The 285,027-nt window shown below is 42.2% G+C and overlaps 16 protein-coding genes and 1 long non-coding RNA gene across 38 annotated transcripts; 8 read left to right on the forward strand and 9 right to left on the reverse strand.

Moving 5' to 3' along the window:
* Positions 1 to 4,249: 4,249 nt before the first annotated feature.
* On the reverse strand, positions 4,250 to 7,188 carry LOC123729272 (spindle assembly checkpoint kinase-like). Its single transcript, XM_045703674.1, has 4 exons — positions 6,966 to 7,188; positions 6,638 to 6,776; positions 5,848 to 5,955; positions 4,250 to 5,683 (listed from the first exon to the last, which is right to left on the reverse strand). Exons 1-4 carry the CDS (start codon positions 7,109 to 7,111, stop codon positions 5,195 to 5,197), a joined length of 882 nt encoding a protein of 293 aa, XP_045559630.1. The 5' UTR covers positions 7,112 to 7,188; the 3' UTR covers positions 4,250 to 5,194.
* A 12,958-nt stretch (positions 7,189 to 20,146) lies between these two features.
* Positions 20,147 to 26,326, reverse strand: LOC106582531 (spindle assembly checkpoint kinase). The gene is made up of 5 exons (XM_014165717.2): positions 26,238 to 26,326; positions 22,866 to 23,011; positions 22,538 to 22,676; positions 21,747 to 21,854; positions 20,147 to 21,582 (listed from the first exon to the last, which is right to left on the reverse strand). The coding sequence occupies exons 2-5, from the start codon at positions 23,009 to 23,011 to the stop codon at positions 20,713 to 20,715; spliced, it is 1,263 nt and encodes a 420-aa protein (XP_014021192.1). The 5' UTR covers positions 26,238 to 26,326; the 3' UTR covers positions 20,147 to 20,712.
* An 8,128-nt stretch (positions 26,327 to 34,454) lies between these two features.
* Positions 34,455 to 54,637, reverse strand: LOC106582523 (dual specificity testis-specific protein kinase 1). Of its 2 annotated transcripts, none has more exons than XM_014165711.2 (5): positions 54,542 to 54,599; positions 50,224 to 50,369; positions 36,689 to 36,827; positions 36,384 to 36,491; positions 34,455 to 36,212 (listed from the first exon to the last, which is right to left on the reverse strand). In XM_014165711.2, the coding sequence occupies exons 2-5, from the start codon at positions 50,367 to 50,369 to the stop codon at positions 35,220 to 35,222; spliced, it is 1,386 nt and encodes a 461-aa protein (XP_014021186.1). In that variant the 5' UTR covers positions 54,542 to 54,599; the 3' UTR covers positions 34,455 to 35,219. The 2 variants fall into 2 exon arrangements, with proteins under 2 accessions (XP_014021186.1, XP_014021176.1); XM_014165701.2 differs by having other exon boundaries at positions 34,456 to 36,212; positions 54,536 to 54,637.
* A 12,250-nt stretch (positions 54,638 to 66,887) lies between these two features.
* LOC123729277 (piggyBac transposable element-derived protein 4-like) lies at positions 66,888 to 68,397 on the forward strand. Its single transcript, XM_045703681.1, has 2 exons — positions 66,888 to 67,854; positions 67,997 to 68,397. Exons 1-2 carry the CDS (start codon positions 66,900 to 66,902, stop codon positions 68,314 to 68,316), a joined length of 1,275 nt encoding a protein of 424 aa, XP_045559637.1. The 5' UTR covers positions 66,888 to 66,899; the 3' UTR covers positions 68,317 to 68,397.
* Positions 68,398 to 86,101: 17,704 nt separating this feature from the next.
* Positions 86,102 to 92,728, forward strand: LOC106567746 (uncharacterized). Of its 3 annotated transcripts, none has more exons than XM_014137407.2 (10): positions 86,102 to 86,239; positions 87,326 to 87,356; positions 87,469 to 88,190; positions 89,008 to 89,055; positions 89,551 to 89,820; positions 90,047 to 90,082; positions 90,187 to 90,243; positions 91,875 to 91,944; positions 92,179 to 92,237; positions 92,318 to 92,728. In XM_014137407.2, the coding sequence occupies exons 3-10, from the start codon at positions 87,944 to 87,946 to the stop codon at positions 92,335 to 92,337; spliced, it is 807 nt and encodes a 268-aa protein (XP_013992882.2). In that variant the 5' UTR covers positions 86,102 to 86,239; positions 87,326 to 87,356; positions 87,469 to 87,943; the 3' UTR covers positions 92,338 to 92,728. The 3 variants fall into 3 exon arrangements, with proteins under 3 accessions (XP_013992882.2, XP_045559706.1, XP_045559716.1); XM_045703750.1 differs by having other exon boundaries at positions 92,179 to 92,230; XM_045703760.1 differs by lacking the exon at positions 87,469 to 88,190.
* Positions 92,729 to 97,612: 4,884 nt separating this feature from the next.
* On the forward strand, positions 97,613 to 113,445 carry LOC106582499 (lipolysis-stimulated lipoprotein receptor). 2 transcript variants are annotated; one of them, XM_045703736.1, is made up of 10 exons: positions 97,613 to 97,635; positions 104,358 to 104,687; positions 104,870 to 104,989; positions 106,741 to 106,887; positions 108,955 to 109,158; positions 109,360 to 109,419; positions 109,748 to 109,876; positions 110,283 to 110,619; positions 110,752 to 111,226; positions 112,467 to 113,445. In XM_045703736.1, the coding sequence occupies exons 2-10, from the start codon at positions 104,366 to 104,368 to the stop codon at positions 112,500 to 112,502; spliced, it is 1,830 nt and encodes a 609-aa protein (XP_045559692.1). In that variant the 5' UTR covers positions 97,613 to 97,635; positions 104,358 to 104,365; the 3' UTR covers positions 112,503 to 113,445. The 2 variants fall into 2 exon arrangements, with proteins under 2 accessions (XP_045559692.1, XP_014021146.1); XM_014165671.2 differs by lacking the exon at positions 97,613 to 97,635 and adding an exon at positions 102,962 to 103,236.
* Positions 113,446 to 114,214: 769 nt separating this feature from the next.
* LOC106582469 (myelin-associated glycoprotein) lies at positions 114,215 to 137,971 on the forward strand. 7 transcript variants are annotated; one of them, XM_045703696.1, is made up of 13 exons: positions 114,215 to 114,516; positions 126,167 to 126,308; positions 127,365 to 127,510; positions 127,781 to 127,856; positions 128,445 to 128,813; positions 129,087 to 129,383; positions 129,827 to 130,084; positions 132,169 to 132,429; positions 132,749 to 133,051; positions 133,337 to 133,436; positions 134,107 to 134,209; positions 134,584 to 134,637; positions 135,355 to 137,971. In XM_045703696.1, exons 4-13 carry the CDS (start codon positions 127,811 to 127,813, stop codon positions 135,514 to 135,516), a joined length of 1,953 nt encoding a protein of 650 aa, XP_045559652.1. In that variant the 5' UTR covers positions 114,215 to 114,516; positions 126,167 to 126,308; positions 127,365 to 127,510; positions 127,781 to 127,810; the 3' UTR covers positions 135,517 to 137,971. The 7 variants fall into 7 exon arrangements, with proteins under 7 accessions (XP_045559652.1, XP_014021101.1, XP_045559663.1 ...); XM_014165626.2 differs by having other exon boundaries at positions 126,167 to 126,301; XM_045703698.1 differs by lacking the exon at positions 114,215 to 114,516 and adding an exon at positions 119,648 to 119,791.
* Positions 137,972 to 138,507: 536 nt separating this feature from the next.
* LOC106582493 (sialic acid-binding Ig-like lectin 5) lies at positions 138,508 to 194,082 on the forward strand. 2 transcript variants are annotated; one of them, XM_045703723.1, is made up of 11 exons: positions 138,508 to 138,644; positions 139,214 to 139,280; positions 142,093 to 142,182; positions 148,456 to 148,607; positions 190,573 to 190,950; positions 191,197 to 191,517; positions 191,764 to 192,021; positions 192,143 to 192,436; positions 192,612 to 192,735; positions 192,951 to 193,032; positions 193,182 to 194,082. In XM_045703723.1, exons 4-11 carry the CDS (start codon positions 148,547 to 148,549, stop codon positions 193,566 to 193,568), a joined length of 1,905 nt encoding a protein of 634 aa, XP_045559679.1. In that variant the 5' UTR covers positions 138,508 to 138,644; positions 139,214 to 139,280; positions 142,093 to 142,182; positions 148,456 to 148,546; the 3' UTR covers positions 193,569 to 194,082. The 2 variants fall into 2 exon arrangements, with proteins under 2 accessions (XP_045559679.1, XP_014021134.1); XM_014165659.2 differs by lacking the exons at positions 138,508 to 138,644; positions 139,214 to 139,280; positions 142,093 to 142,182; positions 148,456 to 148,607 and adding exons at positions 189,625 to 189,803; positions 190,251 to 190,402.
* LOC106582591 (uncharacterized) lies at positions 139,523 to 142,865 on the reverse strand. Its single transcript, XR_006760991.1, has 5 exons — positions 142,653 to 142,865; positions 142,077 to 142,165; positions 141,353 to 141,398; positions 140,924 to 141,211; positions 139,523 to 140,427 (listed from the first exon to the last, which is right to left on the reverse strand). It is a non-coding gene; the product is annotated as an uncharacterized lncRNA (long non-coding RNA).
* On the reverse strand, positions 156,840 to 174,530 carry LOC106582510 (sialic acid-binding Ig-like lectin 14). 3 transcript variants are annotated; one of them, XM_045703742.1, is made up of 8 exons: positions 174,296 to 174,530; positions 164,275 to 164,426; positions 163,727 to 164,104; positions 163,158 to 163,478; positions 162,672 to 162,929; positions 162,263 to 162,550; positions 162,019 to 162,127; positions 156,840 to 157,922 (listed from the first exon to the last, which is right to left on the reverse strand). In XM_045703742.1, the coding sequence occupies exons 2-8, from the start codon at positions 164,333 to 164,335 to the stop codon at positions 157,691 to 157,693; spliced, it is 1,647 nt and encodes a 548-aa protein (XP_045559698.1). In that variant the 5' UTR covers positions 164,336 to 164,426; positions 174,296 to 174,530; the 3' UTR covers positions 156,840 to 157,690. The 3 variants fall into 3 exon arrangements, with proteins under 3 accessions (XP_045559698.1, XP_045559696.1, XP_014021157.2); XM_045703740.1 differs by lacking the exon at positions 174,296 to 174,530 and adding an exon at positions 164,874 to 165,068 and having other exon boundaries at positions 156,841 to 157,922; XM_014165682.2 differs by lacking the exons at positions 156,840 to 157,922; positions 174,296 to 174,530 and adding exons at positions 161,077 to 161,755; positions 164,874 to 165,057.
* An 11,571-nt stretch (positions 194,083 to 205,653) lies between the features above and the next one.
* Positions 205,654 to 214,143, forward strand: LOC106582465 (sialic acid-binding Ig-like lectin 5). Its single transcript, XM_014165616.2, has 10 exons — positions 205,654 to 205,785; positions 207,766 to 207,917; positions 208,123 to 208,473; positions 208,722 to 209,042; positions 210,979 to 211,299; positions 211,390 to 211,653; positions 211,916 to 212,047; positions 212,183 to 212,309; positions 212,530 to 212,611; positions 212,765 to 214,143. The coding sequence occupies exons 2-10, from the start codon at positions 207,857 to 207,859 to the stop codon at positions 213,185 to 213,187; spliced, it is 2,082 nt and encodes a 693-aa protein (XP_014021091.2). The 5' UTR covers positions 205,654 to 205,785; positions 207,766 to 207,856; the 3' UTR covers positions 213,188 to 214,143.
* A 266-nt stretch (positions 214,144 to 214,409) lies between these two features.
* On the forward strand, positions 214,410 to 216,701 carry LOC106582554 (interferon-inducible GTPase 5). Its single transcript, XM_014165759.2, has 2 exons — positions 214,410 to 214,888; positions 215,334 to 216,701. The coding sequence occupies exon 2, from the start codon at positions 215,336 to 215,338 to the stop codon at positions 216,482 to 216,484; it is 1,149 nt and encodes a 382-aa protein (XP_014021234.1). The 5' UTR covers positions 214,410 to 214,888; positions 215,334 to 215,335; the 3' UTR covers positions 216,485 to 216,701.
* Positions 216,702 to 221,758: 5,057 nt separating this feature from the next.
* On the forward strand, positions 221,759 to 247,532 carry si:dkey-24p1.1 (B-cell receptor CD22). 4 transcript variants are annotated; one of them, XM_045703763.1, is made up of 17 exons: positions 221,759 to 221,902; positions 225,563 to 225,642; positions 234,889 to 235,284; positions 235,416 to 235,697; positions 236,063 to 236,323; positions 236,529 to 236,792; positions 238,497 to 238,790; positions 239,124 to 239,435; positions 239,567 to 239,836; positions 240,212 to 240,478; positions 241,035 to 241,116; positions 241,272 to 241,344; positions 241,576 to 241,745; positions 242,043 to 242,100; positions 245,433 to 245,536; positions 246,319 to 246,397; positions 247,112 to 247,532. In XM_045703763.1, the coding sequence occupies exons 1-17, from the start codon at positions 221,763 to 221,765 to the stop codon at positions 247,361 to 247,363; spliced, it is 3,384 nt and encodes a 1,127-aa protein (XP_045559719.1). In that variant the 5' UTR covers positions 221,759 to 221,762; the 3' UTR covers positions 247,364 to 247,532. The 4 variants fall into 4 exon arrangements, with proteins under 4 accessions (XP_045559719.1, XP_045559720.1, XP_045559725.1 ...); XM_045703764.1 differs by lacking the exon at positions 225,563 to 225,642 and having other exon boundaries at positions 221,843 to 221,902; XM_045703765.1 differs by lacking the exons at positions 221,759 to 221,902; positions 225,563 to 225,642; positions 234,889 to 235,284; positions 235,416 to 235,697 and adding an exon at positions 235,763 to 235,781 and having other exon boundaries at positions 247,112 to 247,531.
* A 3,942-nt stretch (positions 247,533 to 251,474) lies between these two features.
* Positions 251,475 to 260,636, reverse strand: LOC106582593 (vascular cell adhesion protein 1). 2 transcript variants are annotated; one of them, XM_045703771.1, is made up of 9 exons: positions 259,071 to 260,636; positions 258,171 to 258,274; positions 256,702 to 257,058; positions 256,274 to 256,579; positions 255,912 to 256,181; positions 255,501 to 255,806; positions 255,009 to 255,096; positions 254,866 to 254,935; positions 251,475 to 252,818 (listed from the first exon to the last, which is right to left on the reverse strand). In XM_045703771.1, exons 2-9 carry the CDS (start codon positions 258,220 to 258,222, stop codon positions 252,183 to 252,185), a joined length of 2,085 nt encoding a protein of 694 aa, XP_045559727.1. In that variant the 5' UTR covers positions 258,223 to 258,274; positions 259,071 to 260,636; the 3' UTR covers positions 251,475 to 252,182. The 2 variants fall into 2 exon arrangements, with proteins under 2 accessions (XP_045559727.1, XP_014021301.1); XM_014165826.2 differs by lacking the exon at positions 256,702 to 257,058.
* Positions 260,637 to 260,931: 295 nt separating this feature from the next.
* Positions 260,932 to 266,434, reverse strand: LOC106600191 (sialoadhesin). The gene is made up of 10 exons (XM_045703800.1): positions 266,169 to 266,434; positions 265,273 to 265,376; positions 263,806 to 264,162; positions 263,378 to 263,683; positions 263,022 to 263,285; positions 262,627 to 262,911; positions 262,296 to 262,371; positions 262,047 to 262,065; positions 261,735 to 261,800; positions 260,932 to 261,499 (listed from the first exon to the last, which is right to left on the reverse strand). Exons 2-10 carry the CDS (start codon positions 265,322 to 265,324, stop codon positions 261,455 to 261,457), a joined length of 1,470 nt encoding a protein of 489 aa, XP_045559756.1. The 5' UTR covers positions 265,325 to 265,376; positions 266,169 to 266,434; the 3' UTR covers positions 260,932 to 261,454.
* A 1,437-nt stretch (positions 266,435 to 267,871) lies between these two features.
* Positions 267,872 to 273,529, reverse strand: LOC123729282 (B-cell receptor CD22). Of its 3 annotated transcripts, XM_045703794.1 has the most exons (10): positions 273,262 to 273,527; positions 272,368 to 272,471; positions 270,901 to 271,257; positions 270,473 to 270,778; positions 270,117 to 270,380; positions 269,722 to 270,006; positions 269,391 to 269,466; positions 269,142 to 269,160; positions 268,830 to 268,895; positions 267,885 to 268,596 (listed from the first exon to the last, which is right to left on the reverse strand). In XM_045703794.1, exons 2-10 carry the CDS (start codon positions 272,417 to 272,419, stop codon positions 268,552 to 268,554), a joined length of 1,470 nt encoding a protein of 489 aa, XP_045559750.1. In that variant the 5' UTR covers positions 272,420 to 272,471; positions 273,262 to 273,527; the 3' UTR covers positions 267,885 to 268,551. The 3 variants fall into 3 exon arrangements, with proteins under 3 accessions (XP_045559752.1, XP_045559750.1, XP_045559753.1); XM_045703796.1 differs by lacking the exon at positions 270,901 to 271,257 and having other exon boundaries at positions 267,872 to 268,596; positions 273,262 to 273,529; XM_045703797.1 differs by lacking the exons at positions 267,885 to 268,596; positions 268,830 to 268,895; positions 269,142 to 269,160; positions 269,391 to 269,466 and having other exon boundaries at positions 269,743 to 270,006; positions 270,205 to 270,380; positions 273,262 to 273,524.
* A 1,444-nt stretch (positions 273,530 to 274,973) lies between these two features.
* Positions 274,974 to 281,113, reverse strand: LOC106584570 (B-cell receptor CD22). 3 transcript variants are annotated; one of them, XM_045703788.1, is made up of 10 exons: positions 280,360 to 281,111; positions 279,460 to 279,563; positions 277,993 to 278,349; positions 277,565 to 277,870; positions 277,209 to 277,472; positions 276,814 to 277,098; positions 276,484 to 276,559; positions 276,235 to 276,253; positions 275,923 to 275,988; positions 274,983 to 275,689 (listed from the first exon to the last, which is right to left on the reverse strand). In XM_045703788.1, exons 2-10 carry the CDS (start codon positions 279,509 to 279,511, stop codon positions 275,645 to 275,647), a joined length of 1,470 nt encoding a protein of 489 aa, XP_045559744.1. In that variant the 5' UTR covers positions 279,512 to 279,563; positions 280,360 to 281,111; the 3' UTR covers positions 274,983 to 275,644. The 3 variants fall into 3 exon arrangements, with proteins under 3 accessions (XP_045559745.1, XP_045559744.1, XP_045559748.1); XM_045703789.1 differs by lacking the exon at positions 277,993 to 278,349 and having other exon boundaries at positions 274,974 to 275,689; positions 280,360 to 281,113; XM_045703792.1 differs by lacking the exons at positions 274,983 to 275,689; positions 275,923 to 275,988; positions 276,235 to 276,253; positions 276,484 to 276,559 and having other exon boundaries at positions 276,835 to 277,098; positions 277,297 to 277,472; positions 280,360 to 281,108.
* Positions 281,114 to 285,027: the final 3,914 nt, after the last annotated feature.

A 285,027-nucleotide genomic window follows, 5' to 3' on the forward strand; every position in this document is an offset into this window, starting at 1 on the left:
CTGCCCAGTGACGCGAGCCTACCAGACAAGCTAAATTCCTTCTATGCTCGCTTCGAGGCAAGCAACATTGAACCATGTGTGTGTGCTAGTTGTTCTGGACGATTGTGTGATCATGTTCTCCGTAGCCAATGTGAGTAAGAACTCTACCCAGGTTAACATCCACATGGCCGCAGGGCTAGACGTAATACCAGGACGCGTACTCAGAGCATGCGCTGACCAGATCGCAAGTGTCTTCACTGACATTTTCAACCTCTGCCTGACCAAGTCTGTAATACCAACATGTTTCAAGCTGGCCACCATAGTCCCTATGCCTAAGAAGTTCAAGGTAACCTGTCAAAATGACTACCGCCCCTTAGCACTCACATCTGTAGCCATGAAATGCTTTGATAGGCTGATACTTGGCTCACATCAACGCCATCATCCCAGAAACCTTGGACCACTCCAATTTACATACTGCCCAAACAGAACCACAGATGATGCAATCTCTACTGCACTCCACACTATCCTTTCCCACCTGGACAAAACAAACCTAGATGAGAATACCGTTCATTGACTACAGCTCAGCATTCAGCACCATCGTGCACGCCAAGCTCATCACTAAGCTAAGGTCCTTGCGACTGAACACCTCCCTCTGCAGCTGGATCCTGGAACAGCTTCTACCCCCATGCCATAAGATTGCTAAATAGTTAACAAAATAGCATTGACCTTTTTTGCACCAACTCTTTTTGACTCTATGCACACACACACTGGACTCTACCCACACACCCACACATGCAGTACCAGTTTGGACACACCTACTCATTCAAGGGTTTTTCTTTATTTGTACTATTTTCCACATTGTTGAATGATAGTGAAGATATCAACACTATGAAATAACACATATGAAATCATGTAGTAACCAAAAAAGTGTTAAACAAATCAAAATATATTTTGTATTTGAGATTCATCAAATTAGCCACCCTTTGCTTTGATGACAGCTTTGCACACTCTTAGCATTCTCTCAACCAGCTTCATGAGGTAGTCACCTGGAATACATTTCAATTAACAGGTATGCATTGTTAATAGTTAATTTGTGGGGTTGATTTCCTTCTTAATGTGTTTGAGCCAATCAGTTGTGTTGTGACAAGGTAGGGGTGGTAAACGGAAGATAGCCCTATTTGGTAAAAGACCAAGTCCATATTATGTCAAGAACAGCTCAAATAAGCAAAGAGAACCAACAGTTCATCATTACTTTAAGACATGAAGGTCAGTCAATACGGAACATTTGAATGTTTCTTCAAGTGCAGTCGCAAAAACCATCAAGTGCTATGATGAAACTGGCTCTCATGAGGATTGCCACAGGAATGGAGCCTCAGAGTTACCTCTGCTGTAGAGGATAAATTCATTAGAGTTAACTGCACCTCAGAACTTGCAGCTAAATAAATGCTTCACAGAGTTCAAGTAACAGACACATCTCAACATCAACTGTTCAGAGGGGACTTCTTGAATCAGGCCTTCATGGTCAAATTGCTGCAAAGAAATCACTACTAAAGGACACCAATAATAATAAGAGACTTGCTTGGGCCAAGAAACACGAGCAATGGACATTAGACCGGTGGAAATCTGTCCTTTGGTCTGATGAGTCCAAATTTGAGATTTTTGGTTCCAACCGCCATATCTTTGTGAGACGCAGAGTAGCTGAACGGATGATCTCCGCATGGGTGGTTCCCACCGTGAAGCATGGAGGAGGAGTTGTGGGGGTGATTTGCGGTTGACACTGTCAGTGATTTATTTAGAATTGAAGGCACACTTAACCAGCATGGCTACCACAGCATTCTGCAATGATACACTATCCCATCTGATTTGCGCATAGTGGGACTATCATTTGTTTTTCAACAGGACAGTGATCCAACACACCTCCAGGCTGTGTAAGGGCTATTTGACCAAGAAGGAGAGTGATAATGTGCTGCATCAGATTATCTGGCCTCCACAATCACCCAACCTCAGCCAAATTGAGATGATTTGGGATGAGTCGAACCTCAGGGTGAAGGAAAAGCAGCCAAAAGTACTCAGCCTAGGTGGGAATTCCTTCAAGACAGTTGGAAAAGCATTCCAGGTGAAGCTGGTTGAGAGAAAGCCAAGAGTGTGCAAAGCTGTCATCAAGGCAAAGGGTGGCTATTTGAAGAATCTCAAATGTAAAAATATGTTTTGATTTGTTTAACACTTTTTTGGTTACTACATGTTTCCATATGTGTTATTTCATAGTCTGTCACGACTTCTGCCGAAGTCGGTCCCTCTCCTTGTTCGGGCGGCATTTGGTGGTCAACGTCACCGGCCTTCTAGCCATCGCCGATCCACTTTTCATTTTCCATTTGTTTTGTCTTTGTTTTACACACCTGGTTTCAATTCACCAATTATATGTTCATTATTTAACCCTCTGTTTTCCCCATGGTTTTTGTGTGTGTTTGTTTTATGTATTTTGGTCCTTTTGTGTGGGCTTGGTAATACTACATGTATTTGGTAATTTTGAGTAAAGTTACTTTTATTACTCATCTCTGATGTCCTGCGCCTGACTCCTCTGCACCAGCTACACCCAGACCGTTACATAGTCCTGGAATTAGTAGGTGTGTCCAAACTTTTGACTGGTACTGTACTTACACTGACACTTGAACACATACGCACACTCACTCACACATAACACGTACACACAGACACACATTTGCAACACACACACTTACACACTCTATCCTGTTGCCTAGTCACTTTACCCCTACCTATTAGTACATATTTACCTCAATTTCCTCGTACCCCTGCACATCGACTCGGAACTGATATCCCATGTTTGTATCCAAAATGGTATTTGTTAGATTTGTATTAGCTGAGTGGAATGTATAGAAAACCACACATAGACCACTCTGAATTCACATTTGAGAATGCTGAAGCATGCTAAAGTTTTTGTGTTGTGATTAATTAGACATATGCTATACACACCAGTGGAGGCTCCTCAGAGGAAGGGGAGGACCATCCTCCTCAGTGAATTTCAGAAAATGTTTAATAGTGGAACATTAAAAAAGTTATCCTTTTTTAGATAAAACTTTACTAAATATATTCACGTCACCAAATAATTGATTAAAACACTGAAGAAGGTCTACAGTAGCCTCAACAGCACTCTCTGGGGTAGCACCATGGCGTAGCCGGAGGACAGCTAGTTTCCGTCCTCCTCTGTATATTGACGTCAATACAAAACTTAGGAGGCTCATGGTTTTTACCCCTTTCAAAAGATTTACACAGTAATTATGAGAACATCCGGAAAACGATCTCCAACCTATCAGAGCTGTCCACCCAATCAAGGGATCAGAGAATGAATATGGTACTGAAAACATAACCTACAGCTAGCTAGTACTGCAGTGCATAAAATATGGTGAGTAGTTGACTCAGAGACAATAGGTGAACATTTTTTAACAAAATTATTTTGTCAAAAATGAAGGAAAAGCAAGAGAGTTATATTTCGTGGTATTCTTTTTCTCACTTTCTCTTTCTTAGTTAGTGAATACAGCTAGCTAGTTTTGCCTACTCAAACACCAGTGTCAAACAGAGAGGGATGCTATGTTAGCTAGCTGGCTATGGCTAAACTGTGTGCACCTACATTGTAAACTTTTATTCGTAGCTCATGATGGCTATAGGGAATATTTGAGTATCATGTAGTAGCCTAAACCTATCGATGTTACATTGAACTGGGTGAATGGAATATGAATGACAGTCATTCAATATGCTGTAATAGAAATAAAAATAATGTCTCCCCTGATCTAAAACGGCACGACCGCCACTGATATGCACCGTGTACCTTTTAACAGTTCATGCAGTGGCTTATTATCAAATCATGATATTGTATTATCATGTCTGTATGTGTGCTCTTTAGTTTGCTTCAGTTGATGTATAAATAAACTTTCACTTCATTGTGATGTGGATATACTTTCCAGGGTGACTGCTCCAGAAGATAGAGCTCCCCGCAGCGCAGTGAAAATGTAACAAGGTCAAGGACAATGTGATACTGTATTTCTGATTTAGTTTCTCCTCTCTCAATGAACTCTGCACAGTCCAGAGTGGCCTTAATACGATGATTAATACAAAAAAATGATTACTCAAACCCCTGTGTTGAAATTCCTTCTGACGGGATGAAGTGGATGAACTGTGAGTGGGACACCCTGTCTGTAGCTGAACACAGCTCTGGTTGACAAAGTCTTGAAAAGAGGCCATGTTGTACACTTTGTTGGATATAACACCGCATATATTTGTGAAACATGACTTGAATTCTTAAGTGTAAGCTAAATGTAAGATCTCCTTGTCTTAGATGATACAAAACAAAGGTTTTTTTACTATGTTCACAGTCAAATGTATATCAAGCTAAAGATACAACTGATTTGCAAGAGGGATGAGATTTCAAAAACATTCACAGATAGTTATTGTAGCAGTACTGTAAGGTGATAGAGTCCTTCAACATCATTCATGAATCCTTAATCAACCTTAGGTTTCCTTCGTAACAGTGCAACACAACTTTTATTGTTGTTGATGTATATACTGTATATATATATATATATATATATATATATTTAGTCTACCGTAGTAAGAAAATGCGTAAATGTATTGTTACATAGTATAGTTTCACTGGACATTAGAATTATTCCATTATTCCATCCCCCGTCCCAAATACAGACTTTCGCCTTTTTCAGAAACATGTCAGACTTTTACATTGAAGGATGGAAGGGGTGTGGCCCACGCTCTGGAAAAGCAGAGTCAAATCAACTCCCAACTATTTCACATCTCTCAATAACCTTCTTACGACTTGTTGTTAAACATCACATCCTCAAACTTGACTATCCTCCCTCCTTCAGTCACCACCTCCTTTCGCTCCCAAGTCTCCACTTCCCCATTCCTTTGCTCATAGCGGTGGATTCGCACCTTTCCCGTCGTGGGGAGTGGGCATGGGAGACCCCTCGCTGCCTCTTTGTAGAGAAGCTGTTTCATGACATCTTGACTGGGTTGAGTTATGCCTGATGGAACCAGAGAATTACCCTGGTCTACCTTTGAAAAGGGAGATGGTGAGTTCTTGACCTCAGGCGTTGGTAAGGCTGCCCGCTCCCATCTCGATGGAGAAGGCGCTCGCACAGGAGCTCGCACTAGCGTCTTGACCTCAGGCGTTAGTAAAGCATTGCGCTCAAATCTCGATGGAGATGGTGAACGCTGTACAGGAGGTTGAGGACGTAGCAATGTGGTTTTTACCTGAGTGTGAGGATTGGGTGTCAGAAGACGTCCTCTTTTTGCCCCCGGTGTTGCCGCCACCGCCATCTACCCCTGCCCTTTGTATCTCCGGCATGATTCCGGCCATGGTGGCTCGCATTGTGGGGTCTCTTTGCACCATCCTACAGACAGCGTTACAGTACTGCTGGCCTTGGAGACTGAGGGTCTCCTGGATCTTAGTTGGACAGACGTTGGGGGTGTGCAACCTGATTCTGGCACAGAGTTCAGCAATGATTTTACCCATAGCCCACACGTCCGAACGCTGGTCGCGTTGGCCCCGCCTCTGCAGGACCTCAGGGGGAGAGTAGGCCTCGTTGCCCAGATCCATTGCAGAATTTAGGCCATTGCGGAAGAATTTGGCCAGCCCCATATCAATGATCACAGCTCGGTGAGTGTCATGCTCTATCTGGAAGAGATAATTTGAGAGGGGTTGAGAAATATTGTTTTATTTCTAGTCTATTCATTTACAGTGATAATGTGATAAACAACAGATGAACAACTGCTTCTAAAGTCTTGCATCATTAATGAAGAACATCAGAATAACAAAAACAACTTTATTGCCTTTCTCACCATGATGTTGTCAGGCTTGAGGTCCTGATGGACAATATCTTTGCTGTGTAGATAAAGTAGTCCTTCACACATGCCTGTGATGATGGTGGCCTTTATAGATGGAGTCAACTGTGGGGGAAGAAAGGCTTTGATTATCAACTGATGAGCTAACTTGCACATAGAAATGTTTTTTTTTCTTCTTCAATTTAAAGTTTTATTAAGTTTTCTTGTTTTTCAATCAACCAACAGAACACATTCCACACTCGCGATGTGGCAGACTTAAATTAAAAATTTTAAAAAAACAATAATACAAATAAAAATAAACTAATAATAAAATAAAATACTTTTTTTTTAAAACTAACAATAATAATAAGAATGAAAAAAATATTTTTAAAAAGAAATATATATTAAAAAATAAAGAAAAATTATAAGGAAAAAAGAAATATAAAATAAAATACTTTTTTTTAAACTAACAATAATAATAAGAAAAATTATAAGCAAAAAAAAGAAATATAGAAATAATTCGTTTTTAGTTTTTACAGCACCTTACACAACATGTATCTGCTCATTTCCCTAATCCCCCCATTCACTCTGTCCAATTTGAAATATAGTTGAATAGTGGAGACCAGAGTCTATCAAACTTGGGCTGTTATAGAAATGTTTTAATAATGTTGGGAAGGCCCCCCTGAAAATCCTGTAGGCCTACATACTTGTTTATCAGATATTTCAGATGTAAAAGTTTTGCTATGTGAACTTTCATCAACACCGTCGTATGCATGTTTGTTGGGAGCGCTGGGATCCATAGGCCTACCTGTATTTTCGATTTTTGTGATTTGAAGATGGTTGTCTCCAGTTCCTCTCCAAAGATGAACTCCATGGGGATGATCCACTTAGAGTCCTTGAGTGTTGGATTACCCAGAAGCTTCACTATGTTAGGATGAATTGCCTTACTGGAGTCCCAGGTCACAGAGAAAGTGTGAAAGAAAATGGTGAAAAATAGTTATGAGGGCATTGGAGTTTACAGACAGCACAACTAATCACTTCTGTAGTGACCTTCATCAGCAACCTCATCAACACCATCTCTGATATCATCACCATTTAGCAACATACCATGATAGCACATTGTCTGTCATACTCACTTGTATACTTGACACTCTCTCTCCAGGTCTCTCCTATTGATTAAGTGTTGTGGCACCTTCTTGATTGCAGCCCAGGTGTCATTGTACATCTCCCTGTATATCTTCCCAAAGCAGCCAGCAGCAATAGTGCTGGTGGAATACGCCATCTAGGGGGTTTGGTGGGGAGTGGGCAGTGGGGTCAAGGTCCAATAGAAATGACTAAAGCAGTGATTCTCAATCCTGGTCCTGGGGACCCAAAGGGGTGCACATTTTTGTTTTGCCCTAGCACTACACACCTGATTCAAATCATCAAAGCCTTTTGATGAGTTAATCATTTGAATCAGCTGTGTAGTGCTAGGGCAAAACAAAAATGTGCCCCCTTTGCATCCCCGGACCAGGATTGAGAACCAGTGGACTAAAGCTTTCACCTCTGCATAACATTTGTTATAGTACTATTGTTATGGTAAGTACCAGTATGTACACCCTACAGTTACTTCTCTCAAAGTTACAAAGACAAAGAGAGAATTCCAAACAGAAGACGATAATGAAGTGGGTGAGAAGGGTGTGCATGTTGACTACAAACTGAAGAAAACAGTGCTGCAACTGTAGAACGGAGGAATTCTACTGACAGTTTCTCACATAGTAAGGCGTAAATTCTGTTGAAAATCTAAACTGGTATTCTAATCCAAACCAACCATCTCTAACTGAGGCATTCCCAAATCCCTGATAGCAATGTAGCATATTTATGCCAGCACAATCAAAGGTTGTCAAACTCTACACAGAAACGTAAAAGTCACATGCTGTGTTATGTCATTCGTTTGTCATATACAGTACCAGTCAAAAGTTTGAACACACCTACTTATTAAAGGGTTTTTCTTTATTTTTTACTATTTTCTTCATTGTAGAATAATAGTGAAGACTATATCAAAACTATGAAATAACACATATGGAATCATGTAGTAACCAAAAAAGTGTTAAAGATATCAAAATATATTGCCTTGATGACAACTTTGCACACTCTTTCTTTCCTGCCTTGCTAGAGCTGCCTCGATCAATTGTAAATGCTGATATTGTGAAATGAAACGTCTAGGAGCAACAACGGCTCAGCCACGAAGAGGTAGGCCACACAAGCTCACAGAAAGGACTGCCGAGTGCTGAAGTGCGTTGCACGTAAAAATTGTCTGTCCTCGGTTGCAACACTCACTACCGAGTTCCAAACTTCCTTTGGAAGCAACGTCAGCACAAAAACGGTTTTTGGTATGGTTGGGTTTTATCACTACAATCAGAATGTGTCTTTTCTCCAGTTATCTCCTTCAATCTCTAGATTGCGTTGACGTGGGGTTAAATTTTGCCTTGTCAAATAGAATAGGTGCGGGTGAAATGATCAATGCACTGCCTTCAGGTGGGCTGGCTATATTCACATCAGAATGGTGGTTTGTCATTTGTGTTTTATCGTATTGTTTGTTACCTTATGGAGCTTTTATGTTGGTTTCCTATGATCAGCTTAAAACTGAGGGATTGAAGTCCTAGTGGGCTCTCCATAGTCAGAGACTTGGGCTCCATCTCCATACTCTAAATTGGCTGAATGGTTTGAAAACCAGGAGAGCTGAAAACCAGGAATTTTGTCCATGGATGACCAGAAACCACTATAATTAATTAGGTCTTTAAACGGAATCAGGCACTGGTAAGTGACGTGGAAACTAGTGCCAGTTGACTGTGTGTAGTACACTCATTGGTTGTACTGATTCTGCTGAAGCACTGATTAAAGATTGATATAGGTATACTGGGTTAGCATTTACAGCATTTCCCCACTAGCCATTCTTTCAACATATTACATTTTTTATTTTGTGCTATCTAAAATCTGTCACCCCTAGAATTCCCCAGTGCAATGTCCTCCTCACTGCATGGCTTGTCCCCTGACTTTCCTCTTTGCACGCTGTCTGGACCCCCTGACCAATATGATTGTTTACACTAGATCCCTACTGGGAATTGAACCTCTGTGTGTGCATCACATAGAGGACTCAGGCCTCTTGGCTGAAACCAAAGATGGCTTCGAGAGAAAGCATTGGACGCCTGATAGTTGTGCTGGCGGTTGCATGCTGACATGGGAATAGATGGGATTCCACTGACGGATGCTGAGGTTTGTGTGTGTGTGCTACTATCTGATCTAGGAATCTCTTAGTCTATATAGTGAAGCAGGTCACCTATGTCTTGACCTTTTCTACTCCATATGAAGCCTGATTATGCATGATACACAGACCCTGTATTAGATGAGTGGAATGTACAGAAAACCATACACAGACCACTATCACATGAATTCACATTTGAGTTTCTAGAAGCATGCTAAAGTGTATGCTTGTGTAGTGATTCGTAAGACGTATGCTATATGTACCTTTTAACACTTCATGTAGTGGTTTATTATATATCATGCTATTGTATTATCATGTCTATTTGTGCTCTGCAGTTTGCTTCAGTTGATGTATAGCTTGACTTTCACTCCATTATGATGTGGATCTGCTGTCCAGGGTGACTGCGCCTGAAGATGGAGCTCACCGCAGGGCATTGAAAATGTAACAAGGACAATGTGATACTATATTTCTGATTTTTAATTCCTCTCTCAATGAAGTCTGCACAGTCCAGAGTGGCCTTATACAATGATTAATAAACAAAGATTAGTCAAACACCTGTGAAGTTCCTTCTGACTGGATGAACTGTGTGGGTTACCCTTTCTGTAGCTGAACATGGCTCTGGTTGACAGTCTTGCAAGAGGCCATTTTCTTACACTGTTGTAAAGTAGTCTGGCTGACAGCTCTTGGTCACAGCTCTTTGCTGTGTAGTCACGTGAGTTGCGTCAGCCAGGCTAGTTGTAAAGAGGATAGAACACAATCTATTTGTGAAAAGGGACTTAAGATTCTTAACTGTAAGAAATAATGAACAGCTTCTTGTCATAAATGATACAAAACAAATGCTTTTTACTAGGTACACCAGGGCTCTCCAACCCTGTTCCTGGAGAGCTACCCTTCTGTAGGTTTTCACTCCAACCCCAGTTGTAACTAACCTGATTTCAGCTTATCAACTAGCTAATCAGTAGAATCGGGTGTGCTAGAAAAGGGTTGGAGTGAAAATCTACAGGAAGGTAGCTCTCCAGGAACAGGGTTGGAGAGCCCTGATGTACAGAGTCAATTGTATGATACAGTGCTAAAGATGCAACTGATTTACAAGAGGAATAAGATTCCCAGAACCGATACTTTTTTGACTCTAATTGCCTCTGTGAACTTGCACCTAACCAGATGTGCAACATTGTAGCCATACTGTAGCATTAGAAGAAGTGATAGTACATTCAAGATCATCCCTAAATCCTTACTCAACCTTAACTCACTCCAAGGTGTCCTTCTTACCAATGCAAGAAAACATTTATTGTTGATTTAGTTAAAAAAAATTGGGTCTACTGTAGTGGGAAATACGTTTTACTGGACATTTAGAATTATTCCATTCGTTAATCCCGTCTCCCAAATATAATATTCCCTCTCCATAAACATGTCAGACTTTTCCAATGAAGGATGTAAGGGGAGTGGCCCACCCTCTGGAGAAGCAGTCAAATCATCTATTTCACCAACACTCCATAACCTTATAACTTGTTAAACATCACATCCTCAAACTTCACTACCCTCCCTCCTTTAGTTGTCACCTTGTTCAGCTCTAACTGAACAGTATATATCCTCCTGATTCCTGCTTACAAGCAAAAACTCAGAGGAAATACCAGTGACGCGCTCAATACGGATGTGGTCCGATGATGTTTTGGCAAGTTGGTTGAGGCATCTAAGGCATGACACAAGTAATTTTTTACAGACAGATTATTTCACTTATAATTCACTGTATCACAATTCCAGTGGGTCGGAGGTTTACAGCTTGGAAAATTCCAGAAAATTATGTGATGGCTTTAGAAGCTTCTGATAGTCTAATTGAGATCATTTGCATCAATTGGAGGTGTACCTGTGGATGTATTTCAAGGCCGACCTTCAAACTCAGTGCCTCTTTGCTTGACATCATGGGAAAATCAAAAGAAATCAGCCAAGACCTCAGAAAGAAAATGTAGAGCTCCACAAGTCTGGTTCATACTTGGGAGCAATTTCCAAACGCCTGAAGGTACCACGTTCACCTGTACAAACAATAGTAGGCAAGTATAAACACCATGGGACCACACAGCCATCACACCGTTCAGGAAGGAGACGCGTTCTGTCTCCTAGAGATGAATGTACTTTGGTGCCAAAAGTGCAAATCCATCCAAGAACAACAGCAAAGGACCTTGTGAAGATGCTGGAGGAAACAGGCACAAAAGTATCTATATCCACAGTAAAACGAGTCCTATATCGACATAACCTGAAAGGCCGCTCAGTGAGGAAGAGGCCACTGCTCCAAAACTGCCATAAAAAAGCCAGACTATGGTTTGCAACTGCACATGGGGACAAAGATCATACTTTTTGGAGAAATGTCCTCTGGTCTGACGAAACAAAAATATCACTTTTTGGCCATAATGACCATCGTTATGTTTGGAGGAAAAAGGGGGAGGCTTGCAAGCCGAAGGACACCATCCCAACAGTGAAACACGGGGGTGGCAGCATCATGTTTTGGGGGTGCTTTGCTGCAGGAGGGACTGGTGCACTTCACAAATTAGATGGCATCATGAGGAAAGAAAATTATGTGGATATATTGAAGCAACATCTCAAGACATCAGTCAGGAAGTTAAAGCTTGGTCGCAAATGGGTCTTCTAAATGGACAATGACCCCAAGCATACTTTAAGTTGTGGCAAAATGGTTTAAGGACAACAAAGTCAAGGTATTGGAGTGGCCATCACAAAGCCCTGACCTCAATCCTATAGAAAAATTGTGGGCAGAACTGAAAAAGTGTGTGCGAGCAAGGAGGCCTACAAACCTGACTCAGTTACACCAGCTCTGTCAGAAGGAATATTATTGTGGGAAGCTTGTGGAAGCCTACGTGAAACATTTGACCCAAGTTAATAAATTTAAAGGCAATGCTACCAAATACTAATTGAGTGTATGTAAACTTCTGACCCTCTGAGAATGTGATGAAAGAAGTAAAGGCTGAAATTAAATCATTCTCTCTACTATTATTCTGACATTTCACATTCTTAAAATAAAGTGGTGATCCTAACTGACCTAAGGCAGGGAATTTTTACTTGGATTAAATGTCAGGAATTGTGAGAAACTGAGTTTAAATGTAATTGTCTAAGGTGTATGTAAACTTCCGACTTAAACTGTATATATCCCACTTAAGACACTCCTCCTCTCCAATCCTTACATTTTATGGTTTAACAGGAAAATCGTAATGTACCAAACCCTTATTACTCCCTTCAGGGGACCTGTCCTCACCTCCTGACCTCAACCACCCTTCACCTAATCCACAGATGTCCATCTGTCTCACCTGTATCAACACGTTGCTCTCCTCTTGTCCACCCAACACATTCCACAGCTATCTGTCTTTCTACAGAGACCCAGTCTCTTTCACTCCTTAATATACTATGCGTCTGATCTATCATGTCTTTAATATCTCAATGTTCAAAATGTTGAATCCAACACAGGCAACATCCGCATTGAGCTAAAGGCTAGAGTTGCTGCTTTCAAAGAGCGGGAAACACTAATCCAGACGCTTATAAGAAATCCCGCTACGCCCCCTGACAAACCATCATACAGGCAAAGCGTCAATACAGAACTAAGATCGAATCCTACTACACAGACTCTGACACTCGTCGGATGTGGCAGGACTTGCAAACTATCACGAATTACAAAGGGAAATCCAGCTGAGAGCTGCCCAGTGACGCGAGCCTACCAGACAAGCTAAATTCCTTCTATGCTCGCTTCGAGGCAAGCAACATTGAACCATGTGTGTGTGCTAGTTGTTCTGGACGATTGTGTGATCATGTTCTCCGTAGCCAATGTGAGTAAGAACTCTACCCAGGTTAACATCCACATGGCCGCAGGGCTAGACGTAATACCAGGACGCGTACTCAGAGCATGCGCTGACCAGATCGCAAGTGTCTTCACTGACATTTTCAACCTCTGCCTGACCAAGTCTGTAATACCAACATGTTTCAAGCTGGCCACCATAGTCCCTATGCCTAAGAAGTTCAAGGTAACCTGTCAAAATGACTACCGCCCCTTAGCACTCACATCTGTAGCCATGAAATGCTTTGATAGGCTGATACTTGGCTCACATCAACGCCATCATCCCAGAAACCTTGGACCACTCCAATTTACATACTGCCCAAACAGAACCACAGATGATGCAATCTCTACTGCACTCCACACTATCCTTTCCCACCTGGACAAAACAAACCTAGATGAGAATACCGTTCATTGACTACAGCTCAGCATTCAGCACCATCGTGCACTCCAAGCTCATCACTAAGCTAAGGTCCTTGCGACTGAACACCTCCCTCTGCAGCTGGATCCTGGAACAGCTTCTACCCCCATGCCATAAGATTGCTAAATAGTTAACAAAATAGCATTGACCTTTTTGCACCAACTCTTTTTGACTCTATGCACACACACACTGGACTCTACCCACACACCCACACATGCAGTACCAGTTTGGACACACCTACTCATTCAAGGGTTTTTCTTTATTTGTACTATTTTCCACATTGTTGAATGATAGTGAAGATATCAACACTATGAAATAACACATATGAAATCATGTAGTAACCAAAAAAGTGTTAAACAAATCAAAATATATTTTGTATTTGAGATTCATCAAATTAGCCACCCTTTGCTTTGATGACAGCTTTGCACACTCTTAGCATTCTCTCAACCAGCTTCATGAGGTAGTCACCTGGAATACATTTCAATTAACAGGTATGCATTGTTAATAGTTAATTTGTGGGATTGATTTCCTTCTTAATGTGTTTGAGCCAATCAGTTGTGTTGTGACAAGGTAGGGGTGGTAAACGGAAGATAGCCCTATTTGGTAAAAGACCAAGTCCATATTATGTCAAGAACAGCTCAAATAAGCAAAGAGAACCAACAGTTCATCATTACTTTAAGACATGAAGGTCAGTCAATACGGAACATTTGAATGTTTCTTCAAGTGCAGTCGCAAAAACCATCAAGTGCTATGATGAAACTGGCTCTCATGAGGATTGCCACAGGAATGGAGCCTCAGAGTTACCTCTGCTGTAGAGGATAAATTCATTAGAGTTAACTGCACCTCAGAACTTGCAGCTAAATAAATGCTTCACAGAGTTCAAGTAACAGACACATCTCAACATCAACTGTTCAGAGGGGACTTCTTGAATCAGGCCTTCATGGTCAAATTGCTGCAAAGAAATCACTACTAAAGGACACCAATAATAATAAGAGACTTGCTTGGGCCAAGAAACACGAGCAATGGACATTAGACCGGTGGAAATCTGTCCTTTGGTCTGATGAGTCCAAATTTGAGATTTTTGGTTCCAACCGCCATATCTTTGTGAGACGCAGAGTAGCTGAACGGATGATCTCCGCATGGGTGGTTCCCACCGTGAAGCATGGAGGAGGAGTTGTGGGGGTGATTTGCGGTTGACACTGTCAGTGATTTATTTAGAATTGAAGGCACACTTAACCAGCATGGCTACCACAGCATTCTGCAATGATACACTATCCCATCTGATTTGCGCATAGTGGGACTATCATTTGTTTTTCAACAGGACAGTGATCCAACACACCTCCAGGCTGTGTAAGGGCTATTTGACCAAGAAGGAGAGTGATAATGTGCTGCATCAGATTATCTGGCCTCCACAATCACCCAACCTCAGCCAAATTTAGATGATTTGGGATGAGTCGAACCTCAGGGTGAAGGAAAAGCAGCCAAAAGTACTCAGCCTAGGTGGGAATTCCTTCAAGACAGTTGGAAAAGCATTCCAGGTGAAGCTGGTTGAGAGAAAGCCAAGAGTGTGCAAAGCTGTCATCAAGGCAAAGGGTGGCTATTTGAAGAATCTCAAATATAAAAATATGTTTTGATTTGTTTAACACTTTTTTGGTTACTACATGTTTCCATATGTGTTATTTCATAGTCTGTCACGACTTCTGCCGAAGTCGGTCCCTCTCCTTGTTCGGGCGGCATTTGGTGGTCAACGTCACCGGCCTTCTAGCCATCGCCGATCCACTTTTCATTTTCCATTTGTTTTGTCTTTGTTTTACACACCTGGTTTCAATTCCCCAATTATATGTTCATTATTTAACCCTCTGTTTTCCCCATGGTTTTTGTGTGTGTTTGTTTTATGTATTTTGGTCCTTTTGTGTGGGCTTGGTAATACTACATGTATTTGGTAATTTTGAGTAAAGTTACTTTTATTACTCATCTCTGCTGTCCTGCGCCTGACTCCTCTGCACCAGCTACACCCAGACCGTTACATAGTCCTGGAATTAGTAGGTGTGTCCAAACTTTTGACTGGTACTGTACTTACACTGACACTTGAACACATACGCACACTCACTCACACATAACACGTACACACAGACACACATTTGCAACACACACACTTACACACTCTATCCTGTTGCCTAGTCACTTTACCCCTACCTATTAGTACATATTTACCTCAATTTCCTCGTACCCCTGCACATCGACTCGGAACTGATATCCCATGTTTGTATCCAAAATGGTATTTGTTAGATTTCTATTAGCTGAGTGGAATGTATAGAAAACCACACATAGACCACTCTGAATTCACATTTGAGAATGCTGAAGCATGCTAAAGTTTTTGTGTTGTGATTAATTAGACATATGCTATACACACCAGTGGAGGCTCCTCAGAGGAAGGGGAGGACCATCCTCCTCAGTGAATTTCAGAAAATGTTTAATAGTGGAACATTAAAAAAGTTATCCTTTTTTAGATAAAACTTTACTAAATATATTCACGTCACCAAATAATTGATTAAAACACTGAAGAAGGTCTACAGTAGCCTCAACAGCACTCTCTGGGGTAGCACCATGGCGTAGCCGGAGGACAGCTAGTTTCCGTCCTCCACTGTATATTGACGTCAATACAAAACTTAGGAGGCTCATGGTTTTTACCCCTTTCAAAAGATTTACACAGTAATTATGAGAACATCCGGAAAACGATCTCCAACCTATCAGAGCTGTCCACCCAATCAAGGGATCAGACCTTGCGCAATACCCTAGATGCAGTTGCACCCCTAAAAACTAAAAACATCTGTCATAAGAAACTAGCTCCCTGGTATACAGAAAATACACGAGCTCTGAAGCAAGCTTCCAGAAAATTGGAACGGAAATGGCGCCACACCAAACTGGAAGTCTTCCGACTAGCTTGGAAAGACAGTACCGTGCAGTATCGAAGAGCCCTTACTGCTGCTCGATCATCCTATTTTTCCAACTTAATTGAGGAAAATAAGAACAATCCGAAATTTCTTTTTGATACTGTCGCAAAGCTAACTAAAAAGCAGCCTTCGCAAATGGAGGATGGCTTTCACTTCAGCAGTAATAAATTTATGAACTTCTTTGAGGAAAAGATCATGATCATTAGAAAGCAAATTACAGACTCCTCTTTAAATCTGGGTATTCCTCCAAAGCTCCATTGTCCTGAGTCTGCACAACTCTGCCAGGACCTAGGATCAAGGGAGATACTAAAGTGTTTTAGTACTATATCTCTTGACGCAATGATGAAAATAATCATGGCCTCCAAACCCTCAAGCTGCATACTGGACCCTATTCCAACTAAACTACTGAAAGAGCTGCTTCCTGTGCTTGGCCCTCCTATGTTGAACATAATAAATGGCTCTCTATCCACCGGATGTGTACCAAGCTCACTAAAAGTGGCAGTAATAAAGCCTCTCTTGAAAAAGCCGAATCTTGATCCAGAAATTATAAAAACTATCGGCCTATATCGAATCTTCCATTCCTCTCCAAAATTTTAGAAAAAGCTGTTGCACAGCAACTGACTGCCTTCCTGAAGACAAACAATGTATACGAAACGCTTCAGTCTGGTTTTAGACCCCATCATAGCACTGAGACTGCACTTGTGAAGGTGGTAAATGACCTTTTAATGACGTCAGACCGAGGCTCTGCATCTGTCCTCGTGCTCCTAGATCTTAGTGCCGCTTTTGATACCATCGATCACCACATTCTTTTGGAGAGATTGGAAACCCAAATTGGTCTACATGGACAAGTTCTGGCCTGGTTTAGATCTTATCTGTCGGAAAGATATCAGTTTGTCTCTGTGAATGGTTTGTCCTCTGACAAATCAATTGTAAATTTCGGTGTTCCTCAAGGTTCCGTTTTAGGACCACTATTGTTTTCACTATATATTTTACCTCTTGGGGATGTCATTCGAAAACATAATGTTAAATTTCACTGCTATGCAGACGACACACAGCTGTACATTTCAATGAAACATGGTGAAGCCCCAAAATTGCCCTCGCTAGAAGCCTGTGTTTCAGACATAAAGAAGTGGATGGCTGCAAACTTTCTACTTTTAAACTCGGACAAAACAGAGATGCTTGTTCTAGGTCCCAAGAAACAAAGAGATCTTCTGTTGAATCTGACAATTAATCTGGATGGTTGTACAGTCGTCTCAAATAAAACTGTGAAGGACCTCGGCGTTACTCTGGACCCTGATCTCTCTTTTGAAGAACATATCAAGACTGTTTCAAGGACAGCTTTTTTCCATCTACGTAACATTGCAAAAATCAGAAATTTTCTGTCCAAAAATGACGCAGAAAAATTAATCCATGCTTTTGTTACTTCTAGGCTGGACTACTGCAATGCTCTACTTTCCGGCTACCCGGATAAAGCACTAAATAAACTTCAGTTAGTGCTAAATACGGCTGCTAGAATCCTGACTAGAACCAAAAAATTTGATCATATTACTCCAGTGTTAGCCTCCCTACACTGGCTTCCTGTTAAGGCAAGGGCTGATTTCAAGGTTTTACTGCTAACCTACAAAGCATTACATGGGCTTGCTCCTACCTATCTTTCCGATTTGGTCCTGCCGTACATACCTACACGTACGCTACGGTCACAAGACGCAGGCCTCCTAATTGTCCCTAGAATTTCTAAGCAAACGGCTGGAGGTAGGGCTTTCTCCTATAGAGCTCCATTTTTATGGAATGGTCTGCCTACCAATGTGAGAGACGCAGACTCAGTCTCAACCTTTAAGTCTTTACTGAAGACTTATCTCTTCAGTAGGTCCTATGATTAAGTATAGTCTGGCCCAGGAGTGTGAAGGTGAACGGAAAGGCTGGAGCAACGAACCGCCCTTGCTGTCTCTGCCTTGCCGGTTCCCCTCTTTCCACTGGGATTCTCTGCCTCTAACCCTTTTACAGAGGCTGAGTCACTGGCCTACTGGTGTTCTTCCATGCCGTCCATGGGAGGGGTGCGTCACTTGAGTGGGTTGAGTCACTGACGTGGTCTTCCTGTCTGGGTTGGCGCCCCCCCTTGGGTTGTGCCATGGCGGAGATCGTTGTGGGCTATACTCGGCCTTGTCTTAGGACGGTAAGTTGGTGGTTGGAGACATCCCTCTAGTGGTGTGGGGGCTGTGCTTTGGCAAAGTGGGTGGGGTTATATCCTGCCTGTTTGGCCCTGTCCGGGGTATCATCGGATGGGGCCACAGTGTCTTCTGATCCCTCCTGTCTCAGCCTCCAGTATTTATGCTGCAGTAGTTTATGTGTCGGGGGCTAGGGTCAGTCTGTTACATCTGGAGTATTTCTCTTGTCTTATCCGGTGTCCTGTGTGTATTTAAATATGCTCTCTCTAATTCTCTCTTTCTCTCTTTCTGTCTTTCTCTCGGAGGACCTGAGCCCTAGGACCATGCCTCAGGACTACCTGGTATGATGACTCCTTGCTGTCCCCAGTCCACCTGGCCGTGCTGCTGCTCCAGTTTCAACTGTTCTGCCTGCGGCTATGGAACCCTGACCTGTTCACCGGACGTGCTTGTTGCACCCTCGACAACTACTATGATTATTATTATTTGACCATGCTGGTCATTTATGAACATTTTAACATTTTAACATTTTGACCATGTTCTGTTATAATATCCACCCTGCACAGCCAGAAGAGGACTGGCCACCCCTCATAGCCTGGTTCCTCTCTAGGTTTCTTCCTAGGTTTTTGGCCTTTCTAGGGAGTTTTTCCTAGGGAGTTTTTCCTAGCCACCGTGCTTCTTTCACATGCTTTGCTTGCTGTTTGGGGTTTTAGGCTGGGTTTCTGTACAGCACTTTGAGAATATCAGCTGATGTACGAAGGGCTATATAAAAATAAATTTGATTTGATCAGAGAATGAATATGGTACTGAAAACATAACCTACAGCTAGCTAGTACTGCAGTGCATAAAATATGGTGAGTAGTTGACTCAGAGACAATAGGTGAACATTTTTTAACAAAATTATTTTGTCAAAAATGAAGGAAAAGCAAGAGAGTTATATTTCGTGGTATTCTTTTTCTCACTTTCTCTTTCTTAGTTAGTGAATACAGCTAGCTAGTTTTGCCTACTCAAACACCAGTGTCAAACAGAGAGGGATGCTATGTTAGCTAGCTGGCTATGGCTAAACTGTGTGCACCTACATTGTAAACTTTTATTCGTAGCTCATGATGGCTATAGGGAATATTTGAGTATCATGTAGTAGCCTAAACCTATCGATGTTACATTGAACTGGGTGAATGGAATATGAATGACAGTCATTCAATATGCTGTAATAGAAATAAAAATAATGTCTCCCCTGATCTAAAACGGCACGACCGCCACTGATATGCACCGTGTACCTTTTAACAGTTCATGCAGTGGCTTATTATCAAATCATGATATTGTATTATCATGTCTGTATGTGTGCTCTTTAGTTTGCTTCAGTTGATGTATAAATAAACTTTCACTTCATTGTGATGTGGATATACTTTCCAGGGTGACTGCTCCAGAAGATAGAGCTCCCCGCAGCGCAGTGAAAATGTAACAAGGTCAAGGACAATGTGATACTGTATTTCTGATTTAGTTTCTCCTCTCTCAATGAACTCTGCACAGTCCAGAGTGGCCTTAATACGATGATTAATACAAAAAAAATGATTACTCAAACCCCTGTGTTGAAATTCCTTCTGACGGGATGAAGTGGATGAACTGTGAGTGGGACACCCTGTCTGTAGCTGAACACAGCTCTGGTTGACAAAGTCTTGAAAAGAGGCCATGTTGTACACTTTGTTGGATATAACACCGCATATATTTGTGAAACATGACTTGAATTCTTAAGTGTAAGCTAAATGTAAGATCTCCTTGTCTTAGATGATACAAAACAAAGGTTTTTTTACTATGTTCACAGTCAAATGTATATCAAGCTAAAGATACAACTGATTTGCAAGAGGGATGAGATTTCAAAAACATTCACAGATAGTTATTGTAGCAGTACTGTAAGGTGATAGAGTCCTTCAACATCATTCATGAATCCTTAATCAACCTTAGGTTTCCTTCGTAACAGTGCAACACAACTTTTATTGTTGTTGATGTATATACTGTATATATATATATATATATATATATATATTTAGTCTACCGTAGTAAGAAAATGCGTAAATGTATTGTTACATAGTATAGTTTCACTGGACATTAGAATTATTCCATTATTCCATCCCCCGTCCCAAATACAGACTTTCGCCTTTTTCAGAAACATGTCAGACTTTTACATTGAAGGATGGAAGGGGTGTGGCCCACGCTCTGGAAAAGCAGAGTCAAATCAACTCCCAACTATTTCACATCTCTCAATAACCTTCTTACGACTTGTTGTTAAACATCACATCCTCAAACTTGACTATCCTCCCTCCTTCAGTCACCACCTCCTTTCGCTCCCAAGTCTCCACTTCCCCATTCCTTTGCTCATAGCGGTGGATTCGCACCTTTCCCGTCGTGGGGAGTGGGCATGGGAGACCCCTCGCTGCCTCTTTGTAGAGAAGCTGTTTCATGACATCTTGACTGGGTTGAGTTATGCCTGATGGAACCAGAGAATTACCCTGGTCTACCTTTGAAAAGGGAGATGGTGAGTTCTTGACCTCAGGCGTTGGTAAGGCTGCCCGCTCCCATCTCGATGGAGAAGGCGCTCGCACAGGAGCTCGCACTAGCGTCTTGACCTCAGGCGTTAGTAAAGCATTGCGCTCAAATCTCGATGGAGATGGTGAACGCTGTACAGGAGGTTGAGGACGTAGCAATGTGGTTTTTACCTGAGTGTGAGGATTGGGTGTCAGAAGACGTCCTCTTTTTTGCCCCCCGGTGTTGCCGCCACCGCCATCTACCCCTGCCCTTTGTATCTCCGGCATGATTCCGGCCATGGTGGCTCGCATTGTGGGGTCTCTTTGCACCATCCTACAGACAGCGTTACAGTACTGCTGGCCTTGGAGACTGAGGGTCTCCTGGATCTTAGTTGGACAGACGTTGGGGGTGTGCAACCTGATTCTGGCACAGAGTTCAGCAATGATTTTACCCATAGCCCACACGTCCGAACGCTGGTCGCGTTGGCCCCGCCTCTGCAGGACCTCAGGGGGAGAGTAGGCCTCGTTGCCCAGATCCATTGCAGAATTTAGGCCATTGCGGAAGAATTTGGCCAGCCCCATATCAATGATCACAGCTCGGTGAGTGTCATGCTCTATCTGGAAGAGATAATTTGAGAGGGGTTGAGAAATATTGTTTTATTTCTAGTCTATTCATTTACAGTGATAATGTGATAAACAACAGATGAACAACTGCTTCTAAAGTCTTGCATCATTAATGAAGAACATCAGAATAACAAAAACAACTTTATTGCCTTTCTCACCATGATGTTGTCAGGCTTGAGGTCCTGATGGACAATATCTTTGCTGTGTAGATAAAGTAGTCCTTCACACATGCCTGTGATGATGGTGGCCTTTATAGATGGAGTCAACTGTGGGGGAAGAAAGGCTTTGATTATCAACTGATGAGCTAACTTGCACATAGAAATGTTTTTTTTTCTTCTTCAATTTAAAGTTTTATTAAGTTTTCTTGTTTTTCAATCAACCAACAGAACACATTCCACACTCGCGATGTGGCAGACTTAAATTAAAAATTTAAAAAAAACAATAATACAAATAAAAATAAACTAATAATAAAATAAAATACTTTTTTTTAAAACTAACAATAATAATAAGAATGAAAAAAATATTTTTAAAAAGAAATTTATATTAAAAAAATAAAGAAAAATTATAAGGAAAAAAGAAATATAAAATAAAATACTTTTTTTTAAACTAACAATAATAATAAGAAAAATTATAAGCAAAAAAAAAAAAATATAGAAATAATTCGTTTTTAGTTTTTACAGCACCTTACACAACATGTATCTGCTCATTTCCCTAATCCCCCCATTCACTCTGTCCAATTTGAAATATAGTTGAATAGTGGAGACCAGAGTCTATCAAACTTGGGCTGTTATAGAAATGTTTTAATAATGTTGGGAAGGCCCCCCTGAAAATCCTGTAGGCCTACATACTTGTTTATCAGATATTTCAGATGTAAAAGTTTTGCTATGTGAACTTTCATCAACACCGTCGTATGCATGTTTGTTGGGAGCGCTGGGATCCATAGGCCTACCTGTATTTTCGATTTTTGTGATTTGAAGATGGTTGTCTCCAGTTCCTCTCCAAAGATGAACTCCATGGGGATGATCCACTTAGAGTCCTTGAGTGTTGGATTACCCAGAAGCTTCACTATGTTAGGATGAATTGCCTTACTGGAGTCCCAGGTCACAGAGAAAGTGTGAAAGAAAATGGTGAAAAATAGTTATGAGGGCATTGGAGTTTACAGACAGCACAACTAATCACTTCTGTAGTGACCTTCATCAGCAACCTCATCAACACCATCTCTGATATCATCACCATTTAGCAACATACCATGATAGCACATTGTCTGTCATACTCACTTGTATACTTGACACTCTCTCTCCAGGTCTCTCCTATTGATTAAGTGTTGTGGCACCTTCTTGATTGCAGCCCAGGTGTCATTGTACATCTCCCTGTATATCTTCCCAAAGCAGCCAGCAGCAATAGTGCTGGTGGAATACGCCATCTAGGGGGTTTGGTGGGGAGTGGGCAGTGGGGTCAAGGTCCAATAGAAATGACTAAAGCAGTGATTCTCAATCCTGGTCCTGGGGACCCAAAGGGGTGCACATTTTTGTTTTTGCCCTAGCACTACACACCTGATTCAAATCATCAAAGCCTTTTGATGAGTTAATCATTTGAATCAGCTGTGTAGTGCTAGGGCAAAAACAAAAATGTGCCCCCCTTTGCATCCCCCGGACCAGGATTGAGAACCAGTGGACTAAAGCTTTCACCTCTGCATAACATTTGTTATAGTACTATTGTTATGGTAAGTACCAGTATGTACACCCTACAGTTACTTCTCTCAAAGTTACAAAGACAAAGAGAGAATTCCAAACAGAAGACGATAATGAAGTGGGTGAGAAGGGTGTGCATGTTGACTACAAACTGAAGAAAACAGTGCTGCAACTGTAGAACGGAGGAATTCTACTGACAGTTTCTCACATAGTAAGGCGTAAATTCTGTTGAAAATCTAAACTGGTATTCTAATCCAAACCAACCATCTCTAACTGAGGCATTCCCAAATCCCTGATAGCAATGTAGCATATTTATGCCAGCACAATCAAAGGTTGTCAAACTCTACACAGAAACGTAAAAAGTCACATGCTGTGTTATGTCATTCGTTTGTCATATACAGTACCAGTCAAAAGTTTGAACACACCTACTTATTAAAGGGTTTTTCTTTATTTTTTACTATTTTCTTCATTGTAGAATAATAGTGAAGACTATATCAAAACTATGAAATAACACATATGGAATCATGTAGTAACCAAAAAAGTGTTAAAGATATCAAAATATATTGCCTTGATGACAACTTTGCACACTCTTTCTTTCCTGCCTTGCTAGAGCTGCCTCGATCAATTGTAAATGCTGATATTGTGAAGTGAAACGTCTAGGAGCAACAACGGCTCAGCCACGAAGAGGTAGGCCACACAAGCTCACAGAAAGGACTGCCGAGTGCTGAAGTGCGTTGCACGTAAAAATTGTCTGTCCTCGGTTGCAACACTCACTACCGAGTTCCAAACTTCCTTTGGAAGCAACGTCAGCACAAAAACGGTTTGTCGGGAGCTTCATGAAATGGGTTTCCATGGCCAAGCAGCCACACAGAAGCCTCGCCACCATTGGATAATATGCTGTTTTTCATGGTTCGTACTAGGCCCCTTAGTTCCAGTGAAGGGAAATCTTAACACTTCCGCATACAATGACATTCTAGACAATTTTGTGGTTCCAACTTTGTTTCAACAGTTTGGGCAAGGCCCTTCCTTGTTTCAGCATGACAATGTCCCAGTGCACAAAGCGAGGTCCATACATAAATTATTTGTCAAGAAGGGTGTGAACTGGCCTGCACAGAGCCTTGACCTCAACCCCATCAAACACCTTGGGATGAATTGGAACACCGACTGCGAGCCAGGCCTAATTGCCCAACATCAGTGCCTGACCTCACTAATGCTCTTGTGGCTGTATGGAAGTCCCCTCAGAAATGTTCCAACATCTAGTGGAAAGCCTTTCCAGAAGAAAATAGGCTGTTAAAGCAGCAAAGGGGGGACCAACTCCATTATAATGCCCATGATTTTGGAATGAGATGTTCGACAAGCAGGTGTTCACATACTTTTGGTCATGTAGTGTATATATACACAGTGCCTTCAGGGCCTACACACAATACCCCATAATGCCAAAATGTTTTTAGAAATGCTTTTGATCATGTTGTGTTCCTTTCAGTGACCATTTGTGGCCCTCCATCATATATAATGTGGCCCTTACTTCTGTTCCCAGCACTACAATGATTTTAAAATATTTGATGTTGGGAATGACAACACATTACAGTAAGGAATTCAGAGCTTATGCTATTCAAACAAAGATGGAATTGTTCAACTTTGAGCATGTAAGTACACAGAATATGAAAATGCCATTTATTTCCGTCAATATGCAGCTTTCTTGACATTGGCTTTACAGAAATGGACACATTTGGTAAATCACGTTGACACCTCTAGAATGGAGCAATAACTTTTGCAATCCTCTTTACATGACATATATTTCATTCAGTGGAGGCTGCTGAGGGGAAGACGACTCATAATAATCGCTAGAACAAAGTGATTGGAATGGCATCAAATCATGTGTTTGATGTACTTGATAACATTCCCACATTCCGCTCCAGCCATCACCACAAGCCCGTCCTCCCCAATTAAGGTGCCACCAACCTCCTGTGATTTCATTGGATACTGATATAACACACGAAAACGCCTTTGTTCTATTTTACAAAAGCAAACTTCATGATTGTTATACATGGGAAGTTAATCAAATGCAGTTAATATAATCGTAAAGGCAGTGTAGCACTTATTTCTAAATGCCAGAAACGCATATATAAAGAGTAATTTAGAGCACCCCCAAAAAAACATTCCCAAATTGCAAATTCTTAAATCAATTGTTCTTATATTGTAATGCTGTTCTAAAAGTTCTGTTTGAGGATTTCTCCAAAATAGCTCTAACTTCAGGAAACAATCCTACAAAGCCCTGTGGTCATCGTCACATGGTGAATAAAACACCTATAACATTTTAAAACAAGGACACTGTGCCATCTGGTTTGCTTAATATAAGGAATGTGAAAAGATGTATACTTTTACTTTTGCTACTTAAGTATATTTAAAACCAACTACATTTATACTTTTACTGAAGTAGTATTTTACTGGGTGACTTTCACTTTTACTTGAGTCCTTTTCTATTTAAGTATCTTTACTTTTACTCAGGTATGATAATCGGGTATTTTTTCCATCACTGGTATTTCCACGTTATTGCTGAAATAAGATTTTAATTATATGAAGATTCTAATTGTTTCAATATGTTGTGAATAGTGTACCAAAATCCTCTCAGCCGTTTTCCATAACTAAGTGAAGTGAAGTTAAGTGCCACTTGGTGCGCAACAGCTTACCATGTACAGTAGGCTACAGGCAATATGTTCCTCTACTATGTGAGTCATAAAAATTACAATCTTGTGCTCAGGGCATTCCAGCAGTCTTACTGGTTTTTATATGCGAGTTGCATAAATTGTAAAATTGTAAACGAACAAAGAATTTGTCAAGTTAGAACCCATTTATATTAGTTACATTAATATACAGAACCAACTACGTAAATGTCAGATGAGGTCCATTATTTCCATTATTTGACTTTAAGGTCAAATCCTATTAAATGATACTTACCTCTGTCAGTTTACTTCAGGTATGACTGCTGTCTTGCTGTGTCAGGTGTAAACATAAAATAACACAGCCGTGTGTCTTTACCTCTTGCCTGTCCCACCCCTAAAGTAGTCACACCCCTTTCTCTGGAAATTACAGAGAATGTGGTCGGTCTGTCATACACAGAAAGTGTGCGAGACACATGTGCATACTATTGTTGCATAACATTTGTTAGGGAAAGTACACTCTACAGAGTCAGTTCTCTCAAAGTCACAAAAACAAAGATAGAATTCCAAAGAAAATATGACAATGAAGTGGGTGAGAAGGGTGTGTCTGTTGACAATAAACTAAAGCAAACAGTGTTGCATCTGTAGAACAGAGGAATTCTACAGACAGTTTCTCACATAGTAAGGTGGAAATTCTGTAGAAAATCTAGCCTGATACTCTAATCCATTCAAAACCAACCAACCATCTCAAACTGAAGCATTCCCAGATAGCACAGTACACTATTTATGTCAGCACAGTCAAATGTTGTCAAACTCTACACAGGCACAAAAAGAGGAGAAGAGGTATTTGGAGTGGGCTTCTAGTCCGACTCAGGAGACATGGACACCATCCACCGCTTCAGAATATATTACGTGCTAAGGTTCAGTCCCTGGACAATAAAGTAGATGAGCTCAGGGTGAGGATCTCCTTCCAGAGAGACATCAAGTAACATACTCTGTTTCACGGAATCATAGCTCTCCAGATATACTGTCCTGGTCCATACAGCCAGCAGGGTTCTCAGTACATCGCGCAGACAGGAATAAAGAATTCTCCGGAAAGAAGAAAGGCGGTGGTGTATGTTTCATTATTAACTACTCATGGTGTGATTGTGATAACGTACAGTAACTCAAGTCCTTTTTTTAACCCGACCTAGAATACCTCACAATCAAATGTAGACCGTATTACCTCCCAAGAGAATTCTCTTCGGCTACAGTCACAGCCATGTATATTCCCCCTCAAGCCGATACCACGACGACCCTCAAGGAACTACTGTCACGGATCCTTAAGGGCAGGAGGAAGGGGCAGAGTCAAACGCAGGAGACTTATGTCCAGTAGTGCCGAAGTTTATTAACACCGACACTCGGTGGTCAAAAAAGGCACAGGGAGCGCACAATACCCAAAAGGGAAAACAGGTAATCCACGAAAGAGAATACGCACGGGGCGCAGCCCGGCAATAATAATAATAAACGTGTTCAGCTACAGGGAACACACAAGAACAGCGTACACAGACACTGCCCGCTGACATACAATTAATCCCGCACAAAAAACGAACCCAAAGGACCAAACTAAATACCCCCCCCACTAATGACAGACAAGAAACAGGTGCGGACCTAGACAGACAAAGAACACAGAAACATAGATCGGTGGCAGCTAGTAGACCGGCGACGATGACCGCCGAGCGCCGCCCGACCGAGGAGGGGCCCCATCTTCTGTGGATATTGTGACAACTACACTGGACTTTGTGCAAACTGGAAACCACATATCCTGAGGCCCCATTTATAGTAACTGGGGATATTAACAAAGCAAATTTGAGGAAAACTCTACCGAAGTTCTATCAACTCATTGCTTGTAGTATTCGCGAATCAAAAATTCTCTACCATTGTTACTTCCCCTTCCAGGATGGCTACAAGGCCCTCCCCCGCCCTCCCTTCAGCAAATCAGATCACGACTCCATCCTGCTCTTCCCTTCCTATAGGCAGAAACGCTTGTCTGACCAATTGGAATCCATGCTTCAAGACTGTTTTGATTACGGGGACTGGGATATGTTCCGGGTTGCCTCAGAAGAACATTGACGTATACACGGACACGGTAACTGAGTTCATCAGGAAGTGTATAGGGGATATTGTTCCCACTGTGAGTATTAAAACGTACCTAATCCAAAAAATGTGGATAGATGGCTGCCTTCGTGCAAAACTGATAGCGTGAACCACTGCATTTAACCACGGCAAGGTGACTGAGAATATGGTTGAACACAAATAGTGTAGTTATTCCCTCCATAAGGCAATCAAACAGGCAAAACGTCAGTACAGAGACAAAGTAGAGTTGCAATTCAATGGCTCAGACACAAGATGTATTTGGTAAGGTCTACAGACAATCACGGATTACAAAGGGAAACCCAGCCACGTCTTGCTCCTGGACAAGCTAAAACACCTTCTTCCCGCTATGAGGATAACACAGTGCCAGCGACGCGGCCCGCTCCCAAGTACTGTGAGATCTCGTTCTCCATGGCCGACGTGAGTAAAACATTTAAGCGTGTTAACCCTCGCAAGGCTGCCGGCCCAGACGACATCCCTAGCCGTATCCTCAGAGCATGCGCAGACCAGCTGGCAGGAGTGTTTACGGATATATTCAATCTCTCCCTATCCCAGTCTGCTGTCCTCACTTGCTTCAAGATGTCCACCATTGTTACTGTACCCAATAAAGCAACGGTAACTGAAGTAAATGACTATCGCCCCATAGCACTCACTTCTGGCATCATGAAGTACTTTGGGAGGCTAGTTAAGGATCATATCACCTCCACCTTACTTGTCACCCTAGACCCACTTCAACTTGCATACCGCCCCAAAAGATTCACAGACGGCGCTGTCTTCCCAACGCATCACCGGGGGCACACTGCCTGCCCTCCAGGACACCTACAGCACCGATGTTACAGGAAGGCCACAAAGATTTTCAAGGACATCAACCACCAGAGCCATGGCCTGTTCACCCCTCTACCATCCAGTAGGCGAGGTCAGTGCAGGTGCATCAAACCTGGGACCGAGAGACTGAAAAACAGCTTCTATCTCAAGGCCATCAGACTAGCCTAGAACATGGAGGTGGAAACATTATGCTTTGGGGGTGTTTTTCTGCTAAGGGGACAGGACAACTTCAGGGACGATGGATGGGGCCATGTACCGTCAAATCTTGGGTGAGAACCTCCTTCCCTCAGCTAGGGCATTGAAAATGGGTCGTGGATGGGTATTCCAGTATGACAATGATCCAAAACACACGGCCAAGGTAACAAAGGAGTGGCTCAGGAAGAAGCACATTAAGGTCCTGGAGCGGCCTAGCCAGTCTCCAGTCCTTAATCCCATAGAAAATCTATGGAGGGAGCTGAAGGTTCGAGTTGCCAAACGTCAGCCTCGAAACCTTAATGACTTGGAGAAGATCTGCAAAGAGGAGTGGGACAAAATCCCTCCTGAGATGTGTGCAAAGCTGGTGGCCAACTACAAGAAACGTCTGACCTCTGTGATTGCCAACAAGGGTTTTGCCACCAAGTACTAAGTCATGTTTTGCAGAGGGGTCAAATACTTATTTCCCTCATTAAAATGCAAATCATTTTATAACATTTTTGACATGCGTTTTTCTGGATTTTTTCCTTATTCTGTCTCTCAATGTTCAAATAAACCTACTATTAAAATTATAGACTGATCATTTCTTTGTAAGTGGGCAAATGTACAAAATCAGCAGGGGATCAAATACTTTTTTCCCCCACTGTAAATATGCAGAATATGAAAATGTTTTTTTCCCCAAGCAATGTGCAGCTCTCTTGACATTGGCTTTATAGAAATGGTCACATTTGGCAATTACATTGACACAAAATCTCCTTTGTTCTCTTTTACAAAATCAATGTTGATTAACTTCATACTTGTTAAAAATGGGAAGTTAATCAAATACAGTTAATATAATCTTCAAGGCAGTATTGCACATTTCTCTATGCCAGAAACGCATAAAGCACCCCCCAAAAAAACATTCCCAAATTACAAACTCTTAAATCAATTCTTCTAATACTGTTCTAAAAGTTGTTTTTGAGGTTTTCTCCAAATCAGCTCTAACTTCGTAAACAATCCCACAACGCCCTGTGGTCATCATCACACGGTGAATGGAAAAACGTATAAAAAGTGGCATACATTTGTGAAAATGAGGCAGACGAATTGGGCGTCTACTCGTCAATCTGCGGGGCACATTTCATCCCTGAGACCTTCCACAGCTATCAACAATGGAAGGAGGGCTTCAGCAAGAAGTTGCTTCTCAAAGCAATGCCGGTGTAGAAGCATTTGGGCCTACCCCTGCACATCGACTCGGTACTGGTACTAGCTTCTCCAGCTATATCTCGCCACTCCACTAACTTTCAAATCATATGAAAGTGGCTTATGGTATGGGGAGAGGAAGCGAGGAAACGCAGACCAAAATGACGATCCCGGGGATCAGGAGCGAACCGGTCACCTCTGCTGAGGCGCAGGAACCTGTCGCCGGCTGAGGCAGGGGAGTCTGTAGCGGCTCCCGGGCCCGACGTCATTCCCACTGACAAAAAAAAAAAAAAAAAACACTCCCTGATGCTTCCCTTAGGTGAGCCGTTATTCTGTGACAATGTGCGCTGAGAGTCGGGAAGCTAGTTCAGGGAGTGAGTGTTTTAATAAATAAATTCAACATAAATACAAAAATAAGAAGCAAACAACACACAGACATAACACTGGAACAGAAACAATAATGCCTGGGGAAGGAACCAAAGGGAGTGACCTATAAAGGGAAGGTAATCAGGGAAGTGATGGAGTCCAGGTGAGTCTGATGACACAGGTGCGCGTAACGATGGTGACGGGTGTGCACCATAACGAGCAGCCTGGTGACCTAGAGGCCGGAGAGGGAGCACATGTGACAAAACTGGATGGTTTGAGCCTTGAATACTGATTGGCTGACAGCCGTGGTATATCAGACCATATACCACGGGTATGACAAAACATATATTTCTGCTACTCTAAGTTGGTAACCAGTTTATAACAGCAATAAGGCACCTCAGGTTTGTGGTATATGGCCAATATACCATGGCTAAGGCTATATCCAGGCACTCCGCGTTGCGTCGTACATAAGAACAACCCTTAGTCGTGGTATATTGGTCATCTAACACACCCCCTCGGGCCTTATTGCTTACATATACTGTATGTACAGCACCAGGGTGGCTGCTGAAAACCCTGTTGCCTTAGAACAAAACAGGTTTTCTATTTGTCCTTTCACTCTTACTTTACTTTTAATAAAACTTCAGCTCGAGAGTTATGAATGGAACCGGTTTCTAGTGATAGCAAGATTAGGAGATAGAATAGATAAATGAAAAATCTCTTTCAGTCACTGATAATGCAATAGCATATGGGTTGTTCCACCAATTACAGTGCCTTCAGAAAGTAGTCATACCCCTTGATTTATTCCACATTTTATTGTGTTCCAGCCTGAGTTTAAAAATGATTACATTTAGATTTTTGTTGTTGTTACTGGCCGAAACGCAATACCCCATAATGTCAAAGTGGAATTATGTTTTTCAAAATGTTTACAAATTTATTAAAAATGAAAAGCTGAACTGTCTTGAGTCAATAAATATTCAACCCCTTTGTTATGGCAAGCCTAAATAGCGCCAAATAATGTAACAGGGTTGACCGTTTATTTAGAGAGAAAGCATTGGACGCCTGATAGTTGTGCTGGCGGTTGCATGCTGACATTGGAATAGATGGGATTCCACTGACTCCAGGGATGCTGAGGTTTTTGTGTTCGCGCTACTATCTGATCTAGGAATCTCTTGGATGACCTGCTTCACTATGTAGACTATGTCTTGACCTTTTCTACTCCATATGAAGCCTGATTATGCATGATACACAGACCCTGTATTCAATGAGTGGAATGTACAGAAAACCACACACAGACCACTATCACATGAATTCACATTTGAGTTTCTAGAAGCATGCTAAAGTGTATGCTTGTGTAGTGATTTGTAAGACGTATGCTATATGCACCATGTATTGTACAGTATGTACCTTTTAACACTTCATGCCGTGGTTTATTATCATATGATATCGTATTATAATGTCTGTATGTGTGCTCTTTGGCTTCAGTCAATGTATAACTTGACTTTCACTCCATTATGATGTGTCACGTTTGTCGTATGATGAAGAAGACCAAGGCGCAGCGTATGTGTCGTTCCACATTTTATTATAACTGTGAAACTATGCAAGACATACTAATGAACAAAACAACAAACCGTGACAAAGAGGTGCAACATACACTTACTCAAAATAATCTCCCACAAAACCTAGTGGGAAAAATGACTTAAATATGATCCCCAATTAGAGACGATGACCAGCTGCCTCTAATTGGAGATCATCCCAAAAAACCCAACATAGAAATACAGAAACTAGAACCACCCAACATAGAAAATGTAAACTAGACAAAACCCCCTGTCACGCCCTGACCTACTCTACCATAGAAAATAAAAGCTTTCTATGGTCAGGACGTGACATGTGGATCTGCTGTCCAGGGTGACTGCGCCTGAAAATAGAGCTCACTGACAATGTGATATTTCTGATTTCATTTCTCCTCTCTCAATGAAGCCTGCACAGTCCAGAGTAACCTTATACAATGACTAATAAACAAAATGATTATTCAAAACGCCATTGAAGTTCCTTCTGACTGGAGGAAGTGGATGAACTGTGTGGGTTACCCTTTCTGTAGCTGAACACAGTTCTGGTTGACAGTCTTGCAAAATGTTATTTTGTACACTGTTGTTGTAAAGAGGATAACGGCATATATTTATGAAAAATTACTTTTATTCTTAAAAGTAAGAAAATTTTTACAACTTCTTGTCTTCGATTATTTCTATACTACCAGTCAAAAGTTTGGACAAGTTACTCATTCAAGGGTTTTTCTTTATTTTTACTATTTTCTACATTGTAGAATAATAGTGAAGACATCAAGACTATGAAATAACACATATGGAATCATGTAGTAACCAAATAAAGTGTTAAACAAATCAAAATATTTTATATTTGAGATTCTTCAAATTAGCCACCCTTTGCCTTGATGACAGCTTTGTACACTTGGTATTCTCTCAACAAGCTTCATGAGGTAGTCACTTGGAAAGCATTTAAATTAACAGGTGTGCCTTCTTAAAAGTTAATTTGTGGAATTTCTTTCCTTCTTAATGCGTTTGAGACAATCAGTTCTGTTGTGACAAGGTAGGGGTGGTATACAGAAGATAGCCCTAATTTGGTAAAATACCAAGTCTATATTATGGAAAGAACAGCTCAAATAAGCAGAGAAATGACAGTCCATCATTCCTTTAAGACATGAAGGTCAGTCAATATGGAACATTTCAAGAAAGTTTCTTCAAGTGCAGTCAGTCGCAAAAACCATCAAGCGCTATGATGAAACTGGCTCTTATGAGGACCGTCACATGAAAGGAAGACCCACAGTTACCACTGCTGCAGAGAATAAGTTCATTAGAGTTAACTGCACCTTAGATTGCAGCCCAAATAAATTCTTCGGAGTTCAAGTAACAGAGACATCTCAACATCAACTGTTCAGAGGGACTGCTTGAATCAGGCCTTCATGGTCAAATTGCTAAAACAACTACTACTACTAAAGGACACCAATAATAATAAGAGACTTGCTTGGGCCAAGAAACATGAGCAATAGACATTAGACTGGTGGAAATCTGTCCTTTGGTCTGATGAGTCCAAATTTGAGATTTTTGGTTCCATCCGCCGTGTCTTTGTGAGACGCAGAGTTGGTGAACGGATGATCTCTGCATGTGTAGTTCCCACCGTGAAGCATGGAGGAGGATGTGTGACGGTGTGGGGGTGCTTTGCTGGTGACACCGATTTATTTAGAATTCAAGGCACAATTAACCAGCACGCCTACCACAGCGATACACCATCCCATCTGGTTTGCGCTTAATGGGTCTATCATTTGTTTTTCAACAGGACAATGACACAACACACCTCCAGGCTGTGTAAGGGCTATTTGACCAAGAAGGAGAGCAACGCTGCATCAGATGACCTGGCCTCCACAATCACCCAACCTCAACCCAATTGAGAATGTTTGGGTTGTGTTGGACTGCAGAGTGAAGGAAAAGCAACCACCATGTGCTCAGCATATGTGGGAACTCCTTCAAGACTGTTGGAAAAACATTCCAGGTGAAGCTGGTTGAGAGAATGCCAAGAGTGTGCAAAGCTGTCAAAGGCTAAGGGTGGCTACTTTGAAGAATCTTAAATCTAAAATATATTTTGATTTGTCTAACACTTAATTGGTTACTACATGATTCCATATGTGTTATTTCATAGTGTTGATGTCTTCACTATTATTCTACAATGTAGAAAATAGTAAAAATTAAGGAAAACCCTGGAATGAGTAGGTGTGACCAAACTTTTGACTGGTACTGTATGTACACAGTCAAATGTATGATAGCCTTCCCTGTGGCTCAGTTGGTAGAGCATGGTGTTTGCAACGCCAGGGTTGTTGGTTCGATTCCCACGGGGGGCCAGTACGGAGAGAAAAAAAAATGACAAAAAAATGAATGAAATGTATGCATTCACTACTGTAAGTCGCTCTGGATAAGAGTGTCTGCTAAAATGACTAAAATGTAAAAAAATGATATAGAGCTAAAGAGACAACTGATTTGCAAACAGGGATAAGTTTCCCAAAACAAAAAGGTTTCAAAACCATTCACAGATAGTTACTTGACACCAGGTGCCTCTGTACACTGTCACCTAACTAGATGAGCAACATTGTAACATGATGTAGCATTAGAAGAAGTGATAGTACTTTCAAGATCATCCCTAAATCCTTACTCAACCTTAACACACTCCAAGGTTTCCTTCTTACCAGTGCAAGACAACTTTTGTTGTTAATATATATATATGTTTGTTTGGGGGGGGTCTCACATAGTGGGATAGTGTGTCGTTTTGTTTTTAGGCACAGCACGTCCGGTATAGTTTCACTGGACATTAGAATGCTTCCATTAGTTTATCCCACCTCCCAAATATACTCTTCCCCCTCTCCATAAACATGTCAGACTCTTACAATGAAGGATGGAAGGGGAGTGACCAGAGTCAAATCAACTCCCAACTATTTCAGAAGCAGAGTCAAATCAACTCCCAACTATTTCAGAAGCAGAGTCAAATCAACTCCCAACTATTTCACAACCTCTCAATAACCTTCTTACGACTTGTTGTTAAACATCACATTCTCAAACTTGACTATCCTCCCTCCTTCAGTCTCTACCTCATTTTGTTCCCAAGTCTCCACTTCCCCATTCCTTCGCTCATAGCGGCGGATTCGCACCTTGCCCGTTGTGGGGAGTGGGCATGGGAGACCCATGACATCTTGACTGGGTTGAACCATGCCTGATGGAACCACCAGTGCATTACCCTGGTCTACCTTTGGAAGGGGAGATGGTGAGTTCTTGACTTCAGGCTTTGGAGAGGCTGCATGCTCCCATCTTGCCGGGGAAGGTGACCGTTGTATGGGTTGTGGTTGCAGTGTCGTCTTGACCTCAGTCTTTGGCAAGACTGCATGCTCCCATCTTGCCGGGGAAGGTGACCGCTGTACGGGTTGTGGTTGCAGTGTCGTCTTGACCTCAGTCTTTGGCAAGACTGCATGCTCCCATCTTGCCGGGGAAGGTGACCGCTGTACGGGTTGTGGTTGCAGTGTCATCTTGACCTCAGTCTTTGGCAAGGCTGTGCACTCAGCTCTTGATAGCGGGGGAGCTTGAGGACGTGGCGATGTGTCTTTTACCTCAGTGTGAGGAAAGGGTGTCGGAAGATGTCCTCTTTGTTGCTCCCCGGTGTTGCCACCTCCCCCTGCCCTTCGTATCTCTGGCATGATCCTGGCCATGGTGGCTCGCACTGTGGGGTCGCTCTGCACCATCCAACAGACAGAGTTACAGTACTGCTGGCCTTGGAGACTGAGGATCTCATAGATCATAGCCGGACAGACACTGGGGGTGTGCAGCCTGACTCTGGCACAGAGTTCAGCAATGATTTTACCCATAGCCCACACGTCTGAACGCTGGTCTCGTTGGCCCCACCTCTGCAGGACCTCAGGGGAAGAGTAGGCCTCGTTGCCCATATCCACAGCAGAATTTAGGCCATTGCGGAAGAATTTGGCCAGCCCCATATCAATGATCACAGCTCGGTGAGTGTCCTGCTCTACCTGGAAGAGATCATTTGAGAGGGGTGGAAAAATATTGTTTTATATCTAATCTAAGCATTTAGTGCGACAATGTCCTTTATTCCCAACAACAGATGAACAACTGCTTCTAAAGTCTTGCATCATTAATGAAGAACATTAAAACAACAAAAACTATTTTAATGCCTGTCTCACCATGATGTTCTCAGGCTTGAGGTCCTGATGGACGATATCTTTGCTGTGTAGGTGAAGTAGTCCTTCACACATGCCTGTGATGATGGTAGCCTTTACAGATGGAGTTAACTGTGGGAGATCAAAGGCTTTCATAATCAACTGATGAGTTAACTTGCACTTTTTTGTAATAATGTTTGGAAGGCCCCCTGAAAATCCTGTAGGCTTAGATAATTATTTATCAAATATATTTAGAGTTTTTCAATGTGAACTTTCATCAACGCTGTCACATGCATGTTTGGTGGCAGCAGTGGGACCCATAGGCCTACCTGTATTTGAGACTTTTGTGATTTGAAGATGGTTGTCTCCAGTTCCTCTCCAAAGATGAACTCCATGGGGATGATCCACTTAGAGTCCTTGAGTGTTGGATTACCCAGAAGCTTCACTATGTTAGGATGAATTGCCTTACTGGAGTCCCAGGTCACAGAGAGAGTGTAAAATACAATGGGGAGAAATGGTTATCATGGAAATGGAGGTTACAGACAGCACAACTAATCACTTATGTAGTGACCTTCATCAGCACCCTCATCACATTTATCCTAAAGTAAAGCAAAATCCAAGAAGAGATCATCTTTTCCCCCTTTGTTTCCCCCTGGGCTCCCAAGTGGTGCAGCGGTCTAAGCCACTGCATCTCAGTGCTTGATGCGTCACTACAAACACACTGGTTCGAATCTAGGCTGTATCACAACTGGCGGTGATTGGGAATCCCATAGGGCGGCGCACAATTGGCCCAGCATCGTCCGGGTTTGGCCGGTATAGGATGTCATTGTTCTTAACAGACTTGCCTAGTTAAATAAAGGTTAAATATTTTTTTTTTTTTTATCCTAGACACAAATGAGCTCACTTTAACACCAAAATGAGACACAGAGCATTTTCTTAATTTTAAAAATGTCTACTTAAGAGAAACAACCACATACACTATATATACAAAAGTATGTGGACACTCCATCAAATTAGTGGATTTGACTGTTATTGTGAAGTGGAAATAACAACGGCTCAGACGAGAAGTGGTAGGCCTAAAACTCACAGAACGGGACTGCCGAGTGCTGAAGTGTGTAGTGTGTAAAAATTGTCTGTCCTCGGTTGCAACACTCCAAACTGCACCTGGAAGCAATAGAATAACTGTTCGTCAGGAGCTTCATGAAATGGGTTTCCATGGCCGAGCAGCCGCACACAAGCCTAAGATCACCCTGCGCAGTGCCAAGCATTGGCTGGAGTGGTTGGACTTGCCGCCATTGGACTCTGGAGCAGTGTAAACGTTTTCTCTGGAGTGATGAATCACGCTTCACTAGGACGAATGTGGGTTTGGCTGATGCCATAGAACACTACAGTACCTGCCCCAATGCATAGTGTCATCTGTAAAATTTGGTGGAAGAGGAATAATGGTCTGGGGCTGTTTTCATGGTTTGGGCTTGGCCCCTTAGTTTCAGTGAAGGGAAATCTTAACGTTACAGCATACAATGACATTCTAGACGATTCTGTGCTTCTAACTTTGTGGAAACAGTTTGGGGAAGGCCCTGTCTTGTTTCAGCATGACAATGCCCCCATGCACAAAGTGAGGTCCATACAGAAAGGTTCAACATCTAGTGCAAAGCTTTTCCAGTAGAGTGGAGGCTGTTAGAGCAGCAAAGAGGGGACCAACTCCATATTAATGCCCATGATTTTGGAATTAGATTTTCGACAAGCAGGTGTCCACATACTTTTGGTTATGTCGTGTAGCTCATATTTGTTTTACTCAAATCAAAATAATAGATCTAAATTATCTTAAATAATTGAATTTGCCTGTACAGGTCTCCATGCATGAGACAATGAGATTACAGCAAGATCTGAAATAAAACTCGATTTGACTATATTATGACTGCAATGATTTGGATGCTCCTTCTCAAACATGTCTGTTTTCACATAATATTCTCATTGCTGCATTTTTTTGTGACCAACTGCTGCAATTGGCCCACAACCACGTCACGTTCGGGCGGGATTTTTTTTATTTCAGTGCGAGTTAGCTAGCTCACTAGAGATTCACTCACTGTAGTCTTTTCGATTGTCAAGCCTCTACACAATATTAGATGTGATTTCAACAAGAAGACTTCAACAAAACTTTCAACAAAGTAGACTACTAAATCAAATCAAATTTCAAATCAAATCAAATTTATTTATATAGCCCTTCTTACATCAGCTGATATCTCAAAGTGCTGTACAGAAACCCAGCCTAAAACCCCAAACAGCAAGCAATGCAGGTGACTAAATGACTTCTAAAGAACTAGGGTAAGGGAACAATGTACACAGTATGTCTAACGTTAGTGTCCGAACATCAAATGCTGTAAATGTAACTATTTATTAGCTAAAGTCAGCTGCTTAGTTACCATACTAAATTATCTAACGTCACCTACTTAACTTAGCTTGCTACCAGAGATTAACATATTTTCCCAAACTAACGTTAGCTAGCTAGGTGACTAATGTTAGCTAGGCTAGGGGTTAGGGGAAGAGTTAGCTAAAATGCTAAGTAGTTGCAATCTAGCTAAATAGTAAGTAGTTGCAAAGTTGACAATTTGCTAAAATGCTAAAGTCCTCCGTGATGAGATTCAAACACGCAACCTTCAGGTTGTTAGAGGTTCGCGTTATACTCCTACCCATCGACCCCGACTAACCACCCTAATTTTGTTTTTGCCTGAAGTAACCTTCTGTCTTATGTAACCATACCAAACGTAACATATCATTCTAATTTGAGTGTCCTGGATTTACATTTACTATGTTATGTATAGTCTATGAGACCAGGCTGATAGACTGTGTATTCTTACCTCTTGGAATCGTGAAATGTATAGCTAGCTAGTTAACAAGTGTCTATTTAGTGTTGATAATTTTAACTGTCAGTGCCAATATGTGTTTAGGCTAGTTCTTATTATAAACATTTACAATGCATCAGCTGCCAAACTAACAGCACTAAGGGGACTGCGGGAAAACTGGGTAGCTAGAGACTAGAGAACAGGATGGCCTTTTTTACACGATACATATTGAAGCATAGAGTTGTTTCATAGAGACATGAGAAATTATTGTACTCAATATCTTTACTGGAAAGTTTTTTTTTTTGACATGATGACAACCTTGTCATATAGAGACAGTGATGGCCGCCTCGCTTCGCGATCCTAGGAAACTATGCAGTATTTTGTTTTTTTATGTGTTATTTTTTACATTGTTACCCCAGGAAGTATTCGGTTTTATTACATACAGTCGGGAGGAACTTTTGGATATAAGAGCAACGTCAACTCACCAACATTACGACCAGGAATACGACTTCCCCGAAGCGGATCCTCTGTTTGGTCCACCACCCAGGACAATGGATCGGATCCCAGCCGGCGACCCAAAACAACGGCGCCGCAGACGGAGCGGTCTTCTGGTCAGGCTCCGTAGACGGGCGCACTGCTCCTGAGCATACTACTCGCCAATGTCCAGTCTCTTGACAACAAGATAGACGAAATCCGAGCAAGGGTTGCCTTCCAGAGAGACATCAGAGATTGTAACGTTCATTGTTTCACGGAAACATGGCTCACTCGGGATACGTCATCAGTCGGAACAGCCACCTGGCTTCTTCACGCATCGCGCCGACAGAAACAAACATCTCTCTGGTAAGAAGGGCGGGGGTGTATGCCTTATGATTAACGAGACGTGGTGGGATCATAACAACGTACAGGAACTCAAGTCCTTTTGTTCACCTGACCTATAATTCCTTACAATCAAATGCCGACCGCATTATCTACCAAGAGAATTCTCTTCGATCATAATCACAGTCGTGTATATCCTGCCCCAATCAGACACAGACGGCCCTGAAAGAACTTCATTTGACTCTATGTAAACTGGAAACCACACCTCGTGAGGCTGCATTTATTGTAGCTCGGGATTTTAATAAGGCTAATCTGAAAACAAGGCTCCCTAAATGTTATCAGCATATTGAATGTGCAACCCGGGCTGGCAAAACCCTGGATCATTGTTGTTCTAACTTCTGCAACCCATATAAAGCCCTCCCCCGCCCTCCTTTCGGAAAATCTGACCACGACTCCATTTTGTTGCTCCCACCCTATAGACAGAACAGAAACTAAAACAGGAAGCGCCCGTGCTCAGGTCTGTTCAACGCTGGTCCGACCAATTGGATTCCCGTTTCAAGATTGCTTCGATCACGTGGACTTCGATGTGTTCCACATGGCGTTGGACAATAACATTGATGAATACGCTGATTCAGTGAGCGAGTTTATTAGCAAGTGCATCGGTGATGTTGCACCCACAGCGTCTATTAAAACATTCCCCAACCAGAAACCGTGGATTGATGGCAGCATTCACGCAAAACTGAAAGCGCGAACCACTGCTTTTAAATCAGGCCAGAAACATGACCGAATACAAACAGTGTAGCGATTCCCTCCGCAAGGCAATCAAACAAGCTAAGCGTCAGTATAGAGACAAAGTAGAGTCGCAATTCAACGGCTCAGACACGAGAGGTATGTGGTAGGGTCTACAGTCAATCACGGACTACAAAAGGAAAACCATCCCCGTCGCGGACCACGATGATTTGCTCCCAGACCACCTAAACAACTTCTTTGCTTGCTTTGAGGACAACACAGTGCCACTGACATGGCCCGCTACCAAAACCTGCAGGCTCTCCTTCACTGCAGCCAACGTGAGTAAAACATTTAAACGTGTTAACCCTCGCAAGGATGCCAGCCTAGACGGCATCCCCAGCCGTGTCCTCAGAGCATGCGCAGACCAGCTGGCTGGTGTGTTTACGGACATATTCAATCAATCCCTATCCCAGTCTGCTGTTCCCACATGTTTCAAGAGGGCCACCATTGTTCCTGTTCCCAAGAAAGCGAAGGTAACTGAGCTAAATGACTATCGCCCCGTAGCACTCACTTCCGTCATCATGAAGTGCTTTGAGAGACTAGTCAAGGACTATATCACCTCCACCCTACCTGACACCCTAGACCCACTCCAATTTGCTTTCCACCCCAATAGGTCTACAGACGACGCAATCGCAATCACACTGCCCTATCCCATCTGGACAAGAGGAATACCTATGTAAGAATGCTGTTCATCGACTACAGCTCAGCATTTAACACCATAGTACCCTCCAAACTAGTCATTAAGCTCGAGACCCTGGGTCTCGACCCCGCCCTGTGCAACTGGGTCCTGGACTTCCTGACGTGCCGCCCCCAGGTGGTGAGGGTAGGAAACATCTCCACCCCGCTGATCCTCAACACTGGGGCCCCACAAGGGTGCGTTCTCAGCCCTCTCCTGTACTCCCTGTTCACCCATGACTGTGTGGCCATGCACGCCTCCAACTCAATCATCAAGTTTGAAGACGACACTACAGTGGTAGGCTTGATTACCAACAACGATGAGACGGCCTACAGGGAGGAGGTGAGGGCCCTCGGAGTGTGTTGTCAGGAAAATAACCTCACACTCAAAGTCAACAAAACAAAGGAGATGATTGTGGACTTCAGGAAAAAGCAGAGGGAGCAGCCCCCTATCTACATTGATTGGACAGTAGTGGAGAAGGTGGAAAGTTTTAAGTTCCTCGGCGTACACATCACGGACAAACTGAAATGGTCCAGCCACACAGACAGCATGGTGAAGAAGTCGCAGCAGCGCCTCTTCAACCTCAGGAGGCTGAGGAAATTTGGCTTGTCACCAAAAACACACAAACTTTTACAGATGCACAATCGAGAGCATCCTGTCGGGCTGTATCACCGCCTGGTACGGCAACTGCTCCGCCCACAACCGTAAGGCTATCTAGAGGGTAGTGAGGTCTGCACAACGCATCACCGGGGGCAAACTACCTGCCCTCCAGGACACCTACACCACCCGATGTCACAGGAAGGCCAAAAAGATCATCAAGGGCAACAACCACCCGAGCCACTGCCTGTTCACCCCGCTATCATCCAGAAGGCGAGGTCAGTACAGGTGCATCAAAGCGGGGACCGAGACACTGAAAAACAGCTTCTATCTCAAGGCCATCCGACTGTTAAAAAGCCATCACTAACATTGAGTGGCTGCTGCCAACATACTGACTCATCTCTAGCCACTTTAATAATGAAAAATGTATGTAATAAATGAATCACTAGCCACTTTAAAACAATGCCACTTTATATAATGTTTAAATACCCTACATTACTCATCTCATATTGTCCCGTGTGGCTCAGTTGGTAGAGCATGGTGTTTGCAATGCCAGGGTTGTGGGTTCGATTCCCACGGGGGACCAGTACGGAGAAAAAAATGTATGAAATGTATGCATTCACTACTGTAAGTTGCTCTGGATAGGAGCATCTGCTAAATGATTAAAATGTTTAAAAAAAATGGATATACACTGTACTCTACCATCTACTGCCTATGCCGTTCGGCCATCGCTCAATGTACATATTCTTATTCATTCCTTTACACTTGTGTGTATAAGGTAGTTGTTTTGAAATTGTTAAGTTACATTACTTGTTAGATATTACTGCATGGTCGGAACTAGAAGCACAAGCATTTCGCTACACTCGCATTAACGTCTGCTAACCATGTGTATGTGACAAATAAAATTAGATATATATTTTTTTATAGACATGTTTGTTTGTTTGTTTTTATGTGTGAAAGTGTGTATCTGCAGGCCAGCAGAGGCAGAAGTATTATGACCTGATGAATGGCTCCTACACGGCCCAGACTGTGCCCACAGGAGGCCCTGACCGAGGGCTCATCACAACCATCATTTTCATGTAATATTTATGATTTACCTTTATGGTCCCTCATGCTTGAGACTCATTGCCTGCTTTTGTGTAATGTATCTATCTAATCCTCTCTTCTCATTTTTTCTGTGCAGTCTTCAGATATCAGGCGGAAGCTGTCCTCTGAGATAGCTGGCTTGGCAGCAGGGATGCTAGCACTTACCCCCGGATGCACCAGCCCCTGCTCTGTGGACACGAGTTTCAGTTAACAGCATCTAGACACGCCCCCCTCCTCCATGGGTGAACCCTACACCCCAGGCTCCTCTGCTTCCTCCCTGGGAAAAGGAACGCACTACACACCTCGCTCCTGGATTCCGTTCTCACAGGACTCGGGTTACTCTGTTGCCAGGTCAGTCCGTCATGTCACCACACATGAAGTTCCCTCAGGAAATAAAAGGTATTTGAATTGAAACACCCTACACCCTGTTGGGGTGACATTGAGTCTATGGAAGATAATAATACAAATATAACATGAGGTTATAAACATGCATAACAGTAGTCTTGAAAATCCAACCCTGGGCAAGTGACTAGGGTCTGATTTCAATGTCAGACTATTTTGGCAACTTTGATAAGGGATATTTTTCCGGGTGGGTCCTCTTCAGTCAGACAACTCTCCAAACAAATCACCAGGCAAACCAAAGCCTCTCCTTCCAGACTCACATTAAGCATCTCCAATCCAAAATTAAATCTAGAATCGGCTTCCTATTTCGCAACAAAGCATCCTTCACTCATGCTGCCAAACATGCCCTCGTAAAACTGACTATCCTGCCGATCCTTGAGTTCGGCGATGGCATTTACAAAATAGCCTCCAACACTCTACTCAGCAAATTGGATGCAGTCTATCACAGTGCCATCTGTTTTGTCAACAAAGTCCCATATACTACCCACCACTGTGACCTGTATGCTCTCGTTGGCTGGCCCTCGCTTCATATTCGTCGCCAAACCCACTGGCTCCAGGTCATCTATAAGTCTTTGCTAGGTAAAGCCCCGCCTTATCTCAGCTCACTGGTCACCATAGCAGCACGCGCTCCAGCAGGTATATTTCACTGGTCACTCCCAAAGCCAACTCCTCCTTTGGCCGCCTTTCCTTCCAGTTCTCTGCTGCCAATGACTGGATCGAATTGCAAAACTCACTGAAGCTAGAGACTCTAGACATCTCCCTCAGTAACTTTAAGCACCAGCTGTCAGAGCAGCTCACAGATCACTGCACCTGTACATAGCCCATCTGTAAATAGCCCATCCAACTACCTCATCCCCATCTGTTATTGTTCATTTTTTTTGCTCCTTTGCACCCCAGTATCTCTACTTGCACATCTATCACTCCAGTGTTTAATTGCTCAACTGTAATTACTTCACCACTATGGCCTATTTATTGCCATACCTCATTTGCACACACTGTATATCTATACACACCTTTTCTATTGTGTTATTGACTGTATGTTTGTTTATTCCATGTGTAACTTTTGTCGTTTGTGTAGCACTGCTTTGCTTTATCTTGGCCAGGTCGCAGTTGTAAATGAGAACTTGTTCTCAACTAGCCTACCAGGTTAAATAAAGGTGAAATAAAAATACAATAAAAAAAAAGTTTGCAGGCAAAAACTTTGCTTTGGTTTTACTGAAGATAGTTGATGCAAACTAGCCACTTGTGAAATGCATTCATTAAAAAGAACCTCTGATCTCCATCTTGCTAGCTACTATTTTATCCAAGCAGATATAGTGACCTAGCTCCTCTATGCCAAATGTATGTTCTATTACATACAGACGCTGTTAAATTAGAGCATGTAACGATGTGTGCTGAGAGTCGGGAAGCAAGTTCAGGGAGTGAGTGTTTTAATAAATAAACACTAGAAAGTAAGGGAAAGCCGCACACTCTAAGAGCTCAGATGCAAAAATGTAATAACCTAATAACCAACGTTTCGACAGCAAAGCTGTCTTCATCAGGGTATCATCACAAACACTGCGAGATGAGTCATTTATATAGTGTCAAGAGACACACAGGTGTTTGTAATCATGGCCAAGTGTGGCCTAATATCATTGGTTAACTCAAATATTTAAAAAAAAATGGCATACAAAGAACATACAAAAAGACAAACAAATGGATAGCATACGATCATAGCATTTGTAGTCTAAAATGTATCTAACAAACAATTACAATGGCAAAATCACAATAATCACAAGAATGGCTTCAGATCAAAGTCTATGTTGAGACCGGAGGGAGCAAGGGTCTTTAAATTAAAGATCCAGGCAGCCTCTCGTTTTAACAATAAATTATCAAGGTCACCCCCTCTCCTAGGGAGGGTGACATGTTCAATGCCAATATAACGCAGAGACGAAATCGAATGGTTTGCTTCCAAAAAGTGGGCCGCAACTGGGTAAGTCAAGTTTTTGCACCTAATGGTGCTACGATGCTCTGAGATACGTACTTTCAATTCACGCTTTGTTTTACCCACATAATTTTTACCACAAGGACAAGTTATAAGATAAATAACTGCCTTAGTGGAACACGTAATAACACCTTTAATTGGGATAGATTTCCCTGTTTGGGGGTGTTTGAAGGATCTACATGTATAAGTGCCATTGCATTGAGCACAGCCATTACACTTGTAATTTCCATCCAGTAGGGGCGCAAATAGACGTTGTTCAGGAATATCTTGGGGTGGTAAATCAGAGTGTACCAATTGGTCTCTGAGATTTCTGCCCCGCGAGAATACGACCAGGGGAAGGTCAGACCCTACTTCCCAATTTCAGAATACCATCTTTACTGTCCTAGATGGTTATTTAAATTCTGGTCAGATAACCAAAAAAGAATATGACTTTCTGGCCATTCAACACCCTAAAATTGCCACTTTCTATACTTTGCCGAAATTACACAAGAATGTTACAAACCCTCCAGGGCGCCCTATTGTAGCGGGCATTGATGCAGTAACGGCCCCTCTATCCACTTTTGTTGACTTTTTTATTAGACCACTCGCAGAACAGCACCCCTCCTTTGTAAAGGACACCAGCAGTATGATCTCTATCATTGAATCTCTTGATCCTCTCCCTGAGAACACCTTGTTAGTTACTTTTGATGTTGAGTCGTTATACACTAATATTCCACACGAGGGCGGTATTGAAGCCATGGAACATTTTCTCCCGCAATGTGACCCTAATGAACTACCTTCCAGTGCCTGCATTATAACATTGGCTGAAATAGTACTCACACATAACTATTTCATGTTTCTAAATGATTTCTTTATTCAGACGAAGGGTACTGCTATGGGATCCCCCATGGCTCCTAACTATGCTAATTTCTATGTGGGTTACATGGAGAAACAATCCATTTTCAACCCTCTCAAAAATGTTTTCTTGCCTAACATCATTATTTGGAAACGGTATATTGACGATATTTTTGTTCTATGGAGGGGTGATGCAGAACAGCTCCAGGCATTCCATGCTTTTCTTAACTCCTGTTCTGAACATCTGAGATTTACTATGCAATCTGATACACGTCAAATCAGTTTTCTTGATCTTCTGATCTTGTGTGAAGATAATGTTCTATACACTGATCTTTACAGGAAACCTACTCTGCCAGGCTCCCCTGCCCGGTCACCTCTGCTGAGGCGCTGGAAACCTGTCAATCCGGCTGAGCAGGGAGCATGGCGACATGAGTGCCAGAGAGAAAGCATATGTGACGGTACCCCCTCCCCGGCGCGTTCGGCTCCAGCCGCAGGACGCCAACCAAAGGGACGATCCCGGGGATCAGGAGCAGACCGTCAGCCCTGCTGATGCACGGGAACCTGACAAACCGGCTGAGGCAGGGGAGCATGGCGATCCGGCTGAGGCACAAGAGCCGGCGGAAGTAGGGGAACCTGGTGATCCGGCTGAGGCATGAGAGCCTAGCGAGCCGGCGGAAGCCGGGGAGCTTGGCGATCCGGCAAAGGCACCAAAGCCTTGCCAGCCGGCGGATGCAGGGGAGCCTGGCCGAGGCCCGCCGAGGCAGGGGAGCCTGGCAGAGCCTGGGGAGCCTGGCAGAGGCAGGGAAGCCTGGCAGAGAAGCCTGGCAGAGGCAGGGAAGCCTGGCAGAGGCAGGGAAGCCTGGCAGAGGCACCTGGCGGAGGCACGGAAGCCTGGCAGAGGCAGGGGAGCCTGGCAGAGCCTGGCGGAGGCAGGGGAGCCTGGCAGAGCCTGGCGGAGGCAGGGGAGCCTGGCAGAGCCTGGCGGAGGCAGGGGAGCCTGGCGGAGGCAGGGGAGCCTGGCAGAAGGCAGGGAAGCCTGGCAGAGGCAGGGAAGCAGGGAAACTTGGCAGAGGCACGGAAGCCTGGCGAGCCTGGCAGAGCCTGGCGGAGGCAGGGGAGCCTGGCAGAGACAGGGGAGCCTGGCAGAGACAGGGCGAGCCTGGCAGAGACAGGGCGAGCCTGGCAGAGACAGGGGAGCCTGGCGGAGGCAGGGAAGCCTGGGGAGCCTGGCGGAGGCAGGGAAGCCTGGCGGAGACAGGGCGAGCCTGGCGAGCCGGCGGAGGGATGAAAGATTGTAGCGGCCCTTAGGTGAGGCGTTATTCTGTGACGATGTGTGCTGAGAGTCGGCAAGCAAGTTCAGGGAGTGAATGTTTTAATTAATAAACACACCGTAATACAAAATAAAAACCATAAACGCAGACATGACACATAAACAATAACGCCTGGGGAAGGAACCAAAGGGAGTGACATATAAAGGGAAAGTAATCAGGGAAGTGATGGAGTCCAGGTGAGTCTGATGACGCACAGGTGCACGTAACGATGGTGACAGGTGTGCGCCATAACGAGCAGCCTGGTGACCTAGAGGCCGGAGAGGGAGCACATGTGACAGAGCATTTGAAAATTGTGGGAGGCTAGAGAAACTAGCATAACAGCTCAGTTAGAGTTCAGCAATTATCTACATGTTTATTATGATCACAATATTAAAATGTGGCAACTTTTGTTTTATCTGAACCATCTTTCTGTCATTGTGTTTCTGTCAGACATTCTGGATACAGCGCTGGGCTGTTGACCTATTGCCCTCCTCCTCCTCTGCTGTCTCCTCCTCAGTCAGGGGATACAAAGCTCCCCATTATCTGGAGAACCCCCATGCATCTTCTCAAGACCTCTATGACAGGGTTCACCCCAAGTACCCACCTACTGCCCCCTTCCGACCTAACAAGCCCCCGCTCTACCCCATTTATCCTAATGCTAGAGGGGCTGGACAGCACATGGCACAGCACCCTGCAATGCCTTCTCCACCCCTTGCACCCCAGGCCGACAGGGACAGAGAGAGGGACAGAGACAGAGAGTGGGACTCAGGTGGGATCTCTAGAAGGTCATCTTACCAGGAGGCCACTCAGAGAGAGGGGAGAGGGTCTACAGATGAGACAGCCTGGGCTCCAGAGACCATGGCAGACACCGTAACCACCACTCACAACATGCATTGTTTTGTGGGTAATATTTTGGCATCAGGACAATCCTAATAGTAATAAAGCAAAGCATCTATACAGTTACATATCGGGATATAATCTTTGACGCTATATTGTATCATTTTGACAATGTCGTGATATAATTTTTTGTGCTAGTTGGCTGTACCTGCACCAAAACTCCAGTATTTTTCCTTCATTTTGCTTGTTCTCCATCTTCTTTTTAAAAAGGGAGCCAATTTTTTTTCAGCACTTTTTTCCGTGACTGATCAAAACTTGTTTTCTCATGGCTCTCTCATCTCTCCGCAGCAGACATACGGTCGGTGAGCAATATGTTTGGAATATCGAATCGAAATAAAATCACAGTATGGAATTACAATACATATAGAATAGTGAGAATCGCAAAAACATATCGTATCGTCACCAAAGTATCACGATAATATTGTATCATGAGGTCCCTGGCAATTCCCAGCCCAAACCCTATAAATGATGTCATTTCATTTGGGTTAAGCTGCATTTCAGGTGAACCCCAGGTCCATTTTGACACATGAATGATGTTTACAATCATCTGTTCAAGTGTTCATGGGTTTGTGATGGCGCTTTCAATTTCAGACAAGGGTGCTTGCAATAACAGATTTCAGTATTTATACAGAGTTTCGCTAAGTGTGAAGTTGGTACAGTTTGTACCAGTTATGAGCTGGTAGGTGCTGACTGACAGCTTTTTAGACAGCTCCCCCAGGCATTTTGCAGGGAGTTTTCCACTTTGGCTCTGTCTAAATAGGGTGGCGAAACGTTTGTGGTTTACCCAATAAATCACTGGGAGCCTGTATATAGTGTTTGACTCTCTTTATTTTTAAATAGCATACAGTTTTACTTTCTGTCAGTCAGCACCTCTACCAACCTTTTTTAGGGTGTGCGCCAGCTCATGTTTTTTTTTTATATGGGGTTAATGACAGCACTTTCAATTTCACACCAATTTTAGAGAAGGCCATATTTGGACTATTTTGATATTTTACAAGCAATACTATTTTGTATTCCCTGTGGCTCAGTTGGTAGAGCATGGTGTGTGCAACGCCAGGGTTGTGGGTTCGATTCCCACGGGGGGCCAGTACAACAACAAAAAAATGAATGAAATGTATACATTCACTACTGTAAGTCGCTCTGGATAAAAGCGTCTGCTAAAATGTAATGTAAAAATGTATTAAAAGCAATCTAACCTCTTCTCAGTCATTTTCTTTGTATGTTTGTACAATGTTGTATAAAAAAAATACATTAAAAGTTGTTAACATTTAAAGAATCTGTGTTGTGATACTTGAATGTGTTTAATGCATGCACATTTTTTATAATGCGTCTCCTTAATGCTCAAAAAGGCATTTTTGGCTCAATAAATTAGCTCATGAGGATACGATGATAAGATCTCATCTATTTCGCATGCTTCTCAAATGGAAGTCTCAATCCAAGCTCATTTGTCTCAAGAAAGTTTCAAGAATTAATTATCTTAGGAGAAACAGTTCAGATAAATGATACAAAATTGAGATCTCCCATATTTCTACAGAGATGAAAAAAAGACCACTGAGCAAAATACTTTCCCTCTGGGCTGATATCACCATTTAGCAACATACCATGATAGCACATTGTCTGTCATACTCACTTGTATACTTGACACTCTCTCTCCAGGTCTTTCCTATTGATTAAGTGTTGTGGCACCTTCTTGATTGCAGCCCAGGTGTCATTGTACTTCTCCCTGTAGATCTTCCCAAAGCAGCCAGCAGCAAGAGTTTTGGTGGAATACTCCATCTAGGGGTTTGGTGGGCAGTGGGGTCAAGATCCGATAGAAATGTGAAAAAAATGTGACCAAAAACTACTAAAGCATTGACCTCTGCATAACAATTGTTATAGTACTATTGTAAGGTTAAGTACACCCTACAAATTCAATTCTCTCAAAGTTACAAAGACAAAGAGAGAATTCCAAAGAAGATCATGGAGTGGATGAGAAGGGTGTGTCTGTTGACTACAAACTAAAGCAAACAATGTTGCAACTGTAGAACAGAGAAATTCTACAGACAGTGGCCGTGTCCGAATAGCCTACCCATACCTGCGTCCTAAATAGTAGGTTGTTTGAGTATGTGAAAAAATATGTTTAATAGTATGCAACATTTCAAAAATCAAGTATGTTTTAAATGCCTGGATGCCATTCTCATTTTGGCTTTGACAACTGCTGAACAATTAGATATGCGCATGGTGGAAAAAGAACCCAATTGTCATAATTGAGTAAAAGTAAAAATACCTTAATAGAAAATGACTCAAGTAAAAGTCACCCAGTAAAATACTACTTGAGTAAAAGTATGAATGTATCTGGATTAAAATTAACTTGCGAGGGGTGGGGGTGTGTGTCTATTTGTCAATAACAGCTGGTGATCAATGTCTAATATTAAAGAAGTCTCGAGGTATTGCTCGCCTTAGAGTTAGAGTACCTCATGATAAGCTGTAGACCACACTATCTACAAAGAGTGTTTTCATCTATATTATTCGTAGCCGTCTATTTACCCCCACAAACTGATGCTGGCACTAAGACCGCTCTTATCGAGCTGTAAAAGGCCATAAGCAAACAAGAAAATGCTCACCCAGAAGCAGCACTCCTAGTGGCCAGGGACTTTAATGCAGGCAAACTTAAATCCGTTTTACCTAATTTCTACCAGCATGTCACATGTGCAACCAGAGGAAAGAAAACTCTTAGCCACCTTTACTCCACACACAGAGACGCATACAAAGCTCTCCCTTGCCGTCCATTTGGTTAACATGAGTATAATTCTATCCTCTTGATTCCTAATCTTGATTCCTGATGAGTTTGGAAAAATCTACCCGCACTCGGTCCCGCCCCACCTACTCAGCCAGTCAGGAGCCGCTATTGCGTTGCGGCCGTAGCATACTTTTTACTAAATGGTACGTGCTAAATATTATGCAACGATGAGTACATAGTATGCAGTTTAACCTGTTTAGGATAGGGGGCAGTATTTTCACGGCCGGATAAAAAACGTACCCGATTTAATCTGGTTATTACTCCTGCCCAGAAACTAGAATATGCATATAAATTTTATTTGGATAGAAAACACCATAAAGTTTCTAAAACTGTTTGAATGGTGTCTGTGAGTATAACAGAACTCATATGGCAGGCCAAAACCTGAGAAGATTCCATACAGGAAGTGCCCTCTCTGACCATTTCTTGGCCTTCTATAGCCTCTTTACGGAAAATAGAGGATCTCTGCTGTAACGTGACATTTTCTAAGGCTCCCACAGGCTCTCAGAAGGCGCCAGAATGGGGAATGATGACTCTGCAGTCCCTGGGCGAAAAACAGTAGGGGATTTGGAAAGTGGTCGATCTGAGAACAATGACACGGGTGCATAAAGGAGTTCTGTATCTATAATTCTTAAAATAATTGTTATGTTTTTTGTGAACGTTTATCGTGAGTAATTTAGTAAATTCACCGGAAGTTTTCGGTGGGTATGCTAGTTCTGAACGTCACATGCTAATGTAAAAATCTGGTTTTTGATATAAATATGAACTTGATTGAACAAAACATGCATGTATTGTATAACATAATGTCCTAGGAGTGTCATCTGATGAAGATCATCAAAGGTTAGTGCTGCATTTAGCTGTGGTTTTGTTTTTTGTGACATTATATGCTAGCTTGAAAAATGGGTGTGTGATTATTTCTGGCTGGGTACTCTCCTGACATAATCTAATGTTTTGCTTTCGTTGTAAAGCCTTTTTAAAATTGGAGAATGTGGTTAGATAAAGGAGAGTCTTGTCTTTAAAATGGTGTAAAATAGTCATATGTTTGAAAAATGGAAGTTTTGGGATTTTTGAGGAGTTTGTAATTCGCGACACGCTCTATCATTGGATATTGGCGAGGCGTTCCGCTAGCGGAACATCTAGATGTAAGAGGTTTTAAGTATGTAGTATGCTAGTATGGGTATTCGGACACTGCCAGTTTCTCATATAGTAAGGTGGAAATTCTGTTAATTCTAAACTGGTGTTCTAATCCATTCAATACCAACCAACCACAATTGAGGCACTCCCAGATTCCTGATAGCGCAGTACCCTATTTATGCCAGCGGGGTAAAATGATGTCAAACAGGTTATTTCATACTCAACACAGAAACAAAAAGTCACATCCTGTGTTGTCATCCATTTGTCATTCATTAGCATAGTAACAATATACACTGAGTGTACAAATCTAACCAGATGAAATCTATGATCCCTTGAGGTCACCTGTTAATCCACTTCAAATCAGTGTAGATGAAGGGCAGGAGACAGGTTAAAGAAGGATTTTTATGAGACATGGATGAATGGAGGGTGTATGGGCAAGACAAAATATTAAAGTGCCTTTGAAAGGGGTATGTTAGTAGGTGCCAGGCGCACTGGTTTGAGTGTGTCAAGAACGGCAACACTACTTGGGTTTTTAACACTCAACAGTTTCCCATGTGTATCAAGAATGGTCCACCACCGAAAATACATCCAGCCAACTTGACGCAACCGTGGAAAGTATTGGAGTTAACATGGGCCAGCATCCCTACGAATTGAGGCTGTCTGAGGGAAAAAGGGGGTGCAACTCAATAGTAGGAAGGTGTTCCTAATGTTTTGTACACTCAGTGGCGATTAGACAGAGACATAGCAAGACATAGATGATGTATAGGAGGAAAGCTGTCTGAGGGACAGCCATCAAGATCGGTAAATAACCTTTCAGCGACCATTTGTGGCCTGCCATCAAATATAATGTGACCCCTACTTCTGCTTTGATGTTGGGAGTGACAACGCATTACAATAATTAATTCATAGCTCATGCTATTCAAGCAAAGAGGGAATTGCTAAACTATGAGCATGTATAGTGCCTTCAGAAAATATTCATACCCTTTGACTTATTCCACATTTTGTTGTTACAGCCTGAAATCAAAATGAATACAATTGTACACAATTCTCAACCATCTACACACACAATAGCCCATAATTACAAAGTTTTAAAAAAATTTTATTTTTTGCAAATGTATTGAAAATGAAATGCAGAAATACGCATCTCATTAACAAGAGTATTCACACCCCTGAGTCAATACTTTCTAGAAAGCATTTGGCAGCGATTATAATTTTTTGTAAAAAAAACAAAAACATTTAACTAGGCAAGTCAGTTGAGAACAAATTCTTATTTACAATGACGGCCTACCCCGGCCAAACCCGGACAGTGCTGGGCCAATTGCGCGCTGCACTATGGGACTCCAAATCACGGCCGGATGTGATACAGCCTAGATACGAACCAGGGTGTCTGTAGTGACGCCTCAAGCACTGAGATGCCGTGCCTTAGACCACTGCGCCACTCAGGAGCCCAGTGTGAGTCTTTCTGGGTAAGTCTCTAAGAGCTTTCCACACCTGGATTGTGCAACAATAGTTATTGACACAAGACATTTCAGATTTTCATTTTTTATTAAATTGCAAACATTTAAAAAAACATTGACATTATGAGGTAATGTGTGTAGGCCAGTGAATAGAAATCTAAATTTTATCTCATTGAAATTCAGGGTGTAACAACAAAATGTAGAAAAAGTCAAGCGGGTGAATACTTTCTGAAGGCATTGTAAGTATACAGGAATGAAAATGATTTTTTCCCCCCCAGCAATGTGCAGCTGTCCTGACATTGCCTTTACACTATTGGCCACATTGGGCAAATTATGCTGACACCTCTAGAAACCAGATATACATGTTTTTTTAATGCCTCATGATAGGCAATAACATTTGCAATCCTCTCTAGTAGCTACTTACATTTCATTGGATATTGATACAACATATTTATACAAAAATCACAATTTCCTTTGTTCTACTTTACAAAAGGAAAGTTGATTAACTTAATGCTTGTTATAAATGGGAAGTTAATCAAATACAGTTTATATCTTAAAAAATGTAATAATCTTACCTCTACCTCAGTCAGTTAAGTTCAGGAATGGCTGGTGTCTTGCTGTGTCAGGTTTAAACATGAGAGAACACAGTTGTCTGTGTTTTTTACCTCTCCTCTGCCCCACCCCTAAAGTATTAACGCCCCTTTATCTGGTGTCATACTGTGATGAAACTTTGGGACAGCTTGTAAGAAAAGACATGTCCAAATAATTAACTAATTGCTCATACCTGCTCCTGCTTGCTAAACTCTGCCCGGGACTCTGAGAAACTGATATAAGGCAGAGCCGAGAGCGCAGGCAGGTCTTGGCGGGGGAGCTGGTGTGATGATACAGTTGGTGTGTTCCATAACCAGCCTTTCAAAGCACTTCATGATTAGATGTGAGGGCCACAGAGTGGTAATCATTGTGGCAAGAAGCCTTAGAGTTCTTGGGAACAGGAATGATGGCAGCCATTTTAAGATGTTGGGATTACAGACTGGGACAAGGAGAGGTTGAAAATGACCATGAATATGCCTTCCAGTTGATCTGTGAATGCGCTGAGAACTCGCCCTGGAATACTCTCCAGCCCACGGCCTTGCCAGTGTTGATCTCATTAAAGACCTTAAATCACGTCGGCCTCGAAGCGCGAGATCACGAAATCAGTCCTCTGGGTCGGTGGGGGTAGATCATAGCTGCGTCTTCCTTTGTAATCTGTAATGGACTGTAGCTCCTGCCACATGCGGTGGCAGGAGGACTGGGAAGGGAATAGCCATGAGTCGTCAGGCCCTTCGAGGCATGGTCCTAGGGCTCAGGTGCTACGGGAGGAGAGAATTACACCAGATAGTCCATGTTGGATAGTGGGGTTTCTAGGAGTGCTAGCCCTTTCCCCTGCTTCTGTAAACAGATCACGCTGCGCCTAACTTGTTCTTTCAAATGCAATATTAATTATCTTGAAGCTGTATCAGTGTTTTTAGGCCAAACAGAGCGCCCTGCCAGTTGTATTGCGCTCCTCTATTAGATTTAAAAATCAGGCTAAACCCGTCATACAGTGGCAAGAAAAAGTATGTGAACCCTTTGGAATTACCAAGATTTCTGCATAAATTGGACAAAAAATACCTGATCTTCATCTAAGTCACAACAATAACAACAATTATACATGTTCATGTTTTTATTGAACACACCATGTAAACATTCACAGTGTAGGGTGGCAAAGGTATGTGAACCCTTGGATTTAATAACTGGTTGACACTCCTTTGACAGCAATAAACTCAACCAAACGTTTTCTGTAGTTGCGGATCAGACCTGCACAACTGTCAGGAGGAATTTTGGACCATTCATCTTTACAAAACTGTTTCAGTTCAGAAATATTCTTAGGATGTCTGGTGTGAACCGCTCTCGAGGTCATGCCACAGCATTTTAAAAATCGGGTTGAGGTCAGGACTCTGACCTGGCCACTCCAGAAGGCATATTTTCTTCTGTTGAAGCCATTCTGTTGTTGATTTACTTCTGTGTTTTGGGTCGTTGTCCTGTTCCATCGCCTAACTTCTGTTGAGCTTCAATTGGCGGACAGGTAGCCTTACATTCTCCTTCAAAATGTCTTGATAAATTAATTCCCAAGTTTTTCCGTAGATGACAGCAAACTGTCCAGGCCCTGAGGCAGCCCCAAACCATGATGCTCCCTCCGCCATACGTTACAGTTGGGATGAGGTTTTGATGTTAATGTGCTGTGCCTTTTTTCTCCACACAGTGTTGGGTGTTCCTTCCAAACAACTCAACTTTAATTTAATCTGTCCACGGAATATTTTGGCAGAAGCACTGTGGAACATCCAGGTGCTCTTTTGCGAACTTCAGACGTGCAGCAATGTTTTTTTTTTTGACAGCAGTGGCTTCTTCCGTGGTGTTCTCCCATGAACACCATTCTTGTTTAGTGTTTTACGTATCGTAGACTCGTCAACAGAGATGTTAGCATGTTCCAGAGATTTCTGTAAGTCTTTAGCACTCTACATTGTGCTCTTGCAGTCATTTTTGCAGGACGGCCACTCCTAGGGAGAGTAGCAACCGTGCTGAACTTTCTCCATTTATAGACAATTTGTTTTACCGTGGACTGATGAACACCAAGGCTTTTATAGATAATTTTGTAACCCTTTCCAGCTTTATGCAAGTCAACAATTCTTAATCTTAGGTCTTCTGAGATCTTGTCCCACCTGTTCTTAACATCTTTGGTCCACGCTGTCCTATGAATTTGTATTTTCTAATAAAGATCATTGTTTGTTATAACTGTGTCCAAGCCTCGGATGCCTGAGCTACTCTGCTCAATCCAGTACTTGTCCCACCTCTCGTGTGGTCCGCAAGATTTATTACAACACATAGAGAAAGTGTGCCAGGAGTTGAACCATGGTATGGAAAGGACATGGATTCAAATGTGACATGATCAGCTGAATTATTTTAGGGGACAAAGATGTCACATGATTCAGTTAGAGACCATCTAATGCTGCTGCTCTATAATACATTCACTGCTGGGTTCTGTTCTTCACCAAATTAGGGGTATCTTTTGGTATCATTCCATAACAATGTACATGACAACACTTTATGACTGCAATGAGCCCAATAAAGTATACAGACCCCTTGACCTTTTCCAAATGTTGTTGTGTTACAGGCTGAATTGTAAAATACCTCAATTTTAGATTTGTTTGTCACTGGCCTATACACAAAAACCCATAATTGTAAGACGTGGGTGTTTGCTGACGAGGAATCAAGTGCAGGAAAACAGCGATTCAGGGTATTGGCTTTAATAGGCACAATGACTAAACGACAAGCCAACCCAAACAGCGCACAGAGCGCACTACAAAACAAAGTGCCCCAAACACAAGGGACAAGAACACAGCTTGCGCAAAACACACGCACCACTGAAAATGTACAACAAACAGCGTGTCACCACGCACAGCATACAATGAAATAATCCCGCACAAAGAGCAGGCGGGCCTAGTGGCTAATAAAGCCCGCTAATCAGCCCAATTCAGAACAGGTGCACCTAATAACGAAAAGGGGGAAAACAAAAAAGGGAATCAGTGGCAGCTAGTAGGCCGGTGACGACGACCGCCGAGCGCCAACCGAGCAGGAGGGGGGGCCACCTTCGGTAGGAGTCGTGACAATAATGTCAAAGCGGAACTATGTTTTATTTTTATTTCTTCAAATTGATAAAAAAAAGAAAAGCTGAATTGTCTTGAGTCAATAAGTATTCAACCCCTTTGTTATGGCAAGCCTAAATAAGTTCAGGATTAAAAATGTGCTTAACAAGTCACATAATTAGTTGCACTCTGTGCGTAATAAGTGTTTTACATGATTTTTGGATGACTACCTCATCTCTGTACCCCACACATACAGATAATTGTATGGTCTCTCATTCGGGCACTGAATTTCAATTACAGATTCAACCACAAAGACCAGGGAGGGTTTCCAATGCTTCGCAAAGAAGGGCACCTATGGGTAATTTTTTTTTTTTTTAAAGCAGACATTGAATATACCTTTAAGCATTAAGTTATTAATTACACTTTGGATGGTGTAGCAATACACCCAGTAACTACAAAGATACAGGCGTCCTTCCTAACTTGCCAGATAGGAAGGAAACCGCACAGGGATTTCACAATGAGGAAAATGGTGACCTTAAAACAGTTACAGAGTTTAATGGTTGTGATAGGAGAAAACTGAGGATGGATCAACAACATTGTAGTTACTCCACAATACTAACCTAATTGACAGAGTGAAAGCAGCCTGTACAATATAAATATTCCAAAACACGCATCCTGTTTGCAACAAGGCACTAAAGTAATACTGCAAAAACAAATTGCAAAGCATTTAACTTTTTGTCCTGAATACATGTTATGTTTGGGGCAAATCGAAACTCTCAATATGTTCAAGCATATTGGTGGCTTAGTCATGCTTTGGGTATGCTTGTAATCGTTAAGGACTGAGGAGTTTTTCACGATAAAAAAGAAAGGGAATAGAGCTAAGCACAGGTAAAACCCTAGAGGAAAACCTGGTTCAGTTTGCTTTCCACCAGACACTGGAAGATTAATTCACCTTTCAGCAGGCCAGGCACGACTCCAACACCATCAATAAGTTTGCCAATGACACAACATTGGTAGGCCTGATCACCGACAATGATGAGGCCGCCTATAGGGAGGAGGTCAGAGACCTGGCCATGTGGTGGTGCCAGGATAACAACCTCAACGTGATCAAGACAAAGGAGATGATTGTGGGCTACAGGAAAAGGAGGACCGAGCATGCCCCGATTCTCATCGACAGCGCTGTAATGGCGCAGGGTTTGAGCTTCAAGTTCCTTGGTGTCCACATCACCAACAAACTATCATGGTCCAAACACACCAAGACAGTCGTTAAGAGGGCACAACAAAGCCTATTGGCATGGGTCCTCAGATCCTCAAAAAGTTATACAGCTGCACCATCGAGAGCATCCTGACTGGTTGCATCACTGCCTGGTATGGCAACTGCTTGGCCTCCGACCGCAAGGCAAATCAAATTTTATTGGTCACACACACGGTTAGCAGATGTTAATGTGTAGTGAAGTGAAGTGTAGTGAAATACTTGTGCTTCTAGTCCGACAGTGCAGTAATATAACAAATTCACAACAACTACATTATACACACACACACACACACACACACACACACACAATGTAAGGGGATGGAAAAATAATATGTACATAGAAATATGAGGATGCGCAATGGCCATGCGGCATGGGCAAGATGCAATAGATGAATAAAATACAGTATATACATATATGAGATGAGTAATGTAGGATATGTAAACATTATTAAGGTGGCATCATTTAAAGTGACTAGTGATACCATTATTAAATCCATTCATTAAAGTGGCCAGTGATTTGAGTCTGTATGTTGGCAGCAGCTTCTATGTTAGTGATGGCTGTATAACAGTCTGATGGGCTTGAGATGGAAGCTGTTTTTCAGTCTCTCGGTCCCAGCTTTGATGCACCTGTTCTGACCTCGCCTTCTGGATGATAGCGTTGTGAACAGACAGTGGCTCGGGTGGTTGTTGTCCTTGATGATCTTTTAGGCCTTCCTGTGACATCAGGTGCTGTAGGTGTCCTGGAGGGCAGGTAGTTTGCCCCCGGTGATGCGTTGTGCAGACCGCACTACCCTCTGGAGAGCCTTGCGGTTGAGGGTGGTGCAGTTGCCGTACCAGGCGGTGATACAGCCCGACAGGATGCGCTCCATTGTGCATCTGTAAAGGTTTGTGAGGGTCTTAGGTGACAAGCCAAATTTCTTCAGCATCCTGGAGGTTGAAGAGGCGCTGTTACGTGGAGGTGATATGATCCTTGACCAGTCTCTCAAAGCACTTCATGATGACAGAAGTGAGTGATGCAGGGCGATAGTCATTTAGTTCAGTTACCTTAGCTTTCTTGGGAACAGGAACAATGGGGCCATCTTGAAGCATGTGGGGACAGCAGACTCGGATAGGGATTGATTGAATATGTCCGTAAACACACCAGCCAGCTGGTCTGCGCATCCTCTGAGGACGTGCCTAGGGATGCCATCTGGGACGGCAGCCTTGCGAGGGTTAACACGTTTAAAATGTTTTACTCACGTCGGCCACATTGAAGGAGAGCCCACAATCTTTGGTAGCGGGCCGTGTCGGTGGCACTGCATTGTCCTCAAAGCGCTCAAACAAGCTGTTTAATTTGTCTGGGAGCAAGACGTCGATGTCCGCAACAGGGCCAGGTTTCTTTTGTAATATGTGACTGTCTGTAGACCCTGCCACATACGTTTTGTGTTTGAGCCGTTGAATTGCGACTCTACTTTGTCTCTATACTGACGCTTTGCTTGTTTGATTGCCTTGCGGAGGGAATAGCTACACTGTTCGTATTCGGTCATGTTTTCAGTTGCCTTGCCATGATTAAATGCGCTGAGTCGCGCTTTCAGTTTTGCTAGAATAATGACATCAATCCATGGTTTTTGGTTAGGGAATGTTTTAATAGTCACAGTGGGTACATCTCCAATGCACTTCCTAATAAACTCACTCACCGAGTCAGCGTATACGTCGATGTTATTGTCTGAGGCTACCCGGAACATATCCCAGTCCACATGATCGAAGCAATCTTGAAGCGTGGAATCCGATTGGTCAGACTAGCGTTAGACAGACCTAAGCACGGGCACGACCTGTTTTAGTTTCTGCCTATAGGATGGGAGCAAGAAGATGGAGTCATGGTTAGATTTGCCGAAGGGAGGGCCTTGTATGCATCGCGGAAGTTAGAGTAGCATTGGTCCAATGTTTTGCTTGAGCGGGTGCAACAATCAATGTGCTGGTAGAATTTAGGTAACATTGTTCTCAAATTAGCTTTGTTAAAATCCCCAGCTACAATAAAAGCAGCTTCAGGATATAAAGTTTCAAGTTTACATAGAGTCCAGTAAAGTTCTTTCAGGGCTGTCGAGGTATCTGCTTGGGGTGATATACATGGCTGTGACTACAGAGGGTAATGTGAACGGCCCAGTACATCATGGGGGCCAAGCTTCCTGCCATCCAGGACCTCTATACCAGGCGGTGTCAAGGAAGGCCCCCCAAAAATTGTCAAATAGTTCAACCACCCTAGTCATGGACTGTTCTCTCTGCTACCGCATGGTAAGCGGTACCTGAGCGCCAAGTCTAGGTCCAAAAGGCTTCTTAACAGCTTCTACCCCCAAGCCATAAGACACATGAACAGCTAATCAAATGGCTTCCCAGACTATTTGCATTTTCCCCCCTCTCTTTTACGCTGCTGCTACTCTCTGTTTATTATCTACGCATAGTCAGTTTAACTATACCTACATATTACCTGAATTAACTCGACTAACCTGTGCCCTCGCACATTGACTCTGTACCGGTACCCCCTGTATATAGCCTCTCTACTGTTATTTTACTGCTGCTTTTTAATTATTTGTTATTTTTAACTTCTCTTTTTTATTTAACACTTATTCTTCTTAAAACTGCATTGTTGGTTAAGGGCTTAAGGGCTTGTAAGTAAGCATTTCACTGTAAGGTCTACACCGGTTGTATTCAGCACATGTGACAAATAACATTTGATTTGAATAACCTAAAACACAAGACCAAATCTACACTGGAGTTGCTTACCAAGAAGACAGTGAATGCTCCTGAGTGGCTGAATTACAGTTTTGACTGGCAGTCCTCAACTGGCAGCTTCATTAAATAGTACCCGCAAAACACAGGTCTCAAGGCCAGCATCCCGGAGTCGCCTCTTCACTGTTGACATTGAGACTGGTGTTTTGCGGGTTCTATTTAATGAAGCTGCCAGTTGAGGACTTGTGAGGCGTCTGTTTCTCAAACTAGACACTTTAATGTACTTGTCCTCTTGCTCAGTTGTGCACCAGGGCCTCCCACTCCTCTTTCTATTCTGGTTAGGGCCAGTTTGTGCTGTTCTGCGATGGGAGTAGTACACAGTGTTGTACGAGATCTTCAGTTTCTTGGTAATTTATCGCATGGAGTAGCCTTCATTTCTCAGAACAAGAATACACTGACGAGTTTCAGAAGAAAGTCCTTTGTTTCTGGCCATTTTGAGCCTGTAATCAAACCCACAAATGCTGATGCTCCAGATACCCAACTAGTCTAAAGAAGGCCAGTTTTCAGCTGTGCTAACATAATTTCAAAAGGGTTTTCTAATGATTATTAGCCTTTTAAAATGATAAACTTGGATTAGATAACACAATGTGCCATTGGAACACAGGAGTGATGGTTGCTGATAATGGGCCTCTGTACACCCATGTAGGTATTCCATTAAAAAAAAAATATATAATAAATAAAATCAGCTGTTTCCAGCTACAATAGTCATTTACAAGAGCGGTCCCCAACCTTTTTTGGGCCACGGATCGGTTTAATGTCAGACAATATTTTCACGGACCGGCCTTTAAGGTGTGGCGGATAAATACACAAATTAAAATGATACGACCGGCATAAAAACTGTGGTATTTTATAAATATAATAATAAACGTGAATCCACTGTGTACTCGTATGCAACTTTATTAGCAGCGTCCTCGTAACATCGCACCAACAACATAACATGAGTAACATCCTCGATGCCCCCTAACACTCTCGGGTCGCCATGGTAACGTTTAAACATGCCTTAAAAATAAGATACAACAAAAAAACAAATGTAAAGTGCATGAAAAATATTGTTGTGGTGATCTCAGGGTATTCTGCCGTGACTTTAATCCAGAACACCGGCAGAGTTGTTGTCTCGAACATACTTTTAAGGCCGCCGTCATATGCGATCTCCAGCAGTTGATATTCTTCTTTCATAGACATGCTGGATTCACCTGGTTTGTTGACAAATGGGTCGCGGATCCATTCCTTGGCAGTTCGTGGGTCTTTTGTGGTTGTGAAGTAGCGCTCAAACTCTTTTAAAAGCAAAGACAGGTGATCGTGCACCAGCTGGGACAATGAAGGCTCGGGCTCAGTGTTATGTATGGTACGATGTGCTGTTCATCATACTGTACGTTGTTATGGTTTACGACAGTGGGCTGCTTTACGGATGAATGGGTTGTCAGAATGAGTGGCACATGTCATTAAACGACAGAGTGATGTACAATGTGAAACTGTGCAGATGTGCGTTCTTCTACAGCTAGGCTAGATATATAACATTGGAGACGAAGATGGCTGAATTCAGTTTACCACCGCCAGCACCATTCCTGGCCGTGCCTGGCGAACTTCCAGTCCAGTGGAATAACTGGCTTGAAAGCTTTAACACTTATCTCGAAGCTATGGACTTTTCTACAATCTCCGACAAGCGGAGGGCAGCACTGTTCGGTCACTGCCTCGGTACAGAGGATTTTCAGAGCGCTTGGATCGGCTCCTACATTCACTGCTGCAGTCAGCCTCCTACGGACCCACTTCGCCGGACCCACTTCGCTGTGGTCCCGAGTGGTCTGCGTGCACGTGTTCTATCCATGGCGCACGAGGGGCACTTGGGCATAGTGAAGGTCAAACTGCGATGTCGAGACCTTGTGTGGTGGCCAGGCATCGACCACAACATTGAAGCCCTGGTCAGGGATTGTGCTGCATGCCTCCTCAGTGGGAAAACAGGACAGTCCACCCCCCCCTGCAGCCTCTCGCATGGCCGTCCCACCCCTGGGAGCACATCCAACTGGACATCTGTGGCAAGATCCATGGACACGCAGTCCCTCACCATCAGCGCTTCCTGGTGGTGGTGTATGACCTCCACTCTGAGTGGCCAGAAGTGGTTCCTGTCGGTTCCTGTATGGTCCCGTGTGGCTCAGTTGGTAGAGCATGGTGTTTGCAACGCCAGGGTTGTGGGTTCGATTCCCACGGGGGACCAGTACGGGAAAGAAAATGTATGCATTCACTACTGTAAGTCGCTCTGGATCAGGGGCGGAAATCCCGGGGGGGACATGACCCCCCCATCCTGGGAAAAATATGATTAGTCCCCCCCAATATATCACAGAAATTTAAATAATATTAATAATAAGCAATGAAAGCAATTGTGCTGATTATAGACACTTAATTGTGCATTTTTAAGTTTCAAAAGATTGCGACCCCCCCACCACCCTTTGCCTCACAATGGTTTGATCCACTGCCAGTTCCTTAGTTGGCAAGGTAACAGAGGGGTGGTATCCACTGTCTGAAAGGCACTCAATGAACGTAACTGATGTGAGGTTAATCCAGTCAATCGCGCACACACACTAGCTGAATATGCAGAGCTAGCGGGCAAATATTAATTATTAAGCTAGCTAGTAATTATTCCATTTATGTGGCCTCGTCAAAGATGTAATCTTTGCTATCGTCAATTTATTCCAAGATCAGCATGCAGATGATGTAAGTTAGTGCTTCAAAGTCCCTGTGATAAGGTTAGCGATAAACTGAAGTCCAAACTGAACAGAACTACACTCTCCTCTACCATTGTCTTAAATATATTTAATGGTCTCGTTGCAAAAGCTAAATTGTCACAAGGGAACTTTTATTTATTTATTTTATTTCACCTTTATTTAACCCGGGTAGCAAAGATTATAGCAAACACCACTGAAACGGAATTGGTGCTCGCTAGCTTTGCAAATTCAGCTATTGTTGGAAGCCAGCCAATATGAAACAAACTATTAAAATTACAAAAGGTTGCAGCATATGTTGTGTAAATGGTGAACTCATACAGCTGTCAACTCTTGTCATTTTAATCCGTTTCACATTTGCTAGCTACCTTTTAGATCGAAGCCCAAATAGAATGATAAAAGATAAGATGATAGAAGCCCATCTCCTACTGTAAATAACCTACACACTGTGTGTGTGTGTGTAGCCAGACAGCCAGGTAGAAAAATGGCAGAAAAATAAAAGACGGACATCAGAGTATTTTTCAGTACACCAAAACGCAAAGTAAGAACCCTAGTAGCCTAATATCTCAAAGACTAGTTGATAAAATGTTCATAAGAAAGAAATGAAATTCTAATGGAAATGTTTTACAATGATGTCATTAGGCAGAGCAGGCAACAGATGGCACACAGACAGCAGAGTTGGGGACAGATATGCAGGGACAGACTGGCAGAGACAGGGAGTCTCAGGTAAGTTTGTTGAGTCTTTGTTTGGCAACATTATGAAAGGTTCTCCATTTTTTTTACTTGTAAAATAGGAACATAATTGGAAAATGCCATGGATACCCCCACTCTCAACTTAAACTGGTGACTGAACTAAGATTTGTTAACCCTTTCGTACCATCACACGGGGTGTGATCGTTCTACAGTGGTCCCTGAAGCGTACGATCACACCCCGTGTGATTAGAACACTAATTTAGAATGCTCATTTAGAACGGCCAGTTTTGAATGACGCAACAATCAACATTTGAGCTGGCCACACTTTTTTCAGAAACTATTTACACAAACAGTCCTTACGTAAACTATACCATGAATTAGCTAATAGCAATTACTATGTACAATTATTGAAAGTAATCCGACAATTAGTTTCAGCGCGCAGCTGGCCACACTTTTTTCAGAAACTATTTACACAAACACAGTCCTTACAAAGTTATGTCCAGAATGTGAGCAGTTTATTTTTGGATGCAATGTTCAGATATTTACAGAAGTATCTATAGCATAACACAATCATCCTAACCGGAAAAATGTAGGCTACATTTGTCCTAGCGCTGAGGAAAGATTGACGCAACACAAGCGGTCATATTTTCTAACTCTCGGCTGACATAAACTACACTATGAATTAGCTAATAGCAATTACTATTTACAATTAATCACATCACGGGTTTGCTCACCGTTGATCAAAATAATTGACTAAAACACTTTCTAGAAATCGAAAGTAATCCGACGATTAGTTTCAGCGCGCAGCCATGCATTTTTTTCCTCACAGAAACCGAAGATAATAACAGACAAGATGAGTTCGGTCTGTTTATAGTATGCACGTTGAAGGGGTGTGTCTACTGTCGTTCACATCCCACCATTCATTTCCAGAAGTCCTCAAAAAATGAGTGAACTCTTACTCACCTCATTTTGTTATAACATCTTTGGTCAGACGATTACGTGAAACCCAGAATGCATTGTATGTCAACAAACATGGCTCCATACACATAGCTGGAATTAGCTTAGCTCATCATAATCAGTATAACCTTCAAATAAGTATTTTACACACATAATATGTTCCCATTACAATCTATGCAAGAATCGGAATGCATGATTTGTCACCTAGAATTGAAAACGTGAATAAAACAGTAAATACACAAATAATTACCACACAAAACATTTTCTGATGGTGATTTATTGATACAAGTGACGCATGCCGGCAGTCAATCACGTACCCTCTCACTCTGAGCCATTCAGTGTTGTTGTTTATGTATGTAGCTAGTGAGCTAAGCTGTAGCATTAGCAATGTCTTTCAAAAGGAGACAACTCACAAATGTGGAAATTCTGGAGATTTTTTTAAATTCTGACAATGAGTCTGAGTATGAAAGTCAGGAATCAGATTCTGACAGTGACAGTGAGGAGCTGCCCCCCAACCTTGTAGCCATTGAGAACCCTGAATCTGAGGTTCCCTTGTCCACTGACGAAGTACCAGGTCCCTTTGAAGATGCTGGTGGTGATGGAGGCAGACCGACAGTGGATGAAGTACAAGAGTTCTGTGGTAGCTGGAAGGCCGCCAGCCATTTCACCCCTCCTGGCCCTGCTGTTTGCTTTGACGAGTCCCAGTCTGGAGTGCAACGCCCCTTGCCATTTCCAACTGAGGCAGAGTGCTTCAAGTTGTTTCTGACAGAGGAGCTCGTGGGAAACATAGTACAGGAGACCAATCGCTATGCCTTGGAGCTACAGGAGAAGAGAGAGCCAGGAGTGAGGGGGGAAACTCGCTAAATGGGTGACAACCACAATTAGTGAAATGTATACCTTCCTGGTGACAGTCCTCCTCATGGGGATAGTAAAGAAGAACTCCCTAAGAGACTACTGGAGCACAGATCCTATGTTTGCAACTCCCTTCTTTGCCACCCTCTTTTCCCAAGACCGCTTCCTAATTCTGCTGCGATGCCTGCATTTCGTCAACAATGCTACTGCCATCCTAAGTGACCCGTTATACAAAATAAGAATTGTTCTTATCAGCCTGACATCAGCATTTGGTCGGGTCTTTGTGCCATACAAGGACCTATGCATTGATGAGTCCCTGATGTTATGGAAAGGTAGGCTGGTGTTCCGTCAATATATTCCCTCCAAAAGGCACAGGTTTGGGGTCAAGTTCTTTGTCATGTGCGACGTGAAGACAGGATATGTCCTGGATATTATAGTGTACACAGGGTCTACCACTGACATCAAACATTATGAGGGGCTTGGGGTGTCTGGGTCCGTGGTGATGACCATGCTGGCTCCTCATCTCGGCAAGGGACACACTTTGTACGTGGACAATTGGTACAGCAGTCCCACACTCTTCCAGCATCTGCTCTCCAACAGCACAGGGGCCTGTGGCACAGTCAGGTCGAACAGGAAGGGGATGCCGGCATTCGGATGCAGGAAGATGCAGAGAGGGGAGGTGGAGTTCCAGGAGAACGGTCAACAGCTGGCAGTAAAGTGGCATGACAAAAGAGACGTCCATGTCCTCTCCACTGTCCATACAGCAACCATGTCGGCCACAGGGAAGGTGGACCACCTGACGGGAGAGAGAAAGATAAAACCAGATTGTGTGCTAGACTATAACCTCAAAATGGGGGCCGTGGATAAGGCGGACATGATAAACAGCTTTGTGGAATGCACTCGGAAAACGACCAAGTGCTATAAGAAGATATTTTTCCAGCTGATCGACACTGCTGTCCTCAACGGCAGCATAGTTCACCGCCAACTAACAGGTGAGATGATTACTGAACAAGGTATTTTTGTAATTGGATGTACAGTTCAATTACATTATGCAATTACAGTGACAATATCTCACCAACCTACCCACTGCCTCATCATCCTCTAACTTTCCTCATCCTCCCCACTCCCTCATAGGTAAAGTAATTACCTACCAAAAATACAGAGAGAACCTCATGAGAGAGCTGTTGGAGGAGCACCACACCCCTCGGCGCCCCTCCACTGGGGGTCGCCCTGCTTTAGACAATCCCCTACGCCTCACTGCACGGCATTTTCCCTGCAAAGTCCCTCAAACTGCTGCTCAAGGTAGTCGCACACGGAGGCACTGCAAAGTCTGCCTGTCTGGCGCCAGGAGAAGTAAGCAGAGGAAGATGACAAAATACATGTGTTTAGCTTGTGATACACCTCTATGTATTTCACCATGCTTTGAGGAGTATCACATGCTCAAGCATTATTGAGCACATCTGCAGCAATAAGTGACTGACTGACCTGACAGGTGACTTGACAGGTGACCTGCCATGATACTATGCCTTTAGAGGTGGGGGGTGGAAATGCAGTTGTTGTTCAGTCACTGCATGAATATTAAATATGGGTTATGCATATTCCATTTTTTGTCCTCTAGTAAAACAAGTTGTTGTTGAACCAACTACCAATACTTCAATAAAATAGACGACTATTACATATTGGCCTATGTGTTTTCTTGCTGTGTTTCCATCCAGTAAAACTGTTAAGGAGAGAACGTTAGCATACAAAAGCTGTCCTCAATCTTCAGCTCGAAAGATGTCCAGTTATGATATTGGCAAATACTGTTTGTGGTTTCTGAAAGTACAGAATAAAGAGGAATTATTAATTAGAATACAATATAAGGATATAGCAATAAAACAATATTACAAATAACATAATAAACACAGCTATAAAAATAGTTTATTGCATTGACAAAATCACAGATTTGAGTTATAACAGTAAGAAACTAACTTTTGAGCTCCACAAGGGGGCAAGGCAGGGCAGAACAGAGCCATGCTGAATAGACCAAATAAACAAACCATGGTCATATGTTTTATTTTATTTAACTAGGCAAGTCATTTAACAGCAAATTATTATTTACCTATGATGGCCTACACCGGCCAAACTCGGACAACGCTGGGCCAATTGTGCGCTGCCCTATGGGACTCCCAATCACAGCCAGTTGTGATACAGCCTGGATTTGAACCAGGGTGTCTGTAGTGATGCCTCTAGCACTGAGATGCAGTGCCTTTGAGCGCTGCGCCACTAGGGAGTCATAAGGCCATGTAGCTTCAAAATACAACACAAGCTAATACTTCTCCGACGCAACTAGCATTGTTTTACAGAGCTAATAGAAGAATGTAGCTAGCTACCTAAGCACGATTGAATATAACACCACGAAGGTGGGCCTCCCTGTGGCTCAATTGGTAGAGCATGGTGTTTGCAATGGTGTTTGCAACGCCAGGGTTGTGGGTTCGATTCCCACAGGGGGCCAGTACGGAAGAAAAAAAAAACGTATGAAATGTATTCATTCACTACTGTAAGTCGCTCTGGATAAGAGCGTCTGCTAAATGACTAAAATGTAAAGTTATAAAATGAGTAACGTCCCCTCGCTTATAAGAAGTATACATTATTCTCGCTACGGCATACGGAAACTATTATAACGTAATAAGGCACTTACTTAGAAACGCAGCATGGATTTGAACCAGGGAGTCTGTAGTGACGTCTCTAGCACCGTGCTGTGCCTTTGACTCCGTGCTGTGCCTTTGACCGCTGCGCCACTAGGGAGTCATAAGGCCATGTAGCTTCAAAATACAACACAAGATAATACTTCTCTGACGCAATTAGCGTTGTTTTACAGAGCTGATAGAAAAATGGTAGCTACGATTGAATATAACATAAAGGTTATAAAATGAGTAACGTTACCTCACGTGTCCGCGGTTATAAAGAATATACACAAATCTATTATGCTCCATACATACAGTACGCTACAATAGAAACGACATACATAAACTATTACAACGTAATAATGCACTTACTTTGATAGAAACGCACACATTTCCAAAGTTATTATTAGTAACGAAAACAATGAGGGCAACAGATGGAAAATGTGAACACGTGTGCAGATCCTGTTCTGACGGGAGATTAGCAAATGTCTGCAGACTTGAACTGCACAAACAATTGGAAAGTGCTTGGGGAATTTTGTCCGGGTCAGAAATGTCCCAAAAATTAAATTGTCCGCAAAAGTAAAAATGACTATTTTTATGTGAATGAATGAGGAGGCGGAACACACCTAAATTCAAACTGTTCTTAGAAAATAAAAACTTGTTAGAAAATAATTTGAAATTGAAGTTGAAACAGCCTATAAATAAAAACAGTCTGCGTGCTTTGGTTTGAGGGCAGCGCGGATTAAATGCACTGTTACGTAACAATCACATTCTGGAATGGAGAGAACATTCTAACATCACGTGCACAAAAAAAACTCACGCTGTGGCAACCGTTAGAGATATTTGGAACTCACGCGTGAAAGGGTTAACCTGTTGGGTCTAGGGGGCAGCATTTGCACGTCTGGATAAAAAAAAATGTACCCGATTTAATCTGGTTACTAATCCTACCCAGTAACTAGAATATGCATATACTTATTATATATGGATAGAAAACACTCTAAAGTTTCCAAAACTGTTTGAATGGTGTCTGTGAGTATAACAGAACTCATTTGGCAGGCAAAACCCTGAGACATTTTCTGACAGGAAGTGGATACCTGATGTGTTGTATTGAGTTTAAACCTATCCCATTGAAAAACACAGGGGTTTAGGAATATTTTGGCACTTCCTATTGCTTCCACTAGATGTCACCAGCCTTTACAAAGTGTTTTGAGTCTTCTGGAGGGAGATCTGACCGAACAAGAGCCATGGAACGGTGATGTCCCATTAGACACCTGGCGCGCTACTTCATGTTGGGTACCCTCGTTCCAATACGTTATAAAAGGCTATGCATTCGTCCACCTTGAATATTATTCATGTTCTGGTTAAAAAAGGCCCTAATGATTTATGCTATACAACGTTTGACATGTTTGAACGAACGGAAATATATTTTTCCCCTCGTTCATGACGAGAAGTCCGGCTGGCTTACATCATGTGCTAACGAGACGGAGATTTTTGGACATAAATGATGAGCTTTTTTTGAACAAAACTACATTCGTTATGGACCTGTGATACCTGGAAGTGACATCTGATGAAGAGAATCAAAGGTAATGGATTATTTACATAGTATTTTCGATTTTAGATCTCCCCAACATGACGTCTAGTCTGTATCGCGAACGCGTATTTTTCTGGGCACAGTGCTCAGATTATTGCAAAGTGTGATTTCCCAGTAAGGTTATTTTTAAATCTGGCAAGTTGATTGCGTTCAAGAGATGTAAATCTATAATTCTTTAAATGACAATATAATATTTTAACAATGTTTTCTAATTTTAATTATTTAATTTCTGACGCTGACTTGACTGCCGGTTATTGGAGGGAAACGATTTCCTCAACATCAATGCCATAGTAAAACGCTGTTTTTGGATATAAAAATGAACTTGATAGAACTAAAAATGCATGCATTGTCTAACATAATGTCCTAGGAGTGTCATCTGATGGAGATTGTAAAAGGTTAGTGCATCATTTTAGCTGGTTTTATGGTTTTGGTGACCCTGTCTTTGACTTGACAAAACATTACACACAACTCTTGTAAATGTACTGTCCTAACATACTCTAAATTTATGCTTTCGCCGTAAAACCTTTTTGAAATCGTAAAACGTGGTTAGATTAAGGAGATGTTTATCTTTCAAATGGTGTAACATAGTTGTATTTTTGAAAAATTTGAATTTTGACATTTATTTGGATTCAAATTTGCCGCTCTTGAAATGCACCTGCTGTTGATGGAGTGCACCACGGGTGGCACGCTAGCGTCCCACCTAGCCCCAAGAGGTTAAAGGCAATGGTATTGCTGTTGTGATTAGTTGTGTAGTTTTGGGTACCGGTAGTTAGGAGTACGGCAAACACCTTATTTCTTTGGTTCCTCAATATACATTTACCATATTACAATGTAGGCTATGTGTTACAGCACTACTTTTGGTGTCCCCCTCAGGAATTGCTCAATTTCATGTAATTGTCCCCTCCAAAGTTGATATCAGATTTTCGCCCCTGCTCTGGATAAGAGCGTCTGCTAAATGACTAAAATGGAAAAATGTAACTGTCACAGCACAGGCCATCGTGGACATCCTAGACAGCCTGTTCACAAGGTGGGGCCTACCCCTCACCCTTACCACGGACAATGGGCCCCAGCTAACCTCTGCCGAGTTCTCCTCATATCTCAGCAACAAGGGAATCAAACACATCCGCACGGCTTACTACAACCCACAAGCTAACGGAGGGGTGGAACGCTTCAACCAAACGCTGAAGAACGGCATCAGAGCGCACCTGGCCCAGGGGTGCACGTTCCAAACTGCTTTGAATCAAACGCTAATGCACTACAGAGCAAGCAAACACAACAACACAGGTCTCCCCGGCATCCCTCATGCTAGGTCGTGAGATGGAACTGCCACTGGACAGACTCAGAACACAGAGAGTAGCAGAACCGGCGGCTAGGTGCACCCAAGAACAGCAGGCAGTGACCAGGCACCAAAGAGCAATGAAACAGCGTTTTGACAAGGCACACAAGGTGAAGAAGTCGATCATCCAAGTGTCTGACTGGGTCCGAGCCCGACGGCCTCAGCGGTGCAACAAAATGGCCTCATTCTGGTCGGACCCCTTGCAGGTCAGTCGACAACTGGGGCCCGCCACATTCATGTTGAGCAATGGATCACGCTGGCACGCCAGCCGCCTCAGAAAAGTCCCTGCCCCTCGAGGAATACGAATGCACACAAAACAGACATGCAGGCCAGAGACGCCACCGGATGGACCTCCCCCACCACTACCACCCGAACCCCAGCCTCTGTAGGCTCCCCAAGGGCCAGAGCCACAAGCGGTGGCGGTTGAAGAAAGGCCTATGCGGGCACGAACTCGCCCTGCTCATCTGGGGGACTACTTGACCTCTTTACATTCTTAGGCTCCGGTAGGTGTCTTAGTCAACCTCCAGGTTAATGGACTGAACTGGCTAGTTTGGAGAGTCCTTCCGTTTAAGGGTTAATGTTTATTTCTTACAGGTATCAATCTAGGTTCTTGCCCTATGGACATTTTATATATGGTACCAGTCCCTGGTTTTGGAAAGGGGGGGGAAATGTTATGTATGGTACGACGTGCTGTACGTCATACTATACGTTGTTATAAGAGACAATAATACAAGAAACAACACTTCTGTAGCTTGTCAACTATGTGTCTGTCTATCCCTGTTCTCTCCTCTCTGCACAGGCCATACAAACGCTTCACACCGCGTGGCCGCTGCCACTCTGACCTGGTGGTCCCAGCGCGCACGACCCACGTGGAGTTCCAGGTCTCCGGCAGCCTCTGGAACTGCCGGTCTGCAGCCAACAAGGCTGAGTTCATCTCAGCCTATGCTACCCTCCAGTCCCTAGACTTCCTGGCGCTGAAGGAAACATGGATTACCACAGATAACACTGCTACTCCTACTGCTCTCTCTTCGTCTGCCCACGTGTTCTCGCATACCCATAGAGCATCGAGCCAGCGGGGTGGTGGCACTGGAATCCTCATCTCTCCCAAGTGGACATTCTCTCTTTCTCCCCTGACCCATCTGTCTATCTCCTCATTTGAATTCCATGCTGTCACAGTTACCAGCCCTTTCAAGCTTAACATCCTTATAATTTATCGCCCTCCAGGTTCCCTTGGAGAGTTCATCAATGAGCTTGACGCCTTGATAAGTTCCTTTCCTGAGGATGGCTCACCTCTCACAGTTCTGGGTGACTTTAACCTCCCCACGTCTACCTTTGACTCATTCCCCTCTGCCTCCTTCTTTCCACTCCTCTCCTCTTTTGACCTCACCCTCTCACCTCCCCCCCCTACTCACAAGGCAGGCAATACGCTTGACCTCATCTTTACTAGATGCTGTTCTTCCACTAATCTCATTGCAACTCTCCTCCAAATCTCCGACCACTACCTTGTATCCTTTTCCCTCTTGCTCTCATCCAACACTTCTCACTCTGCCCCTACTCGGATGGTATTGCGCCGTCCCAACCTTCGCTCTCTCTCTCCCGCTACTCTCTCCTCTTCCATCCTATCATCTCTTCCCTCTGCTCAAACCTTCTCCAACCTATCTCCTGATTCTGCCTCCTCAACCCTCCTCTCCTCCCTTTCTGCATCCTTTGATTTTCTCTGGCCCCTATCCTCCAGGCCGGCTCGGTCCTCCCCTCCTGCTCCGTGGCTCGACAACTCACTACGAGCTCACAGAACAGGGCTCCAGGCAGCCGAGCGGAAATGGAGGAAAACTCGCCTCCCTGCGGACCTGGCATCCTTTCACTCCCTCCTCTCTACATTCTCCTCTTCTGTCTCTGCTGCTAAAGCCACTTTCTACCACTCTAAATTCCAAGCATCTGCCTCTAACCCTAGGAAGCGCTTTGCTACCTTCTCCTCCCTCCTGAATCCTCCCCCCCCCCCTCCTCCTCCCTCTCTGCGGATGACTTCGTCAACCATTTTGAAAAGAAGGTTGACGATATCCGATCCTCGTTTGCTAAGTCAAACGACACCGCTGGTCCTGCTCACACTGCCCTACCCTGTGCTTTGACCTCTTTCTCCCCTCTCTCTCCAGATGAAATCTCGCGTCTTGTGACGGCCGGCCGCCCAACAACCTGCCCACTTGACCCTATCCCCTCCTCTCTTCTCCAGACCATTTCCGGAGACCTTCTCCCCTTCCTCACCTCGCTCATCAACTCATCCTTGACCGCTGGCTACGTCCCTTCCGTCTTCAAGAGAGCGAGAGTTGCACCCCTTCTGAAAAAAACCTACACTCGATCCCTCCGATGTCAACAACTACAGACCAGTATCCCTTCTTTCTTTTCTCTCCAAAACTCTTGAACGTGCCGTCCTTGGCCAGCTCTCCTGCTATCTCTCTCAGAATGACCTTCTTGATCCTAATCAGTCAGGTTTCAAGACTGGGCATTCAACTGAGACTGCTCTTCTCTGTGTCACGGAGGCTCTCCGCACTGCTAAAGCTAACTCTCTCTCCTCTGCTCTCATCCTTCTAGACCTATCTGCTGCCTTTGATACTGTGAACCATCAGATCCTCCTCTCCACCCTCTCCGAGTTGGGCATCTCCGGCGCGGCCCACGCTTGGATTGCGTCCTACCTGACAGGTCGCTCCTACCAGGTGGCGTGGCGAGAATCTGTCTCCGCACCATGCACTCTCACCACTGGTGTCCCCCAGGGCTCTGTTCTAGGCCCTCTCCTATTCTCGCTATACACCAAGTCACTTGGCTCTGTCATATCCTCACATGGTCTCTCCTATCATTGCTATGCAGACGACACACAATTAATCTTCTCCTTTCCCCCTTCTGATAACCAGGCGGCGAATCGCATCTCTGCATGTCTGTCAGACATATCAGTGTGGATGACGGATCACCAGCTCAAGCTGAACCTCGGCAAGACGGATCTGCTCTTCCTCCCGGGGAAGGACTGCCCGTTCCATGATCTCGCCATCACGGTTGACAACTCCCTTGTGTCCTCCTCCCAGAGTGCTAAGAACCTTGGCGTGATCCTGGACAACACCCTGTCATTCTCCACTAACATCAAGGCGGTGACCCGATCCTGTAGGTTCATGCTCTACAACATTCGCAGAGTACGACCCTGCCTCACACAGGAAGCGGCGCAGGTCCTAATCCAGGCACCTGTCATCTCCCGTCTGGATTACTGCAACTCGCTGTTGGCTGGGCTCCCTGCCTGTGCCATTAAACCCCTACAACTCATCCAGAACGCCGCAGCCCGTCTGGTGTTCAAACTTCCCAAGTTCTCTCACGTCACCCCGCTCCTCCGCTCTCTCCACTGGCTTCCAGTTGAAGCTCGCATCCGCTACAAGACCATGGTGATTGCCTACGGAGCTGTGAAGGGAACGGCACCTCCATACCTTCAGGCTCTGATCAGGCCCTACACCCAAACAAGGGCACTGCGTTCATCCACCTCTGGCCTGCTGGCCCCCCTACCTCTGAGGAAGCACAGTCCCGCTCAGCCCAGTCAAAACTGTTCGCTGCTCAGGCACCCCAATGGTGGAACAAGCTCCCTCACGACGCCAGGACAGCGGAGTCAATCACCACCTTCCGGAGACACCTGAAACCCCACATCTTTAAGGAATACCTAGGATAGGATAAAGTAATCCTTCTAACCCCCCCTTAAAAGATTTAGATGCACTATTGTAAAGTGGTTGTTCCACTGGATATCATAAGGTGAATGCACCAATTTGTAAGTCGCTCTGGATAAGAGCGCCTGCTAAATGACTTAAATGTAATATAAATGTTATGGTTTACGACAGTGTGCTGCTTTACGGATTAATGGGTTGTCAGAATGAGTGGCACATGTCATTAAAATGACAGAGTGATGTACAATGTGAAACTGTGCAGATGTGCATTCTTCTACAGCTAGGCTAGATATAACACTCAGTCTCTTCCAAAATCCCCACGAATGTTTGAAACAAGTCAAATATACCTCTGTTCACGCGCCATCCCCACAAATCCAACGTATCACGTGACCGAGACAAGCGTCAAGAGTAAGTCATAAACGGATGTAACAGAGGGAATCCGGTCATTTTTCAAAATAAAACATCGTTCAGACTCAGATAATTAATAAAACGGAAATAATGTAAGTTATTTATTCTTTCTCTGCGGCCCGGTACCAAATGACCCACGGACCGGTACCGGTCCGCGACCCGGGGGTTGGGGACCGCTGATTTACAACATTAACAATGTCTACACTGTATTTCTGATCAATTTGATGTTATTTTAATGGACAAAAAAGTTGCTTTTCTTTCAAGAACAAGGGCATTTCTAAGTGACCCCAAACTTTTGAACGGTATTGTAGGTAAGTGGTTGCAAAGGGCATCAGTGTCTTAACAGCGTGATTTGCCAAGGCAAGATACTCTGAGTGCAGCCCAATCCAGAAATCTGGCAGTGGCTTCTGATTAAATTCAATTTTCACAGAACCGCTTATTGCAATTTCGATGAGGCTCTCTTGTTCAGATATCGGTAAGTGGACTGGAAGCAGGGCATGAAAGAGATAACGAATCCAGTTGTTTGTGTCATCCGTTCTGGGAAAGTACCTGCGTAATTGCGCACCCAACTCACTCATGTGCTTCGCTATATCACATTTGACATTGTCCGTAAGCTTGAGTTCATTTGCACACAAAAAAACATACAATGATGTTAAGACCTGTGTGCTGTCCTTGTTAATGCAGACAGAGAAGAGCTCCAACTTCTTAATCATAGCCTCAATTTTGTCCCACACACTGAATATAGTTGCGGAGAGTCCCTGTAATCCTAGATTCAGATCACTCAGGCGAGAAAAAACACCCAGATAGGCCAGTCGTGTGAGAAACTTGTCATCATGCAAGCGGTCAGACAAGTGAAAATTATGGTCAGTAAAGAAAACTTTAAGCTCGTCTCTCAATTAGAAAAAAACGTGTCAATACTTTCCCCCCTTGATAACCAGCACACTTCTGTATGTTGTAAAAGCGTTACATTGTCGCTGCCCATGTCATTGCATAGTGCAGAAAATACATGAGAGTTCAGGGGCCTTGCTTCAACAAAGTTAACCATCTTCACTGTAGTGTCCATAATGTTTTTCAAGCTGTCAGGCATTTTCTTGGCAGCAAGAGCCTCTGGGTGGATGCTGCAGTTTACCCAAGTGGCGTCGGGAGCAACTGCTTGCACGCGAGTTACCACTCCGCTATGTCTCCCGGTCATGGCTTTTGTGCCAACAGTACAGATGCCAACACATATTGACCACTAAAGTCCATTTGATGTCACAAAGCTGTCCAGTACTTAAAAATATCATCTCCTGTTGTCCTGGTTTCCAGAAGAGGATGTCTTCCTTAATTGACCCCCCAGAAACGTAACGGACATATACCAGGAGCTGTGCCAGGCCCGCCACATCTGTTGACTCATCCAGCTGTTAACGCATAGAATTCACTGGCTTGTATGCAAAACAGTAATTTTTTCATAACATCTCCTGCCACGTCACTGATGTGTCGTAAAACAGTGTTGTTTGATGAAGACATTGTCTGTATAGTTTGTTTGCCTTTTCCCCCAGCATTGTCCCAGCCATATCTGCTGCAGCAGATTAAGGAGCAATTAAGTCCTCCACAATAGTATGAGGCTTGCCTGTCCTACTCACTTGGTAGCTCACCATATAAGACACTTCTAGCCCCTTCTTATTAATGGTATCTGTTGCTTTTATACATGTCTTACTACTCAAAAATCATCTTAATTCTCACTCAAAAAACTCCTGTGGCTTATTTTTCAAATTGGCATGTTTTGTTTCCAAATGTCTGCGCAAGAGTGAAGGTTTCATCGAGTTGTGAGATAATACTTTTGTAAATATAACACTGTGGCTGAGGAAAGGCACTACTCCCAATATAAGTGAACCTCAAATCAATGTAATTCTCATCATATTTGCGCCTCTTCGATGGTCCAATGTCCCGGTCTGTTCGGTGCTTTTCCAGGTAAGGGGGCAGTAGCTCTTCGGCTGCATCAGATTCACAACTGTCAGTGTCCATGCTTGCTGGGCTAACAACTAATGTAGAATTACTGATGCTAGCATTGGATGTGCTCGTGGAAGCAGAACAACTTGTGTCATCGACAGGTGCAGGTGTAGTACTGCTGGTAGTAGTAGTACTACCAGTAGAGCTGATATGTGTATCTATGGACACGGGCCTTACTTTAAAATATATATATATATTCATTTTCAAACAAACGGAATGAGCAGCAGCTACGTTTGCCTACATAAGGACAGTTAGTGGAATTCCAGCGAGAGAGTTACGGTTAATGTGATTGGATGATAATTATTTGACTAGGCTACCTGTATTTCACATTGTGTTGTTATTATTTCGCTGAACACTAGATAGTTTCATTTTATTTTTGGGTAGTGAAACGAGGCTACTCAGGCAAGAAAAAAAAACACCCGTTGGAAAATATAAATGGAATATATATATATATTTATTATTCCCAGTTTGGGAATACCTGACCTAGAACAATAAAGGGTCCTTCAGCTTGTCCATGTAGAAGAACCCTTTATGGTTCCAGATCGAACCTTTTCACCCAACAAAGTTTAGAAGCCTTTATTCCAAAGAGAAGGAACCCTTGCCCCTGTAGAAGAGCCCTTTAGAACCGGGTTTCTATGTGTAATACAGCTTTATTTTTAGGCTAATATGAATAGGTCTATTATGCACATGCACATTTGAAGCACCAGGAGGAGATGTTTCTCATATTTCAATTAAGTTCAATTACTCTTTATATAAGGATCATACCGATACTATCCAGTCCAGCATGTGTATTTCCTTGAAAGTAAAAGCATTAAAGTTAAAGCATACTGTAGGCGACACCGGACAACTGATACGTACTGGGCTCACTCAAACTTGGCGACAACGCTTATTATTATCACAAAGTTGAGTAAGTCTACATTCAAATATATCATCTACCTTAACTTGTATGATTTCAATGTTCATTATTATGCTCGGAATAGCCTATACGTTCCGGAGTTTAACGGTACCGGTTGGGCTGAGTTAGGCCTGCTAAGCTATTTCTGAACTTTGTAGACATGTTGCGCGCAGAAGCCCGATAATTGTTCTCCGATAATACGGTCACTGAGGAAAGGTGAAAACTGTATGGGGTTAGTTATCATAGTCTTTGATAATGCTGTCTAGAATAGCCCATTTTAGCATATTAAAATTGAATCGAAGTTTATACATTTTCACAGCGGGGGTCTCAGTCTGCATCGAATAGCCTAAACAGGCCTGTTTAAAAAAAACAAAAAAACATTTGGCTTTGCATGATAAGCCGAGGTCATAAAATAATACGTTTAAGGGTGTCTTTCATAAAAAAATGTCTATGAACTTGGGTGACAGTCAGAATTGCAATGAATACTATTAAGCATAGCCTAAACGGAACATAAAAAAATATATGTAGCCCGTGCAGAATAGCCAGTATTTCGTGGGGTAGTCCTAAATAAATGTTTGCCTGCCTTAAACTCGTAATTTTAATACGACTTCAATTTTGCCAGGTGAATCATCGACATCATTTATGATTATCACATTTTTGAAGATTAATGGTTAATTCAGCTTAATCGTTATCCTATTTAATGTGTGTAATTGGTCAAATATAAGCTATTATATTATGTTATTTTAATGGACAAAAAGTTGCTTTTCTTTCAAGAACAAGGGCATTTCTAAGTGACCCCAAACTTTTGAACAGTATTGTAGGTAAGTGGTTGCAAAGGGCATCAGTGTCTTAACAGCGTGATTTGCCAAGGCAAGATACTCTGAGTGCAGCCCAATCCAGAAATCTGGCAGTGGCTTCTGATTAAATTCAATTTTCACAGAACCGCTTATTGCAATTTCGATGAGGCTCTCTTGTTCAGATATCGGTAAGTGGACTGGAAGCAGGGCATGAAAGAGATAACGAATCCAGTTGTTTGTGTCATCCGTTCTGGGAAAGTACCTGCGTAATTGCGCACCCAACTCACTCATGTGCTTCGCTATATCACATTTGACATTGTCCGTAAGCTTGAGTTCATTTGCACACAAAAAACATACAATGATGTTAAGACCTGTGTGCTGTCCTTGTTAATGCAGACAGAGAAGAGCTCCAACTTCTTAATCATAGCCTCAATTTTGTCCCACACACTGAATATAGTTGCGGAGAGTCCCTGTAATCCTAGATTCAGATCACTCAGGCGAGAAAAAACACCCAGATAGGCCAGTCGTGTGAGAAACTTGTCATCATGCAAGCGGTCAGACAAGTGAAAATTATGGTCAGTAAAGAAAACCTTAAGCTCGTCTCTCAATTAGAAAAAACGTGTCAATACTTTCCCCCTTGATAACCAGCACACTTCTGTATGTTGTAAAAGCGTTACATTGTCGCTGCCCATATCATTGCATAGTGCAGAAAATACATGAGAGTTCAGGGGCCTTGCTTCAACAAAGTTAACCATCTTCACTGTAGTGTCCATAATGTTTTTCAAGCTGTCAGGCATTTTCTTGGCAGCAAGAGCCTCTGGGTGGATGCTGCAGTTTACCCAAGTGGCGTCGGGAGCAACTGCTTGCACGCGAGTTACCACTCCGCTATGTCTCCCGGTCATGGCTTTTGTGCCAACAGTACAGATGCCAACACATATTGACCACTAAAGTCCATTTGATGTCACAAAGCTGTCCAGTACTTAAAAATATCATCTCCTGTTGTCCTGGTTTCCAGAAGAGGATGTCTTCCTTAATTGACCCCCCAGAAACGTAACGGACATATACCAGGAGCTGTGCCAGGCCCGCCACATCTGTTGACTCATCCAGCTGTTAACGCATAGAATTCACTGGCTTGTATGCAAAACAGTAATTTTTTCATAACATCTCCTGCCACGTCACTGATGTGTCGTAAAACAGTGTTGTTTGATGAAGACATTGTCTGTATAGTTTGTTTGCCTTTTCCCCCAGCATTGTCCCAGCCATATCTGCTGCAGCAGATTAAGGAGCAATTAAGTCCTCCACAATAGTATGAGGCTTGCCTGTCCTACTCACTTGGTAGCTCACCATATAAGACACTTCTAGCCCCTTCTTATTAATGGTATCTGTTGCTTTTATACATGTCTTACTACTCAAAAATCATCTTAATTCTCACTCAAAAAACTCCTGTGGCTTATTTTTCAAATTGGCATGTTTTGTTTCCAAATGTCTGCGCAAGAGTGAAGGTTTCATCGAGTTGTGAGATAATACTTTTGTAAATATAACACTGTGGCTGAGGAAAGGCACTACTCCCAATATAAGTGAACCTCAAATCAATGTAATTCTCATCATATTTGCGCCTCTTCGATGGTCCAATGTCCCGGTCTGTTCGGTGCTTTTCCAGGTAAGGGGCAGTAGCTCTTCGGCTGCATCAGATTCACAACTGTCAGTGTCCATGCTTGCTGGGCTAACAACTAATGTAGAATTACTGATGCTAGCATTGGATGTGCTCGTGGAAGCAGAACAACTTGTGTCATCGACAGGTGCAGGTGTAGTACTGCTGGTAGTAGTAGTACTACCAGTAGAGCTGATATGTGTATCTATGGACACGGGCCTTACTTTAAAATATATATATATATTCATTTTCAAACAAACGGAATGAGCAGCAGCTACGTTTGCCTACATAAGGACAGTTAGTGGAATTCCAGCGAGAGAGTTACGGTTAATGTGATTGGATGATAATTATTTGACTAGGCTACCTGTATTTCACATTGTGTTGTTATTATTTCGCTGAACACTAGATAGTTTCATTTTATTTTTGGGTAGTGAAACGAGGCTACTCAGGCAAGAAAAAAAAACACCCGTTGGAAAATATAAATGGAATATATATATATATTTATTATTCCCAGTTTGGGAATACCTGACCTAGAACAATAAAGGGTCCTTCAGCTTGTCCATGTAGAAGAACCCTTTATGGTTCCAGATCGAACCTTTTCACCCAACAAAGTTTAGAAGCCTTTATTCCAAAGAGAAGGAACCCTTGCCCCTGTAGAAGAGCCCTTTAGAACCGGGTTTCTATGTGTAATACAGCTTTATTTTTAGGCTAATATGAATAGGTCTATTATGCACATGCACATTTGAAGCACCAGGAGGAGATGTTTCTCATATTTCAATTAAGTTCAATTACTCTTTATATAAGGATCATACCGATACTATCCAGTCCAGCATGTGTATTTCCTTGAAAGTAAAAGCATTAAAGTTAAAGCATACTGTAGGCGACACCGGACAACTGATACGTACTGGGCTCACTCAAACTTGGCGACAACGCTTATTATTATCACAAAGTTGAGTAAGTCTACATTCAAATATATCATCTACCTTAACTTGTATGATTTCAATGTTCATTATTATGCTCGGAATAGCCTATACGTTCCGGAGTTTAACGGTACCGGTTGGGCTGAGTTAGGCCTGCTAAGCTATTTCTGAACTTTGTAGACATGTTGCGCGCAGAAGCCCGATAATTGTTCTCCGATAATACGGTCACTGAGGAAAGGTGAAAACTGTATGGGGTTAGTTATCATAGTCTTTGATAATGCTGTCTAGAATAGCCCATTTTAGCATATTAAAATTGAATCGAAGTTTATACATTTTCACAGCGGGGGTCTCAGTCTGCATCGAATAGCCTAAACAGGCCTGTTTAAAAAAAACAAAAAAACATTTGGCTTTGCATGATAAGCCGAGGTCATAAAATAATACGTTTAAGGGTGTCTTTCATAAAAAAATGTCTATGAACTTGGGTGACAGTCAGAATTGCAATGAATACTATTAAGCATAGCCTAAACGGAACATAAAAAAATATATGTAGCCCGTGCAGAATAGCCAGTATTTCGTGGGGTAGTCCTAAATAAATGTTTGCCTGCCTTAAACTCGTAATTTTAATACGACTTCAATTTTGCCAGGTGAATCATCGACATCATTTATGATTATCACATTTTTGAAGATTAATGGTTAATTCAGCTTAATCGTTATCCTATTTAATGTGTGTAATTGGTCAAATATAAGCTATTATATTATGTTATTTTAATGGACAAAAAAGTTGCTTTTCTTTCAAGAACAAGGGCATTTCTAAGTGACCCCAAACTTTTGAACAGTATTGTAGGTAAGTGGTTGCAAAGGGCATCAGTGTCTTAACAGCGTGATTTGCCAAGGCAAGATACTCTGAGTGCAGCCCAATCCAGAAATCTGGCAGTGGCTTCTGATTAAATTCAATTTTCACAGAACCGCTTATTGCAATTTCGATGAGGCTCTCTTGTTCAGATATCGGTAAGTGGACTGGAAGCAGGGCATGAAAGAGATAACGAATCCAGTTGTTTGTGTCATCCGTTCTGGGAAAGTACCTGCGTAATTGCGCACCCAACTCACTCATGTGCTTCGCTATATCACATTTGACATTGTCCGTAAGCTTGAGTTCATTTGCACACAAAAAAACATACAATGATGTTAAGACCTGTGTGCTGTCCTTGTTAATGCAGACAGAGAAGAGCTCCAACTTCTTAATCATAGCCTCAATTTTGTCCCACACACTGAATATAGTTGCGGAGAGTCCCTGTAATCCTAGATTCAGATCACTCAGGCGAGAAAAAACACCCAGATAGGCCAGTCGTGTGAGAAACTTGTCATCATGCAAGCGGTCAGACAAGTGAAAATTATGGTCAGTAAAGAAAACCTTAAGCTCGTCTCTCAATTAAAAAAAACGTGTCAATACTTTCCCCCTTGATAACCAGCACACTTCTGTATGTTGTAAAAGCGTTACATTGTCGCTGCCCATGTCATTGCATAGTGCAGAAAATACATGAGAGTTCAGGGGCCTTGCTTCAACAAAGTTAACCATCTTCACTGTAGTGTCCATAATGTTTTTCAAGCTGTCAGGCATTTTCTTGGCAGCAAGAGCCTCTGGGTGGATGCTGCAGTTTACCCAAGTGGCGTCGGGAGCAACTGCTTGCACGCGAGTTACCACTCCGCTATGTCTCCCGGTCATGGCTTTTGTGCCAACAGTACAGATGCCAACACATATTGACCACTAAAGTCCATTTGATGTCACAAAGCTGTCCAGTACTTAAAAAATATCATCTCCTGTTGTCCTGGTTTCCAGAAGAGGATGTCTTCCTTAATTGACCCCCCAGAAACGTAACGGACATATACCAGGAGCTGTGCCAGGCCCGCCACATCTGTTGACTCATCCAGCTGTTAACGCATAGAATTCACTGGCTTGTATGCAAAACAGTAATTTTTTCATAACATCTCCTGCCACGTCACTGATGTGTCGTAAAACAGTGTTGTTTGATGAAGACATTGTCTGTATAGTTTGTTTGCCTTTTCCCCCAGCATTGTCCCAGCCATATCTGCTGCAGCAGATTAAGGAGCAATTAAGTCCTCCACAATAGTATGAGGCTTGCCTGTCCTACTCACTTGGTAGCTCACCATATAAGACACTTCTAGCCCCTTCTTATTAATGGTATCTGTTGCTTTTATACATGTCTTACTACTCAAAAATCATCTTAATTCTCACTCAAAAAACTCCTGTGGCTTATTTTTCAAATTGGCATGTTTTGTTTCCAAATGTCTGCGCAAGAGTGAAGGTTTCATCGAGTTGTGAGATAATACTTTTGTAAATATAACACTGTGGCTGAGGAAAGGCACTACTCCCAATATAAGTGAACCTCAAATCAATGTAATTCTCATCATATTTGCGCCTCTTCGATGGTCCAATGTCCCGGTCTGTTCGGTGCTTTTCCAGGTAAGGGGGCAGTAGCTCTTCGGCTGCATCAGATTCACAACTGTCAGTGTCCATGCTTGCTGGGCTAACAACTAATGTAGAATTACTGATGCTAGCATTGGATGTGCTCGTGGAAGCAGAACAACTTGTGTCATCGACAGGTGCAGGTGTAGTACTGCTGGTAGTAGTAGTACTACCAGTAGAGCTGATATGTGTATCTATGGACGCGGGCCTTACTTTAAAAAAAATATATATTCATTTTCAAACAAACGGAATGAGCAGCAGCTACGTTTGCCTACATACGGACGGTTAGTGGAATTCCAGCGAGAGAGTTACGGTTAATGTGATTGGATGATCATTATTTGACTAGGCTACCTGTATTACACATTGTGTTGTTATTATTTCGCTGAACACTAGATAGTTTCATTTTATTTTTGGGTAGTGAAACGAGGCTACTCAGGCAAGAAAAAAAAACACCCGTTGGAAAATATAAATTGTTTGGTGAAATATATATATATATATATATATTCCCAGTTTGGGAATACCTGACCTAGAACAATAAAGGGTCCTTCAGCTTGTCCATGTAGAAGAACCCTTTATGGTTCCAGGTAGAACCTTTTCACCCAACAAAGTTTAGAAGCCTTTATTCCAAAGAGAAGGAACCCTTGCCCCTGTAGAAGAGCCCTTTAGAACCGGGTTTCTATGTGTAATACAGCTTTATTTGTAGGCTAATATGAATAGGTCTATTATGCACATGCACATTTGAAGCACCAGGAGGAGATGTTTCTCATATTTCAATTAAGTTCAATTACTCTTTATATAAGGATCATACCGATACTATCCAGTCCAGCATGTGTATTTCCTTGAAAGTAAAAGCATTAAAGTTAAAGCATACTGTAGGCGACACCGGACAACTGATACGTACTGGGCTCACTCAAACTTGGCGACAACGCTTATTATTATCACAAAGTTGAGTAAGTCTACATTCAAATATATCATCTACCTTAACTTGTATGATTTCAATGTTCATTATTGTGCTCGGAATAGCCTATACGTTCCGGAGTTTAACGGTACCGGTTGGGCTGAGTTAGGCCTGCTAAGCTATTTCTGAACTTTGTAGACATGTTGCGCGCAGAAGCCCGATAATTGTTCTCCGATAATACGGTCACTGAGGAAAGGCGAAAACTGTATGGGGTTAGTTATCATAGTCTTTGATAATGCTGTCTAGAAAAGCCCATTTTAGCATATTAAAATTGAATCGAAGTTTATACATTTTCACAGCGGGGGTCTCAGTCTGCATCGAATAGCCTAAACAGGCCTGTTTAAAAAAAAAAAAAACATTTGGCTTTGCATGATAAGCCGAGGTCATAAAATAATACGTTTAAGGGTGTCTTTCATAAAAAAATGTCTATGAACTTGGGTGACAGTCAGAATTGCAATGAATACTATTAAGCATAGCCTAAACGGAACATAAAAAAATATATATGTAGCCCGTGCAGAATAGCCAGTATTTCGTGGGGTAGTCCTAAATAAATGTTTGCCTGCCTTAAACTCGTAATTTTAATACGACTTCAATTTTGCCAGGTGAATCATCGACATCATTTATGATTATCACATTTTTGAAGATTAATGGTTAATTCAGCTTAATCGTTATCCTATTTAATGTGTGTAATTGGTCAAATATAAGCTATTATAGTAGGACTTTTGTATTTATATTAGCCTGTGCTATTTCTCTTGACCTGTTTAAAAAAAAAAAATATTGTAGATAAGGCGCGTGTAACTCCAATAACGTGTGACATGCCATTTACAATTACAATAGTTAGTAGCCTAGTAAAGAAAAAAGACCTGTCCTCAGACATCACAAGGTCCATAACGCAACTCACTGTACAAAAACGTAGCGTTTTATTATGCTTGGCGTTATTTGGCAGTAGATTATTAATGTGTAAGCATTTAATGGCTGATGAATTTAACTAGGCCTACATCATATTGTCCAGGCCCCTATTTACGTTTCCCAACGTCACGATAATGATTCACAATTACTCTTTTTATTTACCCCACAGGTGGATCATTGCAGCATGCTCAGGAAAGTGGGTAAGTCTACAAATAACTCGTGTGTGTGTGTGCACGTTTGCTTAGATCATGGATTGGCATTGACCATGGCAGGTTAACCCAGAAGATAAATTGATTAAATGTCTTTGTATAGGTGTGCTTGCTTCTCAGCAGATATGCAGCACAGCATCTGGACTGATCATTACCCTGAGAAAACATCACATCAAGCTGAGAGTGACAGTTTTGTAAGGCCTATCCCTAGCAAAACAGAGAGAATAAAAGGACTCAACAGCTACAGGACACCAGGAGTGCCTGTTACTTGTGCTAATCTACCCGTGCAAGTGTCTGAAAGCCCTGAGGATCATCGAGTTCTCTGGTCATGTTAAGAAAAATGGTGGATGATTTCTACACTCATGGGACTGACCAGAGATCTACCCGCCCAGGTTGTCTCTCTACAGTGGTAAAGAAAATGTATGAGTCTTCAGGGGATCACCAGTCCGAAATGGGGGTGTTAGCAGCGCCCCCCCCCACCCCCACCCACTGGAAAAGATGCTGAGGCAGTCCATCCCCGACCATCATACAATGAGGCTCTGGATCTAGCTCTGGTTCCAAAGAAAAGCCCAGCAATAATGGATGGTGTAACAGGTTACAAGAGAGAGGCTAAATGGAACATTGCTACCTACAGAAGAGATGAAGAGGCCCCAAATCTTAAATTAACCATGGCTCAAAGTCAGGAGTCAAAAGGCCTCCCACTTCCTGTCACCCAGCAACTTCCTGTTACTCAGTGTCTGGGTGAACTTGCAGCTCCTCGTCAACAAATGAAAATGACCTTTTACAGAAGTAGAGTGGCTGGGATGGAGCATGTGAAATATACTGGTATTTATTTTTCCTTTCACTTGCATTGTTACGTGTTTGCAGTAGTGGTGCGTGGGTAAACATCACTGGGGAAGCCAAGCCATGTGTTGTGATACTTGCGTTGTTTACTCTATAAACCTGTTAGTTCATATGCCTTGCGACCGTGATATATTGGCCTAAGGCCGAGACAATAAGAAGACACAGAGGCAGAATTGTTTTTAAAACACACCTTTGTTTCATCACAAAACCAGAGAGCAACCTCAGTGCAGTGAAGTCCACAAAGCAAGCATATTTCATTTAACAAACCGTTACATGAGCTTCAGCATGGTCAAGCAAGTTAATGTTTCCGAAATTGTCTGACCACTATACTATTGATTTAGAACCACGGAGAGTTACCGCAAGTCGAAGAAAACAGGAGCTGCCTCCACTATTCCAGCACCATTTCAACTTCAACATCATCTAATCACCTCTGCTTAGTCTAATACAGTGACAACTAAAAGATATCAAAAACAATTTAGTCCAATTAACGTAAACTAAATATCATGTGGCTGTCAATAGTTCGGATTTCTGTGTGCTCGTGCAAGTAGAAAAAGACATGTTGACTCGCCCTACTTGTAGAGAAACACCAATGCCATCCTCTCTTTCACGTTGATGAAACAGTCTATCACGCTGTCAAACAGTACACTGTGTTTGCAGTACTTCTGCTACTTTTTCAATTCTTTCATGTTCTATTCCAGCTTGTGTTGGAATCAATAACGTTGAACAAAATAGGCGCTTTTGGTGATTGTTACAACAATGAAAACAAAAACAAAATAACCATAATGTCCTGTGTTTCCAGTGTTTCTTCAGTTCTTAATCATCACTGCACTAATTCAACACTCTGATGGTGAGCTTTGCCTTTTTATCCGTTTGCTCTTTAAATGTTGAGATGATTTTTGCAATGAAAAGCTCTATACATTCTGATGTGTGTTTAGATTGATAGAGCAGCCAGTCATGTAATGAGCTCAACTTGACTGACACACATGCAGGAAGTGGAACACACTCTCTCAGGAACACTCCTGTAAGTGAGGCTGTGTGATCAGTTTATACTAGTAGAGGCATTCTCTCACTCCCCCCGTTTCACCCTCTCCCTATTTTTCTTTCCCACCCTGTATGAGATATGTACTGCTTTAAACAACTAAAGCAACCACAGATTTTTAGTTGTGTGGCATTTTACTATTATTTTCAAATCCATCAATAAAAATGTAATGGAGATTTTAAAGTTAAATCCATCTATATGATCAACCTTCTGAGGAAAATGTAATATTCCAAATGTGTTCATTTTAATGTTCCTACTTGCTGCCTTTGTGTTCATCCACGTCTCCTTTTCGTGTTATCTCAGGAAGCTGTTCAGCCTGCAGTGACGACAGATGTGCAAAAGTGCAGACAATATATGGATCGAATGACACCATAGTGTATCAGAGAAGTAACCCCATTGAAAACCTCACAAGTTGTTCCACCACCTCTGCGCCACCTCCTCAGAGTCAGAGATGCGTTGTGTGTCTTGCTGATATCAGAGATATAATCCTCTTTTGCTCAGACAGCTGGGAAGCAGCCGGGCTGCTCGACTGGGAAGTTGATGGCATCCGATTGAGAAACATCTTTATGGTTGGTAAGTATAACATATGGCTAAATTAGGACTCAATAGTGAATTAAAGCAATGTGACAAAACAGATTTTGATATAACATTACTATTCAACTGTCAGGATGGGAAATGTATCTTCACAGTTGCATATTGTCTTTTGTTTTTTTAAATGTGATTTCTTATTCTATAAATAAGTAATTTAAATACCCTTCCCTCGATTGATGTTTATAATCATGAACTGTTTAAATGACAGACTGCCCAGCCATGAAGACTGTTGATCGTGTAACAGGTAAACATCTGTTAAAACATTGATGTTAGAAAATAGAAAGTGATATTCACCTATAAAGATCAATACCATATTTCTAAATCAAATATGATTTTGTATCCCCTAAGACCTTATCCCTGGTGAGATTTCTGGTACCCTCAACCCTGGTGGGATTGCCGGTATTGGTATGTATCTATGTACCAGTAGTGTTTTTTTAAATATATTTTTGGTGTTTTGTGTAACTTGAATAAACACAAATTACCTTCTTTCTTTTTTTATACTACAGTTGAGAATGTCAAGACCAAAATATATTTTGTAGTTTTTTTAAAGTATGAAAATAAAGTCAGCAAAAAAAGAACCCTCCTCACTGTCAACTGTGTTTATTTATGTGTAAATATTTGTATGAACATAACAAGATGATTCAACAACTGAGACAAACTGAACAAGTTCCACAGACATGTGACTAACAGAAATGGAATAATGTGTCCCTGAACAAAGGGAGGGGGGTCAAAATCAAAAGTAACAGTCAGTATTTGGTGTGGCCACCCACTGCATTAAGTACTGCAGTGCATCTCCTCCTCGTGGACTGCACCAGGTTTGCCAGTTCTTGCTGTGAGATGTTACCCCACTCTTCCACCAAGGCACCTGCAATTTCCCTGACATTTCTGGGGGGGAATGGCCCTAGTCCTCACTCTCCGATCCAGACGTGCTCAATGGGATTGAGATCCGGGCTCTTTGCTGGCCATGGCAGAACACTGACATTCCTGTCTTGCAGGAAATCACGCACAGAACGCGCATTATGGCTGGTGACATTGTCATGCTGGAGGGTCATGTCAGGATGAGCCTGCAGGAAGGATACCACATGAAGGAGGAGGATGTCTTCCCTGTAACGCACAGTGTTGAGATTGCCTGCAATGACAACAAGCGCAGTCCGATGATGCTGTGACACACTGCCCCAGACCATGACGGACCCTCCACCTCCAAATCGATCCTGCTCCAGAGTACAGGCCTCGGTGTAACGCTCATTCCTTTGACGATAAACGCAAATCCGACCATCACCGCTGGTGAGACAAAACCACGACTCGTCAGTGAAGAGCACATTTTGCCAGTCCTGTCTGGTTCAGCGACGGTGGGTTTGTGCCCATAGGTGAGCGACGCTGTTGTCGGTGATGTCTGGTGAGGACCTGCCTTACAAATAGGCCTGCAAGCCCTCAGTCCAGCATCTCTCAGCCTATTGCGGACAGTCTGAGCACTGATGTAGGGATTGTGCGTTCCTGGTGTAACTCGGGCAGTTGTTGCCGCAATCCTGTACCTGCCCCGCAGGTGTGATGTTCGGATGTACCGATCCTGTGCAGGTGTTGTTACACATGGTCTGCCACTGCGAGGACAATCAGCTGTCTGTCCTGTCTCCCTGTAGTGCTGTCTTTGGTGTCTCACAGTACAGACATTGCAATTTATTGCCCTGGCCACATCTGCAGTCCTCATGCCTCCTTGCAGCATGCCTAAGGCACGTTCACGCAGATGAGCAGGGACCCTCTGTCTTTTGGTGTTTTTCAGAGTCAGTAGAAAGGCCTCTTCAGTGTCCTAAGTTTTCATAACTGTGACCTTAATTGCCTACCGTCTGTAAGCGGTTAGTGTCTTAATGACCGTTCCACAGGTGCATGTTCATGAATTGTTTATGGTTCATTGAACAAGCACGGGAAACAGTGTTTAAACCCCTTACAATGAAGATCTGTGAAGTTATTTTGATTTTTACAAATTATCTTTGAAAGACAGGGTCGTTTCTTTTTGTTGCTGAGTTTATGTTTATCCATAGTGGTCTCCTGTGCTGTGATTGGCCTCGTGTCAGTGTTGGGAATCCGTTTCTGTTATCGCAAGATTGAACGGTATGTACACAATTTAAGATTAATAGTTTAAGGGTCCTCTTATCCAGATTTTATGACCTCTTTAAAATATCAAGTTATAATTAGGAAGGCTATTCTCTATTTTATATCATAATCTAACCACAACATTCTATACAATAAAATGCTAATGTATTTATTAAAACAGCTACAACCAATAAAATTGCTAAACTTTTATGGCTCAATGTTATTTTCTCTCTCCCTTTTGTGTTTTTACAGCGATCGTCAAGAGAGGAGATGGGGGACAAATTTGACCAACCCTATCCCTCAGGTGATGGGTAAGACGGCTATTAACAACAAAATTGTATTCTTATTGGCCTAAGTAAGGGTTTTGATCCATTTTCATTTCTTTCTATAGGCCTGAAGCTCTGTAGATGACAAAAGTATGAGGAACATGCAGTGGAGCATTTGGGAGACGAACAGTGAAGCATTCTACATTTTCAAACAAACATGTCTTATGAGTTGGTAACACTAGTAGAAACTACAATTGTATCGTTTGTGCTGGAAACTTCTAAGGGAAAAAAGTTACAATGATAGTGCATGCCTTTAGAAACTTATATTTTCTTTCCTATATAGGTTATCCATATGCTTACCTACAGTTGAAGTCGGAAGTTGACATACACCTTATCCAAATATATTTAAACTCCGTTTTTCACAATTCCTGACATTTAATCCTAGTAAAAATTCCCTGTCTTGGGTCAGTTAGGATCACCACTTTATTTTAAGAATAATGCGGATGAATGAAGAATAAACTGATCATGTAAATTGAGCTCAGTGTATTTTAAACCCTGTCATTTGTAGTTCTAGACAGCTGCCCACAGGGAGAGATGCAGTCTAGAGGCATGGTGGATCCTGTTTGCTCAGAGTACGGTTGCTGTTTGATGAGAGCACATGGCTAATAAAGTTTGGGAGCTGTAATGGTAATAATTCTAAAGACGGACGCCTGCCTTTTGTGCTGCACTGCTTCCTGTTTCTTTGTTTTGTTTTTCCAATTTTAACTATGGTTTTTAAAAGTAAAAACTGATTGATAAGAAGAATAGTAAATAAATCACAAAAGAATAGAGAATATTCTGGAACTTGTCATTGCAAACTGTTTTTGTGGATAAAACCATGCTTGTGTCATAAAAAAAAAAATGTAACCTTTATTTTAACAGGGAGTCACATTGAGATTAAAATCTATTTTACAAGAGAGCCCTGTACACATTACAATAAAAACAGAATATTAAAACAATATAATTCAGCACACAATTAACAAAAATACACATTTAATAAAAGCAATCACATTCAACTACATAGAGGTCCTCAATCAATAATTTAAACTGCCTGAGTGGCACCAGCACATCTAGCTGCAGTGAACTCTGCATATTGTTCCACAAATTAGGGGCAAAAACTAAACACGATTTTCCTAAATCTGTGGAGACTGAAGGGATCTGTAGTGCTATCCATTCCTGTGAACGGGTTTGGTAACTTATTATTCTTATCTTAATTAATGAAGTTATATATGGAGGGAGTTTCTTTAAGATTACTTTGTAAATAACTAAAAGAGAATGCAGATCTCTTCTTACAGACAGAGAGGTCCATCACACATTTTATACAGACTACAATGATGAGTCCTAAAATTGTCCCCTGTGATAAAACGTATTGCGGAAGGGTTTTAAAACAGGTTGCCACATGCATGTAAACCATTTCACCAAAATCCAATACAGGGAGAGGCGTTGCTTGAACAATCTTTCTCTTATTTTTAATACTAAGGCATGATTGATAATGGAATTTATAGGTTTAAGGTTTTGACTAAATGATTCCACCCTGAAAATGTATAACTGAGTTATTATAAGATTAATTCCCTAATGTGTGTGCATAGGACAAGTTAAGACTTTACTATTTAGCAATGTAAGTGAGACATTTAAGGAGAAGAGTAACTGTCGACAGACAACCTGTGACAGGCAACTGTGAAACTGATAACAGGAAGAAGGTCTCCCCACCCAGAGAGGGGAGAAACCGTTAGGCTTGCAGTAGATTATGAAACATATTGAAGCAATGTATTTGTTGGAAAATTCTTGTAAATAGCATTGACAGTGTTAGAGAAGAGGTGGGGCATTTATAAGGGGTATGGTATGACCAAATGTGAGGTATAAAAGGCTATGTGCATAGTATGATTTTCAGAACGTTCTCTGAATAGATTTCTGACCTATTGCAGACTGGGACTTTGTCTAATTATTCATTAACCAAGGATTTACAACCCCTGGGAATTATTCCAAGCTTAAGTGATAGTTGAGTTCACAACATTGGGATAAAAATTCTCGTGACAATGATTTATTTCGATATAAAAAAAACAATCTTGGATCTTAGCTTCTTAGTCAGATTTTTTATATGCGTTACGAAGGATAACTTGTCATCAATCCAGACACGCAGGTACTCTCCTATCATTGCTATGCAGACGACACTCAATTAATCTTCTCCTTTCCCCCTTCTGATAACCAGGTGGCGAATCGCATCTCTGCATGTCTGGCAGACATATCAGTGTGGATGACGGATCACCACCTCAAGCTGAACCTCGGCAAGACGGAGCTGCTTTTCCTCCCGGGGAAGGACTGCCCGTTCCATGATCTCGCCATCACGGTTGACAACTCCATTGTGTCCTCCTCCCAGAGTGCTAAGAACCTTGGCGTGACCCTGGACAACACCCTGTCGTTCTCCACTAACATCAAGGCGGTGACCCGATCCTGTAGGTTCATGCTCTACAACATTCGCAGAGTACGACCCTGCCTCACACAGGAAGCGGTGCAGGTCCTAATCCAGGCACTTGTCATCTCCCGTCTGGATTACTGCAACTCGCTGTTGGCTGGGCTCCCTGCCTGTGCCATTAAACCCCTACAACTCATCCAGAACGCCGCAGCCCATCTGGTGTTCAACCTTCCCAAGTTCTCTCACGTCACCCCGCTCCTCCGCTCTCTCCACTGGCTTCCAGTTGAAGCTCGCATCCACTACAAGACCATGGTGCTTGCCTACGGAGCTGTGAGGGGAACGGCACCTCCGTACCTTCAGGCTCTGATCAGTCCCTACACCCAAACGAGGGCACTGTGCTCATCCACCTCTGGCCTGCTGGCCCCCCTACCTCTGAGCAAGCACAGTTCCCGCTCAGCCCAGTCAAAACTGTTCGCTGCTCTGGCACCCCTATGGTGGAACAAGCTCCCTCACGACGCCAGGACAGCAGAGTCAATCACCACCTTCCGGAGACACCTGAAACCCCACCTCTTTAAGGAATACCTGGGATAGGATAAAGTAATCCTTCTAACCCCCCCCCCCCCTAAAAGATTTAGATGCACTATTGTAAAGTGGTTGTTCCACTGGATATCATAAGGTGAATGCACCAATTTGTAAGTCGCTCTGGATAAGAGCGTCTGCTAAATTACTTAAATGTAAATGTACTTATATTGAGAAACAAGCTCAATTTGGGCTCGCTCCATTTATAGCGCAAATATGCAGGTCCTCAGGGTCAACATTTCGTGACCTAGAGAACTGCATGAGCTTGGTTTTACTTGTATTTAACACTAATTTAAGATCTGTAAGTGATTTCTGAATTGAATCAAAGTCATGTTGAAGTTCACGAATGGCCTGCTGCACTGAGGTGGCACAGGAATACAAAACTGTGTGATCTGCATAGAGATGAATGCTAAAATAATTAACAGTGTTTCCTATTCATTAATATACAAAGTGAACAATAACGGACCCAAAATCGAACCCTTAGGAACACGTTTTTGAATCAAGAAATTCTGATTTAACCACATCTATCAAGATGGCCTGAGTTTTGTCGCTAAGATAATTCTAAAACCATAAACAGGCTCTATATCCCAGGCCTACTCTTGATAATTTCTTCAGCAAAACAGAATGATCAACAGTGTCGAACGCCTTTGACAGATCAATAAACAAGGCAGCACAGCTCTTTTTAGCATCCAAGGCATTGACAAGATCATTAACAACTAGCGTGGTTGCTGTGGTAGTACTATGCCCAGGCTAAAAAAGTGCTGCACACTTAAGCAGACCAGGATCCAAATGATCAGCCCCTGTGGATTTTCTTTGGTGTAATGTTAACAAAGCATCCAGGACTTCTTTATCAGCATTTTCAGTATCATGCAATAGATTTTCACCATCTACATCCAAACTACTATTTTCAAGAGCTGACTTTGAAATACATTCAAATATAAAGCCTGCAGAGATAAAATTGTGATTAAATGCATTAATGATATCAATTTTGTCAGTAATAGAGCCCAAATCTAAATTCATTTATTGGGGGAGATAAGAGGAGATACAACCCTTCAGTGAATTAGCAGCTTACCAAAATGTAGCTGGGTTCACTGTACATTCAGATAGTGTATTAACATAATAATCAGATTTTGCTTCTTTTTTAAACTAGTTTTACACACAGATTTCTCAACCGCCTAAAAGACTGCCAGTCTGGGCCCCGAGTCTGTGAATCTAGCTTTGGCCCAGGCAGCATCTCTGTTTTATATGACTTCGGATAGCTCTGGACTGAACCAAGGGCAGAGCATGTTTATCTACAATACAATTGAAAACATTTGAGAAGGGGTTCAGAGCCAACTCTGGGTCAGGTATAGATGCAATACAATCAAAGTCACCAAAATAACAAAAAGAGGCCTGTTCATAGAAATGTATCTTGTTGATAAAACGAGGTTTGGATCGAATCATCCGTATATCCCTGACACATGCAATGGGACAGTGGTCACTAATATCCAAAGCAAATACCCCACTCCCTGCATATTTCTCTGGAGTATTAGTAAATATGAGGTCAATCAACGTCGATTTCGTAGGGTCATTTAAGTTTGGACGTGTGGGCATTGTAATCTGCTGGGTCAAATTTAGATTAGTACAAAAATCATTTAGACAATCAGCATCCTGCGTTTCCCATGCAAGATTAAAATCTCCAGGTATCAACACCTCTGGGGTAATGAAAATGGCAATTAAATCAGTGAGTTCGTTTAGTACACACTTCTTGGCAGAAGGTGGACGATAGATTCCTATAACTGTTATTCTTGTGTTTGAACACAACTGAAGACTTAAAGCCAACAATTCAAGTAGTTTAGGACTGGAAGTAGCCTTTAACAGAGACACAGAAAGATTATTTGTGGAAATAGCAACACCACCACCTTTGCCTTTCCTATCAGCCCTAAACACATTGTAACCATCCATAGCAATCTCAGAGTCCAGGGTTTTATCAGTTAACCAGGTCTCAGATACAATACAAATATCAGGGTCTGCCTGTGAGGCCCAGATCTTGACATTATCAATTTTAGGTAATAAACTACAAATATTAACATGGAAAAATGTCAAACCTTTTCTGCATTTAAAATCATACGGAGTTTCAATACTTTGAGATTTCATAACAACAGGATACTCAAAGATAGGTATAATCCAATTAGGATCAGAAAACAAAGCAGGAATAGCAATGACATTTCTCCAGTTAGCACCATTTGGCATGTCACCACTTTCAGATACAACATGTGGAACTCTCACAGTGACCAATGAGGAGATGGTAAAAACTGACTTACATGTAATGCTAATATTGTCCTCCTATTTAGTTGACCAACAACCTTCCCAATGTTTGATGACAACAGCCGGGAGCCATTTTCACCCAGGTGAATTCCGTCTTCCACCCAGGTGAATTCCGTCTTCCACAAAAAATCTATCAAAGCTGTCCTTTGTGTTCGGTCTCTGCTTCACACTGCATGCTCAACCCAGATCCAAAATAACCTGTTGCTTTACACCCTGAGACATACATGTATACTGACATTCATTTGGTGAGGTGCTTTCTAACCCCAAATATGTATCCTATATTAAGGTTGTGAATTGATTTACTATTGAATCAAATCTGACAAAAGTAAAACAAATTATTGGGGTGCCAATATTTTGTCACCATCTATGTAGCCAGGCCTACTGAGAAAACTTCATAGTTTGAAACCAGAATAATTGTCTCCTATGTTATGCATCTGGATTACATTATTATGTTCATTGCATTGAAAGGGATCGCTTATCTTTTATATATGATAGTGATGTGAAAAACCTGAACCAGCTAAAATAAAAAGGTACTTTATGGGTAAGCATCTGTATGAAGGGGATTGAGGAATCCCAATCAAAACAACCGAGGTAAAGCCAGATTCAGAGTTGGATATTCGGCTGTAGTTTTCCTTACGTCCACCAACAGCAGTTGGGGAACGTCAACATAGAGACAAATTTAATTTATCAAATTTCAATAGCTCTATAACCGTTACTCCTAAAACTTTCAAAACTGGTTGTAGCTAACCCAATGGCAAAGACACACATTGCACACACTTTTTTTGTCCATTTACATCTTGCACTATTTGAAATTATTTAAAATAGCTCCTTAGTCATGTGACCTAGTGACTTCAAACAAGGTTCAGAATGTACACTCAGTAGGCCTACACATTACACACCCTTTTAGTTTGTCCATTTTCATCTCACACGATTTTACATACATTTTTCAAACTTCATAATATCAATAGCTCCTTGGTAATGTGACCTACTGACCTCAAACTACTTTCAGAATGTACACGGACTGGTAGAGACGGGTGCCGCGAGGCATCCAATGCAGTAACTGGACCGATCCCGGAGAAGCTGGGATCGGTCGCGTTACTCTTTTTTCTTTGTGAAGGGCAGGGCGCCCTGGAATTGGTTCGCCCCAAGAGGGGTCCAAGCCCTGGAAAGCCTTGCAGTTTCGGCTGCGTCCGGGAAGCTCTCCTTGGCCCTTGAAAATCCGGGGGAGAGGGTGTAAATCTCACACTGGGCCGTACCCATATTCGCAGCAGGTCTCCAAGGTGAACAGCCTCTGGCATGTTATAACAATGTAGGTAAGGAAAGTTGGCAAAAATGATCCTCGATACGGATTGGCTCTAAGGGCTGGGTCGGTCGGGCTGGGCTCGAGCTGCGGGAGCAGTTGCTCTGTCGCCCTCCTCTTGTCACTATTGGAAGTTCGTTGTGCGGCACATCTTGCGGTCTCTCGTGCGTGGTCTCGCAATGGGCTGCGTGCGGGGTTTCATCGGAGGGCCGAAGGCGGACCTTTGGGGGGTTGGGTCCAGCAGTTGGCGGTGGCAACTCTGGACGCGCCCTTCTCGTGGATCTCCTCAGCTACGGCGCTCGCCGGCCCCACACATTGTAGGGGGGAGGTCTCCTCTACGCTCACTAGACTTGAGGCGGAGACTAAACCCATTGGCCCCGCAATGATAGGGATGGATCTGGCTCATGCCCTACGAAGTGGGGAGAGGTATCTCCAGCTTGTCTGGGGAGGGAGGCCTACATCTGATGTGGGTAGTGCCGCTAGATACTGCAATGGGTATTTGGTTCTCAAGCCTAAGTATTGCGCTGGCACTTGATGTCGATTGGGTGTAAAAACACAGTAAAAGTCTGCTGAAGGTTAGTAGCGGCAACTGATGTCCAGTTTGTAAGACAGAAAAGCCTCTGATGATACCACAGGGCGTGACTAATTACATTTGGTGTATTTGCTTGGCTGAGAAGCCAATGGTGCGAAGCGTACCATCTGTAGGATTATGACTGAATGCCTCTAAGTCAGAATCCCCTTAAACGTAACGATACCATAGCGCCGCGGATCTTCGTTTGGCCCGGGATAGCCTGCCTCTTTTGGCAGGTGAGTAGAGCCGTCCGTGACGAGGTTGGGGTCAAATGGTCACCAGGTGCACGAGGAGGTCTCCCCAAAGGTGGGGGGCACTCAGAGTCCGAGCAGGGGCGGCCAGATTCAGGGGCTGGGGGCAGTACTCAGCCTGTGGAGGTTGATTTGGGGACTTAGTCTCTGAGCGGATAAAAGCGGTGGGTCATCAGGTGCACAGAGCCTGTTTCAGGTTACCAGGTGCACATGGTTCCTGACAGCGGGACTATAGACGTCTTAGTAATTCCAGGGAGTAAGCTATACTCTAAGGCCAAGGGAGAGGGGTGTTGACCGGGTAGGGAGAGTAGGTGTGGAGGCCTGAAGGTCTGTAGTTCCAGGGAGTAAGCTATACACTCAGGTCCAGGGAGAGGGCAGGCAGGTGGGCGGGCAGGGAGTGTAGGCCTAAAGGCCAGGAGTTAGAGGTCACCAGGTCAACGGGGGCCTGCCGGGAGGTCAGGAAGGCCCCAGGGAGAAGGCCCAAGTGAATAGGTGTGTGAGTGACTGTCGTGTGAGATGAAAATGGACAAACTAAAGGGTGTGCAATATAAAAAGGGTAGTCAGTGGACATTCTGAACCTTGTTTGAGGTCAGTAGGTCACATGACCAAGGAGCTATTAAAATTAGTGTCATTGAAAATTCATTTAAAATTGCGTGAGATGAAAATGGACAAACTAAAGCATGTGCAGGCCCACTGAGTGTACAGTCGTGGCCAAAGTTGAGAATGACACGAATATTCATTTTCACGAAGTCTGCTGCCTCAGTTTGTATGATGGGAATTTGCATATACTCCAGAATGTTATGAAGAGTGATCAGATGAATTGCAATTAATTGCAAAGTCCCTCTTTGCCATGCAAATGAACTGAATGCCCCAAAAAACATTTCCACTGCATTTCAGCCCTGCCACAAAAGGACCAGCTGACATCATGTCAGTGATTCTCTCATTAACACAGGTGTGAGTGTTGACGAGGACAAGGCTGGAGATCACTCTGTCATGCTGATTGAGTTCGAATAACAGACTGGAAGCTTCAAAAGGAGGGTGGTGCTTGGAATCATTGTTCTTCCTCTGGCAATCATGGTTACCTGCAAGGAAACACGTTCCGTCATCATTGCTTTGCACAAAAAGGGCTTCACAGGCAAGGATATTGCTGCCAGTAAGATTGCACCTAAATCAACCATTTATCGGATCATCAAGAGCTTCAAGGAGAGCGGTTCAGTTGTTGTGAAGAAGGCTTCAGGGCGCCCAAGAAAGTCCAGCAAGCGCCAGGACTGTCTCCTAAAGTTGATTCAGCTACGGGATCGGGGCACCACCAGTACAGAGCTTGCTCAGGAATGGCGGCAGGCATGTGTGAGTGCGTCTGCACACACAATGAGGTGAAGACTTTTGGAGGATGGCCTGGTGTCAATAAGGGCAGCAAAGAAGCCCCTTCTCTCCAGGAAAAACATCAGGGACAGACTGATATTCTGCAAAAGGTACAGGGATTGGACTGCTGAGGACTGGGGTAAAGTCATTTTCTCTGATGAATCCCCTTTCCAATTGTTTGGGGCATCCGGAAAAAAGCTTCTCCGGAGAAGACAAGGTGAGCGCTACCATCAGTCCCGTGTCATGCCAACAGTAAAGCATCCTGAGACCATTCATGTGTGGGGTTGCTTCTCAGCCAAGGTAGTGGGCTCACTCACAATTTAGCCTAAGAACTCAGCCATGAATAAAGAATGGTACCAACACATCCTCCGAGAGCAACTTTTCCCAACCGTCCAGGAACAGTTTGGTGACAAAGAATGCCTTTTCCAGCATGATGGAGCACCTTGCCATAAGGCAAAAGTGATAACTAAGTGGCTCGGGGAACAAAACATCGATATTTTGGGTCCATGGCCAGGAAACTCCCCAGACCTTAATCCCATTGAGAACTTGTGGTCAATCCTCAAGAGGCGGGTGGACAAACAAAACCCCACAAATTCTGACAAACTTCAAGCATTGATTATGCAAGAATGGGCTGCCATCAGTCAGGATGTGGCCCAGAATTTAATTGACAGCATGCCAGGGCGGATTGCAGAGGCCTTGAAAAAGAAGGGTCAACACTGCAAATATTGACTCTTTGCATCAACTTCATGTCAATAAAAGTCTTTGACACTTATGAAATGCTTGTAATTATACTTCAGTATTCCATATTAACATCTGACAAAAATATCTAAACACTTAAAGCAGCAAACTTTGAAAATTAATATTTGTGTCATTCTCAAAACTTTTGGCCAGGACTGTACATTCTGAATCGTGTTTGGATTCAGTAGGTCACATGACCAAGGAGCTATTGAAATGTGAATGTTTGAGAAATTCATGTAAAGTTGTGTGAGATGAAAATGGACAAACTAAAGGGTGTGCAATATAGAAGGGTAGTCAGTGGACATTCTGCACCTTGTTTGAGTCCAGTTGGTCACATGACCAAGGAGCTATTGAAATTATAAAAGTTCGAAAAATGTAAAATCGTGCGAGATGAAAATAGACAAACTAAAGGGTGTGCAATGTGTAGGCCCACTGAGTGTACGTTCTGAAGCTTGTTTGAGGTCAGGTGGTCACATGACCAACAATTCAACTAGGAATACAAAATGGTGCTCACATTTCCACGTTTATTAGCTTTGCAAAGCAAATTAATGTCCAAATCGTGAAAATAAGACCTCGGCAATGTTGTGTGCAATTTTTCTAACATCATGACACTTATTTGGAGTGTGGCTAAAGTGGTTTGAAAGCGCGATTATCCAACCTGAAACTGTCTTTACCTCGGTATCAAAACAATGTGAAACGTGTAGGATACGATATACAGAGTGAAAACTGTATGCAAAACTAATTTTCTTCAAAGAACATGCAACAGTTGAAGTCCACAAATCAAACTCAAATAGAAATTGAAACCCACAATTGAAAGCCCGGGCAATACTGGCATTTCACGCATGGGGTACATTGCTTATAAACAAACCATCCTCATAAAACATTGTTTTTCTAGGCCATGAGCTTGAGATCACCACATTACTGCCGCTTAGCATAGAGGCAAAAACAAAAAAACTAGTTTCGAGCTAGGCCATACCAACTATCGCTCCCGGTAGTTTGAGGTGGAATGGGTGTATCCCAGGTCACGTTCAAATGTAGATTATCAATGCAGAGGGCGATAAACTAAAACTATGTATTTATTTTTATTTTTTATGTATTAATGTTTTTTTCCAACATATTTCACATTCAAATCCTAGGGCTGGCCATTGGAAACTAATATTAGTTTCCAATGGCCACCCCTAGGATTCGCATCAAACGTCCCCCTATAGTGCCAGAAGTTTGACAATCTCACCTGTCTGGTCCGCCTCCTACTCGCATACCTACGCCGTGAGACAAAATGTCGGAAGAAGGCCTATCTAGTTAAGAAAAAAACAATACATGGTTGGGGTTCTACAAGGTTTCTAATGGCATTTCTGCAGGCCTTGAATTCATTACTATACATGGTTTTTACATTGAGGTTTTTAAATTGAGACTTCTTTAAAATATACTCACTTCGGATCGAAAGATGTTCCTGATTTTCGTCGTGACCGTTCTTATGGCAACAGGTAGGGAGAGGAAATGCAATGTTTTTCAAGAAGGGAGGGTCAGGGCACAATTTAATCAATAAGTTAGTTACTGGTTTGTGTATTTATTAATAAACCTCCTCTTTTAAACAGTTTATATTATCTAATGTTAACTTATTTTGATGTCGAATTCGTAGGGAAAAGTAGACTTGTGATCAATTGTATTTTTTTTATCGTTAGAGGTAACATCTGGATCATTAGTTAAATCACAGATTTCCAGTTCTCCAGTGGTGGACAACAATCTATATTTACATGTCCGAATACAATAAACTAAGGTTTACTAGACACTTTCATTTTAATGCCTGAATCATAGTCAAAGCCTTTTCTTTTCTTTTTTACTTTCAGATCAAGCATTCATTATATCATAATATTTTTGACTCCTGACATTTATTTGTGCACACACATGGCCTGGAATAAGGTGAAGGGGTGTGATTTTGATAATATCACATCAATGATACTAGTCAGACTACCTCCCTACTCCAAATATGATATCAAACTGTAGTTAAACAGATTAGTCTATCTAGCAGGAATTCCACACTGATGCTACCTTTTTGACAATTGAAGAGCGGTGAAGCAATCTTAGCAAATTGAAATTTCTGATGGAGCCAAGTAACAACATCTAATATGTTCATGCCAAATGCCTATCTCTGCCTTATACATTTGATACCCCCTATGAAATGTATAATTCAGTCAAAGCTGAACTATTACATCATCGCACTGAGTCTTAACCATGGGGTCAGCATCTAGGGCTAGGCTATTACTCAAATGTAGAGTTTTGTTGATGGAACATGCCCAGCTTAAGGTCTTCTTGACTCATTGCATCTATTCTCTATGATACCAGTCTTTAGTTATGACATATCTTTGTGACTGTCACTTACAGAATGGTCAGCTTCCTGCCACACCCAGAGTACCTTCACTCTCACAGAGCTGCTGAATTACAAATTAGAAAATGTAGCAAATAATGTACTCACGAGAAAAGTAAGCTGCCTTCAGTTAACAACAAACACTTTCTTGCACACTGTTATGGGTGGTGACGATATCTATCTCTACCTGCATGCATTGAGACAAACTATGCTCTTTAAACACTCCTATTCTCTCTCCAGGCTCCACCATGGCCATCTCTGTCCAGTGTCCTGTCAAGAGGTACGTGGTCATCCTGTTCCAGCCGGTCACGCTCACCTGCAACTTCCAGACGTCTTCCACGCAGCCGCCTGTCATCACTTGGAGGTACAAGTCCTACTGCAGGGACCCCATCCAGGCAGCCCTGAACCCCAGCAGCGCTGACAACATCCTGTCCCAGAACAACCCTAACTACAACGCCAACATTGAGTGTGCCGACAACATGCGGACAGTGCGCATCGTGGCCTCCAAGCAGGGCAGTGCTGTCACTCTGGGTGAGGCGTACCAGGGGCGGAAAGTCAGCATCTTGAACAGTGAGTTTGGCTTTTAGTGATTTCAAATGTGATGTGTGTGTGGGGGGGGAAGCGCACCGGTGTGTGCGTGTATGTGTGCCTGTCTCTCTCTGTCTGCGTGTTACTTCCATTACAAGGCTCCTATATCAGAGTGAGTCTTGTCTGTTGCCAGTGTCCCCTCCTCAAACCCAACCTCTCTTTAGACGCAGACCTGAACCTTGCCCAGACGGCGTGGGGAGACAGCGGCGTGTACGTGTGCTCTGTGGTGTCTTCTCAGGACCTGACAGGGAACAGCGAGGACTACACTGAGCTCATAGTGCTGGGTGAGTGGCTCCTATCCTCACAGACCCTTTTTAGAGCTCCCCTGACCTGCTGTCATCTTCCACCTGTCCACCACCACCCCTCCATCTCCACCAAGTCCTATACCACTGCTCTTCACAGAACTGCTGTCCTATGAGGAACGATCACTTGTTTTCTCTGTGCTAGTTTCCCCTTAGTTCTCTTGGGTTTATTTGTTGAGTTAGCTGTACACCATGTGGAGCAACACAAAATCTGATAGCAGTAGCAATCAAATGTAAAAGCTCTTGAAAAGCCGAATCCAATTTTCTGGCAGTTCCACAATTTCCAAATTTGCTATTTGACTCCGGATTCTGTTTAATGAGACTGCACCCCTCAAGGCTCAGTGAAGTTTCTCCGGAAAGATCCATGACTTCTATTTTGAAGTGATTCATGAATCATGAACCACTTAGCAGGGACTTCCAAGAAGGACAAGTTGTTGTGAGGGAGACTCAAGAGGGCAAAGGTGTAGTCATTTATTAGAGAGATAGTTGGGGCTTTTTAAAATAATTGTGGCATTCTTTCTTTCACAGAGAGAAAGTCAAATACCACTGATCTCCTGCCTGAGATTGACTTACTGGTTATGGTTTGCCCCTGGTTATGGTTTGCCCCTAATAATCAGTAGAGTTCAACCCTAGCCTAAGAGCACGTATTTTAGTAAAGTAGGTCACTGTTTAGGTTCCGTTTCAGCAGAATGACATTTGGCCTGAACCCTCTTGCAAATACCTCACAGCTTTGAATGAGACAACATGTGGTCAGTGTTGTTAGTTTTTTTTTGGGAAGTCCCCTCACAACAACTTAAAAAATGGATTATTAACCCTTGAAATATAAAATGAGTTGGTTGCATTGATTAAAAAGTTCTATTCAACTGTAACAATTTTTTTCTCTACTTCATGGTCGAGACCACAAAACTCTCAGCAGAACATAATGATAACCCTAAAGGCTGTGACATTATTGCAATATGAGGCCACTCAGCACATAGCTCTGGTCTGTTTTGTGTTGACTCAAACCACAAATGAACTCTTCAGTCAGACTGCAACCTATGACATTTATAGGACATGTGTGGTTGAATATATCCTCTTTCAGTATATTAGCATGTATTGTTTTTCTTTCCCGTGCAGCTAGCTCCCTCATCTGACAGAATGACTCACTGAACCCATTGTTTGAAAAAAAGTAAAACCGAAACCTGTCTTATCTGGTTTCTCTGATGTCTGAAATGAACCTCTCGTGTAGATGCGCCATTGTTTACTGCTTGTCCTTGTGACTTTTCACACTACACATACTGTAGCCTTGCATACTAGACCGACCATTGGACTAGCCAAGCTACAGGTTCTAATACAAATGTTTATTTTTCTATACTAGGGCTCTGTTCTCCAGTGTTCTTGAATGACTTGTAAATTGTCACTTTCTTGTCCACATTTTTGAAGAAATTAGCTTTGTCAAGTTGGCTTTTTGAACAATAGAAGTCCTCCACTTCTCTGGTTTAAACAGAGCCAAGGGAAACCTAGAACTGCATGAACAAGTGCTATGTAAATACAGAAATGTTAATATTCAACCACGCTGATAGTCACCCAGAGAACGTAGAGGAGATGTTTCATTTTGACTGAATGGCACACACATTAGCTTGCCTATACATGCATAATTATGCATTATAATCTCTCTGTCTCGCACTCTCTCTCTCTCTCTCCCCCCCCTCTACTTTTTCTCTCTTCCCCCTCTACTCTTTCTCTGTATACAGACTGGTTGTTGGTAGTACTGGTAGTGTTTGGCTTCCTGCTGCTGTTGCTCCTCATAGCGATCTGTTGGTGCCAGTGCTGCCCCCACACCTGCTGCTGCTACATCCGCTGCCCCTGCTGCCCTGAGAAATGCTGCTGCCCTCGGGCACGTAAGTACCACTCGCCACCCCTACTTGTTCCTTTTCCACTGGGCACAGAGCATCCTGCTTCGATGCCACCTTCACATTAGTATGCCCATTCCATTCAACCAAACTCCTTTTTCTCATTTAGTTTCACTTTGGAAGTTTGTGACCCTGGCACTGTTTACCTTTCATTTGCCATTCTCATGTACATATTATTTATACAGTATGTGCTGCTACTCTTATCTTCTTGGGGCCCGAGTGGCGTAGTGGTCTAAGGCACTGCATCTCAGTGCTAGAGGAGTCACTACAGACCCTGGTTCGATTCCAGTCAGTATCACAACCAGCCGTGATTGGGAGTCCCATAGAGCGGCGCACAATTGGCCCAGTGTCGTCCGGGTTAGGGTTTGGCCGGGGTAGGCTGCCATTGTAAATAACAATTTGTTCTTAACTGACTTGCCTAGTTAACTTCTCTAGGGCCAGTGGGACGATTTCGTCCCACCTACGTAACAGCCAGTGGAATCCTGTGGCGCGTTATTCAAATACCTTAGAAATGCTATAACTTCAATTTCTCAAACATTTGACTATTTTACACCATTTTAAAGACAAGACTCTTGTTAATCTAACCACACTGTCCGATTTCAAAAAGGCTTTACAACGAAAGCAAAACGTTAGATTATGTCAGCAGAGTACCCAGCCAGAAATAATCAGACACCCATTTTTCAAGCCAGCATATAATGTCACATAAACCCAAACCACAGCTAAATGCAGCACTAACCTTTGATGATCTTCATCAGATGACAATCTTAGGACATTATGTTATACAATACATGCATGTTTTGTTCAATCAAGTTCATATTTATATCAAAAAACAGCTTTTTACATTAGCATGTGACGTTCAGAACTAGCATACCCCCCGCAAACTTCCGGTGAATTTACTAAATTACTCACGATAAACGTTCACAAAAAACATAACAATTATTTTAAGAATTATAGATACAGAACTCCTCTATGCACTCGCTATGTCCGATTTTAAAATAGCTTTTCGGTGAAAGCACATTTTGCAATATTCTGAGTAGATAGCCCGGCATCACAGGGCTAGCTATTTAGACACCCACCAAGTTTAGCCCTCACCAAAGTCAGATTTACTGTAAGAAAAATGTTATTACCTTTGCTGTTCTTCGTCAGAATGCACTCCCAGGACTTCTACTTCAATAACAAATGTTGGTTTGGTTCAAAATAATCCATAGTTATGTTCAAATATCCTCTGTTTTGTTCGTGCGTTCAAGACACTATCCGAAGTGTAAAGAAGGGTGACGTGCACGACGCGTTTCGTGACAAAAAAATTCTAAATATTCCATTACCGTACTTCGAAGCATGTCAACCGCTGTTTAAAATAAATTTTTATGCCATTTTTCTCGTAAAAAAGCGATAATATTCTGACCGGGAAAGCGTGTTTACGTTCAAAGAGAGAGAAAATAAAAGCATGGGATCCCCTCGTGCACGAGCCTCAGTCTGATGGTCCTCTGATCGACCACTTACCAAAGGCGATAATGTTTTTCAGTCAGGGGCTGGAATTACATCATTCAGCTTTTTCCCAGGTTCTGAGAGCCTATGGGAGCCGTAGGAAGTGTCACGTTACAGCAAAGATCCTCAGTTTTCAATAAACAGAGCCAAGAAGCTCAAGGAATGGTCAGAGAGGGCACTTCCTGTACAGAATCTTCTCAGGTTTTTGCCTGCCATATGAGTTCTGTTATACTCACAGACACCATTCAAACAGTTTTAGAAACGTTAGGGTGTTTTCTATCCAAAGCCAATAACTATATGCATATTCTAGTTTCTGGGCATTAGTAATAACCAGATTAAATCGGGTACGTTTTTTATCCGGCCGTGTAAATACTGCCCCCTAGCCCTAACAGGTTAAATAAAGATTAAATAAAAATAAATAAAATACAATTCATAGAAAGACATAAGGTTTTGCTCATGCACAACACACTGGCAAATGAAGTAAGTCCTCCAGAATATGTATTTACAGTATGCCACCTAACTACATTGTTAATGTGTCGTAACACTGTGAACTGACCCCTCTCAATTCAGTGTACGAAGCAGGCAAGGCGGTGAAGTCAGGCAACCCCAGCCACTACGCCCCCACGCTCTACGCTCCCAGCATGTACGCCCAGCCACCCTACGGAGGGGTCATGCAACAGCCCGGCATACCCATGCTGCCCCTACCCCAGGGGATGGGCGGCCCCCCACTACACCCCAACGGCTACGGACGGGACTACGACGGAGCCAGCTCAGGTAACTACAGCCCCTCTCCAGTTTTAACATGACAATTAGCTTGATAAAAGCAAGGACTTGATGCGTGACTTTTTTTTCTCCGTTTTGAGTGGACTAATGCTCGTCTCGATGTCAGTACTGCACATTTTCGCAGCAATGTGGTTTTCAACGCTGGTGTGAGGAACCTTTTAATAAATCTCTGTTTTTGTTTTCTGTTTGTAGTTGGACATGGCTCCCAGGTGCCTTTGCTGCATGACCAGGACAGTGGCGCAGGAGACCAAAGTGAGTGGTTAAAATGCTTACTACAAATTCTCAGTCTGTTTGATTATTTGTGATAATACTTAAGTCTAACCAGAGCTATAGCTCAGCTCCCGAATCATCTCGGGGGCTGAAAAATGTCAGCATATTTCATCTTGTCACCAGGGTTGGGCTCATTACCATTTCCATTCAGTCAATTCACAAATTAAACTGAAATTCCCATTCAAATTTTCCACATTGCTTTTCAAAGGAATTTTAGTTTACGAAGCAAACCATTTTTTTTGGTTTACTTGAAATGTAATTGAGACCAACCCTGCTTGTCACAATCTCTCATGATTTACTTCCTCCTCAGCTCGGAGCGGCTACCGTATCCAGGTGGACCCAGATGGGAATGCAACGCGGGCCATCTGCTACATGGAGAGACAGCTAGCCAACCTGGACCCCACCCGGTCTGGTGACGCCGCTGGGAAGTACAACCGCCGTGAGTCTTACACCTACACATAAACACAGCCATGTCAACTGTACTGTACTGCAGAGTTCGGGGCTTGTAATCACAAAGAGCCTCAGAGTAGGAGTGCTGTTCTAGGATCAGTTTTATCTAATAGCCAGGCTGGACCTCTGAGGTGCTTTTTGAGTATGGGCCCTAGGCTCATCCATCAGTTCAATGTTGTGTTTTGTGGGTGTTGCTCAAGTGAAAGGGGGAAGTGTTTGTTCATTTCACACGGAGCCTTCAACTGGCTTCATCAACTTTAATGTGTTGTAATGTTAATGTGATAGGGCTTTTTTAACTCTGACTTGCACTTGATATCTCTCTCACTGTCCTTCTTGTGCGTTTCCCCATCCTCTTCCTTTTTCCTTCTCCTCCCATCTTTCTCTCTCTCACTCAGTGGATGGGGGGATGAGCGAGGTGAGCTCTCTACACGATGACCCACATGGCCGTGGCGGCGGCCGCTCCCAGGCCCCGCCCCTCGCCACCGTGTACGACCAGGACGAGGCCATGAGCACCATCAGCAGCGTGTCCACGCACGGCCAGCGGGGGCGTGACGACTACCCACGGCGAGGAGGTGGGCCCTCCCCCCACATGGGGGCCCATGGACGTGCCCGCTCCATGGACAACCTGGATGACATCGCCCGCCGAGACCGCTACCCCAGAGACCCCCGGGATCCCCGCGACGACTACCCTCCCCACCGCCGCGACGGTGGAGGAGCCAGAGACAGGAGAGGGTGAGGTTCTTATTTGGTGCCTCTCTCACTCTTTCTCCTTCTAGTGCATGAGCCTTACTTCTCCGAGGTCAACTCAGGGAAGATAATGACTCTACCCAGTTGTTTACCCACTGTTTTTTTTTCTCCCCTCAGCTCGGATGATGACTTTAGCAGCCGCGGCGGCTACGACCGCGGCCGTGACTTTGACGACCGCAGACGGCGCGAACCCTCCCCTGACAACCGACGCCGCGGAGGCAGCCCGGTCAGCGGTCTCCAAGGGAGACGCAGCCGTAGCCGTGACGACCTGATGGCCATCGAACGTGATCGGGAGCGCGGTGGCGGCCGTGGTGGTGGGCGGGACGCCTACGATGATAGCTTTCAGCGGGAAGCCATGGAGAAGAAGCGTCTAGGCGAGCAGCAGAGGGCAAGGAGCCGCGAGCGCCTGGACAGCGACAGCGAACGCTCGGACCGAGGCAGGACCCCCCGCGGACCCCCTCCACTTCCCATGTCCCCGCCTTCCAACTACCCCGACCGTCGCTACGACGACAACTACCCAGCCCCTCTCCCACCTCCCTACATTAGCGATGACGAGAGCTTGACGTCCTCCAAAAAAAGCAACCTACGCAAGGTCAGTCAGTCATCACAGGGTTCTGCATATGGCCATTGAGCATTCAGGGTGCCACTCAAGGCCACAACGTTATTTACTGCATTGCCAAAATGCCTCATTGATTGTTTCATTCATAGAACTACTTTCATCAACATAGTTAAAGGGATACTTCAGGATTTTGGCAATGAAGCCCTTTATCTACTTCCCCAGAGTCCGATGAACTAGTGGATGTCCTTTTTATGTCTGCGTCTTGCTTGAAGCAAAAGCTAGCATGCTGTTCCCCATAGCATTCCAGTCATTGCGCTAATGCTAGTTAGCATTTGCTCGTGAAAATACCACCTAACTTCGTTCATACAGGATGCCGAGACATAAAAAGGGTATCCACAAGTTTTACCTAAACATCAGACTATCCATGGAATAACCATGGTAACAATCAGTCAAGGAAGATGCTGTAAAAAAGACGCAATCTCTACAAGCCAGAATGTTGACTAAAATGGATGTCCGTGCTATTGGTCCTTTTGCCGGAAGGTAGTGGAGATCAAATGTCCACAGTGAAGTGTTGTTTACCCAACTTTTTGCGGCACTGGTAGTTTTAAGTTGCATGTATTTTTCCATCTCTTGATGCATTTCACGTGATGCACAATATGTAAAGAACAGCCGAATATAACCGAACGTTGTCGATCAGAGTGCATTCCCTCACAATCAGCTGGAAGTGCTTCTGAAATTTCCCAGCTTCGGTTAAGATCGGCCATTGTTGACATATTGTGCAAGTAGCGTGCGAATTGCATCTTTATTGAAACTACAAACCGATATACAGACCAGCATGTTGAAAGTCGGGTTAATAACAATACTCTAGATATTTTGTGTCAGATTAAGGTAAAGTACGTTCAAATGAAGTTTATTCAGCATTCTGACTTGTGAAGGGACTGTTCACAAAAAGGGAGCCTATATGTTAGAGACGAGAGAAGAGTCTTCCACACTCGGATTCGTAGAGGCTACAACGAGTTCCTCGTAGATAAAGGGCTTCATTGCCAAAATCCCGAAGTATCCCTTTAATGCTAGTTACAAAAAATGGTATAATCATATTTAGCAGAAAAATATATATATCCAGATCCTAGTTTTGCCAGAATTGTGGTGGTATGTTTTAGCAGGTTTCTCTCATATGTATACTTGTTGTTTCTAGACTGATAGTAATGCTTATAGTACAGTACTAGGCCAACTCATCATTCTGTTTGTTTCAACTCTCTTTCTTTTCTGACAGAATGGAGCCGTGAGTCGGGAGAGTCTGGTGGTGTGAGACGTTCAATATCCCCCAGCATAACTGATCTGTTCCTTAACACAATGACTAGTCGTCTATGTCAATAGTACTAATGTTGCAAACTTGCTACAGTGATTTTATATTCAATACCTAAACTCAGATATCAAAATTTGATGCTGGATATTTATGTACAAATGACCTTATTGGGGGTAATCTAGTAATTGTGTGCTTTATATTTACTGAAAACATTGTCAGCCTTATGTCCTCTCAATTATTTTTAATGTACAGAATAGCTCTAACTGAAGTACTAAGTGTAGTGTGTGGTTGAACATACCAAGGCTTAATTAAAGTAGCCTACACTGGAATGGCAGTAGCCAAAGTAAACCAAAAATGGTTTTCATTCACTCTTTTTAACCATTCATTTTCACCTTACAGTCATCTTACAGTCAATGTGAGTAACCCGGAGCTTTAAGATTGTAAAGCAAGTATTAATTTGAACTTTTAATTATTTACTGTGAGAAGTCATGGATTTTTTAAATGAAAATTAGATCATGCTGTACATTTGAAATGGGTTAGATTTTATTAGGGCGGGAGGTAGCCTAGCGGTTAAGAGCGTTGGGCCACTAACCGAAAGGTCACTGGTTCGAATCGCCAAGCCAACTAAGTAAAAGATCTGCCAGTGTGCCCTTGAGCAAGGCACTTAACCCTAATTGCTCTGGATAAGAGCCTCTACTAAATGACTAAAATCAAATAATAGCCATTTTATTTTTACGATTAGTTTTAACTGTCTGTCCAGCACGTATTTCTCATGAATAATGTCAGCCATAGGCAGATAATATTTGTTCATATTTTTTTATTATTTTTATTGCTATGAAAATGTACTTACTGCATTGTTGTACAGTCTACTTGTCATACCCACTGTCCGTACTGTGTTGACTGATTTACAACAAACGTAATTTTACAATAAAGCTTTTTCAAAATGCTCTGGGTTTTTCTATATAAAAATACAGTCTATGGGGCAAATTTCTACTGAAGTCAAATATTCACTTAGGTATGCATTGATGTCAATTGGAAACCAAGTGAAAATTCTAATAGGCTCTGACATGCTGTTCTAGGAGGTACCACCGGATGTCACTGTCTTGTTTCTTTGGCATGAAGAAGAGCTGTTCACTGAGGGAGTATCATGCAGGGAATGCTGTATGACATACAGAAGGCACATTAGTATTTCAGTATTTGTTTTTGTCTTCATGGGTATCTACTATTTGACCACATGAACATCATAACCATACTTTCTTTCCTATTTCCATAGATTTTACTCTAAAGGCCTTTCCCGCTGCTTGTTCAATCTCCATGTTCAATGTCTGCCAATATGTAGACATGGATGTGGTGTAACACTGGGTCTGACTGAATGGTGGCTTCTGTTTATACCTGTTATTGAAATGTGTTCAGGAATTTAATTGTTGCCAAATTTTGCTATGGCAAGTCATGAGGATTGGTACTGTACAAGGTAAGAGCCCAGCTGCCACCTGCTTGGTACATCAGCTCTGCCAGCACACCAGATTTTGCTGTGTCACCCTGCTTTTGGATAGATCTAATGATATGAAAGCAAATATGCAAGCTAAGAGTTATATAGATAATTAGAAACCGTGTGGTTCGAGCCCTTTATGCTGATTGGCTGAAAGCCGTGCTATATATTGAAATGTTTCACAAAGAGGGCCCAACTATCTTTTAATCAATGTTATTCACTCACTACAACCTGCCTGACACCTCAATTAAATGTTGTTGCCTATATAAAGACAGTGGTTTATGTTTGACAGATTTATCCTCAGGGTGTGAATACATATTAAAAGTAATACAACTGATACAGAATTGTGTTTTTCCTTAGATTTCTTTGATTGATTCAACAATGGAGAGAGAGAGAGAGCGAGAGAGAAGGAGAACATGAGAGAGGGAGGGAGTAGGAGAGAAGGCAGATGCCATAGGAGCGGAGGACTTGCTGGTTCCTATCTGCTGGGCATTAGGGCTCTTCACTGGGTGCATATCAACTGATGAGGTAAGAGCCATACCACATGTATGGGACTTGTGTTCTTATGTTTGCTTTTAGCTTTACATTACTAATCTTGATTTTATTGCAATTATGTTAATTGACTTTTATTGATTTTGATCACTATTTTTAATTGCATCAGTCTTTTCAGGGCTGTAATACCTATTGAGAGCAATATTGGTCTTGTTGCGTAATACTACTTTATTTGATAGTCTGCTGAAATGCTTCCATTGTATTCCATTGTTTGCCTTTAATACCTCACACTGTACTGCATGCTCTGTATCAGGGTACCATTACAATTCATTGGTTATCACAAACGAGTTCACAAGGTGTGGTTTGTGAGTTCAGCCTCGTGTCTTTGAAATGTGTTAGCACCTGGTTGTTGGCAGCCACATTCAGGCTTTGGTGACAGGGTGAGTGTGGCATTGTGAGAGTGAGTTGGTGACCTTTTATAACATAGGAGTTGTTTTCATGTGAAAGCTGTGGAGGTTTGGGACCAGTAAGGCTTTTGAAGCCTTGATATAGCAAAACAGAGTTTCTCTCCTCATCCGTGGTCTTTTTTAAGGCTGAAAACAACAGCATGACTCACACCAATTCATTAATGCCAAGGGGTGTACAGTATGTTGTCTTGGGTCTATACGCAGCAGTGTAACAGAACAACTAGGATAGCTAGATGGGTAGAGTGCTGTTTCATATCCCGTCAGAGTTTTGTACGCTTATTCTCTTCTTATTCGAGAGGGTGATCCCATTTGAGCTTTTAGATAATAAGATGAGGTGCCTCGGGAGAAGGGTCCATTGGGACAACCAGTTTAAACAAATTCAATTCAGTTGATCTTGTCATTATATCTCAGTATAGGGACAACCAGTTTAAACCAATTCAGTTGATCTTGGCATTATATCTCAGTATAGTTGACTTAATTCCCAAGATAGAGCCAGAATTGGGTATGAGGCCAAGTGGGGCACAGATTGGGGAGCAAATCCTCCGTTCCACAGGGACACAAGCCAGTAGTGACAGTGGGTGTACCACAGACACATCCAATAATCTAGTGACCCGATTTCTTTGGACCCAACAATGGCTGGAACAGATGGACGTAATGACAACATGATCATTCTATGTCATCATAATGTCATGAGACTTCAATGATGGCAGAATGTAGCAGAAGGTTCCAGACCTGGGTTCAAATACTATTTGAAATCTTTCAAATACGTTGAGAGTTTGCTCTAGCCTGCATAAAGTGCCAGACGGGGTTTACCTTGTTTTGATTATTCTATTGATCCATTAAGCCAGGCAACTTCAATAAAGCACCAGATAAAGTACTTGATTTCAAATAGTATTTGAACCCAGGTCTGGAATGTACCAAGATAGCAAGCTAGTAGCATCAGATGATGATGAGTGTTAATAATCAATGAGAGAGAAAATAATGAGTTTACGGTTCTTTAAAAAAGATATATATCATTGAGAGTAGTACCCTAAGAACTTAGGTATTTCACTGTTGTTCTGTTATAATCTCCACCCGGCACAGCCAGAAGAGGACTGGCCACCCCTCAGAGCCTGGTTCCTCTCTACGTTTCTTCCTAGGATCCTGCCTTTCTAGGGAGTTTTTCCTAGCCACCATGCTTCATTGCTTGCTGTTTGGGGTTTTAGGCTGGGTTTCTGTATAGCACTTTGTGACATCGGCTGATGTAGAAAGGGTTTTATAAATACATTTGATTGATTGATTGTCTCTACTGACACCCTGTGTCTAAGCGTACCAATAACTCACGATTTTTTAAATTGAACCTTTATTTAACTAGGCAATTGTTATTTACAATGACAGCCTAATTGTATAGCCCCCCCGGCCAAACCCTCCCCTAACCCGGACAACGCTGGGCCAATTGTGTGCCACCCTATGGGACTTACGATCACGGCCGGCTGTGATACAGCCCGGGATCGAACCCAGGTCTTTAGTGACGCCTCTAGCACTGCGAAGCAATGCCTTAGACTGCTGCTCCACTTGGGAGGTCACAAATGACATACATCCATCTCCCCTGTCCACCAAAGATGGCTGGGTAGGTATGGATCCTTTCTCAGTGTGTGCTCTGCTCTCTCACCCTCTCACTCTGGCCTGGCCATCTCTGTCCAACAAGAGCCCAACCCCCCCAAACACGCCTACATCATACACTACAAATAGGGGATGGTGTGTGCATGTGAGTGAGAGTAAGTGTCTGTGTGTGTGTATAAGAGAGAGAGTGTGTGTGTGTGTGTGTGTGTGTGTGTGTGTGTGTGTGTGTGTGTGTGTGTGTGTGTGTGTGTGTGTGTGTGTGTGTGTGTGTGTGTGTGTGTGTGTGTGTGTGTGAGAGTAAGTGAGTAAGTGTGTATTTGTGTGTTTGGCGATGGTAGTGGGTGATGATGATGGTGAACTAGAAGAAGCAGAAGAAGAAACATGATTCACTTGAATGCTGCCATGACCAAACAATGGAAGACTAATGTGAGAAATTGTAGAATAAGAAGGGCTGTGGGTTGAATTAGCTAATGCCACCAGAAGAGAGAAAAATCCAACAAGAGAGAGAGAGAGGAGCGAGAGCAGAGAGAAAAGGGGATTGTTGTGATTAAAAGACAATTATCTGTGCACATCGACTTCCCAGTGTTGTGCGGTGTCAGGCTCGAGCTGTGCTGTTCTTTTCTCCCAGCAGGACCTGGGAGACAATGGCTACTGTGTCAGGACAGTGGGGGTGGTAGCAGGGTGGGTTGAAGGGGTGGGGGGGTGGAGGAGTCTTGGGTGGAGAGAGGTTCAGTCAAGGGGCACAGGGAGCAGCTCCCCTCAACATTGTGTTTTCATGCTCTATTTTCTAATAAAGGCCTGAGCAATACAGAGTGTGTACTGAGTCTGAAAAACATTAGGAACACCTGCTCTTTCCATGACATAGACTGACCAGGTGAATCCAGGAGAAATCTATGATCCCTTATTGATGTCAATTGTTAAATCCACTTTAACCAGTATAGATGAAGGGGAGGAGACAGGTTAACCTTAAAGAAGGATTTTTAAGCCTTGAGACAATTGAGTTGTGTATGTGTGCCGTTTAGAGTGTGAATGGCCAAGACAAAAAAACCTAAGTGCTTTTGAATGGGGTATGGTAGTAGGGTGCCGGGCGCACCGGTTTGTGTCAAGAACTACAACGCTGCTGGGTTGGTCAAGCTCAACAGTTTGTGTGTATCAAAAATGGTCTGTGGAATGCTTTCGACACCTTGTAGAGTCCATTCTCCGACAAATTGAGGCTGTTCTGAAGGCAAAACTGTGTGCAACTCAATATTAGGAAGGTGTGCCTAATGCTGTATACACTCAGTTTATGTCGCAATATCATAATAATATTTCAGTATTATTATCAGGATATGGACATATGCCATGTGCATATCATTGGTTTTCAGCATTTAACCACATTTAGACTTTTCCTCTGGCCCTAAAAACACGTGTGAATGTTCTCATACTGCAGTTACAGTCACTGTAGTCAATGGGTCATGTTCAGAGGGCTCCAAATGGAAGCAAACATTTTCAGGTAGAGGCTGTGCCACCTAACTTGCCCCAATAGATTTGTCCAATTTCTTCATTTAAGTGGTCATATCATCCTTCATATTGTTGTTGTTATAATTGTTTGTATCATGAAATAAATGTTTGTAAATATACTGAACAAAAATATGAATGTGAACATACAACAATTTCAATTTTTTTTACTGAGTTACAGTTCATATAAGGAAACCAGTCAATTGAAATAAATAAATAATACATTTCACAGGACTAGCAGGGGCGCAGCCATGGGTGGGGCTGGGAGGGGGCCCACCCACTGGGGAGCCAGGACCTGTGTTTTTCCCCACAAAAGGGCTTTATTACAGACATACTGTAAATACTGAGTTTCATCAGTTGTCCGGTTGGCTGGTCTCAGACAATCCTGCGAGGTTACACGTGGTCTGAGATTGTGAGGCCGGTTGGACATATTACCAAATTCTCTAAAACGATGATGGAGGTGGATCTGGAAAATTCTCTGGCAACAGCTCTAGTGGACATTCCTGCAGTCAGCATGCCAATTGCACTCTCCCCCAAAACTTGAGACATCTGTGGCATTGTGTTGTCTGACAAAACCACACATTTTAGAGTGGCCTTTTATTATCACCAGCACAAGGTGCACCTGTGTAATGATCATGCTGTTTAATCAGATTCTTGATATGCTACACCTGTCAGGTGGATGGAATGTCTTGGCAAATCTTTTATTTCAGCTCATGAAACACACTTTACGTGTTGCGTTTATATTTTTGTTCGATAAATATATTGCCCTTCCTTCTTATATAGTACATTTGAGTTGTCAACCTTTAATCTTGGACAAGGTCATAGAAAATTGGGCTGGAGGGAAGGATAGGGCCCCTTGAGACCTGTAAAGGAGTTTTTGACCATGCATCCATGGTTTATGAGCTGGTCACGCAGGAAGTGATGCAATATGAGTCACATGCTCCTCATTGTGCCCTCAAACACCAGTTCAGTATGGTCAAGTTTAGTGACTTTAATTATTCTCAATATTCAGCCGTTTAGAAGATTGTGGTGGAAAATGTATCGGTCTTTTGGTCAGGTTAGGTGGCAGCTACAAATACTGTAACTATAGTTCAAGTAGGTCTATAGATTACATATGGACATGAGTGGCATATACTGTATTAGCCTCTGAGAGGTCTTCTACCACAAAACAACTAACATTTCCATACAATGACATTGTTATTTTAATTCCCATCGCTTTACCCTGTTTGTCCCCCTTCTCCACATCCCCTCTTCCATCCCCCTTCGGAGTAGTAGTGACCTCAAACAAGGATGTGGCACTCCATCAATCCAAAACAAACGAATATGCTCGGACCCATCCAATGTTAAACTAATGGCCATGTTGGATGGAAAGGGTCTTGGAGCTCAAAGCCTCACCCACGTCTGTTGGGATGAGTGGGAACAGTGGAGGTCATTGTGGCCAGGGCGGTGCGGGGTGTGCATTTATGAATGGCTGGGCCTCGAGGCAAAGGCACTGAACAATGCTGGTACACTGAGGAGACTGATTTCCATATGGGAGAGGAGGAGGGTGGGCAGTTTACCCCCCCCCCTTGATGGGGCATGGTACAGAGAGGGGCGAGAGGTCTCTTCATGGCAGCGCGAGTGGTGGCGTGACGGTTAGCGTATAGTAGTACATGTGCTTGTTGTTGGGGACAGGCTTGTTGGCACTGAGGCTAGAAGCCCAAGAGAGGGAGAGAAACGCCTGCAACACTCACCTGACTGCACAGGTGAGTAAAAGCTCTGGACAATATCCTTTTCATGGAGTTAGTTGGAGTTAATTGGTCCATGGAGATAGTTGGAGTCAGTTGGTCCATGGAGTTAGTTGGTTTTATGGCCAAGATTGATCATTTACTTTGATTAATGGTGGCTATTGACTTGGTTGCTTAGTGCTTCATGGCCTCTCTGTGTGTCGTACATTTTGTTAGAGATGTCTAGGTCAGTGGTTTTCAACCGCTCTGCTGAATTTGTTTGATCCCTTACTTATAGAGGTGACTTGACCTGTGGAATGCACATGGAATTTTCACTTGGGGGCACCAGTGCGCTCAGATAATACATTGACAATACATTAATAACATATTGACATTGGCACATGGTTACATCTGTACCGTTGTTTTTCAAGTCCAATGCGCTTAGGCTGGCATCAAGAGCAAAGTCATTTGAATAATTTTACTTTGCCTACAAGAACCATTAGCACAGGCAAGTCTGATTAGGCTAAGCTGTACCACAGCCTCTGCCATAGAAACAAACCGACCAAGGCTTTGTGTCCGTGGATGAATCTTTACAATGCAGAAAACCGCTCCTCTCTGGCTCAAACCGTTCAAAACTACCTGATTTGTAGTATGGATCAGATTAGATGGATGTCATTACCACTAAATACATTAATAGGGAAATGTTAGGCGTTCTGCAGAAATGTTTATCCCATCAAGGGGTACCGCTGTTCATAAACATTTGGGAACCACTGGTCTAGGTGTTGACTTTGGATGAGTTGTTACACCTGTTCTACAGTAATATTGAAGGTATGAGGAGCAGTGTCTGTATAAGGGTTCAATGTGTCCTCAATAATACAGTGATATAGCAAATGTATTGGATTTCAGTTGTTTTTCATTTAATACTCAGCGGCATGACGTGAAATTGGTAAGACATCGAGTAAAACGAGAATGCTTCTCTTCTTGATTTTCATATGCAGTAAACAGAAATATAAAATACGTCTTTCAACATCTGTTTCTAATGTGAGTGGGTAAGTGAAGTGGCAAATGAGCAAGTGAGTGATCTAGTGATTGAGTAGTGTGTGTGTGTGTGTGTGTGTGTGTGTGTGTGTGTGTGTGTGTGTGTGTGTGTGTGTGTGTGTGTGTGTGTGTGTGTGTGTGTTTGTATTTGCGTGAGTGGGGGCTAGTGAAAGCCATGCAATAATCAAAGGACAGATTTTCCTCCGAGTACCACAGAGAAATTAACAGTTCCTGCTTTTACCAGAGCTTTTGTCAGTGTCTCGCCACAATTACTTAGAATTCTGAAAGCAGATACTACAGCAAATGAAGATTCCAAATCCAATTTCGGACGGACTGTTTTGAGCTTATTGTGCCATAATGGCCATGTGTGCTGAACACAAAAGATTTTACGGAGACTATATTAAGAGATGTATTTCTTCATGTGAACCATTGTGGCTAAGTAGTCTTAATAAATAGGTTCCTTTCTCTGGCTCTTCTCCTTTGTGACCACTGATGCGAAAATACTTTATAGGGAGGAATAAACCAACACACTCCTTCAATCTATATGTGGTACAAAAGGAAATAATGCCAACGTAGAAGGTTATGCGAAGGCAAGGGATTCGGACATTGAGAAGGTTTGGGGGATGATTGAAAATGGCGATACATATCTTTCCGCAGTAGGTCTTGGCCTTCTGCCTTTAGGGCTATGCAGGTGACTGCTCTGTTTGCCGCCCCCTACTGGGCAGGATGGAAGAGAGAGAGAGGAGGCCTGTGGCTCACCATCTGCCCACTGTGCTGAGACTGCATTGGGAGGCACTGTACTGGATACTGGTCCAGAGACACACGGCTGCCAGGTAGAGGATACACACATTAGTATAGACACACACAAATACACTCTTGAATGCATGCAAGTGCATACACACACAAATGCATTCAGAAAATAAATGCCTGGATGCACACATACAGTACCAGTCAAATGTTTGGACACACTTACTAATTCAAGGGTTTTGTCTATTTTTTACTATTTTCAGAATTATAGAATAATAGTAAAGACATCAACACTATGAAATAACACATATGCAATCATGTAGTAACCAAAAAATGTGAGATTCTTCTTCAAAGTATCCACCGTTTGCCTTGATGACAGCTTTGCACACTCTTGGCATTCTCTCAACCAGCTTCATGAGGAATGATTTTCCAACAGTCTTGAAGGAGTTCCCACAAGTGCTGAGCACTTGTTGGCTGCTTTTCCTTCACTCTGCGGTCCAACTCATCCCAAACCATCTCCAGTGGGTTGAGGTCGGGTAATTGTGGAGGCCAGGTCATCTGATGCAGCACTCCATCACTCTCTGTGGTCAAATAGCCCTTACACAGCCTGGAGGTATGTTTTGGGTCATTGTCCTGTTGAAAAACAAATGATAGCCCCACTAAGCTCAAACCAGATGGGATGGCTTATCGCTGCAGAATGCTGTGGTAGCCATGCTGGTTAAGTATGCCTTGAATTCTAAAGAAATCACAGAAAGTGTCACCAGCAAAGCACCCCCACACCACCTCCTCCATGCTTCACAGTGGAAACCACACATGCGGAGATCATCCGTTCACCTACTTTGCGTCTCACAAAGACACGGCGGTTGGAACCAAAAATCTCAAATTTGAACCCAGACCAAAGGACAGATTTTCTAATGTCCATTGCAAGTGTTTCTTGTCCCAAGCAAGTCTCTTCTTCTTGTTGGTGTCCTTTAGTAGGGGTTTCTTTACAGCAATTCGACCATGATGGCCTGATTCACGCAGTCTCCTCTGAACAGTTGATGTTGAGATGTGTCTGGTACTTGAACTCTGTGAAGCATTTATTTGGGCTGCAATTTCTGAGGCTGGTAACTCTAATGAAGTTATCCTCTGCAGCAGAGGTAAGTCTGGGTCTTTCTTTCCTGTGGTGGTCCTCATGAGAGACAGTTTCAACATAGCGCTTGATGGTTTTTGCAACTGCACTTGAAGAAACTTTTTAAGTTCTTGAAATTTTCCAGAATGACTGACCTCTTTGCTTATTTGAGCTGTTCTTGCCAAAATATGGACTTGGTCTTTTACCAAATAGGGCTATCTAGACCACCCCTACCTTGGCACAACACAACTGATTGTCTCAAACGCGTTAAGAAGGAAAGAAATTCCACAAATTAACTTTTAAGAAGGCACACATGTTAATTGACATGCATTCCAGGTAACTACCTCATGAAGCTGGTTGAGAGAATGCCAAGAGTGTGCAAAGCTGTCATCAAGGCAAATGGTGGCTATTTGAAGAATCTCAAATATAAAATATATTTAGATTTGTTTCACACTTTTTTGGTTACTACATGATTCCATATGTGTTATTTCATAGTTATGATTTCTTCACTATTACTCTACAAAGTAGAAAATAGCAAAAATATAAGCCTTGAATGAGTAGGTGTGTCCAAACTTTTGACTGTTACTGTACAGGCACTGTACATGTCGCACCTACATTTTGTCATAATTTTAAGTTTGTAATTGTGGCCTTATAAGCAGTGCTCTACCTCACACAGACTGTATCATATGGAGTGATGGTGGAGGGGTGGGCTTCTCACAGGCAGCTCCGAGTGCTGTGTGTGTGGGAGGGGGGAGAGGGTGTGCTTTAAGACCATCTGCTCCTTGGAGTATTTTAGTGGGGGCCAGAGCTTGTGGACCAGCGCTCGTCACAGGCAAATAGCAACGCAAGCTGTGAGCTGGCCTGTTCTAAAAAATTCCTCCAGTTTCTTCCTCACAATGGGCAGTGTTCCGCGTACAGTGTTTCCTTTATTCCTATGAGCCACCAGCGAGCACTTACATACATAAAGTATATGATATTAAGAATACAAATTATCTTGGCTAAGCTGGCTCTTTCTCTTGAGGACAGTGGGGCCATTTGTTATTGGTTGATCATTTGGAATATGAGTCATGGTAATATGGCAAGGTGTCATGGCCTGTTTCTGCCCTACTGATTCTGTGTCGATAGTCTCATTGTTGCACTATACGTCATGGAAATAGCCTACACTAGGGCATATGCACAGTGTACACTGTGATTTTCTCTTTGAATAATAATTGATAGAATGAAATTATAGGGATAAGGATGCCTGTGATTATTCTGTCTATTTACTACTGTGTTGGCGCTGGGATAATCCAGCCCCCACAGGCTATGTGAAACGTTATGAAGAACAGGAGGAGTGATCGAGTGTACGCCTAGGGAGATTCTCAATTGAGCAAAAGTACGCCCTCTCCTCGACTCCCCCGTACTCCTCTCCTCTGTGACCCGGAAACCGATAAGTGGTCGAGAGGTTGAGGACAGCATCAATTCGTTAGTTGAGTGTCCTCCTCTACTCGATGACCTACTTCAGCAGAGGACGCCCAAGAGCATCCTAACGGCGGCTAGCGCGGAAGGGTTTTGACATCCGCCACACCCCCTTTGAATCAGCTGTTGTTTTCTCGAATGAGGAAACCATGCACACATTTAAGAACTATACACCAGTTATTCTTTTACCTTTTAAAATGGCTTGCACAACTAGCTACTTTTGTTTTGATCACTCTACACATTTATTTGGGGATTCCACCCCTAGAAACGTCATTTGCCTGCTGACGCTCGAGTGGAGGAGAGTCTCATTTCATACAAGGACATTTGTTTCCAGATTCCCTGGACAGAGGAGAGGATGCAGGAGGCGAGCAAAGCCAATTGAGATTCTCCCATAGACTCCTAAAGGGGAATTTGTGTTGCAGTCATTTTTACAATGTGAATGTTTCAAGAGTGAAAGTCCACACTAAGGTCATTGCTTATGCTGTACATTTCAACTACAGTATGTCTCACAATACAGAACTATGATCTGTAGCGGTGTAATGTTGTTATTACTGTATAACACACAGAAACCAACAATCATGAGTAAGAAACAACTTTATAAAATGATTTCATCAACGTGTTATTTTTGTCTCTATACCATTAACTAAAGTATAGCAGTTTGGAAGTGTTGCTGTGCCAACAGTGCTAACAATGACAGTGCGATAGTGGTCAGATTAGCAGATGAGCATGCATACACACTCAGCTCTGTAAATGTTTGACATGGCTTAGGAGGAACCCTTCCCATGTGGACACACACACACACACACACACACACACACACACACACACACACACACACACACACACACACACACACACACACACACACACACACACACACACAGGCACACACAAAAATGACCATGGCGCAGGGAAACACTGCTTTGTCCCAATGGAACAACAGCGAGTGGAGGAGGATGGGGAGAGGAGGGGGTGGGGAGGAAGGTCACATAGCTGTCGTGTTGCCGTAAGGGCCACAGTGAGAAGTGTGTTGGCACGACGTGTGCTGCGCGTGTGTGTAGGGGTCTGTGGCATGCTGCACATTCGTTTGTACAGGCTCCAGTCTGTGAATGAGGTATTCACTCTGACTCTACCAACCTCCCCCCACCCAGGCCTACTCTGCCCATCCTCAAGTGTGTTTATGTCGGGATTCCCTTGAAAACATCCATGGCTTGGTGGATGTCGTCATTTGGCCTATGGCTTAATGGCTTTTGGAGACAGTGACTCACGCCACTTAAACTGTAACAACGCTCCACTATGAAATAGAAGTATTCTTTGTTGCGTTGATATGTAAAGTAGGGGGTCCTCCTAGTTGCTTGCTGGACCCTGTTGTCATCCCACATCCACAAACATACCTTATGTGGGAAAATATTTGGTGTGTGTAGTGCGTCCAAGGGAATGCCCAAAACATTTTACAACACCAATATACTTATTTTTTTGTAATAAAATAAGAACCATTGTTGTTCATTTCTAGATCAAAATCCCAGGTTTGCATCTTTTGGCATAGTTTTTTTTCTTCATATTTACTCATTTTGGCTGCAAACGGTAGTCAACGAGGGCACCGTACAACAACTAAAGCCTCTAGCTGAGGGGATGTATGATCCCAATGGAGAATATTCTCATCTGTATGGGTATACACCCAGCCATGCTCCTCTAGTCATAGTCACTAGTCATAGTGATATTATGACTCAACTTCACCCTGAGGTCACTGGCTCTTTGTGGATACAGTAGGTTCTAGCGGGGAAGTTACCCTAATGCTAGCAGTGTTACTTTGACCTGGTTGTGAGAGTCAAAGGCCTGGTCCATGGTCTGAGACAGACAGCCCATAGCAGAGAGGGAGGTAGAGGAGAGGAATGCGTGGAGTGGGTCTAGGAGAAGGCAGAGAAATGTTTGAATTCATATTCAAAACTACCCACCACACACATTCACCACAGCCTGCAGCTCACACATTCGCTCTCTTCCCCTCTTTCCCTCTCTCTCTCTGCCTCTGTCCCTCTTTCTCTCCCCATCCCCTGTCCTAGAATCCATAGAACCCGGCAGACAGGATTTTACAACCTGTGGAGACGCACAAGGGAAGCACACGCCCGGGGAGAACGTAGAACCGACAGAATCGAGGGAAGGAACCGAGAGGGAGCCGGAGCCTGGTGCTGAAGCTGGTATGAGGCAAGTGGTCTGTGGCTGGTCTCTGTGCTGGCCGTTTGTCTGCCAATCAATGGCTCTCGTTGTTGTTGCTGGTGGTGTCAGTGCCCTGCTCTCCGGGCTATTCTGTTCATCCTGCCATTGCTGATGCATTGACTCTCAGCTCAGACACAGTCCCTTCTCTTGGGGTTTTGTCTAATGCAGATGATACAGCTTGATGCAATGTTTTAGAAATCTTTTACTGACATTGGCTATGATTGCCATGACCTAGAGCCTCATGGTTTGATTTAAAGGGGTCCAAGTCAACTTTATAATTGATCTGTATGTGGACCGTACTTTTTACTTTGGATTTCAAATGTGTATGTCTGTGTGTATAAGTGTTATGACACAGTTTGAAAATACGCACGAGCATGCTGTATGTGTGCGTATAATCGCATGTTTGAGAACGGGATGTTCGTGTCCCTCAGCCCAGAATAACCTCTCGCTGTTGTTGCCAAACTGCCTAAAACCAACAGAATTTGCCCTTATTTTCCGTAGGAACACAGCTCATCAGCCTACAGACTATCTGGGGACGTAGCGATGTGTTAATCATGGAGCTCTCCAACACAATCCACTCTTAGGCCCACCATCTGCAGCCACCAGCTGCTCGGAGGGGGGCTAAAGACAAGTCGTTGCCTCCATAGCATCATGGATGACATATAGGGGGAGACACAGACTGGTAGATACAGAGTAAATGGTCCAAACAACCAACGGACCAAATGATGATGGTTGACGCCATGATGGAATGTAGTGGATAAGGGCCTAGGCACTAGGGTAGTGAGTCATGGTTCTGAACAGGGCCCAACAGTGACTGTCTGTCGAAGACCTGGGACTTACGTATGAATAGCCTAATGAGTGACTCTACTAGCACTCCCACTACGGCGCGGCCGAACAGGTGCCGTCTGAGAGCGAGAGTGTGCGTCACCATGTCTATGTGCCAGTGCCAGTGCCAGTGCCAGTGAAGAGCCTGCTGTCCATCTAAGGCTGATGTCATCGCCTGATGCTGATGTCACTTGTTGTGTGTTTTTTTTATTTTTACAGAGAAGTTAAGGGAGAGGGCTGTTGAGGTGTCTGGGTGTGATTGGACACCCTCTAGGGAACATTACTACTACTACTACTGCGACCACCGAGCTGAGGAATCAGATATTTTCTGTCTTGGCTACTTTTCGCCCATTGAGCAATTCAAGGTAATAGTCAGTAATGTCTACAGTCTTTTTACACACAATCATATTGACATATGTCATTGTTACCTGAGATAAAAGCAACATAGGCTCATTAGAATATGTAAACAAAAAAAAAGACATTTAACTATTGCAGTTATGTGTCACCACATACTTATATGTCACTATAATATTATATTAAATATATATCACATAGCATTGGGCTCCATTGGTCCAGAACAGAATGGTAAAGTGTGAAGTTGTGGATGTGTAATTGAGGTCCGATGTCTGTTGCAGAGGCCTCTGGTTCAGGGTTAAATAGACACCATGTGGTGTTGGGAGCTGCTTCTGCCGCTGTTGCTAATCATCAAAGGTAAAACTTGTATGTTTCTCATTCCCTCTTGTCAGTGTGAATAACTACTCGATTACATCACAATAACTCAGACTGTAAATTCCCTTGAAGACTACAGATGTAATACTAGAAATCCAGTAATCTAGATATGCAATTGCAATGTAAAACTGATTGACAGTTGACATTTTAGAGTATGTTAAACTTATAGCAAACGACACTAAAACAAAAGGGAACAGAGTTGTCACAGGGTCCAACTGGCACACGTGGCAGCAGGGAATCAGCCTACTGTTCCAGTGCTTTGTGATGGCTGGCTGGCGTCCATCTTGGCTCAACCTTGTCCCTCTCACGTAAACAGTGGTGCCAGTGGTGAGAGTGAGACATATGCTTCCTCCACATAGGGTCTCTGCTCTTACCATCTCAAGCAGGGATAACATCATGATATCATCCTCTGTTCTCTCTCTTTGTCTCTCTCTGTTCATCTTTTCTCAGTGATTCCATTTGAAACTGTAGATGTATTGTAGATTGATTGATCATTGATACAGTATACAGTTTCGCTCTCAATATTCCCATTTCCAATCTTAGTCCCATATCCCTCCTTCCCTCCCTCAGATGTCAGTGGCCAGTGGAACGTATGGATACCCAGGGACATCTCGGCCATGACCAACTCCTGCGTGGTCATCCCCTGCACATTCATGTACCCGTCCGGTATCCGGCCGTACCGCGGCATCCACGGCATCTGGTACTTTGGCCAGCCCTACCCCCAGCTCTTCCCACCTGTGGTGTTCAAAACGCGCACAGAAATCGTACATGAAAGTTACCAAGGGCGTACCAAGCTCATCGGGGACCTGCACCAGAGGAACTGCACTCTGCTCATCAGTAATATCGGTACAGAGCACTCAGGGAGGTACTACTTCCGTGCCGACCTGGGCGGTGCCAACATCTACACCTACCCAGACTTCTCTGAGCTCAAGGTGCTGGGTAAGCCTGCTGAGAGACCCTGAGTGGCCATGTTTACATTTGAATGTGTCACCTTTATGGGCTGGATTGCCCTAGCCTGGTACCATATATGTTGTGCTGTCTTGTCAACTACTGTGGACACTGACAGTAGGAGATGGCAAGCACAAATAGATCTGGGACAAGGCTAGGATTGCACTAGCTGTGATTATAATTATTGTAGTTTTAATGAGAATAGGTAAATATTGTGAATTGGTGAATTTTCACTCGTTTACTTATGTCCTCTCTGTCCCCCAGACCAGCCGAACATTGACATCCCTGAGGAGATAGTCGCTGATGAGAATCTGGAGTTGACGTGCTATGCTCCAGACAACTGTCCAGAGAATAGCCCAGAGATCCAATGGATGCACACAGACTACCTGCCTGAACCCGAGTATACCTCAGACTACGTGGAAGAGAGCAACACAGCCGTTCTGTCCAGCACGCTCACCTTCACCCCCAGGCCCATGCACAACGGTCAGCTGCTGGGCTGCAGGGTCTACTACCCCAACACCACCCTGGTTTACGAGAGACTCATCTCTCTGGACGTCAAGTGTAAGTGACCAACTGACTGTTGTCACTGAACCTGTAGCTTGAATCCTCAAACTCTGTGAGAGTCGTGTCATTTGGACACAACAGAGGGGACATTATGTAATGTGGGGGATTATATAAATATGGAAAAACTAATCCTGCCGACTACGCCAAATGTAAAAGTATATTTCTGATATACACATTGCAGAACCATTGTCAATATCTACAGTCACCCATTATTCTCCATCTACAGTAGAAGGATAACAACTTGATTTAGCAATGTATTGCATGATTGTGACATGGTACGCACTGGGTATGTTAGCCTGGCATCCAAACCTGTTTTTCTACGTTTCACCTTTGTTTTTCTTTGTAACAATGATGAGCGCAGTGTTGGGTCTGGTTTAACCAGGTTATACACTTGTCACTTTTACAAGTCTAACCCCACCTTCCCCTTCCTCTCACCCCAGATGCCCCTCGCTCGGTGTGGGTGAACGTGTCCGCGGAGGTGATGGAGGGCAGCTCAGTAACGCTGCACTGCGAGGTGGACAGTAACCCTCCTCCCAGGATCTCCTGGCTGTTTGGGGACCAGGAGCTGCTGTGGGACACAGCCTCCAATGCCTCACTCTCCCTGGAGGACTTAAACCCCTCTCAGGAGGGCATCTACACCTGCGTGGGGGATAATGGCTACGGCGTCATGAACACATCCATGTACCTGGCCGTCTTGTGTAAGTCATTGTGCAACATGGTGTTTGTGGAATAATCAAAAATAGTTACATTTAATCATTGTAGTTATACAGTATGTCAACCAAGCTGACATTTTAGTTTCTGTCACTTGCGGTGACATATGTGACCGACCGGCTCGATTCGGTCTTATTTAGTAAAATTTGAAACAGTGTTTTTTACAGTGGATACAAGTAGAGACTAGAAAATGGTATATCAAACATTACAGTTGAGGAACAATGTGAAAGTAATTCTGCTTTGAAAGTTGATAAACTTGTTACCCCACTTTTAAGAAAATGGCACTGTAATGTTTTGGTGGACCTACTGGAGAGCTCTTCTTTGTCTATACCCATTCAGCATTGTTCACACCCTCTTAAGACATAGCCTCTCCCATCTCTGTAAGGATTCACATGTGAGGCAATGTGCTAAACAGTAAGTATGGTCATGTACTAAACAACCAAAGATTTTAAGACTAAAGGCTGGTTTATACTACTTCTATCAACATGTCTGTATACAGCTGTCAATTAATTATTATAGGAAAATAAACTCACAACAAGATCATTATTTACAAGTTAATGGTTCGCTAATTACAGAAAATAGCTTATGGTTGAATTTTTGCATTTGGACACTGTCTCGTTGGCCTAACGTTATATCCAAATTTGATTTTGGGGCAGGTCATGCTGTTCTGCACATAAACACACACTATATCAAATAAAATCTAAGTTTATTTGTCACATGCACAGGATACAGAAGGTGTAAACTGTACAGTGAAATGGCTACTTGCATAGTGGAGTCTTTTGTTTAGACATGTAGATATCTAGCTAGCTAGCTAAACAATGAACCATTATCCCAACTCATAGCATTAGTACCCTGCATGAATCTACGAATAATATTACTACACAGATCATACACGTAATGTTAACTACCGAGCCAGTCAGCCAGCCAGCTAACGTTAGCTAGCTAGCTAACAGTACGCTTTAACTTGCAATGAAAACAACTTTCTGACAGAATTAGAAATGTATAATATCTGAAAATATAGCTAGCTATACTCTCTTACCCGTATACAGTACATGGATGAACGCTTCTCCCTCTCTGTCACGGATGACATGGTTGCCCTTAGTTCTGAAGATGTAATCCGGAGACAGGTGTTTTATACAGCAGACTTCCGTGTTTTCTTTTCGACTCCCTCCACATTTGCTATAAAACGCTTACATTTTCTTCATCTCCATAGCTATCATGCTCTGCTTCCACCGGGAATTCCACTGATTTCGAAACTCGGTCCTCCAGAAAGTGGAGAACTATCTTTAAAAAAAATCTGCGTTAGAAAGGATGACCTAGACATACTGAGCAACTCATTATAGACAGAAGCATGCTACATGGCAGACCAATCCGAACTCATCTCTCGGCATGTCCAGCCCATCCATTATCTCAGCCTGTTCAGCCCATCCATTATCTCAGCCTGTTCAGCCCATCCATTATCTCAGCCTGTCCAGCCCATCCATTATCTCAGCCAATCATGGCTAGTGGGAAGGTTGCCTCTTTTTCCGTGGCTAAACCAACTAGGCTCGTAATTTAACAATTGTATTCATATTTACAGATGGCATACAAGTTTGTTATTAAGGCACATTAAAGTTCACATGATCCAAAAGGCATTTCTGCCCCAAAATGTATTTTTATGAATAAAAAAATTATAATTACGTTCATATGTCTCTCCTGTGAAGTAGTAACGCGCAATATATATAACAATGTATTAGTTATGTGATAAATCTGGCCCATAGCTTCCTGCTCTTGTTGATACATTTTACATTTTACATTTACATTTTAGTCATTTAGCAGACGCTCTTATCCAGTGCGACTTACAGTAGTGAATGCATACATTTCATACATTTTTTTTTAATGTACTGGCCCCCCGTGGGAATCGAACCGACAACCCTGGCGTTGCACACACCATGCTGGCGTTGCAAACACCATGCTCTACCAACTGAGCCACAGTACAACATTTCATCCTCTTTAACTGACTCCTTTGTTCAACTCCTTTCTTTCTCCTCATTTAACTTTACCTTTCATCACCTCTCTATACTCCCTGCAGACCCTCCCAGTGAGCCAGTGGTAAATGGCTCCCTGACCATTTTGGAAGGTTCCTCCATCTCCCTGCAATGTAGCACACAAGGCAATCCCGCGCCCACCCTCACCTGGCTGAAGGACGGGGAGCTGGTGGGCACCATCACGGCCGAGGAGGTGTCTGTGCTGGAGCTTCTGGAGCTCACCCCTCAGGGAGACGGACAGTACCGCTGCCTGGCAGAGAATGAACACGGACGAGCCAGCAGCTCCCTCAACATCACTGTGGAATGTGAGTGGGTCATCATGTCATGTTGTATCATTACATATGGTATCATATTATACCGTATTGTGCCACACTACATTACACTACACTACACCATCCCACTCTACATGTCCGGTGTGGCTCAGTTGGTAGAGCATGGTGTTTGCAATGCCAGGGTTGTGGGTTCGATTCCCACGGGGGACCAGTACGGGAAAAAAATAAAATGTATGAAATGTATGCATTCACTACTGTAAGTCGCTCTGGATAAGAGCGTCTGCTAAATGACTAAAAATGTAAATGTAAAATGTAAATGTCAGTCATACCCCTACCTCCACCCTCTCTTCAGACGCCCCTGTCCTTCTGGACGAGTCCAAGTGCACAGTGGTGAGGGAGGGAGTCCAGTGTGTTTGCATGGCTACTGGTAATCCTGAGCCCACCATCGAGTTCTACCTCCCCGACAAGAACATCACCATCAACGACACAGACGGCCGCTACAACTACTACACACACACGGACGGCCACACGTCCACGGGCATGATCAAGCTACGGGAGAAGGGCGAGCGCCTGGGCAACGGCGCTGTCAATGTGCACTGCAGCATTAGCAACATATACGGGTCGGAGAGCTTTCATTTGGAGTTACAGCAGGAGAGTGAGTACACATGTTCAGGTTCATGGTTATACACAGAACTGCATAGCATTAAAATGCTAATAATTGTATAGCCTAGCATACATGAGAGATTCAACTGAAATGAGAAGTGTAGTACCTTTATATGATAGATTGACTGTATAAGTATGACCACAAACTGGCTACCCCATTGGCTTGATATGGAAATGGCATTATCTTGAAGTAAATAAGTTATAGTACCATGACCTAGTTAAACAGTATTTTCTGTTTCTACACTGTCTTCAATATGATGTTCTTGTCTGACGTTAGAGAAGTACATGATGGCAGTGATCGTTGGCACCATCGGTGGAGTGGCTGTCATCGCCTTCATCATCGCAGCAGTGAGATATGTGGGCCATAACAACAAGAAGTGAGTATCCACCCTTCACTAACTGTGACAGGGGTCGATGCGAGTTACAGGTAGTCATTTCCTGTTTGAATTGACGATAAGGAAACACTTCAGCCTAGCCATCCATTCTAAAACACCTCTGTGTATTCATGAGTGAATGATTGATCGATGGACGGACGTGAGAATCATGGTCATAAGTATGCTAACGCCAGAGCGAGTTCAATTAATTTGCCATCACTAGTTCCCTTTCTGAAATCCTCTGAGACGGAGATCCAAAATGGCTGCCTGGTGGAGTGGGGTTAGCAAGCCAGACTAACCGTAGCCTATAGTTTGCAGGCTCTATTCCCTGCTTTGATACTGCTTTGTACCCTTGACTTGCTATGCTAAAAATACAGCTACGGTAGCCTACTTAACTAAGGTGCTTCAGCATTATAGCAATACATCACATTCAGACAAAAGCTTTTACAGGAAGTCGCTCTAAGAGAGCGTGTCGGCTCAACCGCAACTAAACCCATGAAACAATAACCACAACCATGAACGTTGACCACAACCATGAACCATAGGCCTGTAGATTATTAACTATGTTGGGAAACAGGCCCTTGTTTTAAAATGGATGCCCAGGCTTGGAGTGTCACCCTGAGTTAGTTAGTGGCCATGAGACCGAGTCTGATCTTGTGACTCCACCCCCCAGAGAGAATGGCAACCCTGGGCAGGACCTGGTCTCTAAACTGGAGAACCCAGCCTTGTACTACAGCACAGTCAAGAAGGACAAACAATGTTTGAGGAAGAAAGTGGTGAGACATGTTGATGATGATGACTATAATGGAGATAATGACCATTCTCAGATCTGTCTTAGACGGAACATGATAGCTTTCCCGTTGCTGATACTGATACTATACTCGTTCATATCATGTCCCATTTTTGATGTACAGTAAGGTTCATTCCGTGGAGATACTCATAATACTCATAAGAATTCTCATGTTAAAGAGAAAATGTAAACTTCCCCAGTCTACTACTGGCCTAGCCTGAGAATCCCAGTACCACTATAGTTATCAATCACAGTACCACTGGGGTAGCTGCGACCATAGCCTTTCCAAACCACTGTTTTCTGCTTCATCGCTTCTCTGCGTTCTTCTGTCTCTTTTTCTCTTTCCTAACTCTTGCACAGCTTAAGACAGAGCTTCTGGGCTCAAAGTTTAACTCCATTCTAGAGGAGAGCACGGTAAGGTTCCTAAACAACCCCGCCCCAATCCCAACTCCAAGTCTCAGTGGTAGACAGCATCCCTCACACATCCCAGACAGCTAAATTATATGATGGCCCAAATTCGGCCCTAATCTAAAATATTACGATTTACCGTTTGGCCGAGTTAACCACTTGGTGTTACATTCCTGAAGTGGATCTGTATCGTGAAATGTCAGACCTTGCCTGGCAAGCTGGATGTGGCGCACATTCTGACCAAAAGTAGCCCAGTAACTATGGGATGTTGTTAGGGCCACATAACTCAAGCCAGAGATGGCCCATAAGCAAAGTGCCAACCCTCCCCCAGTTCGCATCTCCTACATTCAGACCAGATCTGGGCCATATGACACATTGTGTTGCCAGAACTGAGCTATACTGTATGTGTCACCAAACAACCAGATCTGACCCACAGTCGTCTGCTGTCTGAGATCCGCTTCCATGTGCTGTATCTCCGTTCATTTCCACGACTGTTGTTGCACGGCTGCCTCGATACTAACAGGATATGCTAAACCGCCTCAATCTCCTTGTCTTACGCCTCTGCTCACCAATAACTTCTAACCCTCCATTCTCCTCTCTCAATGTCTGTCATGTTATCCCTTAATACGCAATATGTTCTGAGGTGTCAATGGCATTGGTGGCACTGCGCTGGTATAACCTGTGAGTCTGAATGGGCCTTCTCTCTTTCCATACCTTCAACAGGGAGAAGACGGGGATTATCAACCTGTGGGCTCTATGGCAGACCTGGAGAGGCAAGAGCTGAACTACGCCGCCCTGGAGTTTCTGGGGGGGCGCTCCAGGGATGGGGGAACCTCAGGGAGGGGGGATGACGGCAGCGACTACACCGAGATCAAGGCCAAATGAATCGCGATCCTTCCCTGACCCATCGTCACCGCGGGACACAGTGGCAGCCATGTTGTCGCCCCCCTCCTCACGTCATTCACCCCCTCTTCAAACGTCTTCCCCCCTCCCCCGTGGACACCATCACCACCCTTCACCATCACACCAAGATCCCCCATCGTCTCCCCCCGTCCCTGACTCATCTCAAATTACGTCCCCGTTAGTCGACCCCCAAGCCTCCAGGGGGAGCCCCAGTCACATCTCGCCACCCAGGACTGCTGGTAGCTACTTGCAGGGTCGGAACACGGCCCAGTGGACAATGTAAAAAGATCTTTGTATTATCAGCAGCTGTCGGTCTCCCAGCTCTTACCCTACTGGTCATATTCACAAAATTCCCTCACAACAGGTGCAATGTGTTAGTTACTGTACTGTATCATCTAGATTCAATGTTGCTATTTCCATCTCTGTACCATTAATTGTTGGCATTGCTATCAAGCTTGGGACACAGTAACACATTTTCTGAGGCTCCCCTTCTGTATGTCACCCTATATCTTACTTATAGCTAGCCTGGTTAAACCAGATTGAACGCTGCGCTCACCAGTTTTCCTGTGAAAGGCAACGCAATCAGCTTGGATACCAGGCTAACTATCTAGATCTGTCCATTATAGGCCTTCTCCACTGTGTCCGCTGCCAGTCGAAGTGTCTGGGAAAGGGGTGTATTTTGTGCTTTTTATTTTCTTATCTCTATTTCTGACCCTGGATCTGGAGGAAATGAGGGATCTCTTCTCTCTTCCTGATCCAGTGGTTGTCAACAGTGACCAGTGTTCAACAAACGTCAGGCCTGATACATATCCAATTGAAGCCAGTCATCTTCATCTCACATACTGTTCCCACATATAGTTCAATAGTGATGTGTGCTGTGACTCAGTGGCTTTTCATGATGATGAGAAATGAATATTTATTTGATTTTATATAAAGAGAGAAGATGGATACTCTTCTGTTCGTCCAAGAAGTGGCCTGATTTTTTAGTTCTTATGCATTATAAGCACTGGTTGAGTTGTGGTTTGCTCTTGGGGAACTGTGCTGGGCTAACACAGAATGTTCTGTTTATGCCGTTGCCCATGATATAATTACTATTATTTTGGGATGATTTCTCTGTTTTGCTAAGGGTAAGTGTTAACTTATCCTTAAATGGGAACCAATGGGTTAGAATATATTTTTTGGATCAATCTGGCATACATGACTCCACTGTAGCACTCGCACCGCAGGTCAAAATGTATCTCGTTGAGACAATGTGTGTGTGTGTGTGCAAACAGTGCTGAAAGATCAGCAAACACTGATCACTGTGGCTGTTTGAAATGATCACTTTACCTGAGACTGCATCTCACAAAATGTATTCTTCAATGGTTGTGAATTGTGAAATCGATGCCTAATCCTATAGTGTTGTATCAGATGAGGCGTTTGAGTGGCACAACATTGAAGCTGATATACCAGTTGGTTGTGCTATTCAAAAATACTTGATCAACTCATGTAATGTAATCTCCAAGCTCACTAATGACATCACTAGATAACAATGACTTAATACAATATTAATAAACTGCATATGGATGGGTAAAAGGATACCAGTATACATTATGTAAATAAATACTCTGCATGACTATTATGCTGTCAGCCCTATGTGTAAATATACTACGGTATGTACAGTACATGCTCAGTATTACAACAATGATTTACACAGGCAAGTCGGATACAGGTTTGGTAACACTTTAACTGACTTCTCTGTCATAAGGGTGACATAACACATGTCATTTTCGGTCATGAAAACTGATGTCAAAATACTGACAACCCTTTACACTGTCATGACACAAATGGTTATTTATGTAAATGAGTTGGCTAGCTGTATCCTAAGCCAATAAGCTGACTGAAGCAAAGATTTGTGCCATGACAGTGTCAAGTCAGCTGTCAAGCTTATGTCAGCTGTCATGACTGTTAATAACATATTTTATGGTATTGTTCTGACATGGTTTAGTCACTAGGCCGAATGTCAGAGCGCTCAAGATGTGTTACCCAACATTGAGACAGGCCAATATGGACATCCGTTTAGTAACACTTAACTGTCGTCAGTTCTCTTGAACGCCTCATGGGGGTTTATTTCTTTCTAAACCTGGAAACAAAATGGAGAAGTGCTGTTCATGTCTTATCTAATTTGTTTGTCAAATAGTGTGTTGGAAAGCAGATTTGTACTTCCTTTACTTTGTGGTATTCATTATTGTGATGATTTTTTTTATATCTTTGACACAATAATTCCGATCAGAATTCTGCAATCTTTCTGCAAATTAGCACTGTTATTACTTAATGACAATATGAGCTCTATGATGATGTTTGATCATTCTCTTTATTTTACAAGTCTGTCCCGCCTCAAGCAAAGCCATCTTTCTTTGGTTCCAAACAACAAATAAATAAAGTAAACAACAGAGAATGTGACCAGCTCAGTTTATCTATATAGTGTGTTATCTGTTCTCTCATACCCAAAACAGTAAGGAAAATACACCCCAAATACATTCTATATCTCCATGTATTAGTATGACTTTATTGATACAGTATGTAACAGTTATTCCTCCCACACCACCCCTCATTGTTTGCAGTAGCTACATCACACAAAGCTTTTCTTTAAACCATTTAACTTGATAATGTGCACAAATGTGTTACCTAGATTATCTACATAACATCTTTATTAACATAGTTCAACATGAGGAAGATAACAAAAACTTGTCGCTTCCTTATGTGCTTTTACATAAAATACAACATAATTTGCTTCCACACAAAAAAAACGTAAAGCAACATAAAATGTCATTTAAGGTTAGGCATTAGGTTTAGCTGTGTGGTTAAGGCAAGGGTTAATTAGGTTTAACATCAGATGTTATGACTTTGTGGCTGTGTCAGCTATTGACCACTCTGCAGAGCTGCCTCCAGAACAAGATTCATGACAAAAAACAGTAACCTGTGACTTGGTGCCCGGGGAGCTGTTGTTGTGGAGGGTTGTTCAAGGGCACAATGGCATGCAATGGCATGTAGGATTTTATACCAGAAACCCTCCTGTTGCCAGCTCACTTCCCACCAGACTTTTCCCATCGGACCCGGAATTGAAACTGGTAAGCCTCCGGTTGCTGGCTCGTCTCTCTAACTGGTAGGCTACGGTCTCTAGTTGCAAATTTCAGTTAACATAACGGAGCTAAAAGGTTTTCCTTGAGTATCATTTACCTTGCTCAGACAGTCCTACATTGCATAATTTATTGATAAAAAAAGCTAAACATAACAAGGATAAGAATTTTATCTTTATTTAACTAGGCAAGTCAGTTAAGAACAAATTCTTATTTTCAATGACAGCCTAGGAACAGTGGGTTAACTGCCTTGTTCAGGAGCAGAACGACAGATATGTACCTTGTCAGCCCGGGGATTCGATCTTGCAACCTTTCGGTTACTAGTCCAACGCTCTAACCACTAGGCTACGCTGCCACCCCGACCTTATGCCATACGTCCCCATGTGTGAAACTGTGGGATTGTAGTTTTACCTTTTATAAAATTATACCGAAACGTCATGTTTTCATCACAGATGTCATGATTTTTTAAAATACGGTATGGCTTTACTAGCAAAAAACTTTGGATGGAAATGTGTTTACTGATATATTTTTTCTTGATCAATTGTCTTTTCACACTTCAGGTGACATTTTCAAAGTGGAAAAGAAGTACAAAAAAATACAATGAACTTCATAATTGTCACGCTTCAGGTAAGACCTTCACTGTGTTGAAATAACAATGTTTATTACAGCAACAGGGGCAGGCAAACGACAGGTCAAGGCAGGCAGGGGTCGATAATCCAGAGTAGTGGGACGAAGGTAGAGGACGGCAGGCAGGCTCAGGGTCAGGTCAGGCAGAGGTCGGTAATCCAGAGTAGTGGGACGAAGGTACAGGACAGCAGGCAGGCTCAGGGTCAGGTCAGGCAGAGGTCGGTAATCCAGAGTAGTGGGACGAAGGTACAGGACAGCAGGCAGGCTCAGGGTCAGGTCAGGCAGAGGTCGGTAATCCAGAGTAGTGGGACGAAGGTACAGGATGGCAGGCAGGCTCAGGGTCAGGTCAGGCAGAGGTCGGTAATCCAGAGTAGTGGCAAATGTACAGGACAGCAGTCAGGGTCAGGGCCTCGAAAACCTGTTTCACGTCCGCCATGAATCCCTTCAGACTGAGGCAGACGACAGATTGTTGCTCCCACACCGCCGTGGCCCAGGCGAGTGCCATCCCGGACATCAGAATAATGATATACGCTATCCTCGTGCGGTCCGAGGGGAATGAAGAAGGCTGCAGCTTGAAAACGAGGGAGCACTGGGAGAGAAAGGCCCAGCAGGTTCTGGAATCTCCATCGTAGCACTCCAGGGGAGGTAAGCAGGGATCCCAGGAAACCGGGGTGACGGCGCTGCTACCAGCTGGGGCTGGGAGGTTATCATCATGGTAGGCTGCCTAGTAGGCAACCCACGGAATTGCTCCCGCAATGCATCCAATGCTAGGTCATGATGTTCGACCACAGCCTGGAACACTTCCATCAGACCGCGAATCAACTCCTCGTGCCTCCAGTGGTAGCTCCTTTGAAGGAGATGGCGTTGCAGAGCTGGTCCAAGTCTGCTGGGTCAGTCATGGCCAGTTCGTACTGACATGCTTTCAGGTAAGACCCACATGCAGACTGTGTTGAAGTAACAATGTTTATTACAGCAACAGGGGCAGGCAAATGACAGGTCAAGGCAGGCAGAGGTCGGTAATCCAGAGTAGAGGCAAAGGTACAGGGGGGCAGGCAGAGTGGTCAGGCAGGTGGGCTCAGAGTCAGGACAGGCAAGGGTCAGCAGGAGCTGAGACAAAAACCCTGGTTGACTTGACAAACAAGACAAACTGGCAACAGACAAACAGAGAACACAGGTATAAGTACCCAGGGGATAATGGGAAAGATGGGCGACACCTGGAGGGGGTGGAGACAATCACAAGGACAGAGGAAACAGAACAGGGCGTGACAATAATAATATCGTGGTGTGATTTAATTTTACAATTTTCTTCAACAATGTGCGTTATAAGGAGGTGATTATGAAACTATAGTTCAGTAAACTGTGCATAAACTGAGTATAAACAATATTTAATAAATAGTTGCCTCTTTATAACACACATTGTTGAAGAAAAGTTTTAAATTAAATCACATTGCCAGATTATAATGAGATTAATGGTGAATTTTGCACTTGACATAACTTTTGTACTATGACAATGTTGTTCTCGATGTCTGTGATTTGAGCTGAATTTGAGCAGACTTGAATTGGGGATTCTTCTTCACTCAAATATTAAAATGTAACACTAGTCCTATACATACATACATAGGATGTTAAACTGAAGAATTTACGTGTCAGGCTCCCTTCAGCTTGGTGTAGTATGGGGAACTCCATCTCGGTCTGGCCAACTACATTTCTGCTGACACACTCCACGCTACTGTTCTTGTATTCTGAGGCAGACATGGTGATGGTGCTGTTCATGGTTTGGGCACTCCTGGAGACGATGACACTGTAACTAATATAGACCCCTAATATTAGCCAAGCAATCACTGGCAAGGGAACCCCCTGACTGACACACACACAGGTCAGGACCTCTGCCTGGACCACACACCCAGAGCCATTCAGGAACTTGGGACGGTCTAGGGAAGACAAATAAATCGTTTTTACATTCAACATCATGAGATATGGCTTTTTTACATAACAGAGACTCTTTAAGAATAAGTTAGTACTGTATTGTATTTTGATAATGAGGGAATACTCTGAAAAGTGAATGCACTTACATTTGACTGTTAAGTCACTGTTTTCTCCACAGTAATGTTGGCCTTCCTGTAGAAGCCCATACATGTGAGGTTAATGTTGTGATGTTCGGATTTAGGAGTGAAAGACAATGCATTCACACTGAATCCATTCTCTGCTGTTGATAGATCCATTATCCTCAAATACATGCCTAGGCTCTCTGTCCCTCTCCAGTCTATTCCAACAAAATCTTACTCTAGTCTTTGCGGGCAGAGGTCATTTAGTTTGAGTGAATATACTTTGCAGGTCAGTGTGGCCCTCTCTCCATCTTTGAGAGGGGGTGTCTCCACAGTGGGCTTCTTCTGGGTTAGAGCTAAACAGAATTTGGCAAAGTTTGATCACTTTGACCATTCATTTGTCTAGCATTTTCATGCAGATTATGCTGTGATGTGAAGAACATGGTTATTATGGTTTGGTTTTTCTGAAAAAGTTACATAATATACTGCAATTCAACAATATTAGAATTCAGAGTGTGTACGCTACATTTATTCTCACTTGAGGTGAGAACACATAACGTGACATTTTCATCAGGTAAAGAAAGACCTGTAACAAAATACTGTAGTACTCATTATAATCTGCAGCGTGATTTAACAGAATGAAAGTAGTATATTTGTTGACATGGTTTCTTATGTACCAGACACTGAGACTCTCACCCTCTCAGGAAAAACATTTGATTATTTCCCCATGTTAATTTGAATCTATACTCACTTTCTCCTTCTTGCAGGTCTTCTAGAAAAAGCTGCAAGACCTTTCAGGACCTCTCAGGAACAGCCAATCATCACCGCACTCCTCTGAATCTTTTTCAAATACAGGTGTAAGTGGATCACCTTTGAACCAGATTCTTCGTATGTATTCAGTAATATTGCCTGGGTATGTGAATTGACATGATATCGGAATACACCGTCCAGCCTCTACTGTAACGTCTTGGGTCACTAAGATGGAGAACTCTGTCCCTGTCTCACTAGTCTCTATAAAAATGTTTAATAGTAGTACATTTACATGTGATCAGTCAAAGCTTAAAAAAATTATAATCTCATTCCAAAACATGTTACTTTACTATTTTGTCAAGTCATACATCATTATACTGTACTTATGCACAGACTACAGCTTGCTGTCATGTTATCACAGGACATAAGGAATCAATAATAATGAGACACAAATTTATGCTGTAATAGAGAATATACAAATTGTTTCCGTAAACAGCTAACCAAATGCACAAACAATTCATCATTTCATAATATGCTGATAAATGACTCTTGTTTATAATGTTATTAATCCACTTACCACTCGCTACTGTGTACCAGCCATCTCCCTGTCTCACTATAGGTCTCACTGTTCGGTTGAGATCTTGTTCTCTGATACTTGTGAGCACATTTACAGATCACAATATCTAAATATTGTCTGTCATTACTGGTTGCGAGAAATGTAAAAATATCTGTAGAGGCCAGAGCTGATAGTCAGTATCTGTCTTTAGTTCCCCCTTTTCACAACCTAATTTTATAGTGAGCCAAAACAAACTGTTGCACAGTACAACACTGTGTTAATGTCAGCACAATTACGCACAGTTGTAGATGATGCTAAAGTCAGCATAAAGTAACCAAAAATATTGCAATGACATTCAGGCCGTTGTTATAAATCCTCTTATGGATTGGACACTTTTTTTCAATTTCCTGAAGCTCAGGACCTGAAGCAAGTATATGCATATTCTTGATACCTTTTGAAAGGAAACACTTTGAAATTTGTGGGAAAATAAAATTAATGTAGGAGAATATAACACTTTAGATCTGGTAAAAGATAAAACAAACAAAAAAACATGCGTTTTCTATCTTTATTTTGTTGCATCATCTTTGAAGTATAAGAGAAAGTGGTGGACTTTAGAATTTAAGGTGTAATTTAGATGTTGTCCACTAGATGGAAGCACTGTGCGTGCAACGTGTCAGACTGATCCATTGAATAATTACATCACTACACAATATGTTGTATCAAGTCTGCCAGGTGTTTGCCCAAATGTGCCAAATTGGTCAATTGATACATTTCAAGTACATAGCTATAGAGAACATACAAAAATGCAATGGTAATAATTTTTTTTAGTTTACACACTCCCAGGAATGTCATACATGATGGATCATTAGCTTCCCTACAGAAAAGACACTAACCTTCACACATCTAGATGACCGGGCGGGGTGGGTGTGACGCCAGAGACAGCAGCGGGATCAAACTGTAGAACCCAGTTCCTACATTTGAATATTAAACGGCATGGTATTTTTTCAGTGTAATAGCTACTGTAAAAGGGACACTGCAGTTAGATTAAGAATAATTTAAGCTTTCTGCACATTTAAGACATGTCTATGTCCCGGAAAGTTGGCTGTCCCCAGACACGAGCTGCCCAGTAACGCGAACCTACCAGATGAGATAAATGCCTTTTATGCTTGCTTTGAGGCAAGCAACACTGAAGCATGCACGAGAGCACCAGCTGTTCTGGATGACTGTGTGATAACGCTTTCGGTAGCCGATGTGAACAAAACCTTTAAACAGGTTAACATTCACAAAGCCGCTGGGCCAGACGGATTAACATGACAGGTACTCAAAGCATGCGCGGACCAACTGGCAAGTGTCTTTACTGACATTTTCAACCTCTCCCTGTCCGAGTCTGTAATACCAACATGTTTTAAGCAGACCATCACAGTGCCTGTGCCCAAGAACACTAAGGTAACCTGCCTAAATGACTACCAACCCGTAGCACTGATGTCTGTGGCCAGGAAGTGCTTTAAAAGGCTGGTCATGGTTCACATCAACACCATTATCCCAGAAACCCTAGACCCACTCCAATTTGCATACCACCCCAACAGATCCACAGATGATGCAATCTCTATTGCACTCCACACTGCCCTTTCCCACCTGGACAAAAGGAACCCCTATGTGAGAATGCTATTCATTGACTACAGCTCAGCGTTCAACACCATAGTGCCCTCATAGCTCATCACTAAGCTAAGGACCCTGGGCTAAACACCTCCCTCTGCAACTGGATCCTGGACTTCCTGATGGGCTGCCCCCAGGTGGTAAGGGTAGGTAACAACACATCCGCCACGCTGATCCTCAATACAGGGGCCCCGTGCGAACGGCCCAGTACATCACTGGGGCCAAGCTCCCTGCCATCCAGGACCTCTATACCAGGCGGTGTCAGAGGAAGGCCCTGAAATTGTCAAAGACTCCAGCCACCCTAGTCATAGACTGTTCTCTCTGCTACCGCACAGCAACCGGTACAGGAGCGCCAAGTCTAGGTCCAAGAGGCTTCTAAACAGCTTCTACACCCAAGCCATAAGACTCCTGAACACCTCATCAAATGACTACCCAGACTATTTGCATTGCCCCCCCCCTCTTTTACACCGCTGCTACTCTCTACTGGTATCATCTATTCATAGTCACTTTAATAACTCTACCCACATGTACATATTACCCCAACTAACCGGTGCCCCCGCACAGTGAATCTGTACCGGTTCCTCCCATATATATAATATCTCTATTGTTATTTTACTGCTGCTCTTTAATTATTTGTTACTTTTATTTCCTATCCTTATCCTTATTTTATTTTTTAACTGCATTGTTGGTTAGGGGCTCGTAAGTAACCATTTCACTGTAAGGTCTGTATTCGGGGCATGTGACTAATAAAATTTGATTTTAAATTTGATTTGAATCAGTCAGGTGGCTAGTTGCCAGCAGGGACTTCTATTGCAGTAATGTTGAAGGGCTGTCTGGCTGGTATTGCTTACCTCAGCAGGAGAAAATAAAATAGCTTTTGTTCCCATACTAACTTTGCTTTACAGAGAGTAGACTACTGAGACAGACAGTGATGTTGCACTCAGTGGTGAGGTTGAGGCAGGCTGCTATGCAGAGAGAGAGAGAGAGAGAGAGAGAGAGAGAGAGAAAGAAAGAGAGAGAGAAAGAGAGACAAAAAGAGAGAGAAAAAGAGAGAGGGAGAGAGAGAGAGAGAGAGATGAGAAAATCTGTACTAATCTTATCAAACAAGTTAGGAACTTCAAAAAATAAGATATGTTTCAATATGAACATCTCCACATGGCCTATCGTCCCTATAGGCCTACATTTAAATGTCATACGTTTTCGTTTATATCAGTTGTTGTTCGTCTTATCTCGATTGCCCACTGGAGTTTATAGTTAACCCATTATCCACCTTTTTTTTACCACTACATCACTGATATTAATACAGAATCATAAGTAATATTCTAATATTTCGTGTGAATGTGATAATATGATCATCTCTGTGCGCTATTGATGTCTGCTTGTGCGGAGCTAGACTAGTAATGCCTAGGAAGACAAACGTGAACACTGTAATTTGAGAAAAGTGATACACTATATATACAAAAGTACATGGACACCAACTGAAATTAGTGGCTATTTCAGCCACACCCATTGCTGAAAGATGTATAAAATTGAGCACATAGCCATGCAATCTCCATAGACAAACATTGGCAGTAGAATGGCCCGTACTGAAGAGCTAAGTGACTTTCACCATGTTACCATCATAGAATGCCACCTTTCCAACAAATCAAATCAAAGTTTATTTGTCATGTGGGCTGAATACAACATTACAGTGAAATGCTTACTTACAGGCTCTAACCAATAGTGCAAAAAATGTATTAGGTGAACAATAAGTAGGTAAAGCAATAAAACAACAGTAAAAAGACAGGCTATATACAGTAGCAAGGCTATAAAAGTAGCGAGGCTACTTAGTCAGGCTGGTTAGGTAGTCAGGCTGATTGAGGTAGTATGTACATGTAGATATGGTTAAAGTGACTATGTATATATGATGAACAGAGAGTAGTGTAGTGTAAAATAGGGGTTGGCGGGTGGTGGGTGGGACACAGTGCAGATAGCCTGGTTAGCCAATGTGTGGGAGCACTGGTTGGTCGGCCCAATTGAGGTAGTAAGTACATGAATGTATGTCACGCCCTGACCTGAGAGAGCCTTTTTATGTCTCTATTTTGGTTTGGTCAGGGTGTGATTTGGGTGGGCATTCTATGTCCGTGTTTCTATGTTTGGGATTTCTTTGTTTCGGCCGGGTATGGCTCTCAATCAGGAACAGCTGTATATCGTTGTTGTCGATTGGGAGTCATACTTAGGCAGCCTGTTTTTCCTTTGGGTTTTGTGGGTAGATATTTTCTGTTTAGTGTTTTGCACCTGACGGAACTGTTCGGCTGTTCTTTTGTTTTGCTTGTTGCTTTAGTGTTCAGTTGTACATTAAAATGACGAACATTTACCACGCTGCATTTTGGTCTGATTTCTCTTCCCCTTCATCCGAGGACGACGAAGACCGTTACAGATCTACCCACCATAAGAGGCCCAAGCAGCGTGGGAACAAGTAGCAGAGGGTTCAGGATTCGTGGACTTGGGAGGAAATTCTGGATGGAAAGGGACCATGGAGACAAGCTGGGGAATATCGCCGCCTGAAAGAGGAACTGGAGGCAGCGAAAGCTGAGAGGCGGTGGTATGAGGCAAGGGAGCGCAGCAGGCACGAGAGGCAGCCACAACATTTTTTTTGGGGGGGGGGGGGCACACGAGAAGTTGAGTCAGGAAGGAATTCTGAGCCAACTTCCTGTGCTTACAGGAGGCAGCGTGGTACTGGTCAGCACACGGTGTCCCCAGTACGCGTTGAGCGACCGGTGCGCTACATCCCAGCTCCTAACATCTGCCGGGTGAGAGTGGGCATCGAGCCAGGACGGGTTGTGCAGGCCGTGCGCTCCAGACCTCCAGTGCGTCTCCAGGACCCGGTCTATCCTGTGCCTGCGCCCAGAACCAGGCCACCTGCATGTCTCCCCAGCCTGGTGAGTCCTGTGCCTGTGCCCAGAGCCAGGCTTCCTGCATGTCTCCCCAGCTTGGTGAAGCCTGTGCCTGCGCCCAGAGCCAAGCTTCCTGCAAGTCTCCCCAGCCTGGTGAGTCCTGTGCCAGAGCCGCCCGCCTGTCCGGCACAGCCAGAGCCGCCCGCCTGTCCGGCGCAGCCAGAGTCGCCCGCCTGTCTGGCGCAGCCAGAGCCGCCCGCAGCCAGAGCCACCCGCCTGTCTGGTACTGCCAGAGTTGCCCTCCAGTCCGGGGCCCACGGCGAGGGACCCCGCTCTAGAGGCGCCACCAAAGTGGGGTGAGCCAGCGGTGGTTAACCGCTCAACACAGAATAGCCGCCGTGCACACTCCCTCAAATCGTTTGGAGAAAATATTTATATTTTATTCAGCTTTGTTCAGTTGTATTCTTCATACTATAAAATAACAGAAAATAATGCGGCGGAATTATAAGCAAATATTTTCTGCGTCCCGCCCCTGAGCCGCCACCGCGGATAGATGCCCACCCGGACCCTTCCCTAGAGGTTTAGGTTTTGCGGCCGGAGTCCACACCTTTGGGGGGCTACTGTCATGCCCTGGCCATAGAGAGGGTTTTATTCTCTATTTTGGTTAGGCCAGGGTGTGACTAGGGTGGGCATTCTATGTCCTTTTTTCTATGCTTTGTATTTCTTTGTTTTGGCCTGGTATGGCTCTCAATCAGGGACAGCTGTACATCGTTGTCGCTGATTGGGAGTCATACTTAGGCAGCCTGTTTTTCTTTGGGGTTTTGTGGGTAGTTGTTTTCTGTCTTGTGTTGTTCAACCGGCAGAACTGTTGGCTTTCATTTTCTTGTTTGTTTTAAAGTGTTTCATTAAATATAATTATGACCACTTACCACACAGCATCGTGGCCCCCTCTTCCAGACGATCATTACAGTATTGGTACTTTCTCATATTTGTTACAATGAATATCCAGGTCTTCTAATTATGTAACTACGCTGTTACCATGTGGTTTCTAATTAAATTCCAGACAATTATGGTAAAATAAAGCATTAATAGGAGTTTGACATATTCTCTCTGTGCATTAAATTACAGTTAAAAAAACGGTGCTAGGAAGGTTGAAACAATCCTAAACGTGTCATGAAACGTTCACTTCAGATGTTATGAATGCCTATGTATTCTCCTAACACAGCTGGCAATGGGATGTGTAAATTATATCATAACACTATCTATCATGTTATTATCTTTCTGTGCTCCAGACCTGTGGACACAGACAAGAGGACCAGAGAAAGAGGTGAAAGAGGACAGACCCTGGTGTTGTGGTTGATTCATTGAGGCAGTGGAGGCAGGATGTGGGTCCTCATCTGGGCAGCTCTACTCTTCTCTCTGACAGAGAGAGCAACATGTCAAAGTAGGATTCCTTTCATCATTAAAGTATAGTTAATATTGAAATCATTAGTAGGCCTAGTGGTATAGATGTGGTAACACATTTTAACCTCAACAGATTCTGTATCATAACAAATGTTAGGAACAAGTGAAGTGCTTTCTGTATTACTGTCACGTCCTGACCAGCAGAGGGAGTAATTGTATTAGTTTTGGTCAGGACGTGGCAGAGGGTATTTTGTTTATGTGTTTCGCGGTGATGGTTTATGTAGTAGGGTAGTTGATTTATTATTTCCGGGTTTTGTGGTCACTGCTCTATTTTAGTCTATGTCTATGTTCTTTCTAGTTAGTCTGTGTCTATGTGTAGTTAATTGGGGTGTGGACTCTCAATTGAAGGCAAGGGTTGTCTAGTTGCCTTTGATTGAGAGTCCTATATATTAGGGTGTGTTTGTGTTGGTGCTTTGTGGGAGGTTGTCTCTTGTTTAGCTGTTTTTGCCTGACAAGACTGTCGTTCGTCATTGTTATTATTTTTGTATACGTGTTGTTTGGTTTTCCTTCTTTCTCCGATTAAAAGAAGATGAGTATACAACTCGCTGCGTATTGGTCTGACAGTGATTTCTCCTTATCGTCAGACGACGAGAGTTGTGACAATTACTCATGACTGTATTCATTTCCCTCCATCAGAACTGGCAGCACCACCAACAGCATCACCCTGGATCATCACCTTCAGTCCAGCAGAAATAACAGCAGAGAAGGGACTATGTGCTGTTATTTCATGTACTTTCACTCACCCTAATAACATCAAGCCTACCACTGCAATATGGCTCAAGTGCCCTACAAATGACAGATGTGATCAGGATAGAAACATAATTTTCCACTCTGAAACTCCCTCTAAAGCTCAGGAGGGTTTTAAACAGAGAGTGTCTCTACTGGAGACTGATCTGACAAAGAAGAACTGTAGTGTGATCATCAACGACATCAGAGAGAATGATGCGGGAGAGTATCAATGCAGAATGTTAGAAGGACCATTTACATACCCACAGAAAATGAAAATCACTGTGACAGGTACCGCATGACTATTACTCTGTTACATTGACATGACTATTACTGTAGTTAGTTATGTACATTGACTGTAACATACAGGTAGATACCTCTAATTCACAAATACCAAGATTCCCCTCCCCAAGTTTTCCTTTCTAAAGTCAGCTTTTTTCTAAAAATTGGTGGACTTTTTGGGGCATTATTTGGAGCAGTTTAACGTGGGTAGCAGAGTTAGGATGCTGTCACATGGCATCTGATTATGTTTCTCTGATGTCTGGTACACAGATGTTAAATTCACTTCTGAGTTTGTATTTGCTGTGTCCAGCTCTGACCCAGAAGCCCTCAGTGTTGATTCCTCCTCTGACAGAGGGAGAACCAGCTACTCTGACCTGCACCGCCCCGGGGATCTGCTCTGGAACTCCTCCTCACATCACATGGACATGGAGAGGAACAGGAGACAACATCACTGAGCTCAGAGACAACACCACCATACAGATGAGAGAGGACCTGACCATCGTTACAACAACCCACTTCTCAATTTTGACCTTCACCCCCTCAGCTAAGGATCACATGTCTGGTGACCTTCACATGTCTGGCGACCTTCAATGGCAGTGTCACCACTAAGAAGACACTGACATTTTATGTGACACGTAAGTACTGTACATTATCTGACCTTAATTTCACAACACATTCTTTTGTTGGGCTTTTGTTGGGCATTGAGGAGTACACAACATCAGTCACTGGCTTCATCAATAAGTGCATCGATGACATTGTTCCCACAGTGACTGTACGTACAGTGGGGGGAAAAAGTATTTGATCCCCTGCTGATTTTGTACGTTTGCCCACTGACAAAGAAATTATCAGTCTATAATTTTAATGGTAGGTTTATTTGAACAGTGAGAGACAGAATAACAACAAAAAAATCCAGAAAAAACGCATGTCAAAAATGTTAGAAAATGATTTGCATTTTAATGAGGGAAATAAGTATTTGACCCCTCAGCAAAACATGACTTAGTACTTGGTGGCAAATTTACTGAAATGTAATTGTATTCCTGAAAGATTACCTGCTAAATTGGCTAGGTTTCACCAACAAGCTTTAATGGCCTGGAAAATATGTTTCCTGCACAATTTTCCCCCACATAAAGCTCTTTTGTGGAATAATTCAGACATAACTGTAAGGAATAAGTAATTGTTAAACCCCAGCTGGCATGAGAGGAATATTGACTTTGTTCTTGATGTTTTCGACAACAAGGGTAATATTCTCACAAATGAACAATTTATAACATTGAACGAGTTTCCAATACCTTTCAGAGAGTTTATTTCTGTGATCAAAGCCGTTCCCAGTGGTCTAACTACACTAATGAAAACTCATCATAGCTTTGGTAATGATCACAAAGTTTATCCAGAACTCAGATTGGAAGGCGTGGGCTTACTTGAGAGATCTTGTTGTAATAAATATATAAAACAAATTTTTCATTCACAAAACCAACTTACACCGAGAGGAACATTTTTCTGGAACATGCTTATTCCTGACATTGTCTGGAAAAAATGCATGGTTAAGGCCTTACAAATATTGTATACCAAACAAAACAAAACTTTTACATAAGATATATCCATGTAATTCTATGATATCCAAATTTGTGGCTATTGATGATATCTGCGTTTTCTGTGAAAAAGAAAGTGAGAATCTGTCTCACTTGTTCTTTGAATGTAAATTTGTGTCAGAATTTTGGGAAAACCTTGCAAAATACTTATTTACCATTATGAACTCTACCCGTGTTTTTGAAATGAAGGATATAATATGTTACTATTGCAGTGATAACAACACCATTGAAATGATTGTGATTTTCTTTATTGTTGTGGCCAAATACTTTATACACAAACAAAAATTCCAAAATTCTATACCAAAATTACAATTTGTTTTGATTGAATTTAATTATTTTATTAAAACATTAACCCTCGTGAATAACAACAAGAATAACATTTTCCTGAATCATTATAATAAGATTTTTTCAGAGTGATTACAATTGATCTAGAATTGTACATTTTTTTATTACTTTATATTTTTTGTATGTTTTAGTATTTTCTCATTAACACCTGTGTTCTGTTTTGTGTGATGTAACAATGTAAATTGTTGATCTGTATTTTGAATAATATTTTTTTTTTAAGAAAAGGGAAAAAAAGCTATCTATCTAGCTACATTTCTTAACGAAAGACTCTCGTCTTAGTGTGCCAGAGCGCAGAATAACTGATGCATTTTGAACGCTCAACAGTGGTTGAATATGTCCGGCGTCAGTAAACGTCGGCAACAAAGCGTAATTCAATTGTTGCCAGCAGCACTGTTAGTCACCAACGCTCTGGATAACATGAAAACTGCATAACAAGCTTTGCTAGGGGGAGTAAAATGGTCAGAGTGGGGTGTTCTCTCATTATGTGTATGGAAGTAGCTAGCCAATGTTAGCCAGTTAGCTTGGGTGTTTGACTGTCGTTGTGAGGTCATAGCTTTCGGAACAAACCTACTTATTGGCCAGAGCGTCCAGTGTGAATTTACGAATGGACAATCTGACAGCACAGTTGCAGTCACCAACGCTCTGGATAACAAAGCAGCCTAACCAGCTCTGCCAGGGCAAATAATGTTCAGTGAGCTGTTCTCTCTCTCTCTTAGATGTCTGGAAGTAGCTGGCAAGTTAGTACAGAACTCAAGGATCAACCCTTAAAGAGATGGGTGGGGCTAAGGCTTAAGAGAGTGTGAACAATGCTGAATGTAGACAAAGAAGGGCTCTCCAATAGTAGTACCAAAGCATTGAATGACAGTTTTCTCAAAAGTGATTTCACAAGTTGATCAACTTTCAAAGCATAATTACTTTCCCATTGTTTCCTCAAATGCAGTGTATGATATACCATTTTGTAGCTCTGAGTCTCTACTTTTATCCAATGTAAAAAAATGAAATTTAAATGTTGCTACATAAGACTGAATCCAGGTCGTGAGTCACATATTTGCATTGCAATTCGTTTTGAATAAGCGGTCGTTCATGTGCAAAGTATTCACATTCCCATGAACATAGTTTTCCAACTGTATGTAGAATGGGTCCCCTCTCTGTCTCTCCCGCTCTTTCTTTCCCCACCCCTTTCCATTGTGTAGCATATCGGGTTAGTCCACTAGGGACTTTTCATTTCATTATGCTAATAATCAATTAATCTATACTGTGTGTGTGTGTTTATGTGTTTCTGTGTGATTATTTAGGTAGTTAGTAAATAAATTATTAAGCCAATTTGTGTATCACTGAATCATCATTTAGACTAGGGGTTGTGCAGATTTGAAGTCAACGACATTCAGAATGACACTGAAATGAGGTAAAAATTATTAATGGATGACTGGTATGATAACGATATATTCTTGAGTTCATTTGGGAAACGGTAACTCATTAACTTAAGGATCGGACTCTTTTTTTCAATTTTCGCCTAAAATGCGACTCACCACCTGGATTCGGTCTTATGTAGCAAAATTTGATTTTTAATAAATATATATTTTTTTACATTGGATTAAAGTAGAGACTCAGAGCTACAAAATGGTATATTTTATGCGGCATCTTTTTAGGAACAATGGGGAACTAATTCTACTTTGAAAGTTGGTACACTCGTAAACTCACTTTTGAGAAAAGGGACTTTTAATGTTTTGGTACCTACTAGAGAGCTTTCCTTTGTCTACACCCATTCAGCATTGTTCACACCCTCTTAAGCCAACCCCACCCATCTTTTTAAGGATTCACATGAGGTCATGTGGTAAACAGTGAGTAGTGTAGTAAAGATTAAGACTAAAAGTGGTAGTAGCCTGCAATAAGGAAAAATTCCAGGTAAACATATTTTATAAATATTAGATGACGCTTACCCAGATACACTTGTCTAAATTGATGGGTCATGTGAAAGAAATGCTATAACCCCCAGCCACATTCAGTGGTGGAAAAAGTACTAAATTGTCATACTTGAGTAAAAGTATAAATCATTTCAAATTCCTTATATTTAACCAGACGGCACAATTGTATTTTTTTTATCTTATATATTTATTTATTGACGGATATCCAGTGGCACAATATACTTAAGTATCAAAAGTAAACCATAAACCATTTCAAATTCCTTATTAAGCAAACCAGACTGCACAATTGTATTATTTTTATTGACGAATAGCCAGGGGGCATACTCCAACACTCCAATATAATTTATAAACAAAGTATTTGTGTTTAGTGAGTGTGCCAGATCAGAGGCAGTAGGGATGACCAGGGATGCTCTCTTTATAAGGGCACAGGGCAAGACCCAGATGCAGACATGGGAGGCAGATGGTTTGAGTCTCTGATATTTATTATAATCCAAGGGGCAGGCAAGAGAATGGTCGTGGACATGCAAAAAGATCATAACAAGGTCAGAGTCCAGGAGGTACAGAGTGGCAGGCAGGCTGGAGGTCAGGGCAGGCAGTATGGTCAGGCAGAAGGGTTCAGAGTCAGGGCAGGCAAGGGTCAAAACCGGGAGGACTAGCAAAAGTGAGAATAGAAAAAGCAGGAGCACGGGAAAAACACACTGGTTGACTTGACAAGACAAACTGGCACAGAGAGACAGGAAACAGGGATAAATACACCAGGGAAAATAAGCAACACCTGGATGGGGTGGAGACAATCACAATGACAGGTGAAACAGATCAGGGCATGACACTGTTAAGTGTGTGAATTGGACAATATTCCTGTCAAAATGTAACGAGTACTTTTGGGTGTCAAGGAAAATGTATTGAGTAAAAAGTATAATTATATATATATATTTTTTGCATATGTACAGTACATTAACAGATGAACGTGCCATATATTTATGTGGTGGACACGTAATACAGTCACATGATATTGTTGTGGTATGTCACAAAATCATGTTATGGCCACATCAATATTCATTTAATATATCAATATTTTGCTAAGTCTAGCTAAGTGGATGGTCCCTACAGAAGATGTAAACGGTACAGCCAAATGGTTACTTGCATAGTAGCAATATCAGAAATAGATAGTGTCAATATAAATCAAATATACAGTATGTACAAGAACAATATCAATAATGAAATCAGTGATATACAAGGTAGTTAAATGCATACAATCAGAGGTAAAGTGGCTGAGCAGCAGGATAAATAATAAATAGTGGCAGCAACGTATGGCGTGTGTGTTAGGAGAGTCATATGAATAGAGGAACTGCAGATAGTGCTGGTGACTGGTCCGTCCGAATCACGCATGAACAAGGGAATCTATAGTCGGAGAGCCTGTTTCTATCCCGTCCTTGACTTTGGTGCAGGGCATGTGATGCTCATAGCCTCTTCGTCGCAAAACTCCCTGATCTTGTCAAAAAGATAGTTTGTCTAGCTGTGTCCAGTCCAGGTGGTGCTTTAACAGGCATACCATCTATAGGAGGAAGGATGTCAGAGTTGCGCAGCAGCTGAAACCTGGTCCCGACAGTCCAAACGCTCTTTGGCGACAACACCAGGCTCCAGAGAATCGAAGTTGTTAAACAGGGAATAACAACAAAAAATCAGAAGACATTACAACCCGGCACAACACCAATTCACCTCCCAAGTTTAGATAAGAATAACCTCATACAATGAAAATATTTATTTTCCTGAAGTGCTGGTACTGCTTGAACTGTGGCAGCGGCCTGAAGTACGGAGTCAGGTGTTGTTGCCAGCCATGGCTTTCCACCAGCACTGTACCATCCTCCAGTCCAACCAGCTGTGGGATGTTGACCCCTGTCACAGTGCTGTCCTTCACAACACCAGCAATCTCACTTTGGTGTTCACTCTGGTCTTTCTGAAGTGCTGCTTGATGAGGCCGAAGCACCAATCAGGGGCAAACGTGGTGTGGCCTGTAATCAGGAAGTGAAGGTCCAGATTGTGGTAGAGCTTGTGCATGGTCCACCAGGCACGATACCAGAGCACAAACTTGTTCTTGTTTTGGCCACTGCAGTTATCACAATTCAGGTCCACACGCGTTTTCCCAACTCCGTAGTTGGGGAAGAAATGGTGCATGTAGTTGATGACTGTGCTGCTGCCTTTACTTGCTTGTGCCAGCTCTCTTTTTGATGACTGTATGACTGACGGATTAGAGTCAGGCGTGTTCTACTGACTGATGCTGACAGACACATTCCAGATACAAACATTTTAGCATTATTATACAATCGATGCGAAGTGGCATTCTGAGATATCACTGCACACAGTTCATACAGGTAATGTTAGCTACTGTAGCTAGGCAGCCATCTAACATCAGCTGGCTAGCTAACAGCAAGCTTTAACTAGCAATACAAACACATTTTCCCAACTCTTTCCCTGGCTGCCACTGCTCTTGCGCAACAAAAAACATCCTGTGTGTCATCACAACTTTTGGAGGTATTTCAACAAAGCAATCACATTTTTTGACATTTTTAAAAAGTTGTAAATATATTTCAATGAAGTTAGATCTCTCTATATATTTTTAAATATACAAGTAGCCTTAAGATAAATAATCCACTTGTTTAGAGAGAAAAATGTTATAATCTTTTTTGTAAAGTAGTAATATGTTGGATGAGTGTGTTGGGGGCAACTCGCCTCACTCCTAATAGGGGGTATGGTTCTAAAAGTATTTCTACCTGTAATTTAGACAATGACTAGCCCAGTTAGCGCTAGTTTATGCAAATGTTCTAGCTTGCAACATCACTAGCAGTTAATGCTAACCAGCTAACTAGTTAGCATAAGCTGCTAGTAGTGCTAGCTATCAACCTTACTGCCAGGTCATCTGAGGTAAAATACATAAAAAAAAGTTTACATAACTTAAAAAAAAAAATACACCTTTTTTCTCCCCAATTTCATGGTATCCAATTGGTAGTAGTTACAGTCTTGTCTCATCGCTGCAACTCCTGTACGGACTCGGGAGAGGCGAAGGTCGAGAGCCATGTGTACTCCGAAACACAACCCAACCAAGCCGCACTGCTTCTTGACACAATGCACATCCAACCCGGAAGCCAGCTGCACCAATGTGCCAGAGGAAACACTGTACGCCTGGCGACCTGGTCAGCGTGCACTGCACCCGGCCCGCCACTGGAGTCACTAGTGCGTGATGAGACAAGGATATCCCTGCCGGCCAAACACTCCCTAACCCGGACAACGCTGGGCCAATTGTGCGTCGCCCCATGGACCTCCCGGTCGTGGCCGGCTACGACAGAGCCTGGGCTTAAACCCAGAATCTCTGGTGGCACAGCTAGCACTGCGATGCAGTGCCTTAGACCACTGCGCCACCTGGGAGGCCCCTAAGTTTACGTAACATAATTGCAGTTGTAAATATTTCTACTAGTGACTGATAGCTTTACAGTTAAACCAGACCCAACACTGTGCTCATCATTGTTTCAAAGAAAAACAAAGGTGAAACGTAGAAAAACAGGTTTGGATGCCAGGGTAATATCCCCTATGCATGCCCTGTCACAATCATGTAATATATTGCTAAATCAAGTTGCTATCCTTGTACTATAGTTGGGGAATAATGGATGACTGTAGATATTGACAATGGTTCAACAATGTCTAAGTCAGAAATATGTGTAACTCTGCTACTTTTACATTTGGCGTAGTCGGCAGGATTAGTTATTCTATATTAACATAATCCCCCACATGACATAATGTCCCCCTTGTTGTGTCCAAATGACATGCTTCTCACAGAATTTGAGGATTCAAGCTACAGGTTCGGTGACAACGGTCAGTTAATAATTATAACCACAGCTAGGGCAATCCTAGCCTGGTCCCAAATCTATTTGTGCTTGCTAACTCCTATTGTCATTGTCATGCCAGTCATGCCAAACAGTGTCCACAGTAGTTGGCAAAACAGCACAACAGATATGGTTCCAGGTCAGGGCAATCCAGCCCATAAATGTGACACATTCAATTGTAAACGATTGTAAACATGGCCGCTCAGGTTCTCTCAGCAGGCTTACCCAGCACCTTGAGCTCAGAGAAGTCTGGGTAGGTGTAGATGTTGGCACCGCCCTGGTCGGCACGGAAGTAGTACCTCCCTGAGTGCTCTGTACCTATATTACTGACGAGCAGGGTGCAGTTCCTCTGGTGCAGGTCCCCAATGAACTTGGTACGCCCTTTGTAACTTTCATGCACAATGTCTGTGAATGTTTTGAACACCACAGGTGGGAAGAACTGGGCGTAGGGCTGGCCAAAGTACCAGATTCCGTGGATGCCGGGTATATAGATGTGCAGGGAGAGTTGGTCATGGCCGAGATACCCACACATTCCACTTGCCACTGACATCTGAGAGAGGGAATGAGGGAGAAAATATTGGAAATATTGAGAGCGAAACTGTATATCAATGAGCAATCAATCTACAATACATATAAAGTTTCAAATGGAATCACTGAGAAAAGATGAGCAGAGAGAGACGAGAGAGAGAGAGAGAGAGAACAGAGAAAGATGTCATGAGGTTTTCCCTGAGTGAGATGGTAAGAGCAGAGACCCTATGTGGAGGAAGCATATGTCTCAATCTCAGTGTGGAAGAGCTGGTCACTTTTAAAGGACTTGGTGATTGATTACCTTACCAATAGGACGATTGAATATTATTGTCTTGTCGACAATTGTTTTGTGTGAGTTTCCTCCTAATACAGTGTCATGACGTTGGCCTCTTTGGGTACAGGAAGGACAGTTGACCCCCTCCCCTTTGTACCATCACCCAACACCCATACAGGACCAGGCGTCATTTGACAAGCTGTTCTATGGGCACTATAAAACACTCCCTGATTTACATTTCTCCAGACCAGGCCTACACTCCGTTGGCACATAGGTTCTACCTTCCAATTCCTCTACTGAAAGTGAACCATACCACGTGGTTAACTTTTAGACTATTGATACCGACAGAATAAGAACAAGTCTTTGATATTAATTATTAGTCTGCAGCTAAGTAAATTATATCATCGAACGCGAAGACCAACGAAACCACCATTCTATGACGACATTAATGAATGTCGCTCTGAAAGATCCATTCTAACCGAGAGAGAGAGAGAGAGAACGCGGACAAAACTCCCCAACAGAACTACTCTCCAACAAGAATCAGAACGACACACTGAGCGTAAATATATATATTGATTGCAATTGTTCCCGAATGAGTGAGCCTTCAATTGTCAATTGTTAATGAACTCTGTGTAAACTTCTCAGCTGACCATTTATGACCCATTGTTCAACAGGCCGACCAGCCTGTTTAGCCAGTAGGGCACATTCCGATACCAATCCTTTGTGACAATAATTACTGTTTGTATGTTTGTCTGTTAATTACTTAGTGTAGTAAATAAATGATTTTAAGACAATTGATGTATGGATGATTTTAGTAAAGACTGGGTTCGTGCAGATACAACAATTTACGACGTTTTGGAATGAGACTGGACTAGAGGTAAATACACCATTTAAACTTAGAAGATAATCGACCTATACTATAATAGAATATAATATTATAGTACAGGAAAGTTATATTAGGAAAATTATAGCTTTGTAATCTGAATATTCTCCTTGGTGCCCCGACCTCCTAGTTAATTACAATTAAACGATTAATCAGTTTAATCGCGTGATAATAATTACAGGGAGCTAATTGATAAACATATCTTCCGTTTAATGGTACCCCCAAAGACACGACAACAGGATGTGGTAGGAATCATAAGGGACATCATCATTACACCTGTTAATACTTATTTTCTATGACTTTGTGTGAAATCTATTTCTTATTGTAACAGAAAGTACAATATGCCCTTTGTGTTTTATAGAAATGCAAGGTGTTAAATGTTTTTATACTGTCTATGTTTTCATGTTTTTTTATTGTTTTCTTTAAATACATTTTAAGTATATTTCTTTTAAAAATGGTCTAGGGGGAGTGTAAGAATATGTCGAAGATAAATACACAACGCAGATACAGAGGACCAGAGGTCAAAATGACGAGAAGTCAATAGAGTAATTACGATTAAGGGAAATAGTGTTTTTTCTGTACTAGGGAATTATTGATCAATGGTTCAGAGACATGGGAGGAATATGTCTTCTGAAAAAGGATACTTGTGATTTGGCCATTGGCTAGTTTTATTGCAAGGAATTCTAATTGGTCAAACACAGGCTAGGGCTGAGTTATAAAGCTACATGCTGTCCCTTTGTTCTGTGGAGAGAACCACTAGAGAGAATCACTGAGAGAGCATCACTGAGAGAGCATCACTGAGGACAGGGGAGAATAACCATCTACCTCACAGCATAACATCTATGATGTATCCTCTTTGAATGAACCTATTTTCCTCCCCTTGATTTGCTTTTTGTGTTTGTGTTATTGAAGAGTAACATCAACTACTAACATAGTCATAGATCAACATAATTTACGACTACTGTACATAGAGATCTATCTTATTTTTTGTATCCTTTTTCTCCCCAATTTCGGGGTATCCAATTGGTAGTGTCTACTGTCTTGTCTCATTGCTGCAACTCCTGTACGGACTCGGGAGAGGCGAAGGTCGAGAGCCATGCGTCCTCCGAAACACGACCCAACCTAGCCGCACTGCTTCTTGACAACGCACATCCAACCCGGAAGCCAGCCGCACAAATGTGTCGGAGGAAACACCGTACACCTAACGACCTGGTCAGCGTGCACTGCGCCCGGCCCGCCACAGGAGTTGCTAGTGCATGATGAGACAAGAACATCCCTGCCGGCCAAACCCTCCCTAACCCGGACGACGCTGGGCCAATTGTGCGCAGCCCCATGGGCCTCCCGGTCGCGGCCGGCTGCGGCAGAGCCTGGGCTCAAACCCAGAATCTCTGGTGGCACAGCTAGCACTGCGATGCAGTGCCTTAGACCACTGTGCCACCAGGGAGGCAGAGATCTATCTTTAATTTATCTAAAAACAATATTACTGTAAAAGCCATTATGCTTTCTTGGTCTTCAGCTCAATTTCCCATGACGTGTTTTACTTTAATCAGATCTGATAGTTAGCCTTACTGAGTTTGACCACAGTATTTACAACACTGTCGACCGCAGTTAAGGTCCTCTCTCACACTTCAAGACTGTTTTTAAGTTCCCCCTACCCTTACTATATTTGTATAGGTGGGTTTTTACTTCTCCTAAATACTTACATTTAAACTATAATCCCTAAAATATGTGTTGCTGCTGTGAGAAAAGAGTATGTTCCAATCAGAACAGGCCACATGCCTCAACATGGACATTATAATGGTATATTTTCTTTACAATATTCATGATTATTATTAAGGACTCTGGATACGCCTTATCTTTGGATGTTCTAAATGTCTGACGGCCTGGTTACTAAACATTTAAATGTCTTCCAACCAGTTGCGGCCGCTAAATGGCTGAATACCCAAGTTTATCCCGTCTGAAGAAAAGACAACTTTGTTCGATTCCAAGCAAAAAATAACTGAAGAATACAACAGAAAATGTGGCAAGCTTGTAATCTGTATTCTCAACACATCTCCAAAACAGTAAGGAAGATATACAGATATATATATATTTTTCTAATTTCTCTATTACTTAATTAACAGTTCATCTCAAGCCACCTCTCCATCGTTTACAGTAACTACATCACACATAATTTTTTTACCACAATATGGAATGGAAATATATATATTGAAGTCAGAGAATGACACAGTGGCGGAGGAATCTACAGGAATGTACAGAATGCAATGTGCAAATGTACAGTTTCAGGACGGTAGTGCAGAATGCATAGAATCATTATATCTCCATATTTGATTCACATAGTTTATCTAAAGTAAAAATAGAAAAACATATGTGCTTTTTCATTCATTTTCATACAGTACTTATGCGCTTTTCCATGAAATCCAAAATAATTTTTAGAATAGAAAAGTGTGCCTCTTAACTTTTTCATTTTATGCATACAAATCTGAAACTTTACTAAGTAGAAAAGTGTGAATTATTTCACATGAAAATGATCTCAGTCTGCTGAAAACTCTCAGCATAGGAGTGAGGGGGAGAAAAGGTGCTCAATCATCTTGGACGCCTGGCAATGACCTCATACTCTTCCTGAGACGTGTATTTTTTATCCAATGAGATGTAGGTACTCTCCACTTCTTTTGGCTTCACATTCTTACCTTGTATACTTTGAGAACCACAAGAAAAAAACAAGTGGTAGGGTTAAGTTACTTCTAGCACTCAGAGAAAGTAAATCTAGGCCTAAAGTAAGCATCTTATCAGACAGTGTCTTGGCTTATAACAGATACTCTGAGAAATAAAGTTTCCTTCTCATGTAAAAATACTTCTATATTCTGCATCTATGAACTAGATGTGAAATATATTAGCAGGATATAAGTCATTATTATCCTAATTTCGTCTCTATTGTGCTATAAGTGAAAAGGATCCTACCGTATGTAAGCATTTGTAGACAGATAGATGAGAAGGGCTACAGTCACACTGAGAGACACACCAGCTATGGTCCAGGGGAGAACTGCATTCCCACATTCTTCAGAAATATCTACAATATATGAAGAGAGAAACAGTATCATCAGAGCAGTCTTAGACCTCTTGCAATAACCACACCACAACCTTGACACAACACAATTGCAATCTGTCTACAGGAAGTAAAAAATGTTTCTTTAAATTATAGCACCTCTCTGTTTCCCTCCTTTTTGCGTGATCTGCAACTTCTCTGTCACTACACCCACAACATTTCTGCTGACACACTCCACAGTGGTGTTGTTGTGGTTTCCAACAGGCAGGCTGATGGTGCTGTTCACTGAGGAACCCAACACTGATGTAGTGGGGCTGCACCTCTCTGTGTTGAGCTCCAGCAGTGGCCACTCTATGAGGGGTAAGGGAACCCCCTGACTGACACACACACAGGTCATGACCTCTGCCTGGTCCACACACCCAGAGCCAGGAAGAATCACGGGAAGGTCTGGAAAAAGATAGTGAAGAGAGAGATATCAGTGATAGATTGATGGTCAAAACATGCCAGAGTAATTCCAGATCATAAAATATGACATGAGTTTGTATATTTCAGTCAAGTTTGTACTTACACATCACAGTGACAACAGTGGAAGCTGTCAAAGTCCGGTTGAGGTGTTGAACTGTACACACATACTCCCCAGCATGTTCTCTTGTCACATTGGAGATGGTGAGAGCGGCATTTTCAGTGTAATTCTGAAGTGGGGCACTTGTCCCGTTCTTACTCCAAGTGATGTCAGATGGAGGGTAACTGTCAACACTGCAGGTCAGATCCAGGATACCATCCTCCTTCACCATTTTATTTCCAGTTATTTGGGGGTCTATCACATCTTTAAGTGCAAAGAGTTTTGTTACACATACACTAAATTCAGACTATGTTGGTTGAGGGACTAATAACAATGGATCATGATTAAAAAGGGAAAAAGTCAAAGCTATGACATAACTGTAGGTGGAGCCTTCATATTGTATCATTTGCTTATTATCAAGGTTATTCCTAGGTTTCAAAGGTTCTCTGGAATAAGGTGTTTAATGTAAAATGTAGGATAGGTGGTACTCACATGTTACATTCAAAGTTACTGTCTCTTCAATTTGATATTTTTTCTGGAAGGTTACTTGACACGTAACCATCATGTTGTGGTGTTCAGCTGAGGGGGTAAAGGTCAAAGTTGAGAAGTGGGTTGTTGTATCGATGGTCAGGTCCTCTCTCATCTGTATGGTGGTGCTGTCTCTGAGCTCAGTGATGTTGTCTCCTGTTCCTCTCCATGTCCATGTGATGTGAGGAGGAGTTCCAGAGCAGATCCCCGGGGCGGTGCAGGTCAGTGTAGCTGGTTCTCCCTCTGTCAGAGGAGGAATCAACACTGAGGGCTTCTGGGTCAGAGCTGGAGACAGGAAATACAACCACAGAAGTGAGTTTTACACCTGTGTACAAAACAGCAGTGACACATAATCAGCCGTTGGAGAGCAGCATGCATGTGATGACTCTGAATGGGAGTTTTCCCAGTAATGTCCTCTTATGATAGAACTTTATAATAAGGGAGACCTGAGGGGGAACTTGAACTGTATGTGCTGTATACAATTAACTACAATAATAGGTTGTCACTGTAACTGGTAATAATAGTCATAGTACCGCTCACTGTGATTTTCACTTTCTTCAAGTATGTATATGAACCTGGCAGTCTGAATTGATACTCTCCAGCATCATTCTCTCTGATGTCGTTGATGATCACACTACAGTTCTTCTTTGTCAGATCAGTCTCCAGTAGAGACACTCTCTGTTTAAAACCCTCCTGAGCTTTAGAGGGTTTTTTGGAGTGTAAAATTATGTTTTCATCCTTATCACATCTGTCATTTGTAGGGCACTTGAACCATATTGCAGCGGTAGCATTGATGTTATCAGGGTGAGTGAAAGTACATGAAATAACAGCACATAGTCCCTTCTCTGCTGTTATTTCTGCTGGACTGAAGGTGATGTTCCAGAGTGATGCTGTTGGTGGTGCTGCCAGTTCTGATGGAGGGAAATGAATACAGTCATGAGTAATACAGAAAGCACTTCACTTGTTCCTAACATTTTTGATACAGAATCTGTTGAGGTTAAAATGTGTTACCACATCTATACCACTAGGCCTACTAATGATTTCAATATTAACAATACTTTAATGATGAAAGGAATCCTACTTCGACATGTTGCTCTCTCTGTCAGAGAGAAGAGTAGAGCTGCCCAGATGAGGACCCACATCCTGCCTCCACTGCCTCAATGAATCAACCACAACACCAGGGTCTGTCCTCTTTCACCTCTTTCTCTGGTCCTCTTGTCTGTGTCCACAGGTCTGGAGCACAGAAAGATAATAACATGATAGAGAGTGTTATGATATAATACACACATCCCATTTCCAGCTGTGTTAGGAGAATACATAGGCATTCATAACATCTGACGTGAACGTTTCATGACACATTTAGGATTGTTTCAACCTTCCTAGCACCTTTTTTTTAACTTTAATTTAATGCACAGAGACAATATGTCAAACTCCTATTAATGCTTTATTTTACCATAATTCTCTGGAATTTATTTAGAAACCACATGGTAACAGCGTAGTTACATAATTAGAAGACCTGGATATTCATTGTAACAAATATGAGAAAGTACCAATATTTTCTACCAACGAGTTACTAGTTTTGTTAAATAATTTAAAGTTATGTCCAGAGTTTTTCCTTCTCCCAAGTACTTTAACAGTTGTTTTAGCCATGCAGAGAATAAGACTGAATCATCACATTACCTCTCTCTTTCAGTGTGCTCTCTCTCCCTGTTGAATGTGAGCCCTGTGTGAGTCTCTGGTGGGTGTGAACTGTCACTTCATGTCCCCAGTCTGTTATTCCTCTCTCTAACCCTGTGCTGCAATCCAGGAAGTCCCTCTGTATTGCATACCGCCCAGCCAATGTTCCTTCAAATGTTTTTGGGCACTGAGTAACTTTTTGGTCTTGTGAGCAGAAACTTGAATGTTGTGACAATTTTGTGCAACTTCTGGCGTATGTTTACAGTGAACACTGAGGCTGTCCCCTTACAGTTTTAGACAGTAGCCAATAGGCTATTGTGGCTATTTGAGTATAGTGTAGGCCTACCAACAAAACCAATGTAGCAAATCCCATAACATTTTCACGTGTAAATAGCTTTTGATTTCTATGATATATCCTACAGTACAATATGTGGTGTTCATTGCAGGCCTACATTGCATGAGACTTTAAAGTTTTTACATGATGAAGGGCTTTACATTAATGAATGATTTTTTACTTGGTCTGTAACACTGTGGGCCAAATAGGTGACTGTAAATTGCATTTTATTGTGTTGTATGATGCAAGAAACCACATTACAAAATACTATGTATTATTATTACCATACAGAGATTTGACAATGTGGGCCACTCTTCTGTCTATTAGCTTATTTGCATATTCAAGGCTGTCTCAAAATACAACACTGCCTCTTTAATTAAGACATAAGCTTTTTACCTGACTGGCTTTTCAAAGTCAGTTTGAAATGTAGCCTACACATTTTGTGCTCTTGAAGGAAGCAGTAACTCCCTATTGCTTACCTATACTTATCTATAACTGGGCTAATAACTCGCTAACTAGCAAATAATATCATCAAATGAACTGATCTGAAAAGCCATTCACTCGCGGGTGATTGAAAGACGGTGGGCTTCCTAGCCAATGGATTTCTACTCCATTTTGCTCTGGCTCTGCCTACAACAAAATGCCATTGATATAATGTTGATTTGATCACAGAAAAAAATGTCTATATAGTGCAAACTAATGGAGCGAACTCAGTGAAGTTCAAAGTCTTGAGTCTCTGCGTGTCACGTCCTGACCAGTAAAGGGGTCTATTTGTTATTGTAGTTTGGTCAGGACGTGGCAGAGGGTATTTGTTTTCATGGTTTTGTGTTTGTGTTTAGATAGAGGGATATATTGTGTAGAGTGTTTCTGGGGTTTATTGGTGTAAGTGTCGATGTAGAGGGGGTAGTTGATTTAGGTGGTTCGGGGTGTGTGTGTATTGTAGAGGGGTATTTGATTTATGTGTTCCGGGGTGTTGGGTATGTTCTTGTGTTTGTATTTCTAAGGGGCTGTTCTAGTTTTGTATTTCTGTGTTGGCCTGGTATGATTCTCAATCAGGAACAGCTGTACATCGTTGTTGCTGATTGAGAGTCATACTTAGGTCGCTTGATTTCACTTGTTTGTTTGTGGGAGATTGTGCTGTCTATAGCTTTGTGCCTTACCGGCCTGTTATTCGTCGTTGTGTTTTGTATACGTGTTTGTTTTGGGTTTTTCCTTTGTCCATAATAAAGAAGATGAGTGTACATATTCCCGCTGCGTTTTGGTCCTCTCCTTACGACTACCGTGACACTGCGCAGCATGGCATTTCTTCTGCGCTGCAGTCCTGGAGGAAGTTCATGGGTGCGCGCGCGCGGCTTAGAGTGAACATTTCGTCCAGCCTTACTGTACTGCATATACACCATGATCAACCCAAACCGTCAACAAACCCATCAATCCAAACCGTCAACAAACCCATCGATCCAAACCATCAACAAACCCATCAATCCAAACCATCAACAAACCCATCAATCCAAACCATCAACAAACCCATCAATCCAAACCATCAACAAACCCATCAATCCAAACCATCAACAAACCCATCGATCCAAACCATCAACAAACCCATCGATCCAAACCATCAACAAACCCATCAATCCAAACCATCAACAAACCCATCAATCCAAACCATCAACAAACCCATCGACCCAAACCATCAACAAACCCATCAACCCAAACCATCAACAAACCCATCAACCCAAACCATCAACAAACCCATCAACCCAAACCATCAACAAACCCATCAATCCAAACCATCAACAAACCCATCAATCCAAACCATCAACAAACCCATCAATCCAAACCATCAACAAACCCATCAATCCAAACCATCAACAAACCCATCAATACAGAGCCATCAAAGAACTTTGGTTAACACTTCAATTCCCATTGCTTTTATATTCAGAGGGAGTTTTATTTCACAATTTCTATCAGCCTGCCCTGTTAATACTCAGAAACATTATACTCAGATGGTTGTCTTATTGTAACATGTACACTACATGTGAATAATACGGAGAATGCCTCGCATTGGATATAGACATAGTGCATTCGGAAAGTATTGAGACACCTTAACTTCCTTGACTTTCTCCACATATTGCTTCTTTACAGCCATATTCTAAAATGGATTGGTGGAGTACTGCAGATGGTTGTCCTTCTGGATGGTTCTCCTATCTCCAAATAGGAACTCTAGAGCTCTGTCAGAGTGACCATCAGGTTCTTGGTCACCTCCCTGACCAATGCCCTTCTCCCCCGATTACTCAGTGTTGCCAGGCGGCAAAATCTAGGAAGAGTCTTGGGGGTTCCAAACGTCTTCCATTTAAGAATGATGGATGCCACTGTGTTCTTGGGGAACTTCAGTGCTGCAGAATTCTTTTGTACCTTTCCCTAGATCTGTGCCTCGACACAATCCTGTCGAGAAGACGAACAACAACTGATATAAACGAAAACGTATGACATTTAAATGTAGGCCTATAGGGACGATAGGCCATGTGGAGATGTTCATATTGAAACATATCTTATTTTTTGAAGTTCCAAACATGTTTGATAAGGTTAGTAGAGATTTTGTCAGGGAACCCCATATGGCTGGCTGGCTGGCTGGCGCTCTCTCTCTCACCACTGAGCGGCACATCACTGAGCGGCACATCACTGTCTGTCTCAGTAGCCTACTCCCCTTTAAAGCAAAGTTATTAGGAGAACTTAGCCAATTTTTTGCTCCTGCTGAGGTAGGCTCTGTTTTCCGTTAGCTTCTTACTTCATCCTTCTATCTGGCTAAGCAATACTAGCCAAAGAGCCCTTCAACATTACTGCAATAGAAGTCACTGCCGGCAGCTAGCCATCTGACTGATTGTAGGCCTATAAGTGATTATTTACTAGTTCTCAGAACATTGGTTTTTGTTTGTTGATGGAAATGTTTATGATTTTCTAATAACCAATGTCTGTGCTCCGTTTTTACTTTTCTAATATCCAATGGCTATGTTCATGCAAGTGACTGACTGAACACCTGTGATAAGTCCTCACTGTAGTATCTGCAATTTGGCAGTAGCCCAAATCCTTGTTTTGAGAACAATATCTCAGTTTCAAGGTCTCAGCTTGGAGAGAAGAAGCCTCGTGAGTTATTGGTCTGCCACATGCATAAACCAGTATTGGTTGGTTACATGAATGAAGCAAACGTTAATGATTAATTAAATATGAATGATGAATAAGGTAAATGATGCATATATGACTTGTGTCACAGGCCGGCTCATAGCCTGTGGCAAAAATGAGGACATCAACAACTGGTATAGGCCAATTCAAAACGTTCTTTATTATAAAACAAAACTATTAACTATAAACAAAGAAAAAGGAATGAGGTGTGGAAATGTCATAATGTAAGGTGTAGGTAAGGTGCATGGATGCGTGAATATGTGTGTGTAAACATGACTGAATGGAAACTAACTAAACCAACAAAGTAACAAACGAAACCGGATCATACCTGGAGGAGCAGGGAGAGAGCGCGCAAACCCAGCGAGCCAGAAGATCAGCGAGGAGACAGCCAACAGAGAGGTTAGTGGAGCAGTTTGTTAAATACCCTGAGCCCAGGTGGCTCCAATCACACCAGCTGCAATCACTAACGACCCTCCTCTGCCTGCAGGGGAAACCACCCCTGCACTGCAGAGGAGGAGCCGTGACACTTGTCTGTAGTATATAAGAGAACAAAGGGGACTGCCCCAGAGGTGCTCCTGATTGACATGTGTATTTGATGCATTGAGTTGGTTGGAACCTCTCCAAGGCGCGGATAATAAAGGATGATTAATTTAATATTGACTTCAGGAGTCCCTGGTGGTAATTTCCATGACATGGTGTTGAATTTCCACAACAGGGGGATGGTTTTAAAGTGGCCTTTTGTCCGGCATCTCCCAAACACTGTCAGCAGCTTCTCTAGCTGCCCACTTGAGCCGACTCTGAGCTGAGGTAGTTATTTTCATGTCTCTGGCCCTCGGCCTGTGTTGCGAGACGGCAGAGTTAGCTGTTTGAGAGAGTGGTGAATGTGCAGCTAACAAGGCAAATGTGGGAGGAAAATCTGGGGAACATAAGCAAACAGAAAGAACAAACCACTGTTCATGATTCCACTCATTCGCAAAGAGGCAGGCGCAATTCAATCAGATATAGAATACTATACCACAGCAATGTTGAATTCTCATTTCTTATTGGGTAGAGGGGCATTCTAGAATGGACATTAAAACTAGATAACAGGACAGTTGGAAAAGATATCGGGACAGTTGGAAAGTATATTGGGACAATCATGACGCAATATGTGCCTACATGCAATATGTGCCTTGCAATCATGACGCAATATGTGCCTACATGCAAACCCTACTTGCTATAAAGTTACAGAATGCTAAACCAACAACCACACAAACCAAAATTGGATACATTGTAAACGCAGGTCCAACGAGGAAAAACTATTGATTTGTTTTTAGAAACTTATTTTTTGGGGGGAAGCATCTAATGATCTAAAGTGGTGAGTGATGAACATGAATTTCTCCAGTCCCTATGTTGCAGTCATGACGCAAGGGGTGCTATGCTGTCAAATCATCCCACATGTCCAGACCTAGGTGTCCTCATATGTAGTTACGGCCCTGAATGCACCTATTATCAATGTCAGAGCTGACTGGACTGTATTCAATGTATAACGATTCATTTGTACCTTATTCTGAAACCAGTAACATGTTTTCTTTCAATCCACAATGTTTCACTCACTATACATTCATATTAGACACACTTTTGAAGAGTGATGATTCCTCTTTCACTGTTATATTCCTCTGACTTGATAAAGAGAAGTCCTGATAATAATGCTTTCTTTCAATCAACAATGTTTCACTCACTATACATTCATATTAGACACACTTTTGAAGAGTGATGATTCCTCTTTCACTGTTATATTCCTCTGACTTGATAAAGAGAAGTCCTGATAATAATGCAACTGATCACAGCTGCATTATTAACACTTTTGAAGAGTGATGATTCCTCTTTCACTGTTATATTCCTCTGACTTGATAAAGAGAAGTCCTGATAATAATGCAACTGATCACAGCCGGAATAGGAAGAAATTGGTGGCAACAATGCCTGATAAAGTATCAGTAGTATGTAATACTTGTGTCAAATGAATTTCAGTGTCATTTTGTGTAGTTGTAAAGCAAATGTGCATGTAGTCATAAATCAACATAATTGACATATCTGCAATTCCTCTGAAAACAATATTACTGTAAAAGTTAATCATTCCTTCTTTGGTCAGCGCAGTTTCCCATGACGTGTTTTAGTTACAGTTGAAGTCGGAAGTTTACATACACTTAGGTTGGAGTCATTAAAACTCGTTTTTCAAACACTCCACAAATTTCTTGTTAGTGACCCCTTAACACGCGAATCCCGTTAGCGGGATTGATTTTACAACATCCAGTGAAATAGCACAGCGCCAAATTCAAAAAACAAAAATCTCATAATTAAAATTTCTCACACATACAAGTATTATACATCATTTTAAAGATAAGGTTCTCGTTAATCTAACGACAGTGTCCGATTTCAAAAAGGCTTTACGGCGAAAGCAAAATATTAGATTATGTTAGCACCTCACCTAAACAAGAAAAGCCAAACAGCCATTTTCCAAGTAAGGAGAGGCGTCACAAAAACCAGAAATACAGCAAAAATTAATTACTAACCTTTGACAATCTTCATCAGATGACACTCCCAGGACTCAATGTTAGACAATACATGTATGTTTTGTTAGATAAAATTCATATTTATATCCAAAAACCCCATTTTACATTGGCGCGTGATGTTCAGAAAATGTATTGCCACCCAAAACATCCGGTGAATGAGCACATCAATTTACAAAAATACTCATCATAAACATTGATAAACTTTACAACAGTTATTGAAAGAATTATAGATACACTTCTCCTTAATGCAACCGCTGTGTTAGATTTCAAAATAGCTTTACGGCGAAAGCACATTTTTCAATATTCTGAGTACAGAGCTCAACCATCAAAGCAAGCTATACAGATACCAGCAAAGTTCTGGAGTCAACTAAACTCAGAATTAGTATTAGAAATATTCACTTACCTTTACTGATCTTCATCAGAATGCACTCCCAGGACTCCTACTTCCACAAGAAATGTTAGTTTTGTTCGAAATACTCCATATTTATGTCCAAATACCTCCTTTTGTTCGCGTGTTCAGATCACTACCCAAAGGCATAATGCACGAGCATAAATCCAGACACGAAAAGTAAAAATGTTCCATTACCGTTCGTAGAAACATGTCAAACGTTGTTTACAATCAATCCTTAGGGTCTTTTTAACATAAAACGTTGATAATATTCCAACCGGACAATAGCGTATTCATTCCAGAAGAAAAAGAAGGAACGGCACGCTCGTGTGCTCGCGCATAACCAAGTCCTTTGTCCTCAGGCAGTCCACTGATTGACTGAGCTCCTATTCTCTGCCCAGTAACAGGAGATGGATGAAACAAGTTTCTAAAGGCTGTTCACAGCCAATGGAAGCCTTAGGAAGTGCAACGTGACCCCACAGACACTGTAGTTTCGATAGGGATTCAAAAGAAAAACTACAATTCTCAGATTTCCCACTTCCTGGTTGGATTTTTCTCAGGTTTTTGCCTGCCATATGAGTTCTGTTATACTCACAGACATCATTCAAACAGTTCTAGAAACTATAGAGTGTTTTCTATCCATCCAAATCTACTAATACTATGCATATCCTACCTTCTGAGACTGAGAAGCAGGCAGTTTAATTTGGGCACATTTTTCATCCGAACGTGAAAATACTGCCCCCTATCCTTAACAGGTTTTAACCAACTATAGTGTTGGCTAGTCGGTTAGGACATCTACTTTGTGCATGACACAAGTAATGTTTCCAACAATTGTTTACAGACAGATTATTTCACTTATAACTAATTCACTGTATCACAATTCCAGTGGGTCAGAAATGTACATACACTAAGTTGACTGTGCGTTTAAACAGCTTGGAAAATTCCAGAAAATTATGTGATGGCTTTAGAAGTTTCTGATAGGCTAATTGACATCGTTTGAGTCAATTGGAGGTGTACCTGTGGATGTATTTCAAGGCCTACCTTCAAACTCAGTGCCTCTTTGCTTGACGTCATGGGAAAATTTTAAAGAAATCCGCAAAGACCTCAGAAAAAAATTGTAGACCTCCACAAGTCTGGTTCATCTTTGGGAGCAATTTCCAAATGCCTGAAGGTACCACGTTCATCTGTACAAACAATAATACGCAAGTATAAACACCATGGGACCTCGCAGCTGTCATACCGATCAGGAAGGAGACACGTTCTGTCTCCTAGAGATGAATGTACTTTGGTGCAAAAAGTGCAAATCAATCCCAGAACAACAGCAAAGGACCTTGTGAAGATGCTGGAGGAAACGGGTACAAAAGTATCTATATCCACAGTAAAACAAGTCCTATATCGACATAACCTGAAAGGCTGCTCAGCAGGAAGAAGCCACTGCTCCAAAACCGCCATAAAAAAAGCCAGACTACGGTTTGCAACAGCACATGGGGACAAAGATCGTACTTTTTGGAGCAATGTCTTCTGGTCTGATGAAACAAAAATGGAACTGTTTGGCCATAATGACCATCATTATGTTTGGAGGAAAAAGGGGGAGCTTGCAAGCTGAAGAACACCATCCCAACTGTGAAGCACAGGGGTGGAAGCATCATGTTGTGGTGGTGCTTTGCTGCAGGAGGGACTGGTGCACTTCACAAAATAGAAGGCATCATGAGGAAAGAAAATGCTGTGGATATATTGAAGCAACATCTCAAGACATCAGTAAGGAAGTTAAAGTCGCAAATGGGTCCTCCAAATGGACAATGACCCCAAGCATACTTCCAAAGTTGTGGCAAAATGGCTTAAGGACAACAAAGCCAAGGTGTTGGAGTGGCCATCACAAAGACCTGACCTCAATCCTATAGAAAATTTGTGGGCAGAACTGAAAAAGCGTGTGTGAGCAAGGAGGCCTACAAACCTGACTCAGTTACACCATCTCTGTCAGGAGGAATGGGCCAAAATTCACCCAACTTATTGTGGGAAGCTTGTGGAAGGCTATCCGAAACGATTGACACAAGTTAAACAATTTTTAAAGGCAATGCTACAAAATACCAATTGAGTGTATGTAAACTTCTGACCCACTGGGAATGTGATGAAAGAAATAAAAGCTGAAATAAATCATTCTCTCGACTATTATTGTGACATTTCACATTCTTAAAATAAAGTGGTGATCCTAACTGACCTAAGACAGGGAATTTTTACTAGGATTAAATGTCAGGAATTGTGAAAAACTGCGTTTAAATATATTTGGCTAAGGTGCACTCTTCCGACTTCAACTGTAGTTACTGATGTACCAGACACTGAGCCTCGCACCCTCTCAGGGAAAACATGTATTTGATCATCTCCCCATGTTAACTTGAATCTATACTCGCTTTCTCCTTCTTGCAGGTCTTCTAGAAAAAGCTGCAAGACCTTTCAGGACCTCTCAGGAACAGCCAATCAACACCGCACACCTCTGCATCTTTTTCAAATAGAGATGTAAGTGGATCTCCTTTGAACCAGATTCTTTGTACGTATTCAGTAATATTACCTGGGTACGTGAATTTACATGATATCGGAATACACCATCCAGCCTCTACTGTAACATCTTGGGTCACTAAGATGGAGAACTCTGTCCCTGTCTCACTAGTCTCTATACAAATGTTTTATAGTAGTACATTTACATTTGATCAGCCAAAGCTTACAAAAATAATAATCTCATGTTACTTTACTTTTTTGTCAAGTCATATATCATTATACTGTACTTATGCACAGACTACAGCTTGCTGTCATGTTATCACAGGACATAAGGAATCAAAAATAATGAGACACAAATCTATGCTGTAATAGAGAATATACAAATTATTTCCATAAACAGCTAACCAAATGCACAAACAATTCATCACTTCATAATATGCTGATAAATGACTCTTGTTTATAATGTTATTAATCCACTTACCACTCTCTACTGTGTACCAGCCATCTCCCTGTCTCACTATAGGTCTCACTGTTCGGTTGAGATCTTGTTCTCTGATACTTGTGAGCACATTTACAGATCACAATATCTAAATATTGTCTGTCATTACTGGTTGCGAGAAATGTAAAAATATCTGTAGAGGCCAGAGCTGATAGTCAGTATCTGTCTTTAGTTCCCCCTTTTCACAACCTAATTTTATAGTGAGCCAATACAAACTGTTGCACAGTACAATACTGTGTTGTCAGCACAACTAGGCACAGTTGTAGATGATGCTAAAGTCAGTATAAAGTAACCAAAAATATTGCATTGACATTCAGGCCATTGGTATAAATCCTTTTTTTAAATTTCCTGTAGCTCAGGACCTTATGCAAGTATATGCATATTCTTGATACCTTTTGAAAGGAAACACTTTGAAGTTAGTTTAAATGTTAAACTAATGTAGGAGAATATAGCACATTGGATCTGGTAAAAGATAATACAAAGAAAACACATGCGTTTTCTATTTGTTTTGCATTATCTTTGAAATGCAAGAGAAAGGCCAGACAGTGATGTAGGATTTCAGCTGTAATTTAGATGTTGTCCACAAGATGGAAGCAGTGTGCATGCAAAGTTTCAGACTGATCCATTGAATAATTACATCACTACACAATATGTTGTATCAAGTCTGCCAGGTGTACTTCATGAGGTGTGTCGTTAATTGATACATTTTCAAGTACATAACTATAGAGAACATACAAAAATGCTATGGTAATAATACATATACGTTTACACACTCCCAGGAATGTCATACATGATGGATCATTAGCTTCCCTACAGAAAAGTCATTAACCTTCACACATCTAGATGGCCGGGCGGGGTGGGTGTGAAGCCAGAGACAGCAGTGGGGTCAAACTGTAGAACCCAGTTCCTATATTTGAATATAAAAACAGCATGGTATTTTTTCACTGTAATAGCTACTGTAAAATGGACACTGCAGTTAGATTAAGAATAATTTAAGCTTTCTGCCCATATAAGATGTGTCTATATCCCGGAAAGTTGGCTGTTGTTTACATAATCATTCTAGTCACATTATCGCATATTGAGCAACAACTGTCCTGATTTAGGGACACCGATCCAGTAGTGGATGCTTGTTTTTTCAGGCTTTGCACTAATGATCGAGGGCAGATCATATTTTAGATTTAAAAATTGTTCACCTTGGTCAGTTGTAACATCAAATTTGTTGCTTTTTAACCATTTTCATGTAGACTTGATTTTGTCGACATGGGTCCTATTATGTCTGGCAAAAACTAAACACTGCATTCCACAGTAAGAACCAACGGTCAAGCATGGTGGTGGTAGTGTGATGGTTTGGGGATGCTTTGCTGCCTCAGGACCTGGACGACTTGCCTTAATAGAAGGAAGCATGAATTCTGCTCTGTATCAGAGAATTTTACAGGAGAATGTCAGGCCATCCGTCTGTGAGCTGAAGCTGAAGCGCAGCTGGGTCATGCAGCAAGACTATGATCCAAAACAAACAATCAAGTCTACATGAAAATGGCTATGTTGCTTTTTAGCTGTGTTCATATAGATTTGATTGTGTGTTTTGGATCATAGTCTTGCTTTGGAACGACCTAGTCAAAGTCCAGACCTAATCCGAATTGAGATGATGTGTCAGGACTTGAAAGGAGCAGTTCATGCTTGAAAACCCACTCATGTCGCTGAGTTAAAGCAGTTCTGCATGCAAGAGTGGGCCAAAATTCCACAGCAACTGGAGTCATTGCAGCTGAAGGTGGCACAACCAGTTATTGAGTGTAAGGGGGCAATTACTTTTTCACACAGGGGCATGGGTTGTTGCATAACTTTGTATATTAGATAAATGAAAGAATCATGTAATTGTTGTGTTAGTTGTTCATTCAGGTTCCATTTAATTTAATATGAAGTTTTGGTTAAAGATCTGATAACATTCAGTATCAGAAATATGCAAAAGTAGAGAAAATTAGAAAGGGGGCAAAAAAAATTCACAGCACTATGATAATATCTGTATACCATCACAATGGTTGTGCGAAAATGCATTGTATATATACTAGTTGAGTATGTTGTTTACCCACTTAGGTTTAACATCAATTTAATTTCAATTCCATTCAGTTTGACTATGACTTGCAATGGCTAGAATAACTCTACAAGGCTTTTAGTTTAGGGCTCCCGAGTGACGCAACGGTCTAAGGCACTGCATCTCAGTGCAGGAGGCATCACTACAGTCCCTGGTTTGAATCCAGGCTGTATCACATCCGACCGTGATTGGGAGTCCCATATGGAGGCGGAAAATTGGCCCAGCGTCGTCTGGGTTTGGCCTGGGTAGGCCGTCACAGTAAATAAGAACTTATTCTTAACTGACTTGCCTAGTTAAATAAAGGTTAAATATTATTATTATTCATTTTTTTGTTAACGTTCCAACTGTGTGAGTATCTGTAGTTTGGTATATACTGATGAGGGACTTTGGAAGGCATTTGCAGGAGTAGCCACCAGGTTGTGGCTTAGGCTACCAGAAATTCAGCTAAAAGAAAGGCATGTGCAGAAACTATTTTAAAAATAGCTCACTTTACTGTCCTTGCTGCACCACAAGGCCTACTATTGAGACCTGAAACTAACATCACCTTTCAGCAGCAACACATATATATATAAGGGAACATGGAGTAGAGTTTAAATGTAAGTACTGATGTAAGATCTTAATTTGATCATCACCCTGTTGCAGGTGAACTTTCCTGCAATTGCAGTATATTTGAGGTTCAAAAGGCTTCTGAAGTTTGTAAATTACGACTTGATTTTCCCTTACGAAAAATGTATCAACCCCTACAAAAATGTCCATGAACTATAATCCACATAATAATTCACATTTCCTGTTGCTGCAGGATTTATATCCTGCTGTAGAAAACTGCCTAAAATGAAGATCTTACGTCTGTATTTAGGAGAAGTAAAACCCCAACAAACAAATATAGCAAGGCCCTTTAAAAAAAAGTGGGGGCACTTTAACACATTTTCGAAGTGTAAAGAGGAAGTTAACTGTAGCCCACAGAGTGCTGTGAGCTGTTGTCAAACTCTGCAAGGCTAACTAACATATCTGGTTAAAATAACTAAAACACATGGGAAACTGCACTGTAATATTGTTTTCAGAGGAATTGCAGTTAGATCTCTGCATGTACAATAGTGGTCAATTATGTTGATTTATGACTACATGCACATTTGCTTTACAACTACACAGAATGACACTGAAATTAATATGACACAAATACTACACACTGCTGATGTCACGTCCTGACCAGTGAAAAGGGTCATTTGCCATAGTAGATTGGTCAGGGCGTGGCAGGGGGGTTGTTTTGTGTGTTTTGGTTTTTTTTTGGTTCTAGGGGATTTTGTTCTAGTTTTCTATGTTTCGTTTTTATGTTTTATGTTTCGTTTTATGGCCGAGTATGGTTTCCTATCAGAGGCAGGTGTCTTTCGTTGTCCCTGATTGGAAGCCATACTTAGGCAGCCTGTTTTCCTTTGGGTTTCGTGGATGGTTATTTTCCGTTTAGTTGTTGTACCTGACGGAACTGTTGGTCGTTTTGTTGTTTTGTAAGTGTTATTCATTAAAGAGTTAAGAATGAGCACTATACAAGCTGCACCTTGGTTGATTCTCTACGACGCCTATGACAGCGGATACTTTATCAAGCATTGCTTCCACCAATTTCTTCCTCTTCCATAGCACCACTTGTGTCATGACTGCAACATAGGGAGCGGAGAAATTCATGTTCATCACTCACAACTTTAGACAATTAGATGCTCGCCAAAAATAAGTCTCTAAAAACAAATCAATAGTTTTTATTTGTTGGACCTGCGTGTACAATGTATCCAATTTTGGTTTGTGTGGTTGTTGGTTTAGCTTTCTGTATCTTTGTAGCAAGTATGGTCTGCATGTATAGGCTCATATTGCGTCATTATTGCAAAGTGTCCCAATATACTTTCCAACTGTCCTGTTATCTGGTTTTAATGTCCATTTTAGAATGCCCTTCTACCCAATAAGACATGAGAATTCATCATTGCTGTGGTATAATATTCTATATCTGATTGAATTGCGACTGCCTCTTTGCGAATGAGTGGAATCACGAACAATGGTTTGTTCTTTATGTTTGCTTACATTCCACAGATTTGCCTCCCACGTTTGCCTTGTTAGCTACACATTCGACCCCCCCTCAAACGGCTAACTCTACCGTCTAGCAACACAGGCCTCGGCCTGAGACGTGAAAATAACTACCCCAGCTCAGAGTCGGCTCAAGTAGGCAGCTAGAGAAGCTGCTGACAGTGTTTGGGAGATGCCGGACAAAAGGCCACTTTAAAACCATCCCGCGACTCCTGCCTTGTCTACAGACATCCCCCTGTTCTGGAAATTCAACACCATGTCATGGAAATTACCACCAGGGACTCCTGAAGTCAATATTAAATGAATCATCCTTTATTATCAGCGCGATGGAGAGGTTCCAACCACCTCAATGCACCAAGTACACATGTCGACCAGGAGCTCCTCCGGGGCAGTCCCGTTTGTTCTCTTATATACTACAGACAAGTCATATATTCATCATTTAGCTTATTCATCATTCATATTTAATTCATCATTAACGTTTGCTTCATTCATGTAACCAACCAATACTGGTTTATGCATGTGGCAGACCAATAACTCACGAGGCTTCTTCTCTCCAAGCTGAGACCTTGAAACTGAGATATTGTTCTCAAAACAAGGGTTTGGGCGTACTGCCAAATTGCAGATACTACAGTGAGGATTTCTCCCAGGTGTTCAATCAGTCACTTGCATGAACACATAAATGGTTATTAGAAAAGCACAAACATAAAAACTTCCATCACACCCCAAACATACAAAAACTGACACTCTGAGAACTAGTAAATTGTCGCTTATAGGCCTACAATCAAGAGGATAATATGACACCGGAGAAGAAGGCAGACGTTTTACGTGTCCCCAACCGATGGTGTTTTTTTTTTATAGTTTATTTGCGTTTTACATTTTTTAAATTCTTTTGTACATAATGTTTCCGCTACCGTCTCTTATGACTGAAAATAACTTCTGGACATCAGGACTGCGATTACTCACAACGGACTGGCAGAATCCTTTTTTCCTTTAACGAGTCTGACGAGCACGACGCAAACGATATACTGCTTTCTTGGGAACAGGCCCAGATCCCCATGATTTGCGTGAAGAGGAGGCTGAGAAAGGGGGCCAAAGTTCCCTGTAGCTCAGTTGGTAGAGCATGGTGTTTGCAACACCAGGGTTGTGGGTTCGATTCCCACGGGGGGCCAGCACAGAAAAAAATGTATGAAATTGTATGAAATGTATGCATTCACTACTGTAAGTCGCTCTGGATAAGAGCGTCTGCTAAATGACTAAAATGTAAAATGTAAAGGGCGGGCTGCCTTCTGAGAATTTGTAGGCGATCGAATGAACCCCCACTTCCTTCCATTCTGCTAGCAAACGTGCAATCTTTGGAGAATAAAATAGATGACCTACGCACAAGATTAAGCTACCAACGGGACATTCAAAACTGTATTATCTTAAGCTTCAAGGAGTCATGGCTGAACAACGACACTATCAACATACAGCTGGCTGGTTATACGCTGTACCGATAGGATAGAACAGCGGCGTCTGGTAAGACAAGGGCCGGTAGACTGTGCATTTTTGTAAACAACAGCTGGTGCACGATATCTAAGGAAGTCTCAAACTATTGCTCGCCTGAGGTAGAGTATCTCATGATAAGCTGTAGACCACACTATCTACCTAAAGACTTTTCATCAGATTTTTCGTAGTTGTTTACATACCACCACAGTCAGAGGCTGGCACTAAGATAGCATTGAATGAGCTGTATTCCACCATAAGTAAGCAAGAAAGCACTCACCCAGATGCTGCGCTCCTCGTGGCTGGGGACTTTAATGCAGGCAAACTTAAATCAGTTGTACCAAATTTTTACCAGCATGTCTCATGTGCAACCAGGGGGAAAAAAATCCAAGACCACCTTTCCACCTTTACTCCACACACAGAGATGCATACAAAGCTCTCCCCCGCCCTCCATTTGTCAAATATGACCATAATTATATCCTCTTGAATCCTGCTTACAAGCAAAAACGAAAGCAGGAAGTACCAGTGACTTGCTCAATACGGAAGTGGTCAGATGACGCGGATGCTACACTACAGGATTGTTTTGCTAGCAGAGACTGGAATATGTTCCGGGATTCATCCAATGGCATTGAGGAATACACCACCTCAGTCATCGGCTTCATCAATTTGTGCATCGGATGTGGCCGGGCTTAAAAACTATTACGGACAACAAAGGGAAACCCAGACACGAGCTGCCCAGTAACGCGAGCCTACCAGACGAGATAAATGCCTTTTATGCTCGCTTTGAGGCAAGCAACACTGAAGCATGCACGAGAGCACCAGTTGTTCTGGATGACTGTGTGATAACGCTTTCGGAAGCCGATGTGAACAAAACGTTTAAACAGGTTAACATTCACAAAGCCACTGGGCCAGACGGATTAACATGACAGGTACTCAAAGCATGCACGGACCAACTAGCAAGTGTCTTTACTGACATTTTCAACCTCTCCCTGTCCGAGTCTGTAATACCAACATGTTTTAAGCAGACCATCACAGTGCCTGTGCCCAAGAACACTAAGGTAACCTGCCTAAATGACTACCGACCCGTAGCACTCATGTCTGTGGCTATGAAGTGCTTTGAAAGGCTGGTCATGGCTCACATCAACACTATTATCCCAGAAACCCTAGACCCACTCCAATTTGCATACCGCCCCAACAGATCCACAGATGATGCAATCTCTATTGCACTCCACACTGCCCTTTCCCACCCGGACAAAAGGAACACCTATGTGAGAATGCTATTCATTGACTACAGCTCAGCGTTCAACACCATAGTGCCCTCATAGCTCATCACTAAGCTAAGGACCCTGGGACTAAACACCTCCCTCTGCAACTGGATCCTGGACTTCCTGATGGGCTGGCCCCAGGTGGTAAGGGCAGGTAACAACACATCCGCCACGCTGATCCTCAAAACAGGGGCCACTCAGGGGTGTGTGCTCAGACCCCTCCTGTACTCCCTGTTCACTCATGACTACACTGCCAGGCACGACTCCAACACCATCAATAAGTTTGCCGATGACACAACAGTGGTAGTCCTGATCACCGGCAACGATGAGACAACCTACAGGGAGGAGGTCAGAGACCTGGCCGTGTGGTGTCAGGACAACAACCTATCCCCCAACGTGATCAAGACAAAGGAGATGATTGTGGACTACAGGAAAAAGAGGACCGAGCACGCCCCCATTCTCATCGACCGGGCTGCAGTGGAGCAGGTTGAGAGCTTCAAGTTCCTTTGTGTACACATCACCAACATACTAACATGGTCCAAGCACACCAGGACAGTCATGAAGAGGGCATGACAAAACCTATTCCCCCTCAGGAGACTGAAAAGATTTGGCATGGGTCCTCAGATCCTCAAAAGGTTCTACAGCTGCACCATTGAGAGCATCCTGACTGGTTGCATCACTGCCTGATATGGCAACTACTCGGCCTCCGACCGCAAGGCACTACAGAGGGTAGTGCGAACGGCCCAGTACATCACTGGGGCCAAGCTCCCTGCCATCCAGGACCTCTATACCAGGCGGTGTCAGAGGAAGGCCCTGAAATTGTCAAAGACTCCAGCCACCCTAGTCATAGACTGTTCTCTCTGCTACCGCACAGCAAGCGGTACCAGAGCACCAAGTCTAGGTCCAAGAGGCTTCTAAACAGCTTTAATCCCAAGCCATAGGACTCCTGAACACCTCATCAAACGGCTACCCAGACTATTTCCAATGCCCCCCCCCGCCCTCTTTTCCACCGCTGCTACTCTCTACTGGTATCATCTATGCATAGTCACTTTAATAACTCTACCCACATGTACATATTATCTCAACTAACCTGTGACCCCGCACAGTGACTCTGTACCGGTACCTCCCATATATATAGTATCTCTATTGTTATTTTCCTGCTGCTCTTTAATTATTTGTTACTTTCATTTCTTATCCTTATCCTTATTTTATTTTTTAACTGCATTGTTGGTTAGGTGCTCGTAAGTAAGCATTTCACTGTAAGGTCTGTAATCGGCGCATGTGACTAATAAAATTTGATTTTAAATTTGATTTGAATCAGTCAGGTGGCTAGTTGCCAGCAGGGACTTCTATTGCAGTAATGTTGAAGGGCTTTCTGGCTGGTATTGCTTAGCCAGATAGAAGGATGAAGTAAGAAGCTAATGGAAAACACATCCTACCTCAGCAGGAGAAAATAAAATGGCTTTTGTTCTCTTACTAACTTTGCTTTACAGAGAGTAGACTACTGAGACACAGTGATGTTGCACTCAGTGGTGAGGTTGAGGCAGGCTGCTATGCAGAGAGAGAGAGAGAGAGAGAGAGAGAGAGAGAGAGAGAGAGAGAGAGAGAGAGAGAGAGAGAGAGAGAGAGAGAGAGAGAGAGAGAGAGAGAGATGAGAAAATCTGTACTATTCTTATCAAACAAGTTAGGAACTTCAAAAAATAAGATATGTTTCAATATGAACATCTCCACATGGCCTATCGTCCCTATAGGCCTACATTTAAATGTCATACGTTTTTGTTTATATCAGTTGTTGTTCGTCTTATCTCGATTGCCCACTGGAATTTATAGTTAACCCATTATCCACCTTTTTTTTACCACTACATCACTGATATTAATACAGAATCATAAGTAATATTTGAATATTTCGTGTGAATGTGATAATATGATCGTCTCTGTGCGCTATTGATGTCTGCTTGTGCGGAGCTAGACTAGTAATGCCTAGGAAGACAAACGTGAACACTGTAATTTGAGAAAAGCGATACACTATATATACAAAAGTACGTGGACACCAACTGAAATCAGTGGCTATTTCAGCCACACCCATTGCTGAAAGATGTATAAAATTGAGCACATAGCCATGCAATCTCCATAGACTAATAATTGGCAGTAGAATGGCCCGTACTGAAGAGCTCAGTGACTTTCACCATGTTACCATCATAGAATGCCACCTTTCCAACAAATCAAATCAAAGTTTATTTGTCATGTGGGCTGAATACAACAGGTACAACACCTTACAGTGACATGCTTACTTACAGGCTCTAACCAATAGTGCAAAAAAGGTATTAGGTGAACAATAAGTAGGTAAAGCAATAAAACAACAGTAAAAAGACAGGCTATATACAGTAGCGAGGCTATAAAAGTTGCGAGGCTACTTAGTCAGGCTGGTTAGGTAGTCAGGCTGATTGAGATAGTATGTACATGTAGATATGGTTAAAGTGACTATGCATATATGATGAACAGAGAGTAGTGTAGCGTAAAAGAGGGGTTGGCGGGTGGTGGGTGGGACACAGTGCAGATAGCCTGGTTAGCCAATGTGCACGAGCACTGGTTGGTCGGCCCAATTGAGGTAGTATGTACATGAATGTATAGTTAAAGTGACTATGCATATATGATAAACACAGAGTAGCAGCAGCGTATAAAGAGGGGTTTGGGGGGGGGGGGGGGGCACACAATGCAAAAAGTCCGGGTAGCCATTTGATTACCTGTTCAAGAGTCTTATGGCTTGGGGGTAAAAACTGTTGAGAAGCCTTTTTGTCATAGACTTGGCACTCCGGAACAAGTCACTTTGTCAAATTTCTGCCCTGCTAGAGCTGCACCGGTGAACTGTAAGTGATGTTATTGTGAAGTGGACATTTCTAGGAACGACAATGGCTCAGCGGTGAAGTGGTTGGCCACACAAGCTCACAGATAAAGTGGTAGGCCACACAAGCTCACAGAGCGGGACCGCCGAGTGCTGAAGTGCGTAGCACGTTAAAATCGTCTGTACTCGGTTCCAAAATACCTCTGGAACCAATGTCAGCACAATAGCTGTTCGTCGTGAGCTTCATGAAATGGGTTTCCATGGCCGAGCAGCCACACACAATTCTATGATCCCCACGCGCAATGCTGGAGTGGTGCAAAGCTCGCCGCCATTAGACTGTTAAGCAGTGGAAACTTGTTTTCTGGAGTGATAAATCATGCTTCACCATCTGTCAGTCCTATGGACAAATCTAGGTTTGGCTGATGTCAGGAGAACACTACCTGCCCGAATGCATAGTGCCAACTGTAAAGTTTGGTTGAGAAGGAATAATGGTCTGTGGCTGTTTTTCATTGTTTGGGCTATATTAACGCTACATCATACAATTACATTCTATACGATTTTGTGATTCCAAATTTGTGGCAACAGTTTGGGGAAGGACCTTTCCTGTTTCAGCATTACAATTCCCCCGTGCACAAAGCGAGGTCCATACAGAAATGGTCTGTCGAGATCGGTGTGGAAGAAATTGACTGGCCTGCACAGAGCCCTGACCTCAACCCCATCGAATACCTTTGGGATGAATTGGAAGACCGACTGCCTGCCAGTCTTAATCGCCCAACATTAGTGCCCAGCCACACTAATGCTCTTAAGGCTGATTTGAAGCAATTCCCCGCAGCAATGTTCCAACATCTAGTAGAAATCCTTCCCAGAAGAGTGGAGGCTGTTATAGCAGTAAAGGAGGGACCAACTCCATATTAATGCCCATGATTTTGAAATGAGATGTTCGATGAAAATGTGTCCACATACTTTTGGTCATGTAATGTATCTATGAAAAGAGTTGATGATTTTATGCAATTCATCACTACAACTGACTAAACATTCGCTGATGTTAGGTGTCAATGTGAATCCTTTCTCATGTTTCCCCCCTTTCAGGGATATAACATTACAACTGAATAGCTAATAAGCTATGTGCTTTTAGATCGACTGAGGTGAATGAACCTACGGCAGCCAAGGTGATAATGTCTGGGATCATTTTTGCTTGTTTTCTCTGTTCTCCAAATAACGTTTAAAAAATGTATTGTATAGAAATGCAGTAAAATGCTTCAACTTTTTAAAGAATGACCCCCTACGGACCTCACTAAAATGTAAAACCTGGCTGTGGCTCTGGTTGTGTGTATCATGTTTGTCAATTTAAGAATATGGCAGCAAATGTTTTTAAATACCCATTGACTTTTTTGCAGTACAACTGACTCATAATTTCGTGGTGTTTGGATATTTTATTTATATCTCATGACCACAGCATGCTTCAAATCAGAGAGAATAGGACAGTATACCCTGCATTCGGAAAGTATTCAGACGCCTTCCCTTTTTCCACATTTTGTTACGTTACACCCTTATTCTAAAATGTATTAAATTCACGTTTTCCTCATCAATCTACACACAATACTCCATAATGACAAAGTGAAAACAGGTTTTTAGATATTTCTGTAAATGTATTGAAAATAAAAACAGAAATACCTTATTTACATATTTACCTTATTTACTTCTTTACACAAGTATTCATACCCTTTGCTATGAGACTCAAAATTGAGCTCAGCTGCATCCTGTTCCCATTGTTTATCCTTGAGATGTTTCTACAACTTGATTGGAGTCCACCTGTTGTAAATTGAATTGATTGGTGTCGTGGAAATTCAGTACTGAGAGAAACTTGGTCTTGGTCATTTCTTCAAAGAACCATCTTTATTTAATATCTATTAATTATTGCAATAATGAGACCGTCAGCCCACCAGTCTTGACTGACTGTTAGGCTGAGAGTCTAGCCTTTACAGACGATGCACAGTTTTTATATAGCTGATACCAAGATTGCTTAGTCAGTCACTTCTAACCTTCCCATAAGCCACCTTGGTTATCTACACAGGATGGTATTTTACTTAGATTCCCAGATGCCAGGAAGATGAGACAATGAGGCATTGTTCTCAACTCTTCCAGGCTCTCTCTATCTCGAGTCACACACATCACATCTGGTCTCTAGAATGACAGATTTTAGGTTATCACCACCAACATCAATCAATTGTCAGCTTCAAGCTATCTCTAGTAGAACCCATGTCCTCAACACCCAGACTAGCTGCAGGGTGCTAGATTGGAGACCATAAAACACAGCATTAGCAGGACAGAAATATCTTACTGTTCGATAAGTAAATAATTGTTACATATCCAACAAATAAGGTGAATACATAATTTTTCCTTCACATTGGACATGATTTGGAAAGGCACACACCTGTCTATAAAAGGTCCCACAGAGCAAAAACCAAGGCATGAGGTTGAAGGAATTGTCCATAGAGCTCTGGGTCAGGATTGTGTCGAGGCACAGCTCTAGGGAAGGGTACAAAAAATGTCTGCAGCACTGAAGGTCCCCAAGAACACAATGGCCTCCATCATTCTTAAATGGAAGAAGTTTGGAACCCCCAAGACTCTTCCTAGAGCTGGCCGCCTGGCCGAACTGAGCAATCGGGGGAGAATGGCCTTGGTCAGGGAGGTGACCAAGAACCCGATGGTCACTCTGACAGAGCTCTAGAGTTCTTATGTGGTGATGGGAGAACCTTCCAGAAGGACAACCATCTCTGCAGTACTCCACCAATCAGGCCTCTATGGTAGAGTGGCCAGATGGAAGCCACTCCTCAGTAAAAGGCACATGACAGCCGCTTGGAGTTTGCCAAAAGGCACCTAAAGACTCTCTGACCATATGAAACAAGATTCTCTGGTCTGATGAAACCAAGATTGAACTCTTTGGCCAGAATCCCGAGAGTCACGTCTGGAGGAAACCTGGCATCATCTCTACGGTGAAGCATGGTGGTGGCAGCATCATGTTGTGGGGATGTTTTTCAGTGGCAGGGACTGGGAGACTAGTCAAGATCGAGAAAGATGAACAGAGCAAAGTACAGAGAGATCCTTGATGAAAACCTGCTCCAGAGCGCTCAGGACCTCAGACTAGGGCGAATGTCCACCTTCCAACAGGACAACAACCCTAAGCACACAGCCAAGACAACGCAGGAGTGTCTTCGGAAACAAGTGTCTGAATGTTCTTGAGTGGCCCAGCCAGAGCCCGGACATGAACCCGATTGAACATCTCTGGAGAGACCTGCAAAGAAGAATGAAATAAACTCCCCAAATACAGGTGTGCCAAGTGTGTTGCGTCATACCCAAGAAGACTCAAGGCTGTAATCACTGCAAAAGGGGCTTCAACAAAGTACTGAGTAAAAGGTCTGAATACTTATGTAATGTCATATTTCAGTTGTTGTTTTTTATACATTTGCTAAAACGTCTAAAAAATCTTTTTTTCTTTGTCATTATGGGGTATTGTGTATAGATTGATGAGGGGAAAAAATAATTGTATACATTTTAGAATAAGGCTGTAAAGAAACAAAATGTGGAGAAAGTCAAGGAAGTCAAGCTGTCTGAATACTTTCCAAATGCACAATATATCACTAACCAATTCTAGGCATTCTCCATATTATTCACATGTAGTGTACATGTTACAATAAGACAACCATCAGAGTATAATGTTTCTGAGTATTAACAGGGCAGGCTGATAGAAATAGTGAAATTAAACTCACTCTGAATATAAAAGCAATGGGAATTGAAGTGTTAACCAAAGTTCTTTGATGGCTCTGTATTGATGGGTTTGTTGATGGTTTGGATTGATGGGTTTGTTGATGGTTTGGGTGGATGGGTTTGTTGATAGTTTGGATTGATGGGTTTGTTGATGGTTTGGATTGATGGGTTTGTTGACGGTTTGGATCGATGGGTTTGTTAATGGTTTGGATTGATGGGTTTGTTGATGGTTTGGGTTGATCATGGTGTATATGCAGTACAGTAAGGCTGGACGAAATGTTCACTCTAAACTGCGCGCGTGCGCACCCATGAACTTCCTACAGGACTGCAGCGCAGAAGAAATGCCATGCTGCGCAGTGTCACGGTAGTCGTAAAGAGAGGACCAAAACGCAGCGGGAATATGTACACTCATCTTCTTTATTATGGACAAAGAAGGAAAAACCCAAAACAAACACGTATACAAAACACAACGACGAATAACAGGCCGGTAAGGCACAAAGCTATAGACAGCACAATCTCCCACAAACTAACAAGTGAAATCAAGCGACCTAAGTATGACTCTCAATCAGCAACAACGATGTACAGCTGTTCCTGATTGAGAATCATACCAGGCCAACACAGAAATACAAAACTAGAACAGCCCCTTAGAAATACAAACACAAGAACATACCCAACACCCCGGAACACATAAATCAAATACCCCTCTACAATACACACACACCCCGAACCACCTAAATCAACTACCCCCTCTACATCGACACTTACACCAATAAACCCCAGAAACACTCTACACAATATATCCCTCTATCTAAACACATACACAAAACCATGAAAACAAATACCCTCTGCCACGTCCTGACCAAACTACAATAACAAATAGACCCCTTTACTGGTCAGGATGATACACGCAGAGACTCAAGACTTTGAACTTCACTGAGTTCGCTCCATTAGTTTGCACTATATAGACTTTTTTTCTGTGATCAAATCAACATTATATTAATAGCATTTTGTTGTAGGCAGAGCCAGAGCAAAATGGAGTAGAAATCCATTGGCTAGGAAGCCCACCGTCTTTCAATCACCCGCGAGTGAATGGCTTTTCAGATCAGTTCATTTGATGATATTATTTGCTAGTTAGCGAGTTATTAGCCCAGTTATAGATAAGTATAGGTAAGCAATAGGGTGCTACTGCTTCCTTCAAGAGCACAAAATGTGTAGGCTACATTTCAAACTGACTTTGAAAAGCCAGTTAGGTAAAAAGCTTATGTCTTAATTAAAGAGGCAGTGTTGTATTTTGAGACAGCCTTGAATATGCAAATAAGCTAATAGACAGAGGAGTGGCCCACACTGTCAAATCTCTGTATGGTAATAATAATACATTGTATTTTGTAATGTGGTTTCTTGCATCATACAACACAATAAAATGCAATTTACAGTCACCTATTTGGCCCACAGTGTTACAGACCAAGTAAAAAATCATTCATTAATGTAAAGCCCTTCATCATGTAAAAACTTTAAAGTCTCATGCAATGTAGGCCTGCAATGAACACCACATATTGTACTGTAGGATATATCATAGAAATCAAAAGCTATTTACACGTGAAAATGTTATGGGATTTGCTACATTGGTTTTGTTGGTAGGCCTACACTATACTCAAATAGCCACAATAGCCTATTGGCTACTGTCTAAAACTGTAAGGGGACAGCCTCAGTGTTCACTGTAAACATACGCCAGAAGTTGCACAAAATTGTCACAACATTAAAGTTTCTGCTCACAAGACCAAAAAGTTGCTCAGTGCCCAAAAACATTTGAAGGAACATTGGCTGGGCGGTATGCAATACAGAGGGACTTCCTGGATTGCAGCACAGGGTTAGAGAGAGGAATAACAGACTGGGGACATGAAGTGACAGTTCACACCCACCAGAGACTCACACAGGGCTCACATTCAACAGGGAGAGAGAGCACACTGAAAGAGAGAGGTAATGTGATGATTCAGTCTTATTTTCTGCATGGCTAAAACAACTGTTAAAGTACTTGGGAGAAGGAAAAACTCTGGACATTACTTTAAATTATTTAACAAAACTAGTAACTCTTTGGTAGAAAATATTGGTACTTTCTCATATTTGTTACAATGAATATTCCAGGTCTAATAATTATCTAACTACGCTGTTACCATGTGGTTTCTAAATAAATTCCAGACAATTATGGTAAAATAAAGCATTAATAGGAGTTTGACATATTCTCTCTGTGCATTAAAGTAAAGTTACAAAAAGGTGCTAGGAAGGTTGAAACAATCCTAAACGTGTCATGAAACGTTCATGTCAGATGTTATGAATGCCTATGTATTCTCCTAACACAGCTGGAAATGGGATGTGTAAATTATATCATAACACTATCTATCATGTTATTATCTTTCTGTGCTCCAGACCTGTGGACACAGACAAGAGGACCAGAGAAAGAGGTGAAAGAGGACAGACCCTGGTGTTGTGGTTGATTCATTGAGGCAGTGGAGGCAGGATGTGGGTCCTCATCTGGGCAGCTCTACTCTTCTCTCTGACAGAGAGAGCAACATGTCGAAGTAGGATTCCTTTCATCATTAAAGTATTGTTAATATTGAAATCATTAGTAGGCCTAGTGGTATAGATGTGGTAACACATTTTAACCTCAACAGATTCTGTATCAAAAATGTTAGGAACAAGTGAAGTGCTTTCTGTATTACTCATGACTGTATTCATTTCCCTCCATCAGAACTGGCAGCACCACCAACAGCATCACTCTGGAACATCACCTTCAGTACAGCAGAAATAACAGCAGAGAAGGGACTATGTGCTGTTATTTCATGTACTTTCACTCACCCTGATAACATCAATGCTACCGCTGCAATATGGTTCAAGTGCCCTACAAATGACAGATGTGATAAGGATGAAAACATAATTTTACACTCCAAAAAACCCTCTAAAGCTCAGGAGGGTTTTAAACAGAGAGTGTCTCTACTGGAGACTGATCTGACAAAGAAGAACTGTAGTGTGATCATCAACGACATCAGAGAGAATGATGCTGGAGAGTATCAATTCAGACTGCCAGGTTCATATACATACTTGAAGAAAGTGAAAATCACAGTGAGCGGTACTATGACTATTATTACCAGTTACAGTGACAACCTATTATTGTAGTTAATTGTATACAGCACATACAGTTCAAGTTCCCCCTCAGGTCTCCCTTATTATAAAGTTCTATCATAAGAGGACATTACTGGGAAAACTCCCATTCAGTCATCACATGCATGCTGCTCTCCAACGGCTGATTATGTGTCACTGCTGTTTTGTACACAGGTGTAAAACTCACTTCTGTGGTTGTATTTCCTGTCTCCAGCTCTGACCCAGAAGCCCTCAGTGTTGATTCCTCCTCTGACAGAGGGAGAACCAGCTACACTGACCTGCACCGCCCCGGGGATCTGCTCTGGAACTCCTCCTCACATCACATGGACATGGAGAGGAACAGGAGACAACATCACTGAGCTCAGAGACAACACCACCATACAGATGAGAGAGGACCTGACCATCGATACAACAACCCACTTCTCAACTTTGACCTTTACCCCCTCAGCTGAACACCACAACATGATGGTTACGTGTCAAGTAACCTTCCAGAAAAAATATCAAATTGAAGAGACAGTAACTTTGAATGTAACATGTGAGTACCACCTATCCTACATTTTACATTAAACACCTTATTCCAGAGAACCTTTGAAACCTAGGAATAACCTTGATAATAAGCAAATGATACAATATGAAGGCTCCACCTACAGTTATGTCATGGCTTTGACTTTTTCCCTTTTTAATCATGATCCATTGTTATTAGTCCCTCAACCAACATAGTCTGAATTTAGTGTATGTGTAACAATACATCTGTACAATTAGAAACTCTTTGCACTTAAAGATGTGAAAGACCCCCAAATAACTGGAAATAAAATGGTGAAGGAGGATGGTATCCTGGATCTGACCTGCAGTGTTGACAGTTACCCTCCATCTGACATCACTTGGAGTAAGAACGGGACAAGTGCCCCACTTCAGAATTACACTGAAAATGCCGCTCTCACCATCTCCAATGTGACAAGAGAACATGCTGGGGAGTATGTGTGTACAGTTCAACACTTCAACAGGACTTTGACAGCTTCCACTGTTGTCACTGTGATGTGTAAGTACAAACTTGACTGAAATATACAAACTCATGTCATATTTTATGATCTGGAATTACTCTGGCATGTTTTTAGCATCAATCTATCACTGATATGTCTCTCTTCACTGTCTTTTTCCAGACCTTCCTGTGATTCTTCCTGGCTCTGGGTGTGTGGACCAGGCAGGGGTCATGACCTGTGTGTGTGTCAGTCAGGGGGTTCCCTTACCCCTCATAGAGTGGCCACTGCTGGAGCTCAACACAGAGAGGTGCAGCCCCACTACATCAGTGTTGGGTTCCTCAGTGAACAGCACCATCAGCCTGCCTGTTGGAAACCACAACAACACCACTGTGGAGTGTGTCAGCAGAAATGTTGTGGGTGTAGTGACAGAGAAGTTGCAGGTCACGCAAAATAAGAGCCAAGAAAAGCAAACAGGTAAATATATAAGTCAAGTTACTTGGTTAGGGAGTCACAGCTTCCCATTCCCACCCAATGTTTGCAATATTGAGGATGTTCAGTACATTTAGGCTTAGGGAAATTCATATTTTCTTCCAGAGAATATGAAGTAATGTGAGCCACTTCCCATACAGAGTTGTTGTTCTCTTTTTAGAGGAATGGAAAGGCATTATAGCTATGCTGTCGGACCTAAAAGTGATTACTGCATTTGTGATTGGTGCAGCCCTCTCAGCCACCATCTGTTGTATCTTCCTGTGTTTGAAAGGGAAATGTAAAAGGTAAATGCATTCTATTACTGATGTACAGTTAGTGTTACCTGAGTGTTGTTTTTAAAATCAATTGCAGATTGTCTTTAGAAATTCATATGAACTATCATGAGAATCAGATACGTTGTCAAATGCACCAACGCCTTGCACCGTATTGTAATGGACGTCCCAGCTAACCCCTCCAAAATATAGTTATTGTGAAATTTAATTCCTAATATTTCCCTTAGACAAAAAGAGAGGATCCCAAAGGATTCAGACTCCAAAAGCCCTTTCACGAACCTGGAGATGGTGACATGTGAAGACCAACAGGTGCAGTACCAGTTTCTTTCTTTATTCAGCTCAACATTCAGTTAGCATTAACATGCCAATATGAGTTGATAAGACAGCATAAACATATCTGGGATCACCAAGCTAACAATAGACTCCTAACACAGTACTTTCTGTCATCTACTCTATAGACGGATGCAGGACAGGCTGTGGGGGGCGAACAGACCCCACTGCAGATGGAGCTGAGGGAGGGAGCTGAAAATGGAGGGCCCCAGACCAGTGGATCCGTGGGAAAATTTGCCACAGGGGAAGAACTAAATGATGTGGACTATGCCAGAATCAACTACTCCCTGCTGAAGAAGAAGACTCCTGAGGAGGCAGAGAAGAAGACCACCACCACAGAGTCAGACTACGCCAAAATCAAAAGAGAGAAGAAAGAAGGGGATGAAGATGGAGAGGGGAGTGGTGTGAATATGGGGAAGGATGAGGAGAAAGACAACGGTAAGCCAGCAGCAGAGACAGATGAGGATACAGCGCTTTACTCCAATGTCAAGGCTATTATGGGTGGTGGTGAGTGACAAAGCAATTTTTACTAGAAACGTGGGGGATAGCATACAGTATTAGCCATGGGTTCTTATATCATTTTCTGAATCCAGATGGAGTTTTATGATGATACTGGGACTTTTGTTCAACTGAAACTAGTGTAATGAATAGTTTTGGTAAATGCTTTATTTTACAGCCCTGTGTCAGCTGGTACTGTATGTTCTTGGTGGTTGTACAATTTCAATAAGAATATTTTCTAGTTGTACATAGAAGCAAGTTTAGGTAATGTTTTTCAAGGAAGTGTCATTTGACTTCTGTAATAATTCTGTTTTGTCACCATGAGGAAGGACTGACAAAGATGTGGTTTGGAAAGGTAGAGACAGGTTGACAACATGTAAAGTATATTTCTTCTCCAATGTTTATTGAAAATACAAATACATTATTACAGTTGTTGGTTAGCTAGCCAGCAAATTTGACACATTAACATAGACGTGACATCAGTCAAAATAAGACATGGTATCAAGAACAAGATTAAACTAGCTGAAACGAGCCACCTACGATTCCCCAGATGGCATCTTTGTGTCATTGTTGCTACTGTAGCTATCTGGCCAATCAGAATCATGCCCCATTGAAGTGTGTGTATCGTTTGTGACATTGTCAGCTCACCAGTATCTGAGAATATTTTTCTATTTATAGGTGTTCATTATTTCAACATTATTTTATATTGAGGCACTACCTCACTTTTTTCATTTGTTTGTTCTCTGAAATCTGTTCAAAGCATGTATAAATGGTGTATTTCTTTTTTGCTATTTCCAACCTACCATCTCCACAAATGTCATTCAACAATAATTACAGGCTACCAATGGTATAAATCAGGAATGGGCAACTTTGATGGGGGTGGGGGCCACAAAAAATCTGAACTCATCAGGGGTGCAGCAGTGGCTCGCGGGTCTGCTTAACAACATCCATACCCACACATGTAGTCAGAGCTGGCGGTAGCCTTTTGGGGGCCCTAAGCAAAATGTTGTTTCCCCTACCTTGCGAGCACAACAATTTTAGGGCCTCACTCTTGACCTTAAAAAATGGGACTTAGAGAAATGCTTCAAATGTACACATTCTGCCAAGGGGTTCAGAGAAGATTTTGCAATTTTATAACTAATTTCATGCTATTTTACTTATTTTGCCATAGGGCAGAGAGAATAATTAGCAGTTTACAGCAAATTTCCTGCAATTCTACACATTCTTACTCCAGGTGATGTTAGATGATGATGGTGGGTAGCTGTCATCACTGCAGGTCAGATTCAGGGTATCACCCTCTCTCACTGTGTTACAACCAGAGATCGTGGGTTTCTTCACATCTAGAAAACTAAGTGCATACACAGTTAATCATGTTCACGAAATAGGTTCCATGCCGTGTTTCCCTGCCAACAGCTCCAAGGACTCGTCCTCCAAACAGAGCAAGGCCCTGGTCTTGGTGAGAATCCTCTAGAGGCGAAAGAAACGCACACCTATTTAGGCGAGGTGCTGGCTAGCGGAGTAGAACACTAAAAAAAATAAAGGAGAGCCGCACACTCTAGGAGCTCAGATGCAAAAATGTAACGTCCAACGTTTCGACAGACAAGCTGTCTTCATCAGGGTATAATGACAAACACTGCATGATGACTCATTTATATAGTGTCAAAAGACACACAGGTGTCTGTAATCATGGCCGGGTGTGGCCTGATATCATTGGTTAATTCTCATATATCAAAATAGCATACAAAAAACATAAATGGATAGCGTATGATCATAGATACAACTTGGCTACATAAGCCTACAAACATTTACTATAGCAAAATCACAATAATCACAAGAATGGCTTCAGATCAAAGTCTATGTTGAGACCGGAGGGAGCAAGGGTCTTTAAATTAAAGATCCAGGCAGCCTCTCGTTTTAACAATAAATTATCAAGGTCACCCCCTCTCCTAGGGAGGGTGACATGTTCAATGCCAATATAACGTAGAGAAGAAATCGAGTGGTTTGCTTCCAAAAAGTGGGCCGCAACTGGGTAAGTCGAGTTTTTGCACCTAATGGTGCTACGATGCTCTGAGATACGTACTTTTAATTCGTGCTTTGTTTTACCCACATCATTTAACACAAGGACAAGTTATAAGATGAATAACTGCCTTAGTGGAGCACGTGGTAACACCTTTGATTGGAATCTGTTTCCCTGTTTGGTTTTTTTTGAAGGAAACATGACCACACCCAGCCATGATTACAGACACCTGTGTGTCTTTTGACACTATATAAATGAGTCATCCCGCAGTGTTTGTCATTATACCCTGATGAAGACAGCTTGTCTGTCCAAACGTTGGCCATTACATTTTTGTATCTAAGCTCCTAGAGTGTGTGGCTCTCCTTTATTTCTTGGTGAGAATCCTCACACCCACGCTGGCATCCACCATACTAGGCCACAAGGGGCTGACACCCCTCCAAAGAGCGAGGCGACCACCCACACCAGGGCCTTGAAAGTGTCCTTCTTCTGGGTGACCAGCAGAGCTGGGGAGAGAGTGGGCAGGGCCTTGAGGAGGAAGAAATGTTCTGGGAACCTGGGATACAACACGTAGGAAATGTTTGAAGTTTTTTTCTTTAATTTGTCTAATATAGTAAAACACTTCTTTGAAGGGTTTGTATGACTTATGACCCGTATCATGACTTTTCATTGTGGCTTGATCACCCTCATTGGAAAGCCATTTGGATAATGAATTTAAGGTCATTTGTTATAATGATTTCAAGGTCATTCGTGAAATTGATAATTATGATGGAGTTTATAGTCCTTAGCCATATTTGTAATTTGGACCAATGTGAAGAAGGAGAGGGCATTGCCTTTAACTAATGGTAGGCTGCTTTAAGTCTATTTTCCTATGACTAAATGGGTACAATCATTTTTATTTTGAGTTTTTCAGAGTAGTGATTTTAATTTGATTATGTTATTTGAAATGTTGTTATCTTTTGACCAGTAGTAGTGTGTTAGAAATGGGGGGAGGGTACAGTCCTTTGAGGTTTTGAATTCAGTTCTTTGAGGTTTTGGATTGAAGTTTACACACCTTGAGTGAAATGTGAAGGAGTGTATTGTTGTGTTGTTTGTTCTGTTCTATTCCCGATGGGTTATAGGTCTAACTTCCTGATCCTGTGGCTCTGCGATGGAGTTGACAGTGTGATGGGGAGTTTAAGCCAATTTGAAAGAATAGTTTCAATAGAATGTGTTGTTATTCTCTTTAACATATGTTTAGACATTTGTATTAAGAATAATTGGTACTGAACTAAACTGTTGTTCTGATCTGTTCTTTCGAGGTTATCATGAAAAGTGACATCAGACGGTATCTTAATGCATGGAAGAGATAATTGGACCGAACAGTGTGTGTACCTCAAACCCCCTCTAACTGGCTGAAGAAAAGTGACAAAGGCGTTGAATACGGCTCTGTCCGCACCACTTCTACCGAGAGAAAGGAGCCGAGCCAGAAATTGGTTTACAGTATCCGATCTAAGCTAAGCTATCAACTGCTTTTCTCTCATGTTTTTCTCAGAAGTGTGAGAGGAGTCCACGTGGAGTGAGCATGGAGAGAGATCTGTTCTAAACTTCTCTTATGTTGCTGGTATACTGGTTGACGAATGGACAATGGGCCATCCACTTTGAACTTTAAAGCTATCTGAAGAAGAACGAAAAGGACGCCAGAAGAATCAATGCCTGAAGGAGGAGGTTGGTCAACTGTGCCCAAAAAATTATTTTAGACTTTTGGGGTATCAGGTTGATTGTAGAGGTCTACACCACGTAAAATTATAGTAATTTAGATTAAGAATGCATTGAGATGCTGATCTGTATTATAATCATGATAAAAAAGTGATTAGTAGAATTATGGGATAATTATACTGGATGTTAATATAAATGCACATTCTGCCAATGTTGATGTGTTAAATTGAGTTTTTACTTTGAGTGATAGGACCAATTTGAACCACTGAGCAATGTCATTCTAAATTTTGGTTGGATAATTAGTTGGGTTCTAATTATGATTTTATTTGGAAATTGAATAATTTTTAAAACTGAAGGATTGATTTGAGTTGAGTATGTTAATATCTATATGAGTGAAGCAATTAATGTATTAGGGATTGATTGTTTTGATTATTGTTATGAACTAAGGATGTTGACGCTATTATAAGCATGCCATGGTGAATGCCATGGGTGAACTCTGATCTGGAGAGTGAAAATGATCCTAATCTATTTGATCTATAGACATTGCCTTATAAATAGTGGAATCCTGATGCTTGTCTTGGGTCATGTTCATTAGGCACCAAGGGGATATATTTTATTTTAACTAGGAGTCATTACCTGGATTTGTTCAACAAGATATGCTAATTTTAGTTTCTGGGATGGAAATAGTATTTTCCAACATACTATGCTGATCCATTGGAGTGTGATAGATAACTAAAGATTATTTTATTAAACTCCATTGTTGCATGCACTGCATTATGCATTAAATATATGCTTTTCACTGTGGAAATTATAGTTTTGAATCTCATAAACTGTATGCATTTTTTGTTTTTCTTCGTGAGTTCGTGCAGGTGACTGTGTATCATAGCCTTCCCAGACAAATTGCTAGAGTGCTTAGAAAATGTGTTGGGGATTGAAATAAGAGACAGTGCTGAGTTTCTTGGGATGAGGCTGAGTTAGTGTTGTGGAAGCTGGTCATGTGCAGGAACCCCATGCAATGAGTTATTGTTTTGTGATTTTTGGTTTATGTAGAATATATGTATTTTCTATGTGAATGAATGTTCTTAAATCTTGTAATTTTCTTTTAAGTTGAGAAGATTCTCAAAATGGGGGAGATGTCATGGAAAATGGAGATTATGTTATAATGCTTGTATTGCATAATATGTTTACGTGATATACGTGTCTATTAGAATGTATTTCTAATAGACTCTAGTGTTGGCAGTTGCATTTCTTCCCTCAGCTGGGGCTCAGTCACTTGGGGCCCAGAGAGGGGAGAGGTCAGGCTTGTCTTTCACATATCCCTGGTGCTATGCAGAATATCAGAAAGGGAAGAGGACAGGATGGAACATTGTCTTCACATGTGAATGTATCTGTTAAACCATGTGAAGGGATGGCGTGATTAATGGGGAACCAATTACTTGTCTCCACAATGTCTGTGTGCAAGTCACTCCCTCCTTTGGCATTGGGGGAAGGTGTATGGCAGTGTCTGGAACCATTGTATGTCCTCTCTGATGTTGCACTTATCCTGGGATAGTGTATGACCTAGAGGCTCACTCCCTTCAGTGAGCATGTCCAGGAGTAGGGTCAAGAGGGGGTTTACTTGAGATGGGAGTATCTAGAGTTGACAATTGATTTATGCCATTGGATGAGATGGTGTTTTTGTGCTATGAAGTACCAGGAACGGGATTAGAACCTCGTCTTAGGGACCAAACTGAACGCTAATTTATAGCGAATGCTATCTGGCTATGGGATACTCCTCTCTCAAGTAAAAGTATTTCTTTGTGAACTGTTCCTAAGATCTGTTGTTCGTCATGTAGGTTGAGAGGGGTGTATCTTGGCTGTAAAAGATCTTTGTACTTTTGTGTTGTCACTTTCAATGGTTCATTAGAAATGGTGCGTCATTGAAAGTCATTGCTAATTGCTCTTATTATTAAAGATGTAGTTTAAGTATAACTCTGACTGGTGTGTGAAGTTTGTAACTCTCCTCATTTGATAATGCAGAAATTAGCCACCACAAATGCCAGCAGGGCAAAGTACACCATATCCCTCTGCACCGAGAGGGCCTCCAGGAACACCACCACGCTGTTGGCCTGAGACTGAATGAACACCATGACCACTATGTTGTACCGCAGGAACTTGACTAGCCCCATGTAAGCTTCCAGGTCAAAGGGCAAGGCTGCAGGGACGGGTGGCAGGTCCCTCAGGCAGAAGTCTGGGTGTTTGGGGTTCTGTAGATGGCCAGATCCTCTGGAGGGGTGGGGGAGAAGGGGTTAATCCAAAGGGCCCACACTACGGAGGGCGTTAACCTCTTGAGGACCCCTTCGAGGAAAAAATCCCGTTAACGGGATTGGTTGGACAACAACCAGTGAAATAGCACGGCACGAAATTCAAAACACAAAAATCTCAATTTCAATTCAAGTATTATACAGCATTTTAAGATAATCTTCTCGTTAATCCAACCACATTGTCCGATTTCAAAAAGGCTTTATGGTGAAAGCAAAACATTAGATTATTTTAGGATAGCACCTTAGCAAAAAAAACACAGCCATTTTCCAAGCACAGATAGCCATCACAAAACCAGATATACAGAAAAAATTAAGCACTAACCTTTGACGATCTTCATCAGATGACACTCCTAGGACATCATGTTAGACAATAGATGCATTTTTTGTTCGATGAAGTTTATATTTATATCCAAAAACCCCATTTTACATTGGCGCGTGACGTTGAGAAAAAGTATTCTCCCCATAACTTCCAGTGAATGGGCACATCAATTTACAGAAATACTCATCATAAACGTTGACAAAATGTATAACAATTATTTAAAGAATTATAGATAATCTACTCCTTTATGCAACCGCTTTGTCACATTTCAAAATAACTTTACTGAGAAAGCACATTGTTTAATATTCTGAGTACAGAACTTAGCCTTCAATGCTAAGCTATACAGTTAGCCTACAACCACGGCATCGACAAATCTCTAAAATATGTTCGAAATATTTTCTTACCTTTGCTGATCTTTGGCGGAATGCACTCGGAAGGACTCCCACTTCCACAAGAAATGTTCATTTGTTCTGCAAAGTCCATCATTTATGTCCAAATACCTCCGTTTTGTTGGCCCATCCAGAACACTATTACAATGCCATGAGGCGTGGGCGCAAATCCATAGACGAAAGGTTCAAAAGTTCCATTACCGTTTGTAGAAACATGTCAAACGATGTTTACAATCAATCTTTAGGGTATTTTTTTACGTAAAATTGTGATAATTTTCCAACCAGACAATAGGTATTCATCCCAGAAGAAAAAGAACGAACAGCGAGTTCGCGTGCAAGCGTGTCACGAGACACCTGTCCTCAGACTGGCCACTGATTGACTGAGCCACAATTTTCTGCCCGGTAACAGGAGACGGATGAAACCAGTTTCTAAATATTATTGACAGCCAATGGAAGCCTTAGGAAGTGCAATGTAAACCCTATGTCGCTGTAGTTTCTCAAGGGATTCAAAAGAAGAACTACAATTCTCATTTCCTCCACTATCTGGTTAAATTTTTCACAGGTTTTTGCCTGCCATATGAGTTCTGTTATACTCACAGACACCATTCAAACAGTTTTAGAAACTTCAGAGTGTTTTCTATCCAAATCTACTAATAATATGCATATTCTATTTTCTGGGCCAGAGTAGTAACCTGTTTAAATTGGGTACGTTTTTCATCCAGCCGTGAAAATACTGCCCCCTAGCCCCTAGAGGTTTAAATAGCCATCACAAGCTGGGTACCAACCGGCTACTCAACCCTGCACCTTAGAGGCTGCTGCACTATTTACATAGACTTGGAATCACTGGCCACTTTAAATAATGGAACACTAGTCACTTTGATAAATCTTTACATACTACTTTACTCATCTCATATGTATATACTGTATTCTATTCTACTGTATTTAGTCAATGCCACTCCGACATTGTTAGTCCTAGTATTTATATATTTCTTAATTCCCTTCTTTAACTTTTATATGTGTGTATTCTTGTGAATTGCTATATACTATTGAACTGTTGTAACTAGGAACGCAAGCATTTCGCAACACCCGCAATAACATCTGCTTTATATGTCTATGTGACCAATAACATTTTATTTTATTTGATAGGCACATACAGACAGCTTGGCTACATTGTAACCGCAAAGCGGCCACGGTGAGCTCACATACGGGCTCAGCCAGGACTGTGACTTTTGCAACTTAATGAACACATTTTAACATGTAATTGAACTGATTGATGTTGGGAAAAATAGATGATAAAATGCAGAATGGTGTCAAATGCCTGTAAACAGCCTGGGGAGAATAAATATTTCATATACAGTATTTAAATCAGGCAAAGTGACATGACAACATTTTCTTGTGGTGAATGCCTCTCAAATGATATGTAACAACACCCTGAGTGCATCGAACATGAAACAACGAAACAAATGTAACAGCACAACAAAATAGATAAGCAATTTTCTTTTGCATGTGCCTTTTCCTTTTAAACACCAGTGATGAAACTAGTGCTTTCTAAAAGCAAATTTGTGCTTGATCTGAAAATGTGGTCGGAGGCGCCATATGACGCAATTGTGGAGCCCCCGAAGGCATGCAGCGGCCAAATGTAGCTCCATATCGCAAAGCCGTGCACCTCCACAGTTTTGTAACAATGTGGAGGGCTCCATATAGCTCCGCATTGACATGATTGGTGGACGCTAGGAGGGGGCGGGAGGGGCAGGATGTCCAAAATAAACACAAACTCACTTCCTTGACAACTTCCATCACAACAGCTATGCAAGAAGTATACAGTGCATTCGGAAAGTATTCAGACCCTTTGACTTTTTCCACATTTTGTTACGTTACAGCCTTATTCTAATATGGATTCAATTGTTATTTTTTCCCCCCATCCATCTACAGACATTACCCCATAATGACAAAGCAAAAAGAGGTTTTTAGAAATGCAAATGTATTACATAAAAATCGGAAATATCACATTTACATACAGTTGAAGTCGGAAGTTTACATACACTTATGTTGGAGTCATTAAAACTCGTTTTTCAACCATTCCACAAATTTCTTGTTAACAAATTATAGTTTCGGCAAGTCGGTTAGGAATCTACTTTGTGCACGACACAAGTAACTTTTTCAAAAATTGTTTACAGACAGATTATTTCACTTATAATTCACTGTATCACAATTCCAGTGGGTCAGAAGTTTACATACACTAAGTTGCCTGTGCCTTTAAACAGCTTGCAACGTTCAAGAAAATGATGTCATGGCTTTAGAAGCTTCTGATAGGCTGATTGACATCATTTGAGTCAATTGGAGGTGTACCTGTGGATGTATTTCAAGGCCTTCCTTCAAACTCAGTGCCTCTTTGCTTAGCATCATGGGAAAATAAAAATAAATCAGCCAAGACCTCAGAAAAATATTGTAGACCTCCACAAGTCTGGTTCACTCTTGGGGGCAATTTCCAAACGCCTGAAGGTACCACGTTCATCTGTACAAACAATTGTAGGCAAGTATAAACACCATGGACCCAAGCAGCCGTCATACTGCTCAGGAAGGAGACGCGTTCTGTCTCCTAGAGATGAACGTACTTTGCAGTAAAGGACCTTGTGAAGATGCTGGAGGAAACAGGTACAAAAGTATCTATATACACAGTAAAACGAGTCCTATATCGACATAACCTGAAAGACCTCTCAGCAAGGAAGAAGCCACTGCTCCAAAACCTCCATCAAAAAGTCATAATACGGTTTGCAACTGCACATGGGGACAAAGATCGTACTTTTTGGATAAATGTCCTCTGGTCTGATGAAACAAAGATAGAACTGTTTGGCCATAATGACCGTCGTTCTGTTTGTAGGAAAAAGGGGGAGGCTTGCAAGCCGAAAAACACCATCCCAACCATGAAGAACGTCGGTGGCAGCATCATGGTGTGGTTGTGCTTTGCTGCAGGAGGGACTGGTGCACGTCACAAAATAGATGGCATCATGAGGCAAGAAAATTATGTGGTTATATTGAAGCAACATCTCAAGACATCAGTCAGGAAGTTAAAGCTTGGTCGCAAATGGGTCCTTCCAAATGAACAATGACCCCAAGCATACTTCCAAAGTTGTGGCAAAATGGCTTAAGGACAACAAAGTCAAGGTATTGGAGTGGCCATCACAAAGCCCTGACCTCAATCCTATAGAATATTTTTTTGGCAGAACTGAAAAAGCGTGTGCAAGCAAGGAGGCCTACAAACCTGACTCAGTTACACCAGCTCTGTCAGGAGGAATGGGCCAAAATTCACCCAACTTATTGTTGGAAGCTTGTGGAAGGCTACCCGAAAGGTTTGACCCAAGTTAAAAAATATTTGATCCCCTGCTGATTTTGTACGTTTGCCCACTGACAAAGAAATGATCAGTCTATCATTTTAATGGTAGGTTTATTTGAACAGTGAGAGACAGAATAACAACAAAGAAATCCAGAAAAATGCATGTCAAAAATGTTATAAATTGATTTGCAGTGGATCAAATACTTTTTTTCCCTCACAGTAGCTATTTGTAGAATCTCAAATATAAAATACATTTCGATTTGTTTAAGACTTTTTTTGGTTACTACATGACTCCATATGTGTTATTTCATAGTTTTGATTTCTTCACTATTATTCTGCATTATACAAAATAGTAAAAAATGTATAAAAACCTTGTAATGAGTAGGTGTTGTAAAACTTTTTTAGTGTATGTTTTGTACCCCTGCTTTTTTAAAACTAGAAAGTATCATGATCCATTGGCTACTTTGATATTTTCAGTGATTAGTAATGTACACCCCTGTCGTCTCAAGATGAATGGTTTTGTCCACTTGAAAGTTTTGCAACTGAAATGCAACAAAAAAGAGAAATGATTTGACCTCTACTTTTCCAAACCACATCTTTGTCAGTCTTTCCCCATGGTGAAAAACCAGAAACATTGCAAAAGTAAAATTACACTTCCTTAAAAAACATTACAAAAATACCTTCCAAACTTGCCTCATTGTACAACAAGTAAATAATCGTATTGAAAATGTACAACCACCAGGCACATACAGTACCAGCTGACACAGGGCTGTAAAATAAAGCATTTACCAAAAATATTAAAAGAGGCGTTGTGGCACGGATTGAATCCCGGCCTGATTCGGATACTGCAGTTGCAACTATTGGCAAGTTAAATGGTTAAAAACACATTTGTGTGATGTACAGTAGTACTGTAAACAATGGAGAGGTGGCTTGAGGATAACTGTTAATAAAGTAATTGAGAACTGTAATTGGAGGGTATTTCTACCTTACTGTTTAGGAGATGTATTGAGAAAACAGATTTTCGAACAAAACATTTTCTGTTGTTTTCTTCATTTATTTTAGCTTGGAATCGAAGAAAGATGGCTTTTCTGTAGATTCGATGAACTTGGGTATTTAGACTATCAGCGGCCACCACTGGTTGGAAGACGTTTAAAGATTTAGTCACCAGGCCATCAGACATTCAGAACATCCAAAGACAAAGAATATCCAGTTAACTTAGCCATATTTCAAAGAAAATATACCACAATAAATGTCCATGTTGAGGCATCAGTCATGTTCTAATCTGAACATACTTTTTTTTTCTAATAGCAGCAACACATACTGTATTTTAGGGATTATAGTTCAAATGTAATTATTTGGGAGAAGTTAAACCCCACCTATATAAATATAGTAAGGTTGGGGGCACTTAAACAAAGTCTTAAAATGTGAAGAGAAACTTAACTGAGGCCGACAGTGTTGTAAATACTGTGGTCAAACTCAGTAAGGCTAACTATCAGATCTTAAAGTAAAACACATCATGAGCTGAAGACCAAGGCATCATTTTACCTTCTTTTAGCTAGGCAAGTCAGTTAAGAACAAATTCTTATTCACAATGATGGCCTACCAGGGAACAGTGGGTTAATTGCCTTGTTCAGGGGCAGAACTACAGACCTTGTCAGCTCAGGGATTTGATCCAGCTACCTTTTAGTGACTGGCCCAACACTCTAACCACTAGGCTACCTGCTGCTCCAAAACATGGGGGCATAATGGATGTTACAGTAATACTGTTTTCAGAGGAATTGCAGTTAGATCTCTGTATGTACAGTAGTGGTCAATTATGTTGATTTATGACTACATGCACATTTGTTGTACAACTACACAAAATGACACTATTACTGGTTTTGAATAAGTTACAAATTATAGTTTTACTTCATAATTTATCTGAATATATAAGCTACAGGGATTGTAGTGTTGGTTGATCGGTATGGATTGATGGGTTGGTTGATGGGTTTGGGTTGATTATGGTCTATATACAGTACAGTATGGCTGGGCCAGTATGCAGTAAGGAGGGACTTCCTGGATGCAGCACCAGGTTAGAGGGAGGAGTAACAGACTGGGGACATGAAGTGACAGTTCACACTCATCAGAGACTCACACAGGGCACACAGTCAACAAGAAGAGAGAGCATACAGAGAGAGGTAATGTGCTGATTCAGTCTTATTCTTTGCATGGCAAATATGTATTTTTTTAAAGTGCTTGGAAAAAATTGACAACTCTGGACATGACTTAATTATTTAACAAAACAAGTAACTCCTTAGTCCTTGGTAGAAACAATTGGCACTTTGTTTGTTACAATGACTCCCCATGTGACTTAAAAAGTGTGTAATTACTCTGTTACCATGTGGTTTCAAAATAAATTCCAGACAATTATGGTATAATAAAGCACGACTAGGAGTTTGACATCTCTCCATGCATTAAATTACAGTTGATAAAAACGAGGTAAGAAGGTTGTGACAATCCTAAACGTGTCATGAAACGTTCATGTCAGATGTTATGAATGACTATGTCTTCTCCTTACACAGAGGGCAAAGGGATGTGTAGATTATATCATACTAAAGAACAAGAAGGTCCACACGAGGTTGAAGCTCCCAATTCACTGCTTTATTAACAACATTTAGATCCGAAACAGATCTTCATCACGTCAAACAAACTGAGTACTCACTTCCCAAAATATACACATTCCATCTCACATGACCATTATGCACGTGACGCATGTTGGGCGTGGAAACAATAAAACATGTTGCTCAAGAAATCAGAATTCATCTCAGAGGTACATATGGTCATAAAGGATTATATACATACAAATGGATTCAAGTTTAAAATCTTGGCAACAGTAGTAAAAATATTGTTGAAAACGTTTGGAATACCCGCCCATATGACTATTACGAGCAGGAGGTGAGGTGGCCGTAGATATAATTCCAGTGACCTATTTCAAAAACAATTTGTCTATCTCTAATAATTTGATATCAATGAGATGGGGAGATATAGTAGTTACAGAATCTAATATATACAGTATGTACAAAATGACCAACAAGGAGACCTGGAAGCCAAGACAAATCAAAGGGACATACAGTATGTAAGAAATGTTCTGATATCAAACTCTTGGTTCAGACCATGAGGAGACGCGGTGGACAAACGGTGATTCCAATACAATTCTCTTCTCAATAATAGATTATCAGTACCCCTCCATGAGTCTTAACATGTTCGATACCAATGTATCTCAGAGAGCTAATGTTGTGACGGGCAACCATGAAATGTGCTGCCACAGGGTTTCTCTGGTCAAGGGTCACGATATTACTCCTGTGTTCTGCTATTCATGTTTCAGAGCGCGTCTCGTTTTTTCCTGCATAGCATAGACCACAAATACACTTGATCAGGTATATCACATTTTTTGTGGAACGCGTAATGATGTCCTTAATCTTGATGGCCTTGCCCGTGATAGGGTGACTGAACATTGTGCATTTGTTCGTAAAGTTACACTGGGTACATCGACCACATCTGTATTTACCGTCCGGCACATTGTCTAGGAAGATGCTACGTGGCACCAGTGGAAGATCAGACCTCACCACCATTTGACTGATGTTGGGGGCGCCTCTGAAGACTACCCGCGGAGGTTCTTTAACCTCTTTTCCAGTTGTGGATCAGTGCTCAAGATGTGCCAGGGTTTTTTAACGATGTGGTCAAACTGTTTACCAAGTGGGGAGTATTGAAGAAAGCATTGAACGCGTTGGTCAGGAGTGTGGGGAGGTTTTGGCATGAGCGAGTCATCAAGGGCCATATTTTTATAATGTTCCCCTGTGTCATGCAGCCATTCCTCTGGGTAACCTTGCTTGTCATAGTCACTCTGTGTACTACAAATCCTGCGTATGCGACTGTATTGGCTGATGGGGAGGCTCTTTTTTAGCGGTCTAAGGATGGAAGCTGTCTCCGGGTAACAAGGAATTCCTGTCCGTCGGCTTCCTGTTTAGGTCCGTGCTTAAGCCTTCCCCCTCCCTCTTTATCAAAATGTCCAGAAAACTTGTTCCATGCATCAAAGGTGAGAGTGAATTTCAAATGTTCACTGCTTGTATAACACTATTTATCATGTTATTCTGTGTTATTCTCTTTCTGTGCTCCAGTCCTGTGGACACAGACAAGGGGACCAGAGAAAGAGGTGAAAGAGGACAGACCCTGGTGTTGTGGTTGATTAATCGAGGCAGTGGAGGCAGGATGTGGGTCCTCATCTGGGCAGCTCTACTCTTCTCTCTGACAGAGAGAGCAACATGTCGAAGTAGGATTCCTTTCATCATTAAAGTATTGTTAATATTGAAATCTTTAGTAGATGTATAGATGTGGTAATCGTATTGGTACAGTATGGTAATTAAAAACCTTTAAATCTAAACTGATTCTGTATCATCAAAAATGTTCAGTACAAGTGAAGTAGTATCCAAGTGCTTTCTGTATTACTCATGACTGTATTCATTTCCCTCCATCAGAACTGGCAGCACCACCAACAGCATCACTCTGGAACATCACCTTCAGTCCAGCAGAAATAACAGCAGAGAAGGGACTATGTGCTGTTATTTCATGTACTTTCACTCACCCTGATAACATCAATCCTACCACTGCAATATGGTTCAAGGATGAAAACATAATTTTACACTCCAAAAAACCCTCCAAAGCTCAGGAGGGTTTTAAACAGAGAGTGTCTCTACTGGAGCCTGATCTGACAAAGAAGAACTGTAGTGTGATCATCAACGACATCAGAGAGAATGATGCTGGAGAGTATCAATTCAGACTGCCAAAGACATATACATACTTGAAGAAAGTGAAAATCACAGTGAGCGGTACTATGACTGTTATTACCAGTTACAGTGACAACCTATTATTGTAGTTAATTGTATATAGTACACACTTGCCAAGTTCCCCCTCAGGTCTCCCTTATTATAAAGTTCTATCATAAGAGGACATTACTGGGAAAACTCCCATTCAGAGTCATCACATGCATGCTGCTCTCCTACGGCTGATTATGTGTCACTGCTGTTTTGTACACAGGTGTAAAACTCACTTCTGTGGTTGTATTTCCTGTCTCCAGCTCTGACCCAGAAGCCCTCAGTGTTGATTCCTCCTCTGACAGAGGGAGAACCAGCTACACTGACCTGCACCGCCCCGGGGATCTGCTCTGGAACTCCTCCTCACATCACATGGACATGGAGAGGAACAGGAGACAACATCACTGAGCTCAGAGACAACACCACCATACAGATGAGAGAGGACCTGACCATCGATACAACAACCCACTTCTCAACTTTGACCTTTACACCCTCAGCTGAACACCACAACATGATGGTTACGTGTCAAGTAACCTTCCAGAAAAAATATCAAATTGAAGAGACAGTAACTTTGAATGTAACATGTGAGTACCACCTATCCTACATTTTACATTAAACACCTTATTCCAGAGAACCTGTGAAACCTAGGAATAACCTTGATAATAAGCAAATGATACAATATGAAGGCTCCACCTACAGTTATGTCATGGCTTTGACTCCATCCCTTTTTAATCATGATCCATTGTTATTAGTCCCTCAACCAACATAGTCTGAATTTAGTGTATGTTTAAAAATAAATCTGTACAATTACAAACTCTTTGCACATAAAGATGTGAAAGACCCCCAAATAACTGGAAATAAAATGGTGAAGGAGGATGGTATCCTGGATCTGACCTGCAGTGTTGACAGTTACCCTCCATCTGACATCACTTGGAGTAAGAACGGGACAAGTGCCCCACTTCAGAATTACACTGAAAATGCCGCTCTCACCATCTCCAATGTGACAAGAGAACATGCTGGGAAGTATGTGTGTACAGTTCAACACCTCATGTTTTTATCAGCAATCTATCACTGATATTTCTCTCTTCACTGTCTTTTTCCAAACCATTCAGTGATTCCTTAAATCAATTCAAATGTTATTTGTCATATTCGCTGAATATAACAGGTGTAGAGCATACAGGGAAATGCTTACTTACAAGCCCTTATTAACCAACAATGCAGTTTTAAGAAAAATAAGTGTTAAGTGTTAAATTACAAATACAAATAAAAAAGAGGAAAAATACAGATAACAACAATAAAATAACAGTAACGAGGCTATATACAGAGGGTACCGGTACAGAGTCAATGTGCGGGGGCACAAGTTAGATGAGGTAATATAGGTAATATGTGCATGTAGGTAGAGGTAAAGTGACTATTCATAGATAATAAACAGAGAGTAGCAGCAGCGGGGGTGGTCAACGCAAATAGTCCGGATAGCAATTTGATTAGCTGTTCAGGAGTCTTATGGCTTGGGGGTAGAATCTGTTAAGAAGCCTTTTGGACCTAGACTTTGCACTCCGGTACCTCTTGCTGTGCGGTATCAGAGAAAACAGTCCGTGACTAGGGTGGCTGGAGTCTTTCACAATTTTTAGAGTCTTCTTCTGACACCGCCTGGTATAGAGGTCCTGGATGGCAGGAAGCTTGGCCCCAGTGATGTGATGGGCCGTACGCACTACCCTCTGTAGTGCCTTGCGGTTGGAGAACGAGCAGTTGCCATACTAGGCGGTGAGGCAACCAGTCAAGATGCTCTCGATGGAGCAGTTGTAGAACTTTTTGAGGATCTGAGGACCTATGCCAAATCTTTTGAGTCTCCTGAGGGGAATAGGCATTGTTGTGCCCTATTCACGACTGTCTTGGTATGTTTGGACCATGACAGTTTGTTGGTGATGTGGACACCAAGGAACTTGAAGCTTATTTCATGTACTTTCACTCACCCTGATAACATCAAGCCTACCGCTGCAATATGGTTCAAGTGCCCTACAAAGGACAGATGTGATAAGGATGAAAACATAATTTTCCACTCCAAAGAACCCTCTAAAGCTCAGGAGGGTTTTAAACAGAGAGTGTCTCTACTGGAGACTGATCTGACAAAGAAGAACTGTAGTGTGATCATCAACGACATCAGAGAGAATGATGCTGGAGAGTATCAATTCAGACTGCCAAAGACATATACATACTTGAAGAAAGTGAAAATCACAGTGAGCGGTACAGTATGACTATTGCTGTCAGTTATTATGTACACTGACTCTGACATACCGGTACATACCTCCAATTCACAAATGCCAAGATTCCCCTCCCCAAGTCTCCCTTTCCAAAGTCTGCTTTTTTCTAAACATTGGTGGACTTTTTGGGGCATTATTTGGAGCAGTTTAACGTGGGTAGCATAGTTAGGATGCTGTCACACGGCATCTGATTATGTTTCTCTGATGTCTGGTACACAGATGTTAAATTCACTTCTGTTTTTGTATTTCCTGTGTCCAGCTCTGATCCAGAAGCCCTCAGTGTTGATTCCTCCTCTGACAGAGGGAGAACCAGCTACTCTGACCTGCACCGCCCCGGGGATCTGCTCTGGAACTCCTCCTCACATCACATGGACATGGAGAGGAACAGGAGACAACATCACTGAGCTCAGAGACAACACCACCATACAGATGAGAGAGGACCTGACCATCGATACAACAACCCACTTCTCAACTTTGACCTTCACCCCCTCAGCTAAGCATCACGGCACCAACGTCACATGTCTGGTGACCTTCAATGGCAGCATCACCACTAAGAAGACACTGACAATGAATGTGGCACGTAGGTAGTGTACATTATCTGACCTCCCGTTGTGCTGCAACACTTCTATTTCATGAACATGATTTGTATGTACTGTTCTTTGTTTTCTAGATGTGAAGAAACCCACGATCTCTGGTTGTAACACAGTGAGAGAGGGTGATACCCTGAATCTGACCTGCAGTGTTGACAGCTACCCACCATCATCATCTAACATCACCTGGAGTAAGAAGGGGACAACAGCTTTGGAACAGAATAACTCTGGACTGGCCACTGTCATCATCTCTAACATGACAAGAGAACATGCTGGGGAGTATGTGTGTACAGCTCAACACCACAAGAGATCTCTGACAGCTTCCACTGTTGTCACTGTGATGTGTGAGTACAAGCAGCACTGTACAAACGGATTGAAAATGGCTTGTGACATGCTGTTACCTTTAAATTGCCTATGATTTATCTCCCCTCTCATGACCTGTGTGTGTGTGTGTGTGTGTGTGTGTGTGTGTGTGTGTGTGTGTGTGTGTGTGTGTGTGTGTGTGTGTGTGTGTGTGTGTGTGTAACTCAGGGAGTTCCCTTACCCTTCATAAGATGGCTTAACACTAAAGAGTACAGTTTTACTACATCATTGTTGTGTTCTCAGTGAACAGCACCATCAGCCTGCCTGTCAGAAGCCATACCAACACCACTGTGGAGTGTGTCAGCAGAAATGAAGCGGGCAGAGTGAGAGAGAAGCTGCAAGTCACCCAAATAAAAAAACAAGAAAAGCAAGAAGGTAAAGATATAAGTTAATATACTTTGTTAGAGAGCCACAGCTTCCCAATATCAATGCAACATAGAGGATTTGCACGCTTGGATTGAGAAACGTTGTGAGCCACTTTTAAAGTCCAACGTGTTGTTCTCTTTATAGAGGATGTGTCTAAAGACATCATGGCTATGCTGTCGGACCTAAAAGTGATTACTGCATTTGTGGTTGGTGCAGCCCTCTCAGCCACCATCTGTTGTATCTTCCTGTGTTTGAATGGGAAATGTAAAAGGTACATGCATTCTATTACTGATGTACAGTTACTATTCACTGAATATGTTATTTTAAAAATCAACTGCAGATTGTCTTACTGATGTATTTATATTTATTATCAAGAACAACAGATTTATTGTCAAAAGTGCCAATGCCTTGCACCATATTGTAACGGAAGTGCTTGTTAACCCCTCCAAAATACAGTTATTGAGACATTTCATTTGTACTCTTTTCCTTAGACGCAAAGAAAAGATCCCAAAGGACTCAGACTCCAAAAGCCCTTTCATGAACCTGGAGATGGTGACATGTGAAGACCAACAGGTGCAGTACCAGTTACTTTCTTTATTCAGCTTTATCAACATTCAGTTCGCATTCACATGCCAATAGGAGTTTACAAGGCAACACAAAAAGGTCTGGGACCACCAAGCTAACAAAATACTACTAACACAGTGCTTTCTGTAATCTACTCTATAGATTGATGCAGGACAGGCTGTAGGGGGCAAACAGACCCCACTGCAGTTGGAGCTGAGGGAGGGAGCTGAAAACGGAGGGCCCCAGACCAGTGGAGCCGCAGGAAAATTTGCCACAGGGGAAGAACTAAATGATGTGGACTATGCCAGAATCAACTACTCCCTGCTGAAGAAGAAGACTCCTGAGGAGGCAGAGAAGAAGACCACCACCACAGAGACAGACTACGCAGAAATCAAACGAGAGAAGAAGAATGAGGAGGAAGAAGATGGTGGAGAGGGGAGTGGTGGAATGGAAGAGGTGGAATGGGAAGAAGGGGAGGAGATGATAGGGACGGACGAGGAGAAAGAGAACGATAAGCCATTACGAGAGACAGATGAGGATACAGCACTTTACTCCAACGTCAAGGCTATTATGGGTGAAGAGTGACACAGCAACGTGGGAGACAGCGCACAGTACTATGGCTTCTAATATACAGCACTGCGGTATTTTCTCATATTCCAGATTGGACGTTTTATGATGATAGAGACTTTGTTTAACTGAAACTAGGTAATAGTTTTGGTAATTCTTTATTTTTCAGCCTTGTCTAATGTAATGTTAGTTTTGTAATGATTCTGTTTTTGTGTCACCATGGAAGGACTGACAAAGACGTGGTTTGGAGAAGCAGAGAGGTCAAACCATCTCGTTTTTTTCTCCTCTGTTCATTCATGTTTTTGCATTTTGATTTAACCCTAACCCTATATATTGAGGCACTACCTTACTTTTGATGTTTGTGTGTATTTTAGTTGTTTGCTATCTGAAATTTGTTCAAAGAATTTCTAAATTATGTTTTAACTGTCTTGTAGCATGATGTACTACAGTACCCATAATGCTCTGTATCAATATACGGTTTGATCTGGGTAAAGACGTTCCTAAAGCTAACACTATGGTGTCCCGTCTACGTAGTATTACATCAGAGGAGGCTGGTGGTAGGAGCTATAGGAGGACAGGTTCATTGTAATGGCTGGAATGGAATACTTGAAACTGTATCAAACATATGGCAACCACATGTATGACTCTGTTCCATGAATTCCATTCCAGCCATTAAAACGAGCCTGTCCTCCTATAGCTCATCCCACCAGCCTCCTCTGTAATACATGGTGTCAGAAGTTGGATGTCTATTATTATCTCCCCAAATTGTATTCGACAGTGATTACACAGGTGGTATGACTGCAGAGAACAGTAGATGTTTTCTATAGAACTAATCCAGTTCCTTCACCATGTATTCCATGTTGACATAATCAAGATGTATATGTTCCCGATCATTGTAAATAAGAAGTTGTTCTTAACTGACTTGCCTAGTTAAATAAAGGTTGCATTTAAATTTAATAAAAATGTAAAAAATATGAATATCCTACAAACAACCACTAGATAGAGACACTCCATTTGACATGACAACCGCAAAGCCGCATCATTTACAAGCCCACTTCTAAACCAATTCTCAGTTTGAGCTTTAATCATAATACTCATTTATCAGAAAAGGAAACTGATTTAAGGTGATCTCAACCATCTGCTGGTGTAAGTGAAGACAGAACAACAGGCTCTGATTGGAAGGCAGATGTTTAAAATTAACCCTGAAACTCTCAGAGGTTTCTCACATGGTTTCCTCTGAACAAAAAAACACCAAGAGGTGTGTGTGTGAGTCACAGTAGCAAGAAATGGACACTCCCTTTCACATTGTAAATCTGGCTTTGTTGTGGTGGTTGTTTCTTTTGTACTGTACCTGTCACTGAGCTACCGAACAAACCCACGCACAAACACCTGTGTTATTCCTCAGGTTTGGATGAAAAGAAAATGAAGATGTCCCTTTGCTGTTAACTGTTCATTTAGAGATTATGTCACCTGCCAATTGTCAGTGTGAGCATCATGGACTCTGTCGTGTGTACTGTATGTGCTCACACTCATACTGGATTAAGGATGGGATTACAGGATTAGAATGTTCCACTCACAGTACAGAGCCTGTAAATAGATCTAGCAGACACAGTCAGCATACTTCGCTTGTATTGAGGACATATCTGCTATTGATCATTGGATAAGGATGTATTTCCATTTTTAAGGTCTGCCCTTAGGTTTTTTTCATCCAGATCAAAGGTAAGGCATAGGCAGTAGCATACATTAGTACTGTAGACCAGACGGTTCCTTGGAGCTAAGATTGTGTGTTTGTTTACACAACACTTACCACTATCCAATACTGTCATTTGACCAATGACAGTAAAAAAATAAAAGAAGTTAAATACATTAAATCTGATTAATTGTGTAAAGAAACTGTTTTATTGTGTTCCCACTTATCCCGAATTGATTAAGCAGTAAGGGATTGTGTTCCAGGTCCTCGAGGGCTGCACTGTATGTCAGTGTTTGTTCTTGCCTTCTATTCAGAGACTAATAAATACCTCAGTATTAAACTGTGTGGACATAACAGCCAATCAATTGTCAATTGAATTGATCAATTACGTGCCCAAGAAATGTAATCCTCCACTATTAAGATGTGTTCCTACGTGCTGTTCTATGCTAATGACCATCCTCACCTCTCTCACAGCCATGGCGGCAGATGTTGTATCTCACAGCCTGAACCTCCTGGAGACTCTCAAAGAGTCCATTGAGAACAACAAGCTGTCAGATGTCAAGGATGCTGTGGAGGACCTCCTGATCAGCCGGATCAACCTGGCCGTGGCAGGAGAGCGGGGGCCCGAGAAGTCTGCATTCATCAACGCCCTCCGTGGCCTGGGGCCTGAGGATGAAGGAGCCGCCCTATCCCCCTGCCCCACTTCTCCAGAGGAGATGGCCATCTATCCCAACCCCAAGCACCCTGACTTCAGGCTCTGGGACTTGCCACCCACCCCCGCAGCCTCGCCCTTTGACCCGGAAGGGTACATGGAGCGGGTGAAGTTCCTGCGGTACAACGTGGTGGTCATGGTGTTCACACAGAGTCTCCAGGCCAATAGCGTGGCGGTGTTCCTGGAAGCCCGCTCTGTGCAGAGGGACACTGTGTACTTCGCCCTGCTGGCCTCAGAGAAGGACACAGAAAAGGGTCTGGAGGAGAGGCGGAAGGCAGGTCTGGAGTTGTTGAAGGCCCAGGGGGTGGCCATGCCTAAGGTGTTCCTAGTGAGGCCCTCCTGTCTGGAGAAACTTGACTTCCCAGGACTCCTGGAGGAGATGGAGAGGGACCTACCAGAGATCCGGGCCCACGCTCTCCTCCTGGCCCTGCCCACTCTCTCCCCAGTCCTGGTCACCCAGAAGAGGGATGCCTTCAAGGCCTTGGTCTGGGCTGCCGCGTCACTCTCTGGTGGGGTGTCGGCCATCCCCGTGCCCCTGGTGGCCTCCATGGTGGATGCCAGAGTGGGTGTGAGGATCCTCACCAAGGCCAGGGCCTCGCTCTGTCTGGACGACGAGTCTGTTGAGCGGTTGGCACGGCAACGTGGCGTGGAGCCGGCACAGCTCAAAGCCCTGCGGACGTGTAACCTGTCGGCTGAAGTCACCAAGGGGGAGGTAAAGCGTCGGCTGGCAGCGGCAGAGAAGGAGTTGACCACCAACACGACCCGACTGGTGGAGATGGCCATGCCCAGGCACGCCCGCTCAGCCAGTCGTTCCTTCACTGTCATGCTGCTGGCTCTCAATGGGGCCATCGATGAGATGGTGGTTGACGCAGAGAAGATACTGGCTGCTGCTGGTATACGAGAGGGGAAATGAAGGAGGTCAAGAGGAGGGCTAGAAAAAGTGCAATGAAAAATGTTTTAAAACATTTGCAATGGAAATGCAAATATGCATTTGATTCTGCATTTCCTGCAGTCAAATTATCTAGTGGCTTCATGGGTAAAATGTTATTCATATTTTTCATAATTTCATAATTAATGAACATTACTTCAAAAACCCTGCAGAAAATCAGGTGTTTCTATGTCAAATGGTTTTGTTATATTTCAGTCTTCTGTAATGTACAGTACCAGTCAAAAGTTTGGACACACCTATTCATTCAGAGTCAGCACACCCATTTAACGTCCCATCCAAGGGTTTTTCTTTATTTTTACTATTGTCTACATTGTAGAATAATAGTGAAGACTTCAAAACTATGAAATAACTCATATGGAATCATGTAGCGAACAAAAAAGTGTTAAACAAATTTTAATTTATTTTAGATTCTTCAAAGTAGCCACTGTTTGCCTTGATGACAGCTTTGCACACTCTTGGCATTCTCTCAACCAGCTTCACCTGGAATTCTTTTCCAACAGTCTTGAAGGAGTTCCCACATAGGCTGAGCACTTGTTGGCTGCTTTTCCTTCACTCTGCGATCCAACTCATCCCAAACCATGACAATTGGTTTGAGGTTGGGTGATTGTGGAGGCCAGGTCATCTGATGCAGCACTGCGTCACTCACCTTCTTGGTCAAATAGCCCTTACACAGCCTGAAGGTATGTTGGGTCATTGTCGTGTTGAAAAACAAATGACAGTCACACTAAGCCCAAACCGGATTAGATGGTGTATCGCTGCAGAATGCTGTAGTAGCCATGCTGGTTAAGTGCGCCTTCAATTCTAAATAAATCACTGACAGTGTCACGAGCAAAGCACCCACACACCATCACACCTCCTCCTCCATGCTTCACGGTGGGAACCACACATGCAGAGATCATCCCTTCACCTTCTCTGCGTCTCACAAAGACATGGCGGTTGGAACCAAAAATCTCAAATTTGGACTCATCAGACCAAAGGACAGATTTCCACCGGCCTAATGTTCATTGCTTGTGTTTCTTGGCCCAAGCAAGTATTTTCTTATTATTGGTGTCTATCTACACTATCTACCTAGACAGTTTTAATCTGTATTTTTTGTAGCTGTCTACATACCACCACAGACCAATCCTGGCACTAAGAGCGCACTCAATGAGCAGTATTCTGCCAAAAGCAAACAGGAAAACGCTCATCCAGAGGAGGCACTCCTAGTGGCCGGGGACTTTAATGCAGGGAAACTAAAATCAGTTTTACCAAATTTCTATCAGCATGTTAAACATGCAACCAGAGGGAAAAAAAACCCTAGACCACCTTTACTCAAATCGAATCAAAGTTTATTTGTCACGTGCGCTGAATACAACAGGTGTAGACCTTACAGTGAAATGCTTACTCACAGGCTCTAACCAACAGTGCAAAAAGGTATTAGGTGAACAAAAGGTAAGTAAATAAATAAAAACAACAGTAAAAAGACAGTGAAAGATAACAGTAGCGAGGCTATATACAGGCACTGGTTATTCGGGCTGATTGAGGTAGTATGTATACATGTAGATATGGTTAAAGTGACTATGCATATATGATAAACAGAGAGTAGCAGTAGCGTAAAAGAGGGGTTGGGGGGCACACAATGCAAATAGTCCAGGTAGCCATTTGATTACCTGTTCAGGAGTCTTATGGCTTGGGGGTAAAAACTGTTGAGAAGCCTTTTTGTCCTAGTCTTGGCACTCCGGTACCGCTTGCCATGTGGTAGTAGGGAGAACAGTCTATGACTGGGGTGGCTGGAGTCTTTGACAATTTTCAGGGCCTTCCTCTGACACCACCTGGTATAGAGGTCCTGGATGGCAGGCAGCTTAGCCCCAGTGATGTACTGGGCCATATGCACTACCCTCTGTAGTGCCTTGCGGTCGGAGGCCGAGCAATTGCCGTACCAGGCAGTGATGCAACCAGTTAGGATGCTCTCGATGTTGCAGCTGTAGAACCTTTTGAGGATCTGAGGACCCATCCCAAATCTTTTTAGTTTCCTGAGGGGGAATAGGTTTTGTCATGCCCTCTTCACGACTGTCTTGGTGTGCTTGGACCATGTTAGTTTGTTGGCGATGTGTACACCAAGGAGCTTGAAGCTCTCAATCTGCTCCACTACAGCCCCGTCGATGAGAATGGGGGCGTGCTTGGTCCTCCTTTTCCTGTAGTCCACAATCATCTCCTTTGTCTTGAAAGGACTTACTCACATCAGCTGCGGAGAGCATGATCACACAGTCGTCCGGAACAGCTGGTGCTCTCATGCATGTCTCAGTGTTATTTGCCCCGAAGCAAGCATAGAAGTATTTTAGCTCATCTGGTATGCTTGTGTCAATGGGCAGCTCTTGGCTGTGCTTCCCTTTGTAGACTGTAATGGTTTGCAAGCCCTGCCACATCCAACGAGCTTCGGAGCCAGTGTACAACGATTCGATCTTAGTCCTGTATTGACACTTTGCCTGTTTGATGGTTCGTCAGAGGGCATAACGGGATTTCTTATAAGCTTCCAGGTTAGAGTCCCGCTCTAACCGCTATACATAGTCCCGCTCTAGCCTTTATCTCAGTGCGGATGTTGCCTGTAATCCATGGCTTCTGGTTGGGGTATGTACGTATGGTCACTGTGGGGACAACGTCATCAATGCACTTATTGATGAAGCCAATGACTAATGTGGTGTACTCCTCAATGCCATAGGAAAAATCCTCAGTCTGTGCTAGCAAAACAGTCCTGTAGCTTATCATCTGCTTCGTCTGCTTGTATGCAGGAATCAGGAGGGTAGAATTATGGTCAGATTTGCCAAATGGAGGGCGAGGGAGAGCTTTGTACGCTTATCTGTGTGTGGCGTATAGGGAGACAGCCTATACGGAGGAGGTCAGAGACCTGGCCGGGTGGTGCCAGAATAACAACCTATCCCTCAACGTAACCAACACTAAGGAGATGATTGTGGACTACAGGAAAAGGAGGACCGAGCACTCCCCCATTCTCATCGACGGGGCTGTAGTGGAGCAGGTTCAGAGCTTCAAGATCCTTGGTGTCCACATCACCAACAAACTAGAATGATCCAAACACACGAAGACAGTCGAGAAGAGGGCACAGCAAAGCCTATTCCCCCTCAGGAGACTGAAAAGATTTGGCATGGGTCCTCAGATCCTCAAATGATTCTACAGCTGCAACATCGAGAGCATCCTGACTGGTTGCATCACTGCCTGGTATGGCAACTGCTTGGCCTCCGACCGCAAGGCACTATAGAGGGTAGTGCGTATGGCCCAGTACATCACTGGGGCCAAGCTTCTTGCCATCCAGGGCCTCTATACCAGGTGGTGTCATAGGAAAGGCCCTAAAAATTGGCGAAGACTCCAGCCAACCTAGACATAGACTGTTCTCTCTGTTACCGCACGGCAAGCGGTACCGGAGCTCCAAGTCTAGGTCCAAGAGGCTTCTAAACAGCTTCTACAACCAAGCCATAAGACTCCTGAACATCTAATCAAACGGCTACCCGGACTATTTGCATTACCTCCCCTCTTTTACGCTGCTGCTACTCTCTGCTATTATCTATACATAGTCACTTTAATAACTCTACCTACATGTACATATTTCCTCAATTACCCCGACTAACCAGTACCCCAGCACATTGACTCTGTACAGGTACCCCTTGTATATAGTCTCGTTATTGTTATTTTACTGCTGCTCTTTAACTACTTGTTACTTTTATTTCTTATTCTTTTCATATTTTTTAAACTGCATTATTGGTTAGGGGCTTGTAAGTAATCATTTCACTGTAAGGTTATTGTAAGGTTACTGTTGTATCGGCAAATGTGATTAATACAATTTTATTTGATACGATTTGCTTCACACAGTCTCCTCTGAACAGTTGATGTTGAGATGTGTCTGTTACTTTAATTCTGTGAAGAATTTATTTGCGCTGGAATTTCTGAGGCTGTTAACTCTAATGAACTTATCCTTTGCAGCAGAGGTAACTCTGGGTCTTCATTTCCTGTGGCGGTCCTCATTAGAGACAGTTTCATCATAGAGCTTGATGGTTTTTGTGACTGCACTTGAAGAAACTTTAAAAGTTCTTAAAATGTTCCATGTTGACTGACCTTCATTTCTTAAAGTAATGATGGACAGTCGTTTCTCTTTGCTTATTTGAGCTGTTCTTGCCATAATATTGACTTGGTCTTTTACCAAATAGAGCTATCTTCTGTATACCACCCCTACCTTGTCACAACACAACTGATTGGCTCAAACGCATTAAGAGGGAAAGAATTTCCACAAATGAACTTTTAACTTGTTAATTGAAATGCATTCCAGGTGACTACCTCATGAAGCTGGTTGAGAGAATGTCAAGAGCGTGCAAAGCTGTCATCATATAGCTGTCAGGGTACAGGTTTCTTCTTTTCTTTAAGCCCATAACCATGTGTGTGAGTTGTATTTTTATTTTTTTTACCTGTATTTAACTAGGCAAATCAGTTTAGAACAAATTATTTTTTTACAATGACGGCCTACCTGGGAACAGTAGCAGGGGCAGACTGGCAGATTTTTACCTTGTCAGCTCAGGGATTCGATTCAGCAACCTTTCTGGTTACTGGCCCAATGCTCTAACCACTAGGCTACCTGCCGCCCCAAAATATGCCTTTGTTTCAAAGTAGATTTATAGAAGTCTACCAAGAAACACTCTGTGTGATCCTGATTTAGACCACTGCAGCAAAATCCAAGTCCTTGTTTCAGTAACTTTTCTTCCATTTGGTGCCTTATGAATGTGACCCTGTTCTTTTCATATCACTTTTGCTCAGTTTGTATTCATGCTCAGTTATTACATTTGCTGTGAGTGCATTTATGGGCTTTTACATGTTTTGTCATCCACAATCAATAACAGTGCCAATGTGAGTAGGAGTTATTCAACTTGAATCCAGTAACTTGGGCAGTATAGCATGTCGTCTTTATATGCAATAAAATATTTTCACAGACAAATATGAGTCAGTACTGTATTTCTGCTTAAATCAGCAAGGTTTTACTCAGAAAGTATTGTACAGTACAGTGCCTCATGTTCTTCATGTACAACAACCACACACACTACACATACTGTAAATTTGAACAAAACACCTGACAGATGAAGTGAGTCTAAGCTCACTTCACAAATATAGTTCTGAACAGCGCAGAATGGAAAATAGATACAGTACCTCCCTCCATCATCAACCCCAAGTCATACAAATAGACGCTTCTGTCTGTCATGCTTGGATGGACATGCAGAAACAAATGCAAAGCCTGGCAGACAATTGGGTTCCTCTTTTAGTTTCTCATCCTTATTTTGAAAAGACAGATATGCTGAAGATACAGTATCTTTCACGAGACAGTCATCACAGCGAATCCCTTCTGAGGTAAGAAGAAACAACTTTGTGAATGTTTGCTATTTCTTTTACGCATGTCTACCCATTATAAAGTGAGAAATGTATCCTGGATACATGTTTATTTACGGTCATAATGAGCTGATAATGTGAAATACCTCATGCGCACATTTAGACAGGAATGTTGCTAAAATGCTGTCAGTTCCACTTTAAAGTCATTATAAAGTGTCACCAATACATTTCTTATATGAAAATGTACAGTCATTTAGATATTTCTGTCTCAATGATATGGTAATAATGAGAGAGAGAGAGAACCAACAATTCCAAGACAGAATAATCGAATGGGAAGTGTAAATTTAAGTTCCTGGCCTCCACCTGACAAAAACTTTAGGAAAAAACGAATTGTGTGCCGCCACCAAACAGGCAATAATATAGGCCTACACTAGGTTACTGCCAATAAAATTTGCAGTAAACGTTACTTGTACAAGTGAAACTTCTAAACAGATATTTATATTATTGTGGAAGTGTTTATTACTATCCTTGAAGTGAGCAAAGGGGATTAAATAAGAATTCAGAGCAGCGCTTTCGAAAGCGAGAACATAAAATAAATGTCACCTATAAAAAGAATAATCCACATTTAGATAGGCTACAAAATAAATAAAGTAATCAAAATAAGTACGAAATTAAACCAAATAAATACAGTGAAAATATGTTTAAGGCACACAACATAATATTCTGGCAAAGGCTACATTTATTTCGAATAAAACACACTGTGAATACAGGCTTTGAAAATTGAACAAATAAAAAGTGCAACAAGAACCATTCGGCCTATTTTTCTTTTCATTATACAGTATATTAACATACCTAAAGGTTTCTGGCATGGAACAAAATCATGTTCACCTTTTCTGGTTTAATAGACTGCAGAGTGGGGTAACAATATTGCCTGCTGTAGGCCTACTGAAAAAACATTCAGATGGGAACTTTTTGCACAGAGGCAGAGGTATTTGAGGGAGACATTGACAAAGAGCAGAAATCGACCCTCATTCCCTCTCCACGGTGCCACTGGGTCATACATTTACATTTTGTTGGGTGGATGTGAGCTCTGCGCTGGCCCGCTGTTGTGCACTGAGTATGACTGTTTGCTTAGCTCTCCCAAGAACACTGCCCAGTGATGTCTTCTATGGTGAACATGCTCACTCGATCTCTGTCCAAAATCCCCATTGAAAGGGTCTCGTATCACCCTGCAGGTCTACAACGTTTGATTACAAATCACCATTCAAAGTTATCAGTACCACATATCACCATATAATTGATTTATATGTGTTTATTTATTTGCACACATGAAAATACAATATTGGTCAAATTATTTCCACATGATTAGACTTTAATCGGTGGTTTGTGCATGACACAGGCTGCATTGTAGACCGTTTACCGTGTTGGTAGGCAACGGAACAAAGCACTCCCCCCTTCCCTGGTAAAAAAAAGACAATACAATCGTATATCAACATGTTTGGACAGGTTGATGGGACGATATGTCATTCCAGACATGGCCCAACCCATATACACCCCCAGTCCCAGGAAGAATATTGTAGCCCTATTCGCACGGGACTAATATTACCAGAGAACGTTGGTTATGCCTGTATTACCCCCGAATGCCCGTTATTCCAGAGGACGATTCGGACTGAATTAGTTTTTTCCAAACTGCCACCTGTAATTATTATTTTCTTAATTATACATTGGCAGTTATGACGGAAGCCTGGAGTTTTTTTTTATAGGAGTGAAGATATTTCAACGAGTCCTGGCGACAGGTGACACTGATAACTCGAGCTTGGTTACCAAGTTTCTAAACCATACAAAGCCATCTTTGGTATAGTGTCGACATAATATGTGAATTGAGGAAGTGTGATCAGAATCATGAGGATAATTTAGCGATCGGCAGTAGAAAGCCCAATACGGATGGATTAAATTTTACTGGGGGTTCTCAGGTAATGTAATTATGTACACCAGCACAAATCACCACATCCGTAATTTTAGTCCGGTCTGAATCTGCCATGTCAGTCATTTTTATTTGGCAGGAAGATTATTATCCCAGCCCGGAAAACCTATTGTTTTTCAGCAAACTCCCAGGTCCTCTGATAATACTTATCCCGTGCGGCTAGTCATCCCTGTGTTTTGGGGATATTACAGAGTTTAACAGGTGCTGCACCCAGTTTTGGGTAAGAACATGGGAACAAATTTATCAAATCAAATCAAATTGTATTAATCACATGCGCCGAATACAACCTTAAAGTGAAATGCTTACTTACGAGCCCCTAACCAACAATGGAGTTAAAAAAACTTCTTAGGGCTCAAATCCCATTAACGGGATCAATTTGACAACATCCGGTGAAATGGCAGAGTGCCAAATTCAAATTAAATTATTAGAAATATTTAACATTCATACAATCACAAGTGCAATACACCAAATTAAAGCTTTACTTCTTGTTAATCCAGCCACCATGTCAGATTTCAAAAAGGCTTTACGGCGAAAGCAAACCATGCTATTATCTGAGGATAGCACCCCATCAAACAAACACAGACAATCATAATTCATCCCGCCAGGCGTGACACAAAACTCAGAAATAACGATATAATTCATGCCTTACCTTTGAAGATCTTCTTTTGTTGGCACTCCAATATGTCCCATAAACATCAGAAATGGTACATCAGAATTGCAACACAAGATTTGTTCAACCCTAAAATATTAGTCAGTAATCACAACATGGTGTTTGAAAGTTCACAGATTAAATTTCACGTTTACGTTTCATGTTTCACGCATGGCTTTTCTTACGATCCTAACAATTTACGTATGGATTTTATTACGATCCTAACGATACGTACGTTCAACCTTTTATTGCATGTATTACGCTTCATAAATAGATACGCTAGCCTAGTAGCCACGTTATGACTGACTTGTGATCACTGCCCTTGCTAGTTGGATTGTATTGACATTCCCAGCCTTAGTTACATTCGTCAGTTTTTCCCAAAATATTGAGAAATTGAAACTGAAACAGTGCATCCCGAATGGAGGCAGCAAACAATGTACCGGGCCAGCTGTGATTTACAACCTGATAGCAATATTTGTTGGACTACCAAGAAATGTATTGGTGAATTATATTAATCATGCAATGAACTGCCTCCATCTATTCTGCCAACAATGCCTTAGTGTACGTCATGGAATGTTGATTCAAAAATTACCGATTTTTAAAACCTCTTATAAAGTTGGTTTTGTAGCATAAACTGGGGATTTTATATTTTTCACTGATATGATCTGTTTGTTTCATATCTGCAAAGTAGATAAAACGCTGTCAGTTCTACTTTAAGCCATTAATACGTTATTTATAAAGTATGTGTTTTAATACAGTTATTATACATTTTTACCAATATAGGTCTCTGTTGTTGGTGTAAAAAGAAAAGCATGGAATTGAATAACCAAAAGAACAGCTGAAAGAATGTCACCTCATGTCTTGAGCATCAAGGGCAGTGTTATGGGTGTGGCATAGAGTTTATTTCAGACTGTCTACTTAACCAGTGAACCAGAGAGGCATATGCAGCTGAGATATGCTTTTCACTCACACACACACACTCCCACGTGGGTACACAGATACACACACACACACACACACACACACTAATAGTATGTTTCTAATACAGATATCCAGTAATAATCATGATACTCAAGAGAACAGTTGCAATGTTCCATTTCTTGACAGTTCTTCTGATGCTGTTGAATGGTAGGTAAACATTTTATCTTATTTAGTTACATATGAAATATACAGTGCATTCAGAAAGTATTCAGACCCCTTGACTTTTTCCACATTTTGTTACTTTACAACCTTATTCTAAAATGAATTAAATTGTTTATTTCTTCAATCTACAGACAATACTCCATAATGACAAAGCAAAAACCGGTTTTTATAAATTTTTGCAAATGTATTTAAAAAAAATTAAAAACTGAAATATTATATTCACATAAGTATTCAGACCCTTTAGTCAGTACTGAGTCTTCTTGGGTGTGATGCTACAAGCTTGCCACACATGTATCTGGAACGTTTTTCCCATTCTTTGCAGATCCTCTCGAGGTCTGTCAGGTTGGATGGGGAGCGTCGCTGCACAGCTATTTTCAGGTCTCTCCAGGGATGTTTGATCGGGTTCAAGTCCAGGCTCTGGCTGGGTCAATCAAGGACATTCAGAGACTTGTCCCGAAGCCACTCCTGCATTTTCTTGGCTGTGTGCTTAGGGTTATTGTCCTGTTGGAAGGTGAACCTTCACCCCAGTCTAAGGTCCTGAGCGCTCTGGAGCAGGTTTTCATCAAGGATCTCTCTGTACTTTGCTCCGTTCATCTTTCCCTGGATCCTGACTAGTCTCACAGTCCCTGCCGCTAAAAAAAATCCCCACACCATGACGTTGCCACCACCATGCTTCGTGCCAGGTTTCCTCCAGACATTATGCTTGGCATTCAGGCCAAAGAGTTCAATCTTGGTTTCATCAGACCAGAGAATCTTGTTTCTCATGGTCTGAGATTCCTTTAGGTGCCTTTTGGTAAGCTCCAAGCGGAATGTCATGTGCCTTTTATCGAAGAGTGGCTTCCATCTGGCCACTCTACCATGAAGGCCTGATTGGTGGAGTGCTGCAGAGATGGTTGTCCTTCTGGAAGGTTCTCCCATCTCCACAGAGGAACTCTGTACCTCTGTCCGAGTGACAATGAAGTTCTTGGTCACCTCCCTGACCAAGGCCCTTCTCCCCCGATTGCTCAGTTTGGCCGGGCAGCCAGCTCTAGTAAGAATCTTGGTGGTTCCAAACTTCTTTCATTTAAGAATGATGGAGGCCAATGTGTTCTTGGGAACCTTCAATGCTGCATAAATGATTTGGTACCCTTCCCCAGATCTATGCCTTGACACAATCCTGTCTCAGAGCTCTATGGACAATTCCTTTGACCCCATGCACTGTCAACTGTGGGATCTTATACAGACATACGTGTCTTTCCAAATTATGTCCAACAATAGAATTTTCCACAGATGGACTCCAATCAAGTTGTAGAAACATCTCAAGGATGATCAATGGAAACAGGATACACCTGAGCTCCATTTCGAGTTGTATAGCAAAGGGTCTGAATACTTATGTAAATAAGGTATTTCTGTTTTTTATTTTCAAAACATTTTCAAACACTTCTAAAAAACGGTTTTCGCTTTTTCATTATGAGGTATTGTGTGTAGATTTATGAGAAAAACAATTAATTTAATCAATTTTCGAATAAGGCTGTAAAGTTACAAAATGTGGAAAAAGTCAAGGGGTCTGAATACTTTCCTTCACGCCTGCTCCCGCTCTTCCTCCCTGGCACTCGAGGGCACCAGGCTGCCCAGCACTACACACTCCTGCCACCATCATTACGCACACCTGCTTCTCTCACCACGCGCATCAGAGATTCATTGGACTCACTTGGACTCAATCACCTGTGTTATTACCACCCCTATATCTGTCTGTTTCCCAGCTCTGTTCCCCACTTCAGCATTAATTGTCGTATGTCTTTGTATTACCCGGTTCTGACGCTGTTTCTGTCCAGTTCCATGTCTGTGCAAAATTAAATGTTCACTCTCCGTACCTGCTTCTCATCTCCAGCGTTGGTTCTTACACTTTCCGAATGCACTGTAACTGTTACTGTCAGGTGTACTGAAAACCATACATTCCATATAATTTTATAAATGTTTCAATTGCTTTGGTGCTATTTTTGAAGTATGAGGTGGATTTTCAAAACTCTTAGTACAAAACTCCAAACTGGTAACGCTTGTAACACAGCAAGTCTCATATTCAAAACCTTTTATTGTGCATTCATTTTGTTTGGACATATCTTTCACCACACTGCCTTTGGTCCAAAATATACATTTACTGTGAAATACCATGGGAACATTGATTTAATCACCAAAACACAACATAATGATATCTTCTCAATTTAGTTATTTTAACAACCAGTTAATCCAATAGCAAAAAATGCAAGATACATACACTATATATACAAAAGTATGTGGACACCCCTTCAAATTACTGGATTCAACTATTTCAGCCACATTTATAAAATCGAGCACACAGCCCTCCATAGCCAACCATTGGCAGTAGACTGGCCTTACTGAAAAGCACAGTGACTTTCAACATGGCATCGTTATAGGATGCCACCTTTCCAACAAATCAGTTCATCAAATTTTTGCTCTGCTAGAGCTGCCCTGTCAACTGTAAGTGCTGTTATTGTGAAGTGGAAACGTATAGGAGCAACAACAGCTCAGCCGCGAAGTGGTAGGCCACACAAGCTCACAGAATGGGTCCGCTGAGTGCTGAAGAACGTAGCGAGTAAAAATCGTCTGTCATCAGTTGCAATGTCAGCACAAGACCTGTTTGACGGAAGCTTCATGAAATAGGTTTCCATGGGCGAGCAGCCGCACACAGGCCTAAGATCACCATGTGCAATGCCAAGCGTCGGCTGGAGTGCTGTAAAGCTCGCCACCATTGCACTCTGGAGCAGTGGAAATGCATTCTCTGGAGTGATGAATTACGGTTCACCATCTGGCAGTCCGAAAGACGAATCTGAGTTTGCCGGATGCCAGGCGAACACTACCTACCCGAATGCATAGTGCCTACTGTAAAGTTTGCTGGAGGAGGAATAATGGTCTGGGGCAGTTTTCGGTTCAGGTTAGGCCCCTTAGTTCCAGTGAAGAGAAATCTTAACGCTACAGCATACAATGACATTCAATGTTGGAAGCGCTATGCTTCCAACATTGTGGCAACTGTTTGGTGAAGGCCTTTTCCTGTTTCCTGTGCACAAAGCAAGGTCCATAAGGAAATGGTTTGTCAAGATCGATGTGAAAGAACTTGACTGGCCTGCACAGAGCCCTGACCTCAACCCCATTAAACACCTTTGGGATGAATTTGAATGCTGACTGCAAGCCAGGCCTAATCGCCCAACATCAGTGTCTGACCTCAGTAATGCTCTTGTGGGTGAATGGAAGCAAGTCCCCGCCGTACTGTTCCAACATCTAGTGGAAAGCCTTTCCAGAAGATTGGAGGCTGTTATATCAGCAAAGGGGGGACCAACTCCATATTAATGCCCATGATTTTGTAATGAGATGTTCGACAAGCAGGTGTCCACATACTTTTGGTCATGTAGTGTATTTCAAAATTGCCTTTTGAATGTAATACGCTACGGTACAGTAAATTACAGGACGTTTTCACACCCATTAAAATGGACTGAAAATCCCATTTCCAAAATTTCTATCCCATGTGTGATCAAATCATTGATGCAAAAAAGTATGCATTGTTAATATAAAATTACACTTTAAAATCATAACAGGAACTAGTTTTCATCAAGCCTGTCTTGATCATTTGGCCATAGGCTCTCAACAACATCACAGTAGATGTCCTCATTGTTCAAGCACCTGGGGAAAAACCTTTAGGCATGGCGAATCTAAGCCCTCTGGACTGATGTTATTGCATGCCTCATCCATAGCCTGAAAGAGGGTGACACTCATAGGGATGGCAATCATACACCTTCCACCTGTATTGTAATCATATACGGTATTTTACAGTATTGTAGTGTACTTATGTATTGTAGTGGTCGTGTGCGGCTCAGTTAGTAAGAGCACGGCACTAGCAACATCTGAGTTGTGGGTTTGATTTTCACTGGGGTCACATACGAAAATGTGTAGACTCACATATATATATACACAGTACCAGTCAAAAGTTTGGACACACATACTCACTCAAGGGTTTTTATTTATTTTTACTATTTTCTACATTGTAGAATAATAGTGAAGACATCAAAACTTTGAAATGACACAAATGGAATCATGTAGTAACCAAAAACGTGTTAAACAAATCAAAATATATTTTAGATTTTAGATTCTTCAAAGTAGCCACTCTTTGCACACTCTTGGCATTCTCTCAATCAGCTTCACCTGGAATGCTTTTCCAACAGTTGTTGGCTGCTTTTCCTTCACTCTGCAGTCCAACTCATCCCAAACCATCTCAATTGGTTTGAGGTCGAGTGATTGTGGAGGCCAGGTCATCTGATGCAGCACTCCGTCACTCTCCTTCTTGGTCAAATAGCCAGTACACAGCCTGAAGGTGTGTTTGGTCATTGTCCTGTTGAAAAACAAATGACAGTTCCACTAAACGTAAACCAGATGCGATGGCGTATCGCTGCAGGATGCTGTGGTAGCAATGCTGGTTAAGTATGCCTTGAATTCTAAATAAATCAGGGACAGTGTCACCAGCAAAGCACCACCACACCACCTCCTCCATGCTTCACATTGGGAACCACACATGCAGAGATCATCCGTTCACCTACTCTGCTTCTCACAAAGACTCGGCGGTTGGAACCAAAAATCTAAAATTTGGACATCTTCGCCCAAGTCTCTTCTTATTGCTGTCCTTTAGTATTGGTTTCTTTGCAGCGATTTGACCATGAAGGCCTGATTCACGCATTCTCCACTGAACAGTTGATGTTGAGATGCATCTGTTACTTGAACTCTGTGAAGCATTTATTTGGGCTGCAATTTCTGACGCTGGTAACTCTAATATACTTATCCTCAGCAGCAGAGGTAACTCTTGGTCTTCCTTTCCTGTGGCCGTCCTCATGAGAGCCAGTTTCATCATAGCTCTTGCTGGTTTTTGTGACTACACTTGAAGAAACTTTCAAGTGTTCCGGATTGACTGACCTTCATGTCTTAAAGTAATGATGGACTGTCATTTCTCTTTGCTTATTTGAGCTGTTCTTGCCATAATATGGACTTGGTCTTTTACCAAATAGGGTTATCTTCTGTATACCAACCCTACCTTGTCACAACTCAGAAGACAAATCTTAGACACATGGAAGTTAGGGTGAATACGGAGGGTACGGGTAACACAAGACAGACAGCAGTGGTACTCAGGACTCTGGAGATGGGAAAAGGACCAATGAAACGAGGGGACATTTTGAGGTCCCGTGTGGACAGCCATACCCTCTGCCCAATGCGGTAGTGAGGAGCTGGGGTTCGGCAACGGTCCACTTTTAGCCGCTCTGGCTCTTCTCCAGGTACATCGACAGCGGCGGACAAACATCTGGGCCGAGGTACGCTGACCTCCTGCTCTTGTTCAGGGAGGAGTGGAGGCTGATACCTCATGGAGCACTCAAAAGAGAGTCTGGTGGAGAGTCCCGTGGAAGAACTGGGAAGAGTGTTCCGGGCATACTCCATCCAGACCAGTTGGCTGCTCCAGGTAGTGGAGTTGGTTGAGACCAGGCACCTTAAGGTGGTCTCCAGGTCTTGATTGGCTTTCTCCGATTGACCATTAGTTTGGGGATGGAATCCGGATGACAGGCTGGCCGACGACCCAGAACTGAGACGAGAACTGAGGACCCCGATCGGAGACCATGTCTACCGGGAGTCCATGGATCCAGGAGACATGCTGCACCATAAGCTGGGCTGTCTCCTTGGCAGAAGGTAGTTTGGGGAGAGGGATGAAATGGGCAGCCTTGGAAAACTGGTCACCTACCATCAGAATGACAGTGTTGCCATCAGACGGAGGGAGCCCAGTGACAAAGATATTCCAGGTTTTTATGGTTGGTCCAGACCAGGAATGGCTGCTCTGCTCCTTCCAGCCAGTGCCTCCACTCTTCCAACGCCATCTTCACTGCCAGGAGTTCTCGGGTTGCCAACATCATAGTTCCTTTCAGCAGGATTGAGACGATGGGACAGGACGGCACAGGGATTAAGCTTCTGGTCCTGGGCAGATCGCTGGGATCCAACATCCGAAGCATCCACTTCCACCACAAATTGATGCGAGGGGTCCGGATGGATGAGGATGGGTGCTGTTGTGAACCAATGCTTCAGGTCCACAAAGGCTTTGCCGACAGCTGGAGACCATTTGAACGGTACCTTGGGAGAGACGAGTGTTGAGAGGGGGGCCGCCAGGGTGCTGTAACCCCGAATGAAATGGCGGTAGGAGTTTGTAAATCCAAGAAATCGTTGCAACTGCACCCAGGATGTTGGTTGAGGCCAATCCCCCTGTGCTTTCACCTTTCCAGGATCCATCTGAACATTGTTCTCAGCAATGACATATCCCAGTCAGGTGATTGTAGAGCGGTAAAATGCACACTTCTCGGCTTTCACGAACAGTTGGTTCTCCAGGAGGCGCTGAAGGACCTGTCTGACATGAAGAACATGTTCTTGTGCAGATCGGGGAAAAAACAGGATGTCATCAAGGTACATGAACACAAACCGGTTTTGCATGTCCCGAAGCACATCATTGACCAAAGCCTGGAAGACAGCAGGGGCGTTGGTGAGTCCAAATGGCATGACCTGGTACTCAAAATGTCCACTGGCTGTGTTGAAGGCTGTCTTCCACTCATCCCCCTCGCGTATCTGATCCAGGTGGTAGGTATTTAGAAGGTCCAACTTGGAAAATATGGTGGCCCCCTGGGGAGGTTCAAACTCCGAGGAGAGGTAGGGGGTAACGATTCTTGACAGTAATGTCGTTAAGTCCCCGGTAGTCAATGCACGGACGCAGGTTCTTGTCCTTCTTCTCCACAAAGAAAAACCCTGCACCGGCAGGAGACGCAGACGGACGGACGGCCCCAGTGGCCAGAGACTCCTCTATGTACTCCTCCATAGCTTTGGTCTCTGGTCCGGACAGAGAATACAACAGACCCTGAGGTGGTGTAATGCCTGTGAGAAGGTCAATAGCACAGTTATAAGGATGGTGCGGGGGAAGGGAAGTAGCACGTGCCTTACTGAAGACCTCCAGGAGGTCATGGTACTCAGTGGGAACAGCAGAGACATCCACAGTCTTGCTAACGTCCTGAGGAAGACGACTTGGGGAAGGCTGTGCTGCTTGAAGGCAGTGGGAATGGCAAAATAGGCTCCAACCCAGGATGGAGCTTGTGGTCCAGTCAATCACAGGATTGTGTTTTTGTAGCCAGGAAAATACCAAAACGACTGGAACATGGGGAGATGTAATGAGGAGGAACTGTACGGTCTCACTGTGGTTACCAGAAACCCGTCATTGAACGGGCACAGTACTATGGGTGACTTCCCCTATAGAGCGGCCGATCCATGGGCACAGAGAGAGGCTGAGAGGGAATACCAAGCTCCGAAGCTATCGTGGTATCCATAAGACATTCATCAGCCCCAGAGTCAATGACCACTCAGAGAGACTTGGATTGGTCTCCCCACAGCACAAAAAAGGGTGTGCAGGTGATGGGAATTAGGGAACTCCCAGTCTGATTCACCATAGCACTGGTACCCACTCGAGACAAGGGTTTCCTAATAGGGCAGGTAGCTATAAAGTGTCCTGCCCCTCCACAGTACAGACAACAATTACTGTTCATCCTCCGTGAGTGTTCCCCAACTGATAACCTAGCTCTTCCCAACTGCATAGGCTCAGGAGTATCCAACTCACCCATCGTAGATTTACGGGAGGCTCAGGTGGCTTCAAATCCTCTCGGAAAAGCTGCCTTCGGAAACTTCATAGATTCCCTCAAAGGTGAACGAGCCATAGCGGGTGCACTAGTGTGCCCGAGACCAGACCTCCTCTCACTCCTACGTTCCATTAGGCGTCCATCGATTTTGATGGTTAGAGCAATAAGGGAGTCGAGGTCCACCGGTAATTCCCGAGCAGCTAGCGCATCCTTGACATCCTCAGATAATCCGTGCAGAAAAGTATCGAAAAGAGACTCCGGATTCCAGGCACTCTCGGCGGCCAACGTGTGAAAATCAACCGCATAGTCTGCCACACTACGGGAGTTTTGACGTAAGTCAAGCAGTTCACTGGCCGCCTTTCTCCCAGATACCGGAGACTCAAATACCTTTCTCACCTCTGCTTTAAATTCCTCCAGATGACCACAAATGGCAGATTGTTGCTCCCAAACTGCCGTAGCCCAGGAGAGCACCCTTCCCGACATTAGTGTAATGATATACGCTATCTTCGATTGGTCTGAAGGAAACGAAGATGGCTGTAGCTCAAAAATAAGCAAGCACTGAGAAAGAACCCCGGCAGGCACCAGGATTCCCCGAATATCGCTCTGGAGGAGGTAAGCAGGGTTCTCAGGGAGCCAGGATAGGATGTACCAACTCACCACAGAGAGGGGAAAAATTACTGGGTGATTGGGGTTTTTCAGAGGTGGCAGGCAGCCTCTGAGCTAACAGCTTCCAGAACAGGCAAGGGTCAAAACCGGGAGGACTAGAAAAAAAGAGAATAGCAAAGGCAGGAGTACAGGAAAACCACTGGTGGATTTGGAACATACAAGATGAACTAGCACAGAGAGACAGGAAACACAGGGATAAATACACTGGCACAGAGAGACAGGAAACACAAGATTAAATACACTGGGGAAAACAAGCGACACCTGGAGGGGGTAGAGACAATAACGAGGACAGGTGAAACAGATCAGGGTGTGACAGTACATCTCTTATCTTGTCAATATCTGATATTGTTTTACTTACTGTGAATATAATCAAAATAGTCATCATCATAATAGTACATGAAAGTATCATACTTTATATGTTAATACATTACAAACATACATTTTCATTATGTAGTTCTCAAAATCTGTCCTAGACCGACCAATTTAAAATCTATAGGTTTACCAAACGGTTAAGTGATTATAAATTAAGAGCAGTCGGATTAAGTAATCGTGAAATGTATTTGAAAAAATTAGAAGACAATCATATCAAAATGAATGTGCGCATTGCATTGTGAAAAGCAATTACTCTCTATGAACATGTGAAACATGTTTTTCTAGATGAAACACTGATTAAGTTTGGTGAAAAAGTGACTGTACGATTTTGTGTGTTGTACTTAGTCTATTGAAAATGTGCTTAGAGGTTTGAACTGCCTTTTTGATAAATCTGTCCTGAGTTTTGTACTAAGTGTTGTGAAAATGTACCATATACTTGTGAAAATTGCATACAAAAAAACTGTACTATTCTAATCTTACTTTCCTCTGTCCATCCTAGTTTCTTTTTGCAATCTTCAAATAGCCTTAAAAATAACTGGAGAGCACTTGGCCGCAAAGGAGGGTTCCTGCATTACAATCAAATGCACTCTTACCAGCTTGATGAAACATGAACAAGGTCAATGGTTTTGGATGAAAAATGCAAAGTGGAATGACAACACGAAGAATTTCACTGGCACAATTGTAAACAGTAACATGAAGGCCCAAACCCCTGCCCCTGAATTTGCAGACAGAGTAAAGTACATTGGTTCTGTGAATTTTGGACGGGCCACACAAAGCGACTGCAGTCTACTCATCAACAACCTGGAAAAGACTGACAGTGGGATCTACAAATTCAGATATATAGGAGAGACTGACAAATGGATGTCTGAACCAGGTCTGAGTCTTACAGTTGAAGGCAAGTTCACCTTACAGATACATCTGGATATCAATTTCCAATAATAATCCAAATATTCACAGCTATTCGATTGACAGTGTTGTAATGTAAAATATGGTGTTCTGTCTCTGTCTGATGTCTTGCCACTGTAGATGATCCGTGCCGGGTTAGAGTTGAGAAGTTGAACACGTCAACAGTTAAAGAGTCTGAGCCTGTGACTATTCGATGCTTCACGTCACGGGCATGTGGGTCACACCCAGAGTTCACAGGGCTTGGTCAGACCGTAATGCCTGTTCACACCTACGAGGGTAACCGTACAAGCATTGCGGTCAACTTTAATGCTAGCTGGCAGGATGATGGGAGGGTGCTCTCCTGTCAACCACAGGGGACCAAAGACCAGTGTATGAGCAAGAGCATCAAGCTGACGGTTGAATGTGAGTTCATTACTGACTTTCTAGTTTAAACTGTGTTTACCGTATCGCGGAAGTTCAGCGTTACAGCGTGATTGAAACTTAAAGGTAATGTTCCCGTCTTAGCAGAGACTGCATTCATGGTAAACGCTGCATATGTCGTCTGAAATCGGGATTAAATGTATATCCCACAATCTGTAACGCTTCAGCGACACAGATAGAGAAAACCGCTTGATTGGCCTTATCGTGACCATTGCATTATTTTTCTTTTAACCATTTTTTATTACAAAGAAATTATCCTACTAATTTGATTTGATGTTTTTTGCTTCTTGTTTTCAGAATTGAGCAATTTCTATGATCACTTGACTTTTTTGTCTTCTCTTTAAAAGATGCCCCGAAGGAGACGAAGGCTGTTGTAGATTTAGATTTGTCAAATGTAAAGGAAAGACAGCCTGTCACCCTCACTTGTTCCAGCAGAGGACACCCCAATGCTACCTACTCCTGGTTTAAAGACAGTCGAAAGACCGAATTCAGTGGAACAGAATTGTTGATCCGATCTATCACATCTACACACAGCGGGAATTACTACTGCGAAGCTGTAAACCAACATGGGACCCACGACTCAAACGTTGTTACAATAAATGTTAAATGTGAGATATTCCCTATTTGTGTAGTCCAGATATACATTTTGTATCATAGGGAAATGCAATCAAGGAAGAATTCATTTAAATAATGTTTTAGGTAGTCTCTGTCTCACATCCATGCTTATATACATTGTGGAATTGAATTTTTAATACATAAACAATGAAGGCAGCCTACACAGTTTTTATTCAATTGGAATACTCTCTCTTTCAGATGCTCCTGTCAGAGTGTACATTGAAACAGATAAACGCTCTACAATCAAAGAAGGAGATCAAATCAAATTAACTTGCATGGTGTCGAAAAGCAACCCTGAAGTGCATTCATGGTCTTGGTTCAAAGACAACAAAAAAATAACCAATACTTTAAAGGAGTATACCTTCAGCAGTGTACGGCCAGAGGACAAAGGTCATTACTTCTGTGAGGCGAGGAATTATGTTGGCAGTAGAAGGTCATCAACACATCAGATAACGGTTTCCTGTACGTCTTTTCCCATTTTAGCATGTTCAAACACTGTACAGGGAACAACAATTATCAATTAAAATGTATGCTGAATGTCAAATTCTTACATCCATCCAATATCAATATCAGGAACTACTCAATAATATACACTGCGCTGAATAAATTAATATACAGTACCAGTCAAAAGTTTGGACACACCTACTTATTCAAAGGTTTTTCTTTATTTTTACTCTTTTATACATTGTAGAATAATAGTGAAGACATCAAAACTATGAAATGACACATGGAATCATGTAATAACCACAAAAGTGTTAAACAAATCAAAATATATTTTATATTTGAGATTCTTTAAAGTTGCCACCCTTTGCCTTGATGACAGCTTTGCTCACTCTTGGCAAGATAGCCCTATTTGGTAAAAGACCAAGTCCATATTATGGCAAGAACAGTTCAAATAAGCAAAGAGAAATGACTGTCCATTATTACTTCAGGACATGAAGATCAGTCAATCCGGAACGTTTCAAGAACCTTGAAAGTTTCTTAAAGTGCAGTCGCAAATACCGTCAAGCGTTATGATGAAACTGGCTCTCATGAAGACCGCCACAGGAAAGGAAGTTACCTCTGCTGCAGAGGATAAGTTCATTAGAGTTAACTGCACTTCAGTTTGCAGCCCAAATAAATGCTTCACAGAGTTCAAGTACATCTCAGCATCAACTGTTCAGAGGAGACTGCGTGAATCAGGCCTTCATCGGTGAATTGCAGCATAGAAACCACTACTAAAGGACACCAATAATAAGAAGAGATTTGCTTTGGCCAAGAAACACGAGCAATGGACATTTGACTGGTGGAAATTTGTCCTTTGGTCTGTGATTCCCACCATGAAGCATGGAGTAGGAGGTGTGACGGTTTGGGGGTGCTTTGCTGGTGACACTGTAGGTGATTTATTTAGAATTCAAGGCACACTTAACCAGCATGGCTAGCACAGAATTCTGCAGCGATACGGCATCCCATCTGGTTTGCGCTTCGTGGGACTATTGTTTGTTTTTCAACAAGACAATGACCCAACACACCTGTGTAAGGGCTATTTGACCAAGAAGGAGAGTGATGGAGTGCTGTATCAAATGACCTGGCCTCCACAATCACCAAACCTCAACCCAATTGAGATGGTTTGGGATGAGTTGGACCGCAAGAAAAGCAGCCAACAAGTGAACAGGATATTTTTATTTTAGCTAGGCAAGAAAGTTAAGGACAAGTTCTTATTTACAATGACGGCCTACCCCGGGAAAACCTTAACGACGCTCGGCCAATTGTGCGCCACCATATAGGACTACCAGTCACAGCCGGTTATGATACAGCCTGGAATCGAACCAGGGTCTGTAGTGACGCCTCTAGCACTGAGATGCAGTGCCTTAGACCACAGCACCACTCGGGAGCCCATACGTGGGAAGTCCTTCAAGACTTTCAACCAGGTGAAGCTGGTTGAGAGAATGCCAAGAGTGTACAAGCTGTCATCTAGGCAAAGGGTGGCTACTTTGAAGAATCTAAAATATATTTTGATTTGTTTAATACTTTTTTGGTTACTACATGATTCCATATGTGTTAGTTCATAGAAAATAGTAAAAAATAAAGAAAACCCCTTGAATGAGTAGGTGTGTCCAAACTTTTGATTGATACTATATATATATATACATACAATATATATATTGTATCTGTTATCTTTTGCAGATGTTCCAAGATACACTCAGATCATCCAACGCGGAGGTTCCCACAACAACCAGGTGAAGGCAGGCTCTGAGCTAAGTCTCAGGTGTATGGCTGATGCCCATCCTGCCCCCAGTGTCTACACCTGGTACCGCCACAATGGAGTATTACCACATAGACTAAGCTCCCTCACAGGCCACCCACAGACCCTACTCTGGGTTAGGGTGGGCGTAACAGACGAGGGGTGTTACATGTGTAGGGCCACCAATGAAATCGGCACGGGACAGAACAGCAACACGTCATGCTTCAGTGTTCTATGTGAGTATTATTCATCACAGCTGTAAAAGCTGTTCTTATTGTATAAATGCATCCAGATCTCATATCATAGCCTCCTCTTACTCGGTATCTGAGCACTGCTGAACCCATTTCCCCTCTCAAAAAGAACAGCTAATAGATTAATAGATGTCATAGAAGATATTTTGGTTAGCTTATTCCTGATGACGTTTTATACATGGCAGCCTCTATGTTTGTGTTTGTGTTCATATTTGAAATGTGTGTGTTGTATCTACAGTCCTCTCTGACAAACATTTGAATAGGAACAATGAACAATTTGAATAGGTGTTTTTTTCAAAGCTCTCCTCCTCTCCACAGATGGCCCAACCAAACCAGTGCTTTCTATGGTGCGTACGGCCCAGGAGGGACACCCGGTTAGTATCAACTGCACCGTGCAGAGTTTCCCAGACTCTCAGCTCACTCTGACATGGACTCCCCGTCCCTCTGTCTCACCTATGTCTAGCTCCCTTCTTCAAATGCAGCCTCAACCAGTTATTGGGTTCCTCCAACATTCTACCAATGTTGTCTGGGGTTCTTTTAATGTTACATTCCTGCAAGGAGGGGTTTACACCTGTAGAGCCCAGAACTCTGAGGGGAGTAGCAGCACAGAGGAGGAGCTGGAGATTACATGTGAGTACAATGCATCGTCACCATCATCACCGTCATCATCCTTCTATTATTATGATGATGAAATAGCCAAACATATTTGATTTCCAAGATAAACATGTTCCATGATGCTTTCTCTGCTATGACACCTACAGACAGCCCCAAAAATGTGATGGCCTCTGCTCACCCTGACATGGTCCTGACTGAAAACAGCCAGCTGGTTCTTAACTGCACGGCTCGTTCCAACCCCCATGCCACCAACTACACCTGGATCCAGATCAGCGCAGGAGAGACCAGGATAGTGGGGCTGGTCCAGAAGTTGACGGTGATGTCCACAACCCCATCCCATAGTGGACTGTACAGATGCACTGCCCAGAACCCCTTAGGAACTGGGGAATCCCAACAGGTTGACGTTAAAGTCAAGTGTGAGTACATATCTGTCACTGCTTTATGAAAACTACCCATAGGATATACACCCTATGTAGATCTGAGAGGAATTAATAGATATTAATAAGGTGATAATTCCACCTGGCCTATTAGAGGGCAATATGGAGGGAGATTAACCATACTGCGTACTGCAATCCTCTCAGATCTACATTTGGGATCAGAGTCATCCTTTCAAATGGGTTAAGGTCCTCTATACATTTCTGGAATAAAGACTTAAGTGGTAATTTGTGTAGAGCTTGAACTTATATTCTTCTAATACTATAACTAAAGACAATTCAACACAAGGAAAATGCAAATGCATATTTCTATTCAAATGTATAAGAATCGTTTTCTTCCATTATCTTCCATCACAGATGCTCCAAAGCTCACAGAGGTCATTCACAACATGACCAATAGGTGGCAGAGTGATGGGGGGAGCCCTGTGGCACTGACCTGCCACAGTCACAGTTACCCGCCTGTCAACAGCTACAAGTGGTACAGGCTGGTCGAGGAAAGGGAGCATTTCATCATCAATCACCAGAACATCACTGTCCACCCGGACAAGCCCGGGACGTACTACTGTGTCGCCACCAATAACATGGGGGGAAAAGAATCTGGAAGAGTCAAGCTGTTTCTCAACCGTGAGTGCATAGTGACTGACAGCCACTTTGGAAAATCAATAGAGTACAGAAGTGTGACTTATTCTGACTAACATTTTTACCTCAGTATTTCTATCTCACTTTTGATATTCATCTGATGCCTACACTCTTAGAAAAAAAGGGTTCCAAAAGAGGTTTTTGGCTATCCCCATAAGATTACCCCTTTTTGGTTCCAGATAGAACCCTTTTTGGTTCCAGGTAGAACCCTCTGTAGAAAAGGGAGACAGCCGAAGAACCCTTTAAGGTTCTAGATACCACCTTTCTTTCTAAGAGTGTTGCATATTTCATTCTCCCCCTGATATGCTACCTAAATGTATGAGTCAATGATGATACAGGCCTTAAAAACCATTCTTCAAGATGCAAAATGTATTGTATGCATACAGTAAGTAAGACAGTATGTAACAACACATAGGTGGCATTGGCATTTGAAGTCACAGCTCCACACAAAATGTCAAAGACTGTAGCCAGAATGTCTGAATGGTCCAATATTGACCCATTTCTCTTTATCGTTACTCCTCCCTCTCTTCTCTCACCACAGGAAGTGTCTTCCATGTCCTCTCTCTCGTCCTTCCTTTCTGCTGTGTTCCGCTTGTTCTTTTACTCATCTTTCTGGTCTACAGGTGAGTCCTCTGTCAACACTTACTCACTTCACTCCTCTTATTTGTAAAATACATATATTTCTTAACCATACGTATTGACTACAGTTAGCAATGACTGGAAAGTCACCACAACACTGTTTGTGTGAAATATCCACTTTTTGTTTTGCGTTTTTCAGACACAAGAGGATCAAATCGATCCAGCAGGGGACAGCAAATAAACTGCCTCATTGTGTTCACTTTGGTTTTCTGGTACTGTTGCATTTCACAAATACTGCATTATTCTCTTCTATTTATTCTGTAGTTCATTTTGTGAAAATCCCTAGTTAATTGTGTGTGTGTGTGTGTGTGTGTGTGTGTGTGTGTGTGTGTGTGTGTGTGTGTGTGTGTGTGTGTGTGTGTGTGTGTGTGTGTGTGTGTGTGTGTGTGTGTGTGTGTGTGTGTGTCTGTGTGTGCCCCTATGCTTGTGTGTGTCACCGTCAGCACTGGCGTAATGGCACAAGTGAGAACCTGGTGAGCGAAGGGGGTGCAGCGGCATCAGACCCCCCGGGGAGGAACAGAGATCAGCTGTGGCCAGACAGCCCGTACCACCCAGAGCCTCTGCCCCAACCGCACCATCCCCATCCCAGCAGGATGTTGTGTCCAGACAGCACGTAAGAGCATCAGGCATGGTCTCACACAGACAAGATCACACTGTAGACAAACACACATAAGCACCCACGTTTGCATGCACACACAGAGACACACACGTCTGGATGGGCAGACATACGCGAGACTCAATGACTCAATTTAGCAGGCCTCCCTCACTCACAATGGGATTCCATTATACTAGTTACTGTGGATCACCACTACTTTCTGTTCTCAGTTTGAACATCTAAAGGAAGATATGGACCTGTGTCTACTTGTCAGTCTTGGCAGAGTGATTCAATTTGTTTGTTTTTTCTTTAAAGGTCGACCTCTGACATATACACTGCATACAGTGTTCTGAAGGCACCAGGTGGAAAGCAGGTGAGAGAAATCGAACAATGTTGTTGAAGGGGTGAAATATGGAACAAAGAGGCCTTTATATGCTGTATATACTGTAACTCTACAGTTTACATTTACATTTACATTTAAGTCATTTATGTAAAAGAGCGACTTACAAATTGGTGGATTCACCTTATGATATCCAGTGGAACAACCACTTTACAATAGTGCATCTAAATCTTTTAAGGGGGGGGTTAGAAGGATTACTTTATCCTATCCTAGGTATTCCTTAAAGAGGTGGGGTTTCAGGTGTCTCCGGAAGGTGGTGATTGACTCCGCTGTCCTGGCGTCGTGAGGGAGCTTGTTCCACCATTGGGGTGCCAGAGCAGCAAACAGTTTTGACTGGGCTGAGCGGGAACTGTGCTTCCTCAGACGTAGGGAGGCGAGCAGGCCAGAGGAGGATGAACGCAGTGCCCTTGTTTGGGTGTAGGGCCTGATCAGAGTCTGAAGGTACGGAGGTGCCGTTCTCCTCACAGCTCCGTAGGCAAGCACCATGGTCTTGTAGCGGATGTGAGCTTCAACAGGAAGCCAGTGGAGAGAGCGGAGGAGCGGGGTGACGTGAGAGAACTTGGGAAGGTTGAACACCAGACGGGCTGCGGCGTTCTGGATGAGTTGTAGGGGTTTAATGGCACAGGCAGGGAGCCCAGCCAACAGCGAGTTGCAGTAATCCAGACGGGAGATGACAAGTGCCTGGATTAGGACCTGCGCCGCTTCCTGTGTGAGGCAGGGTCGTGCTCTGCAAATGTTGTAGAGCATGAACCTACAGGATCGGGTCACCGCCTTGATGTTAGTAGAGAACGACAGGGTGTTGTCCAGGGTCACGCCAAGGTTCTTAGCACTCCGGGAGGAGGACACAATGGAGTTGTCAACCGTGATGGCGAGATCATGGAACGGGCAGTCCTTCCCCGGGAGGAAGAGCAGCTCCGTCTTGCCGAGGTTCAGCTTGAGGTGGTGATCCGTCATCCACACTGATATGTCTGCCAGACATGCAGAGATGCGATTCGCCACCTGGTTATCAGAAGGGGGAAAGGAGAAGATTAATTGTGTGTCATCTGCATAGCAATGATAGGAGAGACCATGTGAGGATATGACAGAGCCAAGTGACTTGGTGTATAGCGAGAATAGGAGAGGGCCTAGAACAGAGCCCTGGGGGACACCATTGGTGAGAGCACGTGGTGCGGAGACAGATTCTCGCCACGCCACCTGGTAGGAGCGACCTGTCAGGTAGGACGCAATCCAAGCGTGGGCCGCGCCGGAGATGCCCAACTCGGAGAGGGTGGAGAGGAGGATCTGATGGTTCACCGTATCAAAGGCAGCAGATAGGTCTAGGAGGATGAGAGCAGAGGAGAGAGAGTTAGCTTTAGCAGTGCGGAGAGCCTCCGTGACACAGAGAAGAGCAGTCTCAGTTGAATGACCAGTCTTGAAACCTGACTGATTTGGATCAAGAAGGTCATTCTGAGAGAGATAGCAGGAGAGCTGGCCAAGGACGGCACGTTCAAGAGTTTTGGAGAGAAAAGAAAGAAGGGATACTGGTCTGTAGTTGTTGACTTCGGAGGGATCGAGTGTAGGTTTTTTCAGAAGGGGTGCAACTCTCGCTCTCTTGAAGATGGAAGGTACGTAGCCAGCGGTCAAGGATGAGTTGATGAGCGAGGTGAGGTAAGGGAGAAGGTCTCCGGAAATGGTCTGGAGAAGAGAGGAGGGGATAGGGTCAAGCGGGCAGGTTGTTGGGCGGCCGGCCGTCACAAGACGCGAGATTTCATCTGGAGAGAGAGGGGAGAAAGAGGTCAAAGCACAGGGTAGGGCAGTGTGAGCAGGACCAGCGGTGTCGTTTGACTTAGCAAACGAGGATCGGATGTCGTCAACCTTCTTTTCAAAATGGTTGACGAAGTCATCCGCAGAGAGGGAGGGGGGGGAGGGGGAGGAGGATTCAGGAGGGAGGAGAAGGTGGCAAAGAGCTTCCTAGGGTTAGAGGCAGATGCTTGGAATTTAGAGTGGTAGAAAGTGGCTTTAGCAGCAGAGACAGAAGAGGAAAATGTAGAGAGGAGGGGAGTGAAAGGACGCCAGGTCCGCAGGGAGGCGAGTTTTCCTCAATTTCCGCTCGGCTGCCCGGAGCCCTGTTCTGTGAGCTCGCAATGAGTCGTCGAGCCACGGAGCAGGAGGGGAGGACCGAGCCGGCCTGGAGGATAGGGGACATAGAGAATCAAAGGATGCAGAAAGGGAGGAGAGGAGGGTTGAGGAGGCAGAATCAGGGGATAGGTTGGAGAAGGTTTGAGCAGAGGGAAGAGATGATAGGATGGAAGAGGAGAGAGTAGCGGGAGAGAGAGAGCGAAGGTTGGGACGGCGCAATACCATCCGAGTAGGGGCAGAGTGAGAAGTGTTGGATGAGAGCGAGAGGGAAAAGGATACAAGGTAGTGGTCGGAGACTTGGAGGGGAGTTGCAATGAGATTAGTGGACGAACAGCATCTAGTAAAGATGAGGTCAAGCGTATTGCCTGCCTTGTGAGTAGGGGGGGAAGGTGAGAGGGTGAGGTCAAAAGAGGAGAGGAGTGGAAAGAAGGAGGCAGAGAGGAATGAGTCAAAGGTAGACGTGGGGAGGTTAAAGTCACCCAGAACTGTGAGAGGTGAGCCATCCTCAGGAAAGGAACTTATCAAGACGTCAAGCTCATTGATGAACTCTCCAAGGGAACCTGGAGGGCAATAAATGATAAGGATGTTAAGCTTGAAAGGGCTGGTAACTGTGACAGCATGGAATTCAAATGAGGAGATAGACAGATGGGTCAGGGGAGAACGAGAGAATGTCCACTTGGGAGAGATGAGGATTCCAGTGCCACCACCCCGCTGGCCAGATGCTCTCGGGGTATGCGAGAACACGTGGGCAGACGAGGAGAGAGCAGTAGGAGTAGCAGTGTTATCTGTGGTAATCCATGTTTCCGTCAGTGCCAAGAAGTCGAGGTGCTGGAGGGTAGCATAGGCACTCAATCAATGACTATTACAATCATTCTGTATTCAGTACGTCAAGAATGACTGAGCGTAGTGGCAGGTAGCCTAGTGGTTAGAGCGTTGGGCCAGTAACCGAAATGTTGCTAGATCAAATCCCTGAGCTGACAAGGTAAAATTCTGTTGTTCTGACTGTGAGCAAAGCAGTTAATCCACTGTTCCTAGGCTGTCATTGTAAATCAGAATTTGTTCATAACTAACTTGCCTAGTTAAATTAAAAAAAAGTAGTATTACATTGTACAGTTATGAATGAAGGGATGAATTAACTATTTCAATTCTTGACATTCTTTTTAATGCATTCCATCTCGTTTATTCAGGATCTTTCACCAAGCCATCCAATCAGAAACAAAGATGAACACACTGGACACATGCAGGAACCTGAAGTCAACTATGCCTCCATGCAATTCAGGGGCCAGGAGATGTAAGATTGAAAATGTTTCTGAGAATGTGGGGAAGGCAGATGAAACCAGGATAGGTTCAAATTAAAACCCATCACATTGGTCTTCCAAGTAGGGCATCGGTCTAAGGCACTGCATCACAGTGCTAGAGGCGTCACTATAGACCTGGGTTCGATCTGCTGTGTTGCAGCCGGCTGTGACCGTGAGACCCATGAGGTGGCGTACAATTGGCCCAGTATTGTCCGGGTTAGGGCAGGGTTTGGCCGGCCGGGATGTCCTTGTCCCATCATGCTCTAGCGACTCCTTGTAACTGCTGGGCGCATGCCGCTGATTTCTGTCTCCAGCTGTATGTTGTTTCCTCTGACACATTAGTGTGGCTGGCTTCCGGGTTAAGCGAGCAGTGTGTCAAGAAGCAGTGTGGCTTGGAGGACACATGGCTCTCAATCTTCGCCTCTCCTGAGTCCGTACGGTAGTTGCCGCAATTGGACAAGACTGTAACTACCAATTGGATATCACGAAAAACGTGTAAAAAGTACCAAACAATTATAATAATAAAAAGCAAATCACTTCACATTGACAGCTACAGTACGGTGTCCATTTTAGGTGAATGCATATGATGTGGGAAAACATACAAATTACCTCAAATACATCATAAATTGATATTATCCTACCATAATGTAGTAATGTATTGAAACCACTAATGTGAAAATGACTGTAGTAGTTGACCAAAACGTACGTAGGGAAATAACCTGATGAGACAATAAACATGAGTCAAACGCATACATTGACACAACCTGTCTTCCAGGGGTAGCTTGGTTCCTAGAGACCAAGCGAGAGAGGATGACGTCTATGCTAAGGTTGGCAAGCCAAAGCTGAAGGAAAAGGTCAGTCAACCGTAATAACAAATGTGTAAACCAAAACAATGGGCAACATCACACATTGGCCCTTATGATCACCAGAATGTCATTATTCAGCTTAACACTGTAACTGCAGCTAAGATAGGCCTGCATATAATAATGAGGGAATTTAAAGGAAGCTAGTCAAATTCTGCTTCAATTCAATTATTTGTATAGTTACTCTGTAACCAGGTAACCACATGGTATCCGTTGAACTTAATATAAAGTTCAACTGAACATTGCGAATGGAAACTTTGAAGTGACTTGTCATAATCACTTTGTTGCAAATCTACTAACAAACCAATACTCCACTGTTACTTAAACAGGATATTGAGGTAAGAGTACACAGAGATCCTGTAAATTATGTAATTCTATTTGTGGTGCATCTTACATCATAGAAAATGTGTAGTAGAAAAAAGCAAGAGGACGTTTAGAAGGACGTTTGTACAGACAGTCCAAGCAGTAGCAGAAGGGGTATCACAACCGCAAAGAAAATGGGGAAATTACTTAATGTGTTTTACTGGACCTTGATGTTAGCACTTGATAGTTTGGAAAAGGCAAATGAACCCGTACAGCTTTAAGATATTTGATAAGAATAATTTTGAAAAAAATATGGCTGCCCAAGACAATTAATATGCTCCAGATTTACAAAATAGCAACATTCCAGCTGCTTCATTTGTATGAATCTCTTTCTATATTCAGACTAATAAGTGCAATGACTACGAGAACATTAAGGAAGTGTGTGCTTCGAAGCCCACCATCGAGCCAAACATGGAGACGGAGACAGGGAGCAGTGAGGATGACATGGATATCAGCTACTCTGAGGTCACGTTCAGAGCAAAGCCAGGACACCAGACAGTCTGTAGTTCTGACCCTCGCCACCGCAGGGCAGGCCACAGCAGCAGCTCAGATGAAGAAGACTACACAACCCAGTACTCTGATGTTAAAATATAAGAGGAAGTTTCATTCATAGTCAAAAAAAGTATTAAGGTTTGTTTGTAAATATTTGTATCACACCTACAGTACCAGTCAAAAGTTTGGACACACCTACTCATTTAAGGGTTATTATTTATTTTTACTATTTTCTACATTTTAGAATAATAGTGAAGACATCAAAATTATGAAATAACACATATGGAATCATGTAGTAACCAAAAAAGTGTTAAACAAATAAAAATGTATTTTATATTTCAGATTGTTCAAAGTTGCCACCCTTTGCCTTGATGACAGCTTTGCACACTCTTGGCATTCTCTCAACCAGTTTCATGAGGTAGTCACCTGGAATGCATTTAAATTAACAGGTGTGCCTTGTTAAAAGTTAATTTGTGGAATTTCTTTCCTTCTTAATGCGTTTGAGCCAATCAGTTGTGTTGTGACAAGGTAGGGGTGGTATACAGAAGATAGCCGTATTTGGTAAAAGACCAAGTCCATATTATGACAAGAACAGCTCAAATAAGCAAAAAGATATAAGACATGAAGGTAATTTAATCTGGAACATTTCAAGAATTTTGAACGTTTCTTCAAGTGCAGTCACAAAAACCATCATGCGCTATGATGAAACTGGCTCTCATGAGGACCGCCACAGGAAAGGAACATTGCAGCCCAAATAAATGTTTCACAGAGTTCAAGTAACAGACACATCTCAACATCAACTGTTCAGAGGAGACTGCATGAATCAGGCCTTCATGGTCAAATTGCTGCAAAGAAACCACTACTAAAGGACACCAATAACAAGAAGAGACTTGCTTGGGCCAAGAAACACGAGCAATGCACATTAGACTGGTGGAAATCTATTCTTTGGTTCCAACTGCTGTCTTTGTGAGACGCAGAGTAAGTGAACGGATTATCTCCGCATGTGTGGTTCCAATCCGTGAAGCATGGGGAGGAGGTGTTATGGTGTGGGGGTGCTTTGCTGGTGACACTGTCCCTGATTTATTTATAATTCAAGGCACGCTTAACCAGCATGGCTACCACAGCATTCTGCAGCGATACACCATCCCATCTGGTTTGCGCTTAGTGGGACTATCATTTGTTTTTCAACACGACAATGACCCGAAACACACCCCCAGGCTGTGTAAGAACTATTTGACCAAAAAGGAGAGTGATGGAGTGCTGCATCAGATGACCTGGCCTCCACAATCACCCGACCTCAACCCAATTCAGATGGTTTGGGATGAGTTGGACCGCAGAGTGAAGAAAAAGCAGCCAACAAGTGCTCAGCATATGTGGGAACTCCTTCAAGACTGTTGGAAAAGCATTCCTTGTGAAGCTGGTTGAGAGAATTCCAAGAGTGTACAAAGCTGTCATCAAAGCAAAGGATGGCTACTTTGAATAATATAAAATATATTTTCATTTGTTCAACACTTTTTTGGTTACTACATGATTCCATATGTGTTATTTCATCGTTTTGATGTCTTCACTAATATTCAACAATGTAGAAAATAGTAAAAATATAGAAAAACCTTGAATGAGTGTGTACAAACTTTTGACTAGTGCTTTATATCTGGATTGTTAGCAATAAAAACACATTCAAATATCGGTAGTTGCCTTAACTGTACTTTAAAATGACAAGTCAGTCAAGACCACAATGGCAGAAAACAGAGTTTATTGACGTCATTCAAAGTGGGTTTGAACTTCGTGTGGTACATCAATGCAATGTGTGCTTACTTGGCTGTCAAAACAGAAATGCTTCACTGTTTAGAAATGTCCCATATTACAGGATGTGCTATTGTGTAGATGCTATGCAACTGACACCATGTCTTCATATTTGTTTAACATTGCAATGCGCATTATAACTGACTTCTGACTTTACATAGTTACTGAATCATGCTGCAATTACTGACTGTTTGTAACCAGTATTCACCTGTATTCAGCTTTAAACATTGTAAATACATTTTCAATAAAAAAAGACAATAAAAACAATAATACAACATGTTGAAGTGATTCATAACCATCACCATGAATAAAAAAATAAACGGAGCTGTCTTAATTAGTATGTCTTCACACCCCAGAGTAAATACTTGGTGGAAGCACATTTGGCAGTCATTAGAGCTGTCAATAATTTTGAGTTAGATTCTACCAACTTTGTACACCTCATAGGGCAACATATACACATTGTTTTTTTTCTTCAAAATTACTCAAGCCCAGTAAATTTGGTTGGGAGTTCATTGATGAACAGCAATATTCAAACCCTGAAAATGAGCTTCTTGATTTGATTTTCATTGGATTTGACTACAGCGATATGGATTGAATCCAGCCCCTTGTCTCAAATTTTCACGCAGATTTAAGTCAGGACTGAACCACACTGGACCATTCAGAAGCAGTCAACAGCTATTGGAAAGCCATTCTTGTGTGTCTTTGAGATTAAAATGTGTTCAATTGACTCGCTGAAAAATACAACTCTATCCCAGTGTTTGGTATTCAGAAGACTGAGGGTTTCTAACTGTTTATCTGGGCTTTGCTCCTTTCATATTTATTATGATCCTAACAAACTCTCCAATCCCTGCCGAGGTCAAGCACACCAATAACACAATGTTGCCACCACAAACAGGAGGATCAACAACATTGCATTCACTCCACATTACTAGCCTGTATGGAAAAGTGAAAAAGAGGAAGCCTGTGTTAAAAATAATCCACTTCAAATCATCCATTCTGTTTGCAACAAGGCTGTTAAGTAATACTGCAAGACAACACGGAAAATCGGAGGGCCTGTTGTCCGGACCTCTGGCAGTCTCTATGGGGGTGCCACAGGGTTTAATTCTCGGGCCGACTCTATTCTCTGTATACATCAATGATGTCGCTCTTGCTGCTGGTGATTATTTGATCCAGCTCTATGCAGACGACACCATTCTGTATACTTCTGGCCCTTCTTTGGACACTGTTAACTAACCTCCAGACGAGCTTCAATGCCATACAACTCTCCTTCCGTGGCCTCCAACTGCTCTTAAACGCAAATAAAACTAAATGCATGCTATTCAACCGATCATTGCCCGCACCTGCCCACCCATCCAGCATCACTACTCTGGACGGCTCTGACTTAGAATACGTGGATAACTACAAATACCTGGGTGTCTGGCTAGACTGTAAACTCTCCTTCCAGACTCACATTAAGCATCTCCAATCCAAAATTAAATCTAGAATCGGCTTCCTATTTCGCAACAAAGCATCCTTCACTCATGCTGCCAAACATACCCTCGTAAAACTGACCATCCTACCGATCCTCGACTTCGGCGATGTCATTTACAAAATAGCCTCCAACACTATACTCAACAAATTGGATGCAGTCTATCACAGTCCCATCCGTTTTGTCACCAAAGCCCCATACACTACCCACCACTGCGACCTAAACGCTCTCGTTGGCTGGCCCTCACTTCATACTCGTCGCCAAACCCACTGGCTACAGGTTATCTACAAGTCTTTGCTAGGTAAAGCCCCGCCTTATCTCAGCTCGCTGGTCACCATAGCAGCACCCACTCGTAGCACGCGCTCCAGCAGGTATATCTCACTGGTCACCCTAAAAAGCCAATTCCTCCTTTGGTCGCCTTTCCTTCCAGTTCTCTGCTGCCAATGACTGGAACAAACTGCAAAAATCACTGAAGCTGGAGACTCATATCTCCCTCACTAACTTTAAGCACCAGCTGTCAGAGCAGCTCACAGATCACTGCACCTGTTCATAGCCCATCTGTATACAGCCCATCTATCTACCTCATCCCCATACTGTATTTATTTATTTATCTTGCTCCTTTGCACCCCAGTATCTACTTTCACATTCATCTTCTGCACATCTACCATTCCAGTGTTTAATTGCTATATTGTAATTACTTTGCCACCATGGCCTATTTATTGCCTTAGTTCACTTATTTTACCTAATTTGCCATCACTGTATATAGACTTTTTGTTTTCCTTTTTCTACTGTAATATTGACTGTATGTTTTGTTCATTCCATGTGTAACTATGTGTTGTATGTGTCGAACTGCTATGCTTTATCTTGGCCAGGTCGCAGTTGCAAATGAGAACTTGTTCTTAACTAGACTACCTGGTTAAATAAAGGTGAAATAAAAAAATGTTTAAAAAAATACATTTTTCTGGCCTAAATTAAAAACCACAGGCCAAATCCAGAACTACACAACACAGAGTGAAACCCTCTGTATTTTCAAGTATTGTGGCTTGTGCTGACTTAAATCTGCTTGACAATCAGAGACAATGTTTGAATATTGCTGTCCATCAATGACTCCCAAACCAAATTTACTGAGCTTGAGCTATTTGGACAAAAACAATGGGTATGTGTTAGCCTAAGAGTTGTGCAAAGTTAGTAGAATCTTATTCAAAATGATTCACAGCTGTAGTGCTTCCACCAAGCATTACCTCTAGGGTGTGAAGACATTCGCAATCAAGACATCTTTTTTTGTTTAATTCAATTGGAAAAAAATTATATAATTGTTCTTTCACTTTGAAAATGTGAAAATGAGTTGGTTGTGTAGATCAGCAGGACAAAATCTAATGTATTTCCTTATTGGATTTAATTTTAAGCTGAAATAGCCGAATCCACTAATTTGAAGGGGTGTCCACAGACTTTTGTATATATTGTATATATAGAGATGAAAATCCAACTGATGAACAGACACTGTAGAATACCTGGTGTTAAAAAAAGGTGGACATAGTGGTTCTATTTTGGAAGGTGACGAGGATGTCTCTGCAGTGCATTATGGGTGATTTCTCACAACCTTATCTGCATTTAAGCTCTCCTCCCTCTATACTGCAGCTTACTGTGCCTTTACACTCTCCTACTCTTCCTCCTATCTAACTCAGGTTGTCCCTTATTTGCTTCAGATATGACCTGACCACGACATATGTTCCCATACATTTCCTCCTCTTCACCATTAGAGGAATCTTTCGGCTCAGAAAGCATTGTCACCTCATCCACTGCAGTTTCTGCTGTGTTGTGCTGCTCGGACTGTCCCAGTGGGGCCTCTGTAGACTCCTGGACACTGAGGGCAGAATTAGTCACGCCCTGTAGCTCTGGCAGCGCAGAATCCTTTGCAACTTCTTCTTCCCCGTCACTCTCGTGCCCTGCCTGGGATTCTTCCAAGACTTTAGCTCCATGGTCTTCAGCGGGATCCCCCTGCTCCAGAGCAGGATTGGCCTCCTTCTTCTCATCCCCTCCCTCGATACTACCTGTGGAGTGCAGGCGGATCACTGTGTACTCTGTCGTTTTGGAGGCGACTCTCCTGATCTCTCCCTCCCCCTCCCCCCGCTCGGCCACCTTGGCCTGGAGTTTGGAGAAGTTCAAGGTGGCGTAGTAGAGGAGGTCTGTGTCGTCAATTTCCCTGTCCACTGTCCTGTTGGGCCCGAGGGCCTCGTCCAGCATGGCTTTATTGGCATAGACATTGTCTTCTTCCTGAAAGAGGGTCTGAGGGGTAAGCATCACATTAGAGAGGTTTATACGTTTATTGGCCAAGTTTTTTTATGTGGACTCCTACTGGCTGTAACTTCCTGGTGTCCACACAAAACAATGCAAAACAATCATATGAGCAAGTCAACCACTGGATAGGAAAGAGATAGTTGTTAGGTAGTTGTTTAACATGAGATCCAGACAATATGGTTGCAAAAGACTTGATTACAGTAATGTACCACCGCACCCTAAACTGACTTGAGTTCCTCTTCATGCACACTGTTGACTTTTGCATTTTCACAGCCAAGCTACCTCTAATCTTTCACTGCAACAAAAATACCAGTGCTGAAATGTGTGCGGCATCTAGGATATGTAATAGGGTGTTCATGCACGCTCCTCTGTGAGATATGTACACTGCTCAAAAAAATAAAGGGAACACTTAAACAACACAATGTAACTACAAGTCAATCACACTTCTGTGAAATCAAACTGTCCACTTAGGAAGCAACACTGATTGACAATAAATTTCACATGCTGTTGTGCAAATGGAATAGCCAACAGGTGGAAACTATAGGCAATAAGCAAGACACCCCCAATAAAGGAGTGGTTCTGCAGGTGGAGACCACAGACCACTTTTCAGTTCCTATGCTTCCTGGCTGATGTTTTGGTCACTTTTGAGTGCCGGCGGTGCTTTCACTCTAGTGGTAGCATGAGACGGAGTCTACAACCCACACAAGTGGCTCAGGTAGTGCAGCTCATCCAGGATGGCACATCAATGCGAGCTGTGGAAAGAAGGTTTGCTGTGTCTGTCAGCGTAGTGTCCAGAGCATGGAGGCGCTATCAGGAGACAGGCCAGTACATCAGGAGACGTGGAGGAGGCCGTAGGAGGGCAACAACCCAGCAGCAGGACCGCTACCTCCACCTTTCTGCAAGGAGGAGCAGGAGGAGCACTGCCAGAGCCCTGCAAAATGACCTCCAGCAGGCCACAAATGTGCATGTGTCTGCTCAAACAGTCAGAAACAGACTCCATGAGGGTGGTATGAGGGCCCGACGTCCACAGGTGGGGGTTGTGCTTACAGCCCAACACCGTGCAGGACGTTTGGCATTTGCCAGAGAACACCAAGATTGGCAAATTTGCCACTGGTGCCCTGTGCTCTTCACAGATGAAAGCAGGTTCACACTGAGCACGTGACAGACGTGACACGAGTCTGGAGACGCCGTGGAGGATGTTCTGCTGCCTGCAACATCCTCCAGCATGACCGGTTTGGCGGTGGGTCAGTCATGGTGTGGGGTGGCATTTCTTTGGGGGGCCGCACAGCCCTCCATGTGCTCGCTAGAGGTAGCCTGACTGCCATTAGGTAGCGAGATGAGATCCTCAGACCCCTTGTGAGACCATATGCTAGTGCGGTTGGGCCTGGGTTCCTCCTAATGCAAGACAATGCTGGACCTCATGTGGCTGGAGTGTGTCAGCAGTTCCTGCAAGAGGAAGGCATTGATGCTATGGACTGGCCCGCCCGTTCTCCAGACCTGAATCCTATTGAGCACATCTGGGACATCATGTCTCGCTCCATCCACCAATGCCACGTTGCACCACAGACTGTCCAGGAGTTGGCGGATGCTTTAGTCCAGGTCTGGGAGGAGATCGCTCAGGAGATCATCTGCCATCTCATCAGGAGCCTGCCCAGGCGTTGTAGGGAGGTCATACAGGCACGTGGAGGCCACACACACTACTGAGCCTCATTTTGACTTGTTTTAAGGACATTACATCAAAGTTGGATCAGCCTGTAGTGTGGTTTTCCACTTTAATTTTGAGTGTGACTCCAAATCCAGACCTCCATGGGTTGATAAATTGGATTTCCATTGATTATTTTTGTGTGATTTTGTTGTCAGCACATTCAACTATGTAAAGAAAAAAGTATTTAACAAGATTATTTCTTTCATTCAGATCTAGGATGTGTTGTTTAAGTGTTCCCTTTATTTTTTGGAGCAGTGTATATCAAAGCCTTTCCACATAGACTGTAAGCAAATACGCGTGCAATGTCGGAATGTCAGTGTAGTTACTTACCTCATCAGTCACTATGAACTCTGCTGAGTCCTTCTGTCTTTTGTTTGGTGACTGCCTGGCTCTCCTATGCCTGAGAGCAAAACAACAGAGATGTTAAGATAATGGCGTCAAATACCAGTCCAGCCCCTGTGTCAGTCACTTACTTGCAGATGAGAAGCAGTGGGATGCATAAGAGCATCATCACTCCTGCCCCCATACCAGCCCCGATCAACAGAGAGAGAAGATGGAAACCTGTGCAATCACAACATAGAGCAAACAAATGAGGTGTAAAACAAGCACCACAATTCCTTCTTTGTACTAAAAATCCTTCTTATTTTGGCAATGTGAGAGCTTGGGACTATAAGGTTCTTGTTTCAAAAAGATGATTCTGAGATAATTGTCTGTAAAGTTCCGAACCGTCATTGGTTTGAATTGTGTCAGCCATTTTTATCTTGTATTCTTTTGAACTTAACAACATGAATAGGGGTATTTTTGAACACAGAACATTGAACAGAACAAGGCTATGTCAATAATTACATTTTGACAAAAATACAGATAGAACCTTATAGTTCCAAGCTCTTGAATGGTTAGTGGGACCGGGGAACTGTTAGGAACTAATTGTGGTGTAGAGCAGGACAAATGTCTCCTAACTGTACCTTCATATGTTTTCATTGGTGTTAAGTCAAATGAGAAGCTGTCAAAAGCATCAAAGTTGGAGCTGAGGCAGACCAGACTCGGTATTTCCTCTTCCTGTGATTGGTGGATGGTGAGGGAGCTCCTCAGGCCTGTTCGGCCCATTGGCTCCTCCCTGATGATGGTGTTAGAGGAGTGATTGACAGACTCTCCAGCCAGTTGCCACACCAGTGTGGGAGCAGGGTTTCCATAGCTATCACAGAAACATCTGATCTGAGATGTAGCTGAAATCCTGATGCAGTGAGAGGTGTTCTGGATCTCTGAAGCAACTACAGCGAACAGAAAGGGAGGACACAATTAATCTTAATAGTTCATTCAGATTAATGAGTGATTGTGATTCATAATCAGTAGAATAAATACTGTACAGTACATACACGTTACATCGATACTGATGGCTTCAGAGATCTGCAGTCCATGGACATTCTGAGCCTCACAGTAGTACTGTTCATTTGAAAGCCTGGTTACATTGAAGATGTTGAGGTCCTCTTCAGACCCGACAATGTCCTTCTCACTTCCCTCAAATCTGTACCAGGTGTAGTTCTTCACTGCTGGGTTGCCATTGCTGCTGCAAGTCAGAGTCACAGAACTGCCCTCTACCACTGAACCAGAGGGACTGACTGACACTGAGGTGTTCTTGGGAGAGTCTGAGGGAGAGCGCACAGAAAGTTGTCAAATTCTATAGAAATAATTAACTTATCATACATGAATCAAATTTACCATGCATGAATCAACTTACAAAGAACAGCGACTGTCAGATAAGTTTTGGATGATTTATCACTCTTGCCAGCTTGTCGTTTGTACAGCGCAGTGCAGGAGATCTTCTCTCCATGGTGGACATGTGAAGCGGTGAAGTTCAGGAGAGAAGTTATGACTTGATTCGGAGTCTCCTGCAAATCCTCCACACTGTCACTCAGTGTGGGGGTCCATGTCAGAGTTGGAGGAAGTGAGGGACAGGGGGCAGCAGCAGAGCAGATCAAACTCACTGAGGTCCCCTCCATCACATTTACTGTTGCTGGACTTAGAGTGGGTTTGGATGGATTTTCTGAGGGAGTAAAAAAAAAATGTTTTATTACATGAGCAGTGCATTAAATACAGCCAGTTCAAACCTGCAACTTAAATGAACACAACACAACACAAAACTAGCATATTCTAATGATACTCTACCTTTTACATTAATTGTGACAGGTTCTGGAAAACTATATTTCAGAGGATTGTCACAGTCAATTCTGAATGAAAAGTAGTCATTGAAAGAAGATAAGTCATTCAGGATTGTGGTGCATTCCTTCTGCTGCAAGTTCCCAGTTAGATTCCCTTGAATTTTGTTTAAGCCTTTTCCTGTCAGACTAGAATCAAACACTTGTACTCCTGCCCATCCTTTCTTCCATATTCCTTTACATGAAGTTGTGAGGAATGACTCAAATCCAGATTGCAGTGTAAATGAGCAGGGAATGGCCACACAAGATCCACTCAGAGCCTTTATATTCTGAGGCAACAGAGATGCAAAATCTAGGCACAGAACACCTGAAATACACAACAACAAAATATTAGACTGGGGTGTTAGGTTGTTTTCAACTTCACTAGGGTGTTGTTTTGTCCTACAAACTGCCCAAAAAATATGCTGGCTAGTTATTTAGCGATGTGCAGAACAATCTGGCTAGCATTTTGGGGGGACGTAGCAATGCTAGTAGACCTGGATTGTATGAACTATCCCTTTAAAGGCCCAGTGCAAACGTTTTTATCTCAATATCAAATTATTTCTGGGTAACAATAAAGCAATGTACTGTAATATTTAAAAAAATGTTTTTTACAATTTATGTTTCAAGCAAGAATTTTGCTAGGACTGTCTGGGAGTGGGGAAGGGTACAAAATGGTGCATTAACCACAGTGTGGATCAATCCACCTGAGCAGAGAAGGGATATGTAACCTTAAAACTAAGTTATTGGCAGAGAGGTTTGAAACGCTCTTTGTTATTTGTCTATTAACTTTACCCCCCTGGTGATGTCACTAGGCATGACAAAACTCCACCCATGCAAAACCTGCTGATTAGAAGGTCCTGTATTTCAACCAGCAACTTTGGTGAAATAACACTGATCACATTTTTACAGTGTTAGTTTCACCAGCTGTTGTATAAATATGATACAAAACACAGGAAAAACTGAATGTTGACTGCGCTGGGCTTTTAATAAGTATCAGAACACTAATCATGTTTCCATCCACAGTTTGTATGCGAGTAAAGTTATACCGTATTACAACAAAAAATCATGATGGCAGTAGTGAGATCATTATTGGCGACAGATTTTCATGCGAATATTTTAAAATCCGATAAAGAAAATATGCATTTTCCTACCAGTGGTGTGTTTCGGATAAAAATCAGTGCATGATGACAGTGCACACAAAATGTACATTTTCGCTTAAATTTTCATGTACCAAATCAAAATCTAAAGTTCATAGTGTTTCCATCGCATTTTCAACTCATATTTTCTTTATGCAGATTTTTAAATATTCACATGAAAATCTGTCGCCAATTGGATGGGAACCTAGCTAAAGATAACCTAACAAATGTAAATGGTAAAGTGCAATGGGATATACAAGACAGCAGTGCATCAGACCCAGCCTTTCCCACAGCGACCCACCTTGCAGCAGACCACCAATGAGGATGAGTCTTTCAGCTCCTGTGATGTGCATGATTCTCTGTATCAGAAAGGGCCGGATGAGCTCACCTGATATGAAACACTGTCTGGACAGACAGACAGACATACATGTTCAGTACAGAGGCAGCACACACACTTCATTACACTGTCTTCATTTTTTTAAACATGAAACCAACAGTGAAAATAACTTTTAAATAAAGTTAAACACATCAAAATGTTGACATTTTAGTTTTGATTTGTCATTGATTCCATACAGATTTTGATTTTAGGGAACTGAAACAACATTGACCCTATTCTCCACAAGAAAGTCTGAGTTTTCTTGCTTTTTTATTTGACATGTTGGCTACACTACAAACATTTGTATCATAATGAGATTAGAATCATAGTAATATGAGCATATTTCTCACATAATAAATATAGAATAAAAAATACATTATTTCATTATACCCTGAAGCCAATGAAGCTGTGTTGATTCTGAGTAAGTATAAATACCTAAATGAAGCATAATAAAGTCAAACAGGTTCATATTTTGGGTGTAGATTCATTTCCATTGAAAATACTGACCAATACAAATGAATGAAGCATAAAGAGCTGTGAGCTGATTAGGTTGATATTTGTGCTAATCTAGATGTAGCCTACACCTGAACCACTAAAGAAAATGTAGCCTAGTTGAACTTGACAATATCTACAATTCCATTTTAATTAGATGCTATCAATATCTGAAATGTGTTCCCAAATACAACTCATCCGAAAATATCAACACGTGGGGACACATGTACATAAACTTTAAAATGCTTCACTCCACAGTACAAAATTTGGACAGTCACATGAATTACCATAACAGAAAAAGTACAAACAGAAATTGTGTCTTCGACCTCTTACCAGTATTCACGCGATGGTCATCTGTTCAAATCCAATGCACAATTCAGGCTATATAAATGACACCTGAAGTGGTGTTCTGTTGTCAAGCTGCCTGTCACTGCAGACATTCAGAAGAAGTGCCACTTCTGTTTGCAAGACACAGAATTTTCCTTCATTGAATAAGCGTCAACCCACAAGCACTAGCCTTCATCTGTAGTATCAAATGATCATCAGATTTTCTTTTCAATCACATTTACTAGTTAAATATATCAAGCTTCACAAGGAAGGCAACATCCTCTGATTCTAGATTAATCACATGCAGACATATAATCCAGTGACCTGTAAATTACACAGAAAGCTATAGCCCCTTGCAATATCTCTTTATTTCTCTTTTTTAAACATTTTTTTCTTTTAAAGGAACACAAGCCAACAGTAATTCATCCAGAGATTTAAATCCACTAATGTAATGATATAGTTTCAAGTCTATTTTTACAGCGAGTTCCAGTTCTAGTTTAACTGCTCAAGACATGTGGCTGAAGGAAATGACAAGTTTGATATGTTGCATAACTTGTTACTTTCCATAGTTACTACTCAATGTGCTACCATTCAAAGAAGAAGTAAAAGCAAACTTTAATGTGGATATCATAAACGTACAATTCAAAGGGCTTAGAAAGAGAGAAATTACATGAAGAAATTAATAAAAGTCTCTTTGATGATGAATTTATATTAATGTTACTCTACACAATATATTAACCCTTCAGTGTTGAGGAGATAATATACATATATATATACAGGACCTATCAAAAGTTTGGACACACCTACTCATTAATGGGTCTTTCTTTATTTTTACTATTTTCTGCAATGTAGAATAATAGTGAAGATATCAAAACTATGAAATAACACATGGAATCATGTAGTAACCAAACAAAGTGTTAAACAAATCAAAATACATGGACATGATATGCAAACATGATTGTCATTGAATAATAGCCATTTAGCTGGCAGGTGTCTTCACTGACATTATCAATCTCTCCCTGACCCAGTCTGTAATACCTACAAGAACGCCAAGGTAACCTGTCTAAATGACTACCGCCCTGTAGTACTCACATTTGTAGCCATGAAATGCTTTCAAAGGCTGGTCATGGCTCACATCAACACCATTATCCCAGACACCATGGGCACACTCCATTTCGCATACTGCATTAACAGATTTGTGCACGGGGGCACTGTCATACTGAAGCAGGAAAGGGCCTTCCCCAAACTGTTGCCACAAAGTTGGAAGAACAGAATCGTCTAGATTGCCATTGTATGCTGTAGCTTTACGATTTCCCTTCATTGGAACAGAGGGGCCTAGCCCGAACCATGAAAAACAGCCCCAGACCATTATTCCTCCTCCACCAAACTTTACAGTTGGCACTATGCATTGGGTCATGTAGCATTGTCCTGGCTTATGCTAAACCCAGATTTGTCCGTCGGACTGCCAGATGATGAAGCTTCATCACTCCAGAGAATCCGTTTCCACGCAGAGCTTTACACCACTTCACCCAACGCTTGGCATTGTGCATGGTGAAATTAGACTTGTGTGCTGCTGCTCAGCCATGGAAACCCGACAAACAGTTATTGAGCTCACGTTGCTTCCAGAGGTAGTTTGGAACTTGGTAGTGAGTGTTGCAACCAAGGACAAACGTTTTTTACACGCTACGTGCTTCAGCACTCTGCGGTCCCGTTCTGTGAGCTTGTGTGGCCTACCACCTTGTGGCTGAGCCATTGTTGCTCCTAGATGTTTCCACTTCACAAAATAACAGCACTTACAGTTGACCAGGGCGAGTTAGAACAGAAGTCGCACAGGGAGGGTAAAGCAAAGGGGAGGGTCACGTGAAAATATTTTTTAGGTTTTTAATGACATCCTGTCTCCCCCAATTGTTTTTTTACGGTCCCTTACTGTCATGTGTGCATACATTTTACATACAGTTTGTCCCGGGAACCAAACCCACTATCCTGATGCCATGCTGTACCAACTGAGTTGCATAGGACCACAAGTGAAGAACTATCTAGTACAATTAACCAAGTAATCATCATCATCCTAATCATCATCAAGAAATGAATACATGTGATATGATTACAAAATGAATATACAAACGTGAAATAAAATCTGAAATACAGATGAACTGAAAGAAACATAAAGGGTGGAAATGGATGGTAAAACCAAAATATTTGGAGATGACAAAGTGAAAAGCTTGATTTAAGCTTGTTATTTACATGTATCTGATAAGTTAAAAAGATTCTGATGAGGTGTATTACCATGGTCCCTGTATTCACATCTCTCAGGTAGAGACGAAACCGTGAATCCAGAGTTACGCTCATGGTGTTACTGCCGCTGTCCCCTCTGCAGTGTTCACATATCACTACCACTGGTCTCTCTGAGCTTCTCTGCTGCCACACTCTTTCCTCTAACACACACACACACACACACACATCACAAACACATGCACGTTCGCACATATGGACACACAGACACACAAACACACACAGATGTGCGCACACACACACATTCACACACACACACATATACGTTATTTGTGGTCAAACAAATGTTACTTGTATACACAATTCCATTAGTGCTAGAACTACAGGGATTTTTTTTGGTATGCAAATCACTAATACCAGCCTAAAGAGTGCTCTCACCTGTATGACCTCATAAGTAGAGGTCACGTTGGAGATCTGTAGTGTGGCGTATGTGTCACCTACTGCCTGTTGGCAGACATGGGGACATGTCACACAGTAAGTGCCTCACACATAATACAGTATTTCTTAGCAAAAGCACAATAAAAAGAAAACACAAGACTATTACCATGCTTTTTCAAAGTAACTATAATAAGTTACCTATTACTGTCTTCAAAACTTGTAAAACAAAAAGAAAATGACAAAGTATTATTATGTAATTTCTAGGTCATTCCAAAGTATTTTCTGTACTGTAAACTAGTGTTACCGACATACCTTCAGTCCTCTGGATAATCTGATAGTGAACAGAGATGATGACAAAGATTAGAACAGGAAATATTGAAACTGATATATTACCATATGGATATATTCATCTCTCATTGACAGACTACCAATGACCAAATTACGCTGGATTTTAGTTCTGGGTTAACCAAGATTATATTAAAGACTATTTCTGAAGAATGTCCATGAAATAATGAAATACAAGATTCTACTTGCTTAGCAATTACAGTAAATCCATTTTACCTGATATATTTATAGACTCCGAAGATGACTGTTAGAATCCACAATACAATGACCACTCCACAGATTATGGATGGAACTGATGTTTGAGCGACAAGACATGTTTGAGTTACTTTGTTAGTTACCAAATCCACTTTCTCTATACTTTATGTATGTTTACCAATAGTCTTTGTAATGAATTTATACAGGTAATAGCATAATCGTTAAATTGTAGAATTGCTTAAAATGTCATTAACTTCATCTTCATGAATTTAATTGTTTAATTATACACAACAACCTGTTTAACCAATGATGGAAAAAAAGTACCATTTCATTGTTACAGCAGTAGGCCTACCTGTAGTTATGGAGGGGTAATGGGGAAAATACACAAAGATGTTGGTCCTATCTTTGCCATAGCTATTTTGTGCTTCACAGCAGAACAGTCCACTCTCACTGATATCCTGCAGAACCAGAAACTGAGATCTAGACTCCATTGGGACCATCTTGCGCTCATTGACTCTGTACCAGGTGTAGTTCTTCACTGGTGGGTTGGCATTGCTGCTGCAAGTCAGAGTCAAAGAGCTGCCCCCTACTACTGAACCAGAGGTAAGGACTGACACTGAGGTGTTCTTGGGAGGGGCTGGGGAAAAGAAACATTAGATATTGTATGTCAAGAGTCATTTTAGTGTGTGTTATGATACTGTCTATAGTTTAAACTATTGTTCATATTTGGTTTCATTGTGTACATACACATTCCATCTAGTTGAATGACAGATGAGTTCTCAGTTCCATGGTCATTGATGGATTCACAGTAGAAATAACTATCATCTGCTGGTACCTGGACAGTTAGCATTCTGCTAGCCCCCACTGTTGAAACCTGTTCTCCAATAACTCTGTACCAGTTGTAGCGCCCCACTGCTGGGTTGGCATTGCTGCTGCAAGTCAGAGTCACAGAACTGCCCTCTACCACTGAACCAGAGGGACTGACTGACACTGAGGTGTTCTTGGGAGAGTCTGAGGGAGAGCGCACAGAAAGTTGTCAAATTCTATAGAAATAATTAACTTACCATACATGAATCAAACTTACCATGCATGAATCAACTTACAAAGAACAGCGACTGTCAGATAAGTTTCGGATGATTTATCACTCTTGCCAGCTTGTCGTTTGTACAGCGCAGTGCAGGAGATCTTCTCTCCATGGTGGACATGTGAAGCGGTGAAGTTCAGGAGAGAAGTTATGACTTGATTCGGAGTCTCCTGCAAATCCTCCACACTGTCACTCAGTGTGGGGGTCCATGTCAGAGTTGGAGGAAGTGAGGGACAGGGGGCAGCAGCAGAGCAGATCAAACTCACTGAGGTCCCCTCCATCACATTTACTGTTGCTGGACTTAGAGTGGGTTTGGATGGATTTTCTGAGGGAGTAAAAAAAAAATGTTTTATTACATGAGCAGTGCATTAAATACAGCCAGTTCAAACCTGCAACTTAAATGAACACAACACAACACAAAACTAGCATATTCTAATGATACTCTACCTTTTACATTAATTGTGACAGGTTCTGGAAAACTATATTTCAGAGGATTGTCACAGTCAATTTTGAATGAAAAGTAGTCATTGAAAGAAGATAAGTCATTCAGGATTGTGGTGCATTCCTTCTGCTGCAAGTTCCCAGTTAGATTCCCTTGAATTTTGTTTAAGCCTTTTCCTGTCAGACTAGAATCAAACACTTGTACTCCTGCCCATCCTTTCTTCCATATTCCTTTACATGAAGTTGTGAGGAATGACTCAAATCCAGATTGCAGTGTAAATGAGCAGGGAATGGCCACACAAGATCCACTCAGAGCCTTTATATTCTGAGGCAACAGAGATGCAAAATCTAGGCACAGAACACCTGAAATACACAACAACAAAATATTAGACTGGGGTGTTAGGTTGTTTTCAACTTCACTAGGGTGTTGTTTTGTCCTACAAACTGCCCAAAAATATGCTGGCTAGTTATTTAGCGATGTGCAGAACAATCTGGCTAGCATTTTGGGGGGACGTAGCAATGCTAGTAGACCTGGATTGTATGAACTATCCCTTTAAAGGCCCAGTGCAAACGTTTTTATCTCAATATCAAATTATTTCTGGGTAACAATAAAGCAATGTACTGTAATATTTAAAAAGAATGTTTTTTACAATTTATGTTTCAAGCAAGAATTTTGCTAGGACTGTCTGGGAGTGGGGAAGGGTACAAAATGGTGCATTAACCACAGTGTGGATCAATCCACCTGAGCAGAGAAGGGATATGTAACCTTAAAACTAAGTTATTGGCAGAGAGGTTTGAAACGCTCTTTGTTATTTGTCTATTAACTTTACCCCCCTGGTGATGTCACTAGGCATGACAAAACTCCACCCATGCAAAACCTGCTGATTAGAAGGTCCTGTATTTCAACCAGCAACTTTGGTGAAATAACACTGATCACATTTTTACAGTGTTAGTTTCACCAGCTGTTGTATAAATATGATACAAAACACAGGAAAAACTGAATGTTGACTGCGCTGGGCTTTTAATAAGTATCAGAACACTAATCATGTTTCCATCCACAGTTTGTATGCGAGTAAAGTCATATCGTATTACAACAAAAAATCAGGATGGCAGTAGCGAGGTCTATTGGCGACAGATTTTCATACGAATATTATAAAATCCGATAAAGAAAATATGCATTTTCCTACCAGTGGTGTGTTTCGGATAAAAATCAGTGCATGATGACAGTGCACACAAAATGTAAATTTTCGCTTAAATTTTCATGTACCAAATCAAAATCTAAAGTTCATAGTGTTTCCATCGCATTTTCAACTCATATTTTCTTTATGCAGATTTTTAAATATTCACATGAAAATCTGTCGCCAATTGGATGGGAACCTAGCTAAAGATAACCTAACAAATGTAAATGGTAAAGTGCAATGGGATATACAAGACAGCAGTGCATCAGACCCAGCCTTTCCCACAGCGACCCACCTTGCAGCAGACCACCAATGAGGATGAGTCTTTCAGCTCCTGTGATGTGCATGATTCTCTGTATCAGAAAGGGCCGGATGAGCTCACCTGATATGAAACACTGTCTGGACAGACAGACAGACATGTTCAGTACAGAGGCAGCACACACACTTCATTACACTGTCTTCATTTTTTAAAACATGAAACCAACAGTGAAAATAACTTTGAAATAAAGTTAAACACATCAAAATGTTGACATTTTAGTTTTGATTTGTCATTGATTCCATACAGATTTTGATTTTAGGGAACTGAAACAACATTGACCCTATTCTCCACAAGAAAGTCTGAGTTTTCTTGCTTTTTTATTTGACATGTTGGCTACACTACAAACATTTGTATCATAATGAGATTAGAATCATAGTAATATGAGCATATTTCTCACATAATAAATATAGAATAAAAAATACATTATTTCATTATACCCTGAAGCCAATGAAGCTGTGTTGATTCTGAGTAAGTATAAATACCTAAATGAAGCATAATAAAGTCAAACAGGTTCATATTTTGGGTGTAGATTCATTTCCATTGAAAATACTGACCAATACAAATGAATGAAGCATAAAGAGCTGTGAGCTGATTAGGTTGATATTTGTGCTAATCTAGATGTAGCCTACACCTGAACCACTAAAGAAAATGTAGCCTAGTTGAACTTGACAATATCTACAATTCCATTTTAATTAGATGCTATCAATATCTGAAATGTGTTCCCAAATACAACTCATCCGAAAATATCAACACGTGGGGACACATGTACATAAACTTTAAAATGCTTCACTCCACAGTACAAAATTTGGACAGTCACATGAATTACCATAACAGAAAAAGTACAAACAGAAATTGTGTCTTCGACCTCTTACCAGTATTCACGCGATGGTCATCTGTTCAAATCCAATGCACAATTCAGGCTATATAAATGACACCTGAAGTGGTGTTCTGTTGTCAAGCTGCCTGTCACTGCAGACATTCAGAAGAAGTGCCACTGCTGTTTGCAAGACACAGAATTTTCCTTCATTGAATAAGCGTCAACCCACAAGCACTAGCCTTCATCTGTAGTATCAAATGATCATCAGATTTTCTTTTCAATCACATTTACTAGTTAAATATATCAAGCTTCACAAGGAAGGCAACATCCTCTGATTCCAGATTAAATACATGCAGACATATAATCCAGTGACCTGTAAATTACACAGAAAGCTATAGCCCCTTGCAATATCTCTTTATTTCTCTTTTTTAAACATTTTTTTCTTTTAAAGGAACACAAGCCAACAGTAATTCATCCAGAGATTTAAATCCACTAATGTAATGATATAGTTTCAAGTCTATTTTTACAGCGAGTTCCAGTTCTAGTTTAACTGCTCAAGACATGTGGCTGAAGGAAATGACAAGTTTGATATATTGCATAACTTGTTACTTTCCATAGTTACTACTCAATGTGCTACCATTCAAAGAAGAAGTAAAAGCAAACTTTAATGTGGATATCATAAACGTACAATTCAAAGGGCTTAGAAAGAGAGAAATTACATGAAGAAATTAATAAAAGTCTCTTTGATGATGAATTTATATTAATGTTACTCTACACAATATATTAACCCTTCAGTGTTGAGGAGATAATATACATATATATATACAGGACCTATCAAAAGGTTGGACACACCTACTCATTAATGGGTCTTTCTTTATTTTTACTATTTTCTGCAATGTAGAATAATAGTGAAGATATCAAAACTATGAAATAACACATGGAATCATGTAGTAACCAAACAAAGTGTTAAACAAATCAAAATACATGGACATGATATGCAAACATGATTGTCATTGAATAATAGCCATTTAGCTGGCAGGTGTCTTCACTGACATTATCAATCTCTCCCTGACCCAGTCTGTAATACCTACAAGAACGCCAAGGTAACCTGTCTAAATGACTACCGCCCTGTAGTACTCACATTTGTAGTCATGAAATGCTTTCAAAGGCTGGTCATGGCTCACATCAACACCATTATCCCAGACACCATGGGCACACTCCATTTCGCATACTGCATTAACAGATTTGTGCACGGGTGCACTGTCATACTGAAGCAGGAAAGGGCCTTCCCCAAACTGTTGCCACAAAGTTGGAAGAACAGAATCGTCTAGATTGCCATTGTATGCTGTAGCTTTACGATTTCCCTTCATTGGAACAGAGGGGCCTAGCCCGAACCATGAAAAACAGCCCCAGACCATTATTCCTCCTCCACCAAACTTTACAGTTGGCACTATGCATTGGGTCATGTAGCATTGTCCTGGCTTATGCTAAACCCAGATTTGTCCGTCGGACTGCCAGATGATGAAGCTTCATCACTCCAGAGAATCCGTTTCCACGCAGAGCTTTACACCACTTCACCCAACGCTTGGCATTGTGCATGGTGAAATTAGACTTGTGTGCTGCTGCTCAGCCATGGAAACCCGACAAACAGTTATTGAGCTCACGTTGCTTCCAGAGGTAGTTTGGAACTTGGTAGTGAGTGTTGCAACCAAGGACAAACGTTTTTTACACGCTACGTGCTTCAGCACTCTGCGGTCCCGTTCTGTGAGCTTGTGTGGCCTACCACCTTGTGGCTGAGCCATTGTTGCTCCTAGATGTTTCCACTTCACAAAATAACAGCACTTACAGTTGACCAGGGCGAGTTAGAACAGAAGTCGCACAGGGAGGGTAAAGCAAAGGGGAGGGTCACGTGAAAATATTTTTTAGGTTTTTAATGACATCCTGTCTCCCCCAATTGTTTTTTACGGTCCCTTACTGTCATGTGTGCATACATTTTACATACAGTTTGTCCCGGGAACCAAACCCACTATCCTGATGCCATGCTGTACCAACTGAGTTGCATAGGACCACAAGTGAAGAACTATCTAGTACAATTAACCAAGTAATCATCATCATCCTAATCATCATCAAGAAATGAATACATGTGATATGATTACAAAATGAATATACAAACGTGAAATAAAATCTGAAATACAGATGAACTGAAAGAAACATAAAGGGTGGAAATGGATGGTAAAACCAAAATATTTGGAGATGACAAAGTGAAAAGCTTGATTTAAGCTTGTTATTTACATGTATCTGATAAGTTAAAAAGATTCTGATGAGGTGTACTACCACGTTCCCTGTATTCACGTCTCTCAGGTAGAGACGAAACCGTGAATCCAGAGTTACGCTCATGGTGTTACTGCCGCTGTCCCCTCTGCAGTGTTCACATATCACTACCACTGGTCTCTCTGAGCTTCTCTGCTGCCACACTCTTTCCTCTAACACACACACACACACACACATCACAAACACATGCACGTTCGCACATATGGACACACAGACACACAAACACACACAGATGTGCGCACACACACACATTCACACACACACACATATACGTTATTTGTGGTCAAACAAATGTTACTTGTATACACAATTCCAATAGTGCTAGAACTGCAGGGATTTTTTTTGGTATGCAAATCACTAATACCAGCCTAAAGAGTGCTCTCACCTGTATGACCTCATAAGTAGAGGTCACGTTGGAGATCTGTAGTGTGGCGTATGTGTCACCTACTGCCTGTTGGCAGACATGGGGACATGTCACACAGTAAGTGCCTCACACATAATACAGTATTTCTTAGCAAAAGCACAATAAAAAGAAAACACAAGACTATTACCATGCTTTTTCAAAGTAACTACAATAAGTTACCTATTACTGTCTTCAAAACTTGTAAAATAAAAAGAAAATGACAAAGTATTATTATGTAATTTCTAGGTCATTCCAAAGTATTTTCTGTACTGTAAACTAGTGTTACCGACATACCTTCAGTCCTCTGGATAATCTGATAGTGAACAGAGATGATGACAAAGATTAGAACAGGAAATATTGAAACTGATATATTACCATATGGATATATTCATCTCTCATTGACAGACTATCAATGACCAAATGACGCTGGATTTTAGTTCTGGGTTAACCAAGATTATATTAAAGACTATTTCTGAAGAATGTCCATGAAATAATGAAATACAAGATTCTACTTGCTTAGCAATTACAGTAAATCCATTTTACCTGATATATTTATAGACTCCGAAGATGACTGTTAGAATCCACAATACAATGACCACTCCACAGATTATGGATGGAACTGATGTTTGAGCGACAAGACATGTTTGAGTTACTTTGTTAGTTACCAAATCCACTTTCTCTATACTTTATGTATGTTTACCAATAGTCTTTGTAATGAATTTATACAGGTAATAGCATAATCGTTAAATTGTAGAATTGCTTAAAATGTCATTAACTTCATCTTCATGAATTTAATTGTTTAATTATACACAACAACCTGTTTAACCAATGATGGAAAAAAAGTACCATTTCATTGTTACAGCAGTAGGCCTACCTGTAGTTATGGAGGGGTAATGGGGAAAATACACAAAGATGTTGGTCCTATCTTTGCCATAGCTATTTTGTGCTTCACAGCAGAACAGTCCACTCTCACTGATATCCTGCAGAACCAGAAACTGAGATCTAGACTCCATTGGGACCATCTTGCGCTCATTGACTCTGTACCAGGTGTAGTTCTTCACTGGTGGGTTGGCATTGCTGCTGCAAGTCAGAGTCAAAGAGCTGCCCCCTACTACTGAACCAGAGGTAAGGACTGACACTGAGGTGTTCTTGGGAGGGGCTGGGGAAAAGAAACATTAGATATTGTATGTCAAGAGTCATTTTAGTGTGTGTTATGATACTGTCTATAGTTTAAACTATTGTTCATATTTGGTTTCATTGTGTACATACACATTCCATCTAGTTGAATGACAGATGAGTTCTCAGTTCCATGGTCATTGATGGATTCACAGTAGAAATAACTATCATCTGCTGGTACCTGGACAGTTAGCATTCTGCTAGCCCCCACTGTTGAAACCTGTTCTCCAATAACTCTGTACCAGTTGTAGCGCCCCACTGCTGGGTTGGCATTGCTGCTGCAAGTCAGAGTCACAGAACTGCCCTCTACCACTGAACCAGAGGGACTGACTGACACTGAGGTGTTCTTGGGAGAGTCTGAGGGAGAGCGCACAGAAAGTTGTCAAATTCTATAGAAATAATTAACTTACCATACATGAATCAAACTTACCATGCATGAATCAACTTACAAAGAACAGCGACTGTCAGATAAGTTTCGGATGATTTATCACTCTTGCCAGCTTGTCGTTTGTACAGCGCAGTGCAGGAGATCTTCTCTCCATGGTGGACATGTGAAGCGGTGAAGTTCAGGAGAGAAGTTATGACTTGATTCGGAGTCTCCTGCAAATCCTCCACACTGTCACTCAGTGTGGGGGTCCATGTCAGAGTTGGAGGAAGTGAGGGACAGGGGGCAGCAGCAGAGCAGATCAAACTCACTGAGGTCCCCTCCATCACATTTACTGTTGCTGGACTTAGAGTGGGTTTGGATGGATTTTCTGAGGGAGTAAAAAAAAAATGTTTTATTACATGAGCAGTGCATTAAATACAGCCAGTTCAAACCTGCAACTTAAATGAACACAACACAACACAAAACTAGCATATTCTAATGATACTCTACCTTTTACATTAATTGTGACAGGTTCTGGAAAACTATATTTCAGAGGATTGTCACAGTCAATTTTGAATGAAAAGTAGTCATTGAAAGAAGATAAGTCATTCAGGATTGTGGTGCATTCCTTCTGCTGCAAGTTCCCAGTTAGATTCCCTTGAATTTTGTTTAAGCCTTTTCCTGTCAGACTAGAATCAAACACTTGTACTCCTGCCCATCCTTTCTTCCATATTCCTTTACATGAAGTTGTGAGGAATGACTCAAATCCAGATTGCAGTGTAAATGAGCAGGGAATGGCCACACAAGATCCACTCAGAGCCTTTATATTCTGAGGCAACAGAGATGCAAAATCTAGGCACAGAACACCTGAAATACACAACAACAAAATATTAGACTGGGGTGTTAGGTTGTTTTCAACTTCACTAGGGTGTTGTTTTGTCCTACAAACTGCCCAAAAATATGCTGGCTAGTTATTTAGCGATGTGCAGAACAATCTGGCTAGCATTTTGGGGGGACGTAGCAATGCTAGTAGACCTGGATTGTATGAACTATCCCTTTAAAGGCCCAGTGCAAACGTTTTTATCTCAATATCAAATTATTTCTGGGTAACAATAAAGCAATGTACTGTAATATTTAAAAAAAATGTTTTTTACAATTTATGTTTCAAGCAAGAATTTTGCTAGGACTGTCTGGGAGTGGGGAAGGGTACAAAATGGTGCATTAACCACAGTGTGGATCAATCCACCTGAGCAGAGAAGGGATATGTAACCTTAAAACTAAGTTATTGGCAGAGAGGTTTGAAACGCTCTTTGTTATTTGTCTATTAACTTTACCCCCCTGGTGATGTCACTAGGCATGACAAAACTCCACCCATGCAAAACCTGCTGATTAGAAGGTCCTGTATTTCAACCAGCAACTTTGGTGAAATAACACTGATCACATTTTTACAGTGTTAGTTTCACCAGCTGTTGTATAAATATGATACAAAACACAGGAAAAACTGAATGTTGACTGCGCTGGGCTTTTAATAAGTATCAGAACACTAATCATGTTTCCATCCACAGTTTGTATGCGAGTAAAGTCATACCGTATTACAACAAAAAATCAGGATGGCAGTAGCGAGGTCTATTGGCGACAGATTTTCATACGAATATTATAAAATCCGATAAAGAAAATATGCATTTTCCTACCAGTGGTGTGTTTCGGATAAAAATCAGTGCATGATGACAGTGCACACAAAATGTAAATTTTCGCTTAAATTTTCATGTACCAAATCAAAATCTAAAGTTCATAGTGTTTCCATCGCATTTTCAACTCATATTTTCTTTATGCAGATTTTTAAATATTCACATGAAAATCTGTCGCCAATTGGATGGGAACCTAGCTAAAGATAACCTAACAAATGTAAATGGTAAAGTGCAATGGGATATACAAGACAGCAGTGCATCAGACCCAGCCTTTCCCACAGCGACCCACCTTGCAGCAGACCACCAATGAGGATGAGTCTTTCAGCTCCTGTGATGTGCATGATTCTCTGTATCAGAAAGGGCCGGATGAGCTCACCTGATATGAAACACTGTCTGGACAGACAGACAGACATGTTCAGTACAGAGGCAGCACACACACTTCATTACACTGTCTTCATTTTTTAAAACATGAAACCAACAGTGAAAATAACTTTGAAATAAAGTTAAACACATCAAAATGTTGACATTTTAGTTTTGATTTGTCATTGATTCCATACAGATTTTGATTTTAGGGAACTGAAACAACATTGACCCTATTCTCCACAAGAAAGTCTGAGTTTTCTTGCTTTTTATTTGACATGTTGGCTACACTACAAACATTTGTATCATAATGAGATTAGAATCATAGTAATATGAGCATATTTCTCACATAATAAATATAGAATAAAAATACATTATTTCATTATACCCTGAAGCCAATGAAGCTGTGTTGATTCTGAGTAAGTATAAATACCTAAATGAAGCATAATAAAGTCAAACAGGTTCATATTTTGGGTGTAGATTCATTTCCATTGAAAATACTGACCAATACAAATGAATGAAGCATAAAGAGCTGTGAGCTGATTAGGTTGATATTTGTGCTAATCTAGATGTAGCCTACACCTGAACCACTAAAGAAAATGTAGCCTAGTTGAACTTGACAATATCTACAATTCCATTTTAATTAGATGCTATCAATATCTGAAATGTGTTCCCAAATACAACTCATCCGAAAATATCAACACGTGGGGACACATGTACATAAACTTTAAAATGCTTCACTCCACAGTACAAAATTTGGACAGTCACATGAATTACCATAACAGAAAAAGTACAAACAGAAATTGTGTCTTCGACCTCTTACCAGTATTCACGCGATGGTCATCTGTTCAAATCCAATGCACAATTCAGGCTATATAAATGACACCTGAAGTGGTGTTCTGTTGTCAAGCTGCCTGTCACTGCAGACATTCAGAAGAAGTGCCACTGCTGTTTGCAAGACACAGAATTTTCCTTCATTGAATAAGCGTCAACCCACAAGCACTAGCCTTCATCTGTAGTATCAAATGATCATCAGATTTTCTTTTCAATCACATTTACTAGTTAAATATATCAAGCTTCACAAGGAAGGCAACATCCTCTGATTCCAGATTAAATACATGCAGACATATAATCCAGTGACCTGTAAATTACACAGAAAGCTATAGCCCCTTGCAATATCTCTTTATTTCTCTTTTTTAAACATTTTTTTCTTTTAAAGGAACACAAGCCAACAGTAATTCATCCAGAGATTTAAATCCACTAATGTAATGATATAGTTTCAAGTCTATTTTTACAGCGAGTTCCAGTTCTAGTTTAACTGCTCAAGACATGTGGCTGAAGGAAATGACAAGTTTGATATATTGCATAACTTGTTACTTTCCATAGTTACTACTCAATGTGCTACCATTCAAAGAAGAAGTAAAAGCAAACTTTAATGTGGATATCATAAACGTACAATTCAAAGGGCTTAGAAAGAGAGAAATTACATGAAGAAATTAATAAAAGTCTCTTTGATGATGAATTTATATTAATGTTACTCTACACAATATATTAACCCTTCAGTGTTGAGGAGATAATATACATATATATATACAGGACCTATCAAAAGGTTGGACACACCTACTCATTAATGGGTCTTTCTTTATTTTTACTATTTTCTGCAATGTAGAATAATAGTGAAGATATCAAAACTATGAAATAACACATGGAATCATGTAGTAACCAAACAAAGTGTTAAACAAATCAAAATACATGGACATGATATGCAAACATGATTGTCATTGAATAATAGCCATTTAGCTGGCAGGTGTCTTCACTGACATTATCAATCTCTCCCTGACCCAGTCTGTAATACCTACAAGAACGCCAAGGTAACCTGTCTAAATGACTACCGCCCTGTAGTACTCACATTTGTAGTCATGAAATGCTTTCAAAGGCTGGTCATGGCTCACATCAACACCATTATCCCAGACACCATGGGCACACTCCATTTCGCATACTGCATTAACAGATTTGTGCACGGGTGCACTGTCATACTGAAGCAGGAAAGGGCCTTCCCCAAACTGTTGCCACAAAGTTGGAAGAACAGAATCGTCTAGATTGCCATTGTATGCTGTAGCTTTACGATTTCCCTTCATTGGAACAGAGGGGCCTAGCCCGAACCATGAAAAACAGCCCCAGACCATTATTCCTCCTCCACCAAACTTTACAGTTGGCACTATGCATTGGGTCATGTAGCATTGTCCTGGCTTATGCTAAACCCAGATTTGTCCGTCGGACTGCCAGATGATGAAGCTTCATCACTCCAGAGAATCCGTTTCCACGCAGAGCTTTACACCACTTCACCCAACGCTTGGCATTGTGCATGGTGAAATTAGACTTGTGTGCTGCTGCTCAGCCATGGAAACCCGACAAACAGTTATTGAGCTCACGTTGCTTCCAGAGGTAGTTTGGAACTTGGTAGTGAGTGTTGCAACCAAGGACAAACGTTTTTTACACGCTACGTGCTTCAGCACTCTGCGGTCCCGTTCTGTGAGCTTGTGTGGCCTACCACCTTGTGGCTGAGCCATTGTTGCTCCTAGATGTTTCCACTTCACAAAATAACAGCACTTACAGTTGACCAGGGCGAGTTAGAACAGAAGTCGCACAGGGAGGGTAAAGCAAAGGGGAGGGTCACGTGAAAATATTTTTTAGGTTTTTAATGACATCCTGTCTCCCCCAATTGTTTTTTACGGTCCCTTACTGTCATGTGTGCATACATTTTACATACAGTTTGTCCCGGGAACCAAACCCACTATCCTGATGCCATGCTGTACCAACTGAGTTGCATAGGACCACAAGTGAAGAACTATCTAGTACAATTAACCAAGTAATCATCATCATCCTAATCATCATCAAGAAATGAATACATGTGATATGATTACAAAATGAATATACAAACGTGAAATAAAATCTGAAATACAGATGAACTGAAAGAAACATAAAGGGTGGAAATGGATGGTAAAACCAAAATATTTGGAGATGACAAAGTGAAAAGCTTGATTTAAGCTTGTTATTTACATGTATCTGATAAGTTAAAAAGATTCTGATGAGGTGTACTACCACGTTCCCTGTATTCACGTCTCTCAGGTAGAGACGAAACCGTGAATCCAGAGTTACGCTCATGGTGTTACTGCCGCTGTCCCCTCTGCAGTGTTCACATATCACTACCACTGGTCTCTCTGAGCTTCTCTGCTGCCACACTCTTTCCTCTAACACACACACACACACACACATCACAAACACATGCACGTTCGCACATATGGACACACAGACACACAAACACACACAGATGTGCGCACACACACACATTCACACACACACACATATACGTTATTTGTGGTCAAACAAATGTTACTTGTATACACAATTCCAATAGTGCTAGAACTGCAGGGATTTTTTTTGGTATGCAAATCACTAATACCAGCCTAAAGAGTGCTCTCACCTGTATGACCTCATAAGTAGAGGTCACGTTGGAGATCTGTAGTGTGGCGTATGTGTCACCTACTGCCTGTTGGCAGACATGGGGACATGTCACACAGTAAGTGCCTCACACATAATACAGTATTTCTTAGCAAAAGCACAATAAAAAGAAAACACAAGACTATTACCATGCTTTTTCAAAGTAACTACAATAAGTTACCTATTACTGTCTTCAAAACTTGTAAAATAAAAAGAAAATGACAAAGTATTATTATGTAATTTCTAGGTCATTCCAAAGTATTTTCTGTACTGTAAACTAGTGTTACCGACATACCTTCAGTCCTCTGGATAATCTGATAGTGAACAGAGATGATGACAAAGATTAGAACAGGAAATATTGAAACTGATATATTACCATATGGATATATTCATCTCTCATTGACAGACTATCAATGACCAAATGACGCTGGATTTTAGTTCTGGGTTAACCAAGATTATATTAAAGACTATTTCTGAAGAATGTCCATGAAATAATGAAATACAAGATTCTACTTGCTTAGCAATTACAGTAAATCCATTTTACCTGATATATTTATAGACTCCGAAGATGACTGTTAGAATCCACAATACAATGACCACTCCACAGATTATGGATGGAACTGATGTTTGAGCGACAAGACATGTTTGAGTTACTTTGTTAGTTACCAAATCCACTTTCTCTATACTTTATGTATGTTTACCAATAGTCTTTGTAATGAATTTATACAGGTAATAGCATAATCGTTAAATTGTAGAATTGCTTAAAATGTCATTAACTTCATCTTCATGAATTTAATTGTTTAATTATACACAACAACCTGTTTAACCAATGATGGAAAAAAGTACCATTTCATTGTTACAGCAGTAGGCCTACCTGTAGTTATGGAGGGGTAATGGGGAAAATACACAAAGATGTTGGTCCTATCTTTGCCATAGCTATTTTGTGCTTCACAGCAGAACAGTCCACTCTCACTGATATCCTGCAGAACCAGAAACTGAGATCTAGACTCCATTGGGACCATCTTGCGCTCATTGACTCTGTACCAGGTGTAGTTCTTCACTGGTGGGTTGGCATTGCTGCTGCAAGTCAGAGTCAAAGAGCTGCCCCCTACTACTGAACCAGAGGTAAGGACTGACACTGAGGTGTTCTTGGGAGGGGCTGGGGAAAAGAAACATTAGATATTGTATGTCAAGAGTCATTTTAGTGTGTGTTATGATACTGTCTATAGTTTAAACTATTGTTCATATTTGGTTTCATTGTGTACATACACATTCCATCTAGTTGAATGACAGATGAGTTCTCAGTTCCATGGTCATTGATGGATTCACAGTAGAAATAACTATCATCTGCTGGTACCTGGACAGTTAGCATTCTGCTAGCCCCCACTGTTGAAACCTGTTCTCCAATAACTCTGTACCAGTTGTAGCGCCCCACTGCTGGGTTGGCATTGCTGCTGCAAGTCAGAGTCACAGAACTGCCCTCTACCACTGAACCAGAGGGACTGACTGACACTGAGGTGTTCTTGGGAGAGTCTGAGGGAGAGCGCACAGAAAGTTGTCAAATTCTATAGAAATAATGAACTTATCATACATGAATCAAATTTACCATGCATGAATCAACTTACAAAGAACAGCGACTGTCAGATAAGTTTTGGATGATTTATCACTCTTGCCAGCTTGTCGTTTGTACAGCGCAGTGCAGGAGATCTTCTCTCCATGGTGGACATGTGAAGCGGTGAAGTTCAGGAGAGAAGTTATGACTTGATTCGGAGTCTCCTGCAAATCCTCCACACTGTCACTCAGTGTGGGGGTCCATGTCAGAGTTGGAGGAAGTGAGGGACAGGGGGCAGCAGCAGAGCAGATCAAACTCACTGAGGTCCCCTCCATCACATTTACTGTTGCTGGACTTAGAGTGGGTTTGGATGGATTTTCTGAGGGAGTAAAAAAAAAATGTTTTATTACATGAGCAGTGCATTAAATACAGCCAGTTCAAACCTGCAACTTAAATGAACACAACACAACACAAAACTAGCATATTCTAATGATACTCTACCTTTTACATTAATTGTGACAGGTTCTGGAAAACTATATTTCAGAGGATTGTCACAGTCAATTTTGAATGAAAAGTAGTCATTGAAAGAAGATAAGTCATTCAGGATTGTGGTGCATTCCTTCTGCTGCAAGTTCCCAGTTAGATTCCCTTGAATTTTGTTTAAGCCTTTTCCTGTCAGACTAGAATCAAACACTTGTACTCCTGCCCATCCTTTCTTCCATATTCCTTTACATGAAGTTGTGAGGAATGACTCAAATCCAGATTGCAGTGTAAATGAGCAGGGAATGGCCACACAAGATCCACTCAGAGCCTTTATATTCTGAGGCAACAGAGATGCAAAATCTAGGCACAGAACACCTGAAATACACAACAACAAAATATTAGACTGGGGTGTTAGGTTGTTTTCAACTTCACTAGGGTGTTGTTTTGTCCTACAAACTGCCCAAAAATATGCTGGCTAGTTATTTAGCGATGTGCAGAACAATCTGGCTAGCATTTTGGGGGGGACGTAGCAATGCTAGTAGACCTGGATTGTATGAACTATCCCTTTAAAGGCCCAGTGCAAACGTTTTTATCTCAATATCAAATTATTTCTGGGTAACAATAAAGCAATGTACTGTAATATTTAAAAAAATGTTTTTTACAATTTATGTTTCAAGCAAGAATTTTGCTAGGACTGTCTGGGAGTGGGGAAGGGTACAAAATGGTGCATTAACCACAGTGTGGATCAATCCACCTGAGCAGAGAAGGGATATGTAACCTTAAAACTAAGTTATTGGCAGAGAGGTTTGAAACGCTCTTTGTTATTTGTCTATTAACTTTACCCCCCTGGTGATGTCACTAGGCATGACAAAACTCCACCCATGCAAAACCTGCTGATTAGAAGGTCCTGTATTTCAACCAGCAACTTTGGTGAAATAACACTGATCACATTTTTACAGTGTTAGTTTCACCAGCTGTTGTATAAATATGATACAAAACACAGGAAAAACTGAATGTTGACTGCGCTGGGCTTTTAATAAGTATCAGAACACTAATCATGTTTCCATCCACAGTTTGTATGCGAGTAAAGTCATACCGTATTACAACAAAAAATCAGGATGGCAGTAGTGAGATCAATTGGCGACAGATTTTCATGCGAATATTTTAAAATCCGATAAAGAAAATATGCATTTTCCTACCAGTGGTGTGTTTCGGATAAAAATCAGTGCATGATGACAGTGCACACAAAATGTACATTTTCGCTTAAATTTTCATGTACCAAATCAAAATCTAAAGTTCATAGTGTTTCCATCGCATTTTCAACTCATATTTTCTTTATGCAGATTTTTAAATATTCACATGAAAATCTGTCGCCAATTGGATGGGAACCTAGCTAAAGATAACCTAACAAATGTAAATGGTAAAGTGCAATGGGATATACAAGACAGCAGTGCATCAGACCCAGCCTTTCCCACAGCGACCCACCTTGCAGCAGACCACCAATGAGGATGAGTCTTTCAGCTCCTGTGATGTGCATGATTCTCTGTATCAGAAAGGGCCGGATGAGCTCACCTGATATGAAACACTGTCTGGACAGACAGACAGACATACATGTTCAGTACAGAGGCAGCACACACACTTCATTACACTGTCTTCATTTTTTTAAACATGAAACCAACAGTGAAAATAACTTTTAAATAAAGTTAAACACATCAAAATGTTGACATTTTAGTTTTGATTTGTCATTGATTCCATACAGATTTTGATTTTAGGGAACTGAAACAACATTGACCCTATTCTCCACAAGAAAGTCTGAGTTTTCTTGCTTTTTTATTTGACATGTTGGCTACACTACAAACATTTGTATCATAATGAGATTAGAATCATAGTAATATGAGCATATTTCTCACATAATAAATATAGAATAAAAAATACATTATTTCATTATACCCTGAAGCCAATGAAGCTGTGTTGATTCTGAGTAAGTATAAATACCTAAATGAAGCATAATAAAGTCAAACAGGTTCATATTTTGGGTGTAGATTCATTTCCATTGAAAATACTGACCAATACAAATGAATGAAGCATAAAGAGCTGTGAGCTGATTAGGTTGATATTTGTGCTAATCTAGATGTAGCCTACACCTGAACCACTAAAGAAAATGTAGCCTAGTTGAACTTGACAATATCTACAATTCCATTTTAATTAGATGCTATCAATATCTGAAATGTGTTCCCAAATACAACTCATCCGAAAATATCAACACGTGGGGACACATGTACATAAACTTTAAAATGCTTCACTCCACAGTACAAAATTTGGACAGTCACATGAATTACCATAACAGAAAAAGTACAAACAGAAATTGTGTCTTCGACCTCTTACCAGTATTCACGCGATGGTCATCTGTTCAAATCCAATGCACAATTCAGGCTATATAAATGATACCTGAAGTGGTGTTCTGTTGTCAAGCTGCCTGTCACTGCAGACATTCAGAAGAAGTGCCACTTCTGTTTGCAAGACACAGAATTTTCCTTCATTGAATAAGCGTCAACCCACAAGCACTAGCCTTCATCTGTAGTATCAAATGATCATCAGATTTTCTTTTCAATCACATTTACTAGTTAAATAGATCAAGCTTCACAAGGAAGGCAACATCCTCTGATTCTAGATTAATCACATGCAGACATATAATCCAGTGACCTGTAAATTACACAGAAAGCTATAGCCCCTTGCAATATCTCTTTATTTCTCTTTTTTAAACATTTTTTTCTTTTAAAGGAACACAAGCCAACAGTAATTCATCCAGAGATTTAAATCCACTAATGTAATGATATAGTTTCAAGTCTATTTTTACAGCGAGTTCCAGTTCTAGTTTAACTGCTCAAGACATGTGGCTGAAGGAAATGACAAGTTTGATATATTGCATAACTTGTTACTTTCCATAGTTACTACTCAATGTGCTACCATTCAAAGAAGAAGTAAAAGCAAACTTTAATGTGGATATCATAAACGTACAATTCAAAGGGCTTAGAAAGAGAGAAATTACATGAAGAAATTAATAAAAGTCTCTTTGATGATGAATTTATATTAATGTTACTCTACACAATATATTAACCCTTCAGTGTTGAGGAGATCATTTACATACATATATATATATATATATATACAGTACCTATAAAAAGGTTGGACACACCTACTCATTCATGGGTTTTTCTTTATTTTTACTATTTTCTACAATGTAGAATAATAGTGAAGACATCAAAACTATGAAATAACACATGGAATCATGTAGTAACCAAACAAAGTGTTAAACAAATCAAAATACATGGACATGATATGCAATTTCCAAGAACATGATTGTCATTGAATAATAGCCATTTAGCTGGCAGGTGTCTTCACTGACATTATCAATCTCTCCCTGACCCAGTCTGTAATACCTACAAGAACGCCAAGGTAACCTGTCTAAATGACTACCGCCCTGTAGTACTCACATTTGTAGCCATGAAATGCTTTCAAAGGCTGGTCATTGCTCACATCAACACCATTATCCCAGACACCATGGACAGGCTCCAATTCACATGCTGCATTAACAGATTTGTGCACGGGGCATTGTCATGCTGAAGCAGGAAAGGGCCTTTCCCAAACTGTTGCCACAAAGTTGGAAGAACAGAATCGTCTAGATTGTCATTGTATGCTGTAGCTTTACGATTTCCCTTCAATAGAAGTAAGGGGCCTAGCCCGAACCATGAAAAACAGCCCCAGACCATTATTCCTCCTCCACCAAATGTTACAGTTGGCACTATGCATTGGGGCATGTAGCATTGTCCTGGCTTATGCTAAACCCAGATTTGTCCGTTGGACTGTCAGATGATGAAGATTGATTCATCACTCCAGAGAATGCGTTTCCACACCGAGCTTTATACCACTTCAGCCAACACTTGGCATTGCGCAAGGAGATATTAGGCTTGTCAGCACAATAACTATTTGTAGGGTTTCCATGGCTGAGCAGTAGCACGCTCAGCCATGGAAACCCTACAAATAGTTATTGTGCTGACGTTGCTTCCAGAGTTAGCGAGTGTTGCAACCAAGGAGAAACTATTTTTACATGCTACGTGCTTCAGCACTCGGCGGTCCCATTCTGTGAGCTTGTGTGGCCTACCACCTTGCGGCTGAGCTGTTGTTGCTCCTAGATGTTTCCACTTCACAAAATAACAGCACTTACAGTTGACCAGGGCGAGTTTGAACAGAAGTCACGCGGTAAGGGTAAAGCAAAGGGGAGTGTCACGTGAAAATATTTTTTCGGTTTTTAATGACATCCTGTCTCCCCCAATAATTTTTTTACGGTCCCTTACTGTCATGTGTGCATACATTTTAAATACAGTTTGTCCTGGGAACCAAACCCTCTACATGGTCACCTCACTCAAACCTTTCATATCCTGGTGCCATGCTGTACCAACTGAGCTACATAGGACCACATGTGAAGAACTATCAGGACAATTAACCAAGTAATCATCATCATCCTAATCATCATCAAGAAATGAATACATGTGATATGATTACAAAATGAATATACAAATGTGAAATAAAATCTGAAATACAGATGAACTGAAAGAAACATAAAGGGTGGAAATGGATGGTAAAACCAAAATATTTGGAGATGACAAAGTGAAAAGCTTGATTTAAGCTTGTTATTTACATGTATCTGCTAGATTAAAAAGATTCTGATGAGGTCTATTACCATGGTCCCTGTATTCACATCTCTCAGGTAGAGACGAAACTGTGAATCCAGAGTTACGCTCATGGTGTTACTGCCGCTGTCCCCTCTGCAGTGTTCACATATCACTACCAGTGGTATCTTTGTGCACCTCTGCAGACACATTTTCCTCTGACACACACACACACACACACACACACACACACACACACACACACACACACACACACACACACACACACACACACACACACACACGTTATATGGTCAAATAAATATTCCTTGTATACACATTTCCAAAAGTGTGAAAACTATAGTGATTTTATGTATGCCAATCATCACAAATACTAGCCTAAAGAGTGCTCTCACCTGTATGACCTCATAAGTAAAGGTCACTTTGGAGATTGGCGTATGTATAATCTGCTACCTGGCCCTTTGTTGGCAATAAGTGCCTCACATAATACAATATTTACAGTACAATGAAATCAAGAACATTAAGATTGTTTAACAATATTAAAATTGTTATTTCTAGGTAATTGCAATAAGTTACCTATTACTGTCATTAAAACATGTACAAACAATTACCAGAATGTCACGTCCTGACCATAGAAAGCTGTTATTTTCTATGGTAGAGTAGGTCAGGGCGTGACAGGTTTTTTTTCTAGTTTCGTTTTTCAATGTTGTGATGTTCTAGTTTTGTATTTCTATGTTGGGCTTTGTATGGGATGATCTCCAATTAGAGGCAGCTGATCATCGTTGTCTCTAATTGGAGATCATACTTAAGTAGGTGGTTTTCCCCCCTGGGTTTGTGGGAGATTGATTTGGAGTACGTGTATGTTAATGCTTCGTCACGTGTTGGTGTTTTGTTCAGTCAGTTTATTTTGTATGTATTGCATAGTTTCACAGTGAAAATAAAATGTGGAACGACACACATGCTGCACTTTGGTCCGCTCCTTCCTATGACAGCCTTGACACAGAAACAACCAATTATTACCATGTCATTTTTAGGTCATTCCAAAGTATTTCTGTACTGTAAACTACAGTGCTACCGACATTCCTTCAGTCCTGGATAATCTGCTAGTATATGAAACTCGTATATATATATTTATATACACATTTAAAAAGATTTCCATGAAATACAAGGTCTTAGGTAAGTACGTAAGTTAATTTGACTTGGTATGTTTGTAGACTCTGAAGACTAGACTTAGAATCCACAGGACAGTGACCACTCCACATATTATGGATGGAACTGATGAATATGACAGGGAGATGTTTAAGTTACTTTGTTAGCTACCAAATTCACAGACTCTGTAACTGATTTATACAGAGAATAGCATAATCGTTAAATGGCGATGGGGTGTAATATGCCATTCATATTACGTCACATGCTAGGCTAGCTAATGCTATAGCAGCCCATTGGATTCCATGAAAATGCGACTCTTAGCATTGTGGTGAGTAGCTACCGGAAGTGTTGTCGAATCCAAATGGGTTGCTTTAGTATTCCTAAATTAAGTGACAAGAAATGAAGCACTCCTTCTCTACCTTACTGATAATTTCTCCAACTTATTAATAAACCAGCTGCATAAACATGTGAACACAGTAACTAGGCTCAACCACCAGAAATAAAAACACAGAACTGTTGAAAATAGTAATCATGTAACTTTAACATCAATATTGATGCTTTCAGAAAATACAGATGGAAGACTGTTGTCTTATTCAAGGTTGAGGTAATATTTGGATAGGTAGGAACGGGGGATAAGAGATGTTCAGGATAGTGGTGCAGTCCTTCTCAAGCAAGTCCCCAGCACAATCTTTAACACTGTCTCTAACACTGTATTCCCGAAACCTCTAGTCCATGTTCCTTTACATGGACGAGTGAGGAATGAATAACATGTCGACTCCAGTGTAAATCTACATGGAATGAGCACACAAGATCCACTCAGAGCCTAATTGGAGGCATAAACACTGCCACTTTTTGGTTTTGGCACAGAGCATCTGAAATAAACAGTTTAGACTGAAGAATGAATAGCAAAAAACACAGACACAATATCTTTCGAAATACAATGCTATGTTATTTTTTTGTACATGAACGACTTAAAAGAGCTAAAGTGAAATCATGAGAAAGAATGCTTATTTGTATCTAGAACTCAATAAAACAGTAAGCAAAGTAGGAAAGAAAAACTGGATATTTAGTTACCACAAACTACGAGACAGTAGATTATGCAGTTTGATGGAACAGAAAAAATAGGCATTTAACGTCATAGATTTTGCCGGTAGTAATTTGTGGAATAGACACCGGCTGGAATGTGGATTTAACCAATCGGCATTCAGGATTA

Source organism: Salmo salar, chromosome ssa02, assembly GCF_905237065.1.
Source record: "Salmo salar chromosome ssa02, Ssal_v3.1, whole genome shotgun sequence".
NCBI classification, from domain to species: Eukaryota; Metazoa; Chordata; class Actinopteri; order Salmoniformes; family Salmonidae; genus Salmo; species Salmo salar.

Bases quoted from the DNA above. Each gene is read 5' to 3' on its own strand.
- LOC123729272 (XM_045703674.1), bottom strand. From the start codon at position 7,111: ATGGCGTATTCCACCAGCACTATTGCTGCTGGCTGCTTTGGGAAGATA. The intron at 6,777-6,965 runs GTGAGTATGACA...CTGGGACTCCAG, and splicing joins AGAGAGTGTCAAGTATACAA to TAAGGCAATTCATCCTAACA. The intron at 5,684-5,847 runs GTGAGAAAGGCA...TATCTCTTCCAG, and splicing joins TCAAGCCTGACAACATCATG to ATAGAGCATGACACTCACCG.
- LOC106567746 (XM_014137407.2), top strand. From the start codon at position 87,944: ATGGATGGTGTAACAGGTTACAAGAGAGAGGCTAAATGGAACATTGCT. The intron at 90,083-90,186 runs GTAAACATCTGT...GTATCCCCTAAG, and splicing joins GACTGTTGATCGTGTAACAG to ACCTTATCCCTGGTGAGATT. The intron at 92,238-92,317 runs GTAAGACGGCTA...TTCTTTCTATAG, and splicing joins CCCTATCCCTCAGGTGATGG to GCCTGAAGCTCTGTAGATGA.
- LOC106584570 (XM_045703788.1), bottom strand. From the start codon at position 279,511: ATGCACATCACAGGAGCTGAAAGACTCATCCTCATTGGTGGTCTGCTG. The intron at 277,099-277,208 runs GTATGTACACAA...TCTTTTCCCCAG, and splicing joins CATTCAACTAGATGGAATGT to CCCCTCCCAAGAACACCTCA. The intron at 275,690-275,922 runs GTGAGAGCACTC...TGTGTGTGTTAG, and splicing joins CTACTTATGAGGTCATACAG to AGGAAAGAGTGTGGCAGCAG.
- LOC106600191 (XM_045703800.1), bottom strand. From the start codon at position 265,324: ATGCACATCACAGGAGCTGAAAGACTCATCCTCATTGGTGGTCTGCTG. The intron at 263,684-263,805 runs GTAGAGTATCAT...TTACTCCCTCAG, and splicing joins TGTCACAATTAATGTAAAAG to AAAATCCATCCAAACCCACT. The intron at 263,286-263,377 runs GTAAGTTGATTC...GCTCTCCCTCAG, and splicing joins TCTGACAGTCGCTGTTCTTT to ACTCTCCCAAGAACACCTCA.
- LOC106582493 (XM_045703723.1), top strand. From the start codon at position 148,547: ATGTGGGTCCTCATCTGGGCAGCTCTACTCTTCTCTCTGACAGAGAGA. The intron at 192,437-192,611 runs GTAAATATATAA...TTCTCTTTTTAG, and splicing joins GAGCCAAGAAAAGCAAACAG to AGGAATGGAAAGGCATTATA. The intron at 193,033-193,181 runs GTGCAGTACCAG...TCTACTCTATAG, and splicing joins TGACATGTGAAGACCAACAG to ACGGATGCAGGACAGGCTGT.
- LOC106582469 (XM_045703696.1), top strand. From the start codon at position 127,811: ATGTGGTGTTGGGAGCTGCTTCTGCCGCTGTTGCTAATCATCAAAG. The intron at 128,814-129,086 runs GTAAGCCTGCTG...TCTGTCCCCCAG, and splicing joins CTCTGAGCTCAAGGTGCTGG to ACCAGCCGAACATTGACATC. The intron at 133,437-134,106 runs GTGAGTATCCAC...TCCACCCCCCAG, and splicing joins GTGGGCCATAACAACAAGAA to AGAGAATGGCAACCCTGGGC.
- LOC106582499 (XM_014165671.2), top strand. From the start codon at position 103,197: ATGTTCCTGATTTTCGTCGTGACCGTTCTTATGGCAACAG. The intron at 103,237-104,357 runs GTAGGGAGAGGA...TTCTCTCTCCAG, and splicing joins GACCGTTCTTATGGCAACAG to GCTCCACCATGGCCATCTCT. The intron at 109,420-109,747 runs GTGAGTGGTTAA...CTTCCTCCTCAG, and splicing joins CAGTGGCGCAGGAGACCAAA to CTCGGAGCGGCTACCGTATC.
- LOC106582465 (XM_014165616.2), top strand. From the start codon at position 207,857: ATGTGGGTCCTCATCTGGGCAGCTCTACTCTTCTCTCTGACAGAGAGA. The intron at 207,918-208,122 runs GTAGGATTCCTT...TCCCTCCATCAG, and splicing joins AGAGAGAGCAACATGTCGAA to AACTGGCAGCACCACCAACA. The intron at 212,310-212,529 runs GTACATGCATTC...TCTTTTCCTTAG, and splicing joins TTGAATGGGAAATGTAAAAG to ACGCAAAGAAAAGATCCCAA.
- LOC106582523 (XM_014165711.2), bottom strand. From the start codon at position 50,369: ATGGAGTATTCCACCAAAACTCTTGCTGCTGGCTGCTTTGGGAAGATC. The intron at 36,492-36,688 runs GTAGGCCTATGG...GATCTCCCACAG, and splicing joins CACAAAAGTCTCAAATACAG to TTAACTCCATCTGTAAAGGC. The intron at 36,213-36,383 runs GTGAGACAGGCA...GATCTCTTCCAG, and splicing joins TCAAGCCTGAGAACATCATG to GTAGAGCAGGACACTCACCG.
- LOC123729277 (XM_045703681.1), top strand. From the start codon at position 66,900: ATGTATACCTTCCTGGTGACAGTCCTCCTCATGGGGATAGTAAAGAAG. The intron at 67,855-67,996 runs GTGAGATGATTA...ACTCCCTCATAG, and splicing joins AGTTCACCGCCAACTAACAG to GTAAAGTAATTACCTACCAA.
- LOC106582554 (XM_014165759.2), top strand. From the start codon at position 215,336: ATGGCGGCAGATGTTGTATCTCACAGCCTGAACCTCCTGGAGACTCTC.
- LOC123729282 (XM_045703794.1), bottom strand. From the start codon at position 272,419: ATGCACATCACAGGAGCTGAAAGACTCATCCTCATTGGTGGTCTGCTG. The intron at 270,779-270,900 runs GTAGAGTATCAT...TTACTCCCTCAG, and splicing joins TGTCACAATTAATGTAAAAG to AAAATCCATCCAAACCCACT. The intron at 270,381-270,472 runs GTAAGTTGATTC...GCTCTCCCTCAG, and splicing joins TCTGACAGTCGCTGTTCTTT to ACTCTCCCAAGAACACCTCA.
- si:dkey-24p1.1 (XM_045703763.1), top strand. From the start codon at position 221,763: ATGGACATGCAGAAACAAATGCAAAGCCTGGCAGACAATTGGGTTCCT. The intron at 225,643-234,888 runs GTAGGTAAACAT...TGTCCATCCTAG, and splicing joins TCTTCTGATGCTGTTGAATG to TTTCTTTTTGCAATCTTCAA. The intron at 235,698-236,062 runs GTGAGTTCATTA...TCTCTTTAAAAG, and splicing joins CATCAAGCTGACGGTTGAAT to ATGCCCCGAAGGAGACGAAG.
- LOC106582510 (XM_045703742.1), bottom strand. From the start codon at position 164,335: ATGTGGGTCCTCATCTGGGCAGCTCTACTCTTCTCTCTGACAGAGAGA. The intron at 164,105-164,274 runs GTAGGATTCCTT...TCCCTCCATCAG, and splicing joins AGAGAGAGCAACATGTCGAA to AACTGGCAGCACCACCAACA. The intron at 162,551-162,671 runs GTAAGTACAAAC...ATCTTTTTCCAG, and splicing joins CACTGTTGTCACTGTGATGT to ACCTTCCCGTGATTCTTCCT.
- LOC106582531 (XM_014165717.2), bottom strand. From the start codon at position 23,011: ATGGCGTATTCCACCAGCACTATTGCTGCTGGCTGCTTTGGGAAGATA. The intron at 22,677-22,865 runs GTGAGTATGACA...CTGGGACTCCAG, and splicing joins AGAGAGTGTCAAGTATACAA to TAAGGCAATTCATCCTAACA. The intron at 21,583-21,746 runs GTGAGAAAGGCA...TATCTCTTCCAG, and splicing joins TCAAGCCTGACAACATCATG to ATAGAGCATGACACTCACCG.
- LOC106582593 (XM_045703771.1), bottom strand. From the start codon at position 258,222: ATGCACATCACAGGAGCTGAAAGACTCATCCTCATTGGTGGTCTGCTG. The intron at 257,059-258,170 runs GTGGGTCGCTGT...TGTGTATTTCAG, and splicing joins CATTGGTGGTCTGCTGCAAG to GTGTTCTGTGCCTAGATTTT. The intron at 252,819-254,865 runs GTAAGTAACTAC...CTTACCCCTCAG, and splicing joins AGTTCATAGTGACTGATGAG to ACCCTCTTTCAGGAAGAAGA.